The sequence below is a fragment of the Cygnus olor genome, chromosome 4, assembly GCF_009769625.2.
Source record: "Cygnus olor isolate bCygOlo1 chromosome 4, bCygOlo1.pri.v2, whole genome shotgun sequence".
NCBI classification, from domain to species: Eukaryota; Metazoa; Chordata; class Aves; order Anseriformes; family Anatidae; genus Cygnus; species Cygnus olor.
Window position 1 is genome coordinate 31,246,563 of NC_049172.1, and position 280,259 is coordinate 31,526,821.

A 280,259-nucleotide genomic window follows, 5' to 3' on the forward strand; every position below is an offset into this window, starting at 1 on the left:
TGTTACCATAACTTTCAAGACTCACATCTCTGATTTTCAAGCCTCTCACTCTGTGGCTTAGCAGGTCCTAGCACTGCTGAGCTGTGCTGCCAGGCAGCAGGAGGCTCACGTGCAGCAGATCTTCCCCCTCCACCCCAAAAACTAATGTGGAGTCTAACTTGCAGGCAGACTGAGGGCACGTACAGGCACTGCTAGTACCTGGGCACTTGGAGAGTGGGCAGAATGCAGGCACCAAAGAAAAACTCATGGCGATGCAGCAAAGGACTTTGGAAAGCCCCAGACACTTGAAGCCCCAGGCACTCACTTATAGTGAAGATGCAGAAGTATTTTAGATGAATTTGACTAATTCCATAGTACATGAGTTTTTTTGAAAAGAAAAATATTAAACCATTCTATTCTAGAGCTTGGAAAATTAGGCCCAGTAAGTAAAATGGAGCATAGACACCGAATAGCAAAGGTTATACAAGATACTAGCAGTATTAATTTCTTTATAATAAATAGCTTTATCAGCCTCTTATCATAGTCCCTCTCCTAGATCAAATTTAGACAGAGGAAAGCAGATCAAACAGAGAATATTTTAATCAGTGCTTTAACTACATGATTAATGACTTATTTAAAGCAAACATCTATTCTGATGAAAGAAAATCTCATTATTTTGAAAAGCTACCTTATTCAACTTGATTACTCCATTTAATAGAAAGTTAAATTGAATAATATACTGTATAAAACCCATTTATCTTAGTATTCTTACATGAAAAACAATCTTGTGTTAAAACAATCCTGTGTTATGATGTTATTGGCTGCTCTTAACTATACTACAAGCAATGAAACAGTTATGCAGTAGTTTCAGCTAAAATCAATAGCAGCTTGTTTTGTAACGTAAAGGATTATGAAAACATAACTTGCATATAAAAGTAAGCTTTAGGGTACACTGTTAACGCAAGTATTGAAATGTTGGGCAGGAAAAAAAAAAAAGAAAAAAATGCTATTCATCTTCTGTTCTATTTAAAGCATTTGGAGATCTTGAAGGATCTTATGAAACTGGTAGGTAATAGGCGTAAATGTCAACACTCTGGAATGTCTAAAAAAAAGAGGTTTCTGGCTAATGGCCTCACTAGTTATAAGAGATATGCCAGCAGATTCACCTAATGCAGAGCTCATTTCATTTTATCACTGCAACATACCTAATGAATACTCTAATGCAACATGCAATATCAGTGTTTCCCCTTGAACAAACTGTTTTGTTTTTGTTTTTTCACATTTTTATATGCTTTGTAGGAGGGATTTTGCCAATGTAGCTAATACTTAAGAGGAAAAGGAAATTGCATCCTTAATGATGTTCCATCAAAGAAATTTCCATTGAGTGCAAAGCAGGCTGGGGAGTCAGTCGAAGGTCAAGCCTGTTAGAGGTCAAGTTCCTTGAAAGATCGCAGTTCTGAAGTTTAATTGTTTTCAGGGAGAACTCTGCTGATAGGTCAACAGTGAATTTTATAGCTGACAACACTCAAGGAAAGAAGTCGTTTCCAAGGCTGAAGTGGCTGTGGACCACTGAACAACAAGATGAAAAAAAAAAGTAACTATAGACGTCAAAACATATTTTTAGGCTCATCATTTAGAAATAAAAAAAAATACTGCTTGCATCACTGATAAATAAAGCAGGCTAATGCATCTCACTCTCTTAGGCTGCTGAAATACACAACAAAAATACAATGTTTTACAAGAGAATTATGAAGTGCTTAAAAAATATTGACAGTAATAGTGATCTAAAAGTTCAATTTCGTTCCATTTGCAGAATGACTAAAACTTCTTCTGCCTCTTCAAAACAGTATTTTAAGTGACTGGACAAGGTATCTGGATATAAAACACCCACTCATAAATGCTGTTCTCATGCCCATGGTTGGGCTTCTCCATCATACCTAAATCACATTCCTTAGTACCCCCAAAGCCCATAATCCTTTATAGCATTTCAATGATGGCTAACAATATGAAATGAAGAAATATAAGTTTTCCCCAAATAAAGAAACGTTAATGTTACAGTGCATAACAGTGTAGAGCTTGGCCTTTCTTCCACCATAAAAGTTAACCTTCATATGGTTCTAAACTTTCTATTAAGATCATATAAAAAAAAAATTGATTTATTTTTTATTTATAGATATTCCTGACTGTGCAATTAATCAGAGCAGTAAAGTGGACTCTTCACTTCTGGTTAGCAATGGAAAAAAAACTGAAAAACAAGGTGTCACTAAACGTACATGACAAATAATTTGGATCTGTGCATTTTCAAGAACCTCTCCATTTTGAACTTGCATATATCACACAGCAGTATAGCTGCTCTACATACTCAAATTTGGAAATACAAAGATTGTTCGGCTTGCTAATTATCTTAAAAGACTGAACATGAATAAATGAATACATAGCACGACAGAGTTCTCTTTGTGAAAAAGTGGCATGCTGTTCAGTTACAATTACCACTGTGCCTTTTAACAGACTCAAAAACTGGAAGTCAGGAAAATAGTAACTGCAATCAGTGGGAGTTTTGTCTGAAGATGGACTTAAAACAATCTATATGGATGGATCTAAAGTGCTAAGAAAATTTAGGGCAACTAGGAAGCAAGAATCAATTACAGGGTCAATGATCTTCTATGGGACATACAGGAGGACTTTTTATGCACCTTCATGGAGCGGCCCCTTTCCATATGGAACCAGAAGACTGAGAAAGGAGAAAACTTTGTTTCAGGTTAAGAAAAGAAAAGAAAGAAAGAAAAGAAAAGAAAAAAGCGAAGGGAAGGGAAGGGAAGGGAAGGGAAGGGAAGGGAAGGGAAGGGAAGGGAAGGGAAGGGAAGGGAAGGGAAGGGAAGGGAAGGGAAGGGAAGGGAAGGGAAGGGAAGGGAAGGGAAGGGAAGGGAAGGGAAGGGAAGGGAAGGGAAGGGAAGGGAAGGGAAGGGAAGGGAAGGGAAGGGAAGGGAAGGGAAGGGAAGGGAAGGGAAGGGAAGGGAAGGGAAGGGAAGGGAAGGGAAGGGAAGGGAAGGGAAGGGAAGGGAAGGGAAGGGAAAAAAGTACTCATTCCATTCACTGCTCCTCCAGAAGCCATCACCTTTATGGGTAAATTAGCAATAATCCTTAGAAAGTACTAATGAAAAAGCCCTTACTTCCTCCACTTTCATAATCACAGGAGACACATCACATTCATAATTTTTAATTCTGACTGAGTAGAGGTCACAACCTTCAGATAGCCCTTGCATTCAAAATCTACTATTTTTGTATTTAGATCAGAAACCTGATTGCCATCTGTATGCAGTCATTACTTAGTGATCACAGAAGATATAAAAATATTCAAGTATGTAAATCAGCTCCCTGCCTAAATAATGAAGTTTCAATTAAGCATGACCACCTGAAATGTGTCCTTTCTGTTATACAATAAGCAGAAAGAGGAAAGAATATAAATAATTTCAGCAGCACACAGCTCTAGCAGACTTAAAATGAGATACCAGCATTTCATTCAAGATTGTAGCAGCTTCATAATTTTGCTGAAAACAGAAGAAAAATATAACACAAAAAATGTCTTTGTTGGAAAATAAAATAAAACTACAATGATTATTATATTTCCTGTTACATCTATCAATAGTCATACAAACACAGAACAAATGCAGAGAGTTAGTAAAGCACAATTCCTCAACTCAGGCAATAGCTTATTCATCCAGTACACTTGCTTGATCTAATGGAACTCAAAATAGAATATACAATAACATCTCATAAGTAAACTTCAGGAAGACAGGTTCTCAGTGTTTTTGTGAAAATTTTCAGGTTTCTGTCTAAAACAATTTTTTAGTTATAGGTTAAAAGAAACATGACACATTGAATTCCGTATGCGTGGGATGTTGCATATGGTCCTTTTCAGAGGACAATGTTTATCTAAAATTTAGAAGGTTAAGAGTTGTTAAAAACAATAGCAAGCCACTTATAAGCTTTTTCATCTGTTAAAAGCTATACAGGTTTTACACGGTTTCTCAAACTATCATCATTCAGAGTACTTTCTGAAAAATACAGTGAGCAGCATAACCAACATCTCTCAGATATGGTTCATTTCTCTGTTAATCCTCTTCCCTGGGAAAAATGCATTCAGCAAAGCTTAATGACCACTTCATCTATTTGTGATAACGTGCAATAGCACATTTTATTTGCCTGACCTGATAGATCCATAGCCTATGGCCCTGATAATGCTAAGAGAAATCTAAGACAGATTGTAACTATTCAAAAAAAAAAAAAAGTAACATAGGAAGATCTCTCCATATACCAGTGCTTTAACAGCACTAGCAGAGATTGTCAGACTGCACAGTATGTAATATTGAATTTCCCTGTAATTTAAGACTTGAAAAATATTTTTCTTGCCATAATGTAGACATGACAAAAGGTTTAAACATGAGTTTGTAGCAATCCAATCTCACAGAAACTCCTTTTTTTTTTCCAAACTATTATTCCAAACAGGGGCCCAGATCCTGCAAGCCATCCTCCAACACTGACCCAAGTGCCTGAATGAAGAAGGGTTCATTTAAGCACTTCGTTGAACTGAAATTACAGACAGCATCAATTTTGGAGAATAATCATGCTAAAAATAAAACATCTGCTTGGACTCATCTTAATATCACACTGTGTTGCTTCACCATCGTATTTCTTATGCAACAAGTCTTTTGAGGCTGGAAAAGAGTGGATGGGGGCTTTATTTTTTTTTATGGTTCTGTAACATTAATCATAATCTACCACTGAAATAGCAAGATATGGTGTTATGTAATGGTCATTTGGATGGTTCTGTCATTACTTTTCACCATCTTGGGGGAATCACTTAAGTTACTATTAAAAAAATTTTAATCTTGAACAAATACTGCACTACTTTTGATGGAATCTAATTAGGAATCTCATTAGCAAAATGAGACTTTTAACTGATATAAGATTTTTGTATTTTATGTTTTATAGACAATCTGGAAATGGATAGTATGAGTTAGTCTTCAACTACATCCCATTCATGGAGACGAAAAACTGCAGCACAGAGAAAATCAGCAAATAAGCAAAACCAAGAAAAAATGCGAACACTGAAACATGAAGACCAAAGTCAACAATACCAGACCACACGCACTCTGTCCAAGGGCTCTAGTAGTAGGGCAAAGTCACAGTAATAGACGTAGAAAATCAGTTCCCTGTATATTCATGCTACTAACAGCTAGCAAAACTCACTGCCCAAACCACACAATGGTTTAGTGACATAGGGAAATGTATTTGTGGGAGCAGAAAGACCTAAAGTAGGCTGAGAATCTATCCTCTACATTCTGACCTTTACATCACGGAGATGACCATTTTTACCAAGCATTTCTAGAAACATCTGGTTTCACCCCTTTTAGACAACAGGAAACATCAATAGGCACGTAAGGCAACAGAAGTCATACATGGCAATGTCCTGCCATGACGTAATAACTAGTAGAGTCCAAAATCAGATCTATATATATCTTTGAACTTATACATATATATAAATATACACACACACACAAATATATTTCCTGCTCTTTCAAACAAAGCAAAACATCATTTTACTGGGGATATTAAGATAAGAGAAATATTTTAATGCACAGAATCACAGCATTTGATCCATTATTTTTCTCCCCTTTCCTCCTTGTTGCTAGTAGTAACACAAAGCCACAAGTTCTAGCCAGAAATTCTTCAGGGGGGTGGTTTTAGGAAAACATTTATTAATAAGTCTTTTTTTCCTCCAACTTTGTTTTAACGTACAGCATCTGTTGTTTTGTGAGATTCTATACAAATCAATATAATATTACACAGACTCACTACTGAAATTAACTGAAGGCTGTCACAATGTGAAATGCATGTTTACAAAGCATGCTAACTAAACAGCAATAATTAATAGCAATTGATGTAAAGAGGTAAACAGCAGCAAGGTTGAAAACTCAATCTATGTTCCTTAATGGTATCACAGCCACAAAGTTAAAGGCAATCCATAAAATTATATATATAAAAAAAAAAAAAGTGCATACTTGGTTGTACAGTTCCCTCCTTTTAATCTAAAGCATTTTTAACAGGAAGGTAGAGTTCTAAGCAGATGTTATATTTATAACCTAGTGTACTTCACAATCTGTTTGCTAATAACTATTGCAGGGAACAAGCAAACCATTATTCTGAATGAATACTGCCTTTCTCAGGTGTACTGGGCCTTGCTGGGATAGAGTTAATTTTCTTCATAGCTGCCTGTATAGTGCTGTATTTTGAACTTGTGATTAAACCAGTGTTGATAACACTGTTGAAAACACCAATGTTTTGGACATTGCTGAGAAGTGCTTGCACAGCATCACGATTTTTTTTCCTTACTCTGCCCCTCTCAGAGAGTAGGGAGGGTGTGCCAGAAGCTGGGAGGTGGCATAGCTGGGACAGCTGACTCGAACTGACCCAGGGGATATTCCATACCACGTGACACTGTGCTCAGCAATAAAAACTCAGGGAAAGAAGGAGGAACATTTGTGCTCATGCTTTTCATCTTCCCATGTAACCATTACCCATGCAGAAGCCCTTCTTTCCAAGAAGCAGGTAAACATCTACCTAGCGGTGACAAATAGCAAATACATTCATTAATTTTGCTCTGCTTGCAACATGGCTTTGCTTCACTTATTAAACTTGTTAAAAATGTAAAGAACTTAAAGAACCATGAGATTTCAGCTTTTGCCTTTTTGATCCTCTCCCCATCCCACTGTGGAGGGGAGTGAGCAAGCAACTGGGTGGGTTCTTAGCTGTTAGCCACTGTGAACCCACCCACACAGCCGCACTCAAACACAACCGTTTTCACAATTACACTCCGTATGGTTTGTTTTACTTTGTTCCCAAAGTTTATTTTTGAATAAAGAAGACAGATTGTGACATTTTATTCCATTTAATCTAACATGCTCATTGCAGTTTAAAGGGCATGGGTGAAGATACAATATATAATCCGAAAGCAATAGACAAATATCTCAAGAAAATAATGAAACATTCAGACCACCTACTCACAGCTACTTAGTAAATAGTCAACACTGTAAAGTCATCACACCCAATGGATGATATACAGCAATTAAGGTAGATGCTGAAAATAATCTAGTGCAGGTAGTATAAAAACTCCAAAGAGTTTACTGCTTTATTCACTATGAAATCTTTTTAATTTAACACAATTCATTCTAAAGACCTCATATTTATGAGGAACTTAAGGCAAATAAATGTAGGTACATGAAAAATTACAAAACTGCAGCTAAGATTGCAAAGCTGTGATCTAAACTTTACCTCTGTGTACAATGAATACTATAGAAATTAGTAAAATTAATTACTAATATCTGAAAAAATATTATGGGAACTGTACTTACTGTAAGTAACCTGACTGCCTTATACTCCTTTCATATAAATTTCTCTTGAAAGTCAAATTCTTCTCTAGTGTACGTGTATTTGCACAAATTTTAGTACAACAGCATAGATTTTGTTCATATTGTTCTACACTAACAGTTAAACTCAATCATACTTTGAATGATTTTACATTTCCAAATAAATAAATATAGCCAGGGGCTTGATTTTTCAAGAACTCATTTTGCCAATTTTCTTTGCAACAGAAGACTGAAGCTCTGGGAAACAACACTTAGTTACATATCCACACAAGATTACTTTATAACATGAAAGTGAATGAAAATAATACGGATTTCTGATAGCTTAGAAGCAAGGACACTGAAAATTTTAAGAGTATTCCAGTCCTAGATATCCTAGATAAACAATCTACTTGTCATCCTTTTTATCCCTTATTCCTTTAGTCCCGAAAGGACACAACTTCCTTTCTGAATGCTGCCTTGGCATGAAAATCATGTTGTTTGTATACCAGAATATGTAACACTAACTGCAGATCACGTACAGGAAGTCCAGTGCTCATACTACACATATGCAATAAATGCTCACACAAACTCAGTGCTATAAAAGTAGACAACAATGAAATGCCTTAAAAATCTTTTAAATAACCCCCTTAATACTAACCTCTTGCAAAATAGTAGATTTGAATATTTTTTTTTAAACCATTTCTGGCAAACTATGAAATTTGATTCATAGAGTAATACAGATTGGGAAGCTCTCTGAAGATCGCAGAGTTTAAAATGTTTACAGTTAGGTGAGGCTCTCTGCTTGAGTTTTGAGTACCTTCAAACACGAAGCTTGCACAGCCTCTCTGGATAACCCAGTTCTATTGTCTAACCACGCTCAATATAAAGTACTTTTCCTAATATTTGTTTGGATTTACCCTGTTACAACTTGGATTTGATGCCTTGTCCTGTCACTGTGCACCTACCAAAAGAGTTGAGTTTCATCTTCCTTTAGCATCAGATCGTCAGATAATTTAGGACAGCAGTAACACCTTCACTTGGCCTTCTTCTCTTCAGGCTATACAAACCCAGCTCTCAGCCTTTCCCTGTATAACACGCTCTAGCATCCTGATGGTCTTTCTCTGGACTCACTCCAATATATCAATGTATTTCTTGTTGTACTGGGGAGCCCAGAGCTGAACACAGTACTCCAAATGCAGTTTTACAAGTGCCAAACAGAGGGGAATAATCACTTCCCTCAACCTGCTCTCTATGCCCTTGCTACTACAGCCTAATATGTAAGCTGGTACCTTTACTGAGAAGGCACACCACTTTCACACATTCAGCCTATCTACTGGAACACAAGGACCATTTTCTGCAAAGTTTCAGGTCTCCACAGACTGCACTCTCCTAGTTTGATTCTTGTAGATAAATTCATCTTCATAGTGGATGTTTCTATGAATATCTGGGCTGCAACAATCTCTCACACCTGAGCACTTCATACCGTCACTCATCTTCACAGTATATCAAGCTTAGTTCTGCTTATTGCTCTACTTTTGCATGAAATGAAAGTACAGAAGGCCAGCTGAACCTTTCAATCATCCAGGGAAGAACCAGGATTTTCAACCAAGGATGAGACAGTGCTGGCAGAAGGCCAGGTAACCATGTACCACCTCGTAAATCCTTGATTTCTCTGGTATGCAGCTGTGGAAGATTGCTATGGATCAACTCTAGAATGCTGTAATGTTATAGCAACCTGAGAAACTTGGTATCGTCACCATACAGCCAGGACATAAAATTAGCAGCATTTGTTGTTGTTTGTTAAAACAAAACAAACAAACAAGAAAAGCAACAACACCAAAAAACACATTCTACCATTTACTTCATTTTTTAATTCTTCCTGTTCTTTGGCATGTGATGCACAGAAATTGATATCTCTTATTTTTCATTTGGCTCAAAAAATATCACGTTCTTTCACGCTAGTAAATATCTGGACAAGTAAAGTGAGGTTACTCTGTAGAGAGAAGAGCTGAAAGAAGTATTTGGCCATAAGTAGATACAAATTCTCTGTTTTATTTACTTTGTACTGCTTAGCTCAATACTGATATCCTCATATCTGCAGGCAGAAATCATAATGATTTATTAATATACTGGAAATATTATTTTAGAAATTAAATAAAAACCACAGAGCTTAATACTGTAATTTGCTGATGTTGCTAGACAGTAATACATTGATCATATTAGCCTGGTACCATAAATGAATGCCTAATTCTCCACTTTTTACATCTTGTGTGTTCCCATACACCTGTAAAGAATGAAACACTACCATTGTGGTAGGATATGTTTCTTATTCGCTTTACAGAGAGAAATCTGTCAAATGTCCCAAGGACAGCTTACTGAAATCTTGATCTATTCATTCTAGCCATTAGTCTTGAAACTGATTTTTAGTACTAAAATAGAACTTCTTTGACCAGAATTGAATTTCTGTGAAGATTTAGTAAAATGATCCCAAGACAGCATTTCCAAGAATAATCTATGGAGCATACCAACTATTCAAATTCAGCAGAATGGTCACATGGTGGTGACTCCTAGTTCATACCTCTCCTCTTTCAATAATGCATTTAAAAAGGGAAAAAAATGTTACTTCCTGAATTGCCATTTTATACGTTAAGTATATAAGCTTACATAAATTCTGTGTTTCACACAGATTCACAGACAGGATGGCAGACAATCCCTGCATTGAACACTCTGAAATACATTACAGAGTAGGGATATAACGTAAGGATATGAGAAGAGACACATTCCAGAAGAAAACTCAACAATACGCACATACCATTTTTACAAACAAAATCACTATACCTATTTCATAGTAAAGCACCTATTTAATGTCTGTTTCAAAATCAGCTTTAGCTAGCGTGTTCCTACAAATAATCACACTTCAAGGAAGTTAAACACTAATAATCTGTGTGTCTTTCTTGTTACTTTCACCTTCTATTAACTTGCTTATCTACTTCAGAACACTATAAATACATATTTCCATTCCAACAGGCAAAGAAAGTTAATGAGATTACAGTAATGGTTAAGGCAGTCATTTATAGGTGTTGATTTAATAAAAAGAATCCATTTTAATAACTGCAGTACTGAAAAGATAATGCAAAACATTTATTTGTGCAGTACTGCCAGCTTGGCTCAAATAGCAGCCCTTATGGAGGGAGGTACAGACTTAGGAAAACTATTCACAGCCTCATTAGTGTAACAGCAGAACAAGAATAAAAGAAACCAGAGGGAAATATGGAAAAGAATAATGGGGCAGCACCTGAAATGTGGCACACCAGACTGCTAAATTAGAACAGTCTTCCAGGTCCTAATTCACACAGAACTCTGTGTCAGAAAACAGCACAGGGAATAACAGTAGTATAGTTCTTTGGACATGACTTGTTAAGAAGTTGCAGTTAGAGAAATCTCCCCAATAATCATACTTACCTGCGAGACTGAGGAAATGGAACTGGAAATAGTGCCTTCTGTCAGTTCTTAGTCTGTACATATTTGTAGGTGCAACAGTCTCTTGGAAATCTAATCCCCCTTCTTAAGGGGGAAATCTCAAAGATGACGAACCCTTGTCTGACTTGCTGCTCTGAACTTGAGATTTTCTTCTGGAAATAAGTAAAACATAGACCTATGATGGGAAAGAAAAAGTCAATTTTAGTTAAACCTGAAATTCGGATATTAAGCTTCACACTGTATTAGAAACACTGTCACAAAGCTCACTTGTGGCTTTGATTTTTATTTATTTATTTTTTTTTCCTGGTTGGTCAAGCAACTCTTTTAAAACAGAGACATTTGTGAAAAAAGTAAAATGTTTGCCTCATGGAGGTAGTGCACTGGAAAGCAATCAAACCAGAGTTTCGCAACTGCTGATCATTAGTGCAAGCATTTTTTTTATTCTTTACTGTAAAACTCCCATAACCAAGATACAAGTCATATAAGCCAGAAGGGGTTGACAACTTGATTATCAGTCTTGCTTAAACAGCTGGACTACAATAAATCCTCCACATAGTAGGTGCTTCCATCATTTAATTACTCCTGACATTAAAATGCATTCTAGTTTGACCGTGAACATTGAGTTATATGTGAAAAAGTATTACATAACACCCGAGGATCCTGCCTGCTTTAACTCTCCAGTTATGTAACTGTTTCAGGAAAACTAACCTGGAGTGGCATAAGAACACCGTAACCTTTCTGTAGACATTTCCGCAGCTACCCATTTGAACCTCCCTTTAAACGGCTGCATTCTTACATGGTGTAGCAGAATATAATTGAAGAAAAAGTACAAGAAAATAACGTGTCACACCATGGTTCCCTGATACTAAGCTATGTTTGAATGCAAAACAATTCACCGCAGAACAGTTGCGGAAATCTATTTAATTAGTGTCTCTATCATACATACGCAGTTGCAGAATACCATTTTCATCCCAGCTGCTCTGTGAATGGGACATACATCATACCTGACAGTTTAAAGAATTAATATGGTATACAAGATTAACTATTAAATCAACCCTTGAAAGTTTAAGGACAAATATATGCCACTTCTGTGCAGTTTATTTGACTGAATACCTTCTACTGATGTATTTTGTGTCCAGCTTCTTATTGTGTACAAAGAGCCCGCTTTACTCTTACTACAAGATATACTTAAAGATGGTTTCCAGATAAGCAGATTTTAAAAGTTCAGATCACCTTTACACCCATTAATTTTGGTAATGTTAACTGTGATTTTATATTCTCACTACAGACTAATACAGATTTTGCTCAGATTTAGCATATTGTTTGATTATGCTGCACTGAGAGTTTTCTAAGAATGAACTGTCCTTCCAATAGACCTACAGGATTTCACTGATGGAAATATGATGGGGGGAAGCCATGTACCCTCAAATATTTTTTGCTCTTTTAAACACTAAATACAAGTGTTTCTTCAGATATTATATTATTGGGTACTGAGTAAAAACTGAACATGCCCTCCCTATCTTGGTAACTTGGAGTGCTCAGAGGCAAGAGGATCCCTGAAGAATAGCAGCATCTCTGCAATGTCCTCTCCTGTGCTGCCAGCTTTTCTGGAGGACTTCTTTCTTACAGCAGGAGTACACCTGAATGACTCCATAAGAGCCAAAATATTCTGCTGTCAGCTAGTGCTCCTCACTCCTCCTTTAGCTGCTGGACAATGATAGCTGAAAGCTGGTTTATGGAATAATATACTGTTCAAGTCCTCTTGTAAGAACCTTGCTTGTGATTCTTCTTGGTTTATAGTTCCATTAATCTACAGTAAATCAATTCCATAGTAAACCATTAGTCAGTCCTGCATTTAGAAGATGCAAAAGTCTTCAGGTCTAGAGGCTGGTGATAAGAAATACTCTCCACAAGCTTTAAATTATGATTTCCACAGGTGCCAATCAAATAGCTATGAATTTGATGTTTAGGAAAGGTCAAATTTTGTTCTGCAGTCCCCACTCTAATGTCCTACTCAAACAATCCTCCATGAAAAAATGTTGTGATTTTCTCCTATTAACTAATTCTTAACACAATTAAGCTATTATAATGCTATATACCCTTCTACATTCTTCTAGCATACCACATAACTATTGCAATGTACATTTGGTTCAGAAAAGTAAAATTGCTCGTAGTACTTTCAGGAGTGTAACTGGAATATTATAAATACTTCATTAAAAAGCTGTTAATCACATTAAAAGTATTCCGAGGAATGTATTTTGTCCATATCTTGTGGATTCATACATATTAATTGTTCAGCTTCTCCTTCCTGAAATAATACCAGCTAAAAGTTGCAGTTAATTCTTGGGCAGAACCCTCAAAGAGTGAGGTGAAGATAATTCATTTACAAACAGTGTTTCTAAAACTAGTCCCAGTGAGGCTTCTTTGTCTGTTGAGAGGCTATCAGAAAACTTATTACTAACTTTAATTTGATAGACTCCCCTTACCCAAAATACATCTAAGCCATTCATGGACGACCACAATTCATCAAGTTAACTTATTCACATTGAGAGAACTTCTTAATTACTTACACAGTAATTGATTTAAAACTGATTTTATTTTTATTTTTTAAATCACAAATTAATCATCCTTTTCAATTATTTCCTCCTCTATTCAGTGGGACTGCTTATCTTCAAGATTTTACTCCTGGTAGTAAAATATATGACTGCTCAGTGATGTCCACTGAACAGCCAGTTCAGTACGACATTTCTGCTAATGGTACAGCTGCTGCCCCTACACTTTCAGCCTTCAAAATGGCTACAAAAATCAAACTGAACTAAGACTAAGTAGTGAAGTCAAAATTTGTGTCGTCTCTGATGACTAATCAGTATTCAAGTGCTAAGCTTGTATTTAAACCACTCTGTATTTCTTCCTTATAAACACTGACAACTACTTCAACAGTCTGGAGTTTAATGTTTCAATGAACCAAATGCATTTGTAAGGATACTTCACATGGCAAGCAATGGAGATATTTTTAGATTTTTGTCATCTTGTTAGATTCTCTTCTTATTCCCCAGAGGTAGTCATTCAGAAACCGCAGGATTAATACAGAAGAAAGTGGTCAGAGGCTACAATCCACTTGAGAGCTTTTTTAATGAATTTAAGGAAGGCAAACCAGGCAAGCCAGAGGGGTCTGCAACTCATCAATGACTTATCAAGCTTTCATGTTGCAGTAGTTCTTGCTATTCTAGCTAGGCATTATATCCACACTTAGGAAAGAGCTATTTGGGGATTTACAGCAAGCAGACCAGATGCTGGTCTTTTTGTCTTCATATTTGGATTTGCATCAGAGGTTGAAATAACACCTTCCCTTTCCAAGATGATTAGAAAAACAGGTGATCAAAATACTACAGACTGATGAGATTCTTTTAATTAGAAAGAAAATTATAGCACGCTGCATACTTGGTTTTCAAGTGAGATGGAATTAAGCCTAACACTTAACCTTGTGGTCCTAAAAAGAGGTCAACGCTGATAAAAATGAAAGTGACAAAATATCAACAGTCATTTTTCTCAGCATCACAATAACACAACCAAAGTCTCCATTTTTGTCTGCATGTCAGCTGGTATCTCCTGAGCGCAGGACAGCTGCACCAGCTGCTCACCAGGGACATAGAAGGCTGCCAAGTCTGCAGTCAGCTGGAGGACATAACTGGGAGTGTACTGGGGCCATACCCTGTCAGGGCAGGCAGAAATCCTGCTCTATGCATTTGGATCCATAAATAAAGGATTCATTTCACCTCACCTCATGAGTTTACTTCCTTTCCTGCAATGCACTGAAGAAAGAGCCAGGCTTTGTGCCCATTTCCCCAGCCATGCTTGCCAGTGTGCCTCCTTGCACCTGCCCAGCATGCTACCTCTGGTGCTCACCACCTGCTGCATGACCCAGAGGATACCTTCGACTGTGGAGAATCACACTCAAAACAGAAGAATGAGAAATACTAAATTCCTGTGGATAAAGTTCAGCCAAAGACGCAAAATTAACCCAAGTCTATATAGACTTGAAAACAAGGATCTCTGAATAAAGTTCTCCCACAGCTATGAGACAGAGCAACCTGAAAGAACTGCGCGCTCCTAGACTTTGCTTTACTGATAAGCATGTTCCTGCTTTGTAGCCCACCTATGACATGGTAAGGAGGAACTCATGGCTTACAGCCAGGGCACTTGGGTTGCAGGTTCCAGCCCAATATATTCTTCTTGATAGAGAAAGGAGGAGTCCTCTGGTAATTCAAGCTCGGCACTGAACCCTACCCAGCACAATTTAAGGCAGACTGCCTGTCTAATTAGTGAGGGCAGAGTGGGATCTGGCAGACCTGCTGGGGGAAAGGAGATCCTGGAAACAGTTCTCTACTCGTGAAGCTGAGGTAAGGGCCTCTCACCACAGCAGTTAGTTTCCCATTTTAATTGCATACACTTCACCATAACATTTGCTCCAAATTACAGTAATTTTTTAAGGCAAATAAGATCTCAGTTATTTAACAGCCAAGACCAGGCAGTCTGTACTTTAAATATGAAACAAGTTTCAGGTAATGCATATTCCTCATAATATAAGAACACAAAGGTGCATAATAACAAACTCTTAAGCACTCATTATTGCTGATTTCCTCCTGTAATCACCTACGTGCAGTCTACAAACATCTAACATTTAATTTGGTAGCATTTTATACTCACTTTGCATTCATTTTGTCTGGAAATAATGTTAACCTAAATATCCTGTCTTTCTATCATCAAAAAAGTACATTGTTTAAGAAATATCCTCCAAACATATATACTGTTCTCCTCTGATAAAACTATACAGTAACACATTAACACCTGTCCATGAATATCATGCCTATAGTCCCCAGAAATAACCACCAAAGAAAAAAAAATTAAGACACTACATTTCACCAGCAATGTTATACCCTAGTAACTTAACATAGATGTTTTGACAAAGCTAACAGGCTCAAAGTAAGCTACAATATAGCTTTCATAGAAGTTTCAGCTTGAACATCCTTTACGTACATATTTCTTCAGACTATATGTTCCCTTAAGAATTACCTCAAGCTATTTGATTAAACGTGAAAAAAAAAAAAGTTTTCATTTTAACTCAGAACAAATGTAGATGTTTAATTAGATGTTAAATTCCTTACATCTATAATAACTACAGAATACTTTCCCTTGAATTCTAGCAGGCTGTGATCTTGTACTCTGAATATCCAGTTATGACAACAAATGCACCCTAGGTACCATGGATATGGCTAGCCTGTTAATTAAAATGCATGGAAAAAAAATACAAAAGTAGTCAATGCCTTTTGTAAAAGCAGAATATTCTGGAATCTGTTTTAAAGGATGATCTTTTCAATTATCTCTGTGCCTACTAGTATGAAGAGCTTCAAATTTTAATAAATTCTTAATGTTCCAAGGAAAAGATGAGCTACAAGAAACTTTTCCTCTTTAGAGGGTAGTGTGTAACACTTGCCATGATCAGGATTTTCAAAAGAAAGTGCCTTTCCAGTTCTCCTTTATGGCCAGCTATGCATGAGAACCTCTAAGGTATAGAACATGAAAAACTAACTGCATCATTAAGAAAACTAAATCATAACCGCTTTACAATAAGATAACCTATAAGGTTTTTACTTCCTGGGCAAATTAGAACAGAAGTGTAGTATCCTCATGAACCAAAGCCAGACAGACCTCAAGCTGCAAAAACTTGGCAATATCCTTTTAAAACTAGGATTAAGTATTGCTAGCAGACAAAGGGTGAAATAAACTGTCATTGTATTTTGATTATCCCAAATACAATAAATATTTGAGTAATTAATGGAAATTTGTTTCTTTGTGCAACCATTCCTGACATCATCTCAAATTTTCAGAGCAATGTAGTTTAATCATCTGGGAAATTACTTGCACTGCCATGTATGGTCTCACAGAGAAGGCTGCAGTACTGTTTGGTAAGACAAAAGTGAGAAGCTGTAATAGGATTTCTCCCTTCCGCCTGACAACTAGACTCAAGTTCAAGGTCCATAACTAAGATAAATATACAAGGCTCAGCTGTGCTCACCATGGTTTTAATTTTACATCAGGAAAATTCCACACTCACTTAAATGGAATTCTTCCTGCTTTGCAATACCTAAAGTCACTACTAGGACCACACAATAACTGTGGAACTGTACTTTTGTTTACAGCCTTAAATAAGAATCAGCTTAACAGAATAATCAGAATGTTATTTTAACAATAAATGTTAAATCCATGAACTACGTAAAGTACAAATAATAATCCCAGAATTGATTTGGTTGACTGACACAACTTACATATGCATAGTTTATTTTCCACATGACACCCTAGCTTCTAAATATGCTCAAATTCTGATTCATAAAATGATTATATTAATCTCAGTGAAAGGAAAGCTATCTGAACCCTAAACCATTTTGTCTTTCTACATAATAAAAACATTTTAACCTTTTACTTTGGATCCAAATTTTAATCAGTGTAATAACTTCCAAGTCCCCTTTATATCATACATTCCTACTGCACCTTTTTCTTTCTAAATAGCAAATTCAGTTCTTGCAATTGAATAGGAAACATTCCAAAATAAGGAAGGGATTCCAATGGATATACAATCATTCAATCAGAGAAATCAAAGCTGAAGGTCCCTATTTGTCACCTAGTTCATTTCTTTGCCCTTCAGCAGCATACAGTAGTGAACTTTCTCCAGCATCTCATTTATAAATATCCAATAGGTACTTTCTTCATTAGTAGCTCCATGTTTAAATGCATTCAGTTTAGCTTAAAATATTTGTGAAGTCTTCAAAATTGATTATTTACTGTCCTATCTGAACATGCACACACACATCCTAACCAAAGCCTGCAGGAAGTTTCATAAACAAAAGGGAGTGGGGGAAAAAATAATAATAAAATAAATAAAATAACAAAAGATTAGAACACACAGTAAAAGGTTAAAATGGAGAGAAGTAAAACAGATACAAAATGTTAATAGCTCTGCTTTTACAGTGAGACAGTGCATACAAAGGCAAACTATACAGAGACAAAGATGGAAATTCCCTATGTGTATCTGCACCACCACTCAGGATCAGAGGATTAAAATACCATGACAAGGGCACAGCACACCTATACTACTGGCTGTAGATGCTGACTGAAGACAACCATTCCAGGTTATGTGTTCCCCATAGCAGGACAAGAGGAAATCAAGGGCACAGTCATAATTCTTGCCTCCCCCCTGTTTTCCTCACATAAATCCTCCCATTCAAAACAAGCAGCTGGATGCTACCCCCCTAGCTTAGAGGAGCTGCAAGACTTCAGAAAAGCTCAGCACCTTTAGCAGCCTGTATGGAAATAGGGACAACGTGGGGGCGAATTTTGCATAAGCAGCAGTAGGGAAGACAGTACAGTCACTTCTCTTGCATAAAAGCCTATAGTTAGAACAAAGACTGGAGGAGAGAAACAAACAAACAAACAAAGAACACATGCATACACCATAAACCTTCCACCAAAATTTTACAGACCAAAATAGTATGCCTTATTGCAAGAACATTATGTCAGTCCGTAACAGCATGTGACACACAAACAACAAAATTTGAGGAAGGCTGATGTCAGCCATTGATGCAAAACAGACCCTCTATTTCTGTGCACAGGCTGGTCACAGACACAGACTTCATACCTGTGGTGCAAATTTGCAATTGGTTTTGCATTGTTGACCTTCCCACAAAGAGCACTGGAAATCTACAGATATAAAGCACTGTAGGGACAATTTATAATTTCTTTAGTATTATAATCATAGCAGCAATAGTCATAACTGATTCACCTCGATGCAAGTGGAAAATCAGTCCTTTTAAGTTCCGTGGTAAAACAAAAGGGGAAGGTATCTTATATGGAACAGAAGGAATATAAGGCGGGGGTGGTTAAATAGCATTTTTGTGCTACAGTCACCAGTGTAAGTGACCAGATTCTTCAAATATGAGTGGGGGAAAAAAATATCTATGTAGGGTAAGAAATAACCAGACTTCTGAACAGTACTTCTTTCTCCTTCTACTTGAATATGGCAAGTCCTCCTGCTCTCTTGATAAATCCCTCTACCAACAAAGCCACTGATGGATTCATGAAGGATATATAAATGAGTTAATTGGGGAATTTGCAAAAATTGCCAGAGGTGATTCTGCAAAACAGTTACTACTCCTACTCATGAGTGCTCTGCCCACCTCCCATAATGAAACTGTTTATTGGAAGAAATAAAAATGATTTAAGTGAATAAATGTTTATCAATACCTTGTGTCCTTGAACCAGGCTGCACCCAGTACTGCATAAATTTCTTCCTGAAACTTGACCACTTATCTCAGTCTCAGGGGATAATTAAATATTAAAGAAGGAAGAAAAAGTCAAAAGGAAAATAAGCTTTAGTGCTCTGGATCTGAGAAGTTTGCTGTTAACACTTAACATCAAGGTGTTATACACACAAGAAAGTAGGACTGACAACAAGGATAGAGAAAATAAGAGATTGCAGTCCCTAACTTAAAAGCCAGCTCTCACACTCTCATGACTTTTTACTTCAGTCTCACCCAGAACAGCTGTTGCTCCTCTTATGACAGTGTAACACCTAGCTGCATTTTTGTGCATTTTCAAATATTTGTTCATCATTTGATTTGAATTATTAACTCCACTGCCAGCCTTCTTTGTTCATAATTCACCCCCTACTGACAAGACTGAAGAGAGAGAGAGAGAAGGGAAAAAAAAAAAAAAAAAAAAGAAAAGAAAAGGAAACAAGGTCAGAGACTTACTAGTGGCTTGGATATTCAGCTGAAATACAGAAGAGCCAGGCTTGAGAAGCAGGTCCTACAGTTCTTTCATTATTTGCAAAGGAAGACAGCTCTAACAGGAAAAAATTCCTGGTCAACAAAGATATTTCTCACAATCTAGCTAGGGCTACTCCTTATACATCTTGGTTATTCTCATAAATCCAACTATTACCATGAATAATTCTCTCCCTGCTTACAATATTCAAAGTCTAATCCACGACTCAAAAAAAAGAAGACTTCTGAACGTTAGCTGCAGCAATGCTGCTTATTTACCCCTGCATTGGCTTAAATGGGGCCAGATTTCATCCCAAAACTGCAATTCACACTTGCTTTGTTTACATTTAGTAATTGTTACCAGTGCAACTATATTATTCAACAACACTATAGCAAGGTCTTAAAATAGACAGAGCCTTAGACTTATCCTGAAATCATATTTCCCAACAAGCCTTCTTAAGAAAAGGTGCTCAGCTCCATCTGCTGCTAGATTTAGATTATTTCTAACAGGCTGAGGACTGCACTATAGAAAGGGATTTATCTTCCATTCTTTAAACATCTTATACATGTGCAAAAGGCAATAGTCCAAACTATGCAGATAGCTAGGTAGATAAGTATCAAAGTGGAAACCATACATCTTCCCCACATATTCATTAACACTTGATTACCACATCTCATTACTGACCTTAGCAGTGGCACTTCCCATCCTGGAAGACCCATCTTCAACTCAGAAGTAATTTGTTGTACTTTTTCCTTGTTTGCTATTATAATTATAAACACAGAAGCCAAAGTGCACTGAAGCTAAACTGTCTTACAAGATTCAATTAACCATTTCAAATAGCTATTAAAAGTCACCAGAGGTGAGGGGGAAGCTAGTCTACTAAATATTAATATGTTAATTCTGACCCTGTAATACTATGAAAATCCACCCACTAATTACATTGCTGGAAGCTATGGATCACTTTATAGTTCTCATCTAGTGCAAAATACTCACCTCTATTCTGTTAATACAGGAATGTATTCATTTAAAGAAAGTATTTTAAAATTAATTTAGAAGTTCCAAAATATATAATCATTATTGTTTCTTCCTTTAGTATGCACTGTTTGGACTAGTGAAATATTTCTAGCGAACATCCAGAAGAATAAAGAGATATGTAAATGCTATTAAAATATAATTAAATATAAGCATTTACAGTTATAACATTCAGCATTAGACTTTTTGGGGAAAAAAAAAAAAAAAGAAAAAAAAAGTCTTGCAATATAAACAAAATATACACTTATGTAAAAAAGATTTTAATCACCTGCCTAGCGTGACTTGTGTAACTTAACATATGACTTTTTTGTGTCACTGGAAGAATAGTGATCAACATAAATAAATCAACAAGGCCTTTAAAAAAACTTTACATGCTATTCCTTTTTCACAGGCCTGATTATGATATTTTTACACGTCTGTTTCCTTTTATCTTTATGAAGCAGAAATGGATTTATACTGGAGTAATTCAAAATAGAGCAGAGACTGTGTACCTGGAGGCAGAGCTCTCCATGTACTTGTGTGAGGTTTTGTTCATCTAAGCCCAAGAACAAAGTGCTTTGTAGTACAGTAGTTTAGCGGAAAAATGAAATATTCTGAAACACTTTGGCTGTCAGTCACCTACCTTTAACTGTTTGTTACACTTCTATTCTCCCTGAGCTTGTCATCAGAGGAGACACTGATTTTTCTGGCACACTCTCCCTTTCCTCATGAACAAGGTAAATTGAGGCATCTACTTAGCACACTGAGAGGGTAAATTCAGAAACAAAACAAAATACTTTTTCCTGCTCATATGCTTTTTTTTTTTTTTAACGTGAATTAATCTAGGATAAATCTACTTTCCCAAAATATGAGGTTTTTTTGTTTGTTTGTTTCTCGTTTTGCTTTTGTTTTTCAAATAACCGCATGGTTTGCAAACACCTTTCCAAAGGTCCTTTGCTGCCCTCATGTGTTTCTCAGGAAAAAACAGCTCAACGTTTCTGCGCAGAAAAAGAAAGCTTTTCTGAGTGAGACAACAGCTTCTCCTGTTACGAACAATACACAGTCGATGGAAATAAAAACTGAAAAATAACTAAAGTTTGTTGAATTCTAAACAAGCCAACTGATTTACAAGAATGATTATATATTAAAAATAAGAAAATATCTTCAGTTTAAGGTAATCATGCTTTACTCATCCTTTATCACATTTAACTTCTTTCCTGTTCCATTATACCATCCTATGCAAATTAAAATCATGTGACCATTACAGTAGTAAACTCTCCTGTATTCTTACGACCACTACATCCAAAGCAATGCTTCACAAATCAAGCTTTCTTTTGACATTCCTTGTGAGTCACTGCCCTGCACTCCTCCCAAGGGTCTCTCCCAAGATGAAGACCCAGACAAAAGGGTCCAGCTGGTACTGCAACCCAACAGACACTATTAGTAGATGCCCAAACTCAGTTTTGCACTCAGAATTTGGCTACTGTGGTTCAGGCTCTTGTTAAAAGGGTTTCACCATTCACTTCCCATATTGCTATCTTTGTCTTATCGAGTTCCTATGCTCGTTATGTCAGCACAAATTTATAATAAGTTACTACAGTATCTCTTATGCCAGTCCTGAGTTTGCAGTGATAAAACATATCAGAGCACTCAGTAACATCTGTTTTGTTAAGATACTCTTTCATACTCTGGATATAAGGCATAAGTAGTGCTTATGCATCAATGCTTGCAACAGTTCAGCTGAAACTCAACAGCAACTTGATGGGAGGGGGAAGGCAGAGCTGGATCATGATTAGCTACAGGTTTATTCAGCCCTGGACATGAGCTATGTGGTGGGATCAGATCAGAGTTTTACTTATACTGCCAGGAGGTTCCTGAACTGCCATGATTGTTTTATCATTAATCGATCTGCCAACATATGAGTTCCTTAAACTGTTTCAGCTTCTCAGTAATGACAGTATGTTAACTTTTCTCTTTACTACAAGAGTATGCAGAACTCCAGGCTACGGAGCAGAATAATGATTTTTTTTTTTTTTATTTTTATCATTAAAAAAAAAAAACTTGCTCAGTAAGTGTGCAAATAAATACAAGTGCTCCTTTATCAGCAGGGTAAACTGGAAGGAACTGCTGTCCTCTCATGAATGAAGTAGTGGTTTTTGTTCTCAATTCCCCTGACAGATAATAATTCTGTTAATGTAGTCTCATTCCAGGAAAAAAAAAAAATGCTGTTTAGTTGCTCACTTTAAGCTAGCAAACACAGCATCTAAAGGAGAAGCTATTCAAGACCTGCACTGGTTTTGGTACACACATAAAAATCTTAGGTTGGCAGAATAAGATGGAATAAAGCAAATCAAAATAAACCAAAAATCAAATAGAAAACGTGATCTGAAACCCTTCCTTTGTTATCCCAATTTTATCATTCTTAGTCCTGCTTTGGAAAACCACAGTGATATGCACAAAAGCTTTTCAAGTACCATTCAGTAGTTTGTGATGTCCGAGAAGATACAGCCAACATTAAAATACTTCTACCATTCTAGTCACAGAAAACAGCAAAGTCCATTTTATGAGAGGGAGGAGGAAATTAAAATTATTATGCAACATGGAGGACTCCATAGTGCTTCTGATAGAAGCTATTTAAAATTTAAATTTTAAATTTTCCAGTCACACATGGTGAGGTGGCAGACATCAGTAAAGCACTCGTATTGATGAAGTCACCCAACATCTCCTCAAACAGGAGTTAAAATTTTAATGAGAAACACTTCAAAATATAAAATAAAATAAAATAAAATAAAATAAAATAAAATAAAATAAAATAAAATCTCAGAAGCCAGCAAACCCAGGTATCTCAGGTATTCGAGCCATGACTGACAGGACAGGGAGTGGTGCAGCTTCATCGCCTCAGAGCCCAACAGCTGGGCTGTGGGCCCTCCCCAACCAACCCTGCACCCAGCAGGCACGCTCCACACACTGGAGCTGTTAGTTTGAAACCATTAGTTTTTCGTGTTTTACTTGCCACGACTGTATATACCTACCCATACAGAAATTAAATATCTGGGCCTCTTATGTTTCATACACTATAATTTCTCTTTCAAATTTGTATTATCAAGTAAAATGCTACATGCTACAAAAAATAGGTATTGGTGCAATGCTTTACAGAGTGCACACTAACACAAAGTTTAGTGTTATACAGCACAGCTGTGACAGCAAAACTTCCCACTCTGTAACTTAAACTTTCAGCATTCAGTAAACTCAGAGCTGCACGTTTTGCTGCTGCTACCGTGGGACAGGGCGTGTGTTTTCATGTTGTTGTAGTAAGATGGTGGGAGAAAAAGTAACAGAGGCAACTGAAAAGTAATACGTTAAGTTTAAACACAGCACTACTCTATTTACAAACATTGAATATGTAAAGCACTTGACAATGGAAATAAACAAAATAGAATTTTGTTAATTTACACCTGCATAACAAAAAGCTTTAGATGCCAAACACTAACCTGCTTTCTTTAATATCAGCATTTGAATAGTCTCTAAAGAAACAGATCAGCTGCCGCGAGCATATGCAGTTAGTTTCTTTCAAGGATTTTCTTCTACTGTAACAGGTGTACTGGATACCAAAGGCTGTGGAGATTGGCTTTGTAGTACACTGTAGCTCTTCACACGCCAATAAAGCCTTCCCATGCTAAAGGCCACAAACTAAGCTGCCTCAAGGAAGTAACTACTCCTTCTCCTTCCTAATAAGAGTCCAGTTTGTATGTATCAACTCATTTTCCTGTCAGGGAAGGCCTTGCACTGGTTTTCAACCTCATACTTAATTGAACGCTCAACTTCTCTTTTCCCCTAGTTTTTGTCCCTGAAGCCTGCAGCTGTTGTTTCACACACCGGCACAGCCTGCCTGCTGCACGGCACAGCTCTTCTTGTACAGCCTCACGGCTCATCTCCCACACTGAAAAACACTGCTTGAAACACGAATTTTTTTCCAGGAGCTGCCAAGTACCCGAAACTCAGCAAACCCCGGTCCAGTGCAGCAGTACCAGCCCAGGACCACCTGAAGCAGCACGCCCGGCCCCTTGTGGGCGGCAACCATCTTGTGCCCCGCCCGCTCTGTCCCGCCCCACGGCGGCTGGAAGCCTGTGGGCTTGTAGGGTCCCGCTGCGGGACGAAATGGGGGCTGCGTTTGGGTAGAGGCTTGAAGAACAAAAGTCTTCAGACCCCCATCTTCCCACAAAAATAACCCGACTGCAAGCCCTGCGGGGAGCAGGGGGGTGTTCCCCCTCGGCCCCACCCTGCAATGACATGGCCGCCGGGGGCGGGGCGGCGGCGGGGAAGCTGGCAGGGAGCGGTGTTCCGCTACCCGCCGTGGCTTGGGGGTCCCTCAGCGATGGTGCTCTTGTGCTCCCTGCTGTGGCTGGCTAGTGCCACTGCCCAGGTGCCTGCTGGCACCTGGCGTGGGGAGGAGGGTGACGGTGGGCCGGGACACCCTCTGTGGGATGGAGGCGGCCGGGAGAGGGAAGCTGTGGCGGCGGCGGCCCTGCGGGTAGGTGTCCCTGCATGCCCCTACCCTCGCGATCCGCGCTTGGTAGCGGCTACCGCTGGAGGAGGAGGAGGAGGAGGAAGAGGAAGAGGAGGGAGCAGTTGTTGCTGTTCTTCCTTCTCCGTTTCGGACACGAGGTGTCAGCCTCCCCCCGGGTGCCCCCTTGCCTGCCGTGCTGGGGTGCCCGCTCTGACAGGGCAGGGAGACTGAGGGCCAGCCTGGTGCCAGCCCCCAGCGGGTTCGGTGACTGTTTATGGTGGTGGGACTAAAAGTAATCCACAGGCACCTTTGGGCTTGGGGTGTGTTCCTGCCTCCCTTGTGCCATAAACCAGCACGGGCCAACCGATGCCTTCTACTGAAGGGTACATGATGAAGGCTGGGTTATGTACGCAGAGGAGATGGTGTTAAGTTTTTCATGTTGCATGTTGAGCTTTGTCAGCAGAAGTTGCATGGGGGTCAGATCATCTTGCTTTCATATTTCAGAAACTTGTTTTTTTTCAGAGATCTAGGTTCCCTGATAAGTTTAGGTTTCTGAAAGTCTTTTGGCCATTGTACAGCCCTTTTGTTTTATACAAACATAAAACAAGGCAGGATTAAATCTAATCTAAAGACAAGATGTTTTTACGTATCTCTGAACCACAAGGTTAGTTGTGCTGTCAAAGAAGGGCATCAGATGAGTTTGACACAATTTGTTCTCAGCTTATTTGTTTGGCTTGCCTTGAATCACGTTCCTTCCTTCTGTATGCTTTTAAAAATGTTTCTTGGTATCTTTCTTGGAGTTGAAATTAGTCATGGCTTTGGTTTGATAGGAATACAGGATGAATCTGGGTTGAATCTGAGGTGAACAGCTGTCTTGTTATCCAAGTTCATGTTTACTGTTTGTAACCTTTTTCTGCTCTTACGGTTTTGTCAGTACTGGTAACTTAATAATGTCCACAATACCTTTGTTTTTTCTTTAGGAAAGCGCTAAAAGAGTTAGATTTCTGAATTCATCGTCAAATGATAACGCATCTGCTTTCTATGGAATAAACCAGTTTTCTCATCTGTTTCCTGAAGAGTTCAAAGGTACAGTTTTTGGCTGCTGCTAATGTCTTTCCTGTTGTTTTTTTCTTACTCTTTTCCAGAACCTTGTATTTTTCACATTTACAGATTCTTCCAGTGCTGCTAATCAGCTAGTTTACAATGTCTGGTACCAAACTGTAAGTACTTCTGAAGGATACAACAATCCTCATCATGTTTCTCTGGTCTTGCAAGATTGAATAGCTTAGAGCCTGAGTTTGATTTAGAATGCGGACTTGTTCTTCTTTCTTTCTTCTCACAGGGCCTTCAGACCTTTTTCAGTTACAACAGTTGTAAAAGCGAAAAATAGTCAATGTTCTTGAGTAGTATTAAGTTCCTTTTCCCAATTCTAAGACAAAATGGGCTATGATGCAAACAGTGCTCATCAGTCAAAGGCTGTGCAATTATAGCTATGACTATTAGGAGCAATATGGCAAGCTTCTTTTTTTTTATTTTTATTTTTTATTTTTTACTGAGATTTGTCTGTTACCTAACCTGATTTTTCACTCTACAGTTCAAGTCTGCTGTTAGATACCATACTATTCATTGGAGTGATTTCAAACCTCTTTTTGATTTTAAATAACTAAAGAGCTTTTTTCTTAAGTGAAAAACTTACAAGTTGAGTGTGTTTCAAAATCTTTAATTTTTCATCTTTTTTTTCCTTTTTTTTCTGACTAAAATAAAGTAGTATTTTCAGTAAGTAAAATATTGTGAACATTCTAGCAAAACTTATTTATTATTGATTAGCTTCAGTAAGTCTTCATACTCTGTACTCACATTCTCCACATGGAATATTTCTCTTCTTTCTAGAAATGTAGGTATACTTAAATTCATTCTGGAGTATAATCAGTATTTTAAAAGACATTAATTTCTCTGTGGATTTGAGAATGAGATACAATCGCACGATTGTAACTACAGATAAAAGTTACCTTTATGGCTTCTAAAAAAAAAAAAGTGTTTTTTTTTTTTTTGAGTTACTAAATTACTAGATTTATAAATGTTTGTATTCTGTGTTTAGCTATTTACTTAAGAAGCATACCTCACAAACTTCCCAGATACATAAAAGTGCCAAAGGGAAAGGAAAAACCTTTGCCAAAGAAGTTTGACTGGAGGGACAAGAAGGTCATTGCAGAAGTGAGAAATCAGCAAACAGTAAGTCCTGGTGTTTTCCTTTCCTGATTCTCAAGCACTGCTCAGAGGCAGTTCCAGCAAGTTCCAGCAAGTACATGTACAGCAAGCACAATGAAGGAAAGGAAAGGATCAGCACTACCTCAAGACTCTTGGAGCACTGACACAAGTATGGCTAGTTGAGCATATACAGAGTAGGATTAGACTTAAAAGCATAAGATTGTTGTGTATTTAGGAATTGTGCAATTGTGAATTTTATGTAATATGTTTTTGGATCTAGTTAACTAAGTCTGCAAATATTTTGCACTATAAGTATCTTGTATTTTTCTGGAGAGACTGAGGTAGATTCAGTACTTGATCTCTTGCCCCCTGTACACCTGGGTACAGATCCCTTGCTTGGAGTGCCCATGGCTGGTCAAGACCAATATCTTTACCGTGAAATACCTCAGGAGATGTACACATGACAGGAAAATAATGGAACCCAACTGATTACAGTTTATCCCAAATTGACTATAGGCCTGGTAGCTTGTTAGTAGGGTAAGAAACAACTCAGGTTTTGAATCCCCAATATATTTCCTGCCTGTGCTTTACCTAGACCATGCCTAGGAATAACCTGTACTCTCTATTTGAAACATCACAATTTAAGGAGCTGAGAACTATAATATAGGTTCTGTTACCAGCTAAGATTTTTCCTCTTGCATTGAATTTGAATTTACTGTTTCTTAAGCTGTAATCTAATATAGTTTTGGAAAAATCTGTAGTCTAAAGAAAGCCATTGACTGTCTCCTTAAGTGCCTCCCTTTCAAAAACTTACTAAGATGGTTAAAAAATAATTTCTTCCTGAGCCTCGGTCTCTAAGGAAATACATATATCCCAGTAAAAAGCATCTTCAGACCTATTTTAAAGAGCTGTTTTTTATCATAGCAAAAACAAGTCAGGAAGGAATCCTTAAAATAAGATACTGATAATGTATTTCTATTTTTCATAGTGTACTACAGGAGGGGAAAAAAAATAAAAAAAAATAAGGCAGTAGGAAAGAAATTTAACCAGACTTTAAAAATATTGATTTAAGATGATGTAGTAAATGAAGAGCCCTGGAAAACCCTTTTAACTTTTTTTTTTTCTCCATATCAGACTTGAAAAACAAAGCTGACTTTTTAATTTTTTTCTCCCATTTTCCTTCTCTTTGTACCAGTGTGGAGGCTGCTGGGCCTTCAGTGTTGTGGGTGGTATAGAGTCTGCCTATGCAATTAAAGGAAATAACCTGGAAGAACTCAGTGTACAGCAGGTTATTGATTGTTCATACAATAACTACGGTTGCAGCGGGGGATCCACTATAAGTGCTCTGAGCTGGCTGAATCAGGTTTGAAACTTTTCATACATCTTGAACCCTTCCTTAGTTTTCATATTGGCTTTTTTTTTTTTTTTACTGGGGAAAAAATGATGGGGAAGAGTGAGTGTATGCTTTACGCACACACATGCATATATAAAATACATATACTTCTATATAAAAAAATGGATGAGCTATGTATATGTATACGTGTATATGCATATACGCGTGTATGTATTTGTATGTATACATGTATGTATTTAGTCTGGAATTAAGCATTGCTTCAAGCAGAATTGAAATTTGAATTTTAGCATCTATATATGTTGCTTGTGAATATAATAATTCAACCTACAGGTCTGAATCCCTTCTGGAACTGTTTCTGCAAACAGAGAAACTACAGATAGTAAATATCTCCCAATATCATATTCGTATTTCTAATGTCACTAAGAATATACTGTATTTTGAGTCAGTTCTGTGGTTGGTTTCAGTGCCTGGTGTGATCTGCATAGAGCTAAAGTCAAACACATTAAATTCTCATTCATTTCTCTTCTTGCAGACAAAAGTAAAACTTGTGAGAGATTCAGAATACACTTTTAAAGCTCAGACAGGACTGTGCCATTATTTTGGTCACTCAGATTTTGGAGTTTCAATAACAGGATTTGCTGCATATGACTTCAGGTAACTGCTATCATTTTTTTTATTTGCTAGTTTCTTTATTGGGATACTTAATTTGATTTTGATTAATGTGGTACTGTGCAAGTTGTTGTTACTAGCACTGGACTTTTCAGATGAGATTAAAACGGAGGTACTAATCTCTTTGAAATAAACTATCAACAGTCATAAACGTTCTTCTCCGAGGAACTGTAACCCTAGAATCCAGGCCATTGTTAGTTTTAAGACGTTTATATTCTTTCTAATTAAAGTTTTGAAATTTCAGCTGATGATTGTAAAAACATGGAAAAACTGCTTGAACCCAGTTGCATAAAAGCATCTAAATCATAAAAACATAGAATCATTTAGGCTGGAAAAGACCTTCAAGATTGTCAAGTGCAGCCGTCCACCTAACACTACATGTCCACAGCTAAACCAGTGCCACATACGCACACCTCTTAAATAGCTCTGGGGACGGCATAAGCAGTTTATTTTCCCCTCCCCCCATGTTTTCTCCACTAGTATTTCCAATTTTGTGAGTTGGGTCACTTAAAAAAAATACAGGAGGCAATTTAATAAGTAATTTTAATGGCACGGTTTGAAAACGTCTTGCTGTTTTGTAGTTCTACTGCTAGGTCTTTCCACCAAGAGTGGTAAGGGTCAGAGGTGGAAGTCCTGTAACAGCAGCTGCGCTGTCCGACCAAGGCTCTATTCAGCCTAGCATCTTATTTCCAGGAGTAGATAAAAGTACTTAGGAACCAGACAGAAATGAACAGGGTGCGAGTAGCTACCATACTTTCTCAAAGCATCAGTGGCTCTAAGGCTCTCTGAGCCAGCCTCATCTTTCTTCCATAACCCTCAGTGTATTTTCTGAACTTTTCCAGATGCCTCTTGGTTCTATATAAACTTGCAGCGCACACAGGATCTGATGGCAAAGAGGTTAGGTTTCACAACCTAAACACGCACAGGAGGAAAAACTATTTCTGTTAGTTTCAAACCTGTCTCTTAGTTTCATTTCATTCCCCTACTGCTGCTTCTGTGGGGGAGAGGGGGGGGGGCGTGGAGGATAAGTAATGGTCATTCCTTGTCTACCCTTTATCTGTGTACAAGCTTCCCAAGGAAATCCCCACTCTTCACAAATACCTGCAATTTATAGCTATTAACCATCCTCAACATCTATGGCAGCGTGTTGAAAACTGATCCCTGCTAATGACTGGTATCTGTTCCTTCTGTCTGCTAGGTTTCATGTAGGTGATTAAAATCAGAGAAGATGCAAACGAGACAGTACTGATTTGGTTGGTTGGTAGATTTATTTATTAATATATTTTGAGGCAAATTCCTCTTATTTAGTCAGATGTGGGGGCTCATTGCAGAGTTTTCTGTGGATTGTTTGGTTTCTTCCCCACATTTTGGAACATTCTAATCTCTTTCTACAGAAAAGACAGGAATGAGTGAGTGAGTATGTTTGTGTGTGTGTTTAAGGATGTTTTTGAAACTCACACATTTGAAGTAGTTTGCCTTTTTTTATTGTTCATTCAGGTTCAGTAATTGTATATCGTCTCTATTTAGATCGTCGCTATTTAGATAATGGTGATTTTGCCCAGGGGCAGAAGATGCCTTTGTGTGTTTTTACACCTACATAAGAGGGACTTTCTTAAAATAGTGATAACAGTAGTTTTGTTTTAATTATTACCACTGTTGTACTTTCATATGTATAAGCAGACCTTCAAAACTATCGTTTCTTTTGAAGGCAGGGGAATATATAAGGTCAGACTTGCATCATGCTGAAGTGCTTAATAAAATGCTTAATAAAAACTCCTGTATTCTTAAGGAAAATGCACCCCAAGGAGATCTTTAAATGGAGAATTTTGTGGCCTAATTACATGCTAAAATAACGAAATTGAAAGCTTTGACTTTCCATGTAGTCAGTGGGAGGAGATGAAGCCTGCTTTTCTGTGAAGGCACTCATATTTGTTGTTGGAGTCTTGATGGTAGGAGTACTTATTCAGAGACTCTGTAAACAGTTAATGTTTAAACCTTTCCCCTTAATATGGAGGTATGCACTAGGTTTGTTTCAGGATCTAGGTAAGGGTTTAGCAATAAACATGAGTTATTTTCTTAAACGTATCTTTCTTTTGAGTGTGGCTGGATGGGGCAAGTACTACAGCAACTAATAATTTGTAGGCACTAATCATGTTCAAGTTAGAAAGCTTAAGTCAGTGTCTTTAAATTAGGTCTTTTAAATTGGCTATCTTTAAATTGGAACCATGAGTCAGTAACAGTATATCCTATGACTTTAATCAGAATTTGTTGAAAAACTTAGGAAGTATTCAGTTAGTTCAGTATTTATCTGCTTACATACCCACATCCTCCTCCAGTCTGTGACTTAGCAAACAGTATTGTCAACTGAATTCTGTAAATGCAACTGATAGCTTTTTAGGCTTTTGTACGGAGAAACATTGTTTCTAATTTTTATCAGTACAATACAGCTGCATACTGAACTTCAAGACAAGAAATATAATTTATCCAGGAAGCGAATTACTGCCGGATATAAGGAACTAAAACCAATTATAGCTTTGCCACTCTGTGTATGCCAAATTTAGATATTACAGATACCATGCAATGATAAATATTTCCTCCTATAATACATTACATAAGTAAAATTATATGCAGATGCTAATGGCAAATATCTGTTACTGGTAATGTCTTGTGTTTTGATGTGTTTGAGATGCATCATACATAACAATGCACTAAAATATGGAAGAGGTACTACTGTACGTTTGAAAATTAACAGGCAATAACAATGTAGACTAATGGTTTGTCCAAAGCTGATTTTTAGTTGAGAGGAGCGGTGCATAAAAGGTACATGGTGTTTAGGGTTGCCCACCAATTTGACCCAGAGTTTTTTAATAGCATCATATCTTTTGATCAGCACCTTTTCCATAGTCTGTGTGCCCTACTTTTATGTTACTGCATTGTAAATAAAATTCGTATTTATTGATGTATGTTATGTAATGTGTAGCACTCACAGGGAAAAGTGTAATTATTTGATTATTAGATCATACTTAAGTCAATTACTACCTCTCAAATTGCATTATTATGCTAACTTTAACTGCATTATCACTCACTTCTTTCGCAGTGGCCAAGAAGAGGAAATGATGAGGATGCTTGTTAACTGGGGTCCTTTGGCAGTAACAGTAGATGCAGTTAGCTGGCAGGATTATCTTGGTGGGATCATACAGTATCACTGCTCCAGTGGACGAGCAAATCATGCTGTACTTATCACGGGTTTTGACAGAACAGGTATGTTTCCATCAACTGAGTTTCTAGGTTTTTGCATTCTCTTACTTGCAACTTGGCCTCCTGTAGTGCAGGTGATTACAATGCATTATGCTTCAACTGGTTGCGCTTTTGAGAACTGTTCGATTTGGTGTCACCTCAATTCTGGAAGTGAGGTCTGCTCCCAGGAAAGAACCTCTTCTTTTCCTTTGGTTCTGTGGGACTTCATGTCCTTGTAAAGACAAGGACACGAGTATCTATGTCTTTACCCTAGCAGAGGATATATCCAGTCTGTTCAACGCTGGTGTATTAGCTGCCTTCTCTGTGAGCAACAGTAGGTTTGTCTGTACTGTCATCCAATCAGCATCCTATGAGACACTAAAATGCTAATCAAAGAGTGTTAGATTCTTATTTTTTTATGCTTCCCAAATCTCATGTTGTCTCTTCTTTATGAAAATGTCTTTTGCAGGTAGCATCCCTTACTGGATTGTACAGAACTCCTGGGGACGTACATGGGGAATAGACGGTTATGTTCGTGTTAAGATAGGCAGCAATGTCTGTGGTAAGTCTGATGAAAAATAATGCAAGTGGTAAAGGCCATATATGTAAGTAAAGTGATATTATGGGATCCTCACAGAGCAAATACAAATCATTGCTATGCTTTAAAAAAGGGTAGATGAGTTCAGGTAGAAAAACAGTCGCTGCTAGTTAACCGAACCATATAACATAATGTCCATTACTAACATGTATGATTGAAAGGGAAGAGGATATCAAGGTTTAGATTGATTTTCAGCACCCAAATATCACTAATGCTGAATCCTCAAAAAAGAGTGAAATTTTGAACATAAAAGCAGAGGAAGGAGAAGGGTAGAGCTCAACTATAAATAGCGTCAGGCAATGAAGAAATAAGAGTTGCAGCATTTTTTGTTTGTTTGTTTGTTTTCCTGTCCCCACCCCAACAATTTACCTATTGTCAACATATGGAAGAGAGGGGATGTAACATGAATATCAATTCTGGTAACTTATTTCTGGTAGGTCTCTGTTTCTAAGACTTACTCATTTTTTCATTTTTTTTTCATTTCACTTGCAGGTATAGCAGATACAGTTTCATCAGTATTTGTTTGACACTGGCCAAAGACCATGATTGTTATTTGCATAATTATTTGACATACACTGTATGTGAAGATTTTACTCCAAAGCAACCTTTTCTAAAGTAAGAAACAACTGTATGAGGAGGCCCTGATCTTAGGCTTTACAAGAATGGGTTTGGCTGGAGTTTTTAAAAGTGTTTTTATTTGGAATGTGTATCGTGTATCAAATCTCTCATGGAATAAGAAGACTTAAAATCAACCACAGAGTGTGCAGAAAGAGGTTAAAAAGATGGATTGGAACTGTGAATGTGAAACCCTATCAAGGTGCTGAATACTAAAGAATACACTCCATAAAAATCTTGCTAGGAAAAAATTGATGACAAATAAGGAACTTGAATCCAATAATCAACAGTGTGATGGAGTATAATCCATGAACATAGAACATGAGATGAACTATGATTATGTCTGGTTTTATAGGGTGGGGAAAGGGGAGGTTGGAAGAAAACATTCTCTGTGTTATACTTTTATACCCATCTTGTCTTTTGTAGCACCTCGGACATTTTGTCTTCCTCCTTTTTGTGAAATTCTACATTTTCTCTAAAGCTAGAAGAATAGAGGAGGGGAATGAGTAGTCAGAGTTGTCTCCTTAGCACCCAGGGTCAGTGTAGTGCTGCAGTCCTTCCATTTCAGTCTGACACCTTTCCTGTATAGATATAAATTCAGAGCTCTTTAGAGTAGGGAGTGTTTTAGAAAGTGCCTGGCATGTCACAGTCTTCTGAATTAATTTGTTAGATGGATAGAAAAGCAAGCAGAAACTATATTTAGACAAACGCAAGACACTTCTAGTGGCTTAACATCCCATGCCTTGACAGGACATAAGTGTTTGCAAATCAACTAATTCTGTCTTTTGATAGCTGGGTCAGTTCCACAACTCTCTTCTCTACTTCATGACTAACAGTGGAACCAGTGGCAAAGCATAAATGCAAAAAAATTGTCTATTATAGAAAAAATAATGGCAGTAGAGTGCTGTTGATATATTTGCAACCTTTAGAAATAAGCAATTACAGAGTACTCCAAGTAGGGTAGATGCTGAATTTCCCTACAAAATTATTGAACTTTATTGAACTCACAGGAGACTTGCTGGGAACCAAAGAGTGGTTCTAGATTTGCTGACCTGTATAACTGCAGTTGGAGACAAATGTAACTAGAATTGACAACTAAACATGCACTTTCAAAGTGTTCTGTCATCTGGAACTCTTTACTTGTATCACTGATGAAGTGCTACTAGGAAAAGTATTGAAGCAATTCTGTAATTTTTGCACTCATAGTACCATGTTAATAGGTCTCTGTAGTATAATCCTTTTGTAACAGATGCCATGAATGTTCATAATTGTCTGTGTAAATATTGTCGTTTTAGTCCTTCTACTTTGAAGGACTTCTAATATTTTCAGTGGAAAAAAAAAAAAGACCAAGTACTATGTTTCACTACTTCAGATTCTGCTACTTACCAAGTTTTACTGGCTGAAAACTTCATATTAACCAAAAGGAGAAGTCTTCTGTAGTATTGCCTTAGCAGATTACAAACAACAAATAGCACATTTCCCTAACCAGAAAAAAAACAGCTAAAGTTCTAAATTGACATTAATAAGAGTAACGTTGTTATAGTAGTATCAAACACAGAAGTTTCATCTGTGCTTTTGAAGCCGTACAGCCAAGCCTAAGTACCTAAAAAGCATTATTAGACCGAACAACTCAACAGAAATTAAGGCCTGCGGTGTATGCATATTTCCAGGGAAAGCATTTATGCAGATGAGAGTCCACTAATGAGATGACGACCCAGCTCTATCAATACCTTATGGCCAAAGTCACTTCACTTTTATGATATAACAATTTTATCTTTATTTTAATGATATTTTGAATAAAAATAAAAAAAAAACACTTTAAATTTCTGCCATACTGTTGTTTGAACACTGCTTGCTTTAGAAGAAGACTTAACAAAAGAAGAGCTTTAATACTGCTTTATTTAAAGTGCGAAGTACTTACTTATATCTACTATTCTTAATGCTAAGTATTTCTACTGAAGGGATTTACATTCATGCGTAATACAATTCGGGAGGTTTGGGTTTCCACAGACTGAAGACTTAATAGTTTTTCAAAATGTAGCTTTTGAAAATCTTAACCCAAAATTACTTTTGAAATTCCACTACTGCTCAGAAATTAATTTTCTTTTGAAGCTGATGAGAATAATTATATCTTTGACTTGAAGAATTAAATTACTAAAAGCCATTAGGCAAACTAACACACAACAATATGTACAAATAAGACATGATTGTGATAATTCATTATAATTTGCTCCCTTTCCATAAGAGTGGGCTTTATTTTCAACAATTTTCAACACTTCTGCTAAGTTAAACTGGCCACTGATTTGAATTGGGTTATCATTTTAGCTTTAATATAGCATAATTCAGTACAGATTATTTTTTCTACAGATGGTTAAATTTCTTCCATAAGTCGATCATACTATTCACATAATTGTCATACATAAATAAATATTTACACACCCATGCTGCATGAGAACAGTCGCTATACTTGAGGGATAGCACCTGTCAAGATGGAAGTTCTGAAGTTCTTTACAGCAACCTCTCTAGAAAGGTGGTAGTTCAGTCAGAGTCGTCGCTGCTAAAGTAGGAGCTGTCACAGTATTCTGCTGTATAAAGGAATTTATGAATAGTTGGATTCATTTTTGGTATCCAGGGTCTTGGCACTAGAAATGTTGAAAGATTGAACAAATCCACGAACACCTTGTATCTGTCACTGAAAAAGATAATTGGAACAATTAATATTGCTGTGTTGGCATAGGCCATAATTTCCAAAACCTCAGGAATTGTTCCCTCTCATTTATTGAAGATTTCTGCACTAACCATCCTTCTCCTTAATATTTCAGAATAAAAGCCCCATACTAACTGTTTCTAGGGCATAGCAGATTAAATTATATTTAAAGGGAAGTATCCACACCCTTCTCCTAAAATTGCAGACTACAGGGGCTCTAACCTCCAGACCTCCACTCTTGTAGTAGGTATGAAGGGGAATTCATCTGGGAAGAATGTTAATCTGAAATTAAGAAAAAGTGAGGATTGCTGAAAAGACAATGAACCTTGAATTTTAAGCCATCTTCACTGAATTCAATATAACCCGCCTGCTTTCTTTCCCCCGCTGTATTATAATGTTTTAGATAGGAATCATTGCCCACAGCTATAGATGCCAGTCACTGGCTGCGTACTGTCTCTGAAAACAATCCTAAAAGAAGGTCCTCTTAGAAGATATTTCAAGTGTTCTTTTGCTTTTTGACATAATGTGGTTTGGGACATAGTGAGGACACAGTTGAGCCTAAAAAGTTCAAACCAAACTAGCTGAATTCTCAAATTTTGTGTAAGTAAGTTCTGCTCATTCAGAGAATTCTGCACTCAGGCCCAAACCATCCATTAAAAAACGAATTTTAAATTTTCTCTCTGCTTTATCCAACAGAAGGAAACAGGTTTCTGATTTTTTGCCTGCGCAGGTAGAGGGTATTAATTAATATCAGCTTTCAGAATATACTCAACCCTTAATTTCAGTACCTTAGGTTATATACTTCTATCGTTCTAAGGATTAAAGCAACTGTCATTAGCTGCACAGCAGACGGGACTCATTTCCAGCCTGTATCACCTAATTAACTTGGGCTGTATAGCACACAAGCTAAACGATGCAGAATTAATATTATTTCTATTACGGTAATGCCTAGATCCCTTGCTTGAGATTTACAAATGGCATTTTGCATGAGTGATCAAAGCCCTTTGCCCCAAAAGGTTTTGAATTTACGTATGTCAACCTGATAAGTAAATGTACAACGGGCAGAAAGAGGAGGAAATGACAGAGTCCCAAAAGAGAAACAACAGCCCCCTAACCTCCAGTGAGCTGTTTGAAATCTGTCTCCTGGCAGTACAATGCCTACAAACTGCATTATTGTAAGTAATGGAGGAAAAGCATTATTCTTACCTCACTGTTGAGCGCAAATAGTGGTAGCCTGATGACCCTCCTGTGCCAGCCTTACTGCCAATCATTCTGTGCACCATGCAGACATGGTTATCTAAGTCACACAAACCAAGGGCATGGCAAATAGCCAGTGTTAAGATTGAAACAAAAGGTCACATCAAGGTGAATCATTGAAATATTAAAGATAACAGAGAGATGAGCTACTAGGCTTTCAGCAATACAGGGGTAAATCGTGCCACTCTTCAGTCAACTAACATAAAATGATAGTTAATACAGAATTAATACACTATTATACATCATTGTGCTCTGTTCGTACAGAATTAATACATTCAATTATAGTTGTCTAAGTAGAGAAAGAACAGAAGGAATGTTTGCATGTGAAGAGTTGTCATGATGAGGGTTTGGAAGGCATTGGAAAATAAATTGCTGCACCTTAAATAAAATTGTTCACCTAATTTAAAGCATGTAATGGAATTGATAGCTCTACCTATGTGTCTAATGACCACAGAGGAAGCTGTTCATCTTTCCTCTTGGCCAACATTAAATATATATATATATATGTATGTATGTATGTATGTATGTATGTATTCTTAAAGGAAGAACTCACAAGCTCTGGGTATAACTAGTCTAAAAAAATATAAAATAGAACAGTTTACTTGCATCTAAAAGAATATCAGAGTAAAAAAAGTGCAACTTACATCTCCATTTGGTCATGAGCACATCGATATCCATAAGAGAGGTAAGAAGCTGAAAGGGAACCTGAAAACGAGGCTCCTCTCTTGGAAAATGAAAGAGGAGACAGTAAGATCTCTTATAGTGTGCTTTATTTTTCAAAATATCACTTCAGCAATGCAAAACACTCAATGTATGTTTTTCCTAAATCGGTATTGAAATACCGGTAGATATTCTAACAAATACTTCTGACTTGTAAGTCTCAATCTGTCCTTTTTCCTTCATTGGAAAAATAATCTAAAACTTTCTAGGACACTTTGTATAACAGTCTGAACAGGGCATTTGCTAGTTTTGGCCCGAGGAGCAACACCTGTTGAGACAGTGGAACCTCCATCCTTGAAGGTATTCAAAACTCAACAGGATGCAGTCCTGTGCAGCTTGATCTGACTTTCAGGTTGGATCTACTATATGGCCCTGGGTTTTAGTGTAGGGTTGGACCAGATGACTTTCCAAGGTCCATTCCAACCTAAATGAGCCTATGCTGTTGTACTTAACCTTCACCTCTCCTGTTGCCAGTAAGCACTGAAGACAAATCTTCTAACATTACCTGTAGAAGTAGATCATCAGGGCACCCTTCAGTGCTTTGTAAGACAGTCTTCTTTCTCCTGTAAAATACAAGCATCTTTAGTTTGTTGCTGATTCTCCTGCAAATATAATGTTATCATGTGATTATTCTATATGTCGTATACAAAAAATGTCAACCCAAAGCATATATGAATATACTCTACCTTTACTAAGCAGGTGTTCATGCCGTTTTTCATCAAATAATGAAAGTAATACATCTTTCTGTTTTTGGAATTCAGATAAGAAGTCTTCTTTTTCTTCTGATTCTGGTTTGGCCTTTCATATTTAAAGCAAACGGAGTTTTTAGAATTCAGTAGGGAAAATTACGCGCTTTAGTGAGCCTTGATATAACTTCTATTTTTACTATAAACACTCTTCAAGTTTACACTTTAAATGTATGAACTGCATTTTCAAAGAACATAGACAAGTCACTGAGTCACTGTCCTTTAAAAAAAACAATTGCCACAAAACGTACAATTAATAAGCTGTCAAAACAATTCAGATGAATGAATGTGCAAACAAACTGGCAGTTTTATCAATTTTCTTTAGGTCTAGAGGCCTTGGAACACCTAATCTTAATTTGTTTGAGGCCTAATTATTTTAGTTCTTCATTTTCAAGGCAAAGAAAAGACACCTTTGCACAGCTATGGGTTAGAAAATTGTATATAGAAAGGGTGGGTAAATTAGAAAGGTGTAAACATATTCCCAAGAACTTAATGAATTCTTATGTTATGGTGTTTTTCCATTAAAAATGTACTTATACCTACTTTACAGTATCTCAGTATTTTCTCATGCTTATTTGCCAGTGTAATTAAATGATCACATAGCAGCAAAGTGCCATACACTGTTAAATAAAAATAGCCACTTTATAGTGACACACTATACTCACGGGTCATGGACCCAAACTTTGTGGAGTTTTACTCTGAACTGCAAATATAAGCACTCAAGGTGACATAGTTTAAGTAAAATGAATTTCAGACCTTCCATTGATACTTTCCCTTTTCTTTTGCAATCATTTCATGTATTAGATACTTTAAGAGTTCTTAGATGTCAAATTATAAATGTATTCAAATATCCAGGAAAAGTTTGTAATTTTCCTGTTTCTTGCAAACACAGGCTGCTGAAGATTAAATAAAACGAGTGAGAAACCATGACTGGGCCAAAATGCGAGTCAAAAATATGTGATTTTCCAGCTGTCTTTCCTTATAATTGGATCAATAGAACACTACTAACCTGCACTATGGCAAATTCCTCTTCTAAACCTTTTAAAACATTCACTTCAAATTGTCCCCAGAAATCAAATCCTTCTGCCTCGAGTCCTGGAGTTCTTTCCAGCCATGCCTTTAATAATAATAATAATGTGTTCAAGTATTAATAATGCAAATACATTACCCTAAAATTACAACATAAACCAGAACAACTGTAGCAGGATAATATAATAACCTGTATATAGGTGCTAATCACTGGAATAAGCATGTCTACATGGAAGATTTATACCTGTATAATGATGCCATGCAAACACACCCACAGGTTCCAAATTAAAAGACAACTGTTGGAAGACAAAAGCTGTCTTGTTAAAATCAATTCCCTTGTAGACACAGGAATACAATCTTATTCCACATATTTATGATAAACATAAAGATAAATCTCAGAAGGGAGATGTAGAACCATCTGCTAGTACAACCATTTTTTATCAGGTCAGGCTGAATGCTGATCACACCGTCTGCCATTAGCTTACACCAAAATATGCAATAATACAAGACAAATTTATGTAGCAGCTAGCAAAGCCTCCTCTTTGATTTCCTTTTAATAATGGGAAATAACATAGTAGAAAAAAGACAAGGAATCTTTATGGTCAAACTCCCTTTAGAGATAATTTAATTTAGCTACTCCTTATCTAATAGCACGAAGTCTTAATGAAGAAAAGTTGCATGGGTTTCTTATATATTCAGGTGTCAGTAGATGAATGGAATGATTCCATATAACTCCATATCATTCCAATAAGAGAATAATTTTGTCACATAGAGGCAGATGTTTTTATTGAGGTTTATATTGCATTGTTCTTTAGCAAGTTAAGTTTGCACGTGAAAAGGAAAAGGGAGTTAAGAAATCACCATGTTTGAGTGATTCATAACTTTGAGACAACACCATTAAATCAAGGTAAGTGAGAAACACTTGTTTAAACATCTTTTCTCCTTTCCATTTTGATTTGGCATTTTTCACGTTCTGTTTTTTAGCCTCTTTACTACACCTCACTAACAGTGAAAGTATTTTTAAAGTTTTCTTCTGAAAAGGGTTTGTGGTCATGAAAAACGCAAACAAACCAGTACATTTATAGTCTTGGACAACTCAAATTTCTGCAATGCCATTTACTAGTTTAGCAGTTTTTTCAGACAGAAGCTGTGAAAAAATCAGTTGGCTTACTAATGACCAACTCTCTTTCATACTAAATTTGATAAGCATCCAAAATGTGATTCATTGGGAAGCTGCCAGCATGTTTGCTTCTATCCAGGGAGAAGAATTTATCATTGATACCAATGAAGGACATTCTTGGAGAACAGGGGAAAACATTTAAGCAAGTTCTCAGACAGACTTTCTTACCTCCACAAGTTGCAGAAGTGTTGGTTCTTGCTCTGATTTAAGCAGTAGTTCATAATCCTGTCCCTTGAAGTTATCACGATAATGCCTTCTGTTATAGGGGACTCTCAGGCTTTGGGGAACACCAATCTTGTTCTCTAGCAAGCGAAACTGCAGGCTCTGAAAACCTGAGGCTGGGCTTAGGTAGTCTCTTTGGGAATAGAAGAGGAAAACATACAAAAATGCAGGATATTATTTTACAATAATGGGGTTCTCTGGTTCTCACCTAAAGAATGAATGACATATTTCACATTTGAAGAATATCAAATACGTGGCCAAACATTTATGGTATGCTTCCAATTAAGAAAAAAAATGGTATTTTAGTGCAACTATAACATATGTATAATATATTCTAATTAGAAAATTATATACACAGACATATACTCACTTATGTTTATATTGTGTTTTAAAGTTGCAGCTCTGTGTGTGTGTGTACACATGTTGTAAAAGAGAAAACATCAGTGAATATAATTTTCTTTCCACATAGCATAAGCAGCTTCACCCCAAATAGGTATCAGGAAAATTTCCACATCACTCAAGTGCCAGTAAATGGCCTTTAAGTAGGCTTGTTATACTTCAGAATAATTGCTATGTATGAAATAAATAAAAATCTACTAAATTTTTTTTCTGAACATTATTCTGAAGGATTCATTAATAGGACTCTTTCTGGGTTAAATTGTGTGACCACTTTAGAAGAACTGATATATAAAAGTAATCTGAAATCCCACATCGCTAGATAATCATAATGCACTTAGAATTGCAAATATAAGATTTGGAAAAAACAAGTAATTGATCTGATTTTATATTTGCTTATCATATTACATACAGTATGTCATTGAAAATCAGAAGAACGAACTCCTCAAAAGAAATGATTAACCCATGTATTTCCCTTGCTGTAGAAGACAGATATTTCAAACTTCCACAGGAAGCCAGATTGTAGTTTCACATGCTTTTTAGTTAGGGACCATTAAAAAACAGAGGGAAAATGGTACTAAAGCAATGCAGAAGTGGGTGGGATGCTGGACAGCACTATGTTCATGAGTCAGATGGGTCAGGGACACAAGCAGAACGGAAGCAGAAAAGCAGATGGTGGATTGTGGATGAAGCTGTCATGCATGGCAGTGGAAGGAGCTAGTTGTGCTGCGGGAAGCGAGAGGCAATGCCAAGTGAGAAATGAGGCAAACCAATTGATCCCAAATAAAGCCTGAGCAGAAGGCAGATGAGCTACCAACCAGCTGGTGCAACAATACTTTGGGCAGCTACTGGAGAGCAGAAATTCTAGGATAGAAATAAGAAGAGAGCAATGTTTCCTTCAGCCATTTGAAGCCTCCAGCACTGCATGCCCACATTGGGAAGCAACGAAAAGCAAGACAGTTTAAATGTCTGTTTGATAATACACAGAGAGTGCATGTCACCCAAACACTTTTATGATTTGTCATAGAACATGACTGCAACTGTGCAGTGGTAAGTTTCTAGTAAAGTGTTAACAGAACCAAGAGCTATTTCTACTGTTTCTGCTATTCTTTATTTTTATCTGAAGACATTTATCAGCAGCACACATAATCACCAACAGTTAACTTGTACTTCATTACAGGGTATGCTGGACTAGTATGCAAGCTCAGGTTCTTAGTTGACTCTTGTACTGTAATATTATGGCTACTTCTCAGACACGTTCTCACCTTGCTGAACAATCCAGGTACTGGAAGCTGCCAGGGTACATTAAAGACCCTGCTTAAATTCACAGCCTACTCTAAGGATGAGAATTACTAGCTCATGGATTACTGTGGAGGAATAGTAAGTATTTACCTGAAATCAAAGAAGTCCAATGCAGTCATAGTTTCCAAAACGGAGAACTGTTCCACAAGTAATTTCAGAATCATTGAAATTCTGTTCATTCGAGTGATAACTTTCAGCATGTTTCTCTCATCTCTTACCTTAATAAAAAAATAAAGACTGTAAGCAGAGAGAGAATGGTGTTCTCTTTAACTTCTACCTATTTATTTCAGGTCTTTCCACTGTTGTGTATCACTATAGTCCTTCAAGTCCATTCCATGTGAAATCCATAGCAGCAGAATCTTATATTGAATATAAAGCCCTGTTTTTAACTGAAAACTGAAAGTATGATTCTCAAAGATAAACAGCTTTTTTTCTCTCAATGATGACACATTGCAACTTGGACAATGTTTTTTTTTCTTTCATGTATTTTGACCAAAATAAAAGTCACCGCAAGAAATTAAATTCTAGACCAAAATCATTTCTAGAATAAACATTTATAATTATTACAATATGATCCTAATGACATAAATTACAACATGATAATTATATTATGATTTCTATTATAATCATTTCTATAATCTATACTGTGAGAGAACAAGCCATAAGGCAAGTGCAGAAAGTACTTAAAGTTGAGAAGCAGAACAATCTGAGATATATCAGGACAGAACATCTGAACAGATGCTTGTCAAAGACTTGCACTAGCAAGCAGAAGAAAACAGAAAAGACAGCGTCTAGTGGGAAATAGAAAATATGAAATGGAAAACAAGGGAACGCTCTTAAGGATAAGTTGAATGCTTTGCCTCCAGAGAAATCTGCTAAAATTCCTATTAACTTTAACGGGATCAAGTTTACCTCTAAGACCGGGGCACACAACAAGGAAATATCAAACTACAAAAATGAAAAATGAAAACCATTTCCTTAATCATCCTGCTGTGTTCTCAACTTTAACATTGACATTTCAGATTCTGATTATAAGGTAGCTTTCATTTATCACAAAAATAAATAATGAGAAATGATTCTATTAAGAGCTGATTATGGTCAGTTATATTTTGATACAATTTTCAACTAAAAAGCCAACAAAATTATGACTGCAGAGGACAAGAAAGATCATTCTCATTGAGCGTTATAAGGAAAAGGCTACTTCTTTCTGAAAGAAGGTCTGATCTACTTCTAGATTTTCTTCACATACAGGTACTTGGGTTGTTATTCAAGGTATTCAAGGCATTTCTCAAAATACGTGTAGTCAGCCTTTTTCTGTGAGTGCAATACTCAGTGAGGAGTCTTCCTTTGTTATCTAGTTATGAGGTGTGTTTAATGTTGGATAAATGTTTAGAGCTTTAAAAATATTCCTTTTATATTTTAAGAAATTCTCAGGCAATTGTACATTGTGATTTTGATTATTGCCCTTCTGTTGGATTTAATACAATTTTACTATCAAAAACAGTTTTGCTTTCATCTAGTATTTATTGGATAGAAGAAAATGGTATGTAGACCTCAAAAACTTGAAGAAATACGGAAGTGACATTTCAATGTTAAGATACCTGTTAGCTCTGTTTTCAGTTTTGCCTCTGAGCATGGCTTTTCTGCAGTATAATATACCCAAGTTAGCTCCTGCAATTACCCACTATTAGCAGGAAAGTATGAGAGAATTTTAGCCGATGAAACTGGTCTTGGAGAGTGATCTATGTAAAAGGCAGACATCAGGAGGAAATAGGATTTTACAGATCAAACATCTGTACATACTATCAAGATACAAGAGCCACACAGCAAAATTTCTTTCTTTTTTTTGGGTGGGGGTGGAAGTGTGAGATGGAGGGGGTGTGCACTGTTTTTATATATAAATACAGCACATGTTGATTTAGAAAAAACAATATATATCAGTCTGGGAAGAAAGAGACAAGAGAAATAGGGGACTGGATTTTCCCAAAATGAATATTTGCTCTTGACTTACATGGCCATTTTGAAAGATCACCCGAACAGAATCCAATTCCCACAGAATCTGCTTAAACCAAAGTTCATAAGCTACAACAAGAAAGTTATTGTTAGCATTATCTTCAAAATTACTGTGTTTTTTTCTTGATAGCATTGATGAAGTAAAATTCTCAGATTTTGATGTTAAATGAATAGCCTGTGTTTACAATGCCACTGTATAAAAAAACACTGATACACAAATGTATTGCCTGTTCAAGTATGCTGTCTGTTACGTGAAATTATCTAGCATCCAGAATGTAAACAGATTTTTTTAAGGCATGTTTTTCATGTCAGTTATTAGATGTACTGAATGCAGATTACAAAAGAGGTTAAGAGAAAATCCAGCTCCAATACTTCATGAAAAGCATTATGGCGTTCCCCTCTGCTTACAACATTCCCCAGAGCTGCTTACAACCTTAATGCCATCTAAATATCTCCCATCAACAGGAAAATATTATCAGAGCAGTGTCCGCAAGCAGTTAGGGAGCACCTAACCATTGTGCTGGCTTCTAGAAAGCCTCGTGATTGTTAAAAAGTTGGATTGAAGTTTCAGAGAAGCCACAAGCCAACACACAAACCTTGCCTATGATAATCTGCATAGCAGCCTGTTACTCAAGCCAAGAATGAATTTCCCCACCTTAATTTCTCTAGAAAAAGAACCGTTGAACTCTTGGTTTTCCAAATCCAAATTTTATATTTATGGCTTCATAAGCATAGAGTGGATTAATGCCTTACAAAAGATACAGGGATACAACAAATGCAGATAAAAAGACAGAGTGATTGTAGTGACTATGTCTAAAGTGAAAAATTATGCATAGAGTGTTTCAGCATTAAATTACTCCCTGTGGCAAGAATGTCAGAAAACCATCACTTTAGTCCTCCCAACCACTTACCTTGATGTGTCACAATGAAAAGATGCTCATCATGGATTTTCCTTCCTTTCTTTTCACTCTGAAGCTCTTGAGCATTCAGTATTTTGTTCAGCTTAAAAATGAAAATAAGGTTATTTGTAAAGTTCTCAATTTTGCTTTAGACACAGTGTACTGTAGTCCCATTGTGTAGAGCTAATATTTAAGAAAAAATATTTTAAAATATTTAAAAAAAATATTCCAGGTTATATGAGAAGTTAGACTAAGCGGTCTCAGACATTATTTTTTAATTTAAAAAAAAAAAATCTTGCCTGAAATTAACATTTTGGTACTTCAAGTAGTAAAGTTTGGAAAGTATCTTAAGGGTTTTTAATTATTTAAAAAAAAAAAAAGAGAGAGAAAACCAAATATCCAGTGCGTTCTCCAGATCTTATATCGATACTGTCATGTTCAGTGCAACAGAAGTCCTGTAGTAAGATTCTGTGTAATCACATAATAGCATAACCATGAAAGAGCTCTGATTTGAGGCTGTACTAGTTATTTCAGTTCTGGTGTTACTGATTTTTTACTCAGTCAAACTCGCAATCTCACTTGCTTTAAAAGAATCTTTACAAGATTCTGTATCGTACATCAACAAATTAATCTTTTGGGCACTCACTTCAGTTCTTGTCACCAAAAAAAAAAGAAAATGTCTGAATTATATTATTACTTATGCCATTTTATTTTTGCATATTTCTTGATTACTTCTAGTGATTTTTGTTTGTTTGTTTGATTGATTGATTGTTTTCTGTATCACACCCCCAGATTACTGCAATGTATTTTTCCAGCCAAATAGTCTGGGCTTTCACGCAATAATCTGGGGAAGTTACACATGGCCTGCTGACATGTAGAGAAACTGCCAACTGGCAATTGTCAGGCCAGAGAAAGCCTTCTGTGGTGCACCACGTCACAGCTGAGGTTTGCCAGTACAAACAATTTCCCTACCAACCCCCTCAAATACCCAGCTTCCCTGCAATTTGAGAAGCCATCCCACAGTCCGCCTGCAACCATTTCAGCTGAGTCTGGTGTTGCGAGTACACCTGGGGAGCTCAGGCAGAGAAAGGACACTTTGAGACCTGCCTCGGTGACTGCCTGACTGCTGTCAGCGTATAACAGGGAGAATTGTCAATCACGAGTCCTGGCTCAAGCCTTCAGAGCGACTGGTGCAGTAAAAATCAAATCCTTGTACTTACTTGTAGGTAGTCTCCATAGATAAGTCCACCTTTGCTGGCTTTATTCATCCCTTCTTGTGATTTGTCTTCTTTTTCATCTTCCAAAGATAGCTTGCTAAAATTAAATCTAAGAAGAAAAGTAAGCAAATAAACTATTTAATTAGGCATCTATGACTATGCCTGCCTTTTTATTGAGATGCAACTAAAATTCAAACAATGCCTTGTTTTGAGCAAAATGAACCACTAAAGCAGTCTTGTGAGAAAAACAGCGCGCCACGCAGGCATCTTGCCACGGTAAAAACTGGTAGCATTAAATGTAGTTCATCAAATAATCCATGCTCTGAAAAGTCCTCGCACAACATCTTCTCCCTTAGCAAGAACTGCAGCAGTCTATTTGCAGATAACCACTAATTCCCCTCTGAACTTTAATATAAAGTTATATATTTTAAAGCAAAATAGAGAGAAGATGGACTCACAGGTATTTGCTCCCTGCAAAGGGGCACCCACTCATAGTTCCAATGTCCAAACTCGCTGAGCAGTGCTCTGGGGAATATGCTCCGTTAGTTTGCCCAAATCCGCTGCAGCCACCTTATATATAACCTCACCTCACTGCATTGGCCAACCCCCAAATTCTCCTCCTTAGCCCTCAGCCCATCCCTGCTATTCCATAATTACAGCAACTACCTTGGCACAAAGGTCAATAAGTTCATGTGGGTTTGGCTCTCCTTTTTTTTTTTTTTTTTAATTATTTTTTCAATCAAAAGAAGAATGACTGGGATACCTGCTTTGTCCCATATCACACAACTTTTGTGCTTTTTCCTTCAAAGTTTCAACTAGTTGCTGTTTGGGGACTCAGGCTGGTGTCAGGAATAAGTCAATGAGAGGCCTGTGTGTGAATAAAAGCAATATTCAATATGTAAATCAGGAATTGTTTAAGTGGGTTTGTAACCTGCAACCCCTTGTATCAAAACATCAAGATACTTTGAACCTTAAAAAAGTGAAACATACGGAAAAGGAAAGGAAAGGGGAGGGGATGGGAAAGAGAACATATCTCTAAGGAAGACTGAACAAAGTTTGTTAAAGGCTTTCAAGTAATACACTTATTTTCAAAATGTGCACACAGATTAAGTAAAACAAGTAAAAATAGCCATATACATCTCCTGTTATTTTTCCAGTGGTTTAATTCATGACAATTTCTTGATTTTATTTCCTCCTGCGTATGTTTCACTCTCATTTGTTGACAAATGTTACTCAATTCTGGTAAATCATCAGCCAAACACACTATGAAGTAACGTGTAACTAGTGTGCACTTCTGTGCCTGCCAGCCTGTTCCCAAAAAAAAAAAAAAAGTTAATCCACTCTCTGCAAGACCTGCACTGGGCAGCGGTGCCTGTGTGCTGGCTTCAGCTGTTCCAGTCACTCAGAGCAGTGGCATCACGAAAAAAAATATGTAAAAAAAAGTTACATGTGATGTGGCACGTGGGTGATGGGATGTATACCCTGCTAAGTCAGACGCTGTAAGTCAGGCTATACAAATATTAGTTTAGAACTGTGTTCTCATACAGCTGGGCCACAAGGAAAGTGGGACACCACTGAGGTGCCCCCATCAGGAAGGTCAAGGTGTTCTTCCTTCCTGATGTAAAAGCTGATAGAGTAAAATAATCCTCACCACGCACATCTATCTGTACGTCTGCTCTGGATGCAGGCAAGTAGAGATGAAGGTGAAGACTGTGTATACATTGGGAATTCAGCACCGAAAAATGTGCTGTTCCGATGAAACAGCATTATTACGAACATAATAATATAACCTGCCCCCTTTGCAGATCTCAAAGGCATGGGCAAGGAAGGCTTAGGCTGTCATTTCTGTATACCTTTAGCTGAAACATCCAGCCTGAACCTCCACAGTGAAATCAAACTTATCTTTTCTCAAGGCACAAGCAAAGAAGGAGTGTGAACATAGTAAAAAACCAAAGAAACAAAAAACAACAAGGATGAAAAATATTGGACCCTTAATTTCAAAGAAGTTACTGTCTGTTTTCTTGCACAGCTTTAGTTTCTACTGTGGGGCCCAGAGAATAATAAACTACCAGAGCAATGCCCTGACTTGCAACCTTTACATTGCCTGCCCTGTAGGGGAAGGACTTTGAAGTCTCAGAGCCCTTTTAAACTCTGTGCTTAACAAAACATTAACTCCCTATTTGGGAAGTAATGCTACCCTTAATTACTTCAGGGTTACTAATCTCCCTCAAAATCTAGCTGAGGATACTGTCTGAATCAAGAGCTATACAAACTCCCATTCTGATTCAGCAGCAGACAAGTTTCAGTCAACGAAACAGATCAACCAGACTGCCACAATTTAGGAAGTACCTCCAGTATTTCCAGCATGTCCAGACTCTGTTTGAGGCCCTCACAACTGATTGGTCCCATCACTCATTCATCTTACTGGCTGCCTTAATGTGAGCTCAGCAAGGCCTCACAAGGGTGTAATGATAAACAGAGAAGAAAAAAGAAAAAAAACAAACCTGAGTTGTACTACCTGATTATGAAATTTTCCACTGGCAATACGGACAACAGCACAGACTGAAAGAGCCCTAAGGCTTGGCTCAGCTCTGAGCCTTCAACTCTGGCTTGGCTGCAGACACCCTTACAACTGATGGAGAAGTAAATGTCTCTTTGTGCATCTGCCATGCTGCTCAAACTTGGGGCTCCCCGTAGGGACCAAATTCTTCTTTGAGTGGTTTGAGTGGCCTTTATGCTCTGATTCTTTGCCATCACTTTTTTCTAGTATAATCCTTCATAAAGGAATCTTGATGGAAAAAGCTCCTCCATGTGAATAGATCTGAAGCAAAACAACCCTGATTTTAACTGATGGTATTACCTTTTTCTCAAAATGCACCATCTTTTCCCTGCTGAACACTCAGAGCCATGTAAAAGCAGATGTAACCATGCACACAACTTGCTGTTCATGCCACGGATGACTGAGAAAGTCTATGAAAGCCAGAAGCATGCGCATGCCCTTGAGCTTTTCTTTCTCTCTCTCTCTCCGTTTCCTTGCTTATTTATTTTTATAGCATGTAAGTCAGACAGAAAGGCTTCTGTTCATCCCAGAAACATATCACAGGACTCTAACCTTCAGCAGGGAGAATGTTCTGTTTTGTGATTGGGCTGAACACAAGACAAACAATTAAACACAGCAGAAAAAAAAAATCGCGGATTCCAGGAACTGCACTTTGTGGCCTTCAAGCTGTCCTGGTCTTAATGACCAAGCACGGAAATTGTTAAAACCCTTTCTTAACCCACCCTCATCCCCTGTTTGCCTCCCCATCCCCAGCTGTAGACATGGGATGGATGGACTAGTTTGGGTTGTCTCACCTGCAACAAGGTTGCAGAGAGAAGACAAATTGAGCTTACTCGGACTGAAAGAAGGGAATTGTAAGGGCAAAAAAGGAGCTTCCCTCCAGCCTGGCCAATGGCAGGTTTGGTGCAAGCCAGAGGCATCCTGTGCCTTATTTTGTAGATACAGATGGAGCTGAGAGTCCACTTGTTCTTACTGTGTGGAGCTCTATGTCCAAACCATTAGCCTGATGAGGAGAAGTAAGTATGAATGACTGCCTGCCTGTGTAATGTCATGAACCCGGTAAGAGCCCTCTCTCCTATGAACTTAGAAGTGCTGTCTTCACCTAAACAGAATCTAAAGTTATCCTACATAAAAATGATGATGGAGAAAAAAGTGCACGTACAAATAATTTGGACAGTGTTACCCATTCTTCTGCTCATACTCTCAATCTGATTTCAAAATCATCACGGATCAAATTGTTTTTTTGAAGTTCATTAACTTGAACAAAGAGCTTGGAGACCTTCCTGCAATAAACAAGTGACGCTTGAAGCTTCCCAACACTGTTATCCTAGAAACACAGACTAGGAGTTATCCAGCACAAATAGTTTCTACCTACATAACAGTGGCTGTAGTGGGTTGGATACAAGATCCAAATAGGTCACACCACGCTTAAGAGTTTCTACTAGAAAGTAGAAGATTTCTTGGGAAGAGCTATTAGAACAATCAATCAATCAAACAAACAACAAAAAACACACTTACAGTGAAATAACTTCTCCATCTAACTTCTGAATCCTGATAGTTGAGGACTGCCTGAGATACATCTGTCCCTGCCATTTAATAACCCTCCTGTGAATCCACAGCCTGCCACAACTTCCATAACTGACGTGCATATCACGTGAAAGAGTGTTTCCCTGTGCTTGTTTCAAACTTCCTGCCAAGTAATTGAGTAATTTTAATTACCACTTGGTATTAAGTCATGGCTTATGAGCTTGCTAGAAATAACTGCTTTATAGTCCCAGTCCCCCTTATCTGCAATTGCTCAAATTCTGTTTCTAAGCTGAAGCACTTAAAAGGAAAAATATCTTACTGATGTTCAGATGAGAGCATTGCTAGGTCCACAAAATTAGAGCAATGAAAGAATTGGTCTCTTGGACAACAAAACTGCAAATGTAATAGTGAAATGCCAAAAGCAAGCAGGACAGCAACTACTGGTAGGCTTTTGGTTGAGAAGGTAACTGAAATTGTTATACATTACTTAATGTCTGGAACAGAAATGCTTTCCCAAAAAGGCTTTACAAAACTTTAAGTATGTGTTGTTTTCTCTCTCTCTTTTTTTTTTTTTTTTAAATAAGTTGGCAATTACATTGGTCGAACCGCATTTGACAGTTAATTTTTATTTACCATAAAGCTCAGTCCAGCACACTACATTTGTGTATCCTTGTTTGACTTCCTTCTAGTGCCTACTGCACAGCTGAAGCACCTAGTAGCCTACGCCAGAACCTCACTGTGCTAGCTGCTATACAACCACTGAACGAAACCTACATCCCCAGTCAATTTAATAATAAACATATAATGAGAGAGACATGTGAGTAAAGACACAAGAAGGAAAGATGAGGTGGAGATAATAGGTTTGGCACCAAAACAAGTTCCCCTCTCAACTGAGCATTTTGTGATTTCCAAAACTGGCATTGGTATTTAAGCAACATTTGAAATTTGCAGTCTGGTTTAAGAAAAATAAAATTCAGTGACTCAAGGCTTAAACAAACTAGCTTAAAGTTGATGCAATATTAATAATCCAATCAGGCATTTGTATCTGGGGGAGGAACAGAGCTCAAGGTCTTGCAAACTACAAACAAAGCGAAGAGATAGTGCTGCAAGGATTTATTTATTTATTTTTTAATATTGTATTTGTTCTACTTCTTAAACACAAAGAACCGTGTCGTCACTTCTCAACATACCTTTAACTTCCGTTTACGTTTCACATGTCCCAGCACAATCCCCACACACCCCTCGGAGTCTATCATTTACATCCCTGCAGAATTTCTTTCACATCACACAGTACATGACCCCCTTGCAGTCAGAAGTGCCGACATCAAATATCCTGCCTCAAACTGTGATTAAAAGGGTACTTTGCTTAGATTACCACCGGTTCCCCCAACACCTCTATTTTCTTAATATAGAGCTCTCATAGTGATTCTGCTTTCACTTGCTGTCTTCTAGTTGTTCTCGGACGCTGTCTGAAGTGCCTGCTCTCACAACTGTCCCAGAAGAACATTTTATCTTCCTCATATTCCAACTGACAACTAACTTCCAAATCACAGAGGAAGATGTTCTTTCTCTGTTAATACCAAACATTTCTCCTTTCATTTGAGAAATGCATCAATATCAACCAAAGCTATAAATTTATGAAAAACAACAAAGCTTGAACACAGATAAGAACACGCAGGCTGCCACTGAGTTTTCCCAAGGCTAATCTATCCTCTTTTAATGCCTCGCAATCACACATTGCAAGTTTCAATTTTTTCGTACAGGAAAACTGTTATTTTTCTCTCCTAAAGACATGAATATTGGCTACTAGTTAGGTACAGAAAAGTCAAAATCTAGAGCCGTAAGCTGCTGCCATGCCGTGCCTCCACGTGGCTCAGTCTGTGCTGCTGTTTACTCCATGGTAGAGCTGCCTAGTAAGAGCAAAGGGCTCCTTCAGGACAAACTCCAGTAACAATTTGCTAATCTGATGCTATTCAGTATTATCATAAATGGCCTGGATGATGGAATAGCTTGTACACTTTTTAAATTGACAAATGAGAACAGCCTGGAACGTATAATAGCATGTTGGCAGGTGGGGGCTAGAAATCAAAGCGATCTTAATGCACTGAAATAAATAATGTGCAGTTTCAGTGAAGCAAAGAGCAGTACTTTTGAACTTCAGCAGTGATAACCGAACCAGCAAATAAGATTTTTTTTTTTTTTTTTTTTTTTAAGAAATGAGCTGGATACTCCAGATAGTCAAAAATAATATATTAAGCAACAAAAGTCAAAGCTGTTGGAAAGAGTGAATTTCATACTGGAAATTTTACATGGAAGCTTTCCACATGGCATGGAAAGCTTCTTTTCCTTCCAGCATCAGAAGGGATGTCTGTTGTACTATGTCTTCGGCACCACTCTTCTAGAAAGATGAAGACTACTTGGAAAGAGCTCAGAAGAAAATGGCAAGAAAAATGAACATTTAGCATAGAAAATATGGCCCATTAAGAGAGATGACAAATTTTACTATAGCCAAGAGAAGATTGTGGGGAAGAGTAATAAATACTTTTCCTTCAAAGGGAAGAGTAATAAACAGTCCCTCATATACAGAGGGACAAGAGAAGGAGTAACCAGTTTACGGCCAAATAAGAGAGATCAAAATAAACAAACAAACAGAGAAATTTCTACTGTCTGTAGAGCACTAAAAAACACAGATGAGAGCTTATAATTTCTTCTCACATAGCTGATTCTGCATTGATGGATAGAGATAGGCCCAATGAGTCTTTAAAGTCTCTTCAAGCCCCCTTTCTTGCAGCCGACCTCCCATTGCTGAATCCACTGGCATACCTACTTGCATTTACAGTTAGCTACCATTTTGTACGTCCCAGCATTTGCCATCAAATTGCACTGACACTGTATTATAAAAGTCCAAATGGTGGTCAATTCCTTTTCTTCTTCTCCATTATTCTTTTTTACTAATATTTTCTGTACAAAATGAGTATGAGTATTTGCAGCCTTCCGTATAACTAAATGCCTTACTTATTCTGTCTTAAAAGGAAATAATATTTGAGCAACTTCTTGAAAGAAGGGGAAGGGGTGGAGGAGAGAGAGAGAGGATGTGGAGACACGCAGAGAAAGACAGAGATTCTGTCCAGAGACAGAAAAGAGATCCTGGAAAAACATTTTTAAAAGCATTATTGTCCATAAAGCAGTCACAGTTCTTCATACAATGAGACAGAAGTTGAAAGGAAACATTTTGACATTTTATGAAAAAAGTCCAATAAAAGCTAAATACGCTGAACATGTATGTCTGTGTGTACGTATGTATGCATGTACTTTCTCTCAGCAGCCCATAAGTATTTCTACAAGACATTTTCTGGCAACTAGGCCATAAAAGCAGAACTTTGTCTGAAACACCTCATCTATTTGTCTCAACAAATAGCTATGTAGTTACACTGGCTGCAGCATCTTTTTAAAGCTGGAACCACAAGAAGGGAATTGAAAAGCACTGACAACTGACTTCTAAACACATTTGAAATACAAAATTTACAATATGCATGAATATAGAAAATTGAGATCACCTCTGTCATCGCCTGGTTTTCCTAACCTTTACTGCATTAAGAATTAGGGACTGTGTGGTTTAGGTAACCAGATACACACCACAAGGAGTGAATGGACAAACCTGTGACCAATTTATGACATGAAAGCTACTTCTAGAAGCCATCTGGAAAGTTGAACAAATACAAGATGGTTGGTCTTCGCCCCCTGCTGTTTGCATAAGAATTAATGTAAAACAACCATAAAAGAAAGAACATTTTAAAATTCAATTTCTTTTGTAAAACAACCAGAGAACATAACCCATGTTCATCTAATATATCCCGAATACAGACTCTTTGTAATATATGTTTAAGATAGTAAGATGAAGCATATTTGCTGTGTAAAGAGCAACTTACAGTTTGTACCTCTTAAATCCTATGCACATAGCAGTATAAAAGACCAATATAATTTTGTTTTAAGAACTCAAGCAAATTTTACGTGAGGTAGAAGCGTTGTCTGGGTACTGTGAATTAGAGTGTTTTGCGTTAATAGGAATCAGTGGATCTGCAAATAACTGCTCAGCAGTGCATTAGGTATGGTTCAGTTATGTATAGATGTTGAAAAACAGTTCACTGTTAAGTACTTTACTGCTCGAGTGAACGCAAGTGCTGCTCAAAGCTTGCCCTGGCAGAGAGCCTCGTCTGTGAGGCAAGAGTAACAAAAGGAAGAAGGATTTCCAAGAAGCCGGGTACAGAAATCTGCTTGCCACACTGGAATGAGCTTAGTGCTTCATCTTGCAGCTCATCGCTTGACCAACACGGTCAGAAAGCAGTCAGCGAACAACCGGCCAGTGAGGTACCAAGGGGCCGAGCTAGTGCACCTAGAAACCCAAGGACACTGTGGGCATTAACTTTAGGAGCTTTACTAAGAGAAAAATGACAGATGAAGCAGTCCCAAAATCTCCACCCCCTGCAAATCAGAGAGGAACTGTGACAGTTTTTTAGATCTTCCTAGATGATTCATCAAGTACATCCCAGGTCTGAGCTTTTGAGTGCTTTCTATTGCCTTTAATTAGATGCTCAGTTCTTTACTTGAAATGAATTTCAAACAAGCTGATACCACACATCCACCAGTTTGTCTCTTTTTTTTCTTTTTTTTTTTTTCTCCATAAGGAGTTAATGGAATGATTGACTCTCCATGTATTTTCTTCCTCACCCTCAGAGTTAGTTCTCAGGAATAACAGCCCATTTCTTGCTAAAGCCCACACGAACATGAAATCTGGAGGTGGTTATGAGGACAGTTATTCAAAGCAAGGGTGAACTCCATCCTACAGCTGGTGGGAACCCATTGGCAGACATTCATCGCCCTCCAGGGAAAGGGTTCCTTATCTACTTAAAGATAATTTAGTCAGTTCTGAACAGCACAGTACTTTAGTGAAGATGACCGATCTTTCTGAAATAAAAGGAAAAAATATGAAAAAATAATTTGCATGCTGATGCAACAGGACAGAAGTCTGCACTTCTATTATTATTGGTATAATAAGTACTTAAACATCTGATCCTGTCATAAAACTAATCTTCTCTTGTACTTTGCAGACCAAGTTATTTAAAGGCAAAACATAGCAACCCCGGCAGGTAAATTGCCCAGTGCTATGTGTCATCGAGTATCACCTCCCATTTAGTTTTCTATAAAAGCCATTAGCTAGTAATGATCACAGTGATAAGCCAGCTTACTGTATCCTTTCTTTCCTTACTGAAATAAGCAGAGCCTCATGGACCAACTGGGGAGATTCACTCAATTGGATGCTAAAGGTATGTAACTTAGACATTAGAGTGCCTTACCAAAACTGTTACATTTCGGTAGCTTTTTTCAGGATTGACAAACAGAATGAGAAAAGTTGTCTCTCTTCTGTTGTAACCTTGTCCAAAAATAGCAGTAATGTACATTTTTCAAGATATAAAGAAGAAGGGAGAGATGAAAAAGAGCTTGCAGAGATAATGTTACACTTAGGACACGAGGGAAATTCTCTAGTTATTGGTCCTGCATTTAGAATAAAACTAACAGAGCTTTAACTAGGCAATGACTTTTCTGAGTGATGCCATACTTTAATGATTTTTAGATTAAGGCAAAAAGGAAATCCTGAAACTATCTGGACTAACTAACCTTTGCATAGGCAGAAGTCACATGTAACCTCCCTGAAATCACTCCTTCCAGGTAAGAGTTCTGGCTGAAGTTGAGCTATCTTTCACAAAGCTGTTCCTTTTTGACAAGTTCATTAATGAAAATCCAATCACAATTTACCACTGGGAATGCAGAAATAAATATGTTGTACTTAATTTCTGTTGTGCAAGAGCTTAGCTTCCAGTTCTTTCCAATGGGACCTCTTATATCTTTTTCCCCCACTGGGTCAAAAGAGATTATTATTACCTATCAGTTTCCTATACAAGTAGTGATCAATTACCTACTTACTGAAGTTAAAAAAACCTTCTTTATGTTAACACTAAGTTGGATGTAAAGATACTGAATTTCTGAAGTCTTTAGGCAAACTTAAAATAGCATGCCCCTGGACATGTATCCCTGGGTTATATATACAGGGAACTCATTTCTCCTTTAAAAACATTGGACTGGGAAATCAGGTTCATCTGACTAACCATCATGGTTCTTGGGGCTTCTTCAGTAATCAGAATTTTCTGAGGCAAAGCACCTACAGCCCATCCTGAATGTATAGTCTACCCTGCTTGTTCTTAGATGCATGTTCCATACTTGCCTACCCTGAAATGTGGTTTGCTCCTGAACCTGGATTCCTTTCTTACTTATTTCCTTTCTTATTTCCTTTCTTTCTTTCCTTTCCCTTTAACCCTTGGATCCTTTATTAAAATTTCTTTTTATCCACATTTGACTTTTTTTTTTTTGTCATAGTAGCTGCATTAAATGTACTTTGTATTGCTACCAAAAGAATGATATGTCTGAGGTCTAATGTATGCCTAAGGTCTTACTGTCTATCTAGCACCAGCTTGGATACTCTAACTCACCTAGTCACAGCTAGTTCAACTGTGTTGGATACACAGCCTTAGCCCAGATACACACAACCTAATTTTATAGAGCATAAGATGAAGGGCTAATCATTTATAATATTGCACTCATTGACATTATATTGGTGTATTACTTTACCATTCATTAATTGAAACCTGGAATAACCATTCTATTATAACAATAAGAAAAGGTGTTAGAAAGAAATATCTAGCTTGCAACAGAAAGAATCTGAGAAGCCATGGCTGAAGTCAAAGTTTAGTGACATTATGAAATCATTTAAAGTCAATGAAGTCATAGCTCATTTTACAAGAACCAGACTGAGACCAAAGATGAATGATTAAAGAAAAATTGCATCTTCAGATCCTGAAAACAGTTGCCAGCATCTATATCTGGCAATGGCGGAATATAAAATTTATGTTCTACCTGTACTTCTTGGACCAACATTATAGTCTGCACAGAAGACATAGTTCCTAATCGTTTCCCCTTTATTACAATGTGAAGTGTAAAAGCACCCACGGCTGAACAGCTTTGCAAAGGGATCTAACAGTCATTAGAGCTAGAAGAAAAACTTCTGAGCAGTTTTCCAGCAGAAGTAGCTGTTTGATGATTAAAAGGAGTTAGAGTAAATCATATTAGTATTGATCAAAGTTCTCATATGAAGCATTAAATATATATATATATATATATATATATATTCTTTTGGAAACATTTTGAAATCCAAAACCGCCTGGGATTTAATTATCACAGTCTGCACATAAGACAAAAAAAAAAAATCCCAGAGTGTTGATGTGGTCATGATTGCAATAGCAGATGAATCTCACATCGCTTCGTTCCTCTGCCCAACTGTAACAGCCTCTAGTAAATCAGTCTGATAAAGTGTATATGTTCATCCTACAAAACATGCCATACCCTAAAGTTTACTCATATAAACCCAAGGAAGAGAGTAGATTTCCCTTTGAATCTGTAACCTTTCAAATTTTACCCAGAGTTTCAATAATGAAATAGTAAAAGCCTGAAAAATATGTAATTCCCTTTTTACCTTATTTCTTAGAGCAAGCAGAAGGGACCAGGACTTCAATAGGATGTTACTGTAATAATCAGATGCTTAGCTTTTTACAGTAGTTTCACAGCATCCTATGGTTTTAGATTACTGAGGTATGTCAAAAACACATTCTTTTCCACAGAGGTGGAGCTCCTCATTTATATTAATATGTTTAAGAATATGTATACATAAAATATTGCAAGATATAATTTGTTCTCAGGCAGAGAAGAGAGAACTGGGCTAATCTAGCACACAAGACTTCCAGGGCTCTAGACCATCCTTGGAAGGAAGCTCGCTAATCAAAAAGAGAATTTACAACTCTTACAAGATGCGTTTGAGTACCAGAGTTACAGTTTCCTTTCCAAAGTGTCATTTAAATGCTAATTTTAAAAAACGTGTTTTCATTTTGTTCAATATTAAGGAAAATTGGAAAAGATACGATTGTACTTAATAAAGAAACTGCAGCCGTGTTTGGAAGACAGGAGGAGGTATCACCAGGAGTTCGCCTCATCCACTTCATTTCATGGAGTGCAAAATATTGTCCGAAGGCGGAGCAGGACACACAGAGGGCTGTGGCTCTTAGTGGTCACAGGCTGTCTTGGCATTGTCATTTGGCAAATCTGCAGTCGCTTTATATATTACTTCAGCTGGCCAACCACAACCACGGTGGTAGTTCAGTATGTGGAAAACGTCAAATTCCCTGCTGTGACTTTTTGCAACTTGAACAGGTAAGAGTTGGGTGTGTTGTTCACTCTTGAGAGGCAACACCTCTTTTTCTGGCTAACATAAAGCAGCTGGGACCCACAGCTTGATTGAACGAATCACATAAAACAAAGCCAAAAAACCATGTCTACAAGGAGTCTGTCTTCCACACCACCACGTGAGATTCAACTGAGGAGGAAAACATGAGAATCAGGGGAGGTTGTCTTTAATCTTTCCCCTTCTTCAAATGAAGAACGGCACCACAGATTTTTAAGATTCAAAAAGTAAGGAGGGGTATAAAATCCTCTCTGGCATTATTCTTCTATGTATAATCATAAACCTCGAGTGTTCCTTCTATAGTGTAACTAAGGCACAGTCAGTCATACTCAAGCTAAAAATAAAACAACATTTGCAAATAGAGAGGTTCAAATAAAACCTCATGCAAATGTAGAAACCTTAGTCAAAGCAGTTATTTTTCCTCAGAGGTGCTCAGTGCCTTTATGGTTCGAGCTGATGTCAGTGGGAGTTGTAGGAGGAAAGCATTTGGCATGTTTGAAAGTCATATCTAAGCAGAAACTTCACTACAGGTTTCTACAGTTGAAGATACTGGCCAGGATTCAGATGCAACCACTTTAAAAATAATGCAGTAAAACTACTGCCTGATTTTTAGAGCAAATATGTAATTTAACAACTGTTTTAGTAATGGAGAAATCTTAGCATTCTTGGGAAAACAATGTAAGTTTTGAGAACTTCTACCTCTTGTTGGCAGAATCAACCAGAAGTCCAAGTCTCAGATATCTGAAGCCTTTCCACCTCACTATTTTCCCTTCCCACTGCCCTCTGTAAAGCCATTTTGGGTTATTCTGTAGAACATACACTGCGAGTAGAGTACAGTGTGTATTATAAAAACCTCTCACTTCTTGCATCTATAGCAGCAACACATTGTGAGCAAACAGCTCCTGAGCACAGCAGTTATCTGCCTAAGAGGCAGTTTGCTGCCATATCCATCTGTTGTTCATGTCATGCTTATTCTTTCCTCCATTTTTAGTGACAGTTTTCTTTGCTGGTAGAACGAAGAGGTATAACTCTACCTCTGCCTTTATTTTTTGACTCAAATTCAGTTGAAGAGCTGTTCCTACTGATCTTTCTTAAGCTTGTGCATTAAGATCTATTATACAAATACATTGATATGTTTTGTAAAATAGGATTATGTAAGATAGAGATTCTGAAGAACACGGTATTGCTGTTTTCTTAGGTCTTATTCTCATTTCAGTATTTTGAGATTAAACTTACCATAACAGTTCTCTGAACCCTTAATTTACTTCAGCAAAGGTCTTCAATGCTGTACATCAGGAAAGCACCTCCAAAACCTTACCATATTTTTACAGTTTTCAAGTGGATTCTAGGAGTAAGGGTCACCCTTGGTTCATGCCACTGTCACCAACTACAGGGTTCATGAGAAGGTAGTGACTTAGCAACACAGGTACATGAGATGTACTTAGTAATCAATTTTCTAAAGGATGGAACACAGCTTTCTTTTTTTCTTGCCCTTTTTTTTTTTTTTAAAGGAACAGCTCCTTCCAGCTATTTTTCTCATGTAAATGCAATTGTCCAGCTTTTCTTCAGCTCTAGAAATCTGGCGGTTGTCTTATGCAGATGACCATTTTTATTTATTAAATAACCACACACAACAGAAATGTTTCTAGAATAACCCTAGAAAGGGGTCCCTTTCCGCTTTCTTGTTTGGAAAATAACCTTTTCCTAGAAATGGAGACTATATTGTTTATTCATGTTATAGAAATCAAAGTGCAAATGCAGGCATAGTGGGCAAGAATCAGATACAGTTAACAAGAAGGCAACAAACCATGTCACGGGTTTGGTGAGAGCACTGAGATCAGTCCTGTAACTCTACAGAACTCCAAGCCATTCTTTTTCCTTCCCACTGACAGGTTTCAAGCTCATGCAGTGAGCAACCTCCAAGTCATTTTTCTCCTTTGGAACATCGTTTCTGGAGTTGTCCAGAAATTTGCTATGGAAGACAAATATTCTCAAGAGATAAATGATTTTCTTCTTGGAAACCAGAACTTCAGCATTAAAGAGTTTACAAGGAAGAATGGGTTTTATTTAAACCACAGCACATTGCTAGAATGTGAATTCTTTGGAAAGACATGTCACCCAGAGGTAAATATTTTTCCTTTTATTACATCAGAAGCACAGAGGGGAAGGGGATGTATTCTTACCACTCAACTTCAGACACCTGGTTTTGCCAGCTACTCCCCCTGCCTTCCCTTCACAGTTGGTCAATTGAGAGAAAACATCCTGCTCTAAACCACCCTGAGGAGCACCCCAGCTCTCCCAGTGACCACAGAGGCAGCCTGTGGGCCTACCTGAGCTGTAATATGGAATTTCAGTTTAAATTGCTCTCCGCCTAGTCCCACGTCTGCATAGATAGCAGCCTTTGAAAACTGTCATGCCTCCAGGCTTCATGCAGCAACCTTTCCCATCAATGGCCTATAACCAACATCAGTGTGAATGGAGTTTTTTTGCACGACATGGTTGCATTGTTGCACTCAACTGATGTAATTAGTTCTGCAACAGCAACAAAAGAATATGATCCTCTTATTTGTGTCTCAGTTCTGCCATACAACAACTCCCAACTCCAATAGAATATGTGAACAGAAAAATCAGTCCCATATTCTTGCAGGTTAGCCTTATTCTTAGCACTGCCTTGGGGGGGGAGACTAAACCAAAAAAACACTAGTAAATCACTATGTAAGAGATGGACTAATGAAATTTTAAGTGATTTTTTCTTTTATTTTACACTTCCCTATTTTTCTTTATTGAAGGATTTTGAACATATTTTCACTGAATATGGAAACTGCTTTACTTTTAATTACAATGGTCTTCCAGCAAGAAGTGTGAGTTTGTCTGGAAGAGGCTTACGTTTACTTTTTGATGTCCAACAGGTACAGATATACAAATGATTATATACAAAATCATGTAATAATTCATAGATCAGTAGATTTTTTGTTTTACACAGACCTTCAGAATTCCATGCACAAAATTATTTTTCAAGACTATTCCTGTGTAAAAGCGTATTTTAAAGGAAAGATCCAAAACTAGTTTAAAAATTCTGAATAACTATTGACTGTGTCCCCAAACCAAATGGTGTAGAAAGTTGCAAGTGAGCATATATACATATATATACACGATTCACCTACGTCTGATGATATTTTTCAGCTAAATAATATAATTTTATACAAGCAACTCAGGATAACATCTCTATCTCAGTAAAAGACCCACTAGGGGAGGTCACATGGTGCCAATTTCTAAGGAGTACTGAATTTTTATTTCAGCAGCATCTTAAGTGTCTCTTGTCAGCTAAGATCTGGTCTTTGCACTGTAAAGACCTTATTAGGATTGTCTTTGGTCACAAAATACAGAAAGCTCAGGGAATATCACCTTATGAGATCAGGGAAGAAAACTAAAACCTAGAATGATAAGAGTTAGACATTCACTTTTGTTCTCTAGCAGCTATAGGGGAGAGGAGTGACAGGTTCTCAAGAGAGTATTGGAAAGCTTGCTGAAACATGGAGTAGTTGCAAGTAGAAGTAGTGAATTTCCAACTTATGAAAAAGGTTCATCTATGCCTTCTTGCTTTTGAAAGTGGGAGAGGACAGAAGGAAGAAAAAAACACTAAAATTTAGAGTAACTGGAATGAAACCTACAAAGTTAAAGAAAATTCGAGTCAGCTTACTTCTACATTTTCCTGTGAATTGCTAAAGATGTAACAAGAGAAATAAGATCAAATAATAATAAAAGCAGCACCATTTTAAATATAGCTTAAACTTCAGAGCATAAGCAAAGCCAAAACTATTTAAAATACTTCTTTTTGTATCAGGAGCAATTCACTGATGATCCCGCCCTTGGTTATACTGATGCTGGCATCACTTTTGTTATCCATTCACCCAAAGAGGTTCCACGCTTTGATGGTTTAGGTTTATTAACACCAGTCGGCATGCATGCACAGGTCGCAATCCGCCAGCTGAAGGTAAGCACCTTGTCCATCAGGTGGAAATATTAGTCTGTACCATTGCTAATCTTTTCCAAGGCATGGCAATAAATTACAAACTTTTGCAGTTATTTAATATTTATCATGCCACAGCGAGTCCTAAGAATAACATTTCAACCAGCTATATAAAAAACCCACCAACAAACCTGTTATTTTTTTCCCAAGATATTAATGGTCTGCCTAATCTGTTTATACTCAAGTTAACCTCTCACAGTCTCACTGACACAACAATACAAAGATAGTGCTGTAGCATCAATATGTTCCATCACAGCTAATTTTGTATCAGATTCCTGATAGTCCTTTCCTGATACAATCAGAGAAGACTACCCCGCTGCACTGGGCTGTCCGATCAGGTCCTGGTTTTGCTGTGTGAGAGTGACGATGATTTTATAATCCTAAAAGCATAAACCGTAATCCCCTCCAATTAAATCACGATATTACTGCTTATGTCTTAAACAGGCTTCTTTTAGCACTGTAAAATGTGATAAAGCAATATCTAAATTAAAAGAGAAATTTATATATTCTGTTATTATTACTTTACAGTCAATTATCCAAGAATACCCATGGGGAGAGTGCAAGCCTGATATAAAGCTTCAGTACCAGAATATTTATAGTACTAATGGCTGTTTGCAGGAATGCAAGGCCCGGTACATACAGGACTGGTGTGGCTGTTTGCCTTTCATTCTCCCAGGTATTTTTTTAGGACTACCATATGCTCTAATTAATGACTATCTTGCTAGGAGAACTAACTCAATATTGAATGGTAAAGGAGATAGGGTACATCTTTGTGGGATATTTACAACTTGGATTATTTAATTTACTTAAACCTTTTTTTTTTTTAATTCAGAGAAAAACAGCAAGATATTTGGTCAACTCTAGACTTCGCATCTGTCCATTAACTATTTTTAGGATACACACCAAAAATCTTGAAAAAGATAAGTTGGTGTCTGAGTAATCTTCCATGAAGTTTGAAACCTTTGCTGAAACATGTGGGATGTAATCATAAATTACATCTACCCATTTTGTTTTGTATTTTCACCACTAAGACAGAAATTCCTTAGCAAGCTAATACAAAGAGTGAGCCACAGCCTTAAAGGCAGTTCTAGCTGGCAAACCTAACAATAATGTTCAGTCCTCCAGTGAGCCTCTTGGCTTGGTCTATTGTCTTCTATTGCTATGTACCCCTTGTGGTGTAAATGCACTGTGCCCTACTGAATTGTTTTCTCAGTTGTACAAAGAGAAGCACAAAGTGGTGTCTAGGCTTTGATGACATTATTTTTCAGTTTAGCACAAATAGAGCTAATGGCTAGATTGTTGATTTAAGTTCCTAAAGTTACTTGTTTATTTTTAAGGCAATGGAACCGAATGTGATTTGCTGAAGTTTTACAATTGCGTTTATCCTGCAGTCTGTAAGTATTAATTTCATATTCATATTTTCTAAGCCAATTCCAAATAGTAGAAAATATCTATCAGTTAAAATACTGAAAGTAGTACTGAAATGGAGTACATCCTAGTTCATTTAAGATTCTGAAAACGGAGATCAGACACAGTAATGAAAAGTTTGGTAACTGATGAAAAAAAATACTAAATCACTGGACTTTAAGATTCTATAGTTAAAAAAATAAAAATGAAATAAATCATATATTTTCAAAATGCTTCAAATATAATTCTTTTTCATGAGCAAATAATCTACACACAGTAGATATGAAATTCTTAAGTCACTACAGCAGACTTCCTGGAAAATACTGTGAGTGATAATCTGAGAAGTAACTTCTCATGAGTTTTGGAAATCCTCCTTTTTAATTCTTATGGATTCAGCTATGTGATGTGACTCTCTCTTCCCAGAAGAATGAACGATTAGGAAACCACGTAGATTAACAAGTTTATTCCTGGAGGAAGAGAGTGCTTCAAATTGTCACTTAACAGGCTGAGATACTTCCTTTTCCCCAGCATGCTAACATGAGAAGCCCACATACAGAGGGAAGGTGCAGCAGCTGCCACTACACCAGGGCAAACAGAGCACCACAGGCAGGAGGTTACAGTACTCACCTCAGAGTAGAGGCCAGGCCTTTAGGTTACAGTTTATGCTTCAGGAAGTATTTATGCCTTACCATTTTTTTCTCCATTGATTTTCTGCAGCTTTTCCAGATTTACTCAGTGATTTCTTTCTGTTAAAGCCTTGTCAGAGGAATGGCCTCCCAGAACAGTCACACCTGCAGAATTTTGTCACATCTGTTTGGTATTTGAGGAAACAGAAGGATCCCCCTCAGCTGACTTAAGCCCAAAAGTAAAAGGACAGGGGTGTTAAGTGAGCTCAGTTTAGCAAAACTTTTATGAAGTTATCAGATGACAGTAAATTACTACTGACACTGCTCTAGAACCTACTCCTGTGCGTTGAAAAGAGCTAGGCAAATATCAAAACCAAGGATTATAAGCCTAAGTATGTAACCAGAAGGCTAGCACAGAACATGGGCACCCTTCTGTTGTTCTACTGATAAGTCATGGATGAGAAAGAGTAAGTGCATAAAGTCCTAATGAAGGTGAAAAGACTTGCGAGTGCTGAATTTCTGTAGGGGGGCGTAGAAAGGGGGAATAAATCAAAACCAAAAATTTCAACCCTTAATACTGTGCTCCAGCTACCTAAGTGCCTTTTACAAATACGTGTTTCTTCCTTCAAACTTGTATGTACCAACCTTTCTAGGGATAATTAACCAAAGTCTTTATTAAAGTCATTTTGTAAGGTTAAGAAAAGTCCTAACACTGTGTGTTGCTTTAGAAACATGCAAGTTCTTTCTCCTGAAATTTCAGATGATATAGAGATAAAAGGATTGTGCACAGTAGGAACTCACAATTCCACTTGTCCTGCCCCTTGTGAAGAAATGGAATATCCTACCACTGTCACCTATTCAAGTTTTGGAGGAGAAAAAGCCATAAAATACATTTCTGCAAAGCTGAAGAAAAGCCCAGAATACATCAGGTAATCTTGCTTAACACTTTGTCTAATAAGGAAATAATCCATTACATCCAAGTGTGTGAACAGAGTGTATGATGTAAATGTGACCTTTTAAAAATATACTCTGAAGTGTGTGGTATTTAACATGTTGTCTGCAATGTAACCAGTCTTGTCTAAGAGATTAGTTTAGGATTTAGACATGTTCATGTAGGTCTAAACTATACTTAGATACATCTAAGACCTGTGGATAACATAAAATAGATACCTCAGTTGGAAAGCAATGTTCTATGCTACCTTTTGCGTTATTTTTAATCATTCTTTGCAATTAGGTATAAAGAAAGAGCAGGGTTATCAAACCTATTCACAACCCACATGAGCAATCCACCCAACAAAGACGACAGATTTTTCACACCTGAAGTCAGTGAACAACCGAAATCGATGCTAGATAAAGTCCTTCTTTCTCTCAGTGCATTACCAAAAAAAGCTTCAAAAGCTCTGAAGAGCTAGGTTTTACTGTGATAAAAATGTCACAAGTTTAAAATTCTTTTCTATTGTTAGTAAAATCTGTTGATACTGTTTACATTATAAAATACATATATAAAATATATTTAGAAAATATTTGATGAAATATTCTCATAAGGTAGCAAAATAAGATGGTTCTATCTGTGTGATTGAAAATGCTACCTACCCAACAACAACGACAAAGTAGGACTATACCCAAAGAAGAGACCTTCTAGTGTAAAAATATGTCTCTGTGGTACTGACTACACATTTTATCTGGTAAATTATGTTAGAAATTAAGTTATGCACAGAGCTGTGTTGTTCAGTGGTAGCACTGAGCTAACACGATCTGAATACCTTTAAGTTCGTGGAAGAAATATCATATATACTTATGATTTAATAAAACATACATACCTTACACTTACAATATAATAAATTGATGCTGAATTTCCTTGAAAATGCATGCATTATATACCCAATAGAATGATTTCCATAATTTTCTGCTAGAAAGATACTTCTCAAAGAGCATTCAATACAGTTTTGTAGTCCAAATTACCTCTTACTCACGGAGGTAGATGTTACTTGTACACATAAGTATTAACACAAATGCTACATGAACCAATAATATTCATGGATTCAAACATATTTATAAAGAACCGTAGAAAATCTGGCTAATGAAATATCTCTGAGTATTTCATTGTTTCAGTGACTTCAGTTTTCTCACTCTTGAAACCATCAGTCTGCAAATGCTTCCATATATTTATACATGAACAGGAACTATATGAGTATTATGAAAATTAAACCTATTATTATATACAAAAGATAATAATCCTTTGAGAACATTTTATCTTTATTGATTATTTTATTGTATGTAAACATCATGCACAGCCCAGCAATTATTTAATTAGGCAAGCGAAAATACAGAACATTCTCCTGTTACCAAGCCTTAACCAATAGGAATCCTTCCCACGTATTAAAAAGTACATATTCTGAATGGTAAAACATAGACACTGATTAATTTCTGAAAATTTAGGAAGGGAAAAGTTAACTATTTACTACCTTATTGGATAGAACCACTAGGAACAATTGTAGAAGGTCTTATAGTAAAAGCCATGAAAGTAGGATTATTTTTATTACCCAATGTTACCTACATTTTAGAATTATCACCTAAAGAAATGGAAGTCATTTTATATAACCAATACTGTATTTTCAGTGAATATCAAATTAATAAGCTCATTACCATTTTCAACCTCAAAAACTGTAGCTGTTTACACTTCTGAATAATAAACACTACTTTTATTCTTAAAGGATATGACATTATTTATGCAATCAGTTTTTGTGTCTGTTTTATTCCTCTACTGTTATGTTTATCTTCTATTTAGCAGCTACGCTGACTCTTTCAGTAGTCACGATATCACAAAGATGAGCTCTTTATTCTCGCTGAATCATTCCACAGATCCTGCTCCACCAAAGATTTGCCTGCTCTTCCACTTTTGCAGCAGGCAAGTAAGAGAAGCTATTAGCAGAGGGTAGAACTAAGCATCTGAGTATAGGACAAGGGCTTTTCTGCACAAATACTGTCACTGAGATCATCAGGATTAAATATGCATTTGCACATAAATGACAGGCTGTATTAGACTACATTTCCAAGCAGTGTATCTGCTGTAGTTCAGGATGCTTGACACTTCCACTTAAGCTTATCTCTGCGACCCTTTAGGATTTTATCTCAATAGTGCTGAGTTCTTTTAACATAGCCTGGAGATCAACTCCTCTAATGAGATCCTTTTATAACTATTGCTATTAGAAAACATTGTTTTTCAGTCATCTAATTATTTTTTATACCTCTTAGTGGATTGCTCTTTTAAAGATACATCACTCTCCACGAAGGCAGTTCATACTGATGGATGTTGGTAAAAATGAACAGCACTCCTGGCTGTGTCATGTAATACTGTATGTGCTTGTCATTAGGCAGAACCTTGTGCTTATTGACATTAAGTACCATGATCTGAGCTACAAAATAACTCAGCAGCAGAAGGCCTTGTCTGTATCTGAGTTGCTTGGTAAGTGAATGCTCGACGTTTATTTATTGCTCATCAATATTTAATCTAAAATGATAATAATAAATATATATAAATAGATATTATTTTCTCCTCTCCAAAGTCATAGGCTATCTGGGTTTATAAACAAAAAGCAATGCCTTTTATATTATAATGGTAATGATCATGTTTGCTTCATGCTCATTTTTGATATGGTCTCCTGCCATACCATTGAATGACCTGCAGTAGAGACAACAACGGAGAGTAATAATTAAATTCTGCACTAATTTACAGCTACACTACATGCTGAACTGTAAGCATAGGGAAGCTTCTGGGATTTAAAGGGGAGAGGGAGAACATAGGGAGGAGAGGCAAGAAAATGGATTAACAGGAACAGCAGCAGGAGATATTTTAAACACGTGTTCCACCGTAGGATGTGTTGTGCTGTACTTGCTTTATTTAAAATTTTAAGAAACACATTCATCTTTTTCCCACAAACATTCTTAAGAATATTAATTCTGTTTTCTTAAAGTGATGGATTATGTATTTTGAATTTATTTAGTGCTTGAGTACTAGCAGAGTTTTGTTTGCTTGCTAGACTAAACCAAATACTTAGGATGACGTATGTTTATTTCCTTCTATTACAGCTGATGTAGGTGGCCAGCTTGGATTGTTTTGTGGTGCCAGTATGATTACACTCATAGAACTGCTTGAGTATATTTTTACTAATTTCTGTTGGATGTGCATCTTTCTTCTACTGAAAGCTCCTGAAATGCCTCAATGGAATAATCCATCCCAGAACCAACCAACACACAAGGAGAAAAATACAGGAATACAAGAATGTTAGTGGCTTGTAGACTCACAAAACTAATTGTTTCTGCTACTTTCCTGCCTTTTTAAGATGCAAAGGAGACTGTAATATCTTCCAAGGCTCCCTTCCTTTATTCTTCCTGCTTTGTTTAGCACCTAAAGCCATTTCACTGTGATAGAAAATTTTTTAAAGAATGAACTTTGGAAAGACTTACTTCTTTGTCATGTAATGAAAAATGTAATTTTTACCTAAAATTTTATTTTAAATTACCAATTTTTATTAATAGCACAGCAAGTGTTACTGACATTCCATGCAATTTTGCATTTCTGACCCAGTTTATCTTCTGTATTCTGAGTGAGGAGAAATAATACACATGCCAAATTAACACACAAGAAGTTTCTTAACCACCATAAAGGTGTAGCACTGCTAAGCTGAAAAAGCAGATCCTGTATTAACGAGAGTCTTTGCTCCAAGGTTTACATGTTCCAGAGAAGGATATTGTAGATCTACCTATCAAAATTAAGAGGACATCTAATAACAATAACTGCTACAGTACTTTGTCTGTCAGAAATGCATCAAAAATATTTTTAAAAATCTCACGAATCCGTCAACTACTATAAATACAAAACTGAGAAACCTAGAGCATCTGGGTAGATGGCAAGAGGGCAAACATAGGCCAAGTTCATGTTGTTGGACTCTAGAGACTGCAAACAGACCTGTTTTCCTTCTATTATTTTTAATAGACATAAAATTGTATGATATATGGCAGAGTTCTAATTTAATTGCCAAAAAGATTGCTTCATTATGTCAATGAAACTACTGACCCCACATTTTATAGACTCTATTGACTGAGTTTATCATTGCTGGAAGCAATAAAACTTCAGGAAGGCTCAGTAGGACTGAAAAACAAAATTTCAATGTTTAATGTCATAAAAGAGGATAATTAAGACTAAAGGCTTAATCTATGTCTTACTAAAATCAGTGACAGCAAGAATTCAGTGGCTTTAGTGCTGAGTCAGGCTTCCTGAAAGTTTATTTCTTTAAAAGTGCCCAGAAAAGCTGCTGTACTTTCCTACATCTGTGTGGGCCCTTGGAGCAGTGCTTTAGAGTCTCATGTTTTTAAAGAAGACTTTGGTGAGTAAATAAACTTCCAAAGATGTACAATAACGTAGAGTAAATAGATACCATTCCCACACAAACACACTAAAGATCATAGAACAGGAAGTGTGCACTGGATTGTTGGTGGTTATTGGGGGGGGGGGGGGGGAAGGGGGAGAGGATTTTTTTTTTTCTTTTAAAGTACATTTTAGTAAACTTCAGAGTCATTAAAAACTGTGAAAGTTAATAGGATAAAGAAATGTATTGAAGATATTGTATAAAGTGAATTTATCTAGATGGTGTCTCTGGACACAGCTCTGAACAAATCCACACTTGCCTAGGTGTCTTGCCAGACACTCAGAGCTTTTGGAGGTGCCAGAGCCTGGGTGGAGACCCTTTAGGAGAGGTAGACACAGAACTGTCTTATATAAAATGCACCCAGGACTGAATTTAAGAATATGTGATAAAGGTTTATCCTGATTTGAAGCACTGAGTTCTGTTCAATTAGCTATATGTAAGAGCAATAGGTAACTTTATTTAAAAGCCTACTGATAGTTGCCTATACTTCAGAGTACCACCGTACAGACTTAATTAACTTTACTGATCAAAGCATTTGAAGTCCAATTAGAAAGCTCACACTGACTACAGCACCATATCTTCTGAACCACCACTCCCCAGGCTCTTAGGTAACACCAACACAGTGCCTGAAAAGCCAGGTACAGTCAGCCACAGCCATGCTCTATAAACTGTGCTATTCTTCCATACCATCCACCTTCATCCAACTTCAGCAACTAACAATAGATCGTTTTCTGTAAAGAAAGTAGTAAATGGATGTGCTCAGCATCTAAGTTCTTACAGTTAATTATAAAGTAATGAAAATGCTACCATTTGGCCATCAACAGCTTCCCTTGAACGTAAGCTCTGGAAAAGCAATTCAGGAAACAAATTAAATGTTTCTGCTTTCCTAGAAAGAGATGCCTTGATTTTACTCCTCAGTAACCACAGGTTTGAGACACCTTAATGTTAACATACAGATTGTTGCTCAGTTATTTTTTATTTGTCATTTCTGCTGGGACTTCCCTGCTCCCTGTTATCCAGTGCACGCACACTTGTAGCAGCAGCCATAAGGGCAGGTCTATCTAACCCCACTGTCCGAGGTGTATATTGGTCAATGTGGAAGGAACAGAGTGAACGTACCGTGATAGTTCTCTAAAGACTTCTCCCAGCCTTAAACAGTTTGTAGCTGTGGAACTCCTGAGCCAGAATAAATTTTCTTTTTAGGAGTAGGAATCAGATATTATCTGGCATCTGGATAAAAAGAAAAGCAAGGGACAGATTAAACAGTGATCTAACATACTTTGTGTAGAGACCAAAGTGTTTTGCAGCTTTCAATCACAATGCTTTTTCTTGCTTGCTTCTGCAAATAAGGGCTAAATAAAAGAAAATTGGTATTGTAAACAGTAAACAAAAGAAAACTGGAATTGTTTCTGCTGTGCCAAATTTCAAATTAAATGAACCACAGAACATGCTACAGAATCAGAAAAAAAAAAAAAAAAAAAGGCCAGTTCTCAGAAAGGGAAGGTTTAACTGTTTAACTAAGCAAAGATCTAAGTACCGGAGTAAGATGACTAATGCTTACTCCACTGACTTTTGTGACTTTTGGACAAGAATGGCTGAAAGCACTTCTTGGTTACAGATTCTTCTAACATACGTGGCAGAAGAAGCCCTGAAGAAAGCACAAAGACCAGTGTTTTTCCCAAGATCAAGTGACAGACTTGGATGCTTTTTCAACAATGGCTTGTGATGAGATTATATAAAGCAATTGATTCCTCGGCACAGCTAAATATAGCAAATGTGTGCTGTGCAGCAGAGCAGAAGTAAGGGTGCTTTTGTATTTCAGCTTGTGACTGTGGGTCTAGAAAGACAAAACAATTTATAGTTGGCTTAGGAAAAGATGTGACTTTACTGGATAAGTAAAGGTGATATCTCTACAAAGGCAACATAAGCAAGGTAATTTAACAGCATGATCAAATTCTCTCTTAACTTAGCATTACTTTGCTGCATATTTGTTCATGTTTCCTTTTTGCAAATGCAGCTCCATGCTCTCAGTGCAGAGAAGCAAGCTTTTCACATGCTGACTGTTTGAATCTAAAATGTTAAATCCTAACAATGAAATTAATGACATGACTGGGCAAGCCCACTTGAGTTCCCTCCAAATCAATGTCTCATGTGCACAATGGGATGCAACATAGAATTTTATAGCTGTAAACATGTCAGCCTGAAGATGACACCCTCCACCTGGCCCAAAATTTTGCATGTTAAATAAAAATGGAACATTTTTAAATGACTTCTGCAGAAGTCATTAAGGGGTATTTAACACTGTAGAGAATATCATGCTGTTGCATATAACATTTTCTGAACAACGGAGGAAGGAAAATTGGGTGGTGTGGATAACAACCTGTGTTTGGTTGATCTGGATTTTATCTCCCTAGAGTATTGTTGTGTTTTCTTACGCTCCACACGGGTTTTCACACCCTTGGGCAGCAGACCAGGGTATCAAAGTATCTCCTGGTACGCGGAAGAAAGCTTTATAATCTAACAGACAGAGACTCTGCAGTGACAGATTGGGATGGGGGATGGTTGGAGATGCTTAGAGACTTGCATTACGTCTTCTGAAGTTTCATTATCTCACTTCTTTTCTTCTTCTAACTGTATTCACAACTACTCTTGCAATGTATGTGGCAGACATCTCAAAAGGAGTGCCAGTAAAGTAAGGATTTATGCAAGGAGAAGCTGCATGATTTTGGCAAAAGAGCTCAGCAGGCAGGCCTGGCACTTGCTTATCTGGCAAAGCAAAATGAGCACAGAACGACCTGTACAGGTTTTGGATCAGACATTCACACAGTAGGTTAGTTCATTGCAGTGTCTCACCAGTAGATGCCCCACTTACCTTAGGCGTCTCCTGTTCAGCAGGCTTCTTGTGCATGGAGTCATTATCAGCATCCATTACGGAATTACTCAGTATAACTTGAGTCAGTTTATTTCCCTCTCCTTAATGATGTATGAGCTTGAGAAGTATTTCAACGGATTTGCTGACAAACTTGATGTTACTCAACCTGAACTGAGTGATAGTGTATTTACAGCCCAATGTTTAAGTTAATTTCTGATGTAAACAAAACAAAAATATAACCAACTCCCCTCTGCATCAGAGTAAACTGATTATTGGATCTCTTAATGAGCTTATACAAGCCAGCTGATCTACTGTTGGTTAAGTGCAAAGAAGAATCTCCTCAATCCTCACTGATTCTGAGCTGAATTTCCCTATAAAATCACTCAAGTTTGAAGCTGTGTCTACCCACTAGCCCTAACACAACTTTTTGCACTGTGTGTGGATTGGGTGCTGGTAGAACTCCAGGAGGGCAGCCCTCCCCACCTAAGTAATGCACCGTGGCAGCATAATACAGCCTCTTGGTTTCTTATGGATCCTTTCCAGTTTAGGAATGCTCTGGGGTTACTCTGTATTTAAGAAATCCAAGGATCATCATGCAATTTTAAAAAGCCCAGGCCAAGATAAACCACAATGGTTCACTCATACTGCCTGCCAAATTACACAGTATTTTAGAAGAATATCCCTTATTATACTATAAACTTTAGTACATCGAGTTGCTATAATTCTATCCTGAGTTAAACGTGTTCTTAGGCTAACAGCTGCTGTTTTTATTAAACCTCAGGATACAGGAAGCATCTTCAAGCTTGTATTGTAGCAATTACTTATTGCGATGTTGAAACATGAATAGGTTATAAACAATAAACTCTACATGAACAGGATACTGCTGTGGATCTAGGACTAGCATCACATCTTGTTGATGCTGCTTATGATCATCCTGTTCCTGTTACTCTCTTGCTCTGTAAGTGCCTTCATCCACCTGGAGAAGCTCACCTTTGCTGAGTCCTCACTGGCAGCAAAGTCCTCACACAACAAAGGGCAGCTTCTTCTGAGGAGAAAAAACTCCTGCATGGCCCTTCCCACCGCACACACAACCAACACAGTAGTAGGGGGCTCCATACCCATCCCCTGTCCCAGTACAGGAACAGTCATGGTGATTTTTAAAACCTCTTTTTGGCTAAGTGCTTTGAAGAAGTGCTTTTACAAGCCGTAGAGGGTAAAGAGATTCACATGTGGATCTTTCCAGTCTCATATACTGAAGCCCTTCTACCTCTAGAAAAATGTGTCATTTTGCTTCATTAAGCCTGATCAAATGTGTCTATTTTTGCCTTGTTAATTGTGGGGTTTCCCTTCAAAGAAATGTCCCTGGGCCTTGGAAGATTCAGTATACTTCCAGTACACTTCAGGGTCCTTGACGAAAAAGGTTTGTAGCCCACACTGTCAAAGTAAGCAAAAACAGTAACAAACCATTACACTTTCAAAACCACTTTCAACCTGGCCAGTTGTTTGAAGTCATGGACACCTAGATTAACATATGGTGGACATGTCCCCTGTAGGTCTCAATGTAAGTACAGCAACAGGTTCCCTTACCGAGGGCTTAGAAAATAGGCATTCAAGAAGGGATTGTTGATTATATTTGTTGATTACCTATTTGACCATTACTGATGTATCCACCACATCCTTAAAGGCTTCGTTTTAAATGGTGAATCAATTAGAGATAAAAAGTAGGAACAGTTACATGTAGAAAGATTTTGTAAACAAGTTGTGAAATACATGGTCTTCTTGGGGTTACACATGTGCCATAAAGTGTAAACAAGCATTCATAAAAAAAAAAAAAAAAAAAAAAGAAATCCTTCTGGTTTTGTTCAACCCAACCCATATGCCTCCCACAACAATGACTCAATTCTTAGTGCAATTTCTATAACTGACGCTCCCAATATCTTCAGTTAAGAATTTTAATGTAACCTCTTTTCTGGGTGTAACCAACAGGTCTTTGTGTGCAGAGGCTGCCAAAGAAAACACACTTAGAAAGCCTACTACTACTCCAGGCTAAGAGAATGTGCCCTGGAAGATTTGCGTATTGGTCAACTTGTCTGCTGTGCTTGCAACCTTTTATGGACCCTTAACTTTTCTAGCCATAGAAATTGTTACAGACTTGATCTGGTTAGCTCAGTGGAAATTTTCCACCCTAAAAACACCAAACAACTTCAGGTCATGCCCATGTGAACTACAGTTCACTTATAGATTGTGCATGCTTTGGTCTGGAAGGGCTGCATTGCATCTTGATCCTTTCCTGCAGTCTGAAAGCTTCCATTTGAAGCTTTTTAGGTTATTTTAGTTCAAACTTCTCAGAAAAGTATGAAGAAAATAGCAAACAGTGCCTCACCTGAAACAAACCAGATATGAGAAAACAAAAATATTCAGCTAAAGAAACATCACAAAATGTCTGCTTTAAGACTAATTGTAAGAAGCTGTTCACTGTTGAAACAAGAAAATCTAGCAAACAGTAAAGAGGCCTCCATAATTCAAAAAAAAGGGGGAAAGAAAGAAAAAAAAAATCAGAAGGAAACAAAGCAACATCATGAAGCACAGCACCATATTTATAGTAAATGGGGTTACATCTGGCTGGTGGCCAGTCACTAGTTGCGCTCCCCAGGGCTCCATTTGGGAGCCAGTTCTTTTTTAGTGTTTTTATAAATTATCCAGATGCAGGACAAAAATACATAAGTTTGCAGATGACACTAAACTGGAAGGAGCTGTTGACCCTGACGAGGAGTGAGGCCTTGCAGAGAGATCTTGACAAATTAGAGGGCTGGGCAGTCATCAACTACATGAAATTTAACAAGAGCAAGTGCTGGGTTCTGCACCTGGGACAGGGCAACCGTGGCTATATGTATAGACGGGGGCAAGAGAGGCTGCAGAGCAGCCCTGTGGAAAGGGATCTGGGAGTTCTGGTTGATGGCAAGTTGAGTAGGAGTCAGCAGCGGCCCAGGAGGGCCAACCGTACCATGGGGCGCATCAGGCACGACATGGCTAGCTGGTTGAGGGAAGGGGTTGTCCTGCTCTGCTCTGTGCTGGTGCAGCTTCACTTCCAGCACTGTGTGCAGTTTTGGATACCACCGTACAAGAAGGGTGTAAAACTATCAGACAGTTTCCAAAGGAGGGCTACAAAGATGGCAAAGGGTCTAGAAGACAAGACATATGAGGAGCGGCTGAGGTCCCTTGGTTTGCTCAGCCCAGAGCAGAGCAGACTGAGGGGAGGCCTCATGGCGGCCTGCAGCTCCCTCACGAGGGGAGTGGAGGGGCAGGCGCTGAGCTCTGCTCTCTGGGGACAGCGACAGGACCCGAGGGAACAGCATGGAGCTGGGACGGGAGGGTCAGGCTGGGTGCTAGGGAAAGGTTCTGCACCCAGACTGTGGTTGGGTGTTCAAGAAGCATTTGGACAACGCTCTCAGACATATGGTCTGATTTTTGGCTGGTCCTGTGAGGAGCCAGGAGCTGGACTCAGTGATTCTTGTGGGTCCCTTCCAAGTCAGGACGTACTATGATTCTATGATTCATTTTCTAAAGTACTTCAAAAGATGCGGACCCTGCTCGAAAGGTCCTGCACTCTTAGAAAAAGATAAAATATCTGCTTTGTCTCTCAACTCAAAGCACTGAATTCAAAGTGTCAAAATATTTTGGGATATCACCTTAGATGGTCAGACAGCCCTTCCCTATGTAGCCCCACTTTCATATTACCTATTCCCACCTGCGTGCAAAGAAAGCTCAGGTGTTTTAATACAAAATAAATGGCCCAAGCAATGAGCAGACCAGGCTATGCAAATACCAGACTATGAGATTTATACCTAAATCCAGAGACGATCTATTCATTCTTTACTGCTGATACATAACCAAATTCTCTCTAGGTGTCATTGCCAGTTTGTGCACATCCCATAAAAGGTTTTCAGTACAATAAGCGTATAAGAAAATTACAGCAAAAAGTTCTATCTAGAAGTCACGAATACTGTAAGCAAATTAATCACTTCTTTCAATACCAAAGATATGATAAATATGGGAAACGATCTCTTTGGGGAAAAGGGTAGCTTTCAACAGAGGGATAGAGTACTTATTGTGATATTTCCAATGAGAGGGCTAAGGATCCAAGCAGATCCTTGGTACAGACTTCCCTAAACATCTGGCTTCTTTCTTAACTTCTGTGTCTTTCATAACACCAACTTGGAAAGACGCCTTCTAAACCCAGAACCTGCTAGTGTGTGTGCACTCAGCACTGGAGCTAGGCTCAGTAAATCTACCCATATGGGAGTTTTCATCACACTCTCACAGCTTCAAGTTGACAAATATGTCAACATTCGACTGCGTAATTCTGACATTGGCCCCTCGCTAGAACAAAGCACATAGAATCCTCCACAAATTGATCAGTCATTTACATTAATTCAATACCAGCTCTAAGGTGCCCTATAACGAAAATATGTAGAAGTCATCTATCAACATAGATTTCATTAACAAAAAAATAGTGGCTAAAGCTGGCCGAATTCTACACATTACATCAAGGATAAAATCTGACTACTTTTTCAGTCTTCCTGGCTGGATTTATAAACATTAGCTTATGCGAAGGGTCTTGTCCTTCAAATAATCAGCTGAAAAAGGGCAAGGGTAGTTTTCAAGATTCTGCAGCAGCCAGCCAGCAGGACAGAACTGTTGTCCTGCTGAGAAAGCTTCAAGAGGAAGGGATTTACAGCACATATTCTAACTGTAAGTATTACTAACAGCAGATTAATGAAATAAAGCACATTCAGCACCTGCTAATTAAAATGAAAACCTATAAACAGAAAAATTTTTGGCCTAAGGAACATGAAGGACAGCAGAACAGACAACAGATGCAAGGTGTCTTGCAGACACAACACAAAATGGCCACACTTACAGAATCAGCTAGTGCCTGATTTCTGTCCCTCCTTTTCTTACTGAAATGAAAATTCAGCGATGTTGTTTTGTGCTGTTTCTCTGGGTGCCAAAGGGGAGAAAGTTCTCAGCAAGGACCAGACCCTCCACCATGCCCCCTTACACCTCCCTCGCCCAGGTCCTCTGCATGCAAAAAGCCACACTCACTCTGTTGCAGGGCAAGGCAGATGCATCCCACAAGCTGCCGTTCACGGAAGTGCCCAGACAATAAGAAGGATGTGAAAGAGACCTAACGGTCAGAAACCATCACGTCTCTTCCTCCTCTCTGAGCAATTTCCAGCTTAGGTCCTTATTTCCTGATTGCTTCTACATTTTGTTGCACCAATTTCTGTGGCAATAGAATTAACTGTTTGCATGGCAGCCAGAAGAAAGCTGCTTTTTGGTATCTTTTCACAGGCAATGAGTTTTCCAGCATGTGTTTGTTCTTTAGGAGCAGGAGATGTTCCAAGCTGACCCTGCTACTGATGACTTATGGATGTTTTCAAGTACAGGGAGCAAGTAAAACAATTTTGATAAAAGTGACCAAAAGTTCAAATCTGTGTTGTTGAGATGAATGGAAGGGAAAGGGAATTTTTACAGAAACAGTAAAAAAAAGGGGGAAAGAAGTTAAGACTCCATAGCATCAGTCCAGCCAGTTTATGCAAATCCTCATCGTTAAAGATTATGAAGTATTTTTAAGATGTAAGAACTGTAGAATACAACAGAAACAATAGACTTAAGGGCTTTTAGCACATTCCAAGTAAAAGAAACAGCCTGGATACAAAGAATATTAGTTTTTCCTTCTTTTTTTTTTTTTTTTTTTAAAAAGTATTTTCAATGCTGTCTCCAATTCAGAGACAACTTCAGTACCAATTGTCTTACTAGAACTTTTTCTGTACTTTCACTAGAGGTCAAAGCTTCACTTTGACTACAGTGTTCAAAATGAAAATGAGGCACAGAACTGTAAAATGGACTACTCTGCACTGGGAGTGATGCTGTGGATGAATATTTTCAGCAGAAGCTGGAAAGTACTACCAGAAAAGTGAGCACTTCACGAAAGAAGACATTCTTGAAGTGCTAATGAGCTATTTCAGTCAACTAATTGCATTAACAGAACAGATAAAACTCATCATGGTAATGCCTTAATATCACATTGTCTTGCAGCAATGTGGTTGCTACAAGAATTCTCCAGGTTCATAAGGGCAATAAGCTGGCCTTTTTTTTTATTTTCTGGCAAGAAAATAAAATATATTTTTTTTTAATTTCTGGCAAGCAGAAATGACACAAAAAAATCTGTAAAAAATTATACATGAAATGAAACGTTTAGAAACTTGTGCTACCATATTAACTTTGGCTTACAAGTCTTCTCTTTAAGCAATTGCTTTGTAACATGTTTTCGTTGCATCTATGGCATTTTATTTTATTTTATTTTATTTTATTTTATTGAGCTGGAAGCTAAGCTTCCTGTAAAGGTAGTTAAAGGAATAATTTATGCTGCTGCTCAGGAAAAGTTTAACTCATTTACCTGGAATTGACATTACTAAATAACAGTACTATTACAGAATCCTTACCAATAAAAAAAAAAGTTAAAGATCAATGACCTTTTACTCATTTCATATTTAGATACTGGAATATGTTATGCTCATTTAAAATGCTAGGTTATGTCACATCCTTTCACACGAGACAGCTGCTACAATGCAAAGTATCAGCACATCCATCAGAGATAAAACATCTCTTTTGTGTTTTCCTAAACTAAAATGTAATGAACTACAAGATGTATGGTTTTCAAATAACATGAATACTGCCAGTATTCAATGACCTGAACACCAACCACAAACATTTAACTGACACCCAAAGTCCAAAGGAAGGTTAGAAGTCAGGAATGGAAATGTTTGTGATTTTCTTGGGGGTTACAGGGGCAGGCAGGGGGTAAGAAGGGAATTCACAACTTAGTAAAAGTAAAGCAAGAAAAAGAAGCAATTCCATTGACCCCAAGGTATTTGTTGATTTCAGCTGAAAAGCACATTTAAGGCCTGGATTCAGAGAGTGGTTGCTGGGAGATACTCTCTTGGGCACAGGAGTTGGACAAGAGGCCCAGGAGTGAACGATCATGGGAATCGAGCCACCTCTGAGGTGGCTAGTGTCCAAAACAGGGGTCTAGCCAGCCAGTCTAATCTTCTGTCTTCTGTTTCAATCAGTACCTCAGAGGAAGTAGAACAGCTTTTAACTAAAAGGATGGAGAGTGTTCTTCAACAGGTATGCAGCACAGCTTAGGGACCATTTCCCTAGGAAATATGGTTCAGGTGAAAGTTGAAGTAAAACCTCTTACAGAGGTAGAGATCTGATGCTTAAACCAGCACTTTTGTCCAGATAGCCTCTCTTTTCAGCCTTGTAAATTGAGAAATGGAAATTAATGTATGTAATTCTGTACCGTGACAGATTATTACACACTGAAGGAAGAAAATGCTTTTGAATATAAATATTTTCCTGTTTAACAAAAATAGTCTTTCTCTTCCTCCATTGAACAAACGAAGAGGCAATTATTTTCATGATCTTGCTTAGAAGGAGAGTTCAGTATCTCAGGAATGCAAGTTTTTCCAACAGCTGCTGACTTTAGATTTTACAGTCTGTATGCCATAGGACAATCATTTTGTAACTGTTCAGTATTGTCATGAACGTAATTAATTCTGACTGTTAGCTTTTGAGTAGCTTTCTCCTCATCGTAACTCCCAATGCAATAGATTTTATCTTTCTGTCAGGAAGAACATCTCAGAAGCGTTTCTGGAAAATGCCCTAGCAGTAAGTTCATTTTGTACTACAAATCCCCATGTTCCCTGCCCCAGGTTTTTAAGGAGAAGGGAACACTAAAAGGGAGTGAGGGCATTATGGTATCTTCTGATTGTGAAAAGGTAAATAAACGAAAAGGATCAAGCAGCAGGCATGAAAGGTGTTTAGCCAAGCTGTTGGCAGTAGACAGAGCAATGTAGGGAGCAGAATGAAGCAGAGCCAACAGCACCCTGACCACGGCACAGCTAAAGAAATCAAACTATTCCATACTACCTCTTCTGTTTGCAAGTCTCACCTCAATCAACCAGACAGAAATCCTAAATTGTGAGAAAAGATTACCAGAAAATAAGGAAAAAGATGGACTCGCTGTTACTCCTCTGGAGGGTAAGATGAAACAGCATTTTCATTGTAGGTTAGGAGTTATTTGTGTTATCCTATTTATTTACCCTGTTGGAGTTCTCTTTTCTTCTAATAATAAAGATAATACTAGCCATTTGATTCACATTTGCATTTGAGGAAAAACAGGCCTTTAAACACCAGCGCATTTCTAGGCAAGATCCCAAGGCAACGTCTACAGTGATCTCCTTAAATCAGAAATCAGCTCTTACTGCTGATAATCACAGCCTTGGTTACATCAAGCCCAGAGGAGCCTTACAGATTCTGTTTTAAGAACATACCACAGGGAGAAGCTATCCTTCTTGAGAAGGAACACAACAATGTTCTGGAGTGCGTTACATTCTTCTTTTTTAAACACCCCTGAGGCTTTCTTTTTTTAATGTGCTCTACTGCCAAAAATAGCACTACAGCTCGCCCTTATACATTGGCATATCATAACCATTGTACCACAAGCTATTGAAAAACAATTGGGAGTTCACTTCTAACCGTCGCTTTTACCACCTCTGATATTTGGAGCACTTCCATGTTTGTCATGTCAGATGCTTAGACCACACGCAAAATTGTACAGTACACAAACGGGTGCAGAAAGGTGCCTGTTTAGTCAGTGATTAATTCCTCACCTTTTAGGCAGGAGTGCTGCCTGCCTGCTAGTTATGCCTCTAGATTTACTGACTTTTGCCAGTATTAAATCAGGCCCCAGTACATAGCATTTTCTTAGTCTTCACAAAGAGCTTCGCTATCCCTTAGGCAATAATGCACAACCTATTTTCAGAGGAAAATTTCCTTTCGAGAAGAGTTATTTGACTAAGAGTCTTATCTGGGCCTTCTCCTGAGCCCTCCTAGGAAAGGACACCCCTCTGCAATTGTGGGGAAGGGTAAAGCTGACCAAACACCTAACGCCCCTCTTTCTCCCTCTGTACGCTCATGGAGATGGAGAACCTCCATCCAGCTCAGATTTGCTTTCCTCAGTATTTTCCCCAGTCAAGCATAAAAAACAATAAGAACTGGCAAGGTGACCAGGTCCTTGGTCTTCTTCCCTAACAAGTATCTGCAAAATCCTGCTACCTCCAACCAAAAGCAAGACTACTACAAAAGCAAGCCTCCACTACAGCAGTACCCACTGTAAGCCCGTTGGCCCCCTAGCGGCTTCTCTACACCCTTTTGCCAGCATGGTGACAACATGGGAGTTTGACTAAAGCCTGGAGCTGCACAGTCCTGCTGCCAGAGAGATCTTTGCCCTTCCCCGTCTGGCAGCAGAGTTTCTACTCCATGATTGCAAATCAGGCATCTGGGTGTCTACACAGGGATGGGATGGAAATGCCCGCCAGCATCAGGCCACCTCCCAAGGGCCTCACTCACCACCCGCTCACCAAGCCTCCAGGGTCCTTGTCCTCCTTCAAAAAGGGAAGTGACACGGTGTGGCATCTGTGCACGTCATCGACTCCCACGGAGGTCAACAGCTCAAAGATAAGCACTTGGTAGGTTGGCATGATCCAGCACCTCCTTTCTCCTTTTCCAAGAGAGGCTTTATGGAGGAAAGCTAAATGGGACTGCAGGCCCTGCTCTCGGCAGAGGTGACGGCCTCAGACCATGGCCACCAGCCAAGAAGGACGCAGAAAGAAACCCCCTCACAGTGTGAAATGTTTGTGTGTTCACAACACGACCTAATGAGCACAGTGACTCAGGGCCTAACACACAGCCCCACTCAGTGAGCTCCTCATTTCCAGGGAAAGCTTTATCTCCCAATCACGTATAAGCAGATGATAAACATTAAAACACAATAGCATCAAACTATCCAGTTCACAGCATCTTCTCTTACAGACTTCAATTTAAAAAAACACCAGACAAACACATTTCTTCTTCAGACAGCTCCCTTTCCACCCTGGGCCTGCTGCTGTTCCAGGACCACTTGTTTGAGGCTGTTAACTCCTCTTGTGCTGGGCAGAGCGAGGCCTACTGTTACTTTTTCCCAATGTTTACAGCCTGTTATACTTTAATCAGTTTTGAGTTGCTGCCCAACAAAAATGACACTTCTAGATAAATGTTAGGGAACAAAAAAGGAGCAGCTGGTTCACAGATCTGTGAACAGAGGCCTATACACGGCTGTTATCCTTGTTGGAGTCACAGGCCAGGTGTGGGATCCTAAGGTCAGCTATGCCTACGTATTTTTGTAGACTGAGATAAATGTAGTTAGAATTTTGTTAGTCTTAATTGTGGTGCCATACCTGATGAATGGGATCTTGCAACTCACCCACTTTTTTTTTTTCCTTCAGTGAGCTCTTCAACACTGACATGTCAGCGCTACTGCTACAGTCCATGGTAAAAACTGGAGAACTGCACATCATTCCTTCCACTCTTGTCAAGTCACTAAAGCCATTATACATGCAGTGATACCAGGTGAGTTGAGCAAATGTCTTACCAAAATGTCCCTGACAGCGTTAGTGAGACAAGCATGAATTCCTGTTCAGCACCCCATCTCATTGCCCACCATTTAAGTTTCTATTTAGAAAAAGTACAATTTCCTTTTGTAAAGTGTGTTCCTCCAACTTCTTGTCACCATCTTACAAAGTGAATTGAGGTTTTCAGATGGAGAGTACTTTACTCGGGTGGTACTACAGCGGGACATACAGGTGCACTTCTTCCGTTGCTGTTTTTTTCCAGGGCACCATCTTGTTATGTCTAAAAATACATTAGGGAAGGAGGAGAAGTAAGTCCTTGTTCTCACACCGGAGGACACAAATGCCCCTACAGTGTGTCTCTGCCACTGTCTCTGGGGGTCTGGACCTGAGGGCTACGAGCAGCATCACGTGCGGACTGGCAGCTGTGGCTTTGTCCTCTCGGCTACATAGAGCCCTTAAAACTGGACAGTGCAGTCTAGCGCGGCATGCTTTTTGTTTCCTTCGAGAGGGTCACAGTGTTCTGTATAGATTGCCTAGTATTATTGTAGCAACAGGGGGAGAAAATATTAGTGCTCTGCAGCATTTAATTAACCATGACGTCACCTGACAGAGAACAGGCTGTGCCATTAGGCAGGAAGGAACAAAAACCTGGGGACCGGCAGCCGTGCCAGTGAGGAGCTACCAGTCAGGCTGACTGGCTGACTGCGGCCTGGTCTCCCGATGGGGCAGCAGCTCGTCATTTTGCAGCTTCTTTCTGAACAATTTGTTAAAGAGTTTTTAGCCTGGTGAGGCCAGAAAGGAAGAAAGTGCAGTGAGAAAAGGAATCAGTGGCTTTTTAAAGTGTTGGGTTCAATCTGGATATTTTTCACAGGCTACAGTACTCTGTGAGAGAGCAATGTTTCGCAGTGCTGGCTGGTAGTGCCAGCAAAAATGTCATCCAAAGATAAGGAAGTGTCATAGTTAAAATGGGACATAGCTGGGAATGCAAGAGACGGAGGAGACTGCCTCCAGTTGTAGTGCTGTGTTTTCCAGCTGAAAATACAAGTCAACATTTACCCACAGATACCACACTGGGAAAATGACTCATGCCCAGTAATTCGAGTAAGCAAGAAACTTGTCCTTGGACAAGTTTTACATAAATAAATGCTGCCTTTTTCTTGGCATTTCCATGATAAAACATCAATTAATTAAAGCTTAAGAAAATACTATGATCTCCAGATTCACAATGTATGTACACTGAACCTTAAATTTGGTTGAGATATCTGTGGTATGAGCCATAGGTGACAAAAAAAATGTTTCTTTGTAATCCAAGAGCCTTCTTTTGGAATTCTAGTTGGAGTTCAGTTGTTCCCCTCCTGTCCCTGGTGGTATCCTTTCCTGTCAATAATTGTGCTCCCAAGATTACTCATACATTTTACATTAACCAGAAAAGAGGGCCTGCAGGGGCAGTCCCAGACCCCACTTAAATGCCTTCGTTGGGTTACTGTAGTACTGCAGTACTTGTTTTACAGGCCTCATGAGTATTGTCTTTCTCCCTGACACAGGCCAAGCAGCAAGGAAAGATGCAAGGTAGCCTCTGCAGAAGTTAAAGCTATATCTACCTATCTATCTATCTATCTATTTGTCTGTCTGTCTATCTATCTGTTGATATATAACCTGAGGGATAGGATGATACGGGAAAGGAAGGCTCTGTGAAATGGCACGTATCCTCCCTTTTGGGGCAAGTCTTTTACCTTATCTTTACACAAATGCCCACAATTTCTGCTATATGTGACAGAAGGCAAGGCTTTGGTTTCTTGTACAGGCTGTTAAATCTCTGAATGATTCACTATACCCTCTGAAGAAAAAAGAGTACTTACCCTTCAACCTTTTTATACAAGCTTTTTGTTGAGAATGAGATTGATTCTGAACTCTTTCCCTATGAAAATTGCCATTCATTAAGTTGATTTGCACAAAATATCTGAAAATAACAATACATAACCTTTCTTTTCTTTCTAGGAAGCTTACACCCAGTGTTCAGGACTTGTTAGAAATGTGCGTTTCTTCACATTTAGTACATCACATATCAGTGAGATTTATGAAGCTAGTTTCACAGTTCATTTTTCATTATGCATGTTTTGACATAAGGGCTGAAGCCTGTAATGCTGAACTCAGTTTTATTTTTCATCTGGAAACTATGGCTGTGTAGTTTGTGTGGGTTTTGTTGTTGTTGTTTGTTTGTTTATTTTTAAACAAAGCCTTGAGGACTATTAATTGTTTTCCAGTCTGGGATTACGATTAACAGCTGTGAGGAACTATGTATATTTTCAGTCTTTTGTCTGCACTCAGCTAAATTCTCTCATTTCAATCACAAGTCCCTTGCTTGAGCTCCAGACAGAATACCATATTTATCAAAGTGTAAAATCAGTTTTGGAAGGCTAGAATGATCCTGAGAATCTGCAATATAAAAAATGTACAGGTTTCATGCCAGTGGTGTCCTGCACGTAAACAGATAAAAATAAATGTGTGCTAGCATTGGCTAACTGCTGTGAATTCATATACACTCATGACACAAAATCGCTTCCCCAAAGAATGTAACTGTACTGTAGCCTAAAACTCGCACTAGGTTCTTTATCTAGATTGAAATCTCCCTAATAATTTCTGGGGAAAAAAAGTAACAAAGGTGATGTCAATCTGACTGGTATCTGGTAACCACTGCAGAGTTTACATCCGGAACAAACCTCTGTAACAGAGAGCTTGTTCTCTTTTTATCCCAGAATAATAATCAAAAAATTGTTCTTATATTCCTAGTCATCTTTATCTCCAAACCAGTCACATTGGCAGAAGGACCCATTGACCATTATGATGATAATGAACATTACCCTTTTCCTGCTAATAATAAACAATGAGTGATTTGGTGGAGACAGCATGTATTGTTGCTGTTTTTCCACAATTGTCACCCAAAGCTGGCCAGAGCTCTGAAGAACAATAGAGAAAAAAATAGTGCCTTGTATGTGTGGTTATAGATTGGGGAATGGAATGACTTTTGCTCGTTTGTTTGTTCATTTGTTTTTACAGTTAGATTAGCACTGCTCTGTTTACTAGCTTATTCCTTGTCCACCTCTCATCATCAGGTAGGTGCATGAAATGACAACAGTTTCAGCCTCTCCCACAGAAAAGAGAGGATCATGTCAGCAAGCAATGAAGAGGAACATTTATTGAAAAATAGTAACACGGTTCCTCTGTGTGACTATGGCATTCAGGACTGAATAAGGACTCATAAGGACTGAAAGTCTAGGAACATCCCTTTGCTTGGAGCCAACACAGTGGCAAAATTATCTTACTATAGTCTATAAGGCTTTTCCCTTTCCCTTTCCTATTCCTTTTCCTTTCCTTTTTTTCATGATGGCTCTGGAAAGGCCCTGAATAACCATTTTACAGTTTGTGACAATGTATGTCTACTGTTGACCTGTCACCATGGTGAATTAAAAACACATCAGGATACGGATGCCTCAGACCATGCTCTGGCTCCACAGAGATGGGTGTTATTGATAAGGCTATCAAGGTTTCAGAGTACAAAAGTGTCTAACGCAGCGTACAGCTTGGCTGCAGCACACTCAAATGTTTACTAGCTTTAGATTTTACAGGAGTTTTGTTAATAGAAAATGCTCTGGGGTCTTCAGCTCCAGCCAGCCCCTATTCATATCAAATGCTACCTTATTGTTTCCTATTTCCTTCTTATGTAGATGATTGTCTTTTAAACATGAGCTTGTCAGATGTACTCCAACCTACATTAAACACTGTAAGCAAGTCATGAAAAAAAACTCACATAACCTAATTATTTTTTTGTACTTTTGTCTTCAGGTCTCCTTCCTGAGGGATTGTGTGTGTGTGTGTGCGCGTGTGTACACATATATGAAAAAGAGCTAAATGAACATCTTGGGTGCTAGTAAACCATTGTTGCCAATGATGCCTTTGTGAGGTAATAAAAATGTGAGGTTCCTCTAAAAATAAACCCACAAAAATAGCAGCCCAATAGCAGCAGATAGGGAAGGGTGAATTAAAACTCCTTTGGGCAATAGTTTTTATTACTGTACCCAACTCTAAGACATATTGCTGTCTAGTGACTTAGTGAACAAAAACTCCCTAGATCCTGCAAAATTTAAGTGTGCACTCAGCTGAAGGTAGTGAATGGTCCCAACAGAAATCACAGTAATAATGAAAAGGCCACCACTTTCATGAATAATGCATCCTTTTTTATATCATTTAATTCTGGTGCAAGGCAGAGACTTTGTATCTCTGGGATCATTATAGCGAAGCTGCTGTTGCATATGTGAAGGAGAAGAACCATGTATGAGCTGCGTAATAGCTTTTGATACCAATTAGTCAGAAAAATGAGAGCTGCCATCCTAATGTTGTCTTCTGCTCTATCTGCTGACTTGTTCACTCTTGCCATCAATAGCCTAATTATGGCATCTGTAGATGTGTTTGCCAAGAAGGCAGAATTTGAAAGACCCACACTCAAGAAGCTGGAGTTCTGCTTATGTATCTTATTATTACTTGGTCTGTCTAACTTTTCAGAAACATACCTAAGAGTTAAAAACAGCAGTATGCCACCCCTCCTGTCAATTAAAGGTTCAAGCTAATTTTCAAACTATGCTTATTTATAAAGTCTTTTTAGTTCCTTATACACAGTGGTATGATTTATTTTTGTAAGTAAAAAATACAAGAATAAATGTTGTGATAATACTATGAACATATATTCAAACGAGTATCTTAATCATTGCTTATTATTCTGTTTTCCCCCCAAGTTACCAAACACAAAGTTATGTTTCCAGAATTTGTTCCCACTGAAAATTCACTTTACAGATTCTATTTTATGGCATGTAAATATAAATAAAAATCAACTGCATAAGGCTCATGAGGTGTAACATCTCAATCCAAACACAGCCTGAGAGAAGTTTAATGGTGATTAAAAAGTAATATATGATAATAATACATTCCTCTTAATATGCTAGAATTGTTAATATTTTTGCTAAAAAGTACAGAGATGTATTTGCCTAGCCCTGTAAATAATAATAATAAAAATTTAGTTTTGATGGAACTCTGCATGGGGAAGGTCAATGAAAAGATCAACAAATATAGGCCATGTTATCAAATGGCTTCTTTCATTGTGAGCCTTTATAATATAGCTTCTAAGGATTGAGAGTATGTGCTTAATAAGCTTGCTTCAAAATTTACTAAAGCCAGTGAGAGTCCTTTTGCTGTTTTCAAGCCCCATAATAGATAAAAGTGCATACATTATCCAAGAAACACTAGCAACAGTCAGACTTCTCAAGTCAAGTGCAGCACCAACTTTAAGACATATTAGCAGAGTCCTCTGCACAGCCAGCCTTAGTTAGTAAAACCACAGAAAACCAAATTCTTTTGCATATATGAATTCAAAGAAAAGCATTTGATCCAGAAGATTAGAAACAGCTAAGCATTCTGTAATTTGTAGTTTCATTGCTGCTTTCACTTTTCTTCTGCTTGTTTCAACTTTTTTTTTTAAAAAAAAAACAATACTAAGATAAAGTAGATGTATTTGTAAATGAAACAGACTTTGAAACAGACTTTTTAAATTATTTTACCTCATGTTTCAGTTAGAGAGCCTCTATTGAAAAAGCAAATCACTATATTTAAATTGAAGAGGCAAGAGAGCACACACTAAGGAACTAAATACCCAAAGTTATCTGAGAGAAATGTTTAAGCAATTTTATTTTTAGCTGTTGAGTGCAGCATTTACCTGAAGACTTTACAAAGGAAATACCATGTAGGTATTTCTGTGATCTCTTCTACTATTTTTGGAGCACTAATCTACACATTTTTAACACCACTTTAACCTGAGGATGTTATCCACAAACCTGAACGTGGGAGACTCTTAAATATATGTACACATTGGAACAATGACTTGAGAAATTACTTAAACGTGAACTTGGAATTACAAAATGGAGAACATGCTTGTTTTGTATCAACTGCAACACTAAAATGCAACTTTCATTAAAAAGAAAACCCCAAGATTTCTAAAATCAGTGGAAAAAATAATTTATTGCAATTTATTTTGCACATTAACATGAAACATTTATACGTATATATTCTGTGCTCATAAAGTATAGTAGATAGACAATTTTTATACACAAAGTAATTGCACTATCCTATTTTATAATGCAAATATTCAGAAATGTCAAACAGATAAGAATGGATATTATTCACGCAAAAATGCACGATACACTGAAGTTATGGAAGGTCTAACACATCTGCAACCTTGTCCAATTTTACCAAATGTATCAGCTGGTAAAATAAAAGATACTATGTCCCCTTACAAGCTATATATCTTTTAATTATGCCATGATGCCAAGAATACCATCAGGTTCTCCCAAGGAATAATATAAAATTATTTCTAAAAATTAGAGACCAAAACAAAAGGCAACCATGACAATCGTGTCCTAGCAGTATGCCTGTCAATTCTGGGAGCTCTATCAGAAAAGAATTAGAGCACTATCAGTGGCCTAAAATTGTCCAGCAAACTATTATTAACATGACAACTTAATTTAGTTAATATAAAACAATGCAAAATACATTGCAAGAGAACAGCGTTTCAGTAAAAGTACATCAGCACATGCTTCAAATGGCAGTGTCAGACAAACAACTGCCTCCTTTCAACATAGACAATGTTTACTTAGTGTCTACAAAGCCAAAATGCAGGATGACATCAAAAGAGGTACCTTTTTCTAACCAAGTTTTAACAGTGCATCAAGTGTTATTCACAAAATGAACAGGAAGCATGGTAATAGCAGAAGTAAATCTGATAAACAAGTTTTATAGAATAGTTTTCATAATGGTGCTTTATGTATTATTTTTACAAATAGTTCTTTAGGTTCTTCGTTCTGCCAAACAATTGAAATGCTTCCCATCTTTCCAGAAATGTCACTGATTTTTGCAACCACTGTACTGCAAAGATGGAGATGAAGATGGTGTGAAGCATCAGACTGAAGTGGTTATTTGTGGCGTGCATATTATGAAATTTTTATTCGGTTTTATTTGGTGATAGGAAGGGCCACATAACTGACATGCAAAAACGCATATCAAAAAGAAAAAAGAAAGCTTGAAATACATGCCCATAGCAGAGATATAACAATACCAAACACTAAGGAAAAAGTAGCAAGCAAGCCTGGAGGAAAATGATGAGTATGATTTCAGGACTAGGGCAAAAGACAATGTTACTGCACATAGCAATGGGAGATACAAAGTGAAGTAACATCCATAAACTCATCCTTACTGCCTGGCCCTCTATTTGGAGACAGTATTGCACCCTGTTCAGCGTCCTTTTCCTCTTCCCTCAGCTCAGAAAGCATCTTGCTTTGTTTCCTTGAGTGCATGCAAGTAGAATTTGAAAAGTAAGGGATTTTCTTTGAAGCAACCACATAGTGAATCAATGCAGTGACAAAATATGTTTGACAACTTGCAACCAGTATTAGTAAATAATAAGAATAATAGAACAGAGCATAGTTAACAAAAGCATTTCTTTTGTATGTGTTTGTGGTATGTAAGAACGTAGCAGTTCCTACATTCCCTGATGAACTACTAGCTCTGAGATACTTTAACTTGTTCCAATTAGTAATGTGGGGACGTGGGAGAAAAACATATTTGGAAGAAGGGAATGATGGAAATTGCAGTCAGACATCTGAGGTTCTCTGCAAGCTTTATGTTTTATAAGTCAGTTTCTCATGAGAGAAGCTGCAGTTGAATCTCTGTTCATGCAAGCAAGCAGACAAGTAAGTCAGAGTTGCTTTGGTTCTATGTACATTTCTGATACAATTCTAAATTTTGCTGGAATGGTATTATGGAAGAGATACCTTAACTGGGAATAATGTAAAGGAGCAGCATTCCGAACAGACAGTGATTCTTGTAAAACAGATCTTTCCCAGAAATAAATGCTGCTCATTCACAATAGAGATGCCAACTTGGTAATCAAGTCTGAAGTATGATGAGCTGCTCCAACCCTATCATGTTCTACAGGCTCAGTGAAGATATGGCATATTTTAGACCTTGGTTTCATACCTCTATGCCAGCTGTAACCATTTTGTCCTCTTCCCCCACCATATATCAATTACTGGGCTTCAGGGTAAAATATGCTAACAGATTTGTGAATGCTGAGCTAATCAGTCCCTTAGGTATATAATGAAGAGGGGAACACATCACTAATATGATTCAAACCTAGATTTAAAGATATTGGAGGTAGAAAACTTCACAGTAAAAGAATTATCAGCAGAAATATCTTCAGGATGACTTAAAAATATTTTCAGGTTTACTTCTTTAAATCAGTTCCTGCAATATTCTGGAGTGACCATTCAAGAAATATATATAACATGTAGATTCCGAATATATGTTAACATGCAGTATTAATCGTTATGAATGGCCCCCACTGAAATTAATCACACTACACATGATAATAAACATAAGCATGTGTATATGTTTGAAACGTCAGATGGAGTATCAGAAAAGAAAACCAAAACTGTACCTTTGCAAAGCAATTACTCTAAGGTAATACCACATAAAAAGTTGGTTATCTGATTTCTGCTTTTGGATTACAACTATTATATACAGACTATAAAGTGCCAGAAATAACAACAGTTTGGAAATCTTAAAGTAGGAAATCTTAGAGCATCTTTTTGTGTGTGGACAGATGAAATGGTGCAGGGAGTGAAAAAGAATGAAAAGACCATTAGAGAATGATCTTCTTTCAAAGTCACCTCTAACAAAATGATTATCAGTTTCATTCACCACATGATTTATCTTTCTACTTTCCTATTCTCTGAAACTTGAGAAACCTGTGATGGGGGAAGTCCTTCTGTGTATGATAATTATGTGTGTAACTGAAACTAACAAAAATCAAGAGAGACTTTTCAAGTGTGCTTAAGCTGTGACTCTTAAGTGCTCCTGACAACAGTTTTCTGTCAGGTTTATTTCTGCCCCTATGTCCTCTTCTACAAAGCTGAATTATTAGATAATGGTAACAGCAGGTACCTCTCAGGGCTGCTGTCAGATATTATACAAGATCTCTAAAAGGAAATGGCAATATTTAAAATTATAAACTTCCTGAACCTAAACTTAAAGTCACGTGAGATTGAAACATAGAAAACACAACCTTGACTCAGTACTCATCTGAAGTTTTACATTTCAAAGTACAGTATTCCCTGATACAAATGATAGGACATATTTTTTTAATGCAGAAAAAAGTCTAAGGTGTTTAATTAAAATATATTGCATATACACGTATGGATTTGAAAAATGGTAACCATGTGAAATTACAGTTAACCTTGATATAGAACAAAATCATAAAAGTACTATCAAAAGTGGTGCCCAGAATATTATTACAAGTAATATTTACTAAAATACAGAATTCAGTGGAGTTAAAGTACAGGCTCTCCCCCGAATTTTAATACTGAGGGGTTAATATTGGGAGTTATCATTAAAAAGTCAATATTCATATACTTGGGTACCAGTGGTATTAAAGCTAGAGCCGATTTCCTAAAGATCCCAAATGGTTTAGCAGCCTAAATTTCATTTTCAGAAGCACACGAGAATTCAAAAGTACAATTAATTCTCTGTGACTTTTCAGTTCAGTAAAGGTAACTCACGACTTGCATTATTTTAGTCTGGTATTTTTAAGATTAAATACATTAGCTTAGAACCTTTTCTTTTTGTATTACTTCAGGACAAATTTCAAGCTATGTGTATTACTTTTACCCACTTTTCCCCCTGTTTGCAATGGGTGGAATGCACCTGCTCAGCTATGGCAAATCAACTGGCCCACAGTAACCTGATTAAGTGTTTAAGTTTGTAGCCCACTTATGAGTCTAAATCTCATTGTCCTTCAATAAGATTTTGGCTACTATGTGCCCAAACTTCTGAAATTGACATATAAGCTCAAAGACCACTTAGTGCTTGAAGAGCTTTACACTATGTCATTTTGACAGCAGGATTTAGTTTCATATGTCATTCAGAAGACATATTTTTCACCCTGTATATTTTTAAAGTAAGACCTCTATTACACAACAGTCTCTGTCCAAGCAAGCAGATCCATCTGAGATTAACAGAACACCACACACATCAGGTGCAAATTTGCCTACAAGTAGTTGCTGTACTGTTGCCTAAATATTTGAAGGCACATTTATTCACTCACTGTAAGAAATCAAATGGTAAATTTTGAAGTGCTGATAACCAGACATGTCAGCTAAACAGAAACGGACGTTATATTGCAAAATCTAGTATAGTGGAGAATTCCGTAAGAGAGAGAGAGATAAATATTTAAACGCTTGGCATTCCCTCAAGGACTTTTTAAAATATGAAAGTATTCTTTCAGGGATTGCACAAACTCCAAAGGCAAATAATCACGGCCTTTAATCTGCTGTCAAGATAATAAATGCATTAATGAAAGTGTGTACAAAACTGTTCATTTCTTCCAGGGAACATTTATTTTGCAAATGCAAATGGATCTCAGTGGTTTAGATTAAATTTGTCATATTTATACCTTGTTTAAAAAAATACACTTTGGTTAGTCATACCTCTGTCTCTGTACTCTTTCTGGACAAAAACCAAACCTGCATTGGTTCTTTTTTACCCTTCATAGAAACTGGACCCCTATATTCCAGGTGGAACTGAGGATCTGAATTTTCTGGTGACATAAGACACCTGAAATTGAAAGAGAAAACATGTAAATCTATGTACTGTGCACACATGCCATGCACTATATAAAATATTACACATACAGATACGTGAGCAACTTAACAAAACAGTTGAATCTATCTTCAGATCATTATTATATTTGCACACAAATAATGTTGTATCATAATACACTCTGCAGTGGTTTCATATGAACTCATGTACTTAAATAATGCAAGATGATAAGGAGGAATAATTTTAAACTAAGAAAGGATGGATTTAGATTAGATATTAGGAAGAAGTCCTTTACTATGAGGGTGGTGAAGCACTAGAACAGGTTGCCCAGAGAAGCTGTGGATTCCCCATCCCTGGAGGAGTTTAAGGACAGATTGGATGGGGGCTCTAAGCAACTTGGCCTGGTGGGACATGTCCCTGCCCATGGCAGGGGGTTGGAATTAGGTAAGTGATCTTTAAGATCCCTTCTAACCCAACCCATTCTATGATTCTGTGATTCTAATGTTTTGATAGGTTCCCATCGCTATCAATTCTGAAGACACTTTGATGTTACATGGAAAAAGTGCTTTAAAATGTCAACAACAGTAAAAATGGTTGCTCTCTTACCTGTATGTATACTCAGAGACATTGATCTTTCCTTTTTCTCCAGTAGTTTCTGTTCTGCTTGTTAGATTGACTGTATTTCCAAAGAGACAGTAACGTGGCATCCTTTGGCCTATGACACCTGTGACTACCTCACCAGTATGGATTCCTATTGTTATCTTTAGAGAGAAAAAATAATGCTTGAATATTTAAAATCAGTGTGGCTAATCTGCTGCTTCCAACTAAATACAGATATTATGCCATTTCTATTTACTAGCTTTTTTTTTTTCCCCCAGTGGACAATTCCAGCTTCTTCAAAGTTTTGTATTTTGTGTCATTTTGTCTCTTATTTATTATTTCATTATTGTATTGTTATGTCTCTGCCTTCCATAAGAAAGAACAAACATCATATTTTTCCAACATGCACCATGCCATATTGCTATTACATACTGTGAAATAAAAATAAGTGGAGAGAGTGGCATATTCTGCAGATCTGTGTTTAATGAGCTCTCAAAGATGCAGAAATGGATGGTTTAGGCCAAGAAAAAGACTGTTTCTCAAAAGAAATATCATGGTATTTTGCACTTAAAAGCTCAAGGACAGGGGTTTGAAGAAACTCATTCTTATATCACATTATGGTTACTGTAAAGCCCCCAAATCAAACCTTCTCACTTCCTTGCCCACTGAAAAAGTGAAAAACGCAAACCTAAGCTAAGTGTTAGAGCAACAAGCTTCATATAAATAGAAATATGTATCAAACTCATTACTTATTTTGCCCTCAGAGCTTTTTGATGAGGACAGGTAATTAACTGGTCAATGCAGCCTCATCAATCCTATATTAATGCACCAACACCTTTAAAAGGCCCATAATGACTGAACTTCACTAATATACATTATTGTTAGAATCATAGCTGTAACTGCCTATGTAACCATACTTTTCTATTTATAATGCAATTATTTTCCCATGCTGACAAGAGGATCTCAAGCACAACTGAAAATGTCAACAAGGGATACTATTGTTCTGTTCATTGAGATGAAGAAGGCTCAACTAATTGTATTTGATGCACAATGCAAATTTGTTGATTAGATTAAAAAGATCAGAAAACAAACACACATGACGTGGACCTAATTTAGTTCTTTAAATGGCTAAGCATAATTTTAAGGTCTGAGGAACTATACATACTACATCTACATGTGACTCTTCATATTATTTGTAGAGATCTGTCTCAGAATAAAGTTTACACAGACTGGGACTTTAGCATTATGATATTTCAAAGCATTATCATCGTATCAAAGAACAGGCTCTTCATTCAAGCCCACACATTTACTAACCTGTACAGGTTCACCATCTACTTGAACTTGGCCTGCTATTTCCATCATATCCAATGCCAGGTGACAGATAGATCGTGCATGATGAATGCAAGGCTCTGGTAGACCACTCACTGTCATATACTTGTCCCCAACTGTTTCCACCTATTGTGCAATAGGGAAGACATGCATTGTTCAATTACTTGAGTTCAAAATACTTACTGTGGACTTTACAGTACTAGGATGGATGTAGTGCTTCCTTCAAGGCGGCTTGTCCTTTCAAATATTTTCCCTTCGCTTTCACTCAAATCATCCTAATTCTAATGACCTCTTCTTGTTATTGATAAGCATTTATTGTATTGATAAACATTTAGTGTATTAACAAATTAAAATAACACTGATCATGTGAACTTCAGCCTCTCTTTTCGGGTCTTCTAGAATTTGTGTAGAATCTGAGTGCCATGTTTATTTTGACTCACACACTTGATTCACTTGGTATAGGACATAAAACTGATTTCTAGAAAAAACTAGCAACAGATTTTATACATATAACACACAAACATACACATGCACATATATATATGAGACGTACATAACTACTTTTCTATCTCGTAACAGCCATATCTGCAACTATACCTCATTGCTACCGAAGGAATGAAATTCACATTGAATAACCAAGTAATAGGTTATAATTTACAACCAGGAGACCCAGGTATATGACTTAAAGCACGGGGTCAGCAGAACAACCAACTGCTTACTTAAGGGTTTACATTTGCTAAATGTGGAAGGAAAATTATATATCCACCCAATGGGTGACTGTGCAGAAACACTGCTGGAAACTATGCCCTTTATGTTCCTTCACACAATTAGAGATAAACAACATACTCTTCTTTAGCTATGTAGTATCAGGCAACACCGTTCAAATAAAACTACTTTTTTCAAAAGCCTAAAGTCCAAAGGATGGAAAAGAGAGACATTACAGTAAATTATTGAAAAGTCGCAGTTTAAATTACTTGAAAATTTTCTGCTTACCTTGTAAACAAATGGATTCCTTCGTGAATCAGTTAGAATATCAAATCTTGTGTAAAGATCATTTAAAAGATTAACAATCTTCATGGCTCCCTCTCCAGAGGCATGTTTACTACAGAAAGCATTGAATCCAACAATGCCACTAAAGAGAATGGTGACATTGTCATACCGCTTAGCTGGAACAGGACGTTTGTGTCTCAGCTCATTTGCCACTGATGGTGGTAGAACAGAGTACAGTAACCTAAATGAGTAAGGAAAGAAAGGCAAAAGCAAAAAAGAAATTTAAGAAAGGACTTTACATATTGCAGACATTATTAATTCTTCTGACATGATCCATTAGTAGTGTCTTGGATCATTTCTACTTACTGCTTAAGCATTTCTGCTATGTCTACTAACCCGTCAGCGTGGTGGTACAGAAAGATAAAGTAAGTGGTCTACAGAACTCTGTCAAATAGTAACATTTTGGGCATTCATCAGATTCGCCTCGCTACAGCAATGGCAGGTAAGAAAGCTTGCAAAACTGCTATTTTAGGTTAATTAGTAAAGCGAAAAGGATTGCCAGTTCACTTCTCATAACTGTCCATATAAAGGAAGGAGCCATCAAAAAACCTGTGTGAGCCACAGCCTACGTTGCAGAAGACATTTGACAATCTGAATTAAGGAAAACCCTATCAGGAATTAAAATGAAATGCTCTTTCTTGACTCCAAAATTACTGGCGCTGCGTATCTTTTACATTCCTTCCCAGATTCTTTTATTTTGTGAAGAAGGTACCTATAAATAATACATTGCTGTGACTGTTTCAGATCAAAATCAGGATTTTGTTCTTACGTGTCTGTCTTTTTCTTTTCATCTTCCAGTGCACGTAGTGTGTGCTGCAGTCTGTCAGTGAGGATCTCAAGCTCTTGAGTCAGCTTATATTCCTCTCTGAACTGCTCTCCCAAAAGAACCAGATCACGGGTAGCATCATGCAATGGAATATCACTCAGATATAACCCTCTTCTGGTTAAATCATCCAAGTTCATCACACTGCAATGTGGAAAAACAGATAATAATATAGGTACAATTAAGTTTGCCGAAGGAGCATTTAAACCTCAGATGAACAGCAGAGACTGTGGAATAACAGAAAAAAAATTATGTTTCTAAAATTCTGATGAGATGTATAAAATATCCATCTACAAATTACCTTGTGTTCACTTGTGTTAAAACATGTCTCTTGATTTTTGAATTTAAATACAGAATTCTTACTGAGGATTTCCATGAACATATGAAATGCACAGTCTTCAGTGAACAAATAAAAGTGAGATTATGTTAAGGTAGCCTCTACTCTTCTCGTCTTCATCCACTCTCTGTTTCACTTTTACACATGAGATTAATGAGGTAATCTGGCATACTACGTCAATAAACTTTTAGCTAAAGCCCTCCATTCAATTCCCAATCCCAACCACTCTTTTTATAAACATCACTGCTCTTTTAAATTAAAGCTTCTGAAAAAAAAAAAAAAAGAATCCTCATAGGAAACTAAATCATAGTGACATCTCAGCTTTCCCAGAATAAGAAATAAAGGGCAAGACTTGCCAAAAATCACTCAATCATGAGATATTCTCACTTGTCCAAACTAAGACAGAGCATCCCAATGTTTATATTGAATTATTTAATCATCAGCTAACTTCTGATGTTTAAATGCTCCCTCCTCTTTCAGGATAAACCAAATTCAATTAAATCAATACCTGAGCCAATTCATCTCTGTAGAACTACTCTCATAAGTGCTCATAAAATTAGTAATTGTAAAATGAAAATCAATATTACAGAACTCTTATGGTTTAAAGTACCTTGGTGAACAAAGAAAGAGAATGCTGTCTGCTTCGGGCAAGTAGATCATTTGCCCTTTCAGGCGTAAGCAACTGATTTCTGTGCCAGTCAACTCATCTTCACACTCCAGTTTCTCTACATCTAACAGCCCCTCCTGGTGATTAAAAAAAAATATCACAATTATTATATAACGGCATTGGCACGTGTGTTACTTATCACAACACATATGTAAGTGCTTTCACAATGAAGGCTGTCAGAATGTCTAAAAAAGTTACACCCAATGTTAAAACCCAGTTATCATTTGAGCACAACACACTATCCTTACTTTAATACTATGATTTTCTACTTCGAAGTTACAAAACATGGTATCTTTCTTTATCTTCATGTTTATAACTTCTTGTTTTCTTCTGTGTGATTTCTTCACAATGGTTTGAAACAAGAATTGCCTATTCTATGAAGTTCTAATTGTGCCTGGAAGAATCTCTAAGAAATCTTGTTGGTTTCTGTCAGGTACAGTTTTCTATAAATAAACAGGCTCTTTGGCATAGTAGGCTCTACTCTACATGCTGCATTTCTTCACATTTCTGCCTCCTCTCCTCCCCTCCCTAGAGAAAAGGGTACAGAAATGTATAGGAATGTATGGGCTCAAGCAATAACACATTTCATATTTGTCTCCCATATTGTTATGAAGCAAAAGTGCATGTAATTACCTTTCTACATTTACTTTGGTACAATGCCGTATGTGGGGTTGGCCCCTTGCAAAGAAAGCATCAGGCATGAAGTAAGTGTACTTCGCCATTCCTATAAAGCATTTAACCTAACTACTAAACATGAATTCAGACCTGACACTTTTTCTTGTCTCAAGACTCAAAAGGGATTGAGCTTACTACTGTTCAAAGAATATTTTCTGAACACTTCTGCTTTTTCAGCACTTCTTATCTCTCCAAAGCATACTTACTTATATAAAAGCCAGGTGAATATTCTCTAATTACCTTGGTCCTCAGTACAAAGACTGTATTGATATGTGAGAGAATCCCATGAAAACTAATATCAATATGAGGCCGGACCAAGGAGAAAACTGACAACAGACTGCAATTTCCTGGCTGCAGCTAAATGTAAAGGGGAAAAAAAAAAGAAAGAAAAAATGAAATATTTTACAATAAAACTATACATGGAGTAATTATATTCAATTAGCTTAGATGACAATACTGAACAGAAGAGAATATGTACTTTATACATTTCTCCATTAGAACACAAGGTTTTCAAATTAAGGATTTTACAACAAAAGTATGTTAGAATTCAAAGTACAACTCTAGCCTGCAAGATAACCTTGTAAATTTGTGTTAGGCTATTTCACATTAATTATCTGACAAACTGCCCCCATTCTACAGTAAAGTATAAAAAAACTCTTCAGTGTTTTCCTCTTAAGTATCCTCCCTGTAACTCCTTTTTCAATGATAATCCATATTTTCTAGAGTGTCATCTGGTAGCAAGGATTTCAATGGTCATCCTCAGCAGGCTAAATAGTTATAGCTGTTCCATGAATGACCTTTAGAAAAATTTTCAAAGGTCTTCTTTCAAATCATTCCACAAAATCCAGGAAGACATCACCACAAGCCAATAGCAGGAAAAAGTAAATAATGTAAAATTACATTTAAAAAATATGGCTATGATTCATATACAACATAGTATGTGCAATACTAGCCCACATAACTATAAAGGCCATTTGTTTTTTTCATTCTTTTCCTTTTGTTTCTTTCTATCATATCATTTTTTCCTATTGCTTATTTTTAGAAACTCTGTCCTTTCAGGCAAGAACTGAGTTATCCTATTCATATATAGAATACATAATATTAAATGGGCCTTTGAATGCTCCTCTATTTCAAATAACCAGAGGAAATCGCAGCAGCTGCATTCAGTTCAGAACACAGATTTATATCACAATCATAGTTTAGCACACCTCAGCTAATATTGATGCTTACAATGCACAAGCTAAGAAAGTATATAACTTCTGTTATTAAGCTCTTCCATTTTTGTGCATCACACACCTCAAGTATATATCAAGGCATTTTTGTGAAGTAATATATACAGACTATGTACCTGCTGCTACATTATAGAGAAGTATGTGCAAGACTATTTCCTAAACCACAGGCCAACAAGTCATGCTGTCTTAAGTCCACTCGTTAATCTAACACTTTTGTAACAAATATATCTTGGAGCAGGCTAGTGAAAAGTAAAAAAATAAAAATAAAATTAAAAAAAAGAATCAGGTATCAAGCTAACACCTGAGCTGCATGGGTGATCAGGTATTCTCTGTTTGAGCTTACTCTCTGGTCCGTTACTGCACATTATAGACATGATCTTTAAGGAACAGAATTGTTGCAGGTTAAGGGCTATTTTTCATATTCTTTTTTCAAACAACAGGAGCACAGTGCAGGAAGTGTTATACGCTTAAATGGAAATGCTGTTTAGACAGAGAATCCTAAACCTGTTTTATTCATCTTTTAAAATAAATAAATAAATAAACAACAGCTGTGTATCATCTATCATAAGGCATCTCTATGACTATGTAACAGAATCATCTAACCTGTGGAAGGACTCTGTATATAGCATTGCCACACTGTGTGACCACCAGATCTCTGTCAAATATTATGTGGAAAGGAAAGGCCTTGCAGAAAGTATAGGGACTGATGCGAGATTCTTGGGTACCATTTTCTTCAAATCTGTCAAGGTCTTCATAGTAGTCCTCTTCTTTAGACTCTTTCTCTTCAATTAAAAATTGAATGTGGTCACATTCCTCATTTCTCTGTTGAATAACCTAGAAAAAAAAAGTAATGAAGGAAAAGATGAAAGACTGAAAACCCTTCTATTCATTATTAACTGGAATGCTACTATGAAGACAGGGGATACATTTAGACCAGAAAGACAAATTCAAGAATGATAACTGTATCTTTAAAAATTCTGTGTTCTAGTAAGTATTTCTGATTTTAAAAAGTATTTATAATTCCAGGGGAGGAATTGTGTCTTTGCTTAGCAACAGTTGTTCTTCACATGAACAATATACTGACGATCCTTCAAATATAATATATATGTGATGAGTGAAATGTACATCTTGAAATCAGGGATTCAGGCTCAGGTTATGCTTGCTTTTATTGGTATGTGCCTCACAACAGGACTCTCCCCTCTCCTTGAGTGGATCTGTGTGAAGTCTTGAATTACAAAAACCACTCGAATCCTTATTTTAATGAAAGCTGCTTGCAAGGCCTATAAAACAACAGCAAATAGTGCTTGATCAGAGGGTGAGCATGTCACAGTCAGCCGGAAGAGAGGTAAATGGAGCAAAGGTTTGAATGTGCAGTTCTTATCCAAGCAAACTGATGAGTTCAAGATCACACCCAACAGATAAAATGAAAAGCAATTACAATCTTCTCAGAGTCGTATTCCGTATTAAATGAAATCATAGACGACTCTGGTTATTCTGCATCAGTGAAATCTCAAATAAATGTCTTGAATACAGCATTTCACTTTAGTAATTTTACTGAAAGTTAGTGAAAAATACAAAATTAATAGGGATTATTTTGTTTGCAGGGAGAGTCATATGTTACAGTATAATTAAAGCTAATAATTAATAGAATAACATAATTTACCCTGAGAGGCCAAATTCACCTCTTCTCAAGCCTAATTAGATTTAATGACTGGAACAGAACAACTCTATTTACACAGTATTGTTCAGCAGCAACGTTTTGGAACATGTTGCTCTTGGTTCTGTTTTCACAGAGCCTGATTCTAACAGCCACTGAAGCAAAAAAAAGCTTCTTAAAATCTCTAATGCATCCTGATTTTGCCCTTTACACATCTAGCCACAGAAACTAACAGTTAAAATATGAAAACAAAACATAGATTGTGCAAACAGTGATGTTTAGACTATTAAACATTTCCCCTCCACAACTGTTAGCTGTGTTAGTTGGTGGTTTGGGGTGTGATGATACTTTATTTGTTCCTATTTGCACGCAGCAGCATAAAACAACATAACAGTATTTTATTTCTAAATGATGCTTAATTTAAGAAGGTGGTGCTCCTAGATCTCCTATTTGACTATACATTTAAAGGAAAGAGAGGCCTTTCTTGAGGACAGTTTGGAGCAGGAGTCTGATGTAGGTGCTCTATATAATCTGGTGCATTAGTCTTCTCTTTCTATTGCGTATATAACTTAGAAAAGATCAGAATTTACTGGTGCAGGTAGGTACATAAAGCTGGATGTAAGAACAAGTTCAAATGCTAATGATGATAAAACCCAATTTCCTTTAAAAACTGTTGGTAATCCATGTGACAATGCATAGCAAAGAGAAGCAGGAAATTACTAGTTAATAAGAGGTAAACCACACAGGAAAAGTATGTGGTGGTCATTTGAGGAAAACAAATTATGTGGATTCATCTAGTAAAACGGAACACAGGAGATGGAAACCTAGTTTTCTTTTGAATTTATGGTTTAAAGGTCTTCCATGTCTTCCTCTTCATATAAATCCTTATTCAAACAATTGTGAGGGACTGTGGCCATACTGGGGATTGATAAAATGCAGTTAGTGTCTTAGTTCTTATCTTCCATGTTCACTCATGTACACTCCCACAGGTTTTGTTGTATTATTAACCTTTACTATTATTGTGGCCAAAGGATAGCTGAGATTATACACAGTAACCTTTTTCAAATTATGTAGAATTATCACTAGAATTCATCTATGCTTCCGTATGATTTCCAGTCTTGGATCTTACTTCAAAGAGTTGCTCTTAACAGAGGTGAATAAAACAAAACAAAACAAAATAAAATAAAACAGTACTTTGGATGAAAAGCTTCTTCATTCACCAACGCAGTCATAAAATTCATTTTTAAAGATTGAATATTTTTAAGGAAATGTTCACAACAACAGCAGATAATATTCAGAGATAATATTACCACCTAATGACCATCTTAGTCACTGCATACTCTGTTACCATGCTACACCTGTACTTACAGGTTTTTTCCTGCTACCATGCAGCACTGTAAGGGTTTTTCATAACTTCCCATTTTTTATTAGAATGAATGATGCATCAATAAACAAAACTCAAGTGTTAGTTAAAAAAGAAACAGCATTAAACTAGACCTGCTACATGCTTCAAGACATGTCTAGGTATGTTTGAGCTATGATCCTCTGCGGTTACTACAGACTTTCACAGTGATGAAGTCAGTCATCATGCACATTGTGCTATTTTCCTTATCTTTATAGATAAGAACTGTGTCAGTAACAGTATAAAGCTGCGAATTTCCCCAGCATCTTCAACTTCATTTGCAACACTATTTTTGACTAGACTCCAGGTCATCTAGAAATACTGGCTGTACTAGCGCATCATGATAGTGCAGCAGATGCGCTACAGGCAAAACACATGGAAATGTGTCAGACCTACAAAACAGCCAGAGCACCAGCTGCACACTAGTGGTAAGCCTGATATGCTGTGGACATGACAGATTTATTGAATTTGGTTCTGGTCCTCCATGCACAGATCCTTATTAACAGAAGCTACAATCATATTCCTCTACAGGCTAAGAAAGCTACTGAATCATCCTCAAATAACTCCCTATTGGGTATGTAATTTCATGATGTCTTTCCTGATCATTTAATTTATGCACTAGCTAATCTTCCTGTCTTGTGATCTCACCCACCTCAAACAACTTACAACTTCCCTTTTTCTGAGGCATTTCAGATACAGAAAAAAATCAATCTTCAAAATGATATATATTGATATATCATTATATATATACATATATATACATATATATATATATATATATATTTCCTGTCCTAGAAGATGAAATCCATCCTAAAGAAAGTAATGAAGATAACACAGAATAACATGGGCTGTCTGCTTAGAGAGACCACATTCTACAAGTGCATTCTTGAATTACAGTGACATTCACAGTAACTAAGTTCTACTCAATTTTCCTACAATGCCTTGAGCTTTTACTTGTCCGCAAATTTAAAATCAGCACTTCTGGCAATTAACATAATATGTTAAAGTCTGTCCTTTCACCCTTGTACACATGGGTCCAACCTAATTGGCCAGATACCTACTTGGCATAAAGACCTGCTCTAGCTACTCTGAAGTAAGCTTAACGAGGATAGAACTCTTCTATTGTCTCATTCTGCAAGCAAAGTTTGCAAGCCACAGAATTTCAACATCATTTTAATATTGTTGAGGAAGCCTCAATTAAATGCTTGACAAATGAAAGTTCAGTGACAGAAGTGACAAAGCCAGGAATTAAGTCTAATTCTTTTGCCTCCCTCTGTGGTCTTAGCTGAAGTGACATCAGCTCACCACGTCTAAGAGCTCAATCACCATAGTAACTGCAGATAAAAACTGAAGGGAAAATCACTCTCTTGGTTTCAAAGAGAACATATAACATCTAACTGGTTACCCACCTGTGCTTTTCAGAAAATGTATTTTCAACATTTGCTCTTACTTAGCCAAGTGAAAAGTCAGACCAATATTCAGGGAGGAACAATTTAGAGAACAATTATTTTAAACATGCCTCTATGGTTTAATATATTTGGTGAGCTTCACACAAGATATTAAATCAAACAGTATCACTGTGATACAGCATGTATAACAAACACATGCTGTCTGTTAAGCCTTCTCTAATGTACCTGCAAGACAAGACTCATTTCTATAGGTAAAAGCGGGTCCCCGAGATATACTCAGATCTCAGCATCAGTGACAAACAAGAATGTCCTTAGACAAGGATCTTTTTCCTTTGCATTGTGAAGACGAATATATAGTCTTTTTTTTTTTTTTGCCATTTAAAACTGAATACAGGATGACATTCTTGATCTCTTTTGATCAAAACTGACCGTGCAATGCTACTTGACAAATTTCACTGCAGCTCTTCCAGGGTGGTTCAGTGTCCAAGTGGTACCATCGTTAGCTTTGCATACCCACGGCTAAAACTGAAGGGATGTCTGGCAGCTGGTTTCAAGGCGGAGACTGTCTCACTGCACTGAACCTCTGAGTATGGAGCTCTTGAAGTTTCCAACTGTCCTTGGGTCAGAGGCCGATTGTGCTCCATGATCGCCTTATCTTCATACACAGCTAACCTTTTAATGTACAAGCTCAGTACTGATTGTCCTCCGTGACAAGTTCCTAAGTAGTTTTTAGGCCAGATCCCCAGCTGGTCACACTCTGGCTTTGTTTTTTGGATTGCCATTATATAAGACAGTCAGAAATTACCATCTTAGAATCATAGAATTTCCAAGTTGGAAGGAACCCACAAGGATCATCAAGTCCAACTCCTGGGTTCCCAAAGGACCACACAAAAAAATAAAATAAAAAATCAGACCCTGTGTCTGAGAGCATTGTGCAAATGCTTCTTGAACTCCATCAGGCTCGGTGCCGTGACCACAGCCCTGCAGAGCTTGTTCCAGTGCCCAACCACCCTCTTGGTGAAGAACCTTTTCCTAACCCCCAGCCCGACCCTCCCCTGTTGCAGCCCCATGCCATTCCCTCGGGTCCTGTCGCTGTCCCCAGAGAGCAGAGCTCAGCGCCTGCCCCTCCGCTCCCCTCGTGAGGGAGCTGCAGGCCACCACGAGGCCTCCCCTCAGTCTGCTCTGCTCTGGGCTGAACAAGCAGTGTCACCTCAGCTGCTCCTCATACATTTTGCTCTCTAGACACCTCACCATCTTCGTTGCCCTCCTTTGGATGCTCTGTAATAACTTTACGTCCTTTTTAGACTGTGGTGCCCAAAACTGCACACAGTGCTCGAGGTGAGGCTGCACTAGCGCAGAGCAGAGCAGGACAATCCCTTCCCTCAACCAGCTAGCCATGTCGTGCCTGATGCTCCCCAGGGTACAGTTGGCCATCCTGGGATCTTGTCAAGGATCTCCTCCGGCAATTTTTCATTTGATACTGTAAACCATCTTCCCTGACAGTCCGAAAGACAGATTTTGATAATCCGCTCTAGATAATAACAGAGCTGCAGCATGCTGTTTTCCCAACAGATTTTTTTGGCTTTGTAGGATTTTACAACACTTCATTGTCCGGTACCATTTGTAGCCCTGAGAGAATCTCTGTCCTGACTTCACCTTTATAGGTCACCCTCATTTATATACAAACAACCTCTGACAAGCAAAGCAAGAGAAGGCACAGCCAGAAGGCTGCTTACACAGATCTTATGCCAAAGCTAGTAACCAGCAGCATGACGATTTTTAGTTCTCATACTAAGACTGGCAGAAGTTAAATATTTTTAGTGTGTTCTCAAAGTCAGGAACAATTCTTAGGACAGTATTTGCTGAAAAAAAAATCTTAATTCTATTTAGCTAAAATGGATTTCAATATCAGGGAAGATAAGGCAAATTGGATTTGAACTAATCAGTTGATTAATGTCAACCAAGGCTTTCCTGAACTATTCAGCTGGAATTGTGAATTCAAATTAAAAAAAAAATAAAACCCCTTTCAGTGCTAACAGAGTTTAACAGAGACAAACTCAGACCTTTCTTTTTTCCTTGCCTTCATCATACACGTCTCAGGCGTTAAAAGGCATTTTTCCTGAAGGACACTGTTCTCAAAAAAGAAAGCCTTACTGTATACCACAAGAACATACATATAAATGTGACTGAGCACTGGCACAGGCTGCCCAAAGAGGTGGTGGAGTCTCCTCCTTGGAGATCTTCAAAAACCACCTGGATGTGGTCCTGGGCACCCTGCTCTGGGTGGTCCTGCTTGAGCAGGGGTTGGACAAGATGAAATCCAGAGGTCTCTTCCAACCTCAGCCATTCTGTGATTCTGTGGAATGCATGAAACAAAATCTAAACACTTAATGAAATAATAAAAAAAATATTGTAAACAATTAAGATCTTCTGCCAACTTCACAGAAACTGTAACATGAAAGACAACTTCAAGCAACATTTTATGTAAACGTAAACTTAGAAGCCTGCACTATCTCAAGAAGATTTATGTGAGCATTTGTTCTGAACAGTTGGAGAATAAAAGTGGATAACAAAGTATTAAACATCATGTCGCAGATATGGACTTTGTACTAATATAAAGAGAACTACAGATCTTACTAAAACAGTCCCATATTGGATTGTAATATAAATGTTTGAATAAAGAGATTTGGAAGGATAACTTGGGAATCTCAGCTCTGTTCTTGCAAGTAGGAAGGTAACTCCCATAACAAAATCAGAAACTTAGGGCTGAGTACTAAGGCTGAATCAGTTCAAAATAAATAAATAAATAGATGCCAAAATACATTCTTCTTCATGCAAAAATCTAGCTGAAGTCCAAACTGAAATAATTTACAGAAAAGGTGGCACTGGTTGGTCTATAAAAACTGAGGGAATAAAAAGCAACTGCATTGTTCCTCTGTGCTGTGTTATTTAAACAATGCATTACTAACAGTCAGAAACACAAAATTACTAAATTATGGAGCAAGGGATTGAGATGAAAGAAAATGGTTTATTTTTTTCTCCTGTTCCCATTTTTAGAATGGTGTAAAACTAGCCAGGTACCACAATGACAAACTTTAGTTTAAAATCCTCATTCTGTAACATTAATGATTAATAGTTGACCTGTGGTGTAATAGGGAGAGACTTTTATTGTCTGTGTGGATTAATTGCAAATTTTGACACTGTCACCCTGCAGAAACATAGTACCTGTTTATTCTCTGCTTAGGTACCACTGAAGTTTGTGATTACCTGCGGAGTAAAGCACTATTTGGTGTCATTAAAGGTGTCAAAAGCTAGGCTTTATTAACTAGCAAAGATGAGAAGTTCAGGGCTGAGATAATATTCTAACAGAGACATAATTTTTTAACAGCAATGAAAAAATCAGGGTAACTGACATAACAAAATATGAGACAATGTGCACTTTTTCAGTTAAGAGGTAATACCAATTTTTATGGGCCTATATGCCTTTGGCTCAGAGAGTCTGGAAGAACAGTTTGGATTTAAATGACACTTTGTGTTCACTTACAATGGATTTGACCAACATTGTCACAATTCTATTTAATTACAGCACAACAATAAGATCTCCAGAAAAGCCTAACAAAAACAAATAAAAATGAAAAGTAAAATTTAGAAACAATATTTAAACTTCTTGGGGACATTTATTACCCGTGAGAAGTCCTATATGGATATTGGTATTGTGCAATACAATCTTCTCAATAAAGTAACATTCAGACTGAGGACACAATTTGTCAGACTTTTGTTCTGGTAGCTGCTTTGCACAACCTGGATTTCTCCTCTTTCCCAGTGATCACTTTTGTCTGTGCATAACCCTTTGACTATGCTGGCAGAACTCTCTGTGATAGAACACCAAACAACATAAGTGAACAGATATGGGTAAAAATAACCCAGAAAAACAAATGTTATTTTGAACCTAGTTCACTTCCTCCATCTAGTTTATTTTATAGCTCCACAACAGCTGGAGAGACACATCAGAAAAAAGCTGTCCTAGGACAAGCTTGAGCAGGAAGAAAAGGGGGGACTGTGTAAGTTGCCTGCGCCACCAAAAGAAATGTTTGTCAAGCAACAGCTTCAGCATTCTTGCAGCCAACTTTCCAACATGGTCCTCCTAGTCTGTCTTAACACTGAACAAACAGGGACCAAAGAAGAGGACTTCTTTGATCTGTTGCATCCTTACCTATCTGAGTAATAACACTTGCTGTAAAAGTTTTAAATATGGATTTCTACCAAGCAGAATTTAAACAAAGGACATCAAGTATATCACCACTGCAATATGGAAAAAGCCATTCATTATAAACCTGAGATAGCTTATAACAGGAAACCTAAGAGGCAAATACTCCAATATAGGAGCAGTAATTACCTTTGCCACTGGGTCATTTTTAAATCTCTTACAAAAGCAAGCAAACAATCAATCATATTTTATAGCAATGACTGAATGAACGTTACACTGAAGTTTTTGTTTTTAGACTTTAACCAAATTAATGCTAAAATAAAGTATTACTTCAGCTAGAGTAGTGAAACTGTGCTAGAAAGGTAGTATGGTTAGGGAATAGTTTAAAAAAAAAAAAAAAAAAAAAAGCTTGCTGTACCTGCTTATATTCTTCTGTACTTGATGTAAAATATTTGGTATGAACTGTAGTATTGTTAACATCAACAAGTTTTTATGTTGCCATTTTCCCCCTGATGTATCTGAGGCTAACTGCATGCTAGATCAAACCCTGATTTTACACTGTTAGACTGATCAGTTAAATTTTTCTGTTACTGTGTACGGACTCAAAGCAGAAGTTTCTTTTTCCATTTCACAAATAACTTAGCATGCATAATATTACGTAAACTGTATGACTAAGGAACATTTTTCCTCTTCTGGGGCTGTCGGTGTATATCCAGTCACATTCCCATTCAATGGAACCCACAAACCCAGACACACAAACATATCTTGGTTCTGCTAAGGACCTGGCATGAACGCCGAGAGGAAGACTCTGCTCTCCAGCCAGGTATCACCAATGCACATCAGCCTCACAGTTTACATACAGATAAAGAATTAAGGAAAGTGGAAAGAGCAACCCTAATAAACCAGTACCAAGTTTCTGTACATCACCTTCTTTGAACAATGGGAATTTGTTCTGAACTGTTCTTGAGTAGGTCTGCTTGCAAATTAAATGCTGGCCTTCTCAGCATGTGACTGACCCATCCTTAAAGCAACCCAAATGACAGTGGCTCTTCCTGAGTCAGTAGCAAAGCCACAGTCTAACAAAGGACAGCAACAACGATTGTTTGCCATCACTTCACTTGTCTTGATTGCGTCCTAATGACATAAACATTCAATGTGTACAACCCTTCAAACATTACCTTCATATCTATTTCTGTGCCATGGATCTGCTGAGCTACTGTTTTGATGATTCCAATGACAATATCCTGTAGACCTTCTCTTTCTGAATAGTAATGCAGAATGAGTCCTTTCCCCTTCTCCGCATCAGTGCATCTGAAGGAAGGGGCTCGCATACCTGGGTAAATAGTAGCAAGATGGTCATGCAGAGCATCCAGGTTCTAGAAGAAGAAATTAAAAACATAATTATAAGGCATATACTTCTTAGTTTTAAAGAAAATAAATACATATCTTGTCTAATCTATTCCATGATTCCCTTTCTCCTACTGGTCACACTCCCCGCGCATTTGCCTTACTATTTCTAAAACAGCCCTCAGCAAGCTTTTCAGGTAGCTTGCAAAGTTCTTTCCATCTACTGTGGAAATGTTTGGACATGAATGACATCAAAACTAGCACTATAAAAATTACTCTAGGTAGTAAGAATTTATACTCAGTTATGCTGTATTTCAAAACATTTGGTGATTAAAGACCTTGTATGTGTTTCTCAAACCTGTAGCTCATCCATTTGCATCCCTTCCAGATTCTTGTCCCTATAATCTCCCCTTCAGATCCAGGTGTCAAATACAAATAAGTGTGTCTGAATAAGCATGAATCTTTCTCCATATTGTCAATGAAACAACATGCTAGCTCTATCATCATAACAGTCAACCCAAGCTTACAGGACCTGACAAAGTCTCAAACTTCAAAGTAAAGTTTTAAATGATTAAAAAGACTGATCTCAAATACAGACTTTGGGAATAAGGGGGGAAAAAAAACAACAACACAGAACACATAGAACATATCATAGCTACTACAAAAATGTTTCAGAAAACACTATTCAAGAAAGAGAAAAGGTCTTTTATATTTTTAGCTGATACCCTGGACATCTTACGTATTTAACTTTAAATTTTCACAAGACAAATTGCTATCTGGGCAGGAAAGTTAAAATGAGAAATTGACAGGCATATCTAATGAGATAATAAAAAAGAGAACAACAAGATCAAAATCACACTAAGAATACAATGCTAGCTCTGACTTTGATTAGGAAGCAATTATCAAGGCTCCAGCTTGCTGTTTACTGTATAATGTTTAATACAGAAAGAGCAATCTGGAGTGCTGATTAATGTTGCTACCCACATAATTATTTACCTGTTGTAAAATGTATGCAATTCTTTTACATCCTAAGTCCAGAACATTACCATATATTTAAAATGTAGTTCCCCCACACCACAAGCAACTGCTATCATCAGGTTTTGCATGTTGTTTTGCACAAGGAGAAGTGAGGTGAAAATACTTTCAATGTGCTGGCTGGGCCATTCTCTACCTTTCACGACCATCTGTCGATCATTAGATTTGTGGAAGCATACTGAACTTGATTTCACGTGAGCTGTGAAGCGCTCAAGCATCTGCCTCTTCTCCTGGGAGGCCTCCAGAGGAAATGAGGCTCTTAGAAATGAATTCCATAACAGGCACTCAGCCTGGAACTTCCTCCTTCGGCTTTTTAATTTGTTTCAAAATCATGTTTTTGTTGCTCTATCAACACCTCCAAATTAAACCTTGAAGAGGCAACAGTCTGGGAGTCAATTCATTCCAGCTGTTAGTGGGCATTCAATTGCAAAAAGCTGCAAGGGGCTTGAAGGCAAATGCTGTTAAGATCTTCACAGAGTTCAAGACAATGAAATTGGAAGAGACTGCTTTGAAAGAGCGTGGATGAAAACATGAGAGAGCTGACTTCAAGGGAGTGCTCCTGAATCTCCTTAATTGTGTGCAGAACTCTTCTTTCAGTATACATGCCTCAGAAACAGCTGGGATATACTGACCTTTTAGAAAAAAGATTCTTAAGGAGATATACGGAAACAGAGGGTGCACTATCCAGTTATACAGTCATCAACACCTGAAGAATCTCAAAAGGAGTAAAGCAGAGAATTTTATAATATGGTTGTCTAATGATTAACATTTAAGTCTGGCACAAGTGTTGCTAACAAATGGCAGTGGCCTAATTGTGAAAGACCACTTTGCTTCCCTAACACCTCATTACTGACTTTGTCCAAGCAACATCAGAGGTGAATCCACATGATTTGCCCTTTAGTCTCGACTGTCAAGACAGCTGGAGTAGAGGACTTGCCCAGAATGCGCTGCAGCTGCTTTTGAGTCCCCAGTGTGTCTTCTCCCTGTGCATGCAGATTATGGGCTGAGCAAAGAGTTTATTGCATCCAGATCTTTGCTCCACCGGAGTCAAGAAGCAGCAGAGATGTGCATCAAGACCCAGGAGCTGAAATTGCTCCCAGATCCTGTCATTTAGACATCTTATCATTGTCACCTCTAACAACTACCTATTCTTTCTTCTGTTTGAGCAATTCTAAATTGACATTGCAGCTTCTAGAAGAACAAATGCGTCTTTTTTCTAGTTTGTTCACCTGCTGTGGGCCAGAGGAGTGGTCAGGTACACATAATAACAGGTTAAGTACTCTCCCTGAAATCTTGGCTCCCAGGTTACTCAGATTTATGCCAGAGCTTGTGCTGCGACCAGAGACACTAATTCTAGAGCTGTAGAGAGCAGTGATCATCTCCATGGTGAAACACAAAGTGATCTCCAAGCAGGAATGAACATGGACCAGCAACACTAAGGCAGGCACTAAGGCAGGTCCTGGCCTGTCTGAAAACAGCAAAGTTATGACTGGCACCTGAAATACAAAGATACGCTGTTCAGCTCTGTGCTGTACAGAGCATCTGGGAAGTGTTTTAAAAGAGCAATTAGTCCCGTTAAATTTATTGCACTGCAATTATGAACAATTAAATAGCCAAGTAAATGATCTCCTAAATGAGACAGAACTAACCACTACTCCAGTGTTCCATTTTCTTTCAGCAGAAAGCTACTGAACATAACAAAAGCACACTCTGGGTTTCTTAGGAGGTATCTCTTTTCACACTACTTCTCTTTGGCACAGTGTCTTCTTTCAATATGATTTGCAATTTTTCCAGCCCTGTGTTTTTCATAGGAAGTATAAATATTAGATTTGGTTGTGCTGTCTTCTTCCTCTTTCTTGAAGCCTGAAGTATCTGTGTTTCATCTACGAATAAACTAAATTCTCTCAGAGATGTCGAGGGAAATACAATATAAATATGAGATTTATTTTCACACGCTTAAAAAACCAGCAGCCCTCTATTATTTCACACATTCCTGGGCTCAGTACAGGTCTCAAGAAGCACCTTTTGGAACTGTATTATGTATTTTAAGAATCTGACAAAATCTCGGCACATCAAGTCCAATCAAACCTATTTTTGTAAGCATATAAATGAGCTTCCTGACCTAATCTGACTGCTGGAAGCTGCAAAAACAATAAATCACAGATAATGTTGATTTTCCATCATAATTAAAAGCTAAAAAGTACATTGCTGGCACAGCTATTAATATATTAGTCTTGATAGAATTTACAGAAGTACGTAACAGCTAATGTCATCTTTTAGCACTGAAATGCAAACAGAAAAGCCTAAATTACAGTCATTAGAAGAATATAAATGTATGCTGTTCACACTTCTACAGAGGTTTGGTGTGTACTACAAACATGTCCACCATTATTCACAGTAAGGAATAGAAACAGAAGTATACTGGATGGAAAAGGGGATGAGAGGAAGACGAAAGGACTAGCCCACCAGTGTGTACCCAAAGTGATGGAGGAATAGACCAGCTACGTCTTTTTTTTTCATCCTCTCCTATTCTTTCTCAACCCTAATCACAGCTTCAGTACATCTTTAAAAATTACGTTGATCTGAATGCTTGCTTTGAGGGAAGCCTGTGAATGAGGCTATAAAATATAAAGGATATCCTTTCCCACAGACACACAATGGTACACAGACCACACACTTGGTAGGCATCAGTGGGAGCATACATATAACCTGTCTGTCCGCCCAGCAATTACAGTCCATAGGATTTGCAACAGAATTCTGGGTTGAATAAATTTAGGATGCTCTGCAGTAATCCAGATTGTAGGGCAGGTACTGAGGTATACAAGTAAATATTCCAGTAATTCAGCAAAACGCGCTTTCTGCTCTTTTCACTTGTTATTACTGGAGAGATTTTTAAGGACAAAGATGACAAGAAGCTGCTAAATTTCTAGTGAAAATTGATAAAGGTTTGACACAACAATTGGACAATCTCCTGTGAAACATTAATCAGTTCAGTGTCTTTAAACTCAATACAGCATGCACGTCTCCGCAAGAGTGGCATATATCACAAACCATAAATTCAAACTGTTTTTGAAATGAACAATGTTGAGGTGACAAGAAAGGGAAGCCCCTTTTTTCTACGCTTGGAAATCACACTTTAGAGAAGTTATTACACTTCTTCCGTGCTATTGAAAAATTACATTCAGTTTGTTTTATTTTATAGCACACTATCAAACTGTTCTTAAGTTAGGAAAGCACAAAAATGGGCTTAAACACTGCTACTCTATCCCACCCTCAGTTCATGGAGAAAATAAAATCTTCTGTCTTAAGAGATAAGCTGTGTATGATCTTCACTCTGTACATAGTGTACAATTAGAAATAACAAGTATCTGTAATTAGTCAAAGAGCACTTGGGATAAGAAATATCCTGCAAATCTGAAGACCACATTTTCTGATAATATAAACAACGTAAAGCCTTTTTAATTAACATACACAGACAATTTGGTGCGGGGTTTTCATGTCTCTTGTACTCCATACTTCTGTTACCTAGAAAACTCCTGTTCAAAACTTTTATTTGCAGTTTCAGATTAATTTTCAGATTTATGAATGTCTCTGCAAATCCAGCTTACGTGCCTTCTCATTCCCTTTTCATGTAACTAAACAGTTAAAGATGATTGTTTAAAGAGAAAAATAGTACTCTGAAATCAGGTACTGAAATAGGACTGAAATATCAGGTAACCGAAGAATATATTAACCGAGAGGGAAACAGAAGAGCAATGCCAGAACTTCTGAGTAGTGAAAAGATCTATAGAACACAAATACCAACATTTTTCATACACCTCTCCACAAGTAACTGGAAGATAATACCAGATTATGGCATTTTATCTCCAAATCCTATTCTAACCTGTTGGCTAGACCATACTTCTGTCTGGTCCAACGTATTTGAAATAATTAGGTGTAAAAATCTTACCTGCAAAAATTCTCTGACATTTGAGCCCAGGACACGTAGAATTGTATCATAACCAGATTCTTGACAAAACACAAAAAACATCTTCCCAAACATTTGAAGAATTTCCCCAGCGTTTAGATCTAGTTAAAACAAGAAAATGTGACAGTTCAAATATTGCATTTCATGCACTTTGCTTACTACTTTAGTCTCAAATTCATAAATAAGAAAGACAGTACCTAAACTCTACCCAGATGCAGCAGGCCAAGAATATGGGGACAACAAGATTCAGGGTCCACATACCCAGTAATGTGTATTCAATACGGGAATTTCAGTACAATTTACTGATTACCTTTATGGTTTTGGGGCATTGTGCATTCCGTGTATCTGTAGTGTTTTAGATTTTGATACAGATAAGGAAACACTGTTTGCAAATAATCATGAATGTTCGCCTCAGGGGAGTTACTTCTGGGTTACAATAGTGTGAAACCACATCAGCTGCTCCAATTCAACATGACTACTAGTCATCGTTGTCTTTTGAGTTCTTGGCTAATTACTCTTTCAGAACAAATTCATACTGCATTTGGGTCTGCAGATAAAATAAAGATGATGGGCATAATTCTGCCTTTTAAACTACAGATCATTGTGGGAATGATTGAAAACAAATGCTACCCCAGTTAATGGTAGATATGAAATATGACATGCCATAAACACTTCTGTCACTGGGCATGCTAGTTCAGCAGAGAAATCAAAGATGCAAAGATCAAATCCTTTCTTCTGAGATTTTGTAGTTTTCTTTCTGACCATTACCATGTTTCCATTTCTTCTTTGTTAAATCCTGTGTCTCTCTGCTACATGGATTTTTTTTTTTTTTTAATCATACATGTGATAAGTGGGCAAAGAAGATTTCCATATTACTTACTAAGGACCTTGCTTGCAGCTGCAACCAGGTCATAGGTTTTGGAATCGTCATATATTATTCTGACAAGAAACTGTCCTTCCTCATCCAGCTGTGCCTCCTTCCTAAAAAGAAAATATAACAAAATATTTTTGGTTGAGGGAGAAGCACCAAATCTATAAATCAATTACATATTGTTTGGTATTAGTCTTTAAATAAGGTAAGTCCATAGGTTATACCTTTAAGAAATTACTTGTAGAAAATTAGAAATACATCTGATCCATACCTCAGGATAAATAAAGTACAACACCATTCTCTTACGATCATTTGTGCTCTGAAAACAATAATTAGCTGGGAGAAAATAAATATGATTTTTCAGCACAGAGCCTCACAAAGAAGCTGCTGAACTAATTAAAGATAGAATTTGTAATTTAAAAAGGGAAATATCTAATAAACCAAAATTAGAAAAATTTTCAAAAAGACAGATGATTATTTTTTTTTTTAAATAAAAACTAGGTATATGTCATATGAATTAAGACAATCATCAACTCACCACTGTACCCTAATTATTTCTCTAATAGAAAAATGAAAGACAACCATGGGGAAAAATTACTTACTAGTACTGTGGTAATGAAGGGCTTCTACCAGAGAAGGACAGAAACTTGTCTTGAGATAAGGTTGAAACATACTGCATAAGAGCAAATATTCTAATGGCTCAAAACTTCTAACAATCATCAGGATTATAAACCTTTAAAAACTAGATTCTAAACCTACTATCTAAAATTCTGCATCCCCTTTTACAACAAAATCTTCCGTCTCTACCACCATATTTCATGCATCATTAGAACAAAACTCTTTGACATTTAGCTTCTGATTTTCTACAGCTAGCATATTTTCTTTTTAAAATAAAATAATACAAACTAATAATGCCTATACAACAATTCAAGTATTTACAGTTGTACTGGAAATATCCATCCATACAAACACAGAAACATTTTCTGTGTTACTCAATGCAAAGAGAGGCCTCAGGTTTAAGTATTCTGTTTCATGTTAAAACTGCTAGATGACAAATGGTACTGTTGATAAGGCCTGATTCCAATCTCATGTGATATTATTCTATTGACCTAAATGAAATTACTTGTCATTTAACCCTCCAGTTAGTAATCATCAGTCTTTGACCATCTGCCCACTTATCAATGGAAGTCTGGAATCCTTTATTTTCTTCTTCCTCTTCCACTTCCTTTAACCACGCTCATCATATTCTTACCACTGACCAAAAATTATACTACACTGGTATTATATTTAAAATATGTTGACATTTGTTATTAATTAATGAGCTCTCATACCATCTACGTGACATACGCCTTTTTACACCCATTCTATGAATAGGTATAATGAGCTAAGCAACTTTCCCAAGTTCTCACGTTTCACAAGTTTTACAAGTTTCACAAGGCTATATAGCCTTTAGATGAAAGTAAACATCCTATGGAATAAATATAAAAGGAACATCACTTGTTATTAAATGACATGGAAAACATTAATAAACTTAACGTGTTTGTTTTTTTAATTTATTTATTTATTTTATTACACTCTCTGGGAGCTTCCCAAATGGAATGAAAGAATAGACAGCATTAAGCAGAGCAAAATTGGCTGCAAGAGTTTTGTCAAATATGTAAAAATAAAAAGCACAGTATTGTTTTTTATGACTAGTCAATTGCAATAATTTATTCGTTAAGAATTAGTGTTTTTATAAAAAATCAAGCAGAAATCATTTGTGTACACACAGTCCCCTGCAACTCTTTTTTTCATACTCCAAAAAAGTACTTCTGGTCCTCCTCCCCAGTCATTCTCTGAAAACTTCATATCAGCCTGCAGGATATCAAGTCTCACTGATTCCTGAAAACAGCTCCCATGACATATATTCTATCTTTTCCTAAGCAGCAGAATAACTAGTTTTTTTAATGGTAAACATCCTGAAGCATATGAGGTCCGTCAGTGACAAGGTGGTGTTTACACTTCCTAAGAACTGAACTGAAATCGCATGAGAAAAGAAAACCATCTTGATTCTTTGATTCTCATAAAATGGTATGTAACTGGAAGTCAAATATGGTTTAGAGGGAAGTTTGCAAAGGGTGCACAAACTTTCCCACATCCCTGATACACGCTGTGCTTTCTCTTAGTCTCTCAGTTCTCAGCCAAACCACAAAGGATTACACACACATCTGGAAAAGCAATGAACATCCTCAGAAATACTGCATACTTGCAAAAGCCACTAGACACAGCTTTTGTGTGTGAGAATTTTCTGTATTAAAAAAAATTGAACGAGTTTGATCACTGTGGTATCTCTTTCAAAATGGTTAGTTCCTTCCAATTACATTGACTGGAACTTTTCCTGCTTCTTTCTCAGTGCCAAGCCATGCTTACTTTTTTAATTAGCTTCACTGTATTTCATCAAAGTTTGTCTTCAATGCCTACAGCTTCTCTGAGCCATCTCTTTTTAAAATTAGCACTGGTTATTTCAATGCCTACCCCATTTATATTATTCAGCTACTTTCGGTTTTCTCCACTTTTCTCTAGATGCTTTGCATCACTCAGCAGCCATCCTCTTTGTAGCCTTAGTATGTATTTCCTATTAAAATAACTTTATTAGTAAAGTTAAACAAACAAAAAAAGTTCATTAGCAATTATGTCTGCATTGGACATAATTTTCTGGGAAGAAACTGCAAGCTCCAAGGCTTCACTCTCCCTCAGTATCAGCAGTCTTGATGGGCATTCCAGCAGTACAGGCAAAGAACCTGCTGTTTGTACTGCAGCCTAATCATCCAAGAGAAAAAATAATGCCCTGCTTTTTAGTAATTTTTATTTTAAAAAGACACAGAAAGATATTAAAAAATTGTGACCCAACAAAAGCCAACCTCCTTTTGGGAAATTTTTTCTTTCTAGAGAATTTGCTGAAGTAAATATTTGCTCTAGCAGGTGACTACATTCCTCACTCAAAACTGTGTGGACAAAAAATCTTTGTTTGTCCTACAGTTATGGTAAATCCCCTGACAATGTCTGATGTAAACCTCTGTCAAAAGACAAACAGCTTTTTTCTAAAACCAGTGCTTGAAAAATACTAGAAGCAAGATTTTTTTTTTTCCTGGGATGATTCCTTCTCCATACCTCTCAGCCCTGCTGTGCTGGTACATCCCAATCATTTAGCTCAATGCAGAACTGACTTGTAATTCAGCTAAGTATTTGTTTTACTGGGTTATTTTTCTGCTGGATGGATTTCCCAGTCTCTTCCTCCCCTGGTCACAGAAGCTGCTGTGCATACCGAACAACATGTAGGTAGACAGAGCTGCTGAGGACACGACAGGCAGTTCAGTGAAGTTGGCTGAAGCCTTTTCCCCTGCCTCCAGTGAAACAAACTGCGGTTTCTGAAGCCTTTCTGTTTCTCTTGGTAATCTGACATCAATGAGAACTTTGGGAAACCCTTCTCTCTGAAACGCATGATTATCCTTAAGGCTACAGGTGATGAGGAAATGCTGCTGTAAGTTTATCCGAAATGACCAATGCAATGTGAAAACACTTTTATTTTCACAGAGGCATTTGTCCCTCAGCAAATGTATCGAATTGCAGGTCCTCTAGTAAACTTCTTTGAGAGCAGAGCGTCAGAGCTATGAGCACCAGAGGCTGACCACAATGTTAACACCAGCAGTCCAGGAAACAGGACCAAGCTATTAAAATGTTCATTTAGGTGAATGGGCAATGCCCAAGTTATTTCCTCATGGCTGCAGTTTTCTCACCTAATTGCCTGACCCCTACCTGCTCTATCAAACCTGTCTGCATTTACAGTAAGGAGATGCTTCTACAACAAGGGTGATAAGAAACGAGCAATTCTTCCAGTTTTAGCTGTTTTTACTCCACGACCTATGAGTATCATGTATGAAAACAAACCTGCCTGTGTGGAACAAGATGTGACTATAAGCCTGGGTGTCTGAACCTTAAAATACCAGAAGGCTGCAACTGCTCTCATCCGAACAGCTTCTCTCTCCTGGCTGACAGATGGTTCCTGAGCTGGGATTAGAACTGGAATATATCATGGCCTCCTTCAATGCACAGAATTTACATTTGGCTGACTATATTTCATAAAAAACATCATCATCCACAGCTTTATGAAAAACTGTGGCACTTCTCTTGAAATGTTTTGCTGCAATCATTATTCTCATTTTTTTAACAGATGTTTTCTGCAGACCCTGGTGTTTGATCACAAAGGTATTAACAGCAATAACATGTGGTGACTTTCTTAAGGGCTTGACTGGAAAGGAACCAAAAGCAACAAGTTCTGGCAAATTCCCAGTTCCAGCTCTGGTTAATTCTTTAGTGAAGCAGCAGCACTACAGTAGCAAACTTTTAACTTTCATATGCCCTTGCTTTCAAAACAACTTCTAAGACAAATAGAACATGATTTACAATTAATTTCTCATTTACATTTCTAGAAACAAAAGAAGGGTGTGTTTTGCTCCCCAGTAAGTTTATGTTTAAAAATTTAAAAAATCCCAGGAGACTGATGCTCTTGCCTGAACAGACTCCTGCTGTCAGCACACAGGATGTGCTATTTCATGGTTCAAAACTTGCATCCTTTGTTATGCCTGTCCTGACTGCTGCGGTCTGGCAGTCCTTTTTATTCACTCTAGGCTAATTTTGAATGATTACACAGAGCTATCCCAACTGTGGCAAACAAAGATTCCAGCCAGGACTTTTTCTAAAATGTTTTCCTCCTGAATGTTTAAATTATCCAGGTTAATCTGTGGAAGTTTACTTGGGGAAAAATAACCTTAACCATTGCACCATGGAAAATAACAGTAACACAGAGGACATTTCTCACGTACGGGTTTGACCTTGACATCATCCAAATCAATGGAAAAATTCCTACCAAGATGATCAAAGCAGGATCAAGTCCTAAAAGCAGCCCTTCCACTATTGGTCATGCTAACACCCCCAAATTGCCGTTGGTCTAGAAGCACAAAATAGTGTTACAGGTGTACAATGGGCCCTTTGAAAATCTTTTCCATTGTAAAGCTAGTTTAGTATTTGAAAACACACTACTCACGTTCAAAGGTAGCGTTAATAATTCACAAAGATGAATGAAATCTTAAGTGCTAACAAACATTCAGACAAAAACCACTCTTAAAATGATAACAGACCTTGTACTATGGATTTTTAGACCACAGGTTGCACACATTTTTATTTCACCCTCAGACTTCACACTGTAAACCTCAAAGAAATGTGGTCTGGAAAAGACCCATTCTTTCTTAGCACAGAGATTCCTAACTTGTATGCATGGGAAAAGGCTTGCTATGAATGTTGATCTTTAAAGTCCTGGAAACATATGGGAAATACTTTCTCTCTTTTGATGTTTCAAGGATTTCCTTTTGCCATCTTAAGAGATTTTACAGGCAACACAGTTGGACAAGATGCCATGACAGGTTGGTCCTGTATACATGTTTTTCTTACTTATGTAGTACATCCTCCACAAAGTGGATTTTAATGTAGTTTTGCGGTCAGATTGTAGCATTTAAAAGCAATTGTAATAAATCATAATCAAGTAGAAGGTTGCAGCTTTTAGAACTTTATTATTTTTGCTTATGTAGCACTTGGTTATTTTATCTCTGTAGTCAGTCATAAGGCTGGAATTAAAAAAAAACAACCAACAGCAACAACAAAAAATGCAACAATGAAAAAAAGCATTTTTTTCTACAGAAGAACCCTTCTCGTCATAGAACTTTGCATGCAGTAAATGTTGAGAAAATGTAATGGATACAAACAGGAAAATTAGATGATTGGAGACTAGGTGGAACAATTCTTTGTATCCTCAAGATACACAAGCTTATCCGTGACAGCTATACTACTATTTAGAAGCTGTTGGTATCACTTTAACAGATCATCTAGTGTACCAAAAGTACAACTGGACCTCTTCCTATCAAAACTATGGTCCTAAGTGCATGCCATGGGTGTGTCACCTTGAACACGCCACAACAGCGACTTCCAAGACCACCTCTATGACTCCTTCCATGATAGGCATTGTTTCTGTTGGGACTTTTGCCACCATTGTGCTTAACTATTCTTGGTGTACCAAGGATGGAAAAAGTGCTTGTTAAATTGAAGAAACCAGTCAAAACAATCTTCTTGACAAAATAACACTACTGCACTTAGAAACCCAGCATGATTCTGATCTCGCTGATAGGAGCATGTCAAGCTTAATTCAGTTCCAACAGCAACATTATTACGCAGAATTACATGTGTCAGAACTAAAGATGATATCAGTGAAATCCGAATCATCATCCTTGCATCCCTCTTACATTAAGATGGCAAAATCACTGCTTATTGTATTACTTCACACATGGTTTGTGTTTTCAAAACACTATTAATCTTTTTTCATGTATTTCACAAAGATGCTTTACTAAAAGTATTTAAAATATTGATCCAAGCTTCCCACTCCTCCCAGAAAAAAAAAAAAAAAAAGAAAATAGACTTGTACGTGCTATGGATGGTCTAGAGATATTTTAAACACCCAGCTGGGAAAAACATAAATTATATTAAGTTACAAGATTAGAAAAAAATGGGAATCTGTCCAGGAAAATGACATTCTGGGTAAAGTAAATAGGTGTATTTATAGACTTCAGCGCTCTGAGCTATTTCCCAGTTTTACAAGCTGGAGATGAGAGTGTTTAATGTAGGTTTTCAAAACAAGATTATCCTAGAAGATACAGTTAACAAATGAGCAAGTTCTTTGTTACTAATCCAAATACTAAAAATATTATTAAAAACACAAAGCTAGTATTATTTTGCTTCCTTTTACATAAGTGGACTAAAACGAATGGTATTTACCATACCAAGGAATGGTATTTCTTTTAATCATTTCGTTTATAACAGTGCCTGATATGTTTATAACACCTGGTATCCTGACAGATCTAGAAGTACTTCCCAGTTCTGGGAAATCTAAAAAGTACCTGAGAGATACTGAAAGCACACTCACACCATGCTCCAAACCTATTTCTTTTTAGCCAGGTCTTTCTCAAATGAATTAAAGAATTTGGCATCCACACAGTTTAAAATCCTGACCTCCAAACAGGTCCTTCTGCTGTGAGGAACTGAAGGAGCAGCCACTTTCTGGATAAACACTAAGAGGTGTAATGGATTAAAATAATCAATCTATTGTCCTTTCACCACTAATGGCTTTCCAAACTGTCTTTCTGATCTCTATTTATACTTAACTTGTATTTTTTTTTAATTATTATGAGATTGATCAAAGGGAACACTCCATCTTCAGTACTGGGTAGACACAATGCTAATGGAGGCAGGAAAAAATCAATTTTCCTGGCTTTTCACAGACCACTGTAATTAATTGTAACTCGGTTCTACACAACCCAGAAGAAGTATGGACTCCCATATATAAAGCTGTAGTGAAGAGTCTATTTTTTCATCAGTGTTCATGGTGAAAAGGCACTTAAGATAATTAACACAGTATGCCTGTAATGTCTTTGAGCATGAAGGAATCAGTAACTTTGGGTAAACTGTAAAGCAAACATTCCTTGTAATAAATTAGTTGTGGGCTGGGAAGGGCAAATACTGAGCAAGGTCCTGCAGCTCAACAAAGCAAGAGAGTTGATTCACATAGGACTGATTATCAGCACTGCAATATAGTTCTACATGTCTGTGTGGTAAAATCCAAAACCGGCTTGATAGGCACCTGGACTTCTTCTACAGTTCCTGCCAAGAGAAGTACATAGGAAAGGAACAGAAAAGCCAGCAACTTGGGAGTAATCCCAAAGGCATTAAGATTAAAATAAAATAAAATGAAATAAAATAAAATCAAATAAAATAAATAAAATAAAAATAAATTAAATTAAATTAAATTAAAATAAAATAAAATAAAATAATTGAAGTCCTAGGCACATCCAAATCTACACTCAGATGTCTAAAAGGAGTTTGGCACCAAGCTTCTTATGCAAATCAGCTCTTGTTGAGAAATATCACAAAAAAAAAATAAAAAAAAATGGAACGACTATCCCATGCTTCAACAACATGATACCTAATTGAAATACCATACCTCATACTTTGTACAGGTCTTTGATTTTGCCTATTTAATCTGCATTTTTATTGCCCAGGCCACATTGTGGTTATGTAGATTTGATATGCACACACGCACGCACGTATATACTTGTACACATAAGTATTTCTATGCCTATGTATCTATAAAGGGAAGTATAGTTTCTCCAGAAACTTTACATTCTAAGCTGATGATTAACCTACCTTCTCCCCTGGCAGAAGTGATGCTGTTAACACAGTACAGATTGATACAGACTATGGTACAGTTTTACATTATTTCTAGTACATTTACATGCCTTTTTTTTTTTCTATTTATATTGCCCTATATATGGAAATTAGCTGAAATCTTAGAGAACACGACATTTTCTGAAATTATTATATACATTATATAAATATATTATATAATAATAATTATATAATAATATAATGTATATACATATTATATACATTATAAAATTATTATTATTATAAAACAAATGTCTCATAAAGAGCCAGAAGCATTTGATGAGCTTCTTTTTGTTGCTTTGCGCAAGCTGGAAAGATGAGCTCAAGTACTGCTTATAGCAACCTTGGTGAAGTTCGCTCCTTACTACATTTCCCTGCCTCTCCCCGAGCCTACATGATTGCACGATGCAACCTACCCATCACACCTAAAATCTTCTTTTCCCCAAGGCTACTGAATCTTTCAGTATTAAGGACAGGCTCTACACAGACAGTACACAACTATTCAATATTTTATCCCATTGGTCAATATATAACGTCAGGCTTGATATACAGCATAGTTTTATAATCCAGCTCTGAAGACAGAATTGTGCCTTCCCAAGAAGCCTGTCTGTCTATATATCCCTATACTTGCATGGAGAAGTATTAATTAACAGGTTAGTGAGACCAATTATATAATTTCTGTTTTAAATGGATGACAAAACCACAGATCAAAAAATACATGTAATGGTAACAATAAATGAACAAAAGGTTTCATTAATCTTGAATGCCCAGTTTGAGACAGGTGAACCTGTTTTTTCACGATACTCTGTACTTTTTATGGTCAAAGCACAGCTTTCATGGACTTCACACATCACCAGCATCAGATCCACAATTCATCTCAATTCCAGCACCTCTTAAGAGCTTAGTGTTGTAACTTGTAACAAGTCTTTCATTGTAGCTTTTGTCAATAATATCTGAAAAGGCAAACTGGTACACTATAAACTATTATTACATCTAAACATTTTGCTAAGCAACAGTAATAGGCAAAAACTTCGATTTTTTACAGGATTTGCCACAAACAAAAATTGTATTTTGCCATAGACATAAGCAGAGAAAATTATCTTTGGCAAGGTAACATTCTAAATTCAGTATAAAGACACTAGTCTATATACTGAAGTATAGTCCCTTTATTTTCCAGCTGCAAAAGAAGTTCTTTTTGTTTGTTTGTTTGCATAGGAAACATAAAAATCTAGTTTTTGTTATACTAGAAATTCCCAGGGAACAATGTGAGTTTAAACCAAATCCAATTCTTTCCCCTGTTAAAAAAAAAAAAAAAAAAAAAAGTTATACAAATTCTTAAAGGCACAGTTGAGTAGATTTTCTCTTTTTATATTATTTGACTTTATATTATTTACTATACTGGAATATAACTGCACATAAAATTAATGAGAATATCACATTCTATCAATGAGTTCATAAGTTCATAAGTACCCAAACTCTAATGAAAGTTACTGGAGGGCAATTTTACATGTATAAATAAACAAAATCATCTACCTCTCTTGACTTAATTAGCCAACTTGTAACAACACCATTATGCCTGCTATGAATGCCATTGAAAATTTATCCAATAAACATGTATTCTTAAATCATCTACTTTTTACTGCAAAGCCTACAGTAACTAGTCTGATCTATGCTACCCCTTACTGACATCAAGCTGTGTCCATACCATTTCCTAAAGGAAAATGCCAGCCTGCATTATATCATAGCATGATAATTACCCAGCCCCCTGTGTTTCACTGTTTTAACCATAACAGGATAGTTACGGAAAACAAATTCTGATGAGTGGACTAGCCTAGATGCTTGGTAGCTGATAATGGATAAAGTCTGGGGGAGGACAACAAAGCTTTCCTTCCTCAAAGGAAAAGTGATTGCCTTTAGATCTTCCTTGGTGCACACTTCCAGTCCCTGAATCCATGGGAAGTCAGCGTTACCCAGCAGGCTACTCAGACCTTGAGCATTGGCATTTAAGAGCAGGTGTGGACAGCGCATGCCAGACTGATCCACAAAAGGGCAAAGGCAGGATGATGCTTTGGTTCCACACTAAGCACTGAGCACCACGAAAATAATACTACTTCTTGCTTTCTACATCCCGTACTAAGGTTCATCTGGCAAAGAATACGCGGCTCTCGGGGCACAACATGAGTATTTTGCTACTGTGAAAGTTTCAACACAGATATTCTTTTCTAGAATCAATTAAAAAATGGTTTTACCTCTAGATGTTTAGTTTTTGCAACAGAGTTTTTAACTTCTGCTCTAGTTTTTCCATGCTCGCAGGCTACACATGTTTTGCGGGGACTTCTAACAGAGAAACAGAAGGAAGATGGAGACTACAGTTGAGTGACTGTACCATTTCATTTCTCAAAAACTATCTTTTAGATCTTTCATGTACCTCTATGGGAAAAACACTGATTTATTTTACACTGTTGCGATGAAACGTTTGAATGTGTTTCTTAATATGGCATTCAAGTTCTCATTCCTATTCTTGACAATACATCTGAAATTGTCACAGTTTGAGTATCTAACCTGGCCTAAATTTAGATTTAGGAGCCTGTGGGAAAATCCTGTATTCATTTAATCAAACACAGAGTGAAGTGATACACAGGGAAACACAGGAAAAGCTACTATGTACATATTCCCAGCAGACAGCAGTGCCCTAGCTCCCACATACCACCCTGGAGCTGTTTCAAGAAGACATCACTGTTAATACTTCAGTTTTTTACACACTTAAGTCTTTAGAGCTGCTGAACAGAGTGCTCAGATTTTCACATGTACTGGCTGTGCAGCTCAGCTACATGTGGCATCTGTTGCAAAGGAGCTCACATTTTATCATAGCATAAGTCCCTTTTAAAAATATGTTACCACACAATTGTTTAAATATATCCACCAAAAACAAACAAAAAAAACAAACAGAAAAGCCTTTTTGTGTGTTTCTGTTTGGTTGGTTTGCTTTGCTTTCCTTTGTGTTTTTTGTTGTTATTGTTGTTGTAGTTATTGCTGTTTTGTTTTTGATGTGGTAATCTATTTTGTTTTGGACAGGTATATAGACAGTAATTCCATGCCCACTACTTACCATCACATTCACACACTGCAGGATTACCCAGCAGCACAAATTTGGCCTTGATCAAACATGAGCACAAAACTGCATGTATGTGAGAGCGGTCAGGCCTGACAATTTTACGTTAGCTAGCCTTTGTGTTGGCTGCAGGAGAAATAAAGACATCTAATGCCAAAGGAATCTTGAAAACTATCTTTTAGGGACACTGCAATTGCCAAACAATCTGAAATAGCTCTCTAGATGTGACAATGACAAAATAAGGAGTTTGAGAGAGGTTCTCGAGCAGGGAAGGGACAAATCAGAAGTGTCTTCTCAGCAAAAATGTGGTTAATCATTCTAAGTAACAGTTTATTTGCTAAGAAAATGACTGCAGGACTGGTGGAGTGCTAATCAGAGCATTTCTACATGTATTCCAGGTCTCTCCTTCCAAGGACTGAAGTACAATGAAATCATCATTCTGATTGAATTAACAACAAATGATGGCAACGAAAACACCACTTTCACAAGAGCATCAAACGTCTAACCTAACAACATCTCTGTCAGTGTAACAGAGGAACTGAAAGGACCTAAAATAGCAGATCCTTTCAGTGGACCTTTCAATGGCTAGCAGAGGACCCTGTACCATCCCCTAAAGCAGCGCAACCACTATAACCTGTTCCAGGAGATTTATAGGGGTTTCTTCGCTGGTTTATAAACTCTAGAATATACAAACTCTTAAGACAAATCCTGATGAATAAAAATCCAGTTGCAAACTCCTTTTGCATAAGGAGCTACAGCAGCTGTTGCATATAAAAATATATTGGCTCTTTCTTGCAGATCATGTTCCTCTCTTCTGTTTGGGTGGTGTTATGGTATTGTTTCCTTCCAGAAAGCCATCTTCTCTGGGAGTTAATAGCAGAGCCTAGCTGTTGGGCTGCAACAGTACAGAAATGTTTCCCAGATGAAAGACAGAAACAGGATGTAGCAGCTTCCTGAATTTTCACAGCTGACCTTTAGCCAAACATTTCATATCTTTTTATTAAATTTTTCCAAAACGTTAAATGAGTATTACTGATCATAGGCTTCAGTTGATCTCTGGTACTCTAGTAGGTATGTGCAAAAATCTTATAGGTAGGCTGCATCAGGAATTACGGCTGGGGGTCCTGACAGTCTGCAGCACGATCCTTACTAGAGGAGACTTTTTTATCTTCTATGATGGATTCCTCTCCTGTACAAGTTCTGCTGAGCTGGTGATCTGGACAAAAGGGGACTCAAAGGCATGTTGCTAAAGATGATATGCCAGGAAAAAGTGAACATTCTTTAGTACATTTTATACTTATTTTCTTATAATTTTCATGGAAAACGATTGATGTACCACTAACATGTTTTTTTTTCTTACTAAGTCTCTTAACTTGCACGTGTCATATAAACTCAGTACCAAGGCGTAAGAATTCAAAATAGATCGTTGTGTTTAGTTAAGGTGTGCAAGAAAAATAAACTTACACAGCTTACTTAACTTGCAGTCCAAAACGGTATGGTATTCACTGAAGACTCATCTATGTAATCCATAAAACTGTATTTGCAACGTGTAATTTAGAGATTAACTGTCTTGGATCAGCGGAACAGTGATTGCTGAACTGGAACTGTGGACTATCCATCTCTGGTGATGTTAAAGACTCAGCTAGATGAAGTCACAGCCGAGCCCTGATACAGTGCTGGTAACAGTCCTGGCTGGAACACAGGCTGGACTAGATGACCTCCAGAGGTCCCTTCAAGCCAACAATTCTGTGATTCTCTGGTAAGATTACCCCATTTTTAATGAATGAATTCAAGAAAAAAAGCATCATGGTCACAAAAATTTCGCATTCAAGGGCAGCCCTTTAACTCAAAAAATTGTATTAGAGCAATGGCAAGACAACTACGCTGACGTGTTATTAAAACTGACCCAAAATAAATGGGATAGGGTAGCATACAAGCTAGCCTGTTGAAAGAAGACTGCTTTCTCTAAGTTGGATAATCTCCTTCTCCCTTAAAACATACAATATCAAGAGACTATATTAAACCATCTCTTCTAACTACAGAGCAGCCTGAAGCCTTACAAAGCTTACAACTCTGTAAGCATTTATGTCTTTTTAATACATTTCTTATACTTGTGGCTATGTATCAGAACTACCATATTTATGGCAAACAGAATGTTGTTGGCAGTACACATTTCACATATTTCTTGCAATCCGACAATTCATCAGAAGTTTTAAATGGAGACAGTCATTGCCAGACATGCAAGGGTTGGATACAAGAAAGCAGGTTCAAGAGAAGAAACACAAAAATCACTCTTATGTGTACATGAAGTTACAGTTCCTGTATGCAGTGACATTTCTAATTCAAGTGTAGTATATTATCAAAATCTCACAGTAGTTGTGGATAGAGTTTATTAGCAAAAAAATGTATTTCAATCCCTCCACGAACGCAAAGAAAAATAAGTGTTAAATGATTCAGCTGACTCAAGGAGGAGTTTCCGTGGTTTCTGGGATGTTTCGCCTGCTCTTTACTTCTATCCCAGACTTTACACATTCGAGAGAAGCGCAGGGATCAGTTTCATCTCCGCTGCGGCTCCTGGAGAGTAGTAAAGGTGCAACGAAGCGGGTCTGTGCGGCGCTGGGAAAGGCCCCGAGCGGGACGAGAGGCGGCGAGATGCAGACTGCTCTCGGCGCTGCGGGCAGCCGCCCCCCGGCAGCAGGAGGCTAACGCTCACCTGCCGCTACCGGAGCGCCGCACCGGGCGGCACAGCGGGCGCTGCCGGGCCCAGGCCCCCGGGACGGAGGGCCCAGAGCCGGACACACGCCCACACCCCCATCCACACCCCATGTACACACCCCACGCCCCCCATCCACACACTTACTTGATGTCCTCCCAGACGGCGGGGCCGTAGTTGCGGATGACCAGCAGCTCCAGGGCGTGATTGACGAAGCCGTACTGCGCGGCAGGGCGAGGCGGCGGCACGGTCAGGAAGCGGCCTGGGGAGCCCCCGGGAGCCCCCGGGAGCCCCCCACCGTCCCCCGCCCCGCCGCCCCTCCATCCTCACCGCCCCCCTCCCCTCACCGCCCCCACCCCAAAACCCCCCCCAAAATATAAAAGGCGGAGGCCTGACTCCCCTGCCAAGCTGCTCCAGCCTCTCCCCTCCCCACCGCCGGCCCGGCCCCGTCAGCGCCGGGCAGGGAGCGCGGCCGCCGGAGCTCACCATGGTGCCGCCGCTGCCGCTGCCGAAGAGCGGCCCCGCTGCCCTCACCGCCTCCCCCGGCCGCCGCCGCCTCGAGTGGCAGCCGCCACAGCCAATGGAGAGCGCGACTGGCGCGCTTTCCGCCAATCGGAGGAGGAGGCGGGACTACGGGCCGTGGAGGGGAGGGGGGGATGCGGCGCGCAGGAGGGGGCTGGGCGCGAGGGCCTCGGCTAGCGGTCGCCTCGCGCCTAACGGCCGCCCGGTACAAACGGTCGCCTCACGGCTAACGGCCGCCGCGAGGGGGTTGGAGGCGCGACCGTCTTCTCCAGCGGGGAGCTGCGGGGCTCGCGGCGTGAGGCGGCCCGCTGCCCGACAGCTCGGCGGCTCCTCCTCCTCTTCCTCCGCTCCCGGCCGGCCTCTGTGGGACGGGGATGGAGGGACGGGCCCCGAAAAGCCTCGGCCACGGGAGGCAGAATGGCCAGAGTACCCCTGCAGAGGGCAGGGGAGTTTTTGTGCCATGTCCCCCTTCTGTTCGGGGTGCGTTGTGTGAGAGGAAAACCGCGTTGTTGCTGACGTGATGCCTGTGAAATACGTGCATCCCTTTGATTTTTTTCCCATTGCTCTTCCCAGCAGAGAAGCATCCAAACAACTGCCGTAGAGTTTCCTGCACATCAAAAGGGATTTTCCAAATGCTTTTCTCCAACTGGAGTTGTTAGGACTCACCTGACAGTCTGAAGATTGTCAAAGTGCCTGGCAAAATCACAGTGATTAGGTAGGTACATGGAGGGCAGTGTATGCTCTGGTGTGAATGCCCTTTGCAGTGGTTGCTTTTGCAGGAACAGAAATGGTTCCTCAATTGTTTCATATCCACATGCAATCACTTAGCTTTTGGCCAGATAAATGCCCCCTGAAGAGTGGAAAACCAGAGGAGCAAAATAATTGCAGATAGTTCTGTTTCTGTGTGTTAATTTTCAAAGGTTAATGAAATTAAAAACACAATAATAAGTGCTTTCAATACATTTTTGTTTGTGTTGACAAGTCCTTGTCAGTAGCTAATGTGAAAGAGACATTACTGTACAGTGTTGTTACAATGTTATAACCTACTAAACAGAGATTTTCAAAGGGATCTCCAAGTAAGTTATGACCCTTACAACTGGAATTTGAACAGAGGATTGCTGACAACATGCCAAGGAGACTTCAGAAATAACACAACCATCACATGTGATAATCTATGTGGAACAAAAGAGGTAGTGCAGCACTTGTAAAAAACATTTAGTTTAAAGCCATTTATACCATCTAAAGACTTGGTGTATGGAATAAAAATCCTAAGGAGACTTATAATTCTTTTTGCTTATTTAAAAAGAATTGAAGAATATTCAGGAGATAATAAGATTATCTGGGAGGACTATAGGACGAATACTTGATGGGCTACTGCTGTAGTAACTCTTGGGCAGAGACCTTGGTACATGAAGCCAGAAGGGCCACAGATGCTCATAGATCCAGCTGTAAGGATCTGTATGGATTCTAGATGTAAGTAAAATTGTAAAAGTTTCGACCTTAGTAAGATAAAGCAAAGTAACTTTAAAAATTGATTAAGCTCTTGACATACATTATGAAAAAATGAAGACGGAATATGTGTTTGAATTGCCACGTAAGTAAATAAATTATGAAATTGAAAATCTTCTGAAATCTCATGTAGTGCTTGGTGAACTTTGAATCTGTGTTAAGATCTGTTAAAATTCTTAGTAAGTGAGGAGAGAAATTATGGGTGGATGGACATCAGAAAGTTGGCAAACCTTTTTTCAGTTTGCATTCCAAGAACAGTAGAGGGACACCCTGCATTTGCGTCAAGCAGGCATAATCAATTCTACTTAGTTTAACACAGTCCAAATCTACTGCGAAAGCCACTTCTAGTTGCTTTTTTTTTGAAGGATGACCAAGAATGAATGTTTCAATATAACCAGTTAAAACCATGCACATAATATGCTAATTTTGAAAGGAGGAAAGAAAATTGTTGGAAAAAAACAAGCAAACTATTGGTTGAAGATATCTTTGTAGAAAACAAGCAAAATCTGAAGGCATGTAAATCTCTTTTTGCATTAGACATCATGTGATAAATCATGCTGCTGTAATTGGGTAAAAGGCTTAGGAGGGGTCAGCTTCTTACCAGTTAACTAGGATTTGGGTACTTCTGATTGCCATCTACTTTTCCTGTTTGGTAGGAACTAAGTTTGGGGAAAACAGGAAAACACATCCTGCTCTATCTTTATAAGCTTTGCTTTTCTGAAGTCCTCGGCAGGGGATGGATGTGTACTGGAATAGGATAAGGTAGGGACAAGAGTGGATTGAGAATCAGTAATAACAACATCCTAATTCTTTTAAACTTTCAAGGAAATTCACTTGTTTATTCTGTATATGGGGTAAGCTCCTATGCTTATAAAAAGGTACTAGAGAAATTTTTTTTGAATTCAAATTCTTTTTGAATATGGTTTTCAGAATGTAGATTATCCTGGCAATTTTGCGTACAAGCGTGACACTTTTTTAAAAGTGCTGATATCAGCAAAATTCAAAATTGCTCTATACGATTCTTTTGGTTTGGTTCAGGCTTGTAGGTTGCATTGCAGGCTGTTCTTGGGATTAAGCTTTACATGCAAGTGTTCTGGCATCAGAGGTGATGTAGATTTGTTAAATGTAAACTGAAAAGTGGTAGACTCAACAGCATAGGCAGTGTTGAAGCACACAGTGATTAATTTTCTTTTCTAAAACAGGGTTCCCATTTTAAAGGTTTGGACAATGCTGAATTAAAGAATTCAACCACGTGATTTGCTGAGAGGGGCCAACCTTCCTTTGAGGTGTTAGCTGAATCAAGATTATCTGGTAGGTCTTAGACAACATTTGGTTTCGGCTGAAGGACAGACAACAAGACACATTACATACATGTCAGACTCTAAGCTGTTAACCCCAGGCTGTGTTTCAAAGCCCAGCCCCGTCAGTCACTAGGCATTTGGTCACCGGAGTTAGGCATTTCACACAACCATTTAGGCTGTATCAACTGCACTTCCATAAAGCCTGCAGCTCATTCTCTACAGCATGCAGTCTCACTCTCATTTGGGTACCATCATGCACTGGGTTCATGACTTGCTGCCCAGCTGCTTTTTAGTGTTCAAGAGCAGAAGAGTAGCTGTGGAACTAGCCACAGCGGGGATGTGCGTGGGGTGGAATGATGGTGTGAAAAGCTTTCTAGAAAGTTTTCTATAACTGAAATCCCACAAGGCAACTTCTCCCCTTTGTGTCCCCCTGAACCCTTGCATACTTCTCAGGAGTTTCCTGCATTGGCCATCAGAAAGCCAAAAGAGTTGCAGTCTCGGATTACAGGAGAAAAACAATTGCTGTACTTTTTAAGTGTTGATACGCGTGGTTTTTCCTGATGTGAGATACTAACTTCATCTGGGAATTGCTGAGGTCTGTGAAAGCAAAAAGTAACATAAGATCCTTTTATGCTGTATGAGAGGACAATTGCTGAGACAATAATTTTGGGATAGCTACTTAGGATAAAAAGCCAAGAACTTTTACACTCAGTTCAATGTGGTTTATGTTAATACACAACCACTATAAAACAAAGCATTTTAATAAGTTACATTTTTTAATTTTGGACTTTGCTCTTAAAGTTTATATTGTTACTATAAACCCTAATAAAAATGGTGCTTTATATGGTATTGTTGGATTTCATTTAGCAAAGCTATTTTACTAACATCAAACTGAATTATGGGTATTTTTTATTTTTCTATTTCAAATCATAATGGTCTGAGACTTGAAATTTGGGATTGTCATAATATGCTTTTAAGGTGCAGAAGCAGGCATGCGTTTTTTTAAGATCCCTTCAGCAAGACTAGTTATTTTTAATGTAGCAATACACCATTTTGTTTGTTTTCTAATTCTGGTATTTACAAGCTATAACTGAAACAAACCTCAATACCTCAATACAATAATCTGTGTAGATTTGAGAAACTTTGCAGGCTCTGTTCCATCCTCCTGTAAGAGGAATATCATGTTAGCAATGCAGAGCAAAGTAATCATATTTAACCGATTCTTTCGTAACACCTCCTACAATCAGTGGAAAGACTCCTGCTGATTTTCATAGACTTGTAGTCCGAAGTTCCTGGGAAGTTACGGTCCTTGATATTTCTTTGCAGGTTTTGTTTGGGGTGAAAAATATGGAAGAGTGGAACTATCTATTACTTGATCTGCCCCTTTGCGCATACTTGGGACATTACTAAATGTATGTCCTCATTTCCATTTAGGTTAGGAAACAGCTGGCTCAACTTGACTTTACTGTCAGCGTCAAAAATCCACTGAAGCTCAAGACATGCAACTTTATAAGGTTGTTTACTTGGTTTTAGATTCTTCCGGTTTATTATTTTTTTGAGTGGCTCTCCAGGTTCATATTCCAGCCTAGCTGCATATTTAACATTCAGATCCTACTGTTTGTGCTCAGGAGAAAACATATCTTTAAACTATTGCATCTGGATGAAGCAGAGGTTTCAGAACCACTGATTTTCTCCTGCCTTTTATTGGTGCTTCAGTATCAGAGTGCTGCTGAGTAATGTAGGACTCTGGGTTTTACTCTCTCCCTTTACAGAAAAGGACTGCCAGTGAACTCATGCAAATTGGACTGGGAAAATAATTTAAGGAAAAAAAAAATAAAAGGTTTATATCTGATTCATTTCCTTCCTATGCAGTTGTGAGCAGCCATACCACCAGACATGATTTAAGAGGCCTCTAAAGTCTGTTGTAGCACATATCTTGCAGACTTCAGAAGTAGAAAAGAAAGTCCTACCTTTCATTTCAGAGAAGTTCATTTTGGTTCATGCTGAACTGAATTCGGATGAACTGAAGCATGCCTTTGAAAGCAACATAGTCCCTTGTATGCTGTATGGCAAATAGCCACAAAAATTATTGCTATTCCAGGAAACAAAAACTGCCCTTCCACTGGTTTTTCAGAACAATGACCAGACACACAAAAAAATGGTAGCAGTTAGAGTAGCTGCTGGGTTATAGGATGGGTGGGGTTTGAAAGAAGGTCCCTTTGCCAAGATTCAAGAGAAATTTCCCTTAATTCTGATGGCTTTCAGCTTACAGCTGGAAATACTCTGTTTCTGCAGAGAATGCAAAAGAAAGTGATGGAAGAAGTAAACTGGGTTTGAGGAGGTCTGAATTTTTCCTTTGTATGAGTTCACAGGAAGAAGTAGATCTGGCCTGGGGCTCAGTTATCTGTGCACTGCAATGTTTTGTCAGTTTCTGTGAATTCATTTGGTTTGTTTTTGTACAGTAGTTCACAGAGAAAGAAAACACCACTCTACACTAATTGCACTTCCTCTGACACCAGCAATTAGAAAAAAATTTCCAACATTTCCCTGAAATCAGATCAGGTCTTGCCTGAATGAAATAAAAGTAGTGGATTTTTATATATATATATCTTTTTGTTCTATCTTTTACTTTAGCTATATCACTGTTAGATTCAGAGGAACTATTTCTTATTTATTCCAAGGACTATTTACAACTTTTTGCCTAAGGAATTACAGTGTGACAAAGCCGTATCTTCCATCACACAGCGTAAATGTGAACAGGAATCAGTCCCACAGCTGATGTACTAGCAAAATAAAAAATCACATCAGAATCAGAATCACATCACATCAGTTTCTGTACATAATACTAAAATGTGCATTTTATATCAAAAGCATTGTATAGTCTCTGAAGACTTCACAGTTTCAGACAACATAATAGTATACAAGACATCAGCTTAAAAACAATTGTTTGATTTCCTTGCAAAATCTCCCAGTATTGTATCAATTAAATTGCCTTCCTTTTAATTATCTCAACAATTTGCTTATCGATTTTCTGATTCTTTTATTTCCATTGGCTTTAATTTAAGTGAAAAGATTAGCTGAAAATAATTGTCCCTTATTAAAAATATATTCATTCAAGAAAAAAACTTAAACAGAAGAACAGCTTCAGTGAGACCTAAATTCTTAACAGTTACACTTAAAAATAAACGTAGACTTGTGTTGTTTTTTTTTTTGTTGTTGTTGTTGTTTTTTTCAGAGCAGGTATGGACACAAGTACATATTAAAGTACCTTCCCAGATCATTTTCTTAAATATGTGCATAAATCCTGTTTATCTCACTGACATGAAAGCATATAGCTTTATGTGTATGCTTAAGCAACTTATCAGGATACTTCTCTGAATTAGGGCTGAAGTAGGCAAAAGAATGTTTTGACTTCATCAGCAAAAAAAAAGTCAGTGAAATAAAAAGGAGTTCTACAGCAGTTTTATCTTAGCTGATAATGTAGCCTACTGTGTGTTAAAAAAGAGAGAGTTATAAAAAGTAACACTGGAGGGTGAATATCTTTAGTAAAAACTTAGGCCTAGGGCACATTTTATTTTACAGAGAGATGCATAGGAAGGGGTCAGGAACTGCCAGGATGAACATCCTATATAACTATATCCCCCTCCCATTCTGTAGATACAGAGAAAGAAATCCTTTTTGTTTAAAAGTCTATGTGTTTTTTAATCTTCAATAAATGACATAGAGGTGGATAGATTCTTACTGACTTCGGTTATTACTGGGTCAATATCATGAGTCAGTAGTATAATTCTCATCATTTTTATATCTAGGAGTATCCTTATGGGACTGCTACTAGTCTTGGGGTATTTATGTCAACAGAATAGAATTTTCCTAAGAAAATAATATTGCAAAGATCAGTCACCAAGATTTGCAGAGTTCTTGTTTTCTTGAAACACTGCTGTTAAAAATATTACAAATGTGCATATTTGTGTGTGTGTATGTGTGTATCATGTACATATAGCCTTTCAGGTTCCTTTTTTGAGTCAGAGTTTCTAAACATCTTGGATGGATATAGGACACCTCAAGGAATAGCAGGATTCCATGTTTCAAGTTTTGTTCAAATGATGCTCACAGGAAACATGAATTAAAATACACTTCTTAAATGTTCATAAACCTAGTCTCTTATAATGACTTTTCTCAAAGTTCTGATGATACCTGTTCTGTACAAGTTTCTACTGCAAAGGAGTAGGATAAGAACAATAGCTTGAGAATGAAACAGTCACATTCAGAAAAATAACAGAATGGCACCTTTGTCTAATAAAATTGTGCCCTGTAAATATTCAGAGAGCAAAATCTTGATTCAGCAGCACGTATCTTGGAGAAAGACTTTTATGGTTTGATATGCCAAAACCCAAGAGTTTAAGAGGTTAGAATAATAACAAATAGTATTTGGTACTACTGGGAATACTTTTATGTGTGTAAACAATGCAGTTCTCCAGCCTGCAGTTGGGACCAATCTGTACAACACAGAGAAATTTCTGCGTAGATGAATCTGATAGTTACAAAGGCAGAATCCCAAACTCAGGACTCAGTAACTGACTCTATTCTGCCAGTTCCAGAGGCAGATCCTTGTGAGTTTTCCACTCATGTTCCACCATCCACTATAGAAAACCTTGTACCGTAGAAATACTAATATATGTGTTGATATGTTTTAAAACACTTCTGTTCATCTGTAGATCCCCCTGACAACTATAAAGTGAGTGTAGCATAGGCGTTCCAGGTAACATGTCATATCCATACTGCTCTCCTTGAACAAGGATCATGGCTTTAAAACGGTGTGTTTCTGTTCCATGTTATACAGTCTGACTGGAAATTTCCTTTCTAAGTAAACACTCCAGAGCACATTTTATTACACTCCTTTTAAAACTTTTCAAATTTAAATGACAACAAAAAGAAAACATTTATTGCTCTAATACATAATAGCAAGTTAATATTTTTTATAAAGTATTTTAAAAACCCCAACAACTAAAATACTGTTTGATGATTACAGAGACTTAGTATGTGATTATACAGTGTTTTAATCTATGTTCATTGTATACACAAAATAAAGTTCAGGAAACAGTAAGCAGCAAAATCTGCTATTTATATGTGTATTAGCTACAATTAACAGCCTGATCCAGAAGATGCTGAGCACACTCAACACATTGACTCCAGCAAGTGTTAGAAGATGGTCAGCAGCTACAAGGATGGGGCCCAAAGGATGCACTGGAAGGAGTATGTGATAGCAGTGACAGCATTTTTATGGATAATTTTCTTATGGAATCACTAAGAAAATATATTTTTAATAGTCATTGGTAAGCACCAGCTCACAACACGGCATGTGGCTGCATCACTTGCACAATATGTTTCCTGGCACACTGCATATACAATACATCTAGAATTCTCAGCACAGATAGAACTGAGAGGGTTGTTACGTAGCACTTACAAATCACCACAAGGAAAATGTATTTTAGTAGCATTTTAAACAGTAAAGTTGCAATATTATTTTAGTGACTATGTTCCCTATCCAAAGGAAAAGTAAAAAGTACTCAGTGACATACTTCCTGAAATTTTAATACTGGCTTTCAGGTGTTAACAATCTAAAGTGCTTTCATGTTTCATACATTTTTTTAAAATCTTCAATTTATACAAAAAAAAAAAGAATATTTATAAATTTATTCTATACACTTGTGAATGTCGTAGACAATTTAGTCTATTCCTGTTTCCTCACCCAAAAAATTGGCATTGCCATCTCCCAAATCTCTCTTTTGAAACCAAGTCAGTGAGCTTGTTCCTTGAATATAAGCATCCAGAAAATAGCAAATTCCAGGGATATCACTGGGAAAATTTGGAGGAAGTTCTTCTCTTGAGCGAGGTGTGAACACAAAACCTGGATATTCCTTTAACAACCTATAACAAAAATGAATCATCTTGGTTAAAAATGAATTAGTCACTAATTGTTACTACATGCATAGACATTCAATAATTCTTTGTGTATTCTTTATAAAGCAGGGCAGAATTTAATTTTATATTTAAATGTTATTTACTGAAAATATTAAAAAAACTGTTTGGTAATGTTGATAACCCGTTAATTCATGCACCAGTGCAAACAGGAACATTGCCTCTCTTTCTTTTTATTTTTTTTTTTGTTTGTCCTGTCAGTGCTTTGAATGTAGGTGATATATTTGTTGTATTTGCAAAAATGGTCTGGTACTGAGAGCTAGGTCAGCTTAGCATGAGACTGGTAGCATAATTAGTGTTACAGCTAATGAAATACTGAAAAGCTTATTAACTAAACTATTCAGATCCTCTTACTATTTCTAAGAATTTTGCTTTTTCACACATAGGTCCACTAAACCTAGTGGTCTTTTATATCTGAAATACAGATCACTACTCTTTAGAGATAAATATTGTAAACTGGTTCCTAATGTTCCAGACAAATACTTTTACATATAGGAGCTGTGCAAGGTGCCATAATGTTATCAATATGTGTTTATAATTCATGTACAAATCAGAAAGTAAAAACACTGAACACAAAGTATGTTAACACATCATTCATGCAGGGGAAAAAAAACATACCATGAGAATAATAACAATAGTTTATCCTTTAACTAAATTGCCTGTTTTCTAGGCATCCAAACAATTAATTATTTTTTTCAACAGTGTACTCATTTCAGATATTCTCTTGAAATGAATACACAGCCATGCAGAGTACGCCTCAGAATATAAACAAATCTTGTGTGGAAAAACTGTCTAATGATTTAAGAGAAGGCTATAGCCAGCATGATTCAAAATGTTATGCCATATGCACATGGAAGAAATCACTGTTGGCCACCACTGTTCTTCTAACATACGCTATAGCTCTTTAGGGTATGTGATCCAAAAGCAGGTTACATGCTGTGTACTCTGATACCTCTAACACATGTATCAAAATCACCTGTACAAGATAATCTATAGTTTGGCACCCTGTAAGTCACATAGCATGTGCTGCAGGGGATGTCAGAGGATCACATGCCAAATTCTCTAACACTGGCCACAGGACCTTGCCACAAGATCAGATGTGCAGCAGTGGGTACAAGCTGAGTAGGAATAGCTGACTGTCCAGGCTGCAGTGAAGGCAGTAGTGCTTCCTTAAAAGGAAAAAAAGATTTTATATCCATATTTCTGGTTATTTTACCCATCCAGCAATATTGCTTCCTATTACTGAATTCACTCTGTGTAGTTCACTTTTTAAAATTTTTGGCCACTCTGGAAGAAACAATAATGTGTATCAGTTTAAGTGGCATAACATTCAGACCTGGACCTGGAGTGAGTAACGGTCTGAACTGTTACTACCACCAAATTCAAACTTATAAAACACTACTACTTGGCCACAAACATATTTGCAAGGTAATTTTAAAATAAAATTAGACAGATAATACAAAGAGTATTACAAACAGTAATACAAAGAGAGGTTGGGAGTATGAAGGGTACAAAGGAAAGATGATGTATTTTCCATGGGAGAGCTTGCTAACTGCATGACAACAAATACCCTAAAAATGTCTGATTTGAATGGATAATAAATAGTACAGACTAGATTACATACTAAGGTTCAAACTTAGCTGGGATCAAGACAGGTATAAACTAAACACTGGCTTGGTTGATTCATTGCAATCTATTCATTCAACTACCCTAATCAAAAGAGAATGGAGATGCATAAGGTGATGCTTAACAATTGTTCAGTTAAGTGATTATTTTCAAGGGCACCTGCATAAACTTGGCATCCAGTTTACACTGAAAGATACATAGCTCAAAGAGGAGACAACTATTTGAGAGAAGTAAAAATTCAAGAGATTTTTCTTTAGCTTCAGGGCAAGAAGCAAAATTGGCCCTGATCCTCCATTTATTTTAAACATAACATCTGAAAAATAAATATCAGCTGTTCTGTTTCACCCTTTTTCTTGCTGCTGGTTGCATTCTGAATAAAAATAACCATGGTGCGATCATGAGCAGTCAGATAAAAAGAAAAAAAAAAAAAAGAAAATACACAGCAGCACTTCAGAGGGAAAAAAAAAGATCAGCAAGATAATGAATAAATTTCACATTAACTACTTCAGGTGGACATTTTACAGATGTACATTGTAAGGCACTGTACCTGTAAGTTGTTGGGCTGACATTTATTTTTCTAGGTACACTGCAAGATTCAAATTTGTTGGCAAGAGTTACATTATTTCCAAAGAGACAATAACGAGGCATTTTAACCCCCACAACTCCAGCAAAGACAGATCCAGAATGAAGGCCGATACGCATCTTCAAATAAAAAGATAGAAAACAGCATTAAATAAAATTAATGAAATGGTTTAAGTCAGTTTTATACATTTTTCCTTTAAAATAAATAAATAAATAAATAGATTATGAGCTGGTAATACAAATTCAGTTGGTAAAGCCTCCTTAAGATGTCTGTATTCTGTTCATTACTGCCTGTGCTAGCCCAAGTTTACCTCGATGTATAAACATCATCAGGAGACGCTAAGACACTTGAATATTTTCCTGGGAGGAACTGCATGGCACAGTGTTAGACTGGTGACAGTTACTGAATCACACTTACTTTTCTGTTATGGTCGGAAGATAAGACTTAGGGAACAGTGAAGAAAATATGTATATGTTGTAGTTTCAGTTGAATTGTATTTACAATGTACCACTTAGAGTAAATCCCAATCTCAGAGTACATAATTTGGCTAATTAATGAAATTATACAGCAGTTGAAACATTTTGATACCTCTTCTTTACAACTTGTACTCAGATTTTTGAGTTTTGCTTAGCTGGTACTGATTTCTAAGTTCCTTTTTTTTTTTTTTTAAGTGTACTTTATGCTCATTATACATATGTAGACATGTTTTCTTCAGCATAGCACTCTAATACAACAATGGCTGATGTTGGGAAACTTGCATATCTACTATGTATGTGTGCTATTCTTTATATACCCACCGAATACCATATCATTTATGAAGAAGTTACAATTTCTAGTTTTGAGTGAGAAAGCAAAAAAGCCGGCAACAAAAGCAAAATCCACCCACACAGCAAAGATGGCTCATATACGTACATTGACACAGAAGTCTGATTTAAAATAAGCAGTTTGCAGTCACGCCTTTTCTTTGACAATTCATATAGAAAATGACAGTATACCATGACATACTTGTTACTTTGCAAAACAGTCATGAAGCATTTCATTAAAATAGATGCATGCTTTCATTAGAAATAGAAAGATTGTTTTCTTCTAAGAAGCTTCTCGAAGTTGTTTATACATTTTTTTCTCTCTATTTTAAAATTACTTTTTGAATGTAACAACATTGCTCATTCAAAACTATAGAAGTAGCAATTGTGTGGAAATTATAAACATGTTATAATATTGACAAGATGTTTCTATATTTTTAACCCTAGTTTAATCTGATATTGTGAAATACAAAAAGAATGGTATTTATAACACTGCTGTTGTATAAATGTATGATAAATGTGGAACATGTTATCCTCTTAATAATCACTTTCTTGCTTTTGGAATACAAACATTCCCTAATCCATAATCAAAGAAGTTTGAAGTTTTCTAAAGGAATAAATGAACAGACAAATGTTAAAAATGAGCAAATGAAAGACATAATGAATTGAGACACCAGTATTAAAAATAATAGACCGCATTCCAGAACATTTGAACTTAATGGAAGGCCCACATCATTTGTCATGCGCACTGATCTTTCTCTTTTTTTTTTTTTTTTTTTTTTCCCAGTGAGAGGTGAACCTATGTGGAAAGTTCAGTACATGCCTATGTCCTCATTGAAAGGAGGCCATAAATGTAACTACCACTGAATCAGGCAGTTGTCTTGCCATTCTTATGGTATTGGTTCAATATCTGACTGTAAAACACAAACAGCAACAGAATCCATTAAAGATATGTGGATTGCTGCATTTAGAACATGTATTTGATTATTCATGTTTATACCTGTTGCCTCAAAAGACTGATGTTCTCATTGGTTCTAATTCTGAGGGATTAGTCTCCTAATTAGAAAATGATAGCAGAATATTTCACACCACTTACAAATCTATTGCTACTGAGACAAAACCAGCAGCTTATCAGTGTGCACCTATTGATTTCACTGCATTTAAGCTTTTGGGGTTAATTTTCAGATTTCCATTTCATCTTTAACTCTCCACAAAACTCTCATTCATAGAACTAAAACAATCAGTTTCTCCAGCCATACACCCTTGATCCCACACCTTGTTTGAGTTAATGTGAAATTGCCTTGACACAAAAACCCTGAAACCAACTAGACAACCAAAAATTTCCATTTTTACCATATAAAATACAATAAAATATATGACCTTGATAGGCTCTCCATGGGGAGACACCACCTCATCTGACAGCTCCATCATCTTCAGGGCCATCAATGCTATTTGAACAGCATGGGTTTCACTTTCTTTGTGTAAACCTCCAGCAACACAGTAGGCATCTCCAATAGTCTCAACCTGAAACAGGTATATTTGTTCCTTAGTGTTATACTGCTTGACATATAAAAGAATAGCCTGTGGTTTCAGCAGGAATTTTACCTAACAGTTTGACTGAGATTTATTTGTCCTGCTAAATGGTCCTGGGCAAATCCTGCAGTGTCATTCAAAAGGAAAAAAATATACAACTTGTATTTATTGCTAGGCACAATGCTAGAATACCTTTCCTTACTCACCTGTTGTCAGGCACTTGTAGCTACATTAAACACCTATTTACCCCAGATTCACAGCACTGTAGCTGAAATTAATTTTTAAAATGACCTCTTAGGTTTTGATGGGTTTCTCACTTGGCTGCATGCATGGCTGATGCTGTTGATATACTTTTCATTGTTTTGTGATTGATTTTAAATCTTTCATAAAATGAAGGTGTAGGACAAAATATTTTTTGGACTTCTATTATCCTCCGTCCCATTTACTCATAATTTCCTTTCCTGCCACAGAACCCCACAGAAGAACAATAAATTGTGTACCTTATAGACATCTAGCTCTCCACATTGGTAATCAAAGCGAGTATAAAGCTCATTAAGCATGGTGATAACCTGCATAGGTGAGCACTGAGAACAGATGGCAGTGAATCCAACAATGTCAGAGAAAAGCATTGTGACATTATTAAATTTCTTGGCTTGCACAACTTGTCCCTGCCACAGCTGCTGAGCAACCTCTCCAGGAAAAATAGAAAACAGAAGATCTACGGTCTTCTTCTTTTCCTCTTCAAGTGCTTGATGGGCCTGCTCAAGGGTTGCTTTTAGCTTTCCTAACCTCTTTTTCAGTCCATCCTGAGCTCTGGCTTGTTCTCCAATCAAAACAACATCTCTCAGTGCATTGTGAATAGGAATATCTGAGAGGTATAATCCACGTCCTGTAAAATCTTCTAGCCTATCCACACATGGGGATCCCAAGAATAGGATGGCACTGGATTCAAGAATATAGATCATTTGGCCTTTAAGATCCATTACCTGAAACAGTTAAAGAAACAAGGATTCATGCACAACTTGCATGGCAAGTGCTTAGAAACAAGACATACATTTTGCTGAACCGCAGGCGAATCAGAGTGGCCCATAGTCCTCACGTTTTCATTCAGTTGCTAAAGAGAAAACATGGAATAAAAAATCATAGAGCTAAATCATAAGTTCAGCTTATTTTACTTGAGCCTTCTGGTGCAAAAGTTAAACCACAGCTTAAGGCCAAACCCCTAATTATGTTTGGGTATTAGTAAGTATCAATTTTATCTTAGGGAGAAAAGAAAATCAAAAGAAGAACTTCGTGCATTTTTATCTACTGGTTAAGATGTTATTGATTACAGTGGTCAATTAATTTCTGCTAACAACTGGTTAGCAAAACCATGTTTGGCTCATGCACTTCTTTCTCTGTAAGATATAGTGAAAACAACTGTTTCAGTTTTATTAGAGGATGTTCAGCACTCACTGCAATTTAAATGCAAAAATGCCAGAAATATCCCACTTTAATGACCTGAAAAAGCACAGTATTTTGTGTGAAGTGCTGTTTTTATGTCTCTTCCATATTCAGTTGTGTAATGTGCAAGGTGCTGCAGAGCTCTCCCTAACATTGCTTTGAATCACCATTTTTTTGGAAAAAAAAAAAAAAGGATATTTCATGGTAGTGATTGCATCAGTTCAGATATCTGAATATCAAAGATACAAAATCCTGAAGAAATCAAAGGCTCAATGAGCACAGGAAATGTCTATTCCTTTTCCCAAATCCTACAATTGTTGTTTCTAGGTGACTCAATTGCACTTAGGTTAAGCTTCCCCTGCCACTGTCTCTGTATTGGTGATGCTCTTATTCTCAGGAGCATGACATGCCGCTGACTTTATCTCAATTCACCGAGTTTATCTCCATATTTAAAATTACTCCTTTTTTAATAAAATCATGTCAACAGTCAGATTTTACTCTTGTAAAAAAAGTTCTAATGGAGAATTTTGACTGAATATTGGTTTCAGAATCTGAATTACATTACAGTGCCCTCACCATAGACCATTATTATTTATTTGTATTAGATGTTGAAAGGTAGACAATAAAAAATACAACATAATTTTGTTTGGTGGCTATTTTAACTGTCTTGCATCTCCCAAAAGAAGAAAACAAATTCCTCACTGAAGCCATAGTTTTAAAAAGTCTCTTACCATGGATGATTTCATATCAGTATTATCCCATCTTCTCACTCGTACAGTAAACTGCATATTTAGCATCGTCATTATTCCACTAAAAGTGCAGCTTATTTTAGGGGTAAGAATTTCAAAATACTCTTCAAAATTAGGCTTAGCTTGAAATTCTCTCCTGGTCAAAAGTCTTCTTATCCCATTTCCAACTTGTAGAACAGACATGTCCTTGTCAAACATAAAATGAAACGGAAAAATCTTACAGAACACAGAGGCAGGAATCACAAGTGAAGACTGTGGTTTACATGGAGATAAAGAAGGTTTTGCACTTTTGACTTGTATAGAGTAAAGCAAATAAGGCTGATTAACAAACTCAGTGCAGTCATTATGGAAACAAGGAGGCATGAGCATGACTTCCACCTCAGTTTCATACAAAATATGAGCTGCTGCTTTAATAATGCCAGATAAAATAAGACTTGTGACTTTCTTGGGAAAGAAGTAATACACATTTAAGAAGTCCTGATCTTTCTCCAGGCATAATATGGAGGCTTCTTCAAGTCTGTCCTTTTTTCCTGCTTCTTGGTTGTGGCCACTTTGCTTCAGCAGAGTAGTGAAACTGTTCAAGAAGTCCTTAAGGGTTCCTCCAATAACTCCTAGTATGTGTTCATCCTCTTCATAGCATATTTTGAATAGCTCTTCACCAAGAGATTCCCGTAGAGACTCCACAGGCACACCTGCATGGAATCACATTTTAGTCAGAACTGCACTCATCATGCTGAATCTCAGGCTAATCTCCACTTTTTTCATCCTAGATCAAATCAAATTAGCAATTTCCTTCCTTGACCCATCACAGACAACTGAGGACTTTCTCTCTTAGGTCGTGTTGTGACCAATTAAAGTTGTACTGCCTGGTGCCTGGAAAACATGGAGACAATAGGCTGTAGTTTGGAATGATCCAAGACTCAGTGCTGTGTGGTAGGGGGTGTAGACAGAATGAATGCACATTTTGGCACAGGACTTAACCCAGTTCCCTTAGCTTGATATAAAGAACTAAAATAATTTTATAAAACAAAATAAGAGTCAAAATAAAATCGTCTCTGTGCACGCATGCAGATATAAGTACTATGCTTGATCCAATAAATTAAATGACCTTAGGAATATTCCAGGGCACTGAGACCAACTGGCACAGAACAGCTCACATCTTTGTAGCAAATTCATTTTAATGGGATAGCTGCACGCAAACTGATTGTTGAGTATGTCCCAACTCCCCAACTGTTACTGGGAATCATTTGGAAAACTGTTATCTATCACAGGCCAACCGTGTGCCAGGACCAGCTTAACAGCTTAAGTGTACAGAAGACCAAGTTTCAGTTTCTGGAAATGTTAATTTACGACTATAGATGTGGCCAGAGAGTTCTCCTATTGCAAATTAAAGCAGTTCTCTTCCCACAGACTAGAATCCTCCAGAAGATGTAAAGGATCAAACATTTTTTCAGTATAACACTGTCATGTATTACTGAACATATCTTACAACTCCCTATATGTTGTTATCTTAGCAGTGTATGAATCTATGACATCTCAGACTTGAGAAACTCTTTAACTCAAATCTTGACTCTTTGAGCTGTTAGTTGCACAGATGCAGTTTAGTATCTGTAATGTCAGCATCACTGAAGCCATGATGACGAGGAAATTATTTCTTAGTAACAAGACTATTTTATATATTCATGCATTACTTTATAGTTACATCAGCTTTATGTAATCTATGTATGTGCAATATAGATGTGTTATTAAACAAGCTTACATTACCTGCTGCATCAGCATGATCACTGATTATTTTTTCAAAATCTTCTCTATCCCCAGTTTTTCTGTAAAGATCATAAAAATATAAATAAAACCCCTGAAAAATCAAGATAAACATGGTAAAAATAATAGGCAACAGAAGTTATATCTAGCCTGTCTTTAATCGGTAAAGACCAAGTTTTGCTGATCAAATAGGCAGTTTTTCTTTCATTCAAAATAGGGTTTTGGTGGGATCTTAGATTATCCTGTGCATTTGAGATAAATTAAAGTTTTAGTGGTCTGAGCTCAGATTGTGGATTGAGGCCAAATGCTGTAGGCTGTCATTGATTAAAATCTCTTACGTTGCAACAACCCTATTTTTAGTTTGGTTTATATTTTGTTACTTGAAGTTGTAACTATATTTCATATTCATGTATAATATAACTGGAATATACATTCAAGCATTTTACATTCCATTAAATAAAAAAGATGTGAGAAGGTATTTCTGTTTTTATAGAATAATTCATTACTTTAAAATTACTTATTCATAGGTAGTAATCCAGATTTCTGTGATACAGAATGGCAGCTCTCTGAGTTCTGTGAGGTCAAAAAATATCACCCTGAATGTCAGATGCAAAATGATGAGATGTAGCTTAGATGAACTTCTATATAAACAGTTAGCCATTGATAGAAATTTTCTGAATTTCCTTAATAGAAATATTTTAAATAAATATAAATGCAAAAGCAGCAATACAGATGTTTAGATTTGCTTTATCTTTGCCTTAGTACACCATTCAGAATAGAAAACTATTTTTTTGTTTCAAACTAATACTGCATGAAACAATACGTAATTAAAGTATTCATTTCAGTCCGCATTTGCAATACACATCTGTTCAGCTATCTAGACTATGATCATTCACAGTATCAAAAGCCAACTTTTTTTTGTGTAATACTAATCACTTGCATTTAAAATTCTTTCCCCAGCGTCATAGAAATATCAGTGTTTTATTTACTATTAGAAGGCCATACAATTGTTGTGAAATAAGGCAACCATATTCACCTGTCCATCTATGTCTGAGTAGTCTCCAAGTTCCTCCAAAACACCTGCTTATTTTAAGCAATATTTCCCCGCACAAATGGCTTATTTTGCCCATCAAGCCAACTTACATTGCGTGAAATGTCACACACCAATTTAACAAGGTAACAGAACACAGATTCCAGAATTCCTGACTCCCAGTCACCACCCTAGTTGTTAAGAACTCTCAGCAAAACATTTCTGGTGCACAATGCAGTTGCAAACCCATTACACATACATACCTGGTTTCTTTTATTCTGTGTTTTGCTAGTGTTCTTTGAAGTGCAAGATTTAGCCTTTCAAACTGGGGAAGAAAAAAATCTACATTGACTAAAATATCAGTGCTGAAAATTTAATCAGAATAATAACATTTTTATAAGGAGAATTACTTTGCTGTCCTTGGGACTAACGTCTTTTTTCAAGGTGGTATCATTAGAAAGAACATGCTATTTCTGTGTTTGGGGTTTAGTTTATGTTGATGTCTTCAGCTCAGTACCACTGTAATTAAGCCCCCTTAGCTGATGTGTACCTGTAGTTAGGCATTTAAAATAGCGATGTACTTTACCTCCAAGTTGTCAGAGGATAATAAAGACAGTGCTACTGAGAAATAACTAACCCAACTTTCTATCATAACCCACCACCCCCAAAAGAGAATTACCCCTCAATTCAGAACTACTTTGGTAAATATAAAATTTATTCTCCTGACAAAAGAAGAACAAAAACAAAACAAAACACTACCACATTCTGCATTATATCCCCAGCAAAAGATATTAAAAAGTGGTTCTTCTAAATATTAACTTTTCTTGGGCTAGTAGATTTTTTTTCAGGGCAATTTTCAAAAGTGTCAACATTGAAATTGCTAAAGGTAACAGTTTCAAAAGCAGACATTAAAGATCAATATAACATTCTGTGTTTCAGATTACCTCCTTTTCTGTTTTCAAGACTATAACATTTCAAGATGATGTTATATGATATATATTTGTAGAAAAAGAAGGATTTCTGCTAGGTATTCTGCAAGCCCAAGTATCCTCCAGATGAAAATCTATTCACTGTAGATAACCTTTGTAAAAATTTTTCATAATAAAGAACCTTTAGAGTACCATGAAGATTTACCTCATTTTCCATCAATCCTCTCCTTCCGTATCCTTTCTGTAGTTTCTAATTGGAGCAGATACAATACTTCCCAAATGTGTATTACAACTGCTTTGTGACCTGAAGAGCTATCTTCTATATGTAGTCTCCAATCATTTGAAACCCAAACTTCAACAGAGACAGGGTCATAGAATAGTACTGCACTGCCGTGTTAGAATTTTTATGTTATGCTTGATTTGGTCTGGCTTTTCTTTGGTTTTCATTCCCTGGGGAAATTAGTTTTTCCACTGTATCTTTTACGTTGTTTGTTTGTTTGTTTGTTTTTTAAAAGGAAAGTTTTCGCTCCAGAATAAAATATCCCATGAAAGAGTGGCAGTATCTTCTGGAGACTGTTTCCAAGCAAAAATCTAAATTGAACTTTGCCAGCCTTTTGTCATAGCTGAGGAACTAGCCTATCATATTTATGTAATAGGCAGGTGCATACACATATACCACTCTTTAAAGAAAAAAAAAATATTTCATTAAAAATCCCATCAACAACTATATACTAAAAATAAAATTAGATGAAATAGAAGACTACAGCCAATCTGACTTAAAACAGCAATCATGACACTATATGAAGGGTACTTTGTCAGTTCATTTTTGCCTTGGAAGTCCTTTCCTCTACACATTTAAAGTAAAGATCAGTTTAAAGGGATGAATTTCTTCTATGTAACTGCAGCAGAAGTAAAAAGTCATCTATAAAAAATTGATAATGTAGAGTTTTAGCAAAAGAATAAGAGATGGATAAGTTGCAAAAATAGATGTGCAAATAGATTCAAAAAACTCCAGCACATTTATTAAGGTACACTGATTGTCCCTAACTGGATTGTAATTAATGAGCATCCAGAGAAGGCCATTCACTGTATAGTCCCAATATATATCAGTCAGTTCACTCACGCCTTCCTCCGAATTTGAGGCAAGCCCAAGTATGGAATGTTACGCAGCTGCACTTTAAAGTTGTGATTCTTCATACAGAAAAAAGCCCTAGTATTCATCTTCACTCAAGCAAACTGCTGTGAATGTATTGTGCCTGTTTTCAGTAGAGTTGAGAAGAGATGTAAGAATCCCTCTGTGGAACTGCTGCAGGATTTTCTTCATTTTAACTAATAGATATTAATTAGTTCAGTGTTTCAACATGATTATTGCATTTCCCAGTTGCACAACTATTCTGTTCAGTCTCTCCAGGGCAGGGAGTAAGACATGGTTTCTGCTGTGGGGACACTGGAACTAGGTGTCAAGTTCTGTAGTCTTCACACATTTAAATCAGTCAGCTATGGTACAGCTCACTTAAGACGAGTTCTGTTTGCTTTGTTTGAATTATTTGCTTGAATACATGCTTTAGGATTTTCCTTTGCATGAAACACAGACAGTAGTATTTTTAAAAATAATATAGCAGAGGTCAGTATCATAGCAGATGAAAACAGTGATTTTTTTTTTTTTTGTGATAATGAATAATGTACTTAGTATAGATTCAATTAGGTGAATTGACAAGGTAACCATGTAATTCCTATAATTCATATAATTCATGTAATTAGGTGACATGGCAGAGTTTCTCCAACTGTATCGCTAAGTAAAATAAAATGCTATGGAAATGCATGTATTTAAGAAGAAACGATCAGTGGAAGGTTGCAAATGCAAGGCTAAAAATACAGGGAAATACAATGGAAGAGATGTTGTAAGAGTGGACAAAACTCATTGTGGCAAAATTGTATACAAAAGGAGTGGAAAAGGATGAAATGAGGGTTTAAGCTATGCTGAGCTAAATAAGAATACAAACTCTGAAGTCAAAACAGCTTTCAAAAGGCTTACATCAAATGTATTTTTAATATGTATAATGAAATGCTAGTATTAATACACATTATATGTTTACCTCAGGAAAGATTAGTTTGCAGATGCTTTCAGTTAATGTGTGCAGGTACACTCTACTTCTGCTCGTTTTCCTCTGTGGAAGGTCTCCTTGAGCATCTTTTTCATGGACTTCTTTGCAGATGGGCAGAGCTGCTCTAGAGCTATTTTCTGTGCAGTCCTTCTCACGTTCATCAGTAATGTGAGTTTGAGTCAGTAAGGAGAAAGGACATTCCCCTGTGATCTTCAAGTCTTTCAGTTTTGTACAGAACATACTGTACAAAGTCTCCCTCTGGAGATTAAGAGTACTTGGCTTTGTGTTTAATAGTTCTCTTTTGTTTACTAACAAAAGAAGATGCCAGAATATTAGATGAGGCAACCACTGTGGAAGATTATTGGTAGTTAAAAATCATCACGGGAACAAATATGCACCCCTACAAAACAAGAAAAATAAAAGCACATAACAAAACATTATTTCATTTTCTCCTTTAAATTCCCATGATGTTCCATTTTTACCATTTGAAATAATGGCTTTTCTAGGGCCTTGCTCAGGAGAACACTTAAGCTTTGCTCACGTGACATTTTAAGCATGTAATCCCTACTGATTTGAATGCTTCAGGTAATGCTTCAAGTGGTGTGCATGGTTAAGTGCTTGGCTGAACTGAGGCTCTGGTGATTAAGGCAGAGGAAATGTTTTGTCTGATACATCTTTGGTCGTAGTGATGGATGAGGCTCCTGAAAGAGTAAAGAGCTGAATTTTAATGAGAAAACCCTCTTAGTTCTTCACAAGCAGCTATTAAAACTACCTGATGTGGCACAATGAAACTGATTTGTAATGGACACTTAAATCTCAATTTAATTGATGCTCAAGGTATCCTTTTTGTAACAGAGAACTGCGTGAATAAAGTTGACACTTTCACTGCTGGAAGTGAAGACCATCCAAGACCACGGATTAATGCCTCTTGTAAAAGCCACTGACTGGTGACAGCTGACATCATGGGAACTTGACCACATAACTGATGTAGTTGCTTGGAAAACACCAAGGGATTTTATGCTTTTACAGATGATGTCTTTCAAACAACACATTAAGAACAGAATTGAACATTTCATTTTAGTAATTGTTGCCTTTTTGTTACATATATTTCAGTAAGACTTAATCTGAAAAGGCTCTTCCCTTAAGGGCTACATTTTCTATTGACTGTATCTCATTGAATCAGATCCCCTCATCTTCACGTAATACTCTAACAAGGTAATCCTTGAGACCTTCTGGCAACTCTTGAAGCAGCTGAAGTGTTACATTTCTCTCTTTAGAGATGTAGTACAATAACACTTTCTTTCAGAGGCACTATGGCTTTAATCAGCCTGTGCACCACATTGCTTTTTCCTCCCTCTGAGACACCCAAAGGGCTTTTAGGGTCACATAGCAATTGCACCAGGGTTTAAAAATAACTAATTCTCTGATACAGGTTATCAACTGCTTCTTTTGAAACAGCTGTATGAATGGCACAGCAGGGGTATGCTGCAGAACCAGCACAAGTGGCACAGATAAGAGGAGAAACAGACAGAAGCCACTTTGGCTGGACCTCCTGCTGGAAAGAAAAAAAAAAAAAAAAAAAGAAAAAAAAGCATTGGCAGAAAAGGCCTTTTAAAGTATGCTTTAATACTGATGGTGTCAGGTCAGCTTCTAGGGGACATCTATCAAAATTATTAAACTATTAGTTTAAGAATCGGTAAACGCAATGCTAAGAACAAGAGGCTAAAGAATGTTTAAGTAAGATTCTGTATTTCTGATTTCAGTTTTTATACAGAAAATTATTTGTTTCTACTGCATGGGTATCAGTAATGCTTTATTTTTTATTGCTGCATACTCTTGTGTAGCAGATGAGACACTGAAAAATTCTAAGCAAGAATCACACTGTCTGTATGCATGTTTATGTATTAGTTTTCTTTATAAGTATTTACATATATATGTAAATATTTTTCTTCAGGAGCCATTATATAACCTCATTGCTTAAGTAAAAAAGGAAAGCAGAAAAAATGCATCTTTTTTTTGTACTTAATTGGACTGTGTACTGAATCCGTGTACTAAAACTGTTAAGAAAAATAGTAATGTAAGTATATATGTGAAGCATTGTCAAAGATAGATTTGTGGCTGTGATGGATCTTACATACATACTTACATGCTTTACTGAATTTGGGCCTTAAATGTCAAGATAAATCTTGAATTTACAAAATAACACTACTAAAACTTTTCTTAAATCAAGTGTAGTAAAATTTTGGAAGAAAACAATTTCTGAAATATATTTTTTTGTTGAAATATGTTTAAGTATAATGAAACACTAAAGCATCTCCCAGTTAATGTCATACTTCATTTATGTGTTGCTATTAAAAAAAAAAAAAGGTTCTCTGTCTGTGAAGAATGTAAGACTGAGTTAATTGTTAAATTAGATACCAACAAATCTTTAGCACATTTGCACTAAACTAGGAACAAAGGTAGTGACTGACCTTCAGCAATGATCAGTAGTTTTTAGTTGTGTCCAACCCTTCCCCTCCCCCAGATGGCAGAATTATTTCTTTGTTTCTAGAAGACAGTAATCTGGAATCACATGGGGGTTCACTTCCATTGTAGGATATTGTATTTTAATTAAGTTACATTCAATGCAGTACAAAAAATATCCGGGCAGGTAGAATCAGCTCAGTGAAGGAACTTATTGCCATTATTTTACACCTGGAAAACCTGGAGCGGCCAGAAGCTGCACGGTGGGAATCAGGTCCCACCCTGTCAGGTCAGAAGATGATCACAGGCCGGGACTTACTCAGGGGGCAAAGTGAGCACTGGCACGAAAATCCCTGAGTTGGCAGAGCTGCTGGGCATGCGTCTGCTGTATCCACAGCTTCTTTCTGGAACGCAGTCTACCGTCCTTGGTGCTGCAGGACACCCACACTCTTAGCCTCCTCTTCCCCGGTGGGCACTAGAATCTGTGCCCTTCCTCTGAACGTGAAGTTGTGCTCCTGCCAACTGCTGTTTATATCAAAACTGTCATGCATTTGCAAGAATGTAAAATGAGATCTGTGACGTTTCTAGTAATAACACTGTTGTACAAAAATAACATTTTTCATGTGCAGATCTTTAAATTCCAAATAATTATGACACAGTTCCTAAAGAATGCTTCTGCAGAAATACTTTGTAACTATCCTTATTTTCCTAGGAACAAAGGGGATGAACCTTTGATAGCATGTACCCCAGTTCAAACCAATATCAGCTTATTAGGCATAGCAAGTTTAAAGCAGTGATCATGTTAAGATTCTGTACCTGCAATGACAAGACCCCCTAAATCACATCTTTAAAGAAAGAGAGTGGAAACCTAATTACATCACAACTTCAGAGGATTCAAATACTGAAAATAAAAACCATACATATACTAAGTCTTTCTTAATTGAAACATCGAGTTTCCATTTGGTATCTTAAGTGTATCATGCACTTAATATAACTAAAATTCAGAAAAGGAGTCTGTTAAGTTCTAGGAAAACCTGCCTCACTCAAACAGTAATTGGACAGGGGGTTTAAGTGTCTGAAAGGAGAAGGGCAGTGAATCACCACTGTAGAGTTTACAGAAGGAATTCCAGCAGTATAATGGACTTTAAAAAGGTATGAGAAAGATGAGATGTGGCACTTATCACAGGTTAAATCAAACATTTGCAGATGTGTTTCAAGAATAATGAACTCCAGCCTTTCCATTGTTGATAATATTTAAGGACACTTTCTGACCATAACAAAAAAAAAAAAAAAAAAAAAAAAAAGGAAAAAAGAAGGTTGAGGAAACATGGAAAAAGTTTCTGGTTTTGATTTCTCTCCAAACATGCTTTGCGAGAGCTTATCCCAGGGGAGCTGCAGTGTTTAATGTGAATTCTCCATCTCTGCTGTATTAATTGCTGTCTTATTTACCTTTGGAAACAAACTGAAAATTAAAGTTAAATAATCTGTGGTGAGATTAAACTACAAGCAATGAATTTATTTGATGTCTGACTGAATAGAAGATGGCATTGTGCCACTCAGAAAAACTAAGATGACTTTACATAGTATAGTCATAGCAGTAGAATAATTTAACAGTGCTCAAAATGCTCTGTGCAAACATTTCATTGTATATTTACATCTGTACTTGTCTTACAGCCAAAATGCCTTCCTGTATGCTTGTTTGTACTAGCTGCTTCTGAATATTTTCCTCTGCTAAAACATTTCCTTGACAATAGCATGAAATAAAGTGCAATGAATCAATCATACAGTAAAACTCCCTAATATTAACATAGCCATTTATCAGAATTAAGCAATGCCACTTGCTAACAGTAGCTAAAGTTGTTTTATAATCTTGACTTGCAGACTTGGGTGAAAAATTAGAAGTAACATTACATACCTTTTTCTTCATGTAAACTGAGTCCTTTGCTTAGAGTAGGGCGGAATCTGTTATGTGCTATTGTGTTACTTTTTTTTTTTAGCAGATATACTTTAGGTGAACTGTTACATGTTAAGCAACAATTAAAAAAAAGAAAACTTCTAGTTTGCTTTGCATCAGTCAAAATATATTACTAACTGGATCTAACTTTCTGCAGCACAAGAGTGATTGCAGCGCTTGAAGGAGCTTAGTGTGGTCTGGAAGTTATTGCCTCAACAGAAGTAGTAGTTAACTTCTATCTTGCCTTTATGTAAAATCTAGACTTGAAATTCCTACTGAGCTCTAATTCCTGCGGGATTCAGAAATCACTGCCTTTTACACCTTGCCAGTAGGACTCTGCACAAAGCAAGGCAAGATCTGTTACTTTATGTACAGGCAAAACACAGTCAGCTCCTAGCAAGACAGGTTAGTAGTACCCATTACCCTATCAGAAATAGGTCATTGTTGATTCAGCTCTTGTCAGCAAATAAACTCAGGGGAAAAAAACTAAATGCTGTCATTTAGTCTTACAAATCTGAAGCGCAATATCTGCACTTTACTTTTTCTATCTAAAGTGGTGTGTAGCAGCGGAATCAAAGCCTTGGTGAATTGTCCATTTCCAGAGATTTCAAGGAGGCTTCTAAAATCCTCAGAGAAAATTGATCAAGTCTGCATCAAAATATAAGTTAATATTTTAAGAAGTCAAAGTAAGTATTTATTAATCTTGTTAAATCCTGTACAAGTAAATAAGCTAACTTACTCCGGCTGCTTCACTAAACTTGAACACATTCAGAGAGCACACCTTCAAATCATTAATTTGTTTCGATATTGTTGCTTTAGGGAGCATAATATGTAAGTAACCAGAGGAGACAGGCAAATCTGTTTTCGAATTTCTGAGCAGTAGTAAGTCATACCAAACAGAAAACTGCCAGTTGATGACTTAGGTAGAGGACATCTTGGAAGAGGTTTGTCCTCATAAAGAGGAGTGAGATGTTTTCCTGTATCTCCCCAGTAAGAGACTAACCCTTCCACTGAAATTTGAGGATGCCTCATTTACTCCTTTCCAGTAACTTGGTCCTTTAACAGGGTTTTGCTAACATTTGCTAACCCACCTGAGAACAACTGTGACATTACGCAAGAATAAATAAAAAAAGTATCATGCGTGCATATTAGGTGAAGTGCATAGCAGGGATAGGATTTCTAAATTTGCAGTAACAACACGAATTTAATTAAAATATCAGTAAGAACAGGTTACATAAAGAATGTAACTGTAAAAAAAACTGCAAAACCAAGGACTTGAGCTCTAGGAAACTCCAAATGTAGGTGATTATTCAGTCCTAAATCATTAACACCCTTGTTTAGATATTATTGCCCAGGCTTCACTTGGACTACAAAGTAGTACCTTTTTATTCAGCAAAATTCTAGGCTTGTTCTAGGCACAGTTTGGCTACTTGAACAAAGGCAATAACTGATGACAAGATTGTTTTCCTCTGAGTAGATCAGGTGAGATGAGACATGGTATTTGAAACTGGACTTCACAATGCTTTGCTGAATCTAGTAATTTCTTGGATACCAGCGATCTCAAATTCTGCTCTATCTGTAGCAAGAAAGATGCTTTGTTAGTCATTAACTTTTCTGCTTCTTCCCCTAAACATTCACCCTTCTTTCTGACAAGTCATCCCACTTCTGATCTATCTGTACCACAGACCTCTTTAGAGAAGTGTTATTTTTCACTCCAAAGCACTGATTGCCTTTGTGTGTGATGCAAGCCTAGTTCCAGTAGCCTGACTGCCAGATTTAGCTCTCTTTGAGGCTATTTCTAAGAGACGTATACTCACAACTCTTCTATAAATCATAGCATGCTTGATTTTGATAGGAAGGAGATACCACTGCACATACCAAACTATCTAGTGGAATTCCAGTGATTACTAAGCTATGCACAAAGTAGTAATGCAGTTATGATAAGATTAGACAAGTTATAGCGATCAACTTTTGGTTTAACAACCCAAACATTTTGCTAAATCCAAATTCAGTGTGGTAACTTATCACAGTCTGTCCTGTATAACTGCTTAGGACAAACTAAAAAAATCTATACCTTGTTTACAAGGAAGACTTTCTCCCGATATCATGTGGAATTTATTCACCTTTCTACCTTTTTTCTTCATGGAATGTTTTAAGAAACAGAAAAATGCAATCAAGTGTTTTCTCTGTGCTACATGTCTTGCAGAGCGTGATCTGCTGCAAAACTAGACAGGTACCAAGCTAGGAGATGAATGAAGTAAGAATGTTGAATCATCCCTTTGTCCCCATTTTAATAAGCAGAAAATAACTTTCAGGAAATACAAAAGTAAACCTCAAAACCCTTAATGCATCTCACGTTAAGGTCATCATGAGACATACATTTATTCTAGTTTAAAATATTAACATTTGTAGAAGGACATCAAGCTCGGTACCTTGGCATAGAAACCAGTATTCCTGGAGACAGGCAAAACCCCTAGTTTTAAAGTATCACTGGATTTCTGATACTGATTTTGAGACTGACTCATTTCCCTCCAGTGGTTTGCAGCAAATCCCTGGATCCAAATATAGTCCTGGGAGAGGCCCAGACTCCAGATGTGAAAGTTATGTTGCAGCTACATCTCTGGTTTCATTTAAAAGCACAGGGGGAACCCTAATTACTGCCCCCATGTTTTGGCATGTAATTAAAGGAAGGACCGATTCCCAAATGTTGCTTATAAAATGTATATTTGTCATTTTAAGTATCACATGCACATTCATTCATAAATATTTTTCCTATGCTAGGACCAAATAACAGGGAGGCATGCTGAGAAGATAGCGTGGGAAAAATATTCTCTTCCTGTTAGTCAAAGCCTATCTGTGAAAACACTCCACAGCAAGCCCAGCAGGCAGTCTCTGTGCACCTGATTCTCAGCTCCCTCATCATGCTCTCAGGCAGAAACAGCAGTTCCTGGTTGTGGCATGTCCTCTCAACCTCACTGCTGGTCTGAGGCATGGCTAGTGCCACCAGCTAAGTGGCTTGGAGTGGAGATACTATACTACCCATGGAAACCACCACCGCCTTACTCTGCGGGAACTCCTAACTTCGCTCATGTTAGTCACACCTTAGTTCTGAGGCACAGCTAGAGATAATTCACAAACAGTACAACCTGTTATGTGTATCCACAACAGATTATTTAATTTTTTTGAGTACTCCCAATATTGGACTGACATAATTGATGACACCAGAAGTATGCAAAGAGGGAAGCAAATGAAACAGAAGTGCTGCAGTGAGGACAAGCAATACGAAAAATTATCTGAATTTCCAAAAATTGTTCTCACACTTCTAAAGGAGTATATTTTAAATATGGCATTTCCCTTTAATCTTCACTTGCAGTCCATGAAAGTACAAAATTTTAATGAGTGTCATAAGAAAGCAAATAAATAAATTTGTGTCTTCAGAACTCTGTCACTTCAAGAATTAAAGCTTGTCCTGCAGACATACAGTGTTCATGGCAATTAGGAGGAGTTAAATTAAATGCAAAGATCAAAGTCTTGCCCATAGTCAGTGGAACGTAAATTAGAATTTACAAAAGGTGAAGCACTGTGGCTCTAGAACATGAAGTAGTTGGCAATTGTTGTGGCTACAAATTCTTTTGAAACACATACTTAGAGATGAATCTCTCAAACTTCCCAATACATATAGATTTACTCATTTTAGTAGACCTGTAACTTTGAGTGTCTCCAAACTCTGTTTTTTGTTTAGCTCATAGATTGGAAAGACTTTTTAGGAGCAAAGAAAATAAATAAAAAGAAACAATTGTAATCTTCTGCAATAAAAATGAAATCTAATAAGTTTGAGTGTTTTTCACTGAAATCTTTAGCTAGTATTCATGATTTATCCAGGACTGCTACATCTTCCATAATAAATGAAACAAACTTATTAGAAGTGCCAAATTTCTAATGCATGAAGTTACTTCTCCTTTGAGAACCATGGTCTGTATTAACTGTAAAGCATCTCCAGAGATGACAAAATAATTCTGCTGCTTCTTCAGAGACACTTATCTTGCCAAGACTTTACATGATTGTATTCATCCAATTGAAGTTGAAGATGCATAACTGTTTACACAACTGGCACATATAACACCATTATTGTTACTCTTTTCCCAAAGATACTGGAATTTTCATAGAGGAATATAAAACACTGACTATTGTGTCTTATGACAGTGCAAACATTCCCTATGTGTTCATGGTTTTAAATTAAATTTTAGAGATTTTGGAGTATGTAAAATTTCTCTGTACTCTACAGATCTTGGAGAATTGTTTGAAAATTAGATCTGTGGAAAGCAAAGTGCTTCATCAGTAGATTTCAAGCACAGAGTTTTTAAACTTAATATTTGCCACCTGCAACTTGTGCTTACAACATCTACAAGATCATTTTCACACTGAAAATGACTGACAAATGCCTTTCATACTTATTCATAGTTAAGCACTCATGCCAACTCGCACACAAGTCAATAACAACTTCTGTATATAGTGGGAATAGGATTAGACCCTACCAGTTCTGCCACTATTGTCACAGAAATACTGATTTGCATGTAGATGTGTGGATGTGATAGTAAACGCAGAACTGATCTCATTTAAGATTCTGGAAAAGTTAAATACTATGCCTGGGAAGCTAACAGTGGAAACTTCTAATTAGTGAAGATGGTTTGTTCTGCAGCAGCAAAGTCATGGCCTTGTAATTTTTCAGATAGGAAACCAAAAAAATAAAATAATAAAATAAAAAATAAAAAAAATCTTCAATTGAAGAACTGTATTCAACCAGAATAGATAGCTGAAGACGTTTTTTCCACAGCCATCATGCAACTACTCACACTGCTTTAGCTAGAGCCTGAGGCAAAGAAAGCAGCTCTGAAGAAGAGGGAAAATCAGCCACTTCCCTAATTGTTCTCTTTCATGGTATCTGCAGGGCTGGACTAGAAGGCACCTTCCTTTTCAATTAAATGGTTACAGATGTTTTCTGCTACAAAATGCGATTAAAATATTTTAAATAGCTGATTTGGCCATGCACACTGCAGATGAGTACCTTCATTTTTTATTTCACTGATTGGTCTGTCACTTTTCAGACAATGTGCTATTTTTAGAAAAGATTTGAGTGCACAAAGGCAGTGAATCTTACCTTTGTAAAGCACAGTTCCAAAGGATATCAGCACATCTTGTGAGACTCAATCCTCTAGGAATACATTACAATACCAATTTCACTGTTGAGTTGCTTTCTTATTTGCTTAGTTGGTTTCTAATACTCCTTTGGAAAATGCAGCAGATACACATTTAAAGCAGTGAAAGATAGATATGTGAATATATAAATATGTGATAAACGTGAATTTATATTTTGTATAAAATGGCTTCTTTTTTTCATTAAAATAATAAAACAAAGTAAAAGTGAGATGTTTTGTGAAATATTGGGCTTCCAAACATGGTACGTTAATTTCCAAATGTTCAGTAGCCCTAAAGAACAGAGAAAAGATCTGTCCTTATATCCAAAATGCTGTCAAATGGGAGAAACCTCAGTCAGTGTTGCTCTCCCAGTTATAACAGATGCATTTAGAAACATTTAGCATGTCCCAAACCATGCAATATACCAATTCAAGCACATTAGCCATTGAAATTCAGCTTCTTGTAGCAATATCAAATTTGAGTATTTAATCCCACAAAAATACAGATAGTATCTATCTTCCAGCATTTCTGAAATAGCACAGAAAAATATGCTTGGCTTAAAATGTTTTTAAGTTCCACTGAAATTGACTGATTTCTGTGGCAAGAATCATATGAAGAACTCTTACCAAACAATATGTTTGTTATCCAAACAAAACAGCTTCTATGATGCATAACCTGAGCATTGTGCACAGTATGAACCATAGCATAAGTTTCCTAGAGTTATTCTATGAAGAGCACCTACAACAGACCATGGTTCCTGATCTCACAACCTGTTTAACTGCATTATCTGCAATATTAACTTCACTGTATACTTACTGAAGTCTGAAAGATCAAAGCTCTGCTCCATTTCTCAGATAGCATAGTCTTTTTCATTTATCATAACATTATTTTACAATATCTGCCATTCTTTATCATGTGAAGGAGAAAAAGGAGAGAAGGGAGATAAAAACAGGAAAAGGAACAAGGAGGAAAAAAAACGCAAGAAAGTAGAGAAGGGAAACTATAGAAGGACATGAGGATTAAAAATCTGTAAGAAAGAAAGAAAACATAGGCAACAGAACAGAACAATTTGCAAAGGCATAGACTGTTCTCTTACTGATATATTGCTTTTTCTGCACTACAAATTCACTGAAGTACACTGGGTACTTATGCAAATCATTTGTCTGTAGTCTTCAGTAAAGCCATTAGAAAATGTTGAAATGATAATATCAATGAACTTTTCAGCAATATTTTAGATTTTAGGGGATGTTGTTGTTACAGTTTGTGTTTCAACCAACTTTGTTGGTTGTATATTATTCTCAGATGCAGAATCATATACAGAAGGATACAAGTTTATCACCCTGATTTGGCTCCAAAGATTGAAGTTCTACTTTCAGTGTTTTGTCTCACTATCATCTAATGGGAGGCAGGGAGTGACGTACCTTGTTTTCCTGCACTGCTTAATGTGGTAACCTGGTGTTAAAAAGAAGGAAGAATTTTCTAGACTTGACATTTCATATGTTATTTTCTTTTATTTTGTTTTAAATGGCATTGATTTGTGAGTTAAAGGCAAGATACACATTTTAGCTGATTTAAGATCTCATAGTTTTACATTTTATTTTGTAAAGGTATTTAATTCACTTTTCTTTTGTATGTCTATAAGGAATCTTTCTTTTCTCCATCAGGCCTTCGGAAACACCATTTAGTGCTGCACACACATCTGAGATACCAAGACAGAAATACTACTTACCTGGCTTCCTTAAAGGCTGAGACCTCCAACCTAGTGAGGCAGCATAAGACTGCGCTACTGTTGGCAATTACCAATAATTGCAAGCCACACCTTCCTCCCACTGTGGCACCACAGAAGGTAGGAAACTGTAACATTGCCCAGTTCGCAGTTCAAAGTATGGTAATTTATGCTTTGGTGCTGGGAGTCTTTGGGTTTCAGTCCTCAGGCAAAATGAACAAGGAACAGAGTCTTGCTTTAGAGGCTAATGTTCCAAATGAGAGCATCAGGTAAAGAGAAGTAGTACCACATAGGAATTTGGAAATGACAACTGACCAACAGATACAACGTGCCAGTCATTCTTGAAGGCCTTAATCTGAACCCTGAAGTAGCAGGCAAGGACTATAGAGGATCTGGGCTGCATTGCCTTTACTGAGGTAACAGGGTCATCTCAGATTTATTTAATTATGAACCAATACTAATATCAAATGTAATTGTTAAACACCTTTGTCTCAGCACTTCAGCTTCTGCAATGATAGATAAACTACATAGATATTGTAAGAAATACTTGAAGTCCCACATCAAAAGTCTTTCGAGTACTATTTCTCACTAAAATGTTAAAGAACACCCACTCAGTATTTACTGTTTTCTAAACCTTTAAAACAGGCATGCCACCCCCAAACACCTGTTTTTTCATTATATTAAGGAACCACATTAATTTCAAAAATCATACCACAGGGGAGATTGGAATAATAAACACATCTCTATTTAAAGATCTGCTTAAGTGGTTCAGCAAGCTGTCACCGACTCTCCTACGTTTTTATACAAGGTCAGGTGTGAGCTGAAGTTCGAGGCAAAAACAATTTTAAAATAAACTTTTATGAGGGTTATGCAGGGGCCAGATAATAGGATGTCTCCAACTTGCAATGTTGCATACTGGTACTCTGAATAGTAGCTCTAAGACAGCAGAGAAAACAATTCAGTTGTTTCAGATGTGTAAGGACAGGGAGAGGGGACAGTGAACTGTGGGATAAAAATGTAAAAATAAACCAAAAATCAAATTCTAGCCCTAGCAAGTCCATATGTACTCAGATTAGTACTTCAAATAGATTTTGAATTATTATTATATTGAAAATAAATGCTCCTGTGACTGGAAGGTTAAATTTATTGTTAACTGAGTTCTTGATAACCGAAATCCCATAACAAGTAATAATTTCCACCTAGGTGTTTGTGTATATGTACAGAAAGATGATGCTACACAGGTAGTTCCCTATTTTTCTAGGGATATGACATTTCACAATGAAAAGAGAGACCATGTGTATAGTTGGGGCAAAGGGAGGGAATGATAGTCATGCGTTTCTAGAGGACATAACCAGAGACCTAAGGTTAAGGATGAAGAGAGGTAGTACACCTTTTGTGAGGAATTCATGAAGAATTTCCTGCCAAGATTAACTATCTTGGTATTTTGGAGCACCTGGAAATACCATGAATCTTGCAGAGTTTGTGCTCTCAGCAGGTAAAAAATGGGCAGGAAAGAAAGTTTTCTCCACTGTATATATATAGTCTTCCTTTCCATGAAGTCAGAAACTTTTGATATTTCTCTTTACAACTTAAGTGATGCTGAAAATTCAAAATATATGTTTTAAATATTTGTGCCAGGTAGTTTCCAATGAGACAAAAGCACTAACTTTCCAAGTATCCAGTAGCAATAAAGGAATGAAGTTCTTGCAACATATTTATGTTGTAAACCTTTGCTCTGAGCTTTCAACTCTGTTTATAACTAGCATCTAAATACTGTACTGCCCATTGTATTTCAAACTGACAAAAGAAGCACATTGCTAAGTAACGTAGCTTCTTTGCTAAAAGCTAGGTTACCAAATCTAAGTTAGAAATAAATATCTGAATTAATTTATTAATATTTGACTAAAGATTATGAGTGTTTTCCATGGTTGTAGAGTGACAGTAGGGAGACAAACCAGCGAGCATAGAAGTTCCTGCATATTTATTCCATTGTTAGATAGACCGGCCATTTACAATACAGTACATTGCAGCAACTGCAATAAAATCTAACTGTATTTTTTTTAAATATATCAAGTCCTTTTGGTGCTTTTCTGGCACTACTGTTCTCATTTCAGTTTCTCATTTTTTCCCTATTCCAATTTTTGCTAACGAAAATGTTCCCACAGCATGGGCAAAGATGGATGTTCTTTTCTAGCTTTTGCTACATGTAGATCGTAATCCTATATTCCTTCAGTACTCCTCCCTTTTCACCCATTCAAATCCTACTTGAAAGATATTTCTACTTTTTAATTCCTCTTTATCGTTTAAATATATTTTTGCTTAAAACTTATTATCGTGTAGAACTGGAAATTATTTTCTAAGAGAAACTGGAAGATATTATTAAATCATATTTCATATACTATATTAATCAACAGATAAAACAGTTTTTACTCTTGCTTCCTAGTGCCAGACTCTACTCTTCTATGAGAATAATATTTTTTCTGTCATGATGCCCACCATTATCTCAAGCGTGGTATACTTGCACATTTTAAACTCTAAGCTGTGACTCCATTGGTTCTAGAATTTACCACTGATACGGCCAACGACTTTTTCCGCATATACTTGACTATCATGCTGCATCTCTCGCAGATCTGGAGCACATGACATGCAGAGTAAGTGCAGAGCTGATCTAAGCTGATCCTAATTTTCAGATCAACTGTAGATTTTCAGTGTCAAACTACATACATAGTCTCTGCCTCATGAGCCTATTAAAACGTTTTGAAAGCCATGCCTAACCCATGACTGAAAGATGCATCTACTCTATAGTATTTCATTTCCACCACACAACCAAACATTGTGTTGTCTGGGAAAGGGAATACCATTCAGTTAGTGAGACTGATGCTTTGTCAACATATGAAAATTCTTATGGAGCCTTTGCTTACACTGAATTACTGTTATTTAACCTTCCGTCTGATGAGTTTATCTTTGGACAGGTTTCTCAACTGAGAAATTATGCCAATGTCATCTTGCGTCCTGCTGGAGTTGCTGTTTCTTCTCTATCACTGTTGCTAGGTGTATTATTTGTTTATTTTAACTTCCCAGAAGGCCCAAATTAAGATCAGGACCATATACAGATATATAGTAAAAGATGTTATTTGACCTGAAGGGCTTGCCCTCTGAATAGCTAAGACAGAAAAATGGGATGTGAAAGGAAGTGTTACTATACCTCTTTTAGGAGTGGGGAAATGAGGCATGCTGCAGATCACAAAAGAAAGACTGCAGCTGAACTAAGAAGTAAATCCAGATCTCTTGAACAGAGTTGCACAAGTTTTTTGGGATAGAAGATCATTAGATCTGAATGATTTGCAAAAATCATTGGTAAGATTTGACCTTCTATTTGCATACAGATTTTAGAATAAATATGGGAAAGAAACACTTGCACATTCCTACAAGTGAAATTCAAATAGTTTTTGCAGATAGATTCATAAAAGTATGCAGGTGCTATATATAACAGCAGAACAAGGAACATATCCTCATCGTATAACTTTGTGCCTAACACACACCAGGGTTAACTTCATTTTCTCATTTCGGAAGGCCTTGCAATTGCTTATAAGAAAGGCATTTCCTCTTGGCTGGTTTTATTAATATCATGCAACACATTTGGGAAGCTTTAACTTCAACTGCATCAAAATAAGCATTTAATTCAATCTACAATTAATTGTAATTATTCCTGTCTTGATTTCCTGGACATTTTGAGGAGAAAAATTGGTACCATATTCACCAAAAGCCTTGTTAAGTTTCTTAAGCCCCAAGACTATCCTTCCCTTCATACCATTCTTCCCATGTGAATGTCTAAAATCCTACCTTTAAACATGCTTTGTGGATTAATGGTTATTTGCACCACAATCTGAACAGGTTTTCAGTTCCCTGAATATTTTTTCCTCAACAAGAGGCCAATGGTTTCGTACTCTCAGCTTACTAGTGCAAATGGGTAACTATGAAGACAATTTAGGCAAAAATAAAAAAGGGGGGGGAATTAAAAGTTAGATTGATGCATGCTTTCTCCAAAGACATGGAAATTTTGCCATTTTTAGCAGTGCTATTTAAAACAGCAACTGTAATAAGTATTTTAGGCTCCAGAGTGCCTGCAGTCAAGACTACGGAGCCACACAGCCATTAGTATAAGCAGACACCCCTCCCTATCAACAAGAAAGCAACTGGGTGTATTGTCTTCTGTCTTCAAATCATACAAATAATTACAAGGAAATGCAAAAACCCAATTTTTCCAAGCAACAAACTGGAAATCTTGCTGAGGTGTTCTGCAATTGCCTTTTACTAATGCTCTTTCCTGTGTGAAGGGTTTCTGCATTTGCCGAAGAGGGAAATCAGCTCTCCCTGAACAGCTTTTGTCAGTTTCCATCTGTATCAAGTGCCAAGTGAAATGCAAGGTTAAAATGAAATTAAACACGTTTACTTTGGTGAGCATTAGAAAGGCAGTTGCCACTGTACAACATATTCCCATTTAATATACCATAGAAAAAAACGTTCTTGGGATCTCAAAAACTACCATGCTGTTGTTGATTAAAAGTGGAAAGTTTAGCAGCAACCCCTGTATGTGTCACTGCAGAAACCATGTTTTATCGCATCCTCTGGAATCTGAGACATTCTAGAATTATGCTGCACTAAGACTACCAGGAGGATTCCCACAAAATACAGTTTCTGAAAAGAATGTTTTATTTTCACTCCAAATACCTTAGAACGGGGCTAAGGAAGAGATTTACTTCATTAATGTACATTTGTTTCAATTTCCATTTGTGGAAAAAATTAAATGATTTGAGCACATTGCCTTATAGCAAGAAAATTTTACTCACACTGAAACAGTTGGATGACTTGCATGGGATATTCCCTGTAACTGTAATACAAATAGCTGTCTAAGGGCTAGATTCCACAATGCTTGATAAAATCTTTGGAACTGTCTCCAGCCTCTTCCATGATGATGCACACACCCTGCTTTCTAGATTACAACCCACACAATTAAAGCTCTCTTCCTGAGCCACTGCATGGCTGACCTATTTTCTATATGGACTTAGCTGAAACAATCAATGGGCATAGCCATGCGTAAAGTGCAAGTCATAGGCAAACAGTCCCTAAAGAGAGTTTCAGAGAGCTCTGTGCACCATAGGCCCATGCTGGGGTGCAATTCTTCAGGCATTTTTCGCCTTGTCTTATGGCAGAGGAAGAAGTCTCTTTGGCACTCAAGCAGGGACAGTATTTGTAGCATTTGCTACACGTTCAGGCAGAAACACACAAGCGCAAGATACAGTCATAGGGGGTCTCATGAAAGAAGTGCCCTCTCAGAAATAATAGATAGGGTCACTACTTGCTTATTATCTAGGCTCAGTGTGTTGCCTGGGGGAAATTACCCTACTGGTGCTGGCTTGCATCAGGCGCTGGCTTGTTTGAATACTACTAGCAGGGCACCATTCTCTTGAAAGAGCTACTTCTAGAATGAATATGCAAGAAGAAAAAAATCAATTCACAGCTTAGCTGTAAGTAACACAACTGAACTAATTTAGTTAGAGCAGTGAAATTAAGAATCATGAAATCAAAAATAATGGTAATACTGCCAGGTTCAAGAAGCAGGGAAGGTGCCTAACAGACTCTGAACTATGGAAGGGGACATTTCAATAAAATAAGAATGTTAGTTAGACTACTCTGCAGTTAGATGTGAAAGCTGTAATCTTAGCAGAGGCATTAATTCCACCTAACAAAACTATCATATCATAAGAAATATAAATGAAAAATAAATGCAAGTGAATGTCACAAAACACTGTTCTCTGGTAGGGTGAGATTATTCTAAAGGTCAAAGGTCTGTCTGTGGAAGCCCTAAACCTCAAATTTACTTGGGGTATGCCACAATGAACAGGACTTGATGAAATCTCTCTGTAGTGAAGTAAAATTAATCCCTACAGAATATCTGTGCTCTGATTTAACGTCATGAAGCAGCATAACAACTGACAGCAGTGGAACTTGCCCTCCTCAACAAACTAAACTAAAATAGTAGACATCAGATTGATCTAAACTCCACATCTACAAAAATAAAGGATACAGTATGAGACATAGGGCATAAATGAGGAGTTAAAATAACTAGGAAACACTAGCACTGATCTAAGAGTGGCATCACCTGAGTAAGACAACCTAAAAACTGGAAGAACATGTTACCAAATGAGTAGCAATCTATACTTGTGGTACAAGTAAAAGGCTTCATTAGGGATATTAACATGGTCTTTTCATTTCGTTTATAGTAATCAATAAGCAAAACCCTAATAATAATAAAAAACCCTGTTGTCCTTAGCAAATTTTCCTGTCTTTATTACAAAAAAAAAATCAGTGGTTTAACCCCTAACTGGAAGCCCTAGCCTTAGCTCATTGATGCATGCACGTAAGTACTATCGGAATTTTAAATTCGAATATATATTAGTACCCTGTCCTGAACAGTGTTGCTTTCTTGAACAAAGGCTTATACTTGAATACTGATTTTAAAATATCGTCCCTATCCAATGATAGACTTGATTCTCTACCACTGGTACCGCTGGTCATGGAAGACCATGACCTCTAAATAAATGCAATGAATTGCAATAAGCACATAAACAATAAAGATCTTAAAAAATGAAATAGTACAGAATGCACAAGGAACTCCAGCAAAGAAACTCTAATGAAAGTTCTGAATAGCTTAATTTCCATTTGCTAATACAACAGGCAAGGTCAAATATAACAATCTCTAGATATCATTAAATAAATAAATCCTTAAAACATATCCTGTCATTTCCAATAGCTATTTTAAAACACTTTTTAAAAACCTACATAGAAGTTTTCTTCAATAAATAAGCTTTTATAAAAAATGCAAACCTGATGCTTGTCTACAGAGTAGAAAGAAAATATGACTAAATACCCTCCAATACATATTTCTTTTCTGAAAACTTAGAATTTTGTATCTGTTTCTGTGGATTACAGAGGAGCTTGATATTGTTTTTAAAAAAAAAGATATAATTTACAACATCTCTTGGTGTAACAACTCATTTCAGTTGAAAGGAAAATAGCTGTATTTGGTACAAAAATCTACCTTGAGTGCTTGGATTGCTTGCTTTGCTTCTCATCATTATTTTAAAGTTTCAAACATAGCATTCATCTTCATAACGGCTGTGATATTTTACCTTTTATTACATGGCATAGCCAGGTTTTGACTGTTACTGATATTTTGAGTATTATATTTTATTATAAACTCTTATTTATGTTTTGATTTCACTATGGGATCTGTTTTGAAACAGACTGTCATATAATGGTTAAAGACATTTTTAAATAAACATCAATCAGAATAAGATAAATATACAACATTTTAGTACTTATTTCTATGGACACAATACAAATACTAACCTTGACTTCTCATTTTTAAAGTTTTTTTTCATCAAAACCTCAACTGAATAATCTATGTGAATAGTCAGACAGCAACTGAACCAGTGGGAGAAAGGATGGTGAGCCATTTTATTGATTACATCAAAAAAAAAAAGATAAAAAAACTGTAGAACTACAGTCCTTTGTTTCTCCTGCAATGTTTGCCTCATGATCTTGCACTGTCATGACTCATAGTAGCTGTAGGCTACATAATTCCACAAAACAAACAAAAACAAGAGATCTCAAGACATGATTTCCTTTCTCCTTCCTTACTTTTCCTGGATGCTTTGGGTCAGCATGATATCAGCAATTGCTTTTCTCTTCTGAGAATGTGGAGTGTAAAGTCACTGTTACAGTATTCCTCATGCTTCCTTAAAATCATCTAGTTCATTTAAGGATCTTGCTGTTGGCAAACTAAAGAGAAAAGTCATAAGAGCTATGAATGTACGGCCATACGTAGTGCTCCAGAGCAATGCAATCCAAGCAAGAAACTTCCCTACAATGAAGAGAACATCCCATGCATGCATTTCTAACACATTTGCACATATTCTCTGGTTGCTTCTATCACCTGTTCTCTGATTAATTACATAAAATAGTCTGTTACTGGAATCTCTTTCTAGCATGGACTGTCATCACCTTTTGTTCTTAACGCTAGAAAAGCAGTAGACCTACTTATGTGATTTAAAGTGCATGTTTCCTTGCTCCTACTTTCTGTAATTTGGAAACAAATCATCTTAGCATAACTACAAGAAAAGGGAGTGGCTCTACTGGGATTTTTGCTTTAGGAAAAGCTATACAATTAGGCCATTTCCAAACAAGTAAATCACTTTATTCTACTAACAAAGATAGTTGAACATTTGCACTTGTTTTGTTACAATTCACATTTATGAGAAACTGCTCCATTACATTTTTTCTGTTACTAGAGTCTGACTAGAGACTTCACCATTAAAAAATATAAGTGAATAAAAATTTATTTTCCCCTACTAGTATGTCAACTATCAAAAGTCTTACTGTTTCTTTTTAGACCATCTCATATGCAGCATATTGTAAACTGCAGCCCAGTGAAACTGGATGGGCTCAATACAGCATTACAAACCACTTCATTGCACTGCAGTACTCATTTTACCAATGCTACATCTTTGCTTAGGACTTTTTCCTTTTCCTCTTAATTCATCCTTCACGCATAAATAAGCCATCTCACTACATACACAGAGTAAGCGACCAGCTCTAAAAATACAGCCATTTTAGGAGTAGCATTGGATCAAGCTTGATAGAGTACATAAGATGTATAAAAGTGCTCCTTTACATTAGAAACAAAAACTTTTCAAGTGTCTCAAATGTTTATACACAGGGATGATTTTATAAAGGAACTCCACTAGGCCTAGGCTAATAACATTCCCTGGATTTGAGCCACAGAAACAGCTAGCTCTAGCCATGCAGACAAGGAATTACGAGCCTACAGTTTTGAGAAGGAAAGGAAAAAGAAAAAAAGAAAGAAAAAAATCTGAAAAAAAGAGTTAAGCTTTGAAAATCGACTGCAAAAATGAATTGCCAATCATAAGGAATGCAATGCCAGAAAATGAAATAAATGCAAAAGTGAAGTTATTGTTAGAGCATTAAGCATGCGATTAAGTATGAGGCTTGTGGCTAATTCATGAAGTGCAGTGACATGAATTACTCTGAGAACGAGATAAGAAGCCTTGCCTAATTGTAAGGCAGCGAAAGTAGCCTGAATGGTTTCAATTAGCTCGACGGGCACTATCAGCTGGCAAATTCTTGGAAAGCCTCACCCCGCACAAAGGCCGCCCGAGTGCCCCTGGCGGCTCCAGCCCTCGGCAAGCCCCCCGCCCCGCACCGCCACCCGAGCCGCCAGCACCGCACCGCCGCGGGGCCGGGGGTGCTGAACGGGTGCTGAGCGGGGGCACCCCGCGCCCCCTGGCTCCCGGCGCTCAGCCCCCGCTGCCCCAGCTCCCAGCTCCCCGCTGCTCGCCCCGTCCCAGCGCTGTCCAGGGTCCCCGCAGGCACTCACCGCTCCCTCACTCACCATGCCGCGGGGCCGCTGCCGCTCCCCGGCGCCGCCAAGGTGTATTTGGGGAGCGGGCGCGGCGCGGCGGCGGGGCCGCCCGGGCGGGCGGGCGGAGGCCGGGCGGGAGGGGCCTCCCCGCAGACCCAATCAGGGCCCGCACGGGCGGCCCCGAGCCCCGGGCCCCGAGCCGCGGCGGGGGACCGGGGAGGGGGTGCGCGGCCCCCGCCGCCCCGAGCCGCCCGGCTGCAGGAGCACGGCTTGCTCCGGGCAGCGGCTCCCGGCTGCCGGTCCCGCGTGGGCAGCGACCAGGCTGTTGGTGCCTTTCCCAGACCAGAATCTTTCTGAACGCTTCCCAGCGTGGCACTTGGGTGCTACCGTATTTGTTCCCTTTGCACTTTTGCCACCACAGCCTTTATTTACTTGGTGCTGGGGATACCCTACATCTTTATGCGTTCCATGATACGTACGTTTTTACTGTAGCTATCTGACTACTGCAGTCAGTAGCTCAGCAATGACGGAAGGGAAACAATACCTTTCCAAACAAAAATAAGCACAGGAAAGAAGAAGAATTCAAACGATTTCACAACATTGGAGTGCCAAGTTAATCTCGAGATACACTTCAAATTCAGAAAATACTTTTTATAGAGCTACCGAAATCATTAAGACCGTTTTTGAACAATCTTAACTCTTGAATATCAGCAACGAAACAGAATGACATCTCTACAATTTTTAAATCTTCATAAATGGAGTATTTTCTCTGTGAAAACACCGGATTGCTTTTGGAAGCCCTAGGTCAGAAATAGTTATTTTGCTGGACTTGGGCAATTAACACTGACAGACCTCACGGTAGGATTAGTTGCCCTACGAAGTCACATGGAAGCAAACAGAAGATTTCACCAAGAAATACAGCTGTTGTGTGCTCAAGGATGAGTTTGTGGGAGCACCGTACACCGTATAGTGTTTGCATACATGATATGAAAAGAAAGGGTATAATGTCTTGTAACTTAATAAGCTAGTACTGAAGGCAGAGTTGAAACCAACCAAAAGAAAACCAGCATATCTCTGAGTGGTTTTGAACAGATCAATTTTACACGAGAGAGATATCAAATCTCAGAGTGTGAGTGATTTGTGATTTGTTGCCTTCTTGACTATCAGAACTGAAAAATGGTTTCATAAATGTCTGCTTCACACCATTCCTCCCTCCCTGCTGTGTTGACAGAAGACAAACCTGACAGCTAGAGTAAAGCAACTGATGAATTCCTCCAACCACCAGTCACTCAGCTGAAAATAATCTGCCAAAGCCCATTTTGTTGCCATTTCTGCAGTTATTGATGGGCAATGTGAAGCTTAATTGAGTGCTAAATAGACTGGGACATACTGTACCTGATAAAATTACTGAATTAATAAATAGTGCATTGATAGAGTCTCTTGCCTCCAGAAACAAAGACTAGTCTCACGGCAAGGTGTGGTCTTGCCAATGTTTGCCCTCATCTACAAACTACCCTCACTCTTCCTGTTCAGTCTCATTTTTCTGACCTCGGGGAACCAGCTTTTTCTGTAAGCACCTGATATGATTGATTCTGTTGTCAGGATTCTTTACCAAAAAAGAGCAAGAGCTTCTGTTGCACAGAGAATGCATGTTCCAGCATGTGCAACACAAATTTAGAGCTGATGATCACTACAGTGTGAACCTGTTGTGCCCAGAGTAACAGACTAATGCTAGGGGACAAGGGTGGATTTGGACATTGGTTCCAAATAACTGGATCATCAGCACTCAGAGGTCTCCCAGAGCTCTCGAAATGATGCTGCTCATCCCTGTCACATCATTCGCTATATGTGCACTAGTAATGATTTGCAAACTTGCACTAAAAGACAAAGAGAAGGCTTATGAGTAAGACCTTTGCAGTGAGGATTTGGAAGAAGAAAATGATATTTCAAATTACATTGATTGAAATATTCATATACGGCAGTATTCTTTTTTCTTTAACCATTGAAATGTTAGTTCTTCAAGCAAAATTAGATTAGATAAATTTATTTCATAAGATCTCAAAAAAAAAAGTTTCCATCAAAAAACGTTTATGTTATACTTTAAAATGGCTGCATTTTCTTCAGTTTCTTTAAATTAAAGGTCTGTTTTCAACCAATAAAATGTCAGATTTGCTGTAATGATGCTAAGACGTATGTAAAATCAAATATAAGGGAATCATAATTCAGAGCATAATTAGCACTCCTAAACTGCCATTTACTGGCATCTGCTGTATTTAAATCAAGTTCTCAAAATCATATGTCTTCGAAGAAGTGCCTCTCAAATTTATCATCTCCCCCATGGCAACTGCAATTTCTGACACCGATTGAGTGAAAATACAGAAAGCTGCAGCCCAGAGCTGGGTGCTGAGCAACTGATGGCTCAGCCTTGATGGCTTCAGGCAGCAGCCCTGTGGGACCGGGGATACTGGCAGATCACAGAACTGCAGAAAGACTCGGGTCGGAAGGCACTTCTGGAGTGGATCCAGTGCTCCAGATGTGTTTCACCAGTGCTGAGTAGAGAGGAAGCATCACCTCCCCCCAGCTGATGGCAGTGCTCTTCCTAATGCAGCCCATACAAAGTTTATTGCAGCCCAAATTATATTTCAGATGTCCATTTCAGTCAGTGGTCCATTATTTATCCAAAAATTTTATTAATGTGGATACACTACTAAGAACACTTTGGTTTTCAGTTTTTGAATCCAAATTGGTTGATCAGGTTCTTCATGGGCTCCCTGGCTCAGTTCACCTCTACTTTGTAAATTACTGAACTCGAGAGTGATATGGCTATACTCTGTGTCTTTTTTCAAGGCATGGGCAAACTTAATTGTTCCTAAACTATAGCGTTTACCTTTGTAACTTTTTTTTTTCCCCCCAAAGTGTTTCTAGTTTGCAACTGCAATTTATGCTCCACCCCCCACATTTCCAGCATTGCCATTCAGTGACAAATATTGGAGACTCACACAAGGAACACAATAGCTTTTCATTCTAGTGCAGAGGAGGTGCACATGACACAGAAAGGTGACAGTCACTTGATCCATGGCACTTGTAATCACATTAAGTTTTACAGATCAAGAAATGACAATTACTCCTCAAGGCAGATGAGAGTACAAAAATCTTAAAAAAAAAAAAAAATTTAAAAATGTCATATGCTGTATCTTTTTAAGACCCTTCTAAAATCAATCCAAGTGCCAAAAGGTGTGCTGTAAATTGGAGACTTATAGTTTTGCACTACCTAAAATACATCCAAACTCAGATTAACTATGGCTGTTGGACACCTCTGCCACCTGGTTAGGATTCTTTTATTCCTTTCTAGTTCTTGCTATAGCGGGTTGAAAACACTGTGGGAAACATACTACCTGTGATGGGCCTGAAGGGGTCTACCAGACCTCTTACTGAAATTATATCAAATTCAGAGGAGATTCCAGCGATTTATACACGTGTAGTTCAATTTATCCCTTTTTGGACAATGTTAATTCATCTCAGTTAGAAATTACTTATCCTTAAGGCTCATAAATACCTTTATCAGGAACATGTGTCTTGCTGTCTGGATGTACACTGCATTTCAAAAGGGCACCAATGTTAAAATGTCTTTTCCTTCACCCTTTTCCCCTGAAAGACTCCCACTTATTTTTGTTCTTTTCAAAGACTACATGTCATATTCTTACTGTTACACAGCTTTGGTCAGTCAGATCTGAGTATTTATTAGGAGTAATGTCTACTTTTTCACCAAAGGAAGTTTGTTGCAAAGAGAGCTTCAAGTCTTCCATGAAGAAAGGTTTTGTGTCAATGAACACATAAAAGCATAGGTTCCACATTCTTTCATAGACTTTGTACACATGCAAGCAAGCTGTCCTGGAACATATGATTTCCAGGATAGAAAGGATTTTTTGTTACTGTTGCAAGTTTTCTTGGTAAACTGTTTCCTGAAGGACTGGCTAGACTTACTGTGTGTCCTCTGACAATGTGCCTGTATACTGTGTAGAAATACAATTTTGTGACGTTCTTAAGATGACTTACCACAAAGAGTTACAGAAATACTACAATGGCTCTAACAGTAGCAACAGAGAAATAGGATTCCCAGCCTTCCTCATTGGAAGTTACCCTGCCAGACAGATTTGCTTTCTTGCCCGATATTCTTATTTTCATTCAGAAGATGAATGTAATGCTTTGTACTGATCAATTATTAATATCTCCTTTTAGGCAGGGAAGCTGTGACACTTGGCCAGAGGATAAGTTTCTTTCACTTCTGAAGTCATACTTAAGAAGATTTCAACTTAAAATACAAGTTCCAGCTTGGGTAGTTGCAAACTCTTTGCATTCTCCTCTAATTTAAATTGTTATTGAATCCTTCCTGTCCCAAGTGACTTGTTATGAAATCTTTGTCATGCGTTGTACTAAACACTGGCTATGCCTGTTCTGTGTGATCCAAAATCATTCTTCAGCTCCCAGTTCCAGGTGCATGCCCCGATGACACCCCGACTTTGTCTTGAAGGAGCTCTGCAGATGCATTTTTTTTCTGTTGTGCCTTGATTTACATGAAAAGAAAACTTAGGCAGGCAGGCAGGAAAAGAGCTGCAGGGTGTTCCCATAGAGAGCACAGAGCTCCGGGAGTTAGGACTGCAGAGATCAAATGCCATAAAGTGCATTTATGCTGCAATAAGTTTTAGCATGTCTCACATTTTATCTTCAGGTTAGTGAATTGATTCTCGTAGGTACAGGAATTCTGAATATCAATTTAATTCAGCTGTTGAACTGATGTAAGAAGAAAATCCTGTGCACAAGTTGGCAATCACATCTGAGGTGCTTGTTTTATCTGCTGTCTTAGCATTATTGAAAATCAGATCAAGTATTATTCTTGTGCACAACAGTAGTTCTCATTCAGTATTTCAATCTCTAATCTTCTAAATTAGATAAAGTTGCATAATTACATTGTTATAAAAATTACTCATTCGCTCTTTTTTAAGGAGAGTCTGTTTGCATTGTGCCAAGTACAATGGGTTCCAGTCATTTTTTATATGTTTGGCTGCTGTGAGATTACAAATATATGCTAAGATCCAACTTCCTATACACACAATATCTCATTTTTCTACAGCTAAAATCACTCATGAAAACATTCTCAAGCAGAGTCATGAAGCTTCTGTTCTGGATACTGTTTTGCAAACATCTGGATCCACTTTTGCTTTTGTAGCAAACTATCATGAGTAGTTACAGAGATTTCATTCCAGAGATCCTTTTGTGTCAAAAGAAAATGGAACACAGTACTGAATAATCTTCATTGAGAAAGGGATAAAATTTGGTTGATCTCAGTTTTGCAAACACTGGTTTGTATAGGTAAAGGTTTCTCTCTTATTCCAATTACGTATCATGGCAAAACTCCTACTGACCCACTGTAAAAAAGGCAGTGTTTCTAGTTTTCTGATTTTGCTCCTGAATTTCCTCATTTTAGTTTGAATCCTCTTAGCTTGGTTCACTTGGAGTTAAAATGAATGGACTACTTATAGAACAAAGGTATTATCATCAACAGAATCCACCTCTCAGCACTTGATACTGAATGCTGGAAATGTTTGAATAGGCTTGTCGTACTGCAAGGAACTGATTGCAGTTGTCTTTCTAATTCATCAAGAAAAGTTCCCACCTGCCCAGTTAAACAGAGTGGTTTAGTTTTAGAGTGGCTAAGAGAGCTGACAAAGAAACTGCCTCCTGCTAATGCAGCAGCAGAACACTTCCTATGAAATGACATCAGGAAAAAGGTATTCCAATATTCTTTCTGAAGCCCAATGCATTGTGCGGCTGAGCACTGAAAGTGTAAGAACGAGGCTGCTCTTCAGACAAGCACATACTAATTACTTCAAGACTGACTACAGATGAAAGTATATTATCACCTGAATTTGACACATTAAGTATGCTGAGCTTTGATTTTCTACAAAATAAAATGAACTTTTTTTTTTTCAAATGTGATTCTTTCCTTCATTCTAAAACTTCATAAAATCATTTTTAACATGTCCCACATCTCTGCAGAAACCTTCCTTTTTATGTTAGCCATGAAAATTTGTCATTTTCCCTTCACCTCACAGTTGTATTCATCAAAAGAATTAGTTCTTTGCAGTGCACATTGTCCTATAATGTGCCTGACACTCCTTTTGTTCTGCAGACCTTTCCATGGAATAAGTCTGTGAGTAGGTTCTTTGTGTAAAATCAGTACAAAGTAACACTTATGCTCTCAGTTTTGAATAATTAAATATGATAATAAGACAACAAAAGAAGGAAATCTGAAATTGACTTAATATAATGACTAGAACCAGAACAAGGAAGAGAGAAAAAAACACATTCTGAAAAGCCAGAACTACCTGGTAACAGATAAAAGTATAGATAAGAAGAATAAAATAATGTGAATAGCAACAAAAGAGCAGAATCACTTGGATGATTTCATACTTTTGCCTCTGAATTTCAAATTCAATACACATTAGCTGTTCCATAAAAATTTCCACTTCTACTTTACACCAGGTACCAGTGCACTTGCCATAAGATGGTCAGCAGCAAAAACATGTCCCTGCCCTGCCTAAGTGTGCACTCTCCAAAGTGCTGCTTACAAAGGCAGTGTAGAGAAATTCCAGTAAGAAGAAAATAAAAGACATGATCTGAAAGACCCACACATTTTAATTTATCCATTGATATTCAGCCTTAACGAGTGTTCTACAGACCCTCAGGTTTCATTGCCTTAACTATGCTGTCTATAGACTTATGGAGGAGACTTGTGACTGATCTAAGCTGCATCAGTATGCAGATAGCATATATCTCTCATACATCTCATTTTCATCAAGCTCAGATAATATTTCTAATTTCCTTGACTGATCTTGGATTTTGATGGCAGAATATTTCATCATTTTCAGAGGCTAAACAGTTCTGCAGTATGATTATCTCCAAAACATGCAGGGTGAAGATGAGATCTGCAGTATAGGCACTGCTCTAAGACAAGGCTTAAAGCACAGAGAAGGGTGCGTGCTAGTTTTTCAAAGATAGGATAGACTTTATAACCTATTTTCTTGTTCAGCTTTTTGTTATCTGAATAGGTTCAAGACTGAAATTTCTTCAGGTAAAAAGTCTTCAAAAGTTTCAACGGTTTCGAATAGAAATGATAAGAGTATGGAGAGTAGGACTAGCTGGTCAACTTTAAGAAGTTTTGTGGGAGAAATATGGGCCATGGTGTATTGGTGAGTGCAGTGATGTGCTGGAGTGAGGAAACAAGTAAAGATCATGCTCTTCACACAGTAATAACATCTCTGTAATGCCCAGAAAGAGAAAATAGAACAGTAAAGTAGTACTATATAAGCATAATTTAATTTGATATTAAAACTCAGGTAAATAAAGACGAAACAAATAGCTCAGTTTAAACTACAGTCTGTACATCTCAAGCAGTTTTGAAATCCTCATAGTGAAGGGTTGAGTGAACAAAGATGTTTGCTTCTAATCAAGTGAAGCAGATACATAGCTGAGCAAGGTAATTCCACATGATAAATCTTCAAAAGTGCATTTTGATGTTGTCAGTTTTATGATAACTGGCTTGATATAGAAAAAGTCCTGAAAGTTAGAGCTGTATGTTAGAGCAATTTTGCACAACTGAATCATGCATCCTTAGAACTGAAGTAAAAGAAAAAAAAATAAACAGAAAACCTTCAGTCAGCAGACTGAAAGGTATTCTTCAAATAGTAAAGATCATATATGCCTGTGCTTAGCCTCATCACCTCCCTTGTACTGATTTGATATCATTAGGTTTAACTTGATTTTCTTGAAGTAGCTCTTTCGGTTAAAATATTTATGAAACAGGGTGAAAAGTACATTTTATTATATTTGCAGTATTTTCAAATTATATACTGCATGATAGCAAGCAGGAAAATCCAAAGCACATAAATACTCTTACAAATGCACATGCACCAAAGTTCACTTTCCTCTTGTACACCCAAGTGTTGCCAACGGGATCACCTTGTGCCAGTTCTTGTACCAGAACTGCAGCTCTTTTACCTCAAAGCTGAATTTAAATATTTTTTTTTTTGAAATTTTTTTTTAAATTAAAAATGTGGAGGATGAAAAGACTTTCTTTCAGGTCTTATGTAAGAGTTTATTATGTTTACGGTGGGTTTAGAAGTCTGAATAGGCAGCCGAGTCTGGAAAGATTGTTGATCTTCCTACTAAGGAAATGAGCCCACCGTATAGCTATCATACGCAGCACCACCATGGACTAAGTTGTTTACAAAGTTATGGATTTTTCATCTAGCAAGGCACTATCTAAATACCATTATAGTAACAGTACAAACTAAGCATAGACTATCTGGTCTGGTATCTATTTGCTTGCATTTTTAAGTTCCTTGTAATTACTATCTGAGTTTTCCTACTTAATGTAAGATTGAACTTGGTAACTTTACAAACCAGCCTGCTAGATGGTACTTACTTGTCTGTGGTGGAAACACATCTAGAATCAGATTATCATTTAAATAATGTATTTCCAATCCTTTCCTACTCTTAAGAAAAAGTCTGACAAAATCTGCTCTCCCTTTCATATTGTGTAAAATTCCAGTAGTCTGTTTGTTTTGTTCCTTTGCTCACCTGTACAGATAGTCAATCCAATTTTTGAGCAAGTCCACAGTGAATGGATTATATAACTACTTCGAAATGTTCATGGGTTAAAAATTATCTGCATGCTGCTTTCAGGAATGAGCTAAAACCCAGAAAATTTACTATAACCATTTTTTTTCTTAGTAGCCTCAATTTTATATTTATCAAAATTGAGATGTTATTGCATTTTTCCTTTCTTTAGCATCCTGGCTTGTATAAGAAGCAGTGTGGCCAGCAGGTCTAGGGAAGTGATTGTCCCCCTGTACTCAGCTCTGGTGTGGCCGCACCTTGAGTACTGTGTTCAGTTTTGGGCCTCTCGCTACAAGAAGGACATGGAGGTGCTCGAGAGAGTCCAGAGAAGGGCAACGAAGCTGGTGAGGGGTCTGGAGAACAAGTCTTACAAGGCTGAGGGAGCTGGGGTTGTTCAGCCTGGAGAAGAGGAGGCTCAGGGGCGACCTTATCGCTCTCTATAGGTACCTTAAAGGAGGCTGTAGCGAGGTGGGGGTTGGTCTATTCTCCCACGTGCCTGGTGACAGGATGACGGGGAATGGGCTAAAGTTGCACCAGGGGAGGTTTAGGTTGGATATTAGGAAGAACTTCTTTACTGAAAGGGTTGTTAGGCATTGGAATGGACTGCCCAGGGAAGTGGTTGAGTCACCATCCCTGGAGGTCTTTAAGAGATGTTTAGATGTTGAGCTTAGTGATATGGTTTAGTGGAGGACTTGTTAGTGTTAGGTCAGAGGTTGGACTAGGTGATGTTGGAGGTCTCTTCCAATCTAGACGATTCTGTGATTCTGTGATTCTGTAAATCAGATTGTTATCATGGAGCTCATAGTATTATAGAGATCTCAAGATAAGACAATTGATGTGCTTAAGACATTCTAAGCAGGGGTCAAGTTTCATCCATCTGCTTTAATTCTATTTCAGTTACATTTATCACCTCAGCGTATAACCTGCTGCTGTCCCAGGTGGTTTTGACATTTACTATGCAGAACAGTCTCTTTTTAATATTTCTCTGACAGTTCTAGATAACAGCTGATGGTGTCCTGTTGCAGAAATCGTTATAAGGGAATCTTCTGAAATAGATGATTTGATGAGACTATGGTGCGCAGTTTTTTATCTACCTCTCTGTGAGGGTATGGGTCTGTAAAGCAGCAGCTGAAATGACTGATTGTCTAAGCAGGAATCTGAAAGCACACAAATGGACTTCCTGCCTTGGGTCCAGGCATGACACTGACTTATTCATGTACAGAATACCAGGTGGTAATCACATAAGAGCATAGTTGAAAGAAAAAAATCACAGCTGAATGAATTTAAGGTAAAGGTGCAAAAGACTATAGATGCCCAGAAAAAAAAAAAAAAAAGTGGAAGGAAATAAGAAACTAGCTATATTTTAAATTTAGATCTTAATGAATATGGGGAGAAAAATATATATATTCTGAATTATCCTATGACTTCTGGATTATAGTACTCCTGGAAGGACTGAGCACTTGAGACATTGAAATGAAAAAGTCAATATCCATTGGTAATGAACTAAATTGGACGAAACAGTGTGCTGTGTTTGAGTCAAAATATAAAAGTTCTATTTTTATTTATTTACTTTTAAACAGCATCATTCTAGAAAAGGCTGACTGGGGGAAAATAATAATAATAATAAAAGATATCCAGTCTCCCATGTTTCTGTTAAACTGTCAGTTTGCATTAAACTGACAGTTGTATTATTAACATGTTGTTTTGTTTTGTTTTTGTGTTTGTTTTTTACCCAGGGAGTTTTGTCAACTTTAAGAGTGACTTGGTGTAGGATCCCATGTTCAGTAGGATACAATATAGTAGGAGCATACAAGAGGATCTTTGTCCATCACTATGAACTTTCTGTGTTTACAGAGTATGGAAAGATTCTTATCAATAATAGTTTCCTAAGTGATGTATAGGTATGCAGCAAGATACAACAGACTGTTGTCTTTTCTATTGTACTTCTTGCTATACCTGAGGAGTATCAGTCAGAGGACACCAAATAACCAAGGTTTATATTATGGAATTCCTTGCTACTTGCTTGCTTACTTGTTACTTTAAATTCAGAAAGAACTAAAAAAAAATGATTCTAAGGTACAATGGAAAAAAAAAAAGAAAAGAAAAGAAACCACTAAAAATCTTAGCTCAAAGAAGACTTAAAAAATTTCCCTCATCTTCTTATTCCCAATTTTATAAAATATCAGGAGAGCCCCTGAACAAGGGAAAGGGAAAATGGGTAGCCCTGTGTATGAGAAATATTACAGGGCTTCCATTCCCTATATTACAGGGGAGACTTCACAAACAAATGGCAAATGAAGAAACCAACCAGTTCTCAAAAGTAAAAAGTGAAAACCTGTTCATCCCTGTCTGTGCAGACTTGTTTTGTAAGCACAGTTTTCTATGTTATCCTGTGCTGTTTTAGATACTAAACAAGATTGCCAACACTATTTTTGCAGTGATTACTACAGGATGTGTCAGAAACTGATATTCAGCATAAACACCATATTAGTATGTATGTGTTGTGTGGATTTTTTGATTGTTTGTAAAATGTTTTTTATGTTTTAAATCAAGCAGTCAGTTTTGTCTATGCTCTGAATGAAACCCATCAGAAACTTAGAAGAATAGTATTTTGTTGTCTTTGATCTGATAAGATCAAAGTAGGGACAGAATTTGAAGCAGTTGGCTGTAGCCAGTGGGAGAAGGACTAAAATAAATGCAAATAAATTTCTCAAAGTATATAATTGAAACATATCAAATGTGACATATATACTTATACAAATAGTATGCTTTCAACAGGCTTTCAAGCAAAAAAGGGACAACATGAAATTAAATTCTCAAGGGCGTATAGCATATTTTAGTAGGAATATATCAATTTCTACAGATATCTTTGAAACTACACAAAAATGTATTTCAGGGCAAAAAGCAGATGAGGTCAGCATCCACAAAGCTTGCAGGCTTACTCTGTTCACATGCAGCTTCCATGCCTCTTGTCTAAAAAATCTCTCACCTGAGTCTTGGAATGATGAATTAGTTTAACTTTGGCTGTGGTTCAGTGAATATATTTTTCCATGCTCTGTTGGCATAAATTGTACAGTTGGGATTGGATTATTTTTCCTACTTTAAAAAAATAAGTCCAGCAGAAAAGTACATTTTAAAAATGTAATTTTCCTCTTCTATGGGAAATATATGACTTTTTGAGATAGACAATTTAATATATTAATTGAATTGAAGAATTGATGGGGCCTATTCGAAAGCTTGTTATGCAATTTCAAAAAGACTATTGAAAGAGAGATAAAGGCTTTTAGTCATGAAAAAAAAAATTTTTTTTCTTCAGCATCTAGGGTGGCAGTACTCTTTTGTGCCTCTCATATTCACATCTGTGTTTAGGAGAGCACTGCACAAAATATTCAGCTTAGCACAATGAAGAAGGATTTTTCATGAATATTAACAAAAGGCACATCAAGATGAACAGAACACACAACTGGGAGGAACCCTCTGGAACTTCTTTATGTGATACGTATTCGGTGTTGAACTGTTTTATGACTTGTGGCCCTGAATATTTAGCCACTGAATTACTAGGTCTATTCACAAATATGGAATTTAACGCGCTATTTAAAGAATGTGTTGGTAAAGGTATTCAACACAAGATTATCACCAATGAAGACTTCAGTAAATTCCAAATTTTGTGCTCTTCCTTGAAGCTTCTAAAGAATTAGAAGAGCTAATTCCTGTAACCATCATGTACATTATTGTCTTTTAGTATTTCTGACCCCATGCCTTAATACATGGGATTTAAATTTCAAATAATTATGTTAGCTTAGCGAGAAAAATATTTTAAATAGCATGTTAAATTTTCTTTTCTTTCTCATATTGCCTTTTGGTTTTCAAATAAAAAGTGAGAATCTAGATGTAACCTTTTGAATCCAGAACTGCAGGCTAAAAGAAAAACAATCATCAAAACACACTGAAAGTTTAACAAGTTATGGTTTAAAGGGCATGTGCCTGCCAACGTCTGAAATTTAAGATAATTTCTGTGTGTTGCTTATAACGAACATTAAGTTTTATTGAAATTACTGATCACCTAATGTCATGACTTATGTTTGTGCAAATAATAGATTTTTTTGACCTTTATAATCTTTATTATTAGTGGTATACCAGTAAAATACAGTGTCAGAGCCTTGACTGAAGTTAAAAGGACACAGACTTATTAAAAGCAGCAGAAGGAGAAATCAAACAGACAGAAAATGGAGAATGTGAAAGGGAGGGAAAATAAGAAATATTTATGAATATTTTTAGTTCTGCTCTTTGGTCTCCTCCAATGACCCTGTAAAATATTACTAGCAGAAAAGTCATGTACAAAATTTCACAGAAAGAGGAAAGCAAACATAGGTTAAAAATAAAAACAATGTGCAGAGGGAATTTTTCCTATTTGTACTTTCTGGTGTAGTTAAACACATAGGTAGACATCTCTTTTGAAATGGTTTTGAAAAATGGATTATCAATACAGTTTTATGACCACTGAACTTCTTGTTTGTTCAAAAAGCTCTAGCTGTAACCTTCTGAACAGAGAGAGCATGGTTAAGCTACTTTTTAAACACAATTAGGGAAATACACTCAATGGTGTTATGAAAGTTTAGGAAATGCAGTTGTGAATCTGGGGCAAATCCTATCTTTGCAGCAGATCAGTTTGATCTTAACACCTTATTCATGACTAGTCTCTTCCTGTCCTGCCCTCCCATGCTTTAGACCTCTCTAGGCTTCCTTCTTCAGAGGAAGGCTTTCCACCAAGGCTTTCCACCAGAGGAAAAGTCACCAGATGTTCATTATCGGCCTTTTATGTGGATGAACCAGTCCTTACTTTATAAATTTCGCATGCTGCTCCTCCAACAGATATCTTTTTTTCCCATTGCATCTGCTTTAGGATCATGTGGCAAAAACAGCAGTTGTCTCCATAGCAGATCAGCTTTAGGAAAACATTCTGTGCATTTCCAGATGTCTTGTAATGCAACTCAGCCATTAGAAAAAAAGGTGTAGGTAACATCATTAAGTCAGCTGAATTTCTGCAAACAACAGCAAGTACTCTGTGGAGCCACAGTGGTTCCTACGTTATAGTTTGTGATATTCTGATCCATGCAAAAACTTGTGGTCTGCACACAAGGGACAATTTGGGGAATATTTGATTACATTCAATGGGAAGTCTACCTTTGTTCTGGGAGAAGCTATTCCTTACTGTGATGATTAGAGGAATCCTTGCTGAAGATTATGCCAAAAGTAAACTGAAAAAAAACTTTCTAAAAACTTTCTAAAAGAAAGACACTGAAGAGTCCTGGCATTTCTTGCTATGATTACTTCATTGCTTCATTTGAGTGAAAGACTATTGCTCTTCTCTGTTGTTTCCCCTAAAGAAGTAAGATACAACATGATGGCATTATATGGTATTGCACCACAATACAGCATACTGTACCTCAGGTTTTGAATTAAACAATTGTTTCCATAGTATTTCTGTATTCTGAAAGGTGATTCATTGTGCCCTAATCTGATATGCATAGACCTGGAGCAATGTTTGCATTTCTTTTATGGATGAGAATGAATATGCAAACTGTAATGATCATAATGAGTGAGCTGTTTTTTTATTATTTTATTTATTTATTTATTTAAAGGAGTATTTCACAGGATTGAACATAACTTTCTTTACACAAGGGTTTAACAGGCACCAGCTAAAGCTATTTAGCTTTCCTTTCCCTCAATGATAATAGAACAATTAATTTATTTGTTTTCTTGAGGGAAATATTTTTACTTCTGCAGTCCCTAATGTTTATACGACAAACCACTGAGTTTATCATGTGTAGTGGTAATTATTTGAACTGTATTTTAAGCACTTGTGCTTGGATTGCTCAATATTTTGTTACGTGGATTGTATATGTGAAGTACTTTGATATTCCTGAGGTGCATTTGTGGGTATTTACAGCTATAGTACTTGCTGAGTCATAACATGTCATAACTAAATGCTAACCTTGGCTGGTTAGTTTTATGTCATGGAAGACAATAAAGCTCCAGTTCAGAAATGTTCAGTCCGCTTTCCTACCAGTTAGTTCTCATACCAGGGAGGATATCTGAGCACTATTCATCAGACTTTTGGAAAAAAGATAAATTTCTGGTAGATAGAAAGGGATAATGCTCATGGACTAGTTCCACAGCTCACCTAATGTTATCATTATGTCCAAAAGAGACTAGGCTAAGAAATTAAAGTAAAAATTTCTCTTTACGGTACTGAAATATTAGGTTAAAGAACATGACATGTACAGTTAAAGCAAAGATATCAACCTGTAAATTCAACATCTGCTATTGTTGTTTTATCCCTAATGAATGCTGTTCTTCACTGACTTCAGCAGCACTACTCCTGTGATAGATGGATGACATACATAAAAGATTCATTCACTGGTTTTATGTTTTTAAAATTTAACTACTGAAATGAGAAGCACAGACTGCCAAAGGCCCAAGATCTCTGTACCTGCTCTTGTAGACAAGACTAACTTTTAACATCCTGTTAGGCATGCATCCAGTTCTGCAGGGATGGGGCTCATAAACTGTCTGCATTTTCCTGAAAGGGAAAGAAAGCCTCTGGATCTGCAATTTGGGAACCTCTGTACTTCAATGTATCTCACCCTAATTAGAGAGCATTCAACCAAAAACACTGTATTGCATTTCTGCATAGTTCTGTTGCTGGCAGGAATTAAAGTTGTAAGACAAATTAGAATTATTTTTTTTTCTGTGTATCTATTAGCACCACAGCTCTTCTATCATATGCTTTCCTTAAAAAGACAACTTGTTAAAAAAAAAAAAAAAAGCTTGATACTTTATCTCCCTTTGATCCCGGTACCTTTCTTTAACAATTGCAGTTTTCAATTTTATTTCTAACTTCACTTCATCAAAGCGGTATTTTCACAGTTGTTACAGCAATTCTAATAAAATATCTAGACTGTGTGCTAACAGGAAGGAACTGCCAGTCTAACGTGGCAAGCCTTAGTACATGGCCTTTCTTTCTAAAACCCAGCTACTATCTAATTTCGTAGCAAACCCTTGGCATTTTTCTTTTAAACAGTGCATATGTGTTTATGCAATAGCTCTTTCTAGCCTTTTGCCTCAAATGTTGTTTAAGAAAAAAAAAAAGGTCTGCAAATGATAGAGAAATTAGCTTTCTTACACAGAGCAATTGAAAATGAGTGATTTTGTCTGTTTGATATGTTCTGTTATGCTGACTTGTGCAATTAGTTATATTTGTGCAATCAAAACTTCATTATATTCATTTTCTCCTTTCTGATTTATTGTTAAAGTATTTAATTTGCATTTTGATGATTGTAGGAATGTTGAGGAGTATAGAAACATGAGCCTATAAATCCTGTAGATCTGATTAGGTGTCAAAGACAGGGCTTTGTGAAATTTACCTTTCCTCTTTCTACTGGTCTTTGTTTGTTCTTCCCTCCCTGAATTCCCTCAGAATTCATAAAATCCCCCTTTCATGTTGCTCCAACACAAAACGGGACATAACACATAGAGAATATCCTCATCACGTTGCTTGATGCAGAGCTGCAAGAGGCCTGTTTTTAACACACAGTGTGATTATGTTTGTATGCCTCTTCAAACAAAGAAGGGCACTTCTGTAAAGCATTCACAACTTACAGATACTAAATGATTCCACTGTAGCTAAAATACACAGTTCTAAATAAATATAAAATACATAGTTCTATTGTAGCTAAAATGTAGCTAGTTCATGTCTTCTTGATTATATTCAATTTAAGGATAAAATTGCTCACAGAAAATCTAAGGGGAAATACAGTCTTTATACCATCTCCTTAAATACAAGATGTGGCAATGTGTATTTTCTGAATCCAAAGAACCTTCATGAGGAATGGCTAATGTGCTAGTACTTTCTCCCTAAGTATGAGAAGACAACTTCGTATGCAGAACAATGACAAAGGAACAGTTTCACCATAAGGGTAATCACCAAGGTTGTCCAGGGAGGCTGTGTGGTTTCCGTCCTGTAGGTTTTTGAGATTTACCTGGATAATAAATTCACTAGTGATTTTCTGATACTGAATTTACATTCTGATTCAGAGGGTTGAAACACTTGCACCAAAAACATCCTGGCATTAAACTGCACTACAATAATCAGCTCTCCTTTAAGCTGGTTGCAATTCTTGTTCTGGCTCTCTGCATGCCACAGGTTTCAATACCTTTATTGCTTTCCTTGCTTAGTGCATGAGCAAAGCTGTGTGTATGGTCAGAGTTCAAGAGGTGAACAATGCTTTGGTCAGGGCTACAAGGATGGCAGAGAGTCTAGAGGGGAAGGTGTATGAGGAGGGGCTGAGGTCACTTGGTTTGTTTAGCCCAAAGGCTGAACAAGAGCAGGCTGAGGGGAGGCCTCATGGCGGCCTGCAGCTTCCTCATGAGGGGAGCAGAGGGGCAGGCGCTGAGCTCTGCTCTCTGGGGACAGTGACAGGACCCGAGGGAACGGCATGGAGCTGGGACAGGAGAGGGTCAGGCTGGGTGCTAGGGAAAGGTTCTGCACTCAGAGGGTGATCAGTAACTGGAACGGACTCCCCAGGGAACTGGTCACGGCACCAAGCCTGATGGAGTTCAAGAAGCATTTGGACAAAGCTCTTAGAAGTATGCTTTGATTTTGGCGTGGTGTTGTGTGGAGCCAGAAGTTGGCTTTGATGATCCTTGTGGGTCCCTTCCAACTCAGGATATTCTATGATTCTGTGATGGTGAATGGTTTTAAACTAAAAGAGGGGAGATTTGGATTAGAGGTTAGGAGTAAATTCTTCACTCAGAGGGTGGTGAGGCAATGGAACAGGTTTCCCAGAGAGATTGTAGATGCCTCATCCCTGGGGGTGTTCAAGACAGGTTAGATGAGGCCCTGAGCAACCTGGTCTGGTGGGTGGCGTCCCTGCCTATGGCAGGGGGGTTGGAACTAGATCATCATTGAGGTCCCTTCCAACCCGAGCCATTCTGTGATTCTATGATTCCATGTCAATGGACTCACAGTAGTGAGTAAGTAAAATATGGCTTGTCTGGCTAGTATTTATGTGACAGATGTTACACTGGTGGAAATCCACTTCATCAGTGAAGCTATCTGAACCTGGAAAAAACTTAGCAACTTAGCAACCCTGTTGTCAAAGAATGGAGACTTTTCTGCAGCCAAAATGCTGTCATCCATTTCTTTCATATATCATGATTATTATTTTCATTTGCATATTTGGTCCATACATTCCCTGGTTATGCACTCTCTCCTGCAGATTAGGCTCATGTGTACTGCCAAACTTGCTCTCAGTCTGACAGGTGACAAATGGCACATCTGTGGACCCCCACATCAAAGAAGCATCCTTTTTATGTCATGAAAACACTCCAAGTTGAGACTTAGGATTCACTATTTCCTTCATCACCTGCTGCTTTCACTGCTGGCAAGGGAGGTTGTAGTATGCTCCAACACATCCCTGATCTACATGACGGGAAACAAGGCACACTTCAGGGTGATTCTACCCACATTTTAGATACAGTCACAGGGTCTCAGACAAATCAAAAAGATGCTTTCTCTGCCCATTTCTTTATGTGGCCACACCGGAGCAGGTATGACTTTTTCCCTCACAGAAGCTTGGTCTTTGTTTCAGTTTTCAAGAAGCTTCTACGTGTAACATCCCATACAAACAAGGACTAAGAAATTTTATTAGGGCTTTAAACAAGAAAAGTGAAAAAAAGACACAGAAGTATAGATTTAGAAAACTGCATTCATTGATGCAGCTGCTGAAGAAAAAACCCTCAGGATCTAATGCTTGACTTCTTGACCTGTTTTTTAAAAGGAAGGGACATCCTGCCACCACCAGATGCTAATATAATGCCATCAGTGTGAATGACTGTTGGCCCCACTGGATGACACTGTCTGTTTGAGTTTGCTGGTTTCAGTTTGGTACAAATTTACATTCAACTGGAGCTTATTTATTTTCCACCTGTGTAATTCAAGGCTTTAACCCTAGCCTTGCTGGGGATCAGACCAGGATCAAGCCTCTACATACTACCTAGACTTAGACAACACAGGTAAAAGATGGAGAAAAAGGGGACACAAGAAGCAGAGATAACTTTAGATTTTAGGGATTCAGGAACGCTCACCATTTCGTTGATAGCTCAGTCAGATCTGATTAGTTTAATGATTATTTAAGCATTATCCCACCAATTTTAATGAGCTGGTTTGGCATTTGTACAGGTGCCACATGTGTTTCCAAGATTTATCAATTCTAATCGTATATGCATAGTGGACCAGATGTAAATTATTCCCAGCATCAAATCGGGCTTGGTGGCTGTGACAGACATGCCAGATTTCTATCCCTTCAGGGGGGCCAGGGGAGCTATGAACTCCTAATCACTGCTCTGAGAGATATCCCAGCCTCACCAACTGGGAAAGCCAAAAGCCTGCTTCAGCCAAAATCTTGTCATTATCAGCTAGCTGTCTTCACATAGCTTATCTTCATATATCGTTGTGTTAGCTAAAATAAGTAATGATAAGTTACGTAAACTAACACTTTATTTAATCTGCGAAACCTGAAGATAAAGGATTTGATCATCAGTTTTCAAGATCCCTGTCTAGGTGGTGATAAATTCCCCTTGTTTCCAAAATACAGTGTACAGAAAACAGAGTTGGAGATTGTCAGTCTGAACTATTGGATCCTGAGGAATGTGCTGGCTCGACAGACTTCATTACCCTCCAGTTCCTCTTTATAGTTGTGCTTCTTTCCCTTCACCCCAGCAGAAGAAAAAAATAGGGAGAAAATGATTTTTTTTATGTGGGAGCAAATTGTAAAATGAGAGAAGATTCTCACATAAAAATCCCAAAGACTGACATGCCACCAGTGTAATATTGTCCTCCTCTTTTGAGCATTTGGAAAGCACTAGCTAGAAAACATTCATAAAAGGTACCACAATTATTTCTAAGAAAGCAGGAAGAGGACAAATATATGAAATATTATATTAGTGGCTGTGCCTGTGAAGGGGTTTTGTGTTTTTTGTTTGTTTGTTTGTTTTCCTTCGGAACAATGGAAACATTTGCCATTGTGGTAAATCTGGATGAGATGACAGCAGAAAATTAAGAAAATATTCCATACCTTTGAGTACTCCGGTTGATTTAGGGAGTCAGTCTCGATTTTATTATATAAGAAAATGATGATATATATTACACAATGGAAATATTGTAGCTCACACTGTTCCTTTTTTTCTTTTTTTTTTTCTATAAATAATGTGTATGTATGAGGAAAAAAGAAAGACAATAGTTCAGATATCCTTATATGCTCCAGCAATATACTGAAATAAAGCTTACACTTATTCTTCTTACATCCTCCTCAAACAAATCTTCATTAATTCTCTGTTTAAAATAGAACACATCGTGTGTCCTCATAATGGGCCATATCCTGCTATCAATATTTTAACAGATCCCCCATGGACTGTAATGTGGAGTCTGCTAAAAAATTGATGGCACCATTATGTTCAACTGCAAGTATATTTATAATTAAATTATTTTTCTTTGTATTCATTCAAATTTCTGTTCATGAGAAGCAAAATTGCACTGGTTTAACTAATTAATTGTGAGCACATTGTGTTTTGTTTATTTTGGTAATATTTGCTTCAATCTGAAAACCTGTCATGAATGTTCATGCTTTCCTGCTATGGGTTAACACGTGAATCTTCAGCAGCTTAGTACAGATTTGAAAGATGTTGCAGAAACCATTTGCCATAATTTAGGAATCAATCGTAACAAAATGTGATATATCTACAAACAGAGCCTTGTTGATTAAAGCTGGATAACAAAGAAAAACAGTAGTAGAAACTGCAGAACAGCAAACTTATGATAAAAACTGATATACAGGAATTTATGAAAAAATCTATATGTAAGCATCTGATTTTTATCAGGGTTCACAAAACTAGAGAGCACAGTCCGTGGAATTTCAGAAAATTACTGAAGTGTGTTATATCTCAGCTTAAGAGCTATCCGCCTTAGCAAAGATTCTCTATGCCATTTAGACCTAGTACCTAGATTTATTGTGAAAAATATACTGAACAATTTATTTAATGGGGTAGACTTCACTATGTAAGGGAAAGATTAGGGTAAGTTTCTGGGTTGTAGCACATTGGAAGAAACCTTTTAGCTACTGTTCTCCTTCATTGACCTCCTCAGGTAAATTCTTATTTCTGATCATTTCCTACCATTGACAGGTGCAATTAATTTATTGCTAGCTGTATTTGATAATTTTATCTCTTTCTCTCTTTTTCTCTCTCAATTTCTCCTGGTACCCTTTTGTGCTTTTCTTTGTTTCCATCCCTTTGGTTCTCTGCTGTTTCTTTTACCATGTTTGAGCACTTCAGAATTTTAATGTACTTACTTATTTTTGGAAAACAAGTGGAGGATAAGTAACCCGTGATTAGGCTACTATCAGTGCATAGGATGATCAAAATCTCCATGAACATACTGTTTGTATTTATTTATTTATTTGTTTGTTTATTTATTTATTTTGCATGATAGCTGCTAAATATAATTAAGGTTTCTAGCCCTTCATGCTTCAGAAATACATACGTAAGTCTGTTTCCAAAAATTTTTTTAAGTGTTCAGCAAAAGTGTCATTATAGTAGGTATACTTACTATATATATATAGGGAGAGAGATACATATGTGTAGGCTTTATATATGTTGTATTTTTAAACCAACTAGTTTAGTATGTTTAGATTATTCTGTATCTCTCAGACAATAATAGAAAGCAAGATAAACCAGCAAATCTGGAGAACAGAAAGGATGTTGCTTCACTCTTCTTCAGCTTTTAGAGAATATGGGAAGCATTAGGCCAGGCTCTTTGAAGTGGTGAGTATTTTTCACACAAACAGAGGTTGGGGGTTTCTGGGCATCTTGTTTCTAAATGGAAATTGTCTTCTTTCAAGCAAAGTTTTTAACAGGATTGGAAAATGGCAGGTTATGAATGACAATCAGTGTAATATGAATGGAAAACTCCTTGATTGTAGCTTCCTGTCTTCACCATATTAAAGATGAGTTTTTGTATACCTTCATGGTTACAGCAGGAGGACACATATACTATTCTTTTTCATGCTACAGTGCATTCAAATCATTATTCACTAAACAGTACTGGAAAGATCTCTTGCAGTGACAACATGCAGTTTCAGTGTTGATCATTCATAGTGTGACTCACTATGTACATAGATCTATTTGGCACATGATTTGCAGAGGTCCTTACTCCCAAAATTGAATCTTACCTTAGTATGGCAACCAGCTTATTCATTTATGAGAGAACTCATAAAGCAAAACTTTCTTGTCTTTACTTTCAAAAGTAAATTAAAACAACCATGCAAGTCTAGCAGCTGTTGTTCTTGCTTTGTACTGTACTACAGAATCAATACAGTCAGTCAGTTGATTCATAAAGTTTACCCATTTTTCTTATTTATTTATACCATAAGCAATTTATGAATGTGTGCGAATATGCATTTGTGTGTGGAAAATCATCTAATCGATGTATTCCAGGTTATAAATAAACCCTGTATTACCAAATGAAAGAATCCAATATCCCATAGCAGGGTAAAGCTCCTGCTGTTTACAATTGCACAAACAAGATGTCAGTTACTCAATATGGGCAGAATGAAGAAAGTTAATGCTTCTCTTTTCCACTCCCTGGCACATGAGAAGTGCTGCAGTGTGGGTGGTGCACTCTTGCCATGTATTTTTGGACCACCAGTATGAGACATGCATCTCAAAAAGTTACAAAAATATTCGCAGCAAGGTCTTTTTCTGGAGTCTCTATCCTTACATAGCTCTTTCAGTCTGCTAGTTGATATAGTGCTGCAATATAAGAAAATCTCTTGAAAATCTGAAAAAAAAAAAACTATATACAAAACTAAATTTATTCAACACAGTGCAAATTGACATGTCCAATCTGTTTTGCTTACAGATACTTTCAGCAGATCTGCTTAATACTGCTGTACATTAATATGCCTTACTAATAAGTGACATGATAGCAATAATCAGAATATGCAGGACTCTTTATTCAATGGCTTGAAATTAAGATTGCCCCTTTACAACTTGATGATCCCACTTGCTATTTATGCTGTGACATAACATTAAATAAATAGATCAAAAAGCCTGATTATAGTTTTCAAGGCAGATACACTGGTGTCTGTTATTGCTGTGGTGCAGGTTTTGCACGTGAAAATTTTGCCCTAAAATGTAAAATATATGGAGCGTGATCTTTAATATCATTTAGGAACATTTTGTGTTTCATATTAAGCTATTAGATTTCCTAGCTTTAAAAAAGGTACTGAGTTTCTGTAATTAAGCTGATCCTACAAGCTACACAATGTCTGCTGCAGTATCATTTAAATGAACCAAAAAATATAATTAAAGCTGAATTCCAAACACCTACTCTAGCTGATTACTGTACGACATCAACAAATAAGCATGGCTTCAAAGGAATAAAATTAAACCTCTATCATCTACCAAAACCCTTTGACTATTCCAGCAGAACTGTGGAAAAAGGATTATAAATTAATTTAGTTATCTGTGTTGTGGTACAGACAACGTAACTTTCATTTTGTATTATATGATAAAGCACAGAAACTTTAAAGCTTCAGGTCAGCTTGTGTTGAATTGCCCTTGGCTGGAGTAAAGCCAAAGAACTGGTTTTGCATCTTACTCGGTCCTCTGTCCCAAACAAGTACAGGTAGCTATATCCTACACTCTTCTGATGCCCTCATGTAGAGGAAGCATGTAGAAGTAGAAGAGGGCACAAATAAAGCCTCCGATTTTCAGGTATTATTATATTTCAGGCAGTAGCCTCCCCTGTGGTAAAGGTTCTGAGATTGATTTTTGATAGTTTGAAGCAAAATAACATGCTCTGGATATGGGTAAAGTAGAAAAAATTCTATCTGTCTTGTACTGTTTATAAGAAAGCTAACACTGTTACCTAGAACAGAATGTTAGCTTACCAATGGCAGAGCATACTTACCTTTAAATGCATCTCTCCGAGAAATACTGCACATTTTAATGGGACAGGACTTTTTCAGTATGAATCTGATGCAAATATTATATATCAATCATGTCTTAAAAATGGATCCACCTAATCAAAGACACATTCACCTTGTCATCTCTTACTCAAAGCTTAGCATTCAAGCAACACAGCAGAACCACCTTTGTTCTGAACTCAGTGGGATGTGAAATGTCAGTATAGCAAGAAAACACCGTTTCCCCATGTAGAGACAGACCGTCAAAGATGTCAGGATTAATTATAAAATGGGCTGTCAGAAGTACTATCTGTGCTAAGAAAACAGACAGCAAACAGTTTTCAAAATGGAAGTAGCATGCTTTTTTCCTTAGCATTAAACACTGTAAGTTCACTTCTGTGTCATGAGACAGAAACTATGCCATCTGGTAACAGAAGGAAGCTCTTCAGGTTCTAGTCACAGGGAATACAGTTGGCTTAGCTGATGATTATGTCTATACTGCACATTGCAGTACAATGCAGAATTGCCAGAGTTATGAATAAATGGAGAAGATTGAATACTGGGAGTAATAAAACCACATTAGAGAAGAATTCTGCTGGGATTCATACATACTGCTTTTCATCATAGGATTTGTGCATTAAAAGCCAATTGGATTAGCCTCAATGCAAATGCTGCTACTATTGCTGCTGGTATCTAATCTAGTGCCAGTGTGACATTGTATAAAAGAGCTAGGATATCCTAAACCAGAATTTGTAGATAAAACTAATATAGACCCTTATCTTGAATACATGCTGCTCATTTTATATGAGTCGATTTACCCCTATGCTAGTAATCTCAAGAAGTCTGTTGCTTGCCACAGGCCCAGAGTGAGGATGTTGCACAGAAATTGCCAAGGCCATCTCATGGGGACAATTACCTTTTGCTGCCCACCCATGTGATCACCAACAATCTGCTAAGGAAAATAACAGACATATCGGGAGTGACTGTGGGGCTTTGGAGTCCCACTGGTGTTTTTTGTCCTGCCACCAGAAAGGAGAAAGTTGAAAAAGATTGGACGTACTTTCATGGCGGGTGTCAAATGCAGGGCTTTGGATTTTATGACCATGGCCCATCTCAAGTGCCTATACACAGGCCCACACTTCATGGGAAGCAAACATGACAAGTTAGAGGTTCATGCATTTTTGCTGATGTGTGCCATTGAGGTCACAGTGGTGGAATAGCTCACATCACAGCAGTACTGCAGGGAATGATACAGTGTCCTTAGGAAAGCCAAGCTGGGGGAGCAGGAAGAGGGCTCCTGCTGCACACAGGAGCAGTTTGTGCATGCAAGAGCTCTGCAATGGTCTGAGCAAGGGGACAGCTGAGAGTTTACCTGTCAGGATCAGTGAGGTCTCCAACTTGTGCATGCCATGGTAGGCTTCTGCTACAGACTACCCAAACAAAACTGTGGCAAAGGCCTTCTTTAAGCTACTGAAAGAAGCATAATGTCTGCAGGCTCTGGTTCTCAGCAACCACAAGGTGTGATGGAAGGGCAGCATAGCAGGGTGCAAACTGCCCAGGACATTTAAAAAGTACGTTGATGTGCAGCTGGTGAATGAGATGATCAAGGGAGATTTGCTGGTGTTTTAGTATCTCATGGAAGGCTACAGAGAATATGGAACCAGAATCTTCACAGCATGCATAGCCAAAGGAGGTGAGATAACAGACACAAACTGCAAGAAGGGAAATTCTGACTGGCCCCTCTTCAGTTATTAGTTTGTGTATAATCATACTAATTAGTGTAAATAGTGTAGTTAGTAATCAGATGTGATATTCTAAATGAGCTCATCCCATCTGTAATATATGAAACATTTAAACAGTTGCTATAATGTCTCAATTCCATTGACAGACCTTCTGCTACCAGAAGGGATGAATTAGCTATGTGCCCTATAAATATAATTAATTCCTATCTAGCTGAAAATAGATTTGTAGGTCACAGAATTGGTCTCATTTTGGTGAAAAAAATAATAATACAAATGTGTGATTTTGTGGTTTTCCTAATTCTGACTTGATTTGAAAAGGTATTGTCTAAAAAGAGAGAGTGGTGATTCATTTTGGTTGAAATACAAAGGCCTTTGGTACAAAGTATTTATCTACCAACTGGTTTGAAAGGCTTCTTTCTGTTTTTAAGTTGTCATAGAGCCAAATTCTGTTTTCAGACAGAAGCATGTGGCTACCCTGCAGTCAGCAGATATGAAGTCATTGGAAGCTGTATGTAAACTTATAATGGTACAATTTGGCTCAAAGTTTATAGTACTTCTGTCTAGTCTGTTTCAACAAATTATTCAATAATCTAAATGCAAAGCTTTATGCTAAGGACTTTTTGATATATTCTGTACAGCTGACTGGTACTGAACGTGTGACAGTAGTGAGTGGCTGACCTTGGAGTATGATCAGTAATCAGTTTTTCTGAAATGAAAGGCCCTTTGGGATCAGCCTTGCGAAGTGCAAAGCATTATGATTTCAGTTCTGCCAACTTGTTCAACATGTACTTGTTATTAAGCATCTGAGTCAGCTCATAGAAGTAATGAAGTTGCTCTTGTATTCAAAGATAAACACATACTAAAATGCTTCTCTGTGTACAGCACATATATTCCCACAGGACTGGCTTTCTATCTTATGTGCATAAGTATCAACTTGGCTGCTAACTCTAGCAAACCATAGTGTTACTCTTATCAGACTGTCTGACAGCAGCTTGGAAAATACAGATTATAGTACCTGCCAAGATTTTATATTACTGTTTGCTAAGTAAATTAAAATGGTTATAACCACAATTGATACTGATGTACAGGCATAATCAATTATCTGCATTGTAGATTTATTCAGCAATGATCAAGTCAGAGAACATTTCCTGTAGGATAATAGCTAGCTGATAGTCCAAGTCCATTTAGTTATGATGAGAAGGATAAAGTATTTTAATTGTGCTGCAGCTACCGTGCTAGAAGTACATGATATCCAGAGCAGTGCGAGAAAACAGAAGTTGTGGTTGAATCCTTTCCCAACGTTGAAGAGTGGGGAGCGCTGCCCAGTGAAGATATAGTCAGATTCTTCTTTGCAAGTTGTCTTTCCCTTATTTTGCCTTTTTTTTTTTTTTTCCTCCCCTTAGGAGATGCACCACTTTGCATCAAACCCAAACAGACAAGTTAAACTAAACATAAGGTCTTTCATGCTGTCTTATTACTTGCTACTCTTACTGCAAGCTTTAAACATGAACTATGTCACTACTTTTCATCAGAATAGTTTATTTTATAAACTCATCATAGCTTCACATATAAGACATTCAAGTAACCGTGCAAAGCCTGCTTTTTCATTATGTGTTTAGAACATTTTACTGGTTTGTTTTGAAATCCATGTAGCTGCTGACAAATAGATTTTGCAAGTTGCTGTGATACAGTGTGTGCCTCTGTCCTCTTCTGCAGGGGCTGACTGGATGTGCTGCACTAAAGCTTATGTGGCTGTGCTTGCGCCTCGTTTAATGCATGGCGAGCAGATAGGCCAGGCCATACTTCCTGAGGGCACGTTACAAATGCATTTTCAAATGTGAAGAGCAACATAATGAGTTAGCATATTTGCTATTGAAGAGGTTACTGACTGAAAATTAGCAAGTCACAGACCTTTACTGCTAACTCCGTCATCCATTAAGAAAACTCTTGATCTTTTTCTTTGTCATTTCAAAGTACACTGTGGGAAAGAGAAGTTCCAATTAAAATTCAAGCCAAGTAAAACAGAGGAGAAAAATGTTGTTTTCTGTGAACTGAAAAACTGGGTTGCACGTTTGCGTAGATGGTGGGGGCTCTGAAGGGTCAAACTTTTGAAATCCTTCATGCTGTGTGACAAATATCTAAAAATACCAGTGAGCCTAAGACTTTTTTTTTTTTTTTTTAACTTCAAAAATTCTCCTGCATTTTAGGAGATTACAAGATTACAAGAAAGAATTTACCCATACAATGATTTTTATTTTTATTGTTTTAAAAAACCTAACGTGACCTCGTAGAGAAACCAGTGCATTTACTCATTTCCATGCATAATGTATGCATATTTTGAACATTTTAATATCCCCAAGTGTGTTCCTGTGCCCACACAGGAACTCCTGACAAAGCCTGAGAACAGCTGTGGAGTACCTCCCAGCTTAAGTGGAATGCATACACTATGGGTCTGAGACAAGCTATGATACTTAATAGATTAATAGAAAATTTGCTATAGATTACTAAAAATCTGTGACAGAAGCACTGTAGCACATTAGTGGCAATGTGTTCAAATCATTTGAACTTAATTAATGATATACTTTCCAAACAGTTTTCCTATGATTTGCAGTCTTTAATTACATTGACTAATTGCATAGCAGACTTGAGGGACAGAAATGAAAAAAAAAAATAGATATATTGGCAGATCTTCTGGGAATATTGTTAATGAACACTGTGTTGACACTAAGAAATAGGACTTCTATGATTAATGTAATTTGCTTGTACCGTAAACAAGAAAATACAGCTGGCAAGGTATAGCTGGGCAAGGAATCCAGAATCTGCCGCTATCCAGGTTAAGGGGCAACTTAGGGTTGTAAGAACAAGGGCAATACTTGGGGCTTATTCTTAACTTTTTGTCAACATCTGGCTTGTGTCAGAAGACCCCAGGCCCAGTTACTTGTTTATCTTTACTTATACTAACAGATATGGCTGACTTTAAGAATCCTCAAATCCACATTTAGTAATTATTAATGTTGTAATGACTTCTCCACAGTGACCCCAGAAAACTAGCTTCTTTTCTGGTATCAAGTCAATGATTTTCATTTTCACCAAGTATTTTAAAATGTACCTGTTAAGAGTTTACTTAAACACGGGAAATTTAAAAATATTAACATAAAATTCAGCAGCACTCTTGACTTGCCACATTTCTGTTCCTGATCCCTTCTTCTGACTGTTCTAAGTATGCACGACTCAGAAAGAAAAATGAGTCACCCATAGACTGGTTATTGAAAGGGAATTACCTTTGACAGGAGAGGCTCGTTTGGCTGAGGTGAGCATTGTCGCCTCTGACAGGCTAAGTACGTTTGTATACATTCCTGTTCAATCAGGTACATAAACGATGTAAGTCAAAATCTAACTCCTGTTCATTTAAAATAAAGTTGAGCAGTTCTATGTAATACTTCTTAAGAGGACCCAGAGAGCACAACATTGAAAATGTCTTCAGAAAGACTGATTTCTTCTGACTTCTTTCTTTTTTTTTTTTCATGAGAAATATCAAAATAATGCATTTCCTATCAAGTTGTTTGATATGAATTGCAATACTGTATTTCAAGTGTCATTTCAGTACTTTCAGTGGGGAAGGGGGGAGGAGGTCTGCAATGGTGCCCACAGATTTTGTATTTTGGAGGGCAATGTCCCTGTTTTGTTTTGTTTTGTTTTGTTTTGCCTCTAGGCTGACATCCCTGGCTGAACTATGTCTTTCTTCCATAAATCCAAGGCAGTTTCCTTTTTCCCTTGAGTGTCAGGGTGCATAGGAGAGTCAGCACAGGTGACTATGAACCATGGAAGAAGACCATGCTTTGACTTCACCTTGTCTGCTTATGGGGTTGTGGCTTAGTTAGGTAATGACAACATTTGACTAGTGGCAGCAAATAACTCAGTATGTGTTGACATCACCTGACAAATTCAGTAAGTACCTGGGAGGTTAATATACACAGCATTTTTTTTTGTTAGTTTTACAGTGCATGAACTGCCATTTTCCGAAACTGGTATCATCATTTTGGTCCTTTGTTAGCATCTGCAGTGGAACAAACCTGAAAATAATAGCAGACAGCGAATTTAGTTTCAAGTACTGGTTGTACTCTGTATCATGAAAAGGTAAAAAAAATGTCTTAAAAAAAATAACCACTCTAGATACTAAAATCTGTATTTTAGAATGTTTCTGGAAAGAGTCAGGCTTAAACAGTTCTTACAGACATGACTAGAAAGAAATTATGGAAATATATAAATCCAATTACTTCCGCAGTACAGCTGTCATCATTGGTCTGCATATTCTGTAGCTAATTTGTTATTATATCTGAAAACTTGAGGACTAGCTAGGGGAGGAAGAATCTACAGACCAGAGACATGAGGGGCCCATTGTGACAGCATTTAGTCTTCCTGGAAGCACTGTGAAGATGGGACACTCCTCCTTCAAGAACAGTGCACTGACACATAAAGAACATATTATTACCTGTTATCTCTCTTACTATAAACATTTTTTTTTCTGGCAATAGTCTGAGCAACTCTACTGAAATCATATGGAAGAAAAGACAGGAACTTCTCAAAGTAAAAATGCTCAAAGCTCCTTCTGGAGTTGATCTGCAACATGTCTGATGTGCTGCTTTTGTGACCGTCCATTTCTAAATTAAAGTATCAAGACTCAGTTATATTAAGAACTATTTACTTCCATGAGCTCCTGGGAGACTGTGTTTCAGATGGTAATCAGTATACGTGCAAGAGCTGAGGATAAAACAAAGAACCATACATGTAATCAACCTGCTGAGCTAGTTAGGCAAATCCAGAGATGTATCACCAGAGAAACCCAGAACTGGTGATCACACTTGAGGATATCAGACGTGTGTAACTCTTTTCAGTCTTTATGGAAAATACAAATGAAAATTTTCTGAAATTTTCTTCTGTTTCTTTCTGGAACATGGATTTTCAAACAAAGATCCTGTTCACTGAGGCTACAGTAAAAACCAATGTAGATCATCCAAAACTAACTAGAAATCATCCGAGTATTTCTAAAAGTCTGCTCATATATGAGGTGTCGAGATACTTCCCTTTTACCAGTGTAGGAGTAGTTGATTAATATTGTTTATACAGTCAGGTTCTTCTTTTAGCTAAGCTTAGCTCAGGAATGAAATCTAATATATTTATCTGACTCTTGAACCCTTAAAGCCTTCATTTGACATCTACTTAGCCTCAACCAAAATTTACTACAGCTGTGCTGTTGACTGATTACAAGCATTTGCTATTCAGGTGACCAAGTAAAAAGATTCTATATTAAAGTAAACCAGGTATATAAATGAAACGGCTTACCAAGACTCAGATTTAACTAGCTAACATCCATGCACTTCTCCTTGTTTAATGTTTCCTATTGTTTAGCGCTGGGATTTCAGGATGACTTTTAACTCTATATGTGAAAATTCATGTAGCTTTATATTTGGAAATGAACATATCAAATGAATTATTAATAGAACAAAAGAAAACAACACAGTGATTTGTTATGCATGAAGTGAGATTCATGCTTATATATAAAAAGAAAAAGTTTAATCTTATGATTCATTGGGGCACTTACGGAAAATATTTATAATTTCATTGAAGGGTACTGCCTCATTAACAGAACTCAATAGGTAAAAGAAAATATTCTTTATTAAAACAGCACAGAGCACCCATAGTTTATACCTACATTTTTTGTGACATAATTCTCCATTATTTCATAACTTTCATTTTACTATACAAGGGACTCAAAAAGACAGGGTAATATGCAATAACGAATATACAGCACTAGCAATTAAATAATTATGTGTTAAGACATGCATTTCCTTTGCTGATTTCATATCTAAGTCTAGTGTTAAAATGTGAATTTCCTACCATAACAAAAGCACAAAACATTTCCATACAATCAGTTTCAGGAAAAAAAAAAAAAAGAGAAAGAAAAAAAAAAAAGAGGGAGTCAGATTTTGCTCTGACTTTGACAGAACAGTGCAATGGATATATCACTGTAAAACTTGCCTCAAGAAAGTTGCAAGTGTCATTTGGGAAATTTAAAATAACTGTAGTTGAATCAAAGAAGAGTGTTGATGGCAGCTATTATGACAAGGTATTTAAGTGAAAAAAAAATACTGTTGAGAACTGAGAAAGGTTCTCACGATAATTAGATGTAATAATAGAAGTTGCTGGCAGAGCAACATAGCATTTTAATTTCCCTACAGTTATTTTTGACTTAACTGCCCCCCCCAACCTAGCAGATAATAGATCCAAAAGCAAATAGTATGCCTCTTCTGAGGCAAGAATACAAAATTGGCTATTTTACATGCACAAGTTGGTTAGACTGCTGCACTCCTAGTGCATTGTTTGAACTACAATGTGAGGCACTGGGTCGAAGAGAGTCACGACTAAATCCAGCCCCCTAGCAACAGCTGTCAACTCTTTCATGTAAGACTGACACTGTCTGCCCCTGTGTAAAGTTCCTGTGAACAAGGATCAAGGATGAGACTTATGCTCTTGGTTATTAATCAAATATATCTGGAAATATGAATCCTATGAGTATTTGCTAGTTAAAATGTAATGTTTTCAGTCAAGCAAAACTGTTAGCCAGAGGCAGGAGATTCTCTTTAAATGTATAAAGGAATGGTATTGGTTCCACTCAAAAAAACAGGTTCTGAACACAATAGATAGGAAAAGTTGCATGTACATGCAAGCAGAGTAACAGTTCTCAGTGAGAAAGAAGAGAGGCAGATATAATAAGTTGCATTGGCTATGAGCATGCCATGTTGCCAGGCTGTGTGGAAACAAATTAAGCAGATTTCACCCATACTAACATTCATTTTTCTTTGTTTTGGGCAAAATAAATGATTTTTATTTACAGAGAAAGAAGTTGAGGATAGATCTGCAAAGAAAGTTACTGAAGTATATCTGGGAACTTTGGGGTGATGGAGCTCATTAGTGACTCTTTGCTACAGGGTAGGACAGATTGACCTCCATCTGCATGGGGTTATTATCTCCTGCCAGGATTACAGTGATAATATTTCCTGAGGACACAGCTTGGAAATGGGGTAATGGGAATATGCCTAGTACTTCTTCCATTGCTTGTGCAAACATTCTTATTGAAGTTCATAGGAGAAGGCACATACAGTGACTCTGATGAACAGGCTATACATCTATCTGTGACATTTTTTGTCAGAGTATCAAAGAATTACACATAACCAAATCAGTGTCAGTGATATGTATTTTCATATCTATACTTAACAATATCTACCAATGCATGCCAGGATTTCTCAATTTTCATTTTTTGTTTTGACATCAGCAAGAAGTGGGTGTCTTGCACCATCATATGACAAACAACAGATGATATTACACGGTCACTGTGGAAACTGTGCATTGCAGAAAAAGAGGTTCATACTTGTACTTCTGTAATGAGGACAAAACATAACATTTTAAAGTGTCCCCATTGTTACTTTGACGTTAAGTCACCAGAATTACAAAGACAAGGTGGAAGAAATATCTGGAATTCTTTTTCCTTACTTTTAAACTAAACTCAGTAATATAATTCAAAGTTTAAAGTATGGAATACTCTACATGGAAGAAACAGGTTTTCTAGTAAGAAAGTACATGTTCACAGATCTTGATAACAGTCCATCTCACAATGAGAAATCAGAAATGATTATCTGATCTAGGAAGCAGATTAAAAAATATGTTTTCTTTTATCCTGAATTTGCTAGGTGTTGATTCATTGAGGGTGTATAGAGAGGGCTGCAACTAACTGCAGAAAAGACTGACGGTGTCTTTACAGAGTAGATTGTCCAGAGTTTGGCAGTATCATAATAAAGGCATGAAACTCAAGTGGAAAACATTCTTTGATGGAGAATACAAACCCCACACTGGCCATGGAATGATTAACAGGTTGCTGTAGACTAATTTAGCTCTGTCCTAATTTATTCATGAATGTTATTGCAGAGGAGGAGTGTCAACGCATCTTACAGTGGCTGGAAGGAGGTCTGGCTCTCCTTATCTGGTGCCTTTAGGGAAGCGTTATTTAGCATTTCTATTGCTGGGTGGGACTAGTCTTTTTGTCACATCAGACTTGTGGTGATTGAGTTATGCAGGCCCACCTCAAAGAACTGAAAAAGCAGGTATAAATAATACACTTTGAAGAGGTTGTCTGTGGAACAGTCTGCAACAATTTTTATTTATTTATTTATTTTACAACGTAATGTGACCATCTCCAGAGTTGCCAGGTGCTTTCTTATCCCCTGTTTTGGTGAATCTTTGTGATCACATTCAGTCACACAGGGCTTTGTGGAAGCTGCATTTCTGCTGTTAAACGTGACGCTAAGCTGGTAGGTCCTGGAAGGAAGGAGGTGGTGTCAGTAGTGTGTGCTACTTAGGCTGGGCAGTCCTCTGAAAAGGAAGATTAATTAGTCTGGGCACATTGGTGTGCTAATGCAGTCCTATAGTATCTCAAGTAACAGCTCCTTTGTTTTTGATGCTGGGTCACACATGTACTCATTGTGGAATTTTTGGTGTCTAAATATGGACAACGAATTCTTTTGTCCACTGCAGGAGAAAAAACACCTGTAAAAACATCTGTATTTAAGTGGGGAATGCACCTAGACTACACTCACATTAGCTAATCTTGTGGTGTAACAGGACTTCCTGGCATCAAGCCCTTAGTGACCATACAATACAACTCTCAAGGGGGTTTGCTTCAGACAAGATTCTGTGGCCTGAATGGCCAGATGTGGTCAGAGCCCAGTAGGTGGTTTCTAGGGTACATCTTCTGCTTTGGTTTCATCTAGCAGGAACCCAGTCAGGTTCTCCAAGCCTCTTCTGTGATATGAACAGTAAGGGGAAGCAATTAGGAGATTTACTTTAAAAGTGCACTCCTGTATGAACTAAATATGTATGAAGCACCTTTGAGTATCAAAAAATGTCCCCTTTCAAAAGTGTATGAGTTATGCTGCAAATTTTATATTACAAATTGCTGCTAGATGATTAAAATAGCTGGATGAAAACACAGGGCTATTTTGTTTCATACCATCAAAAATTTATCATACTAATTAAAAAATGTGCTCTATATTCTATTTTAACTTTTTAGTTTTTTTCAAAAAACCTTTGTTTTGAGACTTTTTATGAATTTTCTGGACAGCTAGAGATAAATTCAATGGTCTTTTGAAACCTCTCCCTGCTATAGGAAATAAAATTATGCTATAGAAAGTTATAACTATATGAAAATACAAAATAAGCCTTCCATTCCATAGTTCTGCAACTTTTTGTCCACTGGCAAAATTAACTAATAATCTTGTTTAAATTTTAACAAACAAACAAACAAAATCCTTCTAAATCAAGGTCTCTGTCCAATTAATCTGGACAGGAATGACTCTACTGTTTTGTCTGTATGGAAGAATTCAGCTATAAATCAAAGTGGGGGGATCATTGAACAAGCTGTGTCCTTACCACATGGATGAAGAGATGTAAGCGCTTTGCACAACAGGTCTTGAAGACAAACCTCCTGTTAGACGACAGTGAACCTGACTGCTAGGGCTCCTTTAATTCAGAACTCATTTGTTTTAATATACTCTGAAAATATTCAGCCATTTTGTATGGTAACAACAATGAAGCCACAGGACAGAGATGTGTGACACATGAAGTGTCATCTCTTCATCGGAAGAGTCCTTCCAGAGATGAATTAAACACAGGTCCTTTGCCCAGCAAATGAAGATTTGAGTTGGCCTGCATATAAAATCACGTTTGCTTATGTTCCACAGATACTTATCTGGTGTACACCCAAGTCTTTTGAATATTATTTGAATGTTTGAATATTATTTGAACAAAATAGCCTGCTGACAGTGCACGTGGTCTGTATGCAAAGACCTAAATGAAGAAAAGATACAAGCTGTCAGTTTGAGTCCAAATACATGCAAGTGGCTCAGGCACTTTCATTAACAGCAATCCAGATATAATTCCTCAAGTCACAAGTACATAGAGATGATATGGAGGAGAGGGAGAAGGAAACAGTTTGGTGTATATTCAGGTTTCTGTATTATGACTGTAGCATAGATGTACTTATGCAACTGTAACTGTGTCCTGTTTTAGCTGTAAACACTCTGCTTTTGCTTGTGGACATATTGATTCACTCTGAGTCATTCCTTCTCTGTCAGAGTTGCCAACAGCGATAATTGCTCTGAAAACAGAACTGGGATCTAGGCTTCCACATTTCTTTTATTCTGTGGTGTCTGAGACCAGCAATCAGATATGAGGAGGTGTGTTACAGGTGCAGGTAGTTTTGATAGTAACTCTGATTCTCCTGAGTGAGGCTTGGCTACAGATATGACAATGCACTTCTAACTCTTCAGATCCCTGCTAAAGCATCCTCCTATGTTACTGAATTTCAGTCTGAGTCTATTGATTTACTCCCAGAGTGCCTGCGTGATCATTTGATATACCTGTTTCTTTAAGAAAGTCTTCAGATTTTGTCTCACTCCATGAATCTTCTCCTTACTTATCACCTTAGCATTCCTTTCCATTCATATTCAGTGGGAGATGGGAGATGGGAGATGGGAAGGGAAGGGAAGGGAAGGGAAGGGAAGGGAAGGGAAGGGAAGGGAAGGGAAGGGAAGGGAAGGGAAGGGAAGGGAAGGGAAGGGAAGGGAAGGGAAGGGAAGGGAAGGGAAGGGAAGGGAAGGGAAGGGAAAGGGAAGGGAAAGGGAAAGGGAAAGGGAAGGGAAGGGAAGGGAAGGGAAGGGAAGGGAAGGGAAGGGAAGGGAAGGGAAGGGAAGGGAAGGGAAGGGAAGGGAAGGGAAGGGAAGGGAAGGGAAGGGAAGGGAAGGGAAGGGAAGGGAAGGGAAGGGAAGGGAAGGGAAGGGAAGGAAGGGAAGGGAAGGGAAGGGAAGGGAAGGGAAGGGAAGGGAAGGGAAGGGAAGGGAAGAGGGGTGAAGAAGGTGTCAATATTGGAGAATGTAACTGAAAATGTGTTTCAAAAATGGCATCATTTTACTGTCTTCGAGGGGTACCTGTTCTAAAATGATTATCAATAGAAAACTCACACTTTACAACTGTACTGTGTGGGGGTTTTACACTGAAAAGAAGGCACGGAAGTATCTTTTATCTTTACATGTAAGTAAAAATAGATGTCAATTTTATCTGTCAATAGAAACAAGTATGCCCATGACCACCATGAGAGAACATGGTCTTTACAAAACACTTTATCAGCAGTCAATCTGCTTCATGGACAAATCTTAAAGAGTCTAAAATGGGAAAGCTACAACTTGTCTTCAGATTGAATGAATCCTTTCAGATTTGGTCCAATATCCCCTGAGTTCAGTAGACTATCACCTCATAAATGTTATGCAGGCACAGCATGTGCACATCTTTGTACTAACATGAAGGGAGTTCAGTCTATACTTCCTTTACAAAAGTAATTGCACTGTATTGCTGCCAAACTTGAGCAGAATATTGGCATTTTAACAAGTTATATATTCAGCATAATGAAATTCATTGAAAAATGCAAGTTGCTGTCTTTGACAGGATGGAAGGTATTCGAAGGTTATGAAAAGCAGATTTAATGTGAAAGCCTTGATTCTTGACAATGCTAGCTTAAAAATTTGGGCAGAGCAATGTGAGCAATGTGAAAAGGATCTATTTGCCTGATTTTTTTTTTAATCAGTTAAACACACAAATGTTTATGGACCTATGTTCCCATGTTTCTTTCACACTTTTATTGTAGCTCATGGTAAATGCAGAAATCCACAGGAAAGTTGTAAAGTCCAGGCTGATGGAAAAAATGATTGCTAGTGAAACTGATGAAAAGGCTGAATCTTATCTGACTAAATCACCAACTTTTCTGCTTCTGATTTCTTATTGGAGAGTTGTAAACTTCTGTCTCAAGATCTGACGATGAAAATTACAGAAAATACCAACGCTCTTTCACAGATACCAATGCTCTTTTATAGATACTAGAAATAAAATAATATTCAGGAAGAAAGAAAAATGTAGAGGTGAATGGAGAGGATGTTCCATCAATACGAAAAAAAAATCCTACTATTCTTGCTACATGAATAGAACAAAGTCTCTGCAGAAACATGGAGGAAGTTGAGACAGAAAAGAGAGGAGAATAATTGCAGTGTACATTAAGGCGAATATTGGATGTGGTCATGTATTTCTCTTTTGCTAGAGAGGACCCTGTACTGTGGAATTCTTACTGTCATCTCCAGAATCTCCAGAATACATGATGAAGTATCTGTTCCTTTGGCAGTCAGAATTCTGTTTAGGACATTGTTATAAATAACAATTTTCTTATTCCCACTTAAAGTTACTTTTCTGTACCTAAGTCACCATATCCAAATAGCTGACCTATAGCATATCTTATTCAAACTGATGAAAGTAGTAAGTTTGCACAGAGAATAAATAATGTAGTAGAAGAGCATGTACAGTGTTAGTAAGCATATTATATTCATTTATAAAGACATTTTAGCTAGGTATGTTAAATATGAACTCTTGTTTTTATTGCTGCCATTGTGGACTACATGACATTTAATGAAGGATAGGAGATAATCTTGGCAGACAGGAATTTTGCTATCCCAGATCTGAGCACCTTCTATTCTATGCAACAAAATACCACTGGCTGCTCTGTAAAAAGGGAAACTTGTCCTAGTTGTTCTTTCTTGTAGCTTGCTATAGGACAGCCAGAATGTTTTGTGTGGCCAACAACATGGTGTTTTAAATAGTTTAAACCCTTTCCAAATACTAGCAACCTTATATACAAACAATAGGAACTTTTTAAGGAAAAAAAAAGACAAATCGATACCATCTCACATTTGGAAAAAACTACAGATAAGGATACGGAAATAAAATATTGAGTTTAGAACTACTTTCAGCTAGGCCTGGCACACAAGCCTCAGGCAAGTCTTCACCTTCATGTGATAGGCTTTGGATCAATGCAGTTTATTAGGGCTATTGTTATATTGTTCTCAGATTGACACTGTAAACAAAGCACAATTCATTGCACAGGGCATTTGAAAATGATTTTTTTTTTCCAAAGAGAATATCCTGAAACAAGTCTTTTATATTTATTTATTTATGAAAGGTCTAGTCTAGTCTAGAAAAACCACTAACTCAGATTTCCCAAGCTGACATTTATATTAATTTGATAGCACATTTGTTTTTCAGTTAATTGCTTTGCTGCTGTCTGGGCAGGAAAAAATCATTCTCTAACATGGTAAATTGGAATATAAAGAGATCAAGAGATGATCTTCAATGTCATACTCAAGAGGAGCTTTCATCTACATTGACCCAATTATTCATATGTCAAAGAATGTTGTCATCTGAGGCTTTACAAAATCAAACTATTTTTTTTGTAGGGTAGTGGCCCATAGTAGAAGGACACATAGGTGAATTCAGGAGCTCAAAAGTGAGTTTATAAACACTATGGGATTTAGAGGTACTTTCAGTATGGAGAACTAAAATGGATGTATTTTCAATTATTAGTTCTTCATAGAATCATAGAATCACAGAATATCCCGAGTTGAAAGGGACCCATAAGGATCATCGAGTCCAACTCCTGGCACCACACAGGTCCACCCAGAAATTCAGACCATGTGACTAAGTGCACAGTCCAAACGCTTCTTAAACTCCGACAGGCTTGGCGCAGTGACTACTTCCCTGGGGAGCCTGTTCCAGTGTGCGACCACCCCCTCAGTGAAGAACCTTTTCCTGATGTCTAGCCTAAACCTCCCCTGCCTCAGCTTGACACCATTCCCGTGGGTCCTATCACTGGTGTCTAAAGAGAATAGATTGGCGCCTGCCCCTTCACTGCCCCTCGTGAGGAAGCTGTAGACCACGATGAGGTGTCCCCTCAGCCTCCTCTTTTCCAGGCTGAACAGGCCCAGTGACCTCAGCCGCTCCTCGTACGTCTTCCCCTCTAGGCCCTTCACCATCTTTGTAGCCCAGTATCTTACTGACTTGAAGAAAGAGGCTTTAATCTATTCTGGTTTGTTTACTAACAAAGGAGCACGAAAGAGACGTGTCTCCTTGTCACTGAAGAGGAGGTGAAGGAGCAGCTAGTGCAAGGAACACAAAAATCAGTTGCGCCAGGCTCATATGTGGTTGTATCTGAGCTTGGAGACTTCAACCCTCTTCAGACTTCCAGATCTAGAGGAACACTTTGGCTGCAGCCTAAAAGCCACATGTACATAAGCTCCGCCAAGCCAGCCAATCTTCTTCCCATGACCTTCCAGGAAACAGCAATGTAGGCATGTAACCAAATTAAAGCCCAAACCTTCAGCCCAGTCCTTGACCTGAATAGTGAGTGAGGATCCGGATCCTGGCATTTATACGTGGTAGTTTATACGCAGCCAAAGTAAATAGTGTAGTCAGAGGTCACGGGGCTAGATTTTGAAAAGTCCTACATAAAGAAGAGATCTCAGAAAAGCAAATTTAAACAACATTAATGTCAAGAAAAGTAATTCTGATTGCTATATTCTTTATCTGTCGTGACTAGACAGATGAAAATCTACGATAGCAATTTTGCCTTTAAGGTCATTTTCTTTCTTTCTTTCTTTCTTTCTTTCTTTCTTTCTTTCTTTCTTTCTTTTAACAGGCTCTGTACTAATTTTCCTCACAGAATGACTAACAGAAATATGACCCTTGTGCACCTTTTGTAATTAATTCATTAGGTCAACTCTAACCGCTAAGCCCCTTGTCAGGTTATTTCTATTAGCGATAAGGAGCAATTGACCTTAAAAGACTGAAGCCAGGTAGATGAGCCTATTCCACAAGGTCTCTTGGCTCCACCCTTGTTAAGTGAAATCTGCCAGGTGTGGATCATTTGACCTTTGCTATATAGGAAGCATTGAGGACTTGTAGGGAATTGCCTGTCCAGGTGAGTTTGAGGCTTAGGTTATCTAGGGTGTTTTCATACTGTTGTGAAATGGTGCTTCCCCAGGAGGCTGCTTTTTCTTCACGTTTTCTACCATCTCTGTGAAATAGTTTTAGTGACTCTATGAGCTAGCTATGTTGGTGGTGCCTTCTCTGTACAGTAAGACCCTGGTGGTATGACTTCACTGTGAAGTAGCTTGGAAGTGACTCAAGTTCAGGAGCTGGTAGGTAAGTGTTCCTGGGTTCTACAGTTGTTTAATGTTGAGGAGTTTGAGTACTTCCTTCACCTTGTCTGTTTTCAGTGAAATTACTTAGGTGGATTCTAAGCTCCCTTTCCAGCCCTTAAAAATAAAATAATAATAATAATAAACCTCAGAGTCTCAAGTGCTTACAGGTAAGCCTGACTTTGAAGAATGTTCTTAAGTATTTGTTAAGATTGAACAACAGACTGTGTGAAAAAGGTGCCTTAATGTGAACTCAAATTATGTCTTGTGGTAAGTAGAAACAGATCTGGATAGATACTGGTGGTATGATCGTGACTTTCAGTAAGTGGAAGTTGTGAGAATGTGCTGTTCATAAAAGAAATGCTGTTTTCACAATATGCGAGTCAAAAACCTTTAGATTACCAGAAGTTATAGATTCAAGGAGATAACTTTGTAGAAAGAAGCTATTCTTGAACATTTCCCCTGACCCCTCTGTAGATTGGCTCCCTGAAGGAAAAGCGTGAAAGGTATAATTGTTAATAGTTTCTGAGGTAGGGTCAGGGGAAGGTGTGTTTTCCCACTTGTTCACTCTCCCTTTCTTCTCCTCCAGTCCTGAATTCTCACTGATACCAAAGGTGGGTATAGAATCATAAAATAACCTGAGCTGGAATGGTCCCATAAGGATCATCGAGTCCAACTCCTGGCACCACACAGGTCCACCCAAAAATTCAGACCATGTGATTAAGTGCACAGTCCAAACGCTTCTTAAACTCTGACGTGCTTGGTGCAGTGACTACTTCCCTGGGGAGCTTGTTCCGCTGTGTGACCATCCAAACCAAAGAATGTAAATTATTTTTATTTTTAATAACAAGGCCATTCTGGCCTATCTAGTTGAGCTTATGCATAACAGAATTCAATTAGAAAGTTAATATGGCACAAGACAGAGTTCCACCGAAGTCCAGGCTTTGGTAGTTTAGGAAATACATTTTTAAGTAAGTGTCTTTGATTAGGAAGTACATTTTTCATTTGAGAACACTTTATAAGTGAAAAAGTATAAACAAGATATAGCATGGAGCTGAACTTTTCCATGACTATGAATAAATAGCATTTTACCTCTGGAGCATTTTAGAAACTGCTGTGGTGTGGACAAGCTGTTACATGTAGAGCTAAAATGTCAGTTGTTTCTTTAATTAAAAGTGAAAAATTCTATGAAATTTTCTTTTTCCTTCATGAAAAATTCTATGATCGTTTTTTAAAGTAGTAATCATTTGGCAAAACATCTTCCTTGAGCTCAGATTCCTTAAGCTGGGTCAAGATTTGTATTGCTCTCCTGAAGTTAGCCAGCACTTCTGATAGTATATGTTGCGAATATTTTTTTCTTACACAGCATGAGGATATGATGACTTTCAGGCACACTGAGGTCAACTGCACCATCCCTGGTGTCACCATGCCATGAATATCTTACATTTTAGGGCTGTCACAAAGGTAGTAGTGATGGACTGATTTGTTGCTGCTGCATTTTAGCTGTTCTTTATTACACCCTGTTTCTCTGTAAACTGGTGATAGGCATTAGTTTTGCTTCAAATCTTTCAGAAAGTGATTCCTTTATGTACTGAATTAATCTGAGAAGTAAATTCCTTCTGTGTAGTAACAGGTATGTTTATTAATCCTTTTATAGAGATTGTTCTATTCATGATAATGAATGCAGAGGCTATTGCAATGTGATGCGGAGGCAATGCAGCCACAAGGCTGCTTCTGTGTCATAATGAGTTGTCCTGGAGGAGGTGGAGGAGGAGGACAAAGGCATGAGGCCTATGTTGTGCGCTTCCTCTCAAGCGAAACTACAAATCCTTGTGTAACTCATCTTGGATAGTAACTCTGAGTTCTTGTTTAGCATCTGAGATCAGTGGCAAAATAGGAAAATCACTTTATTCCACATCTGCTTATACATTCCTTTATTTGACTTTGAATGGAACCCATATTTACCATTCATGTGCTATAGGGCAGTACAGTCTGACCACAGAGGAGCACAGATATGAGTTTTAGTGTAACTACCTTCAAAGAGCAATTAAGGAGATAAAATAGTACAATTGACTCTCAAATTTGATCCACTATGTAAATGTTACTTAATACTTCTCTGCAGAGTAGTTACTTTGATTTCTTCAGCAAAACATTTGCCAAATAAAAGTGAGTTTGTTTTAATGAGTGTTAGCCCCTTACATTCTTCAGTGAACCTAAAGTTAATGTCCACATTATCAAGTAATGTGGGTCTAGAAGGAAGAAAGGGTGAAAGAGTTGTTGCTGGAAACCTGACTCTTATGCTAGAGAAACTTCAAGGGACTTTATTTTGATCTTATTACTTTTTGGCCCTTTGGATTGGATTCTGATTGGTGGCTGAAGTGGGTTAGGTGCTCTTCTTGAGTATGCCTTCAGGTCCAGCCTCATAAGGGGAAGAAACCAAACCAAGACAAGTGGGAATAACCGGGAGCATATGCTCATTGACTGAAAATACTTGAATATGTACACCCATCTTGCAAGGGCAAGTAAAAGTACACCTGAATGAAGGAGGACTTGCTGAAAGCTGCTACTCATGTGGATTTTGCTGCTGATCAAATCCATTAGGTACATACATGGTCCAGATGTTTGCAAATCATTATAGAAATAGGAGATTATTAGTTTTTTTTATAGACATTAATCTCCTTTTCTAGATACTCTTACATTATCAGGATAAGAAAATGCAGTTTCTAAATGCTTTACATCTTTCAGAAGCAAACAGGTTCTCTAAAAAATGCAGTACTACCAGAATTTCCCTGACTTCAGTGACTTTAATTGTAGATTGAACCTTTAGCACCCATTGTGGCTCCTCTTTTTCTTGAGGAAAGCCAGACATGAAAGAGGGTCAAGTAAAGGAAAGGAGTACTAGCGCAAACCCAATCTCACATCACCCACACCCTGTGCATCTCAGGGCATGCATGTGGGCCCTGCATCTGGTGCTTGATGGAGCACCCAAGTTTACTCATAACTTCTGTGATTCTAATGAAAGTGCAAGGCATCTCTTTGCACACGCAGGAGCCAGATACCTTGTAAAATCTGCAACAAAATGCTTGATTATCAAGAATGTTTGATTGACCTGTAAGTCTTGATTTTATTTTTTTTTAATGAACTTTGAAGGGCTGTGAACAAGAGGGAGGGTAGGTAGGTCTCCATTCTGACATATCCGATAATTTTGGGCATTTCCTGCCCTCTGAATGCCTGAGGGTGGAAAAGGTTCTACCAGTTGTTGCTTCCTAAAATTCGAAACTTTATAAATATCTAATATATCTAACTCTAACAAGCTAAAATTTAGAAGGAAAAGTAGAGTTTCATCTGTGAATAATCTACTACGTTGACTGAGGAGTTCTTCTGGCATGTTGTGGGAAGGCTCTTTTATTTCTGCAGTATGGAGGGCCTGGTGAGGCCTTTCAAAGGGTAACAGCTAGGTGAGAGACCTGCAGCACCACCTCCAAGTGAACTGTCCCCACAGCCTTTGGGATGGAGGGGGTGGAATTTGGGACTCTCATTCTAGCCAGAAAGACTGCTGAAGGTGAGTGTACGTAATTGCATCTTTCTTGGATAACTAGTGCCCTGCATGCTGTATAGGGGAACCAGAGGGCCTCATTTAGCTCCAGGCACAAGGAGAAGAGCTAGGTGCCTACGAGAGCTGCAAGCTAAAGCTAAAATAAACTTAGATATTTAAACATTAGGGTTAAATGCTCAACTTTTAAATAGTTTGTGAGAGTGGTAGTGGATTTCAGTGTGTTCCGTGAGCTGCCAGAAACCAGTCACAAGAGCAGACTGTTTGTAATTGGATCTTCTGTGTTTGTACACTATTAGTAAGTACTTGGTGTGATGTTGTTTGTCTCTGGGATGCAAGAGAAGTTTGTTAGCATTTTTGTAAAGAGATGCAACAAAACTAATAAATGTTTACAGACAAACTTGCACCAGCTAAAATAAACTGCCTTAACATTACATCTTTCATTAAATAACTGTATCTGCTCTGTATACAAATTCCTAGTCAGGTATTTGTGGGAAACTGAAGGTTCACTGCAAAATTAATTCTCTTCACTTTTCCTTATAAACATGCTCTTGAGAAGTAAGAGCAAGCCATTATTGTGATCAGGTTGCCCTGTGAAACAAATACTATTTCATCTAAGGAAAAATTGAGAGGTATTTTATCTTTGTAAACATATTCTGAAATGATCTCAAAAAAAAATTCTTAGAGAACTTAAAAATCGGTAGCTTTCAAAACAATGTAAACCATGCAGTAAATATTCATTTCCTTTAAAGTCCTAAGTTGTTCTGTTTCATTCAGTCTTTGTTCAGTCTATGGTCCTGGTCATCCTTAGAAGTCAGTTATGTTTAACTTGTTTTTTTACTACTTGTGTTTTGTTGACACAGACTTCAAACCTAATCTGATTTTGAGTTTAATTCCACGATGTCAATATTCTTGCAAATAAACACCAAGTGGACAGGCATCAATAATTAAGCAAGTATGTGAACTATTTAGAAGTATGTCAATAGTACTCATTGTTCGAAGTCTCTAAAAGCCTAGGGGAGATCTGATTTATATGAAGACTGAGATGAAGAGTTATAAGAGCATCACCTAAGCTAATGAAGTTTGTTCCATGCAAATTATATAGTTATTGTATTTCAAATGTACATATTGTTTCCGGCAGGGCCACAGCTACTTCACTATAGTCCCATATCCTGTTTCCAGTGGCATCTAGGTTATTCTTGGAATTGTTCATTTACTGTGTAAGTGCTTTGATGGTCCTGGTAGTAGTAACAGAAAACATATTACCAATAGAGTTTTAATCACTATTATAATGCTATTTTTCTGGCTAGATTCTTTAACAATGACAGCCCTAGCTTTGAAAGAGAAAAACACTTTAAAAATTGGGATACAGTTTGTGTATAAGAGCATACCGATAAAAATATGAACTAACAACAAATAAAAATTTCTTAGATCTAGCATGCCTATTAGTCTGATCTCTTACAGTAATGTGCAAAGAAAATTTGGGAGTCAGTGCTAAAAATTAGATTGCAGGCTGACCATACAAAGGCAGTTCAAAGAAATTCCTTGTCTTTACTACTCCAAAGCAATTCCATTTTGTATTGTCAGTAGATCCATCTTTGGAACAACCATAGAATCATACAGATGCTCACAGTGAAGAAAAAAGTGGTAAAAACACAAGTGTAACTAAATATGTCAGCTCACCAAAACATAAATATATTGTGATGCCTTTGTGTTCACATACAGTTCTTTTAGTCTTTCATAATTCAGAGCATTTTGGAAACCTGTAAACAGACTCTTTTTTTACTCTGTGCTTGTTTTCATGTCCATTATTCATGCAAAACAGTCTTGGGTTTCAAGGGTAATAGATATCTTCTGTGACAGTCTTAGACTTATTACTTTCCCTGTCACTACAACCCTCTGACTTCCCCCTCCTCACTGAATGAGATTTTTATGATTCATCAAAAGACAGCAGGTGGAACAGTACGCAACTTTCCTTCCCCCTTTAGTTTGCCTTCCCTTTTTTCTTTTTATTTTTTAATCTGAACTTTCCTACAGTTATACCAAACTTTCAGGACCTAGGAGTATTTTATTTTTTTCTGATACATACTTCATTTGTGTTTCAATCCCATACCAAAAGTGGCATTCTGTCATGGGGGAGCCATCTTTTTCTTCCCAGTTCTGTATACCCTGCTTTCTGTGAAAAAGCATGCAGACTGGAAGGATGCCACAGTGCAGGTCAGCCTACTGCTTTTGCAGACAAATAATGGTAAAGGACCCCGGGGTGCATGGTAGAGCTGACCTTCAGCCCAGTCCCCAGTCTGGTCAATTGATTAGTCTCCTAATAGCAAGACAAAGCTTCCTAGTCTTGATGCATGTCATGCTATGCACCAACCACCCATCAGGGAAGCTGCAAAATTGCAAGGTTGTTTCTTTGATGTTAGGTCAGGCAAACTCCTATCTGGCTCCATTCCTTTACCTCCTCTGCTTCAAAATATACAGTCAATATATTTCATTTATGTATGAAAGGCAGAGCAAAATGTCTGCATCCATTGCTGAAGCTAATAAACTATGGAAAGCAGCCACAAATTTATACCTAACCAGTCTTGGGAGTTGCACTACCTTTTGCTTGTCTTTTCAGTAAAGAAATCCCACATAACAGAGTTTCAATTTCCCACCCTTTTTGTACATCTCTAAACAGTTTCAGTGCAAGGGTCTAAAACTTAAATTTCTTCTCATAATGTATTCCTCGTTCCCATTTCCTGCTTGTGCTTAGGAGTTTGAGTCCAGCTAGAAGAGCAAGTGCCTTGTGCTGAAAACTCAGTTGCTTTATTCTGCTCAGAGGGATATGCATAGCAGAAACCATGAAAAGTCTTGTTCCATTTCTTGCTCCAAAGGCTTAGTCCCTAGTTTCACATTGCCTGCAAGAGTACGATCGCATAACAAAAAGCGTAGAAGGTTGCCTTAGATATAGCTGGGAAATTCTTCCCATTTACTTTTCAAAAGCAAACTGGTTTCAGCGTTTTAAAATGTTTCATTTGGTTTCAAGTTCAAAAAGCAAAAAAAAAAAAATTAAAGCTTTCTAACATAAAAAAAGACTTTAACATCATTGTGTTGAAAATCTCCAAGTACTTGGAGATTACCTTAATTATTATCTTGTTCATTTTATCAAAAATTACCAAAGCACAGAAGGTGCCTTAGCAGCATTACAGGATGTTTCTACTCATCTGCTTTTTAGAGGTTCCCTGTTTCTGTAGCCATTGCTTTAGGTGCTAACAGCTTCACCAGCTCTAGCTGTCAACAGCTCCAACATAAGTAGAATCCAGAGTTTGGAAAATTCCACATTTCCAGTTCCCTGGAAAATGACAAGCTTTCATATTTTCTACTTAGTCCTGCATGGGAGCAAGATGTTACCTTGTGCTTGAGTAGGACCATGGTTCCTCAGCATTCAGGAGCTGCTGACTCACAGGGGTCAGAAGCTGCTCAGTCAGCCTGGCCCACAGTGCCTGAAGGACCTCATGAGGTATTTGGCTGCTTCTGTGGAAGGCAGCACCTCTCTCTGTTCTCCTGTGCTTGAGAGTGATCATTTTGCATTCAAAAATAGCACTGGCAGAATATTCAGTCTGAAAGGTGGTGTCTCCCTTTTAGATGTTTAAGATGTAGCAGGGGCTATATAACATGGGAAGAGAGAAGATTGCCAGAAACTTGTCTTGTTTTTTGCCCATTATGAGCTTTCATAAATTCCCTTGGCTGCTCAAAAATTTCCGGGGAGATTTTTCTTGCCTTCAGTGAAAGTCTAGACTGATCTGAACCTGCAGGAGTGTGTAATTTCCAGTGAGATGCCCACAATACGCATGGATAAAATCAGACTTTCAAAGGACAAGGGAATAGGTGCTTTTATTAAATGCAGAAATGCTACCAACATCTTTGACATCTGACAGCATAGATCAATCAGATCTAAGCCATATTGCCATTGACAGGATAAACCTAATATTTTCTATTTGTTGACAGCTTTTCTATTGCTAGAGCTCAAATATTTCTTCATTCTAAGGATATTTTTGGCCACAATACACTGTTTATAAATGCCTTTTCCTAGAATTTCTTCTCCAGCAGCCATGTGCTTTCAGAAATAAATTAAACTCAGTAGAATTGCAAAAAGCAAAAGAAACAGACCAAAGACACTTCAGTTCCTCAGTCTGCTGATTAGTTGTTCATGTTTATGCTTAATGATTATAAGCTACCTAGGCTACAAGGTCTGATTACTCTATTTCTGCTGCTGTACTGAAAACATTGGGCCAAACCTGGTACTATGCCAGTTTGTGTCAACAGAGAATTCACCCTAATATCCTTAAATGATTCTTTTAACAGTTTGACTTCTATTTAATCAACACAAAGAAAGAAAGCAGGACAGTTTAATAAATGCACAGAACACTAATATGAATAAAATAACTCAGCTTTCTATTAAAACTCATGTAATTGAGTTACAGCTGTTTACCAGATTTCTGCCAAAAACATGAGGCAGACATCAGGATGCTTTACAGTAATAAAAGAATAGCAGCTTTAAGTAGTCAGGAAGTTTGATGTAGTGACTCCATGGGGATATTTACACAAGTGAATTACAAGATTTTTTTTCTATTTAAAAAATAATAATCAGAAACTGCAGACAATCTATTTCCTCCACTTGCAGATTCATTATTAAACCGAAGAGCAATTTAGTCTCCATTTCTTAGCTATTATGTTGAACATTTAGGGCAGTGAGAATTTTTTAAAGGAGAGGAAGGCAGCTGTGAACAATAATCTATGCTCATATTTATAACGCAGCATCCTCCCATGCATGTGCCCTGAACTTGCATCTTAATGTAGTCAGGAATAAAGTGACATTGCTGACAATTCTGCTTCAGAACCAGACTTTTACAGCAGGGTAATGTAGAAAAGTACCTGACCAGATTGCAATGTATATTGCAGGAGTGAGGAGAACACCATGCTTGGCTCTGTGTTCACAATCAGAAGTTGTAGAAATTATGGTGGATGTACGTCATTGAGAAGGTTTTGATAAGACGGAAAATATTAGCTCTGATAAGAGCTTATCCTCAAAAACCCAAAAACAAGCAATCGATAGGTCATCCTGACATTGTACACCCCAGTTAAGGCTAATAAACTGTTTCATAATATTGCATGGAGGGTCTGCTTCTGCTCTTGACTATTTTATATCAACAGAGGTGACTTTTAATCTCTCTTCAGCTGATATGATAGAAGCCATAATTACTGCTGCAATGTCAGGGGTTATTCCCTAATCTCCGTTCAAATACGAATTTCTCCTAGTCTTTTCCTTTAGGACTTCTTTTTAGCTAACAGTTTCTAATTTTAATTTCTAACTGGTTGAGCAACCAAATGATTTAAAGGGTGTAAATATCTCATTTTTGTGATATTTGAACATTTATCTGTTATCTAACTATAAAATGTGATATTAGATTACTTTTGTCAAAACTGTCATTTGCTTTAGTCATTGGCTGTGCCATACATCTACTTCTTGTAGTTTGTGTTCTTTCTAAATTGTATATTGCAGGTTCAACACAGAGTATGCTGTCTGGCAGAAGCATCTCATTAAAGTAGTAATAGTTATTTAGATTAAACTTGCACAGGAAGGTTCATTAAAAATAATTAAAAAAGAAACACTCAAAACCCAAGAAACACTGCCATAGAAACAATGTCACTGCCTAGTACATGTTAATATTAAAAGGGCTGACAAATTAGAGATGCATTTCTTCCTATTTTAAAATCTAAAAATATAGATTTAAAAAGTAATGGGCTCATTGTTCTTTTACACAAAACATAATGCCTTCTATTTTACTAGTAAACCTGTTAGAGATAAGAGCCTCTAGGTTTTCAAATAAAAATTAAATGACTCTCATGAGCTTTGATTCTCAGTTTTCCAGTTCTACTAATTGGAGTGTGACCAGAATTTAGCTCTTGCATTTCAATCGTGTTTATAACCCAATAATTTCTCTTTCATATATCCAAATTTCTAGTGTTAAGAACAGCTATTATTCCTTTTTTTAGTTACCCTGGTACATGCTAGCAGAGACACCAACTGTGCAACCTTTACTTGCTGATTCAAAGCAATAGTAACTAGTGAGCTTTATGATCAGGGATTCATTTTTCTGACTAAACTCTGTCCTCATTAGTTCTTTTTCTATTTTCAGAAAACTTTTCACTCAGTTTGAACTGAGTAAACTCATACAGTGTGCCTGATGGGGAAAGACTGTCTACCCACAGTATGGATGTCACTAATCTGTGTATAGAACATTATTTTAGCAGATGAGGGAATTTTACCTTTCCTACGTAAATAAAAGGAAAGAGGAGTGATATCCCATTTCTCTATTTCAACTGTTTAAATGCAGACCGAAAAGAAAAAAAAGGAAAAAAAAAGAAAAAGCTGTACACCAATATAAGTAGTATAATTCTGTAGCACTGGTTGGTTAGCTGGAAGAAGGAGTAGGCAGAATGATTGATAGTTGACCTGATTTTTTCTTGTCATTTGGCAGCATGGAATTTGGGAGTGGAATAACTGTAAATTCTTACACCATAATTTTGAAGAGATTCTTCAGGTGCACTCCTATTAGCCACACTTGCCTGACTTGCACAGGATCAGTATGTTGGAGAATCTCAGATGAAATTCACTCTTCCTTTTATTATGGAAAAATGTCCACAGGGAAAAATGTGGGATTATCTTCCAGCTGTGTAAAATTTTTATAAGTGGAAACATGAAAAGAGCTTTAAACTTCTTGTACCTGTTGTTTTCTGAAGTGTTTATAGAATACCCTAATTCAAGAATTGAGGACTATTGGAGAAATGAGAGGAAGGTGGGATCCTACAGAGATGTCTTCATCAACTCTGTTTGGATTGTAGCCCCTGTGCGTCTGCAATGGTAGGAAAGCTAGTTTTTTATAAACTCTCATCCCTAGTGAATCCTTTTCTTCCAGCAATCTACTTGGTATTTCTGTGATGAGGTCAAGAGATAGACTGCGAATAGCATGGCACATAATTCTTTAGATGCTTAGAGAAAAGCTTTCACTGTCATATCACGCATAAGAAGTACTATCTCAAGGCTGTGCCAGTAATTAGCTGATGTCAGAAAATGGACAAAGGCTAAAGTAGAACTACTTTTTAAAAAGGCATGAAAACAGAAAATATTTTTTCCCAGACCACTTAAGGGTCTCTGCTCCAGTACTGTTCTGTCGTTTCCGCCTGCTGATACAGCCATTGCTGAAATAGCTATATTTCTTCACCCATTCCTGAAAGAAAGGCTATTTCTCATATATGCAGAATTCAAGTTTAGCTACAGCGACTTGCAGAATTTAACTGAGATTCTGTGCTGTTTTGCTTTGGTTTACTCCTTTTAAAACAGAGAGAGAGAAGAACCTAGCAATTTATAGTTAGTTCAGTCAATGACAGAACAATATGCGAACAAACCTTATAAGCACTTTCTCCCTTCGCTGACCTTGTGTGATAGCTGTTTAGCTCAGCTGTAAGCAATTGTCCTCAATATGCTGCCCCAACTGATGTGACAAAATTCACCTTTTGGTCATTCACAGCAGTGGCTTTTCACAGGATCTATCTACTTATGTCAAGTATGGAACTGGTATATGGAACTAGGATTTCTGGGGCTGTTCCCTAGATGAGCACACCAAATGGGAGGCTCATGAAATTATCCAAACCTTCCCACCCAAACTACCACAACAGGGAAAATTACACCTCTGATAGGATGCTAAAGACTATATTTTTGGATGGTATTAATGTAGCATTGTAATAACTGTCTCATGAGAACTCAAACAGAATATTAGACAGGAGAATAAGAAACATGTTCAAGAGAGAACCCTCCATTAGAGCAAATAAACTTGCCTATAACAGGCAAATATATTTATATTGCCAAATGTCATATTTGATCACATAATGAGAGTGGTCATTTTGGGAATCACTGTTTTTAACATATTTTTTAATAATCTCTCTGTGAGAAAAAAGGCGTGTTTCTATCACATTACTGTGGAGAAGGAACTGGGGCATAAAGAAAATGTGACTTGTTCAATATCGCACTTAGTGTCTGTCATTCAGGACACTTGAAGTCACTGTCTATGATATGATTCAGTACTGAGGTAAAAAGGAAACTAGCGACATTATTACTTAAAATTTTCCATTGTTTTAAAATAAAATTTCTGTTGGTTTCTGGATTTTGTATTTTTTTTAATGTGAGGCCACAGGGATTAGGAAGCTTCATAGACTTGCATTATTTTTTCTTGCTGAAAATATGCAACTGAATAAGAATTTGTTTCAATTAACTATTAAATATCTGAATCTTTTTTCTTAAAGTTATTGCTGTCAAGATTATATATGTCTCTGCCATTTGCATATGATGACAAAAGGGAGCTTTTTTCTTAGTTTTTCTGATGGTAATAAAGAAGAAAAAAGCAAATTCTGCTTGAGGTCTGTGTACTAATTTTAAAACCATAAGAAAGAAAAGGAGCAGTAGAAAGTGGTTTCAGGATTCCTTAAAAAACAATAGCCATGTGTATTCACAAACCTCTGCTCCAAATAAGGTATGACATATTTATTACTGTGTGATTTGTTCTTTTACAATGCTTCAGAACACTTAAAAGTTGCAGGACATATTGATGGATGTTTTACTCTGAGATGCTGTCTTGAAAAGTAGCAGCTGCAAAGATCACACTGGCTTTTTTCACTGAATGGGAGTGAAGGGACAGATGAACTATTTTGGTTAGACAGGATTTATTGATGTGCCAAAGGGCCACTTCAAATTCTGTGCTCTCATTTTTATTTGTGCTTTAAAATACAGACATATCTTCGTGTGTTTCTAGAGCAGCAAGGAGAAGTTGGAAAGGCAAATCAGTTTTTGCTTATTTGAAAGCCAAGAAAAATCTGAGTTGTCAAAACTCTATGAAGAGTAGAAGCCAAATTCTGGCCTCTGGTTAGAGCACAGTACTCCTGCTCACATAAATGGATAGATCCAAACATATGGGTTATCTGGGTCTTGATGTAACGAACTGAAAAATCAGTACCTGCATGTAAATCTTCATCATTTTTATTTGAAACCAACAAATCTCTGACCATTGAAACAGTGTCTTATGTGAAATGCGGGTGCGTGCTCTCAGCTTTAGAGGACTAGAGTAAAGTGGAATGTAAAAATGTTCTAGATATTGCTTGTGCTCTCTGAGGTCTGTCTCCCTTTCATTTTAGTTTCTTCGTCCTTTGTTCTCAGAACGTAGACCTGTTTTTGACATATTACTCTTCCTGACATACACATGCAAATAAATATAGCCATACTTTAACTCCCTTACCTTACTGGCAAATGGGCTTTGGAAGAAAAATGAGTATTAGTTTATATCAAATAGAGATTTTTGAAGCTCTGGAATATGAGGTATTTTTGTGCATCTGAAAGAGCCAGGAACTGCAAATTATTCATTTCCATGGGACTCCTACTTCAGTCAAGATGTGAAGGTTAATACATTATGAAACTTTTCTCTTACTTTTCCAAACCTTATCTGAAGACTAAAATGATCATCAGTAACTCATTTTGTGTGGGTAGTACAGGCAGAGAATTTTTTTAAGTCAAATATAAACTCCTACATAAAATGTTATCAGGAAGATTAAATACAGAGTGACTTTCCAGGTACAAGCTAGATTAAGATGGAGAATGTAGTGTCGTTTCAGAACATGTATTTTGCTTTCATTTAAAGGAATGAGGCCACTCAAAGTCATAAAAATAGAAGTAACTTTATTTTCAGCTTCTCCAAAAAGATTTTCTCTCAAAACAAGCCCATCTTTTAACTGTATATAAGACTTTTGCACTTGTCTCATACTTGTCTTGCTCATCAGTTTCTCTTGAGGCTTCCTAATGACTTTACGACAGACTGTATTTTGAGTGAGGGCTGCTTACTGCTCATTTTCCTGAAAGACCTGCCAACACAATCATGGTTGATCCCACTGTATATACTGAATTGACGTGATTCTCATTCTCTTCTGTTACTCTTTGGTCTGCTTATGGGACAGTCATCCTGATGAATTTGTCTTGAAAGGAAAAGATAGCCAGGATTTTCTCACTGTTTTCCATGGACAGCACTCTTTTGGCATGCATACAGAAATGACTGTGGCTTGCAGATGATACATGGCTTCATTATGCGTCCAGCAAACATAATACCATTATAGCTGCTGAAAGTTTGAATATATACAGTCAACCAAAGTGATGCAAACTAGTTGATGATTAAGATATAAATAAGTTTCTTATTTGTTAGTTTTATTGAATTTCTAATTGTCCCTCAAATATTTAATTTCAGATAGATAAGAATCTAATGATAGCATATATTTGCATGTTTTCTGAACAAATAAGGAAAACCATTAAGTGGAAGTTACAACTGAGTATTAAAAAAAAGAAAAAAGCATTCCACAAACTTCTGCAGCAGGTGGAGAAGACAGGAAGGTTACATTCTGTTTTAAATTTAATTGTCTCAATTATCTCTTAAGATAATTATGAAATATTATGGGGTTTGGCTTGCATATAGACATTTGTCTGATTATTTAGTAGAAAATATTATAGCTTCATTGACTGCGGTCGTTTCTAAAATAAAATTAGATACTTACTCTGATAATATTAGAGTTGCAAAGTCATTTTATCAAGGTAAAAATATGAGGGGAATGTGTTCATGCAGAATTGGACAAAATATCACCTATTTATATTATTGCATTAGTATAACGTTTATATACTTTATGCAGATTTTAGAGGAATTATTTTTTTACTTTTCCCAAAGCCTGATCCAGCTTAACTTCAATACAAGCATAAATCACAGTTCACGGTGTCATTTTGTGGAACTTCCATACAAAAGTATTTAAAAATCCAGAATATATATATATATTTTTTACATGGCTATACAATCTGTTAACTAGTCTCCATGTTTGGGAATAAATAGAAGACAAGCATGTGCAAAATTGCTTAGGGTAATTCAAGGACATTTTGAAGTAGAAATACAAATTCTTCTCTACCTTCTTACAATTAAATGTTCCTTGTAAGTTTGGGAATTTGAACCTTCCCAGAGAGAGGGTGCAATAGACTAGCATGAGGTTAGGGCCCTTTCTGTGGTCCTATAATCTGCAACTGTTCATAGAAGCTCAGTACTTGTGCTTCAGGTGGAAGCCATTTGACTTTTCATTTCTAATAACAGAAGTAGAATCCCAAGAAATGAGGGGGAAAACTGTAGTATCACTGAGAAGTTGGGTGGATTGATGGTTTTAGAGTACTTTATTTTTCTTCAGAGTTAATTTTTGTTGGAGCCTGGCCAGTGCATTCCTTGCTAATGCTGCATTATCATAAATGCGCTAGCCATTCTTTGTCCAGAACTAGCTTTTCGTTATGAACTTGTGTTATGATTATTTCCAATGTTCTATATTTTTTTCATGCTTTCTGTGGTCTATGCTGCTTTACTAGGATATTACCTACATGAATAATTACCCTATTTTACTGCTATTATCTTTGTCATGTTTGGGTGCAAAAACCCAAGGAGAGTGGAAGAAAAAAGCCTGCTCCGCAGAAATTATAGCGCTATACTTGACTACAGTAGCATAATAAAGTGGTTCAGAGCAGCCTGTCAAAATCTCTCAGAAAATTCTGTTCTTATGTCTACTTGGTCTGTTCTGGCAGTAAATTTCAAAGAGACAAACAACTTTCTCTTTCCAGAGATGTCCAGCCAACTGGAGACTCATTGTGCCCTCTGGACTGCTCTCAGTTAGTCTAAACAATTTCTGTTAAGATTGCTTTGGATTTTTTTTTGGTTGGTTGGTTTGTGCTTTTTTTTGTTAGTTTGGTTTTGGCCATTTTTTTTGAGATTCAAAAGTTTAACATGTTGGAGCTTTGAATTTCATTTTGAATTTTAAAAATGGCATAAATTTGAGGTTGTCTGTAGCAGATGCACAAAAGAAAACACAAATAGAAAAACTGCTTCACAAAATCATTATTTTTCAAGAAAGAGCTTTGGTTCCTCCTCTACAGAGCACTTAAATTTTGCAGAAAACAGGATGATCAAAACATTTGCAGCATACCAAAAGCAATGAAACATCTGTAAATACCCTTTTCATTAATATTGTAAGGGACCTAATGCCCATAAAAAGTACTTGCAAAGTATTGGGGTTAACTCTTCTTTTGTGGAGGGACAAAACCTGAACTGACAAAAAATGAGCAGGTAGAGCTTCAGTCCTGAGTTTATGCCAGATATGAACCTATTCTCTTGAGTGCATTCAACTGACTTTCATGTTGATTTCTTGGGTGGATACAATTACTTATGTTGATGAGCATTTGAACCTGGGAAACTTCATTTAGAAGCACAGATGGATGTTTACCTTTTGCTGTCTGCATCCAGTGTACTCTACTGAATCAACTCTAATTGACAAGAGAAGCCTTATGCACCTTAACAAGGGTTTGCTGTTGCCAGAAAGAGTTCCCAATGCTTGATCCTAACAGGTTTAGGTGAAACTGGTGCTTGTGATAAAGATGCTGATTTTCACTGGAGCTGACATTGATCCCTCTTTGCTTGTAAATTCCCATGAACAAGAAGAACTGGGAGGTGCCTCCGAGCTAAGATTCCGTCACAGCTGTGGTGCTAGCAAGCAGCAATGAAACGGGGCATTGCTGCATGACCTGTGTGAATATGATGCTAACTTTGGACATTTTACAGGATCTGTGGATTTGGGGATGCATATGCCGTATGTCTTGTTGAAACAGTGAACTGGATCAAAGCTTTGTCCAGCTCCTTGGAGAACTCAGAAGAAACACAACAAAGAAATCTGCAAGGAATTTTCCCTTCCCTCTCTTCCTGTTTATGCTCTCTAGAAAAGATTTGATCAAGCTATTTATTTTGGAGCCAAATATAGAACTGTGTATTACCAAAATCATCAAAGAGGATTTCCTAAACAAATTTGGAAGTTTAACAGATCTTCATCTTTTTAAAAAAAAAGTTTGCGGATGACTAGCCTGAACCAAGGCATTTTTCAAAATTATAATCTTGAGATGTATCTAAGGGGCTTTACTCCTTGGCTTAGTGGGAGGATTTTGACAGAAAGCATGTAATTGTTTAGTGATTCTTGGTATGTCTTTTCTCCTTTTTTTAGATAGAACTATTTGTTTAGGTTTTCTCTCTATCTCTCTTTCCTGAAGCCTGTGAACCATAAAGATGACAAACTCAATAGAAATTTGAAAGAGCATGAAACTTATATGAAAGAAACTCAGAATGAAAAACATTGCCTGGAATAAACAGTAAGAGCATAGTAAAGCAAAACTACTGGAAATTTCTGGAATACTCATCACCAGTGTATTGTTCTATCTATATAAGTTACAATTATTTTACATTAAAAAACATGTTTGTGTCCGTATCAACTGTAAGTATATATGAAAAGTATATTTTGATCTCATCATTCTTCCTCTTCCTAAAAATGTTTAGGGCTGTTTACCTGTAGTATTATTTTTACATCTTACCTAAGCTTCAGAAATGAAAGTAGTTAGTACTAAACGGAAGAAAAATAAAATTTCAAAGAAAAGGTAAAAATAAAAGGAAAAAAATTGAATTAATAACTTTAAACTATACCTACATAACAATGAGTGAGGTATAGAACACCAAGATAATTTATAATGACCTTGCTTCTAGTTCCAAAATAAAATAAAAAAATAGGTGTAGTTACTGCAAAATAATTTTAATGGAAATGAACATTGTCCAACAGTATTTTGTACAATATGACAGAATTGTGTTTGGCTGTAAGAACAATTTTTGCTTCAATCAGTTGTTTTTGTGGATGTAACCCTATATAAGTGCTACTATGCTATTTTCTCTAAATTGTCTTAGATTTAAAACCCAATTCTAGCACAATAATGACATGTACAGAAACACTATAATCTATAAAATGCAATATCCTGGTTAAAAAGTGGAGATGGATTCCTTAGCTAATTCCCTTGAGCTGAAGCAATTTATTTATCAAAATATGCTCAGCAAATAAAAAGAATTGAAGAAGCCTGCAAGCACATTTCTTTAATCTCCTCAACACACACATACTGGCTTGCAGTTAAGTAAAATTGTATGTAAACTGGAAGATTTAATCTCTGCATTTTCAGACAAGCAGTGGGATAGGAGAGAGATTCTGGAACAGAAGTTAATGTTATTAAGCTTGCTTACAGAGGCCAAGATGTTCGGAGTAGTGGTTTCTGAAATCTTCCTGCCTCAGGGCCAAATGAAGGCAGAAAAAAAAAAGCTTCAGTGCGTGGCTGAGAAAATGAAGTAGGGGGGTCGGGTTTACTGGGAACTAGAAAAAATAAAAGAAAAAACTTCAGAAGCAAAGATATGCTGTGCAAGAAGGGAATAAAAACTTCATATAAACCAAAGTGGAAGCCAGCTGCTAATACTTAAGATCAAAAATGTTATGGGAGGCTTTTTTTAGAGGAAAAAAATAAAGGGGAAGAAAAGCATCAAACATGAAAGAAACTACCATTTGGGATGATGGACTCTCTTGGGATTAAATCAGAATTATTCTAGCTTTTAGTTATAGGGGTAGTCCAAAGCATGAAATTTTTGTAGGTATCACAGAGGCTATTTGAAGACAGAATATCGGAAGCTCTCATCAGATGCATGCTGTCTATCCTAAAAGAAAAAAATAACATAGCTAAACTGGAGATAAAGGGAAGTTATTAAGAGCAAGAAGGATGCCTTCATAAAGCTGAAGTCCTGTCCAGCTGTGATTATCTGAAAAAGCCACAAGTATTGATAGGTTAAATGTGGGAAGTATGCTAAAGCAGATTTTGAGAAAAAAAACTTGCAAAGATGTAAAAAGCAATAATAAATTCTTTTTCAAACACATCAGGAGCAGAAAGCTTGCCAGAGAAGCATTAGAGCCAACAGATAAGCAAGGCATTAAGGCATTTGCCATGGACAAACTTAAAGCGAAGTTTCCACACTCTTGTTGGAGAAGGTATTTAGAGAATCTGTAGCAAACTGAAGTGTCAATGGACTGGATTATAGGACAAAGTGACAGGATACTCAAACCACCAGGAGTGGCTGGCGTGTGCCCAAGCACTGCAGGAGCACGAATGTGAAATGGCTGAACTTCTAGCCGCAGTTGCTAACTTCTCACTTGAAGCCACCTCAGTATGAGATGGTGTTGGTAAGGGCAAGACAACTTTTTCGAAGAGGATCCAGTGGATGTCACAAAAGTACAGAAAATGATCTAAGCTTTAATAAAGATTCAGTATGATGATCACAGCCACCCTGCTGGGAAAAGAGACAACTGTCATACCACTGTGCAGAGAAGAGCACGTTACAAAAGCGTCAAAAGTTGCTCACCATCTTTTCTAAGGCTTGAATGAGGAGACATCAAATGAGAGAATCGGTAATTCTTGTGAGGCCATTCCTGAACTATGTACAGGTTCAGGTTAACCCTTTCACTCAATCACGATGGCATAATATTCTTTTGGACTAAAGACCTGTTATCATCCGTATATCAGAAGACGAAGTGCAAGTGAAACAGATGAGAATTGTGAATTCTTTAAAGACAAGTGCAGAAGGTGCAAGAACTGATGGTCTCATTTTCTCCCAGTGTAGCATTAAGGAAAGCGGATACCAAGGACACTGAGGATCCTGAGGAAATTAACAGTCAGAGATGAAACATGGTGTTTGAACCAAAGTCTGGATTTTGGAAGCCTTGAAAATGGAGGACATTATTATTATTATTTTGTCCTAGTTTTTCCTCAATTAACTTATGTGTGTATATATGTATGTATATACATATATATATATGTATATTGCTTTATAATTTTTCTGTGTTGGGAAACCTTCATTTTGTTAGTGTTTGAATTAATTTCAGCTCACAATGCCTGAAATAACTAAGGGGTGGTTCTGAAGCCTTGCAGAACCATGTTTTTATGACAGCATTAGAGGTACACATTGCCTACACTAAGGTATTACTGTTTGACTGGGACTGGTGAGTAGTGCTGGGGAACTGCAAGGAAAGTGCAGGAGCTGAAGTTGATGAAGTCTCATGTCTTGTCTAACCTGCCTTTAGGAAGCGGTTCTAAGGGGGAACTGTCCCACCAGCCATACCCAGTTATATCTCAGGGGAATAATTTGATTTACTCTAGAAGACAGCTTAGGAGCAAACTTGCATACTGATTGAGAAGTCCTCAGGTGAGAGCAAGAAGAAAGATCAGAAGTCGGGAGATATGATTTACAGGAAAAGATTGAAGTCATACTGTTTTAAATAAAAAGATCGCTGAGTGGGGACATAAGTTTTCAAATGAGTCTGTCGCATAGAGGTAGGGAACACTTGTTATCCATGTCTTCGTAGGCCAAAAATAAATACACTTCTGTCTGCAAGCTGGTTAATAGCAGTAATATCTTTCCAATGGGAAGGAAGCTCTAGAAGAGATTCCCTGGAGACCTGATAGAGCCACTACTGGAAGGCTTTCACAGAACTGACAGTCGTCTCAGCTGATGTTACATTAGGATATGAGGATGGTCTATGTTGCTTATTAAGGCATAATCTAACCTTATATTATATCCATTCCGTTGCTTTTTTCCTCTCCTTAAAGTAAGGGAAGAAAAATTATTTCTCCCTTTACTTTGGCTATTTAGCACTATTCTTTCATGCATCCAGTCCATTTATTTAAGTCAATGCAGTACACTGTAACCCATTACTTCCCAGACCTGAAAAAGTAGGCGTATGAACGTTATATAACGTAACTTTTATCCATGACAGAAAGATGCAATTTCTGCAATCTAAGCCATGCAGAAAGGCTGTACTAAGAAAGGGGTCCTCCATACCAACTTAAATAATGAGGATGTATATATTAGTCAAACGAGCATTTTGACTAGCTAACTGTGGTATTATTATTACACAATGCTTTGGGCACGCTTTGATAAAATGGTCCAAGCCCAAAGTGAAGTGCAACATATCAATAAAACTTTGGATTACATTTTATGTCTTCTTACCCCAGGTCTTCTACCTTTGCACCAAGCAGTCTCAGAGCTTTCAGGAGACTTGCACCATGAAAGCGCTCTAAAACACCTACAGCTCTGAAGCTCCAGAACACCACGAATATGCCCTAAAGCAAAGAGCACGTGCTTTAATGCACTAAGTCTAATGTAGTTTCAGAAAGCAAGTAACATAAGAAGAACATTTTGAACAAAGCATTTAAACTGTTGGCCTGAGATTTTTATTTATTTTTTAATGCCAGAAATGGTTCTTAATTTAGGCCCCTAAACAAGATGCAAAATACTTTACTTTCAAATAACCTGGATTTGACAGACAGCTGAAGACATCCCTAGGATCTGTGGGTGCTGGGTAGTGAAGCCAGACCAGACAATTATAAACTAGGTGTCTAAATATGGATTTAGCTGCCCCTCTTGAGGCACCCAAATTTAAAAATGATTGGCTGCAATCCCTGCTGAAGCAGCTCACACCATTCTCTACATGGTCTGTGTGCCGTGGTTCTAGTAGCAATTGTTTAAATTGGAAAGAGTTTAGTTTTCATTTTGCTGTTGAGAAAACTGGCCAGTCCCAATTATGGAAACAAATCCTCAGCATAAAACTTTTTTTAAAAAAAAAAAAAAACAACACAGAAATTCTCCCAGGGAAGTCAGAGGCAGGGCAAAACTAGCTTTTTCAAAAGAGCTGACAGTTGTTTACATTTTAATGTGTAGGAATCCAGCAAGTCTGCAAGTTTATTTTTAGTAGTTGTAAACTGAGTTATTTAACTCCTTTTTCTCTGACTGGAGCTGAGACATAAAAATGATTAATACAATGACAAACTGGTGCCTGGCCTCACGCTAGAGTTTGGATGGTGATAGATACTGTGTTAATCAGAAGGCAGTAGAATTCTTTCACATCATATTTCTTGTAATGCCTCATCCAAATATTTGCAATCTGACAGCTTCTGTGCTTAGAATAGTTCTGGTTGCCACAAAAAAATACAGGGTTGTTATCTCTGTGCAGGATGATTCTGCTTTCCTCCGTGTGTAGCAAAACTGGCAAGGAAAATTTTGTTACCAGGGTCTTGGCTTCATCTCTGTTAGGAGAACAGAGACACCAATTGCTCTGTCAGGGGCTGTGAGTGAGCTAGCACGAGCCAAAAGTCATCTAAACGTCACTGCAACAGGAAACACAAGGGGCTTCCTCCACTGAATGCCACCAGTGGTAGAGGACTTTGGCTTCCCCACAGTGCTGGGGAAGGCACCCGAGGCAGTGTGAGCTGCTCCCTGCCAGCAGAGACTAGTTTGACACTGCTGCTCCCTGTGCTTGGCAGAGAAGGGATTTTGCTGGACCAAATTCATTCCATTTTGTAAATCCAAAGCAGGTTCCTGTAAGATGACAGACTTGTAAAGCTGGAGTAAAATTGGATATGCCTTAGTTATAAGACATATATAACGTAATCCAGTCACTGGAACTCAGTTTGGAGATCACATTTTCTGAAAAAAAAGGGCTGCTTTTTCCAAAAAGCACTGTTAGGTACTGCACCCAGCAAACAGCCAGGGTGTCAAACAGCAGACAAGAATGTTGGACTGGGCTTACAGCAACCAACATTTCTAAATGATGCACATTATTTAATCTTGTAGTTTGTTTCCACATGTGTCTCCAAAGACATGCAATTTAATTAGCTAGCCTCCAAGGGGGTTGGAAAAATACTTATATTTGCAGATGCTCTTGATCTGAGAGGCACAACAGAAGGGCAAAGCAGTATTTGCATGGGTTTTGAAGAGAATTACAAGCAGCCTTTTTGTTTGGCTTTAAACTGAAAGCCAAATAACATTACAAAGCATTGAGCTATTCTGGCAGAAAACACAGAAAAATATCTAGTATGTTTGGCGAGTAAAACCTTTACTGACACTGTCTCCTTACAAGTCTTGTACTGTTCTCATTGTTATAATTAAATCTATTTGAAGTTTGTCAGAAAGAAATGCATTTGAAACCATACGTGGATTATGATAAAGCCTCTGGAGTATCACTGGCTCTGTACAGATAATCATGTAAGGATTCTGGGTTGAATTTTGCATGACCTACCTCATACAGCCTATTAAAGGCAAGGACAACAATTTGGACAGATTTGGCATTGCAGTCATTTTCTTATCTTACTAACACGAATTCTTCACTGGTGAGACATATACATGTGAAGCTATTCCTGAATTACTTCTCTGTGAGAGAGGTTAATATTAAAAGGCTAATGTTTTCAGTGTATTTCTTTCTAAAACACCTGCATGCTGAGTGACATAAGAGTAGGAAAACTGTCTTTAAGGATCAAATATTAAGCCACCATATCATGTGCAATTTAGACAAGGAAATACAGAGTATTTTGCAGAGAGGTTCTTTGTCTTTGAGCTTAATAGTGAAATAAGAAAGAGGTGAAGAAAGCTCAGTTAAGATTTTCATTAGAGGTTGTGTTTTTTTCTTTCTCTGTTTAATCAAATAAACTCCAACACCTGACTTGCTTAGAGCTGCCAACAGTTATGAGGTGAATATTTCAACATAGTTGGACTATGCTAGATATAAGATATTAAAGCCTAAAGATACACTAACAGATGGAATCTATGAAATTTTATTTAGGTTCAATCTGGTGATGAAAAAATGACAGTGCCAGCTCTCAAATATGAAGCTGGAGTTATCAGTAGAAAAATGCAAATAAGGCTGGCAATTGTCCTACTAGGCTGTACGTGAAGGTTAGAGAGAATCAGCTGTACCAATGAAAATCAAATATGGACCTCGGTCTTTCTTGTAACTCCCATAATCCTGAGTATTGTTGCTCTTCTAGGGTAAGAGCTTTGCTGTGTAAGGCACTAGGTAGACACGAAAGTAGACAGTTACTGCCCTGAAGAGCTCAGCTGTTTGACCAGATTAAATATATCTTGCATTCTCTTTAATGTGACCTTTCTTCCTTCCGTCATTCTACATGCTTGTGTAATGTACCATGCTGGGGACAAGTCTCTGTGATATTTTTATTTTGAATCAATGTTTAAGTGAAATTTTGCCTTTTGGGTCTTAGGAAAGGATGACTTTCTTAACCAATACATAATGCATAATTTTTTCATGACTCTGCAGCAATAGTGTCACATGTTGGCAGAGATGCAAAGCTTTTTTTTTTTTTTTCACATTTTTTAAATTATTTTTCTTAATTTAAATATGTGGATAAAAATCAAGGTTCTCCTGAAACAGAAAAAATACCATTCACTCTCTGCTATGTCTCCTAGTGATAAAGTAAGAGTAAAAGGAATTTGGCAGGAGAACTGGTTTGTTTGCCATTCCAATCCTGCTGCTTACTAAAAGGGCAGCTGGCATCTTTCAGATGGCATAGCGCTGATAAGTGTCACTTGTCTGCGAGAAGGTGAAACATTTAATTTTAAACATCTCAATTGAAAGCACTTTAAACTTAACTGAATCTCTTATGTGAATACTTTCAAAACAAAGGGGCCACTAGGGAGATGGCTGTGGAAAACACAATTACTCTTACACCAATCTCTCCTGCTTGCTTTTATGTAGTAAGAATTGCATTGTGCCCTTCAGCATATACATATGCTGTCAGCAGCTATGTGTAAAAATGGGGCCTTAAGTTGTAAGCAAGATCTTGGTGTTAGGATTTGTGTTCATTGCTTCATTTCTCTTGCCCTCCAGGATCATACACCACCTCTAGTATGATTAACAGGAGGGTTTGCATAGCCTTGTGGTAGATGTGTTGTAAGAACATGCACAGCATTAACTGGTAGCTAGAGATGGGGAGCAGAGTAGGAATACTGATTCAGCAGAATAATGTTGTATGTACATCACAGCATAACTGGGACCCAAGGGATGAATTAAACACTGGAATATACACCCTGAGATCCGTCTCCTGAAGTTTAAGTACCAGTGAAATCATAAAGAACTGATTTCTTATACCAAGAGCCCAGTTTAACTCCTATCTAATTTCATATTCTGAAGACACACTATATTAAGAATGTAAGCATCTTTAGTGTTAAATGTTATCAAAGATTTGAAGAGATTAAAATAACTTGACTAGAGGCTGTGAAATGAAGTTCTGAGCAGCATAAGTTACTGTTGACTATTGCTAACCTTTGAGAAAGCTGAAAAGGCACAACCTTTTTTGCATGTTCTTCTGTCTTCATGTACCAGCTGAGGTTTTGTCTGAGTGTTAGCCCACGAAGTCTCTGTTAAGTGAATATTTGAATGAAATTTAATTGTTTAAAATAGTATTGTGGAAACTTCTCAATCTGCTGAAAGATTATAAAACACATTTCTACACACCCCACCCACCCTACCATTTCAATCAAATTCCAGCCCGCCTATACCTTGAGGGTTGTCTTATACCCTGAGGACTGTCTTCCTTTGGAGAACATAAACTTCAGGGTACAGGTTAACAGGACAAAAAAAAAGAAAAGAAAAAAAAAAGCATTAAGTAAGCATTAAATGTGCTTGCTCATGAGTGTTTCTCCACAAAGAAGTGCACTGCCCTGAAGCATGATCCAGGAACTTGAAGCACAGTAGCTATACTCTCTGTATCAGTAAAGCTAAACAGCCTGTGCTTAGTTGCATGTAGCAGTTCTGCTTTCACTGTCAGGGCTGGTACCAGGGTCTCAGGGCCATTCTCCATTATAAGATGAGACACATATACATGAGGCCTTCCACCAGAGATCAAGTCTTTGACTTTAACTTCAAAATTGCTAACAATGACATTGCAAGCTCTATCACTGTGTAAAAATGTTCGAATTCATGGGTAAATTTATAAATTGGGAGTATTGCTCCCAGACTTAAAAAATAATAATCACTCATTTATTCACAAATTACTCCTCAGTTTACTAAATGCAAATAACTAGCTACTGAAATGCCCAGTGCTGTGCATAAATTAAATTGCCAGTCTATGTGCGCTAATACACAAACTGATTGCAATTAATAGCTGTCTGCTGCAACAGACACTCTAGACAAAATACATAGGACATCTCCTAAAGAGATGTTAATGTGGCTACTGCATTTATCTTCCAAAAGATCTTAAGTAATGATTCTCCTTTTCTTGAAGTATTTCTTGTATTAACCTTGAATATCTGCTAGAAGCAGAAAATACAGATATCTACTGTCTATCAAGCCTACCACTTGCATGCAGATCAGCCTGTGAGATTATTAAGGTGCCTTCTAGTCTTAAAGTTGATTTTTCAGGAGTCTGTCTGGCTGAGCTTAAAATTAAATCTTTTCCTTATTCAAGTGCTTGTAACATACATGAAAAATGGAACAAATGAAATGGAAATTCTGCTAGGTGTGCATCGTAATAATTAGCTGTTCTCTGGATACCCTCATTGAGCAGTACAGTCCTCAACCACAGCCATCCACTATGAATGCAAAACCAGAAAAGCCTTTTTAGGAAGCTTAAAACAGGGTAGTATCAATAGAAATAAGTGGATGATGAAATATCCAGACTCTGCATATTATTTGGCAATGATCTTTCACACAGTTCTGTCCTATCATAGAGCATACATCTCCTTCAATACAGGACTTCTTCCCTTGAGCTCATCATCCTGACAGCCTGGTGGTTGAGGTGAGCATCAGTGGGCCTTTCCACAGCCCAAAGATGAGCACTCCCTGGTTATCTTCTGATGGTAATCATCAGTCAGGTCAAGCTATTTCTGTGCTACAGCTGCTGATTTATACTCAAATCCATGATACAGTTCATTTTATTGCTTTATTGCTGTACCTCGTTTGCTTGAGCAAAGCCTCTGTGTTAACATCTCTGCATAGCATCTTTGCAGCCTCAGTGAGGAAATGCCAGTAGCACACTGAGTCCCTGAGCAAAATCCATGTTGTGTTGCTCGCCTCTTTTCCACCCTTCTTGTTCCTCCCTCCCTCCTACCCTTCTCTCCCTCTTGCTCAGCTTGATGCTTGATTCCCCAAACAATACGGTGGCTTTGTATGCTTTTGCTAAGTCCCTAAAGTGCCACTGGTGAGTTCAAAAGCACGTTCCAATTTATTTTCTCTGTCTTTACTTATTCTTGACCATCAAGAGTATTTAGAAAAGTATGCCATGCCCTTTTCCATATCAATTATCTTAAATTATCTGAAAGCCCCATTATATCAAGTTTTATCCTGGTCCGTGTTCTGAGATTCCCAGATGGTGTTAAACATCCAGATTCTATTCTTTTTAGTGGATGTTTAAGAAACTCCAGTGGAGACAATAATATTATCTATGGTGGAGACAAATAAGGTCTCTATGGTGGAGATGGTATGGGAAAGCTGATGTTGAAGGTGATTATGTCCTCTTCCTCCAGAACATCAACAAAAGTGTTTCCTGAGAAACCATGACTGCTGTCTTACATGTTGAAAACTCATATGTTGAAGCTGATAATATCAAAACTGAGCTACTGTAAGATCTTCTTCCTTAACTGTACATCTTCTTAACCCTCATTAATAGCTAATGCATGACATTCCTGAATATAGAAAAATTGTAACAATGCTTTTAAAGCCAGAATGAAAACCTTTCAGAAGAAGTTTTCTTGAGATTGCAGCAGATAATTACAGATGTTAGACCGTTGCTACCATCATGGGTTCCCCCAGAAATGCTGTAAATCAGCACAGCCTCATTGATTGGAGAGGAAACAGACTGCTGTTAAGTCATCTGCTTCTTTTGCCAAATAACTTTAGAAATCAGGAGAAAAGAAGAGAATATGCAAAATAAAGCAATTTCTCCTGCAAGGCATTGATTAACCCCTTTATGTCCCTCATATTCCCTATTGACTTCAGCCCCTATCAATGACAGGACAAAGTCAATGGGCACTCTTCACAAAAGGCAGAGTTTTAGTACCACAAAATTTAAGCCAGGTTCCTATTGAAGTCCTTAAGGTTTTAGCTTGCTTTATGGCATCATAGCAAGGAAATATCTCTCATGTAAACATCAATATAGATACAAAAAATCCTTGTGGATTTCAGTTTACACTTTAAAATCTCTCCCATTTTGTAATTATGGTGCTACTTGGGGGCTTTCTTTGGGGAAGAAACAAGTGAAAAGGACTGTTGTTCTCATTCCCAGGAGTGATCAGACCACCACTTCCCCTCGTTGGTGTGGCAGGGGGATGGCTTTTGGTTGAGGAAGGCCAAGTCTGATTTCCCTCTTGGATATACAAACTTTGTTTTTTGAATGGCTCAAAACTGAGCTATCAGAGCACCAGCTCCCATCTAGGGCTTGGGTTTAATGACTCTGCCACACTCTTTGGCCCAGAAGGTCTGGGAGCGTGGGACAAGTTCAAGACCTGAAATTGAACCCCTTCTGGGAAAGTGCATTGTGCTAACTGAGGGAGACTCCTGGGACAATCCACTTTAAATAGCATTTGTTTCTAAGTGCGATAGTTCATGTGAAAATGCATGCAGCACTAGCTCTTACAAATGTTTCACCTCAGTTTATACTCTGTATAAAGAACATTCTCAAGCAGTTGCTGGATTTGCAGGATGTGGACAGGAAGGATAAGGAAGGAGCAAAAGTTCAGCTGTTATAATATGTAGGTAGCCAAGCTCAATTTTCATTGTCTCCCAGTGCTACCTCTCTCATTCAGTGCTGCATAGGGAAATACATGGGAGAAAGCAAGGCTGCAGCTTCCCAGAACACCGCAACTGAAGCTTGCCAGACACATGGTGACCATCAGAAGGTTGTAATGATTAGTCTGGCTATATAAATAAACATGGCTGAATTGTTTGATCTGTGTGACTCTGCTGCACGGAACATCCCTAGGTCAGTGCTGCATGGAAAATAAAGAGCAAGAGATTGAAATGAAAACTCTCACATATTGCAAAAGATGGGTCTATTTGACTATACAGGGCAGAAAGAGTACAAAGAGCATCTCCCCAAAGGGTTAAGCTGAATTGGAGAGTTGCACTTTATGTGCTATGCTGGGCTTTTATGCAGTGTTCACGGTGAGGATAACAGAGTAAATGCTAAAGTCAGTCCTTGTGGAGCTCTGTGAGGGAGACCTGCCCCTTGTATTGTTCTCAGCAGTGAGTATGACAACAGAGGAGGTGAGCAGGAGAGTCACTGGGAATTAAATACGTTGGTTGGTCTTCTTTCTTTTCTCTCATTTTTTTCCCCACAGCTTGGACTTAGTTTGCAAGTGAGTCTCGCTCAGCTGAAGTGTGTTCACAGCCATTCTATCCTCTTTCAGGAGTGTTGCTCATTTAGGGATAGCATCCCTCAGACCTGTAAGCCCTTGTGTCTTGGTATCAAGTATCTCTGTTCCTGCAGCATGCAAATGTGCAACAAAGAGAGAAGCAGCCTTGTACCTTTTTGGAAGAGACACTGAAATCCTGAACCTTGAACAATGTTCTATTCTCTACAACTATCATTTTAATGAAGGACAGTCCCAGTGCAGGCTTTGTTTTGCTCTCGTAATTTATGGTCAATGGGCACATTCAAAACTGCTCCAAGGATTACAGTGAGGCTACCCAAGGGACTCCACAGAAACTGATTTGTGTGCTGAAAGCAGTAAAGCAAGAGTAGTCTGGGGCTGAGTTTACTTGTGATGGTGCAGAGACATAGTGACACAGTCCTGCTCCTTCCAGGACAGAAGCCAGTATCGCAGAATGCATTAGATTACTGAAAGCTACTTTGAATTAGGACAAAGAGACTGCCCAAGCAGAACAACAGACAATACTGTTCCTGGAATGTGTGCTAACTGGCATGGACCACGCTGAAAAGTCTCTGTGTAGTACCACATTTTATTACAGAGATGCACTTTTTGTGCTATATAAATGAACCAACTTGTTCAGAGCTAAGCTTGTGTACTTACAAGACATTCCATTGCAAATCTGGCGTATGCCCTGCATCACCCTTTCAGACTACCTGGTAGTATATTTGAGGCCATTATTCTGTAGAAGTTTATATAAGCAGACCATAGTTTCTCCTGTTCTGGAGGATGAAGATTTCAAACCTGCATCTCCTTTCATTTCCCTATCATATGAGGTAGCCTCAGCAATAGGCAATATGGAGACAGACGTATTTCAACAAAGGAAACCATAGCAACAATATCTACAGTAAGACTGGAATATTTCTTTAATGAAAGATATGAAATAACAATATTCTGAATATTTACTGCAAGTTGCTCAATGTCAGGTTCAAGCCATCTCCCCTCTGGCTTACTGTTTTTTATAGCAAAATAGTGGAAACATCGCTGCCCCATTTAAAATCTTCCTTCTGGAAGAAGACTGCATCTTGTATGGCTGCAAACATATTGCTGGATTTATTTTGAATGCAATGAGAAAGCCTTCACTGCATAGACCTTGTTTTATGACTAGCTATTTAGGATATCTTCTTGCTAGCACTATGGTATAATTTTCTGTGTAGATCTTCATAAGTTAGTGTCTAAACAGATGCCTGGAAAGGGCACGAGAAAGACAAATACCAAGTCCTGATAACCCAGAAAGAATGGTGTGCTAGACCAGCTCCAAAGCTTCCTGTGATGATGGCTCCCAAGTCTCATTTAGGGAAAGTGCATGAGATCTACGTGACACACTGCATTTTCTTTTATACACCTGTTCTCCCGTGGCACAACATAACAGTACAATTCGTTAAGGTTGTCAGTGGGATTTCCTGTCCTGTGTGGGACAGACTTTCCTTTTGCTATGCCACACACATCCACGAAGTTCATACAGTATGTCTAATGCAGCTGCAGAATGCTGGCCATGGTGGTGAAAAAGGAAGGGTATTGAGGCAGTCTCCTGATATGAGGTAATCTCCTGATACTGGATTATTATGAGATTGGTGCTCTAGTTTGAGACTCCCAACACTGACAGAAGTTGAAAAATAGACTGTTAATTTTGCTAGTTAATCTCAGTGGTTTCAACATCATTCTGCACAAATAATTCATGTGGCACAGCTTTTTGTTTGTGTTACATTATATGTAATTTTTGCTCATTATGTGCAGGGGCTTATTGTAAAACCAATAAATTGTCAACAGCAACTTCTCTGAGAAAGTTAAAGATTGTTTATTTTGTTTTTTAAAAACTCCCCTTTTAGTGTTGCACTATGTTGTATATTGTTTTTGCCATCATGCACACACATTACTACTGTTGTGATCAATAATTAACAAGGCTCTTTGTTGTTCATTAACTAGCCCTTTCAAGTTCCCAGATAAATAGAAACAAAGACATTTTCAGGCTGTTTCATTCCAGGCACCTTTTGTGTGTGTGTTCTTATGGCAACACATATATGGACAGATTGATAAAGGCCAAAATTTCATATGAAAGCACTTATTAGTCCACTGCTTTGAACTGTACCATTACAGGAAAACCTTACCTTCAGTGTTTCCACACTTCTAGCATTAAAGTTAACAGTCTTTGTTTTTTGCCATAGCATCCTTTCTAATTTGCTGCAGTCACCAGAAGCCAATGCTACCTATATGATCATGACAGCCCTAAACTATACTTATGCTTTGCACTGTTCAAAAGCAAACATGAATACATTACTAATCAACAGTTGCAAAGCAGCAGTAAAAGTGTATCTGCAGAAATAAAACTGTATGCCAGTTGTTTGCTTTAGGTTTTCATATAGTATATCTTTTATGAAATTTACCTGAATAAAGATTTAGAACTGTATAAAATAATGAGCGCAAAATCAACATGTTTGCCTGGGGAAATCTTCCTTATGAAATGTTACTTAACACAGATGGTACTGACTCACTTAACTCTGATGGTCAGTTCCTTAAATGAAGGAAACAGCACAAGCATAGTAAGAATGATATTGCTGTTAATAAAGTTAGAAACTTCACATATAAACTTTAAATCCTCTTAGATAACTAAAATGCCAGTGAACTCTGGTCCTCAGGCTAGATGTAGCAATAAGATTTAACAGACTCTAAGCATGCAAAATGTTTTATATAATCTGCAAATTTTAAAAATGATTGATAGGTTTTGAGGAGAGACACACCATTCCTGAAGTCTAAACTTTTTTTCCAGCAATTACCACTGGGAAGGGATGACTAATTACAGTACTCAGTATGCTGTACAATATAAGTAGCAGGCAAATAAACTTTAGAGTTTTGATTTAGGTGTTCTCCATTTAGCAGAAGTAGCTAATCTATTTTTGGAAAGAGACCTATGTGCCTGAAGGCTGTAGGCTGATGAAAGTCTTCATACTGTGCTTAGTAGAATCAAAACATTTTCTGATGGTGCTGTAAGTCAAAGTCAAAGCTTTTGAATTCAATACAATATGTACTATTACTCAAAGTGCAATTACATTATTATTATTAAAATTGCCATCACTTTAGTTCAGTACTTCAAATAGTTGGCATGCAAAACAGTGTATGGATGTTCTCATAACCCAAAAGATATGTAACTTTCAGCAGTGGCTGAACATGGCAAGACTACAGAGATTTCTATTGCCTTCATATTTTCCTCCTCTTAAGCCATCATGTCTTTCTCAAGAATATTGATCATATGAAAAATAGTTTTAGAAGCCTATTCTATACTCATAATTAATTTTGTCCTTATCTCAAATTGAATTACAGTGTGCAGTATTAAAAAAAAATATCATAAAATCATAGAATGGTTTGGGTTGGAAGGGACCTTAAAGACCATTTGGTTCTAACCCCTCCTGCCATGGGCATGGACACCTCCCACTAGACCAGGTTGCTCAAAGCCCCATCCAGCCTGGCCTTGAACACCTCCAGGGATGGGGCATCCACAGCTTCTCTGGGCAACCTGTGCCAGTGCCTCACCACCCTCATAGTAAAGAACTTCTTCCGAATACCTAATCTAAATCTACCCTCTTTTAGATTAAGGCCATTACGCCTTGTTCTATCACTACAGTCCCTGACCAAGAGTCCCTCCGCAGCCTTCCTGTAGGCCCCCTTTAGGCACTGGAAGGCTGCAATAAGGTCTCCTCAGAGCCTTCTCTTCTCCAGGTTGAACAACCCCAGTTCCCTCAGCCTGTCTTCATAGGAGAGGTACTCCAGCCCTCTGATCATCCTTGTAACTCTTCTCTGGAGTCATTCTTATTTTGGAGAATATTATATATTATAATATTAAATTAAAATATTATACTATTTTTCTTTTTTCTTTTTTTTTTTTTCTCTCATTACTTGAATCAGTAATTCAATGTTTATGCTAACTGGCAATACATTAAGTTCAATTCCTCATCTCCAGTCTGTTATACCCATGGCAGTACTTGGAAAGTGATTTCCCTGTGTTTATTTTAACACATGAGTTTTCTCGTCCCTGAGTGAGCAAGAAGCCCGGTGGGTGCTTGGCTTCTGGCTGAGGCCAACCCTCCACACAAAGAGCCCTTTCAATGCATACTGATCCTGGGTCTTCAGCTGGTTTTCGAAAGCACTTTTTTTTTTTTTTTTTTTTTTAACAGCAACCTTAGGAAGGCTTCAAAACCTGCTGTGAACAGGCCAATGGTTTTGAAGTGTGTCATAGCCTGAAACCTGTAGTTATTTTTATAATTTTGTTCTGGTGGCCTTCTACATTTTCAGATTTAAAACCACCTTCAGATACTAAAAATAAATAAATCTGAATAAACAGTTTCTGATATGTCTTGGAGAAAATATGGTGAGATAAACTCATTTTAGAAGGTGTAGGATGAGAAAGGATGGGAAAAGAGCCTGAAATGCCATTGTGAGTTCTTTGCTTCAACTGCAAATGAGAACAGCTTACAATAGATATCGCTGCTTCAGAATCAAGCTTTATACTGACAGCAGCAAATGATGCTTAACATGCTAGGCTATAAAGACTAAAGAACATTTGTCTTCTTCTGTAAGTACTATTTATCTGCTTGTGTTTTTGCAGATGAACTGGTTGTCTTTTATCACTCATTTGCTCTCCTGCACTACCTACCTGCAAATTCCATTTATGTTTCTGAATGCTGAGAAGAATGTGCAATTAACCTACCAAATTGAGTGTTTCATAAAACAGCTTCAAGTTCTGTGCACTGATAATTATTTAAACTCCCTCTGTAAGAACTTTTTGGTGATTTCCTAGGAATGTCTTTGGTTTTCACTACTTGCTAAATCTTTCTATTTACTTTATTGGAAAAAAAAAAAAGTATGTTGATAATGATCTTAAGATTCAAGTGTATTCTTTTAACAGAGGCCTACTGAATTCTGCCTGTTACAGTTCAGACAGTACAGAATTCAAAGCCACTCCAGTGTAATCTATAAATCATACTCTTTTCATTGGTTTGTTGATATTTCCAACAACTGCTGCAGTTAAGTGATGAGTGATGGATGAAGCATTCTCCACATGATCTGGTCCCGTAGTGTTGCACAGTGTTGCAGTGTGATGTGAAATGGCTTCTAAGGTCTACCACAGGGGCATCAGTGACTGCTGCCTGGATGGCACCTGCTCTGTAGAAGTGCTCAAGATGAAGGAGTAAGGGTAACGCCTGTAAATATGGGCGGACATTTCCACCACAACAAAATAGAAAATAATAACGGAACGGATGCTGTAAAGTCCTATAAGCACATCTGAAATCCCACTTTTTGTGTGCGTGCAGAGACAATGAGGTACAGACTCAATGAAAATGGTTATCTCTGGTCCTAGTACTGAAAACAGTGCAAGGAAGTGTTACTGCAGTAGGATGTCCCTGTTCACAATGCTCAGAAAAAAAAATACATTAAAGGCAGAATCTGCAGAATTTTCAGAGCACCAATGAAAAGCTTAGAGAAGATGTAGCAATTATTGCAGTTGTTGTTGGAGCAAGGGAGTATATCCCAGGGATATTTATGTACTAACAAAGGAAAAGCAAGTCTCTTACTCTTTTGAAGAATTCTTGCAGTTGCATTTTTCTCGTTGTTTTCTATCCAGCCTTCCTATGCATAAATGTGACATCAGTTTTCCCTTCTTTTTTGTGGGTTTTCAACTTCATTAAAAGTCTGGAATTTTAATCAAAATCAACAGAGAATGAATTCACCAAATGATAATTTTTCTTCTTTCCTTCCCAACTCCCCAGAAAGATATTCAGCAGCATAAGAAATTCATTATTGAAAGCTTTTTTGCCTCTGAAATATTTACTCTAGAGAAGAGTGAGAAAGAGCATATTTTCCTATAAAGAATTTAGTTTGTATAAAGAATGACTTCCGAGTTTTCCTCCTTTCTGTTTTGTCTCCCTTTGTTAGGCATACTCTGTTATATTTCAAAGAATATTTATGCTGTGGTGTTAAAAATCTGTGGCACTCTTTGAAAATGTACAAACCATACTTAGTGGTTTTCCTGGCTGTAACAATGTAAAATAAACATCATTTCCTTCAGCAGAAAAATACAACTTCATAGCAGACACCCAAATCAGAGGGTTGGATAAACTTCCAAATTCTCCCAGAACTCAGAAGAGATTGTTAATTAGGTTTTCACTGAAGTATCTTTTCTTATAAACCATTCCGACAGATATGCATGTATTCAAGAAAATATTGGACCCAAGCACATCTCTTTTCAAGTGAGTCTTACTGTGATATCAAAAAAAGTGGGAATAGGCCTATTTGAAGTTATGGTTTCAAGACTCAGCAGCTGTAATGGTATTTATGAGAAGGTGAGAATATGGAAACTGGGAGCCTGTACAATCCATACCTTGACTTTGTCATGTGGCTTGGCCCTGCAGCACTAGGCCCTGGGTCCCCTGACCCTGCATGTGCTGCTCCTCGTGTTCTAGGGCATAATTCTAAGTTTGTAGTTTTTATTTTATTTTTTTTTCAGTTCAGTGTTTATAATAATATGACTGCTCAGTCCATCACAGTAATATTTTTCTATCATGAAACTGAGTGTATATATATATATATATATATAAAAGGAGGACGTATAAAGGTACAAAACCTTCTGTGGTGGTGTTAGGTGGATTTGTTTTGGTTTCAAGAAAGCTAGCTGGTTTATTAATAAAAATAATAATAACAATAAAAACATTGTAATATTTATGTAGTGTGGAAGAGCCAAGAACAGGGCTCATAGTGAAGTGGGTAGCTAAGCTGCTTGACCATCTATATATATACCTTATGCATGCTTGATACCCTCCTAATCATTCTTATAGTCATTTCCAGCAATAGGGATATAAGCCTCAGTCTTTACTGATGGTATGTGCAGATAGTTCTATCAGCTAGCAGAGCTCTGTTGATAAGCCTGGCTAAGGTTTAAATACATTTTACAAGTCTCAGCTACTCCCCCTGCCCCCCCACCTTTTTTTTAAAAAAAAAAAAAAAAAAAAAAGGAGGATGTTTTCAATAGTTATGTTTCTGACTATGGGAAAAGAAGTAAGAAGAAATATTTTTTTTGCCTCAGAATATTGATAATGCATTTTTTTGTCCTTTAAGTTATTCACTGTCCATATGTTTTTAGAGCACAGTGTGTTTGGACAGCCTACAAATTTCACAAGGATCATTTTGTTATTAATCATAAATTCCTGTCACTTCATATTACACATGCACTCTTAATCCACTTACAAAAGCTATCAGATTTTTTCCTTTAGCCAGTTGTTTCTTTGGCACAGCTTCCCTATTACGGTGAACAATCAGCATTTGAACTATAACTTAAAGTTTAGATTGACCTGGCTCCATTGGGTAATTCTTTCCTGTATTCGTAAGAAGCTCTTTTTTTTTTTTTTTTTTTTTTTTTTTTTTCCAGGGCACTATTATTGGTTTTTCAATTTCAGTATAGTTTAAAGAGTGTTTGTATTGGATACATTTAAATCCCTCTAAGTTGAAAACTTTCAAAGGTGTTTGGCTTCTGGCATACTTGTGTGGACTAGTAAGTGGGTGACATGCTCAAATTATCTTAGATATCTGGGTCAGCTGTTCTCAAGGATTTACTTACATTAGGATGTAATTGTAATGTACTGTAGTACATTTCCAAATGTTTTTAGTAACTGTGCTAGCTGTAGTGTAAATAGCTCTCTGGGACTTGTCTACTGGGTTAGTCAGAGTTGCTAATGTGCAAAATGAATGTCTTTGCGAAACAGTATGCATCAGACTATGATTTTTGCACATCTGTGGCTTGACCCTGAGTATCTGTGCATCCCATGCTTCTCCCTCGCATTCTAGTGGACATCATGCTCTGCCATTAGCAGAAGCCATGGAATATTGTTCTAATGCTTTAGAAACACTTTGTGGTTGTCCTATCTATTTCTGTCCGTGGGATGTAATCCTTCCCAGTAATTCAAAAGAATTGGCAGTTCACAAGTGTCTTGGGTGGCAGTTCATACATATATATGCCTGTGTGTGTGTGAAGATTTGGATTCTGCAAAGTGCTTGGAAAATAAATAGAGAAATTAAAACTTGCTTTATTAAGCTATGCTGATGAGACAAAACCCACTTTGGCTGTGTATCCCAACTCACTCTCTATTCCTAACCCAAACCTTTGCTATTTGAATGATACAGAAGTAAAGACATCAGAGGACTGGTGGAGGAAGTTATCCTATGTTATTTAACAAAGAATGAATAGTTTCTGCTTCTCCTCCTCAACTTTTCCATAAGTCTCTAATAGAAAACAGAAGTGGGGTTTCTGAGCCTTTGCTTTTCCTTGACTCTCGCATGTTATTTTTGAGATAATTCAGACTGAGTCAGTTACCCTGTTGTAAAGCCTGAGAAACTGCACTGACTGCACTAACTGTGCTTGGGTGGGTGTAACTGTAGAAGGAGAAATTGGCAGCATGGCTGAGAACAGGAACCAGCAAATAGGACTGCATATAACTTGGGTAACAGGGAAAAAGGAGAGATGTGCAAACCCACTCCAGCCTGATGCTTTGACCACTAGTTCATCCCCTTGAACTGGAGTTTTAATACTATATATAGCAAAACAAAGCAAATACAAGCTGACAAGCCCATTGGCACCTTGATACCATGGTACAACTCATTTCTGTTCAGCTGGAGCATTGTCCCTACCCCTGCCTGTAAAGTTCATATCTTAGCTGTAGTATTATTAACCACTCTTTCCTCAAATAGATGATATTTCTGAGCATGCTATTTCCACTCCTAATCAGCCAACACTGGAGTGTGTGAATCTGGGAATTTGCCACTGGCAGTGGTGATTGCCTGCATTCAAAGAGATCCTGAGGAGTAATGCCAGGTTCTTTTCCCTATCATTTTGTCATCTCCAAAGAACTGGTGGCATTCAACTTTCCTCTTTCTACATTCTTCCCACTAAGTCTCCAACCAACATTGTTGTACTACTGGTCACCACATCCAGACCTCTGTTTATCCCAGGGTTCTGGGAGATTTTTAGTATAAACTTGAATCTGTTCCCATGTGAGCACTGCAATGATTCTCAGTGACGCAGGTAAAGAACACACTATTATTTGTACCAAATAATTGATTTCTGGAGAGTGAATCGGATCTTATAAGCCTCTATAAATAAAAAGTTTTGCTTTTCCCCAACCCAGAAACTAAAAACATTGCACATTACCATTAGTTTGTAGGAAAAAAAAAAAAAAAAAAAAGATAGAGAAAACATTCCTGTAATATGAAGACGCATTTTTTTACCCTAAAGTAAAAAACTGAAATAACTCTCTTTAACATAATAAGATTTTAGAAATCTCCTTGCAAAAGATTACAAAATCACTCTAAATTAAGTGCATTATTCATCCTGATGTCTTCACTATTCTTTCTGTGGCTATAGAGCCTGCAAGAAAAAGGACCAAATATGAAGCACAGCGTCTGGAAAAAGCAGCTTTAAAATAGCACTTGGCATTTTCCAGTTTATTGCACTGAATGTTAATACACATTGGGAATTCATAAACACAGAGAAATGATTTAGATTTCCCTTCCCGTATAACAAACACAGCAGGACAGAGAAGTGCAAAACCTGATATTATGGTGTTTACAGCTGGGATCCAATTATATGAATACTATTTTAATCTCAGCTAGTGTCTTGCTTATACACTAGATTGTACCTTATTCAGCCTACTAGGAAAGGTTGAGTGAAGAACATACAGGACAGCTTTAGTGTAGCAAATTCAGTTACTAGTATGTACGGCCACGTGGTGCACGGAAGTTACTTAAAGGAGTTAAATCCATGGACCCACAAGCTGGCATGTGACTGCCCAGTGTGTTCCTGTTTCTGTCCTGCCCCCTAGCCCAGTTCCGGTCAATGCCAATTAGTGCTCTTCCTGGGAATAGCCTGGGGCAGCAAAGGCTCCCAGTTGGTGCTGTAGGCCTGGTCTCTCTATTTTGGGAAATGAAGAGAGCATGGCTGCAAGGACATGAACTATGCTCTGACACTTACCCCCAGGGCCCGCAAGCAGGCACGGCTTGTTCTAGTTACTCGTATAGGCATAGCCCACTTAAATCGTACCGTTTTAGCTACATGAGCAATTCCACAGGGCTTCTGGTGGGCTCCCTTCAAATCCAGCTCCCTTCAGATCCCTCACATGCTATAGTCCCCTGCTCTGGTATCTGGATCACAGCTTGCTGAACTCCAGCAAGATGTGTCCTGTGGCCCATACAGTCAGTCACAGCACAGCCTGTAGCTGCAGGCAGTGAAATAACCACCCACTGATGAGGCTGCTGGCTATGTTAGGAGCTGTATTCTGAGAAGGTTAAAGGGGGAAAGGTGCTAAAGCACACTTTGCCTTTCTTTTGAACTGGCATCCTCGTTTTCAATAGAAAGGAGGTGTGATTGATGTACTCTCTCTATATTTGACAGTGCTAATCTCCAAGTTGCCTCGCTCTGCCAAAGCTACCACGGTGCCATCACCTTGGTGGCACTTGTCAGTGAAATGCAAAAGCTCTCTTAAGAGCAAATTCAATATATGTGCACATGCACACACATGAATTCATTGATAACTCCTTAGTCATTTTGGTTCCCTTTCTGCTCCAGGATTAGATAAGTAACACTCTCTTTTTTCAGTTTTATTTATGCTTTTTAAATGTCACCAAAAAATGTTGAAGCTGTTTATTTGTCATGAAGTTATTTGCCTATCAGCTTCCTTGCCTTTTGGTTTGGTCTAGAATTTTGGAAAAGAAAAAAAAAAAAAGAAAAAAAAAGAAAAAAAAAGATTTTTTTGACTAACTAAAAATTGTACATTTGCCTAATGAGAAAAAAAAATCCATCTGAATGCAGTGAGATTATTTCATGTGATTCTAGCTAAATTAAACAACCTGAAAGACATCTCTGGCAGATGGGATGCAAAATTAGAATGCAAAGGGAAGCCAACCCTCATTCAAAGCAAAAATATTCTCTGTTATCCCTCTGGCAGGTTACATGCTATCTAGTCATGTGAGTGAAATTCCTAAGTGACAGAGTTACCCCACTTCCATTTCACAGACTGACCAGCACAGAAATACCTTTTTAGCCTCGCTTCAATTATGTATCTTCAACCAAGGCTTCCCAGGCAATGCAAAGTACTTGCACAAACTTTGTTATACATCTCTAACATTTTTGCTGTCCATGGCAGAATATTATGAAAATGCTGATTACATCCATGGGACATTATGCAGTGCCATCCAAAAGGATCCAGTCCTGGAAGCTCTGGACATCATCAGCAAGGGGTCTGAGCTAACCAGCCATGCTCCGATGCAAGAGCTGGAGCAAAAAGCCCCCCTAATGTGACTGTGCTGGTTCCCAGCCTAAGCAGTTCTGCATGATGCTGCCTAGCACAACACAGACACATCCCTAGCATAAATCTTTTTACATCATTTTTTCCTATTCTATTTAATGGCATATGACTTTAGAATGACGGAGACTCACTAGTCCATTTTTTGCTAGCAGTATAATTTTGTGTATGGTTTTCAAAATCCTCATGCACCAAATTGTGTTCCTGTCTAAGGCAGGGCTTTGAAAGCACCAGACTATTGTCAGGTGTCCTCAAAATTATTCTTTTTTTTTTTTTTTATTGTGGCTGTCACCATTGTCTCCTATTTATTTTCTCTACAAAAGACTAATTACTAATTGAGTTTTCATGTAGCTTCTACTGCAAGCCTATTCTTTCATTTCCATAAAAATTTCAGAAAGTAAATCTTGATTCATGTCCATCACCATATACTTTATTTTCATAGTCCTTTCTCTCTCCTCTCCCACTGTACAAGTAAAGAGATTACTTTTATTTTTTACCGATTGCCTGCAGCATTCAATCTGTACGTTTAACTTAGAGAATTTTTTTTTTTAGCATTCAGAATCAAAATTACAACTGGTAAAAAAAAGCCTGGCGGTAGTAATAGTAGTAGTAGTAGTAGTAATAATAATAATAATGTTTGACTCAATATAGAATTATATGTAGATAAAGACACTTCTACATGTAATCCAACAATTTCTTCATCTTTACTGTTACATATATTGTCTGTTAGTTTTCACTTTAGCTGGTAAATTGGCAAACTTTCTGGACATTACTGAGAAAGCAAATGTTTTTATGTTCCATGACATTGTTCTATAAATTTTCTTTAATATAGATTTTGAGCCTTTTTAGAATAGAGAGCCTTCTTGTAACCTTGTGAGCAGACAACAGCCATTACACACACTCACACATAGCAGTACGAAGCTGTGTATCTCAGAAGAGATAATTAAATAATAGGATTTCAGCACTGGACACTGTTGTGGCAAGTAGGGGTTCCAAACTGTAAACAACCTCATCCCTGGATGTGCTTGTTTATCAACTAGATGGACTCTGCTTCCATAATATTCTTGTGATCGCTGCATTCATTGTGCTCATTTATACATTCAAAAATCAAATAGCTACTGAAGCTACTAAGCTTATCAAAACATTTACTGCAGTTACGTTTATGCATGTTTGAGATGTCTGCCAAAAAGAAGCACATCAGATGCAGTGCATAAATGTATTTGTTTAGAGTCAGCTGTTAAGCCTAACCAGTGTGGGCAATTCAACAGTGTCCTTTAAAACTGGCTGAGAGTCACAGCCATAGAAAGCAGGAGCCAATCATTCAGTTGAATCTATTAGCTGGGCTTTGGGTACCAAAAGGGGTACAGAGAAAAAGAAGGTTCCAACAAGAGCCCTTGGGAAGGAGGGAGGAAGGGAGGGGTGAAGAGATGCTTCATCTGTCTTTGACATCTTGACCAGGATAGGGCTCCTGCCCCAGACCTTGCTTTGACCATAATGCCACTTGAGAGGGAACGAGCAGGAATGATTGCCCAACCTTCCTTCTCTTTGTTTGTGCCCTATGTCTGGAAACTTTAGCTGGAGATGAAGTCTGAACTCCATTAAACATTTATAATATTTTAAAACTCAGTATACATATGATAGCACTAAATTCATATCATATTAGACAGACCTTAACAGAGATTGCTATTATTACATAAAATTGCTATTATTATATAGAAATCTATTGCAAATGGATTTTTAAATCAACTGAATACTGCTCTGACAACTGTGAAATGATTAACTATGTAAAACAAGATGAGGATAATGGTAATCTCATAAAGGTATCATGCCATACACTTGCAGCGATTAAGAAAGCTTTCATAAAAGTCTTCTCGCTCTCTTTTATGGGCCTGAATCTTATTTCTCCTGTACAGGGATAAGTGTAGAATTGTAACACTGTACATGTGGAGCAAATGAAATTGGGAGGATTTCACCATACTGTTCTACTGGCCACAGCCCTGAAGAACTTGAATTCACTACACTACCACAAGCACACAGGGAAACTCATCTGCATTGACTCTTGCAGTTTTGATTAATTTTTATTATTGCAATAGTGGTAAAAAGAAAAAGAAATACAATAAAAATGAATGTTTTAAAAAATAAACAAGAAAAATAATGAAAGTAACTGTCTTCAATAGATTAAGGCTTTAAGTAAAGTCTTATCCTTTTTAAGTATAATAAAAACTTGTACAGAAAAATTCTATGTCAACCTTACTTACTTAACTCAATAAAACTCAGTAACATAATTTTCTGAGTTTTCTGTCCCTTTGTATTTCCATTTTTCATTGCCATTTTAGTTTCCATTTGAGTTTTCTTTCTCCAAGCACTTTGGCAACATCTTTAAAAGAGCATTTCAGTACTTAAAGAGTAAAAAATAGATAAATCAGTCTAAAGGGATATAGCAAGCTATAAACTTTGGAATTCCACGCTCAATTTAATTTCCACCTTTTTTTTTTTTTTTTTTGAGGTACAAGTTCATAATTTCTAAAGAAATGTGTTTTTGTAGATTACAGTTTTTTTAGATACTTTGAAAGTTTCTTCTCTTTGCATTCTAAATCAAAAAGGCTTTTTAAATTAATTTCAGTGATGACTTTTAATCATCTCTATTAAAAATTGTCTTGAACTTGACAAGAAAATAGAAAAGATTATAAGGGCTGAAATTTTCCACCACCTTTTGCCAGCATTTAACAGTCTGCGTCACTAGTAGCCTACAGATTATATATAGCACTTTTTATCTTCAGGGAAAGAACTCAAAATTGTTAATTTGCAGATATTTCTTTTCTTTTCTTTTCGGGTTTTGCATACTTTTCTGACACCTGATTGTTCTGTGGTATATTAAAATGTAAGTCCCTCCTTTTTGGCTTTTCTATAATTTAAATAATTACCTGAATAAAGCATGTGAATTATGGCTTTCACATTTCCCAGTTCAATCATGCTAATTTATCTTCTGGCAGAGAGTTTCAAACAAAATTACTGTCTCGTTCTGAGATGTGATGTTAATAAAAGATATTAATTACTTCTTAGAAGGCATATTTCTTTAACCAGGTTGCAAATTTATAAAGGGATTTGCCAGAAAAGAACATGCTCTGCTTTAGTTCTCCCTCCTCTGACATACACACAATTTCTCTCACCCAGACTCATCCAAAAATGCCTTTTAATCTCACTCTCAATGAAAACTTTTCCATCTATTTCTTCTTTATCCAGTGGTTCCTTCACTTTCTTTAATGTCATTTAGCATACATTTTCTTTGAAAATCCATCCTCCTAGCTTTGAAATTGCATATGAAGATCTCTGGAGTCTAATCAAACCAGACTATATTCTGCAGTCTATATTCTACACTTTCTGAACATCAAAGATATCCTTTCTTGTTAAGTTTCATATACTTTGCATCTAAACCTTGCAATTTTAACTAAAATTTTAATAGAAAAGGGCATGTAATTAAAAAGTACTGAGTAAAAGTGCCGAATGCCTATCAAAGGTTTTATAAAGCATGAATTTTCACCATTTGGCAAGCAGATCTCTTCAGATTTAGGTATCTGTTTGCAGGTATGTGTCTGTGAAAGCATGTCTAGATCGGTTTTTCAGTGCCAAATATAAACACAAAGTACTTGTTTAAGAACTTCGCAAACTTGTTTCTGCTTTTCTAATGGGTGGTTGGGAGGAGAAAAGTTGTGATTTTTTTAGGTCTATTCATTTTCATATTACAATATTTTCTGCATGTAACTTGGAATCTTAACCTAAAAGTATCCTTTCACATCTAAAGAGTGTTTGTTTCTGATATGGAACAGAACTTTTGAAACTTGTGGATAGGAAATGTATTTTCATTACAGGTTTAAAAGGTTCTATTTTCATCAGTAATAGTCAAGTGAGAGAAAAGGCACATTAAGGTTCCTGGGTTTGGGTGGACTTTTTTCGCTCTCACAAGGGATTTGGGGGGTGTAGGTCTATTTATACATACGACGGGTAGGAGCATTCTTTGCAATAGCCAGAACTATTAAGTCCTTCATCTTCATCTAAGGGATAAAGATAAATATTCTGTTCACTTCTACCACTTGGAAAAAAATAAAAAGCATACTCTTTCAATGCAATATCAATGTACTATTCTAAATAAATATTTCATAAGGGAGACAAAGAATCTGCTTTAAATTGATAGTGAGATAATTTGCTGTGGAAGAGATGAGGCTAACAATTTTTTAACCTCTTCATTCAGCAGAACAGAGACAGTAGAATATTCTGGCTGCAGATTCTGCAGCAATGAAAGAGAATTTATCACAGACTGGTTCTCTCATTGTAAACAACAATGATAGAAGGGAACTAATTGACCTTTTCAAATAGCATCTCTGACCCAGAGATGCAAAGCAAGCAGCAAAGAGACAAACACATTGTGTTTTCAAATGATGCTGGAGCAAGTTGGAAAAAAAAAATGAAATAAATAAAGGACCAGATATAAAAACATAAAGATCTTTCACTCCATTGTTACCCAACATAAAACCATGATCTCTTGTCCTTTTGTTTGTTTGCACACCATTTGCTGATCTCTTCTCTCTGGTGACCAGCAACAGGACCCGAGGGAACAGCATGGAGCTGGGACAGGGGAGGGTCAGGCTGGGTGTTAGGAAAAGGTTCTGCACCAAGAAGGTGGTTGGGCACTGGGACAGGGTCCGAGCCTGCTGGTTCAAGAAGTATTTGGACAACGCTCTCAGACACAAGATGTGATCTGGGGGGAGGGGGGGGCGTGGTCTTTTCAGGGCCCAGGAATTGGACTTGATAATCCTTGTGGGTCCCTTCCAACTTGGATATTCTATGGTTCTATGATTTATTCTCTGCATTTGGCTTATTCATTCTCATTCCAAGCAAAGCAAGAACTGGACTATACAGAAACTCCCACTAACACATCGTTCGTATCTGTGTTAGTTTTAAACTTTCTTTGAATTCTAGTACTGTTCTTCAAGCCACCTGGTGCTCTCTGAAAGCAGCAAATGATGATGTGTTTCCTTCACTACCTTTGTTCTTTCAGAATGCTTTCATTGCATTCTGTACTTGGTTTAAGTATGAATTCAAAGTGCAAGTAGTAATGGTGGTAGTATTCTATCAGCTTTGTGTATTAATTTTAGACATTACTTGAACTTCCCATGGAGTGAGAACTGCCTTCTCCTGGGTGTGCCATTTGCACAGTGATAAATGGGCACATTCTTGCAATGGAGCTCGACGCAGCTGCCAGCAGCCTTACTTCTGCAACAGGGAACACTGTGGCAGTGTGTGTGTTAGCATGTCCAGTCTGTAAAGCTCCTCTGCATTTATTAGCTTCAACTCAGAACTACAATCACATGCTCTCATGTGGTCGTGTAGGTTTCCTAATTATTATTTATTTATTTATGGGATGCAGGCAGAACAAAATGTGTCTGATTAGGGTGTGGGGAATGTTCACTTCCACCTGGTAGCAATAAACCGTTTAGACAAACTTTGTCTACTACATTCTAATCTCTCTCCCTTCTTGGCCCTTATTCTACAAAATTCTTTAATATAATGAACTTCTTGTCTGAAAGACAAAAATTGGTACTAATTGGTGCTTGCTACCCCACAAAATCACTTTTCTCTTGTATTTTTGTACTACAGCATAAACTGGTCACTATTCAGTGATCTTCTTAAAACAAGCCTTGTATCTTTGCATTTTAAACAGAGACAGTCTCCATTTTGCTTTATTTTTAGTTTCTTAAAACAGTGATTATTCTCTTGACTTTTGCTCTGGAGAATAGTTTTCATTTATTTGTTGTCCTGAACTTTGTGTTTTCCTCAGAACTAGGAAGGTGAAGATCTGAAATTCATACTGGGCCTGATCCTGCACTGAATAGTGGTAAAACCAGAGTTAAGAAGAATGGGAAAAAGTCATGTTATCATACTTAATCCTGAGAGCAATACCACCAAGGCAAATGGAAGGGCACAGTTCTTCTCCAGTGTAAGTGTAGCTTGTTAACTTTCATTTTAATTTACATTCTTCAAGTTAATTGTAATTTTAATTCCTTTATACTTTATGAATTCTTGTTAAAGATTCATTTATAAAAGAGTGCCGTGCATGTTTAATTAATAAATTGGGGAAAAATTTTATGCATGTATCTATGTACAAGAAAACAGACTCAGTCACTGTGAGGAAGTCAGAAGCAGACTTCACTGTTAACATCTTGGCAGAAACTTAAGATTTTATGAAGCTCAGTTCAAATATTTATTTCAGAGGACATACTGCAAATGCTCAATTTATATAATACGTGAGAAATAATTTTCAAAAGGCTGAAATTTTGCTCAATTTTTTTTTTTAAAAAAAAGAAACCTCAGAAATGTGTAAAAGAACTTTCAACATGAGAAATATATGAGAACTATCTAGTGAAAGAACATCAGCCTTTAATTGATCCAAGCACCACATAACAGGGCAATGTACAAAGCATGCATTTAGCAGCCTTAGGTAGGTTCTGGGAAGAAATGGAGCCAACACCATACACACTTATAAAAGCAGTATTTTAAAGTAAGCAATGACTTCTAGGGATGAGTGCATTGTGTGTCAGATGTGTCAGTGGTGAAAATACAAGTCTGCAAGATGAACACAAGATTGTATAGCCTGTAAAATGAAATGATAAACAAAAAAGACAGCTCCAAGCTGAAAGTAACCAACATATTTCAGTGTTAGATCTATTTTTAATTTTCCTTCTGCCCACAGTTTGTAAATATACTAAAAGATAGTGCAGAGGAATGGAAAAAAAATTCCAACACCCTTAGACCAGCAGTAGTGATCTAATTAAAAAAGATTCTGAATGGTCTTCCAGCCCAAGAACAGGCTGGGAAAACTGCTAACTGTCTCTCAATCTCTAACTCACGAGGGTCTCCAGCAGGGCTGAGATAAAAATTTAGAGGATTATTTAGTCCTTTTGGAACTCTGTTTTTTTTTGTTTGTTTGTTTTGATTTTTTTTTTATTATTATTTTTAGCTTTTTCCTCATGGAAGTTTTCCTCTCTTTATTCATCCAGAAACATGTGGTATTGGGTTTTTGAGATTTCTTTTTGCTTTTCTTTCCCATTTCTGAGTCTGGAACCTCCACGTACTGTTAAAAATGATTTTCATTCCTAACTTGCATTCAGAATATTGTTCTAGATTTCCCATGAAGGCAGCTTTCTACCCTGCAGTGAAAATTCTAAATGATAAGCAATGTGAATAACTCATGAATGCACCATCCTGCTTTCTTGCTGACAGAACTTTTAGCTTTACCATGCAAGTTAAACACCCCAAAATTCAGCCATTTATTCCATGTGCTTAGGAACACCTTAGGTAGGTGCTAAGGACCAAATCAGGAAAAGCCTCTCCCTGATCCTAGGTACATTATGTAAATACAGATTAGCTTCATTATAACTAGTATAAGAGAGACACAAGAACAGTTTTTTTTCATATACTTATTTGCATTTCCATTGTCGGTCCCCAAGATGAAATGTTATAACTCTGAAATGAGCCTGTCACTTATATAATTTGAAACCTACTTACTATAGAGCTTGCAAGCATACTACTCCTACACACATGCACTCCTAGTCAAATTAACCTTCAAGTCAATGAATATTTAATTTTGAAATTATTTTCAGCATCTTATCTCTCCACAGTAAGCGTGCACTGGATAATAATATAGCTGATGTGGTGCTAAATTCTCTGAGGCACAAGAGAGGAAGTAAAAAGGGCTATAGACCTACTAACTGCGTACCTGATGGTCTGTCCTGCATGCAGAAAACCCAAGTCCAGAGATAAAAAGTGGTAAAAACCAGACAGAAGGACAGAGAAACACAAGAAGACATAAAAAACATTCTTTCCCACTTTGACAGGAGCACTACAAACAGGCTAGTAAGGAAATTAAAGCACTGGAGGCCACTATGGTACAACACCGTTATAAACAAATCAATAGCATAAAATGTCACATATATCTTTTTTCCAGCATTTTCAATAACAAAACACTGACCTTTATAAAGAGGTACAGAGCTGTGAGAAATAATCTGATTCATTTTGTCTAATACTATAAGCCTAAAAGCATCAAAGAGAAAAGTCTAGCCAAGAGACATTACTTACATTTTAAATAAGCTAAAGGCTTTCCTTAGCAAAAAATGCTCACAGTTTGGAAGAGTATCACAGACTTTTACAATTTACATCAGGCAGTTCAAATTTTCTATAGTATGACTAGTCTGGAAAATGCACACACACACACAAAATGTGTAAAAATTACTGTTTCAGCAGCATCAAAGCATTTTATGATAATTATTGGTCTGATTAAAATTTCACTTGGACACTCTCACATCCAGGTTCAAATTTTGACCAGAGTATGTGTCCATCCTTTGACTAACCAAGAATGTTCCTACAAACTTTAAATTGTTTCTTTGTGTCAGGCAAAAGAGTGGCTTGAGACTGTCTTATTTCTCAGCTGACTGGCCTACCCATCTCTTGGTTACACTGAGTTGGGTATCTCCCCTCTTACTCCATGACCTCCATAATGGAGAACCCTCCACAATTTCATAACTTCAGAATTTTTCCATGACATAATTGTTATTTTCTAAGCAAACCCATTGCTACTATAAGTCATGGGCTTGAATACCACAAGTAAACTGCTAGCATAAAAGTTTCACCAATGTTTTTGCTACTTTGATGTAAAAATATTTAACAGACACTGAAAACACAGGTACTATAGCAGGCAACAATAGAATGTCCCTGCATTGTTGGGATTAGTGGTGTCCAATATTAATTTCCCTACTGACAGGCTTTGTATTTTTCTAAAACACTGTGAACCACAGCAGGCAAGTAAAGAAGAAAAAAAGTAGTAGCTCTTATTTTCCATCTGATTTCAATGGTTGAGTTACATACTCATGTATCTCTTTAAATAAAAGCATGTCCAGCAAATATCTGGTGTATTTAAAAGACTTCTAAAAGGATTTAGAGAACTAATTTTAATCAGGAATATTGCAGCTCAATTTTGGGTTTGTTTTTATGTCTGCTTGGGGAGGAGATTTACTTACGCTATCCTTTGGAATCTATTATTCATGCATTAGCTGTTCGTGTCATGAACAGAATATCAGAGAAGAGCTGATCCTGGTTTCAAAGATGATATACAAAGCTAGATATCCATCTGTGCAGAAATCTGATTGTTGGGATTTATAGTCATGGTACCTTTCTTTGCTAAATATTCTCTGTGAGGCTATAATTCCATATGTTGTTGCACAGGACAGCAAGAGAAAACCTTTAAAGTACAGAGTGACTTGAAGCAACTGTGAAAAATAACATCAATTTTAGCAAAAGCAGCAGTTGAAAAAAAAAGATAGACTATTCTTTTGTGGAGTATTTCTAGGTTTGCAGAAAAAAAATAGAGGAAATGTGACAAAAAAAAGACTACAGTTTGCTTTCTGTTGTAATGTTCTGATTTTTTTTTTTTTTTTTTAGAGATGTACACTTCCTACCCACAAGGCAACAGTATATGCTGAAGAGGATATTATCTGTTGCTATAATTTACATAAAACACAAATGTTCTCAGTTTCAGTTCATCTTTTAGCTAGCCTGCAGAGCCATGTACTTTATGGGTATTGACCAGGAAGACAAGCCTGTTAAAGGCAGTGGCTTCTGAATTTCAGTAGAACTGTCTCTTGTTCCAGTCAGGAAAACCAATTCCCAGTGACACTCTGAAAGAGATACAGTAAGAAAGTCAGGCCTAATATTATCATATGTGTTCCATTTAGTGGGAAATGAAAAGTCATCATTTTACATGAAATTCCCTAATCAGCCATACTGATTATATTTTTATGTATTTTTTAAGCAGAATTTCAGTTCTACTTGCCAAAGGAGATGGGTTGCTGATTAAATTTGTTTGATCATGCACCAACAGACTGATGACCTCCCACTGCCTGCGGTAACTGCTCCCTCACTTTTTCAAATGTGTGTCTTTACTATTTTGACTTCATCTGTAGCCTTGTTTAATAAAAATGAAGTAATTTGTCTGGTATGTATTTATATCACTGTGATACCAGCCCTCTGTTTTCATAAATTGATTTTCAGTGTGTCATTTCCATGTTACCATATTGTACATTCTAAAGTTACCCCAAAAGAATTGTGATGAGATGCTCATCCTAATATAGAGCTGAAGCTGCGTTCCTAACTCAAAACTGCTTTTCAGTATATATCCAGTGGAACAACTTTCTTTGAAAACAGCAAAACAGCAATGTATTTGGCTGGTACTTTCCTAATGCTACACACAACATCTGTCCGAAAGAAAAACGGCAGAAAGAATGCGTGTCAGAATAATTAACAATACATGTTGCAATTCATTAGGATCAACACATGAATGTTGCTGCTGGCAACACAAGTGACATGTACAAGTCAGCTAGTGGCAAAGACGTGTCACTGCCCCTATCCACAGGAGAGGGTACATGAGATCTCCACTGATCGCAAAATACTATCTCGGTACAAATTTAGTACTCATCTTGATTAAAAGATTTTCCACCTTAATCTTACTTAATCAGACAAAAAGACTTGGTGACATGTGTATTGTGCAGTATCTGTGACTCATGGTAAACTGTTGCTTAATGGAAAGAATGCAGACTACGGTTCTTCTCACACAAAAAGGAGGAAATTATGTTTATAACTACATTGATTCTTGAAAAACAGCAAGGTTCACAATAAACTGCACAAATATTGTACATTTTTATCAAATGTAATAGAAGTAGTATGAACATATGACAACTTTTTAATAAATGAACAGAGTGTTACTGAAGTCAAACAAAAACTATCCCTTTCTTGAGGAGGCAAATGAGGAGGAATAAAAAGGTCGAGGTAACTTCCTCCAAAATATCAAAATATTATGTGCAAGAAGCCATGATTATAGCTTGTATAGCTTAATTATAGCTGACTTGTATGCACTGTTCTCAGGATTGTATGAAAAGTCACGTCGACATCTAACTGACTATTCAGCCTCACAGCAATCATGGCTGCATGGTTACAAGAGAGACATTACATTTTGGCACACAAGTATTAGCCTGGGTTTCTTTCTGTAGAGGGCTGAGGTCATGCTTACATCAGAAAGTTCTGCTGGCAGTACTTTGGTGTGATTGCAGCTTGTTCGCACTACTTTGGAAGGACAGATAACGTACTTGCTGAACTGCCTTTGCTAGTGCCAAGTGTCCTTCCCTTGAAAATCTGTTTTGGCAAAATATATGGTATGCACACTTTCTATTGACCCCTACAACTTTTCTCAGCACAGTTTCTTGGGAACACCTTGAAGTGCATTGTGAGATATCATCAAGGAGCTCAGGTTTGAAATCTCTTAATTAATTTTCTTCCAGCCCACAATGTTTCTCCCATGCTTTGACATTCACATTACTGTTTCAGATTCTTCATAATGCCTTTTCATCTCCCTGTTCAATCACTCAATCAGAAATGGGGCCCCAGAGAGATAAGTAGCATAATAGAGTCTGCTTACAGACAAAAACTCCCCACAGCGTCTCTACTGCCAGAGGTAGCCCATGGAGCTGCCATTGACACCAGGTGAACTGGCTGATGATAGCAGTGCATGAAAGTCTGGGTGTCCTAGACATTTGCTGACCAACCGTGCACAACAAAAAGGAAGGAAGGAAGCACTGAAAGGTATGCCACATTATACCATGGTACGAATCCAAATCCAGGAAAATCACCAGTGGCACCCAAATTCATGAAGCTTGAAAAGTCCTCTGGCACTGAGACACTGTAGAGATTGTTCCCTTGCTAGCCCATGGCCCAGATGCTGATTCACTGGGGACAAGAAGGGCCAGAGAGTTTACAGGGGATATAATCCCTCCTTTAGCCCTGGTACATGGGCTCAGAGTGCTCCAGCATAGCAAAATATGCTCTCAGACATATGGATGCACAGCCTTCCTCTTTTTTCATATCCAAAATTTTTCTCTACCTGGCCAAGATTATTACCCAAAGGTTAATGAGTTTGGGGCTGGATAGCCCAGCATAGAAAGAGATGGCCAGTCAGGTATGCTGGGACTGTGGCAACAAACAGGAACAGGCAGATTTGAAATAATGGGACATTTTGGAAGGCACAAAAAGTGTGGTGCATAATCCAGTCTGATTCACAACATCATGCCTTTGAGTACATAGGAACATAGCAACAGCTACACTGCCTCAGACAAGAGGTCTAACTAGCCTCATACTTTTTCTCTGACAGTGACCAGCAACAGAATCTGAGAGAAAAGAGCAGACTGGGCATCTGGTAGCCCCTCTCCAGAATATCCTCCCACCCTCAGGACTTCCCAGGTCTTAAGTTTTCATATTGTATTTCATATGTTTTGATTCATCCCTTTCCAGTAATTTCTCCAGTTGCTTTTTGAAACCCTCTAAAATTTTAGTATCCACAACAACCTGTGGTAAGAAGTTCAACAACTTTTTTGAGAAGTTGCCTACGGAACTACATTACTGAGTCTGCTTTGAACAGGTAATTAATTTCATTTGATGTTCATTATATTTTATACTGAAGGAGACAGCAAAAAATTGCTCACTATTACTCAGTTTCTTGTCTGCTTGGGACTTCATAGTCTTCTACCATAGCAGCCGCATTTGTGCAATGCAAATGCTTCATGAACAGTGTTCAGTAGGTGGAGAAGGTGTATGATGCTGTAGCCTTAAAAATCTTTTCCAACAAAACCAATAGGAATACAACTCCAGGATATGCATTTTTGCATGATTTTTGCATTTAAAGAGACAGTGCTTATCTTAGATGGCCATCTGTTTCCTTGGTTAATTAAACTATACCATGAGTAGCAGTAGAGAACAATTTGCCTTTTTACTGAACAGGGACAACAAAGCTGTTGAATGTGTACCAAACAGACTGAAAAAATCCTGATAGCAACTCATGGCTAGCTTAAGATGTAATGAGTAAGTATTCTTGTTATTGCTACTGTGTGCTATATTTTCTTTATTTGTGGATCAGGAATTAGCTGGATGGAGGAGCGAAGTTTAAGGGCTGCTGATTTTGAATAAACTGGCACAATCAGAAGAGCTAAACAAGGCTGTAAAGTTCCCTTTAACAGTCAGTCAGAACTACACAGCATGCTGCCTTTGTGTAGTTGTTTGCATAGTTGGCTTTAATTTGATTTTTCATGACATGTAAATGCCTTTTATGAAAATGGTAGAGGGACTGTTAGAACCTGGAAATATGTATAAATATGATTTTCATACTCATTATCTAGATCATGATTTGAAAACAAAGTTATATCAAATCATGATAAGCAATGTGAAAACAGACATACACTTTACAGTTTATGAACTTGGACTGTAATACTTTATTTGCTTAAACTTAGCTACACTAAGATGGGTGTGAAGTGTCTTCTGGCACATCCTATTTTGTTTCCCCACAGGCCTTCCAGCAATTTTTCTCATCCATGGAAGTCCTGTTATACACTTCCTAGACCTCCTGCAATTTTCATCATTCTTCTAATATATTTTTTTTTGTATTTTCAGCTTTTCTTCAGTCATATGGTGCATTAACCCATCATGTTTCTCTTTGGAGTCAAGCACGCTTGGCTGTTTTATCATGCACTCTCATGGATCCCTACTATTACACTTGACAAGCACTAGGGATGTAAGCCACCCTGCTTTTTCTGCTTTTCTTCTCCTGATCAAGGTCAGTTAGTAGGGGGCTCTGACTTTAAAAAAAAAAAAAAAAAAAAAAAAAAAGCACTTATGCACATTGAATAAAATGTCAAGTATGGGAGAAAAAAATGCAAAACACTTAAGTGAAAATTTGGAATGGGTCAAATTTCTAGAATTTTTTAGAGCTCTTTCCACAGGTCAAGCCACAATAAACCTGAAGGAACTCCTGAGAGCCTTTTTGAGAGGTGTTTGTGGCAGGAAAGAGGACTCCTGGGGTCACTGTAAAAATACTGGCACCAGGCTATTAAAACAGATTTAGATGGATATGACCACTGACTGGTGCTTATGGTTACACTTTTCATGACCTGAGTGTAACATGAAAGTGTTCTTGTCATGGATCCTGGGCAGCATTGCCCAGCCCAGATACATGTTTCGAAGTCATCCTGGTTTTCTGAAGGGTTCATGTCCCCTTCCCTCTCTCAGATGATCTAATCATTTCCAGTCAGAAAGACTGTCTTCTCTCCCTAGTGCCATCCAAACATGTCTGAAAGTGTTTTGGTAGCCAGAATGGTTAGTTTTGGAGAGAAGCATAAGATTATCTTTTGTCCTTCATCCAACAGTGCAACTGAAAATGTTGTTTCTTGTCTTTGCTGGCTGAAGAATTATCTTGCTTGTGAAGGTCATTTTATTTTGAAGACAGGAAGCTGGTTTAACCAGCAAAAACCTTAGCCAAAAAACTTTTCTGTGCAATCAAAGCCTGAGACATTGTTACAAAAAAAAAATCATTGCAAAAAGTCGCAATCCTAAAGTACAAACACAAAATGTGTTTATTTGCCACGCTGCAGATCATGACTGATCCTCTGATGCTGCGCTTTGTATTAGGAAGACATTTTGTGACATAAAAACGTGAATATTTCAAGTATTTCTTTATTTTATTTTTGCAAAAGCTAGATATAGTAGAAAAACAATCACGTCAACACTGGTCTCCCATGGTTTAGAAACAGTGCAATAAATACTGGAAATAGTTAGCAAATCAACATTTTTATTTGTTTTACATGATAGTGCCCACAATAAAATGTGTCAGTTTGGGAATGTTGTTCAGAAAAACACTTGAGGGAGGAATCCTGCCAATGATAGCTGTATCAACAAACAGCAACAATAACACATAAGTTTTTACATAATTAGGATAATTGGCTTTGTTTCTTAAAACAGTTTGGACTATTCTGATTGATTAATTGACAAGGTAAACATTCATGTTCCCTTAAATTACACAGTCCTTGTTATTCTGAATGTACCAGTCTTTACCAAATATGTGTCTGCCACAACCTCACTGAAGTATATGCTGAACCGAGCCTTTGATAATCTCACAGTACTATTCTATTCTGCTTATGCTCTCCTATAGCTTCTCCGTTCCATTTCCTGGTGTAACAACACAATACTTGTGCCTCCTTCTAATGCAGTCATCCACTGCTTGGCCTTCTGCTCCTATTTTCTTCTTGCTTGCTGGTGCAGTGATTCACCACCTGGTCTAATCTTGATTTACAAGTGTGTTAGATAGCCCACAGTCAGGGAGATGAGGCAGTGAAAAGCACTGTCCAGGGAAATTAAATAAACTTGGAGTTTGTCCATCTTTACAAAACAGTGCAAACTTTCTTCATCTCTATCACTCCAAAGAGCATTTATGGCAATGGCTCCTCCTTCTATTTGCCCTCCTTGCTCTCTTTGGAAAACCTGTAAAAATAAACATAAGCAAAATAATAAAGTTAATAAACTTACCAGAAAAAGAAGGATACCACCTGACTTTAAGCAGAAATGGATACTCCAGGAAAGAAGAAAAACACATTAAGCCCATTGGGAACTTTGCATTTAAGAAGGGATTTTACAAAAGAGGTGCCCCCACACCGTGGAATTACAAAATCCTAAGGGATAGGCAGAGAGAGAGGTACGTACATGAGATTTTAAAGCAGAACCAAAATACCTGGCAGACAGAAGAAAACATTTCAAAGCTTTCTGTGAATATTTTGGGCCAGATCCTCTATGAGTGCAAATCGGTCTTATTCCCCTGAATTTAGTGGAACTATATTATTTACAACAGCTTAGTGTGAGCCCATCTGGCCCTTTTGCTGTAATTGAATAGCTAAGAAAAGAATGAGGGGGCTGTTTGCTGGTAAAATTAAATATGAGCCATATTCTCTAGGAAAAGTCATATGAGACAATACACATGTCATTTCCCTGTGTGGCAATGCATCCAACCTTTCTCTGGCTAGCAAGTGGCACACCAGTCTTTGCAAAGGTGCTTCTACCAGTGTATGATGTTGTACTGAGATTTTACCACCGGACAAAGAAAGGCTAATTAGTATCCTTTCAAACCTTCTGGCATACACACACACACAAAACAATTTTGACAAATCATTGTACAATCTACTTTTGAATCAAATCAGCTCTAGGCTTTTCTAACAGAGCTCTGACTTCAAAAGTAGCTGCACTCTATTTTCATTCTTACCACTTATGCTTTATCTTTTCATTCGTGTTAAGTATCATGCTATGACAACAAGGTACCAGCAGAGCTTGTTTTTATTTCCTTTCAAAATTTATATTTGGAACTTTGTTAAGAAGAGGGACTTGGTTTTACTTGCTAGCTTTGTAATTTGGACTGACAATGGGGAACTTTATGATCCTTAGTATTCACATGGGTATCTTCTGTTATGCATCAGTACATTAAAAGATAGAAGTGCACCATTAAAACGTAGTCATTTGGAGTTCTTCCCTCTTCTCCTTATACAAAATACTACCTGTACGTATGCTCCCCCCCCTCCCACAGCGAGATAAAGAAGCTTAATCTTCTTCTGGGCTCTGCATGAATTTCTTTTATCTCCTTAGCTCTGTTCCATGTAATGAAAGAGACATCACAGGGTAGCTTTTTGCCTGTTTCCACATTACTTTCAAATTTATTAATGCAGTTTAGAATATTTAGAAGGATTTTAATTTTTATTTGGTAATTTTAGTTTGCATACATCATTTTTATCTTTTTCTTGGTTTATATATTTTTAGATCAGTGATCTTTTGGATGTATGATTCATGCTGATTTAATTTTTTCCAACTGGTACATTTTTACTTAAGCTGATACAAATACAGTGAAACTGATACTTTTGCAATGAAACCAGCCATTACACACCTGTGATCTCATTTTTTTTTTTACTGGAAATAAATAGATTTTCTTCCCTATTTTTCCCAACATGTCTCCAATAGCCTTTTGGGATTAAAAAACATAAAACAAAAAACAATACAAATAAAAGGCTCAAGCACCTATATGCTGCCTGTCACAAACCAGGAGCTATTCCAAATCAGGTAACGCTATTTAATTTATTGTGGAACTATTAAAAGTGAAGCACACTTTTTATTTATTGAAGCAAGTAACTAAGTAGACTTAATGTTTTTTACATCCAATGGGCTGCAGAAATAGCTACATACATGCATCAGCTCTGCAAAAATAGTCTGTGATTCCATGGGCTGTAATCTATACACATGTGGGTTTTAGACCCACTCTCAAGGTTATTAACAAACACGTCCATCAGCAGATGAGAATCCAAAACTGAAATGTAGCATGCTATTTGTCCACTGAGGAACAGAACTGAGCTTTTAATGAGTTTCATTCACAAAGGCTATATGTGTAGCATGGGAGCAAACACCACTTCCATGCTTGCACATGCCCTTGCTGCATTATTTTGCCAGGAGAGAAAAAGTCACCATCTTCAACCCTGGTCCCCTCCCCAAAATTCTTCTTTTCCCCTGCAAAACCCACACAGATACATAGTCTCACTCAGAGTTTGAGAGTTTGATTCACTCTTAGCTTTGGTGGAAAGGACAGGCTTAACTTCCACATTACTTCTATATTCAGAAAGACTCCTGTCTACTTTTTTGTAACTGGTATTTATATATCTAACTCCTCTCTTACATTTTCTGCGTAAGAGAGAATTGTAAACAGTAGCCTGAAAAACAGAGAAAGAGCGAAAGATGAGAAAGACAGGGAGGGAGGGAGGGAGGGAGGAAGGAAGGGAGGGAGGAAGGAAGGAAGGAAGGAAGGAAGGGACAACATCATAGAATGGCTTGGGCTGGAAGGGACCTCAAAGATCATCTAGTTCCAAGCCCCATACCACGGACAGGGACACCACCCACTAGATCAGGTTGCCTTGAACCTGGCCTTGAACACCTCCAGGGATGGGGCATCCACAGCTTCTCTGGGCAACCTTTTCCAGTGCCTCACCACTCTCTGAGTGAAGAATTTCCTCCTAACCTCTAATCTAAATCTTTTGCAAATCCCCTTCAAGTACTGAAAGGTTGCATCGATCTTCACAATCATATTATGTGTGAAATGGTGAAATGTTAGGAGTGAAAAACAGACAAGAGAGGTTTTAAACTTTGTCCCTCATTGCCTTCGTAGTGTAATCTACAGCAAGTAGCAAAAACCATAAGAAAGCCATGGCACCAGTCAAAAAAAAAAAAAAAAAAAGCAACCACAGATACTGTTGATATAAACAGATCTTGGAAACTGGCAGCTGAATGGGCTTTAAACATTTCTGTTTGCAATTATATTAACAGTATTCTATCTACTGGCTTTTTTTTAATGTTCTCCCAAGAGATTACAATGTCCTTAATTGTTTTGAGTTTCTCATAAACTTGTTGTCTGAAGAAGCTGACGTACTTAGATTTGTCCACTACTTATGCTGTGATCCATAAACACAGTAAGAAGATTACAGTAACGACACCCATTGCAGTTATGACATAAATTGTGTCTTTTTGGAGGACAACAGTATTAAATAGTTTTATTATAAAGAGTTCCAGATGTTGAGTTTATGGGACAGTGTCTAAATGCACAAGGAAATGTTGATCTTATTTTCTGTGAAATGGCATTGGAAATGCTTAAAAGAGCTGGTTATATAAATCGAAAAGTAATCAAGACACACTCTGTTAATATAATCAAAGAGATTAATTGGCCATTATTTTAGAAGATGCCGTTATTTGTTGGTGAGATATTTCTAAAAATGTTACATACTCAGATTTTATATATATATTATCAGGGTAATGTTAATTCTGGAAGTATGGAGTTACCTGTAGTTACCTAACTTCCACCATCAGCAATAGTACCAGAGCAAATATAAATGCATTCTTCTGTGGAGCAGAATCTGTCCCTTCTTATATGAGTGACCACTCATATGCTATAAATAGCAAGCAACTGATATGACTAGTTTGCTAGCCATCTACAGTCTGAATTTTTCTGAAAAAGCTATTCAACAAGTACTTGTGAATGTTGAATACACATGTAGAAAATAGGAATCATTTGCATATATTTATATATGAAAAAGAACCACAGTTTTAAAAAGCTGTTGGGCCAGATTCCACAGTCATTCTTGCTTATGCCAGTGTTCATTTCTTCCACAATTTTTCTGCTCACATCAATGGGATCACCTTCAAAGTGAACGGATAGCAGAAACGGCCTTACTTTTTAGTGGCATTAGTAGAGAGTTAGTGAAGAAAAAGGAGACGTCTTTTGTTGTAGAAATAATAATTGTTTCTGGCTCCAACTTTGATCTCACACTCTGCTGCATTGCAAAAAGCCTCAAGGTGATCAATGTCATCATATTCATGCAAAATCGAAACAGGTAGCATAATCCAATAATTTAGAGTAGAAGGGACCTCAGTAGGTCATAGTCCAAACTCCTGCCAGCACTCTTTTCCTCCCAGCTGTCCCTCTGAGGTTGGATGATAACTCACAGAACAGGTACAGTCCAGCAGGTAAGCCTTCCTGCTTGGAGAGGCTGGAAGACAGGAAGGGATTTCTCAGGCTGTCCTGAGGACAGCAGAGCAACACATTACTGCTTAATAGTGTTGGACTTAATGATCCTTGTGGGTCCCTTCCAACTCGGGGTATTCTATGATTAATTGCAAGTTGATCAATAGCAGTCCGGATGACTGTGTTGATAAGGAATAGCATTTAGCTCTTAGAAAAGAATTTGGGACCAGATGACAAGTTGTTCATATGAAGTTACAAAGGTTGTTTCAGCAGTATGAATGAAAACAAAGCTTAGTAGTATGTCTTTAAATATTTTGTGTTCAGGGTACACAAAATAGCTGTTTACCACATGCCAAAAATATATATATGCTAAGGGTGGAAGTGTTTCCAAAGCATAAAAATAAAATATCAGCATTTTTCACTGCTGTGATTTAGTGATTTGCTTCCAATCAGGGATTAGAAATACTCGGTAAGTATCTCACAGGCATTAGAGCTTCACCTCCTTGCATTCCATGTAAAATGGTTTAGATGCTATTATTCTTGGATTAAAGCAAAATAAGCTAGGATAGATCACAACTGAGGAAGAGAAATATGCAATTTCCTGTATCTGCAGTACGTAGAAGAATTTATATCTTGAAAGAGAAATAAAATCTGTTTCCCATATTCATATGTAATTTTACACTGCAGCTCTGTTCATGGTCACATTACTATAACATTTCTTCATAAGAAAAGTTTCAAAGAGGTTCAAAAAAAGTTTATGTTTGTTTGTTTGTTTTTCTCCTGAGTTTTCAGCCCTGTCAGGCGTTTCTGTCTTCTGTTTGCAACCAGTTTGCTGGAGAGATGTTGAAATCCAGCTATGCATTGTTAAAATTGCAATAGTTAAATTACTTTCTGAGGTAGCAGAAAATTAATGGGAGATGTGCCTGAATCACCTTGCTTTCAATAACAATTTTAAGGACTAAGCTTCCCTTTGCTTTCTGTGGGTGGTCAGCAAGAAGTGTGACTGCTTTCCTAAACCTTGCATTGTGGGTTTTTCCACTCCTCGTACCCAGCATGTATTTCTGAGAATGGCATTCTGGAGAGAAATACAACTTATAAATATAATGCATGGTGATTACCTTGTGTGGCAAGAAAGCTGATTACCAAAAATATTTACCTTTAAAGTTTGAGGAGGGCTTTTTGTGCATGTTTGATTAATGAAAGAGCTCTAAAGAGCGTCAAGGGATTTGATTTGAAAAAAAAAAATGTTACAAACTTATCACAAATTTGGAAAGGCAACAGCATCTAGTCAAATGTCTCTGATTAATTCTACTATGGCATGACCTCTTCAAGCTCTCTCTGAAGTTCAGTTCCCAGATGAAAAGCAAAGCCTCATGACAACCTCTTCATAAGAAAAAAATCTTGGGAAGGATATAGCTGGCTGAAAGACCTAAAACCCTGCATGGAACAACAAAGCAACAGTGGAAAAAGTTGTTTGTAAAGGCAAATTCTCCATCCTTAGGGTCACGTGAGCTCAGTGTGAGTGTATACTCTGACATCCTGCGTTGTAGGAGCAGATGCCCAAACTTGCTAAAAGCCACTAAAACAGCATGTTTCCGGACTTTACTGATTAGTACAAAGGTCCTATTATTCAATGCAGATGCAGTTCCTGTGCATCAGCTGCACCTTGTCTTCCAGAAGGAATGCAGTTCTGATCCACAGTCCCTATTTAAAACAGAAAACATCGAAGCAATTAGGAACTGAATAAACATGGTTTCTCTGTGGACCACAGCCAATTAGTACCGTGATAGTCAGCAGAGAGGATGTACCTGTCAGTACCTTCCTTTATTATAAGTTATTTGGAAAACTGATGAAAAGATCCTTCAGTTTTGTTTTTAGTTCCAAAACCTTTGCTAAATCTCAGAAAAAAATCAGAACACTGTTCAGTGCTTAGAGGTTATTCCAGTAAATGGATCTCTGTTTTCTAGGGACAAGTTTGGAAATACACTGTTAGCATAGTTAATGAAAATAGGAATGTTTGCTTGGACCCTGCATATGTTTTTATAGCAGTTGTATAACACTTAGTGGTCCCTTTCATGTGCAGGACCGAGGTTCTACAATTTGATTCCTTTCTTAATCTGGATTATCATCCAGATTCATACCTAGAGACCTAGAGGGAAAAAAAAAAAAAAAGAAAAAAAAAAGGTATTATACTTTATTCAAACACTTCATCCCAGATCCTGGAAGAATGTTTACATAGGCAGTTGCCATAAAAATTACGGATAGAAGACTACACATAATTTAAACTTGATTCTCCTCAGCATATGACAGTGTTTATGTCTGCCAAAATGTTGACCCTTAGAAGTGTGTGTATTCCATCTGCCCTCCTTAATATACTGTGTGTATTCATCATGGCCTCAATATGACTTTAGACACTGCAGACATCACAAGAGCCTTTCGCACATCGTTATATCTTTTCTCACTCCATTAAAAGAAATAAGAAAGAATCCAGATATCTGAAACCTAGATTCTAAGTACAAGTTTCTACCCTTCAAAAATATATTCTAACATTGCAAATCTTTTTAAGTAAGTGAGAGTTACAAAGTAATAAAGAGCATGGAAGAAAAAATGAAATTTAAAGGGATTTATGTACTATATCCAAGTTCGACACACTTGGATGATTCCCTGTGGACCATGTTATGTTTTTTGTCCCATGTGAAAGCAAGCCAAAGCTAATTATAGAACATAGCACTAAGCAAGGAAATAAATCAAACTTTGCACTTCTAAATTTTCACATCTGCAAATTAACATCTATAGGTCTGTTAGCATAGCCTCTTGTTTCATATAGAAACTGTACCAAATGGAAGTACAGTTGCTTAACTTAGGATAATGAGATGTAATCCAGAAGGAATATACACTTCACAAGAATTCATAGCCGTGGGCTAAATCTCCACACGTAGAAGTCAGTGGTAAAACTCTTAACAAACTTCAAGGAGAGCATTTGTTCAGTACATAATGCTATGTGAAATCCCACTCACTGCATCTGTGTAAAACCTGTATATATGGCATATAATTTCAGCACTGGATATATGAACTCAAATACAGAGACTAATACATATTATTATATCATGTATATTATATGTGTAGTATAATGTTCATTCAGTAATCTGTACACATTAACATCACAGATAGAAATAATATATAGATATATGCATGATTACGTGTGTGTGTGTGTGTAAGAGAGAAAAACAAAGACAGAAAAAGGCATGCAAACAGACTTCCAAACAGAACTTTCCCAGAAGATAACACTAAAGTTTCCATGTGATTGAAACTATGAAAAAAGCCTGTATTCCCACTGTACACCCAAGAACTGAGAAATGGTGCAGTCACCTACTTATGCCCAAGCCACGTTGATGAGCAGACTATTTAAACATTCAAATTGATGGATTAATTTAAGCAGTCACATTGGCCACCATCTTGCATGTTTAATCCACTTGGAAAAAATAGTGTAAATTTTTTTTTCCTGTTTGCCAGCAGCAAGCATTTTCAGGCAGAGATGGAAATCCACCCTAACATCCAAAACCATCCAGATCTCTGTGGAGACTAAATACTTTATTGTGAGATATAAATTTCAAATTTTTCAATTTTTTTAATGCAGGACTTCATGCTCACTTTGCTTTATCCAGGACTATAATGCTCACTTTCCCTATTTTAAAAGGAAGGTAGAATTTACCTGCTGTTGTTGTAACAACAAACAATAAACTGGTTGTTCGTAAATATCATTCACCAATGACTTTGAACTCATTAAATTCTACATAATGTTCTACATTACACCACTGTTATTACAGGGAAGGAAAGACACCACATGAAAATGAAATTGGGGTCGGTTACTTTTCTTCTTGTCAGTTTGAAGAACTGGAGCTCACCTACAATCCTAATTCTTCCTACTTTGTTCTTTAGCTTTATTTCTGCCTTCTTGGATATTATCTCTGAGGAGTAAGTAGGGTGGTATAGTACCGTTGAGGAATAATTCTCATTACAAGACATTGCAGAATTACTCCAGCTTTTTTCAAACTAATGCAGTTAGCTCCAAGCCAAAAAAAATACAAAACAATCACCCCACCCCACTGGCCCTACTCTCAATCATACTCAGGAGCTTTACTCCACCGATTTAAATGTGAATCTAAATAATTTTCTGGAGCTGGATTTTTTTCTACATGTTGCATTTGACTGCAACACAGGATAAATTTCTCTAGCCAGCTTAGCTTCCAACATAGCAGAGGTCAGCTGCTAAATACATATGCAGTTATCAACAGGATTTATACAATGCATAGAGAAGTCTCTGCAGTCCTGATTTCATCAGTCTTTTTACCCATATTAGGTAAGATTAAAGCTAGCTAAGATGGCAGAGGAGGCACTGAATTGTGTAACTGTGCCATTTGACTGTGGAGCACCTGTCTGAGCTCACTTAGCAACTTTGCTGTGCTACATCCAAACCTGGCTAAAGCCCCTCATTACACCCTACTAAACCACAGATAAAAGACTGGAACTTGATACCTGATGATTATGTCCTCACTGAGATTAATACAGTGGTAAAGAATTAAAAAAATCCTCAGTATCCAAGCTCTACCCCTTTACAGATCATTATAATCTTGCTGCTAAAACCAGTAGTGCAGAATTAGGCCACCACTGAATGCTTTATACATCTCAAATGCATGGATTAACATATATTAAAGCCACTGCCTTTTATTGCATTGAATTCAGTTTGTTTAGGCACGTATAATGGACATCATATTGCTGGAGATTTTTCCTGTTTTAAATGAGCTGGGTGTTGACTGGATTATGAGGAAAAAGAGGGAAAAAACAGGACTTTCCTAAGGGCCTTCTTCCAGTGGCTGGCCACACAAATTAGAAAAAGAAGTCAGAAGTAAAAAGCTTGTTTTCGGTAGGTCCCCACTGATTTCCAAGGGTCCCTTGGTGATTTTGGAGAGAAAATGAGACATGAAAAGTAAGCAGATAGTATTAGAGGAAATCCCATTAGACCTGTAATAGGTACTCTGGTGCAGTAAGCCAACAGCATCTGTCAGTGCTGCCGCTGCTCAAAAGACAGTGTGAAGTGAGTTGTGCTTTTTACTGGCAGTGCCTG

General features: G+C 37.4%; 5 protein-coding genes and 2 long non-coding RNA genes across 17 annotated transcripts; 4 read left to right on the forward strand and 3 right to left on the reverse strand.

Annotated features, from left to right (window-relative positions):
* The first annotated feature begins 24,806 nt into the window (after positions 1–24,806).
* CTSO (cathepsin O) lies at positions 24,807–35,372 on the forward strand. Its single transcript, XM_040554509.1, has 8 exons — positions 24,807–25,227; positions 26,184–26,289; positions 27,302–27,435; positions 28,607–28,774; positions 29,298–29,419; positions 32,532–32,695; positions 33,141–33,233; positions 33,762–35,372. The coding sequence occupies exons 1-8, from the start codon at positions 24,982–24,984 to the stop codon at positions 33,794–33,796; spliced, it is 1,068 nt and encodes a 355-aa protein (XP_040410443.1). The 5' UTR covers positions 24,807–24,981; the 3' UTR covers positions 33,797–35,372.
* Positions 33,957–79,680, reverse strand: TDO2 (tryptophan 2,3-dioxygenase). 4 transcript variants are annotated; one of them, XM_040554506.1, is made up of 14 exons: positions 79,292–79,680; positions 72,618–72,728; positions 72,306–72,384; positions 47,576–47,681; positions 46,368–46,458; positions 45,455–45,525; positions 43,534–43,661; positions 41,692–41,878; positions 40,324–40,431; positions 39,255–39,366; positions 39,074–39,131; positions 38,493–38,572; positions 37,798–37,888; positions 33,957–36,576 (listed from the first exon to the last, which is right to left on the reverse strand). In XM_040554506.1, exons 4-14 carry the CDS (start codon positions 47,621–47,623, stop codon positions 36,423–36,425), a joined length of 1,128 nt encoding a protein of 375 aa, XP_040410440.1. In that variant the 5' UTR covers positions 47,624–47,681; positions 72,306–72,384; positions 72,618–72,728; positions 79,292–79,680; the 3' UTR covers positions 33,957–36,422. The 4 variants fall into 4 exon arrangements, with proteins under 4 accessions (XP_040410440.1, XP_040410442.1, XP_040410439.1 ...); XM_040554508.1 differs by lacking the exon at positions 72,306–72,384 and having other exon boundaries at positions 79,292–79,371; positions 79,477–79,486; XM_040554505.1 differs by lacking the exon at positions 72,306–72,384.
* On the forward strand, positions 56,944–70,419 carry ASIC5 (acid sensing ion channel subunit family member 5). The gene is made up of 10 exons (XM_040554503.1): positions 56,944–56,983; positions 59,669–59,975; positions 61,899–62,130; positions 62,796–62,915; positions 63,851–64,000; positions 64,565–64,712; positions 65,374–65,430; positions 66,830–66,998; positions 69,444–69,535; positions 70,159–70,419. The coding sequence occupies exons 1-10, from the start codon at positions 56,944–56,946 to the stop codon at positions 70,356–70,358; spliced, it is 1,515 nt and encodes a 504-aa protein (XP_040410437.1). The 3' UTR covers positions 70,359–70,419.
* Positions 79,681–90,940: 11,260 nt separating the features above from the next.
* Positions 90,941–132,941, reverse strand: GUCY1B1 (guanylate cyclase 1 soluble subunit beta 1). Its single transcript, XM_040554515.1, has 14 exons — positions 132,815–132,941; positions 132,476–132,549; positions 118,206–118,306; positions 117,308–117,426; positions 112,155–112,352; positions 102,905–103,135; positions 101,310–101,426; positions 100,338–100,471; positions 99,337–99,534; positions 98,511–98,748; positions 97,503–97,643; positions 96,195–96,349; positions 95,477–95,603; positions 90,941–92,276 (listed from the first exon to the last, which is right to left on the reverse strand). Exons 1-14 carry the CDS (start codon positions 132,815–132,817, stop codon positions 92,253–92,255), a joined length of 1,860 nt encoding a protein of 619 aa, XP_040410449.1. The 5' UTR covers positions 132,818–132,941; the 3' UTR covers positions 90,941–92,252.
* Positions 132,942–133,111: 170 nt separating this feature from the next.
* Positions 133,112–166,087, forward strand: LOC121068948. 5 transcript variants are annotated; one of them, XR_005819157.1, is made up of 4 exons: positions 133,112–133,565; positions 133,907–134,040; positions 134,157–134,323; positions 135,562–136,680. It is a non-coding gene; the product is annotated as an uncharacterized LOC121068948 (long non-coding RNA). The 5 variants fall into 5 exon arrangements; XR_005819156.1 differs by adding an exon at positions 165,479–166,087 and having other exon boundaries at positions 133,112–134,323; positions 135,562–135,670; XR_005819154.1 differs by adding an exon at positions 155,057–155,269 and having other exon boundaries at positions 133,112–134,323; positions 135,562–135,670.
* GUCY1A1 (guanylate cyclase 1 soluble subunit alpha 1) lies at positions 140,575–175,107 on the reverse strand. Of its 4 annotated transcripts, none has more exons than XM_040554511.1 (9): positions 175,016–175,107; positions 154,193–154,601; positions 151,431–151,492; positions 150,141–150,199; positions 148,359–149,068; positions 146,685–147,170; positions 146,032–146,175; positions 143,813–143,967; positions 140,575–141,588 (listed from the first exon to the last, which is right to left on the reverse strand). In XM_040554511.1, the coding sequence occupies exons 2-9, from the start codon at positions 154,439–154,441 to the stop codon at positions 141,387–141,389; spliced, it is 2,067 nt and encodes a 688-aa protein (XP_040410445.1). In that variant the 5' UTR covers positions 154,442–154,601; positions 175,016–175,107; the 3' UTR covers positions 140,575–141,386. The 4 variants fall into 4 exon arrangements, with proteins under 4 accessions (XP_040410445.1, XP_040410444.1, XP_040410446.1 ...); XM_040554510.1 differs by lacking the exon at positions 175,016–175,107 and adding an exon at positions 163,777–163,861; XM_040554512.1 differs by lacking the exon at positions 175,016–175,107 and adding an exon at positions 156,673–157,876.
* Positions 175,108–199,871: 24,764 nt separating this feature from the next.
* On the forward strand, positions 199,872–265,715 carry LOC121068949. The gene is made up of 3 exons (XR_005819158.1): positions 199,872–200,102; positions 261,506–261,664; positions 265,535–265,715. It is a non-coding gene; the product is annotated as an uncharacterized LOC121068949 (long non-coding RNA).
* The last annotated feature ends 14,544 nt before the right edge of the window (positions 265,716–280,259 follow it).

What these genes read in the sequence shown, in the direction of transcription:
- CTSO (XM_040554509.1), top strand. Translation starts at nt 24,982, where the DNA reads ATGACATGGCCGCCGGGGGCGGGGCGGCGGCGGGGAAGCTGGCAGGGA. An exon ending in AAGTGAGAAATCAGCAAACA is followed by an intron (nt 27,436 to 28,606) that starts GTAAGTCCTGGT and finishes TCTTTGTACCAG; the next exon opens with TGTGGAGGCTGCTGGGCCTT. An exon ending in TTTGCTGCATATGACTTCAG is followed by an intron (nt 29,420 to 32,531) that starts GTAACTGCTATC and finishes CTTCTTTCGCAG; the next exon opens with TGGCCAAGAAGAGGAAATGA.
- TDO2 (XM_040554505.1), bottom strand. Translation starts at nt 47,623, where the DNA reads ATGAATAAAGCCAGCAAAGGTGGACTTATCTATGGAGACTACCTACAA. An exon ending in TTGGACTTCTTTGATTTCAG is followed by an intron (nt 41,879 to 43,533) that starts GTAAATACTTAC and finishes CTATTCCCAAAG; the next exon opens with AGACTACCTAAGCCCAGCCT. An exon ending in TGAACACCTGCTTAGTAAAG is followed by an intron (nt 39,132 to 39,254) that starts GTAGAGTATATT and finishes TGTATTTTACAG; the next exon opens with GAGAAAGAAGACTGTCTTAC.
- ASIC5 (XM_040554503.1), top strand. Translation starts at nt 56,944, where the DNA reads ATGGACCAACTGGGGAGATTCACTCAATTGGATGCTAAAG. An exon ending in TTGCGTTTATCCTGCAGTCT is followed by an intron (nt 65,431 to 66,829) that starts GTAAGTATTAAT and finishes CTGAAATTTCAG; the next exon opens with ATGATATAGAGATAAAAGGA. An exon ending in AAAAGCCCAGAATACATCAG is followed by an intron (nt 66,999 to 69,443) that starts GTAATCTTGCTT and finishes GCTTGTCATTAG; the next exon opens with GCAGAACCTTGTGCTTATTG.
- GUCY1B1 (XM_040554515.1), bottom strand. An exon ending in TCTTTGTACTGAGGACCAAG is followed by an intron (nt 100,472 to 101,309) that starts GTAATTAGAGAA and finishes TTTAATCACCAG; the next exon opens with GAGGGGCTGTTAGATGTAGA. An exon ending in GAAAAGAAAAAGACAGACAC is followed by an intron (nt 98,749 to 99,336) that starts GTAAGAACAAAA and finishes TTACTCATTTAG; the next exon opens with GTTACTGTACTCTGTTCTAC.
- GUCY1A1 (XM_040554511.1), bottom strand. Translation starts at nt 154,441, where the DNA reads ATGTTCTGTACAAAACTGAAAGACTTGAAGATCACAGGGGAATGTCCT. An exon ending in CTGATATGAAATCATCCATG is followed by an intron (nt 147,171 to 148,358) that starts GTAAGAGACTTT and finishes TAACTGTTTCAG; the next exon opens with GTAATGGATCTTAAAGGCCA. An exon ending in GTCAGCCCAACAACTTACAG is followed by an intron (nt 141,589 to 143,812) that starts GTACAGTGCCTT and finishes TTTTTGTTATAG; the next exon opens with GTTGTTAAAGGAATATCCAG.